Here is a 288,358-nt window from a genome sequence, read left to right on the forward strand (position 1 = left end):
TAGTATCTCTCCACACCATAGTCCTTTCTCCATTGTCTGGGAGCAATACACATCTTTCCACAGAAGAACCATTGATGGTCATGTGACACTGAACACTGACAGAGAGACATATTTGGTTTAGGCAGACAAATGTTACATTTCTAAAAGTGCCATTTTCAAAATAGTAATTTAAAATAAGATTTGACCATTATATTGGATTTACAATTTCTAATAATTTGTGCCCTTTATTCAATGTTTTAGTTTGGGGATCTCCAACCTTTTCTGTAATAGGAGCTAATTATATTCCATGAAATTCTTTGAGAGCTACTAATATTATTAGTGTTGTAATAGTGACCACATCAGACAAGATTTCATTAATGGCATGCAAGATTACTACCAGTGATTAACTCAGTGCATCAATCGAGGTTACCAGCAGTAATATAAAAACTTCTTTGCCAATATGGAATGTCTCTACATGAGTAATACACAACAGGCATAGCAGCAATGTCTTTGGTACCAAGGTTATAACATTGGTAAAATCTCTCCTCAGTGCCACATGATTTATCACTCATATATCAGATTTAAAATATATTTTGAAAATTCTGCAATTTGTTTCCAAATATCAGCTTATGAGTTCTGAGAACAATCATACTTTCATCTCAAAAGTAAACTCTAATTTTTGATATACATATAATATTTCAACCAAGCAAAAGCGTCTAGTCTAATAGTCTGGGCTACACAGAGGAGAACTACTATCAGGTAGTTAGTGAGCTACCAGTAGATCACGATCTGCTTGTTCGAGAAGTATGTTCTAGCTGTTCCCAAAGAGAAGTTCTGCTTTATACGGTGTCAAAATGTAACCCATTGCTTTTCTATGGGAGAGCGAGCTTGGCCACAGTGAAACATTACTTTGGAGATTTTCCACCGTCAGGACATGTAAGTGTCCTACATTTTAAATATCATACACTCTGCCCATTAGAAATTTAGGGCCTACCATAAGGGCATCTTATAAGTATTCAAAAGGAAGGTTTAGGCCTATAAAAATGTTTAATGTGCATCCTCAAAACTGCACTCTAGGGGGGCAGACATTTACACATGCTTTGCATTGTCACATTAGTGGTGGCACAATAGGTGCAGCAGTCTACAAGTGACATTTACCTTACAAGACCTGAGCACAGTGTGTGTCATGCACTAGGGACCTATAGGTATCTTAAATGTGCTAATTGGGATTTTTAATCAATTCAGCAGGTTTTTAGTGATAGGAGCAAATGCACACGGGCCTGATTTACAGGATCCCAATGTACAGAGAAAAAAACCCAACAGCATCCGATAAAAAGAATTGTGGTTATCAAGCAAACACAGACGTTTTTTACAGCAACGCTTTTCATGTATGCATTTTGGTATGCTTTAAGGATAGAACCATATATCTATAATAAATTCCCATAACTTCTGGACTAACACAAATAAATAAAATGTTGAAACTTGAGCGCTTTGATCAGTCATTCATCGACGTGCTCAGCCCTTAAATCCTTATTTTTGGTTCTATATTTAGCATTGTTGTTGAGCACATGTGCATAGGTGTGGGCACACATATGCAGGGAGAAAACTAAGAATCAGCAGCCACACTGCTATCATTATTCATCTTTTGATATGTTTGTTAAACATTAATTCGCTCAGAGAAAATCTTCTGAAGTCAGAATATTAATAAAGTTGTTTGATTTTAGTATTTGCTTTGGTTTTCCAAACATAGATCAAAGTGACATGCTTAATGACACATCATTTGTTATCATATTTTGTAATTGTCCAGGAATTACAGCTGAAGGCATATGAGTCATTCACAGTTGGTGGAGCGGGTGTCACCACCATGAATTGGGACCTGCCTAGACAATCAGCCACTATTTCTGCCCTATTTATTGGCTGTATTTCAATTGATGGAGCAACAGGGGGCTTTGCCATTGGAAACTTTTGAGCAACGGCCCCATAGGCTACATGGTCACCTGGTCGCAGAGGCCTCAACCTATTAAAGGTATGGTTACCACCAATTATTTCTCTTGCCTGAGCCCAGGACTTCCATGCAGAGCATGGCAGTTCGGGGTATAAACATTTAGAAACATCCCTGATGCACAAGGAGAAATCTCCATGCCCATATGAGACGTTTTATTTTTTTACTTTTTAACAACGCCCAACCCACTTTGAGGATTTATCGCTGAAATCCAAAGAAAATGCCATGCCAATCATGCAACATCGGCATAGGGACCCCCTTGGCAATCAACTTTGATGAAAGCACATCCTATGCACCAGCAGTTGTCCTTTCACCATATAGAACTCTGCTGGGCATTCTGGATGTCTTGATATGATGGACTGTGGTACCATGATATTGTTGGCTGAATATGTTCTGAGATAAATATTTTGTCCTTAATATCATCTGCAAAGATATAGTCGGTATTTGAGTTAATAGTAGAAAATCTACACCCAATGGGCTGATGTCTTTGAAAGGATGTTAAGGATACTATGTTTACCCAGGTGATACTTCTGCACATGCTATTCTGACTTATATTGCCCTTATGGGAAGCCCTCCACAAAGCAGTTGAAGGAAAAAGCCTCTCCTGACAAGATGAGCTGGTGATCCGCTCACCATGCTGTAGATCAGCCTGAACGAGAATGTAGCTGATCAGAAAATCACATGCAGTACTAGGGAATTGATTTTCAGTTCCAGCCACAGACAGCAGGAGATGGGCATTATGCAAATACTTGTGTCCTTCCATCCATTCAGTAATGAAATCCCAAACAGTCTGATCCTGCTGAACTGGTTTGATAGGTTTGCACCTCATCAAGTGCGAACAAAGCCATATAACAGCCTTATGAGTTTACCGTACTTTACATCTTGCTGCCTTTCGAGAAAAAAATATGCATATCTATTTAAAATCAGCAGCAAATACAATAACTAATTATATGTCTTAGAAAATGCCTGCTGTTTTTCTTGTGGCTCATAGCATTTAAAATTAAGATGGTAATTGCAATTTTAATATATTCTTTCTTCACTGTGAAGCATTAGAGTCTTTTCAATACGTTCCACATGCCTCTGGCTGCCGAACTCAATTAACATTTGTGCTTTGACCTTTTTTAAATGGGCAGGCCCTCTAAAAACTGCAACCTTTCCAGAAGCAGCTCAACTTTGACAAAAGTGCTGCATAAGACAAAAACCGTCATTTTCTGAAGACTGCTAATGAGCCAGAAAGTGCTCTTTTAATTCACATATTCTTTTGTTTAAGTTTTGTGTTATATTACATTCCAAATTCATTGTGGCCTAAGCTTTCAGAAATAAAATGTTGGCAATCCATCAACCTGAAGGCTCCTATGTTTTCTACTGATTCGATAAAGACTGGATATTTTAATTATTTTGGTTGCTCTTCTGCTCTACAACTGTAGTACAGTACATCTGTTCCGACTGGATCTCGATCAGAGGCAGTGTGCATTATCTATCATCATTTATTTCATTGAGGACTTCAACTGGGAAAGCAAGAGCGTGATGGAGACGATTGATAGTGCCTACATGGATGCATAGTTTTTTGTCGTTTCAGTATGGGTACCACTTGATTTCTTCTCCATAATGCTTTGCAGTGGGAGAGAGCTCAAAAAAGCTTCATTGGCCTATTGTGTGGTGCTATATTACAATGAGAGGTCAGTTTTGCATTATTTAGAGTAATCGAAACAAGGACAATAGAACAAGAAGAAAGGCATGTCACAGCAAATGTAATGCTCATTTTCACATGTTTACGTTATCATAATCAGACCGCAAAAATAAATCTACTAGGCCGTTCTTGTTTTGCACTGTCAGCAGAAGACAAATTCACTTTGCTTTTTGAAAGTGCATTGGAAAGTTTTTTGTGTGCATCTTTTTTTTTTCTTTGCTGTTTATAAAAAACTTGAAATGGGATTCTTTTTTGGGTGAAGCTTCGTTAACTATGGTATGCCACGAAGGAAGCCCTGATGGATGTGTCCTAGTAGTTTTGCAAATAATGAATACTGTTGCAGCTCGCAGCCACAACAGTTTTTTTTAAATCATTTAAATGGTTTATTGTTTAGCAGTGGGATGTAATTTTCTGGTGTATGTAGGTTAAAGGAGACATCGAAATATTAATGTTTATGCTGACTTTAGGATAGGCTGTTTTACATTACATAATTCTTGCAACGTTGATCGGTATCTGTCATGTAATATTTAATAAGACTGGACAGTAAACTTTGCTCTACTCTTGGAGTTCTCAGGATTCGGGCACTCCACGCTGAGAGGAGGAACGTGGAATTCCTGACTTCCGCCATTCGGGTGTGAAGCAGAGGTTTTTTATCCGTTCGTGCACTTGAGTTTTCTTTCGACTCCCAACCATGAGCACCAAGACTCTTGGGCCACTTGCAAGCACGCACACGACTTCTCACACGGCTAGCGAGTGTCCGCAAGGCTTTGCGCTCACTCGCAAGGTTAACTGCCACAACAACACCAAACTAGTATCCTTAGGGCCAATCGCAATTGCAAATGGAGTGGTCAAGCTTTTCTGCTTCAGAATGCAGCTGAGAGGCATTTGGAGTGGATTTTCTTCTCAAACTGGCCATTGGAAGTGTTTTTTGAGTGGGCAGCCAATTTTCAAAACTTTTTTTTTCAAAGGAAAAGGAAGTGCCCTAGAGCCCCAAACTTACTGTTCCTGCCCATGTGGCTGAAGATCATTTTGTGTAGCCAACCAGTGTGCTGCTCTCCCCATAAGCCTGCACGTCTTCTCTGTTTATTGTGACCATGCCTCCTTGCTGGTTGTTGTTGTTCTGTGACCATGTGGTTGGTGGCCATTTTGTGTAGCCAGCCAGTGTGCTTTCCTCATAGGCCTGCATGTCTTCTTCGTTTGTGGCCATGTCTTCTTGCAGTTTAATAAATGAATATGTTTGCGGATATTTATTTTTCCCTTATCTTTAATTTTTTTATTTCAATTTTTTCAATTTTAGTTGTTTCAATGTAAAAAAAATAGTTTTCTTTTATTTAAATGTGTGTATTTTTTACATTTAAAAAACTGCATTTTTATTTTTTAATATACATTTTTATTTTTTATTTTTGTTTTTTATATAATTTTTTTTAAACATTCATATTTTTTTCTTCAACATTTTTATTTTAATTTTTTATTGACATTTTTGTAATTTTTATTTTTTTATTTTGATCTACATAAAAATCAATTTTCCTAACAATTGGCATCAACCCCATGATTGAAATATGTGCACTGCCCAGCAGCATTCATTGTCTAAGGATTATTCTATTGTCATATGCACCTCCCTGAGTGCCACATCGCAACGTGATGCACATAAAGCAAAAAGTTACATCTGTATGGTGATGTTGTTGTTCTTTTTGATCCTTCCTGAGTGTACTGCACACAATGAAAGTTTGTTGGTGTGGTTTTAAGATTGGATAGTTAGACTGTATTATTGCTAAATCACCATACTAAATCATATGGTTTGTTTGTACTACTACTTGTACTGCAACAACGCCACATTTCACTGATGTTTTACTTGATTGTGTGCTTTTAGGTGCAGAAGAGAAGAGACATCACCCACAGTACTGAAAGACAGAAGGCCTGAGCACAATATGATGCATGACTGACTATGCAACATAGTCATCTCTTCACCTTGTTGTGTAGCTAAGTGCCAATACCAACCGACAGCTTCAAGATGGCCCCAAAAAAAGGTGCTGCCAAAAAAGTGACTTGTGGGGAGCTGAAAAAGCAGATTTCCACCACTGGTGTGCTGACCACAGCTTTTTTTAGGAAAGTTGTTCCGGCCGCAACGGCCTCCGGTGATCTAGATGAGAGCAGCACTCCTGCGTTAGCAGCACCCCCCAACCTAAGCCCAGGACCATGTCTGTCAGCGAGGCAGCCAGTGCAATCTTGTCGACGCCGACGAGTAGTGATGTTGAATTGGAGTTGTCCCTTTCGCAAAGTAGTACACAATTGTTTCAGGAAACACAGCCAAGTGGACAGCAGCAGCAGCCAGCAATAGTACATTTGTCTGATGTTGGAGCAGAACAAGAGGTTGAGCTTCCTTTTGAGCAAGAAGTTGAACCTCCTCTTTTAGAATCATTGGCTCCCAGATCTCCAGCAAGGAAAAGAAATGGTACTACTGCACCATCTTCTCCAAGCCCCACTTCCGATGATAGGGACATGGAGTGGACCCCGACATAGACCAGGAGACAACAGGATAGGCAGGAGAAAAGAAAAGTTCCAGAAAGACTTAGACATATGGAAGGGGATGAAGAGGAGGATGACGATGACAAGGTAGTCATGGTAGAAGGTGACACAGAGGAATCTGACATTGTTATTCAACCAGCTCCCAGGTATGTGGCACAGGTAGCACTACACCATCTCCCATATTTGCCAAGCACCAGCTGAATTCTGCACCAAACCCTGCCTCAGGAGAAGCAGAGAGGCAAATGATGACATGCCCACCTACCTCAAGTTCTTCTTCAGGCATTGGCAGTGGTCCTGTAAAAAAGTATTCCTCCCCAGTTTGGAACTTTTTTAGAGTCAGCAAAGAGAGGGAGCACATTGCAGTATGCAACATTTGCCACACAAATGTTCATCGAGTTAAGCCTGGTATACATTATGGTGCTGGAGGCCAGGTGACCGATATGAAAATACACCACACAATCAAGTAGTAGAAGCACCTTAAAAAATTACTGAACGTGGTTGTGGGGTTGGAGAAAATCAGCTACAAGTCCAATCAAGGGGGATTGTGATGATGAGGAAGAAGAGGGTGACATCTTCATGCAAAGCAGCTCTGTTCCCAGTAGTGTGCCAGCAGATTCACCCACCTCAATGACTTCACAATGGCACCAGAAGAGTCAGAGTGAGATGATGGAGACATCCGTGGCATACAGTGACTGCCTCCCCACCACAACGCTCATTGAGTCTACCACTATCATCGTCTTGTAAACAGATGCCTGTGTCAGTGAACCAAGAAAAGATGAAAATCCAGGCTACTATTATGGGCATGTTTAGGCAGGAGGGGCCCTATGAGCAAAAGCAGCCAACTGCATGTTTGTATAATTGAAAGCTGGCAAAAATGTTAGCCTTGGACCTACACTGTTTTCCGTTTGTGTAAGGAGTATGATTCTTAGAGTTTCTGGCAGCCATCTGCCCAAAATGAAAGATATCAAGTAGGACCTAATTTGCCAGAGTGGTTGTTCCAGCACTGCTGAGGATGGGCTACAGTTGGTTGGACAAGCTTTGCAGCAAAGTGTTTACATCATCCATCTGACGACAGACGTGAACCAGTTGTCAGGTGACTGATTACATGTACATCACTGCACACTGGATCTCTTTTGCAGGGGTAAAGCAAAATATATCTACAGGTCTTGGCTGTGAAGAGTTTTGGGAGTGTTTGGGAGCATGCAACAGCGGCCATGCTCGCGATGGAGAAATCACATACAGCTGTAAACATCTTGGAGGTAATTAACAGCAAGGTGTATGAATGGCTGTGACTCAGAGGTCTTAGAATAAGATTGGTTGACACGGACAATGCCAATAACATAGTCAAGGCCATGTCAGATGGAAGCTATTTTAGTGTACAGTGTTTGGTACATTGCATCAAGACTTCCTCAAAATGGAAGACATAGTCATCAACAGACTGACCACCTACAAAAGAATCTGCACTCATTTCAGCCATTTTTTTAAAGCCCGGAAGCAGATTTGGGTTATTCAGCAAAATAATCTAGCATCAGTTAAAGGCCTGATACAGGAGGTGCCAACACGTTGGAACTCCACCATTTACATGCTGCAACGTCTGTTTGAGCAGTACAAACAGAGCAATGACGATTTCATACAAAGAGGAGGGGATGCACTTGGGAAAGCTATGTCCATGGATGTGGACAAATAGGGCCAAGTCAAATGCTTGACACAGATGCTACTCCCTTTTGAGGTTTTCACATGGGAAGTTAGCAAGGAGGACAGTACAATGGGCCAAGCTATCCCGTTGTTGCATCTCCTACAAGACCTGGTAAAGAAGGTGTCCCCGCAGGTGTGAATAAAAACACTGAAGCGCTTGCCTCAGTTGAGACCTTGATTCTGCTCTTGGCTTCTAATTTAAGGCTGCAACATGACATAATCGAATCCAAAGAGCACAAATCTGCCACACCACTTGATCCAAGGTACAAAAAGATTCTGCCCTCGTACATTCCTTTTTCTAAAGAGGTGGATTGTAGAGCAAGCCGGAGACTTGGAAGAAGAATGAATGGAACTTCGAGTCCAACCCTGCAGTTCTGAAGGGCCGCTTTCAACTTCCAGAGAGAGCAGTCTTGTCCCACAGAAGCCAACAACATCATCAGCCTCAACACCGGCATCAATAGCAACAAAAGGACCGGACCAAACCTCTGCATTGGATTGGTTTGGGCCCTGTAGTATTCACTGCCTTGCCTTAGAAACTCACCCGCATTGCCGCCATTGTCCCGCCCGCCTGCTGCAACTACATTGACCGGCGGCACCCCACCGCAACCACCAGTACCAGGAGGCGCTTAAAAGGGATACCGGGTTCCGGTGGAGCAGGAGCCCTGTAGTATTCACTGCCTTGCCTTGCCTTGGAAACTCACCTGCATTGCTGCCATTGTCCCCCCGCCTGCCGCAACTACATTGACCGGCAGCACCCACGGCGCGCACGCCGCCACCATGACCACCAGCACCAGGAGACGCTTAAAAGGGATACCGGGCTCCAGTGGAGCGGGAGCCCTGTAGTATTCACTGCCTTGCCTTGCCTTGCCTTGGAAACTCACCCGCATTGCCGCCATTGTCCCGCCCGCCTGCCGCAACTACATTGACCGGCAGCACCCGTGGCGCACACACCGCAACCGTGAGCACCAGCGCCAGGAGGCGCTTAAAAGGGATACCGGGCTCCCGCGTCGCGGGGGATGCGCGCGGGCAAAGCCCGGGCAAAGGGTAGGCTTGTTTGGGCCCCGTTCAAGAACGGTAGAGGACGGGCCGGGCCCCCCTCTGACCCTTTCATCTTAAGGTTAGTGTTCATAAGACTGTTTGCACACCTGTGTTTTTTTTTTCTTCTTCTGGCACTTATGAACTTTGGATTAGTTGGAGGGTGGGTTACAAATTTGCGATGTCTACCAGAGGAGGAAATGAGAGGAATACAACTACGGGTGGGTCAGTGGTGGGGACACTGGACCAGTTTTTAATTAGAGCTACATCGTTACTGGAGCACGAAATTCAACTAACTGAACAACGTTTATCTGTGGGCCCTATGCTATCTAAACGCTCATCTTTGAGCGGGCTAATGCACGCAAGTTCACCCGAGCAACCTTTAGTCGCAGTTATTGATCTCCTTGCCTCTGCAGGAGGCGCTAACCAGCTATCGCAGGATCTAGTGAATCCAGTAAACACTTCCCTTTCTTTGGAACCAATGACAACGATCTTGCAATCAACCCTGCAAATAAAGAGTCTGCTGGTAGTGCATTTCCCCGAGTTTTAACGAGGTCTGCTTGTAGTTCCTCATCACAAGCGGCAGTCTGATTGCGAGAACCAGCAACAAAGAGAAAGCGGGGTGGAGGTCAGGGACATAAAAATGCAAAAATTCGAAAATATATAAGGACCTGAACAACGGAAACTACAGAAGTGCTAACAATACCTGAAACTTGCTCACCATCTCCTTTGGAGGGTATGACTATTCCAAACACGGGTGATGCCAATCTGTCCCAAATTGGAGCAGACTTTTGGGCTAGAATGGAAGTTCTACTTACTAAATCATTCCTACCTCTACTGGAAAGACTCTCTTCACTAGTGGTAAGACATTTGCATTTTGAATCTTTGTCTGCACCTAAATCACGCTAATAACATTTACCCAATGGGGGGGGGACATTGGACCTTCTGAAACAACAGCAAATTTATTGTGTCTTGCTTCTGCCCCCTCTAGTTCACCTTTTCCACTTTCATCTAATTTACCTTTACCTTCTTGTAGTGGGAATGTTGAGGCTCCTACTATTGTGAACTTTGGTAGTGGATCACATGGGGGTAGAAATTACTGAGAATATGAATTTAGTGATACCGATTAAGGGGGGGGGGCGTGGTTTGGTGGCCGAACCCCTGAGAAAAGATACAACTCATGCCCCCCACAGGAGCACTCTGAGTCATAGTGCAATGAAGTCAAGCCTGCCGAGTATAGATCTACCACCTGCATCAATTCTGAATGTTGTTGTACTAGCTGGGGTCCCTGCGTCGGATTATGGTAAAGAGGAGTCGTATTCTGATTTAAAAAATAAATGTACCCATTGGTTAAATACTAACAGGCCGCGCCCACCGCAGGTATACAGTGAAATCTTATTTGCCCGTAGAGTCAACTGGGTGGGGCAAAGAAAGTAACATATTGAGGGCGATTGTATCTTGATCAACTTTAGGGACAGGCGGGCGGTAAAACACATATGTCATTGGCACCTGACACGGTCATCAACCCAGATACAGTCCCTCCCTTTAACCTATTTTTATCCTGCCATTCCCTTTCAGTCATCTTTAGAGGGAAGGGACAAGTCATGGGAAAACTGGGAAAGATGGGACCCAAGAGTGCAGGCAGGAAGTGCATTCAACGAGCGGTGGACATACGACACCACTCTACCAGTTGTTTTCCCTGTAAGTAACAGATTTAGAGTCCTAGATCAGGTAGACTGACTAACTACCAGTAGCCATCATCTAATTTCTAAGGTTCAACGGCCAGGCTCGCCTTTTGTTGGTGAGGGAGTTGTGGCCCATGATCAGACATTGATGCCAAGCAGGGAATTGGTGATTAAAGAACCCTCTAAGGGACCGTCTTACAAAGTCTGTATACTGCCTGGCAGGGTTAGGAATAAGTCTAATGTGATTCAATATGGGGAATCCACATCCTTATCCCAAGGCACAGTAGTTCAAAGGCAACAGGAAGTTGCGGTTCCAGATTATCCTGTGAAGTTGGGTAATGATTTGGTACCAATAGAGAGTCTTAATGGATAGTTGCTATTCACCTCAAGACCATTGCTGAAACCATTGTCGGCCATGAGGAGGAAGTTTCGTCTGTGTCCTATGAGAGAGGGGACTGCATTCCAGATTCACAGAGTACTAAGGAACTTATAGTACAAGGGTTAAGGATGCTGTCCTGGAATATTGGTGGCCTGAGTGCCAAAATGGATCTCCCCGATTGGGGTGAATTCATGGACACCCATGAGATCTGCTTATTCCAGGAGACTTGGGCCCTGAATCCTTTGCATAGAGTGGGGTTTGTAACATACTGCAAAGCAGCGGCACAGGGGCATAGGGGAAGACCTTCGGTCGGGTTGGGTATTTGGGTTAGCGTCCATTTAGACTGTATAGTTAGGACGATTGAAACCCATTGCCCTGGTATCTTATGTATTATCCTCTCCTTTAATAATTTCCCAAAGGTGGCCATTATTAATGTCTATTCCAGCCCGGTTAGGTATGGACAGACGTCGCAGACGCTAGACTATTTATCCGCCCTTCTTTCGACGCTGCCTGATGAAGTTTTTCCTATTATTGGTGGGGATTTCAATTGCCACTTTGAACCTTTGAATGCTTTACCTCATCCTGTTACGAGTGATGAGGATTCAACGTGGGGAATCCCAATGTGTACCCTTTACCCGGTGAAGGGCTGGACCCCTCTAGTTCTGCAGTTGACCACACTCACTCTCAGCTATTCTTTGAGCGCATGTAATGGTCGCCTATCTGCTGATAATCCAGGGAAATACACCTTTGAAAGGAATGGTCAAGCCATCACTATAGATTATATCTTGGTTAATGTGGATATTTGGCATAGGATTGTGAACTTTCTGGTGCAGCCTCGTGCCGAAAGTGATCACAACCCGCTGGTTGCTACCCTGGAGTGGTGCTAATTGGCAGTGGGACAGGTTGCGACTAACCCCCCCATCTGATTTACTTGCTGTTAATGGAGGCAGAAAAATTCGATGGGGAACTTTCCTATAATCCCCAGAGGCAAAGGCTTCGCTGTATAAATCTATTAAACCCTATTTAGTTAAGGCAAGTTCAATTGTAGATAGTAACGGTGCCACTGATTCCTTTGAAGTGTGGGGGAAAACCATGTGGCTATGGTCAGTACCCTAGCTCACTTTGTTTTAGCGAATCAACCCATAAAAAGAATAATCAAAGAAGTAATAATCTTTGGTACAATAGGGCATGTAGAGAGGCAAAAAATGCCCTGTTGACCCAACTATGACAGGGTGACACCGTACGTATAAGGGAGGCTAGAGCATCTTTTAAAAAAATTATTTTAGAAGCTAAATTGGAATGGGAAATTGACAGATGGCAGGCCATCAAGAAAGCCCTAGACGATAAAGATCCTAGAGTGTTCTGGAACTTGGTGAAGAATGGAACACCCGAGGGCAGGAATGCCATTGAGCCAAACCTTGGGGAGGAGGCTTGGCGTTCTCATTTTGAACCATTGTATTCCAAACCCCAAAATGGAGCCATTGAGACTGGGTTGCCTACCATTGATTTTATTCATGTCCCCCAGGCAGATATACCTCCCTGTTCTTTGGTAGAGGTTATAGTGGCCCTGTCCAAAGTCTTCCCAAATAAGGCACCTAGATTAGATAGGATCCCAGGAGACCTGTTCAAATCTGGATTGGCTGTCTGGGGCCCATATCTGCAGTGCCTATTCAACGCGATCCTCCGGGGCTTGACACCCCCGCAAACGTGGGCAGGGGCGGAGATCATTCCTATCCATAAAAAAAGACTCCCCCTTAGAACCGGCAAATTATAGGCCTATTAGCCTAATCGATGTGTCACAAAAGATTTTTGCCCGTGTTCTCTTGGGAAGATTGCAGAGCTGGATGGATGACCATAATAGACTTACTACCCTACAAGCAGGTTTCAGGTCTAAAACCTCTATTATAGACCAGTTGTTTAGATTACAACTGATCTATTGGAAAACTATACTGATGGAAGGAGGTTCTCTCTACCTAACATTCGTGGACCTCAAATCCGCATTTGATATGGTAGATCGAGACCAATTGTGGCGTTTACTGCTTGAAATGGGTGCTCCAGTCTACCTTTGTCAACAGCTCAAACGTTTACATGAAGGTACCTTTGCCAAAGTAAGATTCGGGAACAGTGGGAAACTTTCAGTCCCATTCCCTGTAGAGAAGGGTGTGAGACAAGGTTGTGTGCTTGCACCAACTCTTTTCTCCCTCTTCCTAAATGGGCTTATAAAGGAACTTTTAGCTGTTAAGGACATAGACTCGCCAAAACTTGCTAACCGCAGAATACCAGCTTTAATGTTTGCTGATGACACACTGCTCCTATCTAAAACACCTATGCAGCGTGTCTTAGATGAATTTGGCTCGTTTTGTAAGAAAAGGAACTTAGAGGTTAACATACTGAAAACAAAGTATATGGTCTTCAATGCCGACTCCACCAATTGTCCCCACCCTAAAATGGACTCTAGACCTCTAGAAGGGGTCCCTGTTTTTGACTATTTGGGTCTCACTTTGAATGAGAGAATGGAATGGGGGCCACAGATTATTAAGGCAAATCTAAAACTAATCCAAGCAAGTGGGGGAATTTTAAAAGTGCACAGAAGTTGTGCCGTAAAAGTTATTGCCCCCCCTGCAGAAATATACAAGGTTCAAACCAGGACAGCCTCTTTATACGGTGCTGAACTTTGGGGCCATTGTCCAATTAACACTCTTATTGTGACGGAGAATAACTTTTTAAGGCAACTCCTGTAGTTCTGAAAATTCTGGGCTCGTGCAATAAACTTTGTCGTAGTATGACGATTTTGGTATCAAAAGACCGAAAATGGCTAGTACACTATGTACAAGCATTTTCGTCATATTCCAGTAACGATTTCACCTCGAAATCGTTATTTTCGTCCTGAACCCTTGGCTTTCATTTTGTGCACAGCAGCCATTTTGAGAGTTGCCCTCACATAGGCTTATAATACAGCTAAATTTGATTCCAAAGGACACGTACACCTTAATTGACTTCTCTCTGACCTGGGCAAGCTGAGACCATTGCCCCAGGCTTAACCTGTTTGGTCAGTTCCTCTCCCAGTGGCCGAACAAGATAGCATCAAGGCACAACATGCCATAAACCCTTTTCATCGCACACACACCCTGCCTAACCTTGCTCACACCTGTCCCTGCTCTTTTCTTTCACTTGCTTTATGATGAGGAGGTGCCCGTTTTTATTGGGGGTACGCCGATATCTGATGAAAATGTTGGGCCTTGCCGGGTAATTTATTGAGGGCTGAACAAATTGGAATGTGGGCTTGTCATCATGACTCTGCTTTTTCTTTGTAGTGAAAATATGTGAATGGTGTACTGTAAATCCAAGAATGTTTGCCTGAAGCATAGAATGTTGTATAAAAAGAGAAGCCTGGCTTTGTAAGATTGAGCAGTCTCCTGAGAATATACACACCGTGCTGTTGTACTTCTAGGACGCCTGTTACTTGGTTGCAGCCAATAAATTCGATCTTTGACTTCACCTAGAAGACTCTGAGTTTTTGTGGTCTGAATCAGGAAAGTACTCGAGGTCTTAGGGTGTACCCTGACACCACTGGGTTACCGGTTCGGTACCGGTTCTGAAAAACCCAGTACCTCAGCTGGCGCCCAACGTGGGGCGATACCAACGGTACCGGTCCAAGCCTGAGGTTTGTGAGGAGCTTCGTGTGAAAATTCTGGAGGAAGGCCGCCACTTCATCGACCCCTGCATGTCGACGTGGTCCGGAAGTCTTTGCTGCGAGGTTCCCCGCTTCCCGACGGCTACAAAGGACTGCTGCCCTGGCTATCGCCCTGATTTGGACCCTTGATGTTTGGTAGAGCGAAACGTTAGACGAGTCTTCTGGTGACGTCATCGATATCTCAGTTAAGTATAAGTGGAGCGTCTCCCAGTCCTTAGTTGGTTTTTAGTTTTGGGTATCCCTTCGGGATCTTTGATTTGGAACTTGCAAGTACCAAAGCCGAAGGACTCGTGTATTCACGAGAATATCGTAATCGATAATCCTTTGAAGTTTGAAGCTAGACTAGTGAGCGAAGATGCCTGGTCTTAGCAGATTTGGAAATTTGTTTTGTCTTGGTTGTAATAAAAGGGATTCCCGATTGGAGGACTCGTGTCCGGTTCCTCCGATTGGAACTCCAACGTATGATTTGTATGTGAAACATGGAGTAGGCCGTATCACATATAATGAAGTGTGGATCAAATACACCAGAAAAGATGGTGTTTTAAAATGGCCCCAATATGGTAGCTTTGACACGGAAATTCTAGATAACCTCGAAGTTAAACTTTTTAGGAAGAAAGCCCGGCGGCCGATGTTTGACTCTTTCCGCCTATGGCGTAAGTAGGCCAAACAGAAAGAAATTAAGTTAGAGAAGAAAAATAAAAGAGAAAGGGGTATTTCGATAATGCAAGCAGCCATGCAGTTTAAAGATAACGAAGAAGAACAGATGAGTGAGCAGTTGCACAGGCAACGTAAAATGGTAATCGATAAATGTTAGCCAGTTTTGCCGCCTCTTCAGCAAGATGCAGCAAAAGACCTTGACAAAGATCCGCTAATGTCGCATTTGTTAAGTTCACCACCCCCCATGCGCAAAATGCTACAGTACCTCCGCAGCCTTTAGCTGTGCAACCTTTAGTTGTTATGCCTCCTGCTCCTCCACACCCACCAGCTGTTCTTCAGTTGGCTCCTACTCTTCCGGTGCAGGCTCCTCAAGGGCCACCAGCTTTGACATCTGCTCTGCCTTTACTTCCTACAACTTTGACTACTATATCGACTCCCACTTCTGGTACTCCTCCTGATACTGCCTCTGCATCTGCCTTGCCTCACCCTGCTTTCCCGCTGGTCTTTTCGTCAACTTCTCTTTCTGTTCGTCAGAGAGTGGCTAGTACTGTTACTAGTATTCTATATCCTTTCTTTGGAGCGGCAAGTCCAGCTCCTACTTCTGAGCGCACACAGTTGCGAAGCCAACTGCCTGATTCTAGGGAGAAGGAAACGTTGAATCATTTGGCACATAGATGGGTGACTGACCCGATGGAATATGATCTAAAATCTGTTATGGATGTCTTCCATCAATGGGAAGTATCAAAGCAGAGATACGTTTTTGAAAAAATGTGTGCTTTTCTGTGTGAAGATTTAGAGGACAATGATTTGGACTCTAATCCGCCGAAGTTGAGCCATGTACAGTTTGAGTTTTCAAAAGGCGCAATTGTGGGTTTAGATGTTGAGAAAGCAGTTGCGACGTTGTTGTCGCTTAGGACTGAAGGTGTTTCTAGGTCATTGTTTGAGTCTGATTCCTCTGTTAAAAAGAAGGGGAGACAGTATCCAATGAGAGAAGTTCGCCCCGTTTGGAGAGATGGGGATGCGAATGCTAATCCAATTATTCTGCCACACTTTCAGCGTGTGTGGTTACATGTTCCATGGAAGCGAGCTGAAGTTTTGGCCCTTAAGCAGACATTACCTGATCTACGTAAAAATCCAGCAGGGTATTACAAAGAGTTGTAACAGACTGCTGGGTCATGTATCATGAATTTAGCTGACATAGACATGTTGTTTGGGAATGTTGTTCCACAGCATTTATGGGGAAAGATTCACCATGCAGATCATGATCAGGAGTTAGGTGACTCATGGGCTAATATTGTAGCTGCGGATGCCCGACAAGTTGGTGGTGCTAAACCCGAGCCTTTAGTAACAGAACTTCCTGGTAAGATCATTGATTACATGAAAACTATAATGCCTGCGATGCGTGTGAATTGGGATAAATTGTCTGCGTGTAAGCAGAAGATGAAACGGTGTCAGATTTCTTCACCAGGTTTGAAGAAACATTTGTGGACCACAGTGGTCAAGATATGAGCACAGAAGGTGGTCAGCGGCTGTTCGTCGATAATTTTGTGCACAATCTGCTTCCCGAGTTGTGTAAAAAGTTAAAAGATTCAGAGAGTTCTTGGGCAGTTTCCTCTTCAGCACAGATATTGGCTACTGCACAATATTACGAAAATCGAGATAAAGATGAGAAAGATAGAGCAGAGAAGAAAACTAAAGAGTTGAAAACAAAGGTTGTGTTACAGCAAGCGTACCAGCAACGTGGTGGTCAAAATAGTGGTGCTCAGAGTAACTATCAGAATAACTATCAGCAGCCTCAACAGTTTCAGAGGAACTCGTAAAGAGTCGAGTATACTCAACCACGTGTCCCTGTAGGTCCCAATCAATGTTCGTATTGTAAGGAAGAGAGTCATTTCAAGTATAGTTGCCCTGTTTTGTTACAGCGCGCAAATGGTGTTTCAGGTGCATGAGGTCGAGGTGTTCAACAAGCTCCAAGAGGTAGAGGACGTGGAAATTTTCTCAAGAACGCTCGTTCCTTTCCGCCTCAGAATTCAATGAATAGTTTTGATCAACAGAATAATGTGTCTGGTAGGACAGCTCAGTACTATGCTGATGATTACTATGCAGAAGATGAGCATGTGGAAGGTAATGATTGCTAGGACAGCCATAGACAAAGAGAGGGAGTTGTTTCAGTTCCAGTAGATCAGAGTGGACCTTATGTTGAGGTGATTACATCAGGTGTGTCAGAGCCTTTTCTGTTGGATACTGGTGCTACAAAGAGTTCTATTATGCACTCTAAACTCCCTGGTGCACCTTTGTCTGGCAAAACGAATGTATCAGTAGGTTTCTCTGGCGCCCCAGTTAGAAATCCGATTTCTGACCCTTTGTCCCTTTCTGTTGGACCTTGTGAATTCGAAGCACCCCTTATTTTAACGACAGGTTGTGGTGAAAACTTGGTAGGATTGGACTTGTTGAAAAGATTGTATGCGACGTTATATTGTTCTCCTTCAGGAGTACAACTTACACTGGGTAAGAAAGAGATTTCTCAAATGTATTTGTCAAAGGACAAACTTCCAACAGAATTGTTATCTCTCCCTAATATTCTTTGGGCTACTGGTCCTAATGATGTAGGTCTTTTGGAAATACCGCCATATGTTGTTACATTGAAAGCCAATGTTAAAATGCCACGCATTCCCCAATACAAAATTTCTAGAGAAGGTGAGAAAGCTTTGCTAGCGATCATTTATGATCTGATTGAAAAAGATGTAATTGAAGAGACAAGAGGCAACGTTTGCAATAGTCCTGTTCTGCCTGTTTTGAAACGAACTGACCCTTCCCAGCCACCTGTTTACAGATTCGTGATTGATCTTAGAGAGGTGAATAAAATAGTTGTGCCACAATTTCCAGTTGTTCCTGACATTACTGCCCTATTGACTATGATTCCAGCTTCTGCCACCTAGTTTTCGGTGATTGACTTGAAGAATGCTTTCTTCAGCATCCCGATTGCTGAGGAGAGTAGGGATATTTTTGGCTTCAGTTTAGGAGGTCGAAGCTTCCGCTTTAAACGCGCTCCCCAGGCCTACTGTGAAAGTCCATCAATATATAGTCAAGCTTTAAAAACACAGCTTGATACAATTGTTTTACCTGATGGTGCTACACTTGTACAGTACGTTGATGATTTGCTTGTTGCTGCAGATACTGAGAAAATCTGTAAAGAAGCTACGTTGTCTCTATTGCGTCATTTGTGTGATTTGCATCACAAAGTGTCTCTCTCAAAATTGCAATATTGTCGACAAGAAGGGACCTACTTAGGTCATCTCTTATCGAAGGAGGGAAGGAAACTGACCCCAGAAAGAATTCAGGCAATAGCGAAATTGAGTGTGCCAAGAACACAGAGAGAAGTGCGTGCTTTCTTGGGCATTAAATCATATTGCAGGCAAGGGATACCAAATTTTTCCTTGCTGGCCAAACCTTTGGTGGCATTAACCTGTAAAGATACACCGAATCCCGTCCCATGGTCTGAAGAGTGTCAGAAATTTTTTTCCGAACTGCGCACAGCATTATGTTCGGCTCCTGTGTTGGGTACCCCCAACTACAGTAAGCCCTTTACATTGTATGTCCATGAGAAAGAAGGTTGTGCATTATCAGTATTGACACAGTTGTTTGGAGACAAGCAGCGTCCATGCGCGTATTTTTCGCCGACTTTGGATCCGGTAGCTAAAGCATTGCCGAGTTGCTTAAGAGCAACAGCGGCAGCAGCTGTTTCTATTCGACAGTCTGCTGGTTTAGTGATGAATAACACGTTAATTGTGATGGTTCCACATGCAGTGGACACGTTGTTAAACAGAACCAAGACACAGCACTTAACTAGTGCTCGATTGTCAGGTTACGAGTTGACATTGTTAGCGAGTCATGTGCACATTAAAAGATGCAACACACTTAACCCAGCTACGTTGTTGCCAATTGTAACAGAGTTAGATGATTCAGAACAGCATGATTGTTTTCTTAGAACAGAAGAAGAAACAAAAGGGAGAATAGACCTCCAGGATACTCCTCTTGCTGAATGTGATGGTACATTATGGGTGGATGGTTCATGCTTCAAGCTTCCGAATGGAGATACGACTGCGGCATATGCTGTTACGACTTTGCATACAATCGTTGAAGCTGCACGTATTCCACATAATTCAGCCCAAGCAGCAGAGTTGATTGCACTTACAAGAGCATGTGTGTTGTCGAAAGGAATGAAAGTGACCATCTATACCGACAGCCAGTATGCATTTGGTGTGGCCCATAGTTTTGGACGATTGTGGAAAGAACGTGGGTTCCTGACTTCGCATGGAGCTAAGATTCAGCATGGTCAGTTGGTGAATGAGCTTCTTGAGTCACTGACTTTGCCGTTGCAAGTTGCGATTGTGAAATGTAGCGCACACAAGAAGGTGACTGATGATGTTGGTCGTGGAAATGCATTTGCTGACAAAATCGCAAAAGAAACTGCAAGGAATGTGATGAGTCGAATGTATGTTGCAGGCCCTGCAAGATGGATTGGTGACGTTGGAATGTGTGAAGACACGATAGAGAGTGTGAAATCTATTCAAGCTGAAGCTACAGAGAAAGAATTGAGTGTGTGGAGAGAAAGTATGGGTAAATTGGATACAAATGGTTGTTGGGTTGAATTGTCAGAGCATCAGAGATGGTTGTTACCCGATGCGTATGTGCTTGCAGTGGTTACAATGGCCCAAGGAATGGCTCACATCAGTGTGAAAGGGATTTGTAAGTTGTTGGCTCCAGTATGGCAAAATGCTGGAATTCCTAAGTGTGTAGAGAATGTGGTCAAGAATTGCATGGTGTGTCTGAAATACAACCCTGGTAGGGGAACCCCAACTCCAGCTGGTCATTTTGCACCTCCTACGTATCCGTTCGAGGTTTTGCAACTAGATTTCATCCACATGGAAAGGTGCAACAATTTAAAATACGTACTCGTTGTTGTTTGTGCCTTTTCAAGATGGGTGGAAGCCTACCCCCTAAAAGACAACACTGCCTTATCCACAGCTAAAGCCCTTGTGAAAGAGTTCTTCCCCAGATTTGGAATGCCTAGAATGGTCTGGAGTGACAATGGAAGTGAATTTGTGGGTCGAGTGATGAAGAAAGTATGTGAAGGGCTAGGCATTCACCAGAAATGTCACGCTGCAAATCACCCCCAATCAGCTGGACTAGTAGAATGCTACAATGGCCCATTGAAACTTAAATTGGCCAAAATTCAAGCGAGCTCTGGTCTTAAATGGCCTGACGCTCTACCCCTAGCACTCCTATCCACCAGAATGACTGTGCATTCGCGAGTGGGACTTAGTCCATATGAGATAGTTTTTGGCCGCCCGGCCAACATATGGGGAGTGCCAAGGCCCACAAAATTTAGTGAAATTGAACACCCTGTTTTGCTTGACTATTTGTACGAATTGACGGCTAAATTGCGTGTTTTACACCAACAGGTGCATGATACTCTGCCTCAGGTCTCTGAAGCTCCAGGACATCAGATCGATCCTGGATCCTGGGTTCTGGTGAAGAACTTTCAGCGAACAAAGAACGACCAGCCCAGGTGGACCGGCCCACACCTCGTCCTTCTTTCAACGAGATCAGCTGTTCGTGTAGAAGGCAAGGAGCACTGGATCCACGGCGTACACTGCAAGAGGGTGCCTTTACCTCTGCCGTACGACCGGTGGGTCCAGGAGGGTGTCGCCGGCTCAGAGACTGAAACTGTGCCACGTTTTCTGCCTTTCAGTGATGCACGTGTAAAAGGAACACTTACTGAAAAAGAGAGTGACAACATTTTGCAACCAGCTGTATCACCGTCAATTCGATTGGACACTACAGAGCCTGAACTCCTTTTCCAAGACCAAACAGTACCTGGGAGAAAACTTTATAATTTGAGACCGAGACCTATGAACAAATAAACAAAAAAATGTCCTTTTTCGCTATTTTTGAAAGCGCAGCTCTCCCATCTGAGAAACTTGCTTATTTTTGTTTTTCGAACCGCCATCCGGGTTCCGCTGCTAGGGCCGCGATTGCCCAAAGTCTTTGGGGTGCAGCTGACGACATTAGGTCGACAGTTCTGGTTGGTCGAAGGGAGTTGCCCTAGAATGACAGAAGCATTCCTTAGCAGAAACAACCTCCCATCGCGGGCAGCATTGTATAGAGGATGGAGTTTTTCGAGATGGAGAGACCTGCCAAGGAAACGAACTTTAAAAACAGAATATGTAAAATGATGACAAAGAAAACCTTTTTGATATTGTGCATTTTCATGGTATTCAGTGTGATGATATTTTTAATAGGTTATGTTTTATTCTCTTTTCGAGTAACATTTGCACCCACTACACCGCCCATACCTCCTCCTTCTACTGTTTCCCCACACTCTTTTCGACCCCTTCCTGAACATGAATCCACTAGGAGATTAGAGTTTATTAATAACTCCTTTGTTCAGCTTTTGCACCAACACCAACTAGTAATGAACACGACTAACTGTTGGGTGTGTGGTCTTATGCCTCACACAACGGATAAGGGTATTCCCTATCTGGTCCTGCCATTCAGCCACAATGGTTCTGTGTGGGCATACAGAACAATGTTCATCTATGCACATGAAGTCTACCCCCTACGTTCTGTGGAAGACAATCCTAAGAATAGTGCTCTAGTTAAGGGTATAGTAGACATGATTAAGGAAGATATTTCCTACGAGACTATCCCTAGAGATGAGACACTAGTATACATAGGATGGAACGTGACCGGATATGGAGCTACTCTGAGTGAGAAACAGCAAGCTAAGAGATCTTCCCCGATTTGGATTGTACCCTGTTTTGCTTGACTATTTGTACGAATTGACGGCTAAATTGCGTGTTTTACACCAACAGGTGCATGATACTCTGCCTCAGGTCTCTGAAGCTCCAGGACATCAGATCGATCCTTGATCCTGGGTTCTGGTGAAGAACTTTCAGCGAACAAAGAACGACCAGCCCAGGTGGACCGGCCCACACCTCGTCCTTCTTTCAACGAGATCAGCTGTTCGTGTAGAAGGCAAGAAGCACTGGATCCACGGCGTACACTGCAAGAGGGTGCCTTTACCTCTGCCGTACGACCGGTGGGTCCAGGAGGGTGTTGCCGGCTCAGAGACTGAAACTGTGCCACGTTTTCTGCCTTTCAGTGATGCAGTTGTAAAAGGAACACTTACTGAAAAAGAGAGTGACAACATTTTGCAACCAGCTGTATCACCGTCAATTCGATTGGACACTACAGAGCCTGAACTCCTTTTCCAAGACCAAACAGTACCTGGGAGAAAACTTTATAATTTGAGACCGAGACCTATGAACAAATAAACAAAAAAATTTCCTTTTTCGCTATTTTTGAAAGCGCAGCTCTCCCATCTGAGAAACTTGCTTATTTTTGTTTTTCGAACCGCCATCCGGGTTCCGCTGCTAGTGCCACGATTGCCCAAAGTCTTTGGGGTGCAGCTGACGACATTAGGTCGACAGTTCTGGTTGGTCGAAGGGAGTTGCCCTAGACTGACAGAAGCATTCCTTAGCAGAAACAACCTCCCATTGCGGGCAGCATTGTATAGAGGATGGAGTTTTTCGAGATGGAGAGACCTGCCAAGGAAACGAACTTTAAAAACAGAATATGTAAAATGATGACAAAGAAAAGCTTTTTGATATTGTGCATTTTCATGGTATTCAGTGTGATGATATTTTTAATAGGTTATGTTTTATTCTCTTTTCGAGTAACATTTGCACCCACTACACCGCCCATACCTCCTCCTTCTACTGTTTCCCCACACTCTTTTCGACCCCTTCCTGAACACAAATCCACTAGGAGATTAGAGTTTATTAATAACTCCTTTGTTCAGCTTTTGCACCAACACCAACTAGTAATGAACACGACTAACTATTGGGTGTGTGGTCTTATGCCTCACACAACGGATAAGGGTATTCCCTATCTGGTCCTGCCATTCAGCCACAATGGTTCTGTGTGGGCATACAGAACAATGTTCATCTATGCACATGAAGTCTACACCCTACGTTCTGTGGAAGACAATCCTAAGAATAGTGCTCTAGTTAAGGGTATAGTAGACATGATTAAGGAAGATATTTCCTACGAGACTATCCCTAGAGATGAGACACTAGTATACATAGGATGGAACGTGACCGGATATGGAGCTACTCTGAGTGAGAAACAGCAAGCTAAGAGATCTTCCCCGATTTGGATTGTACCCCATCAGGGTCACCTGTGTCTGCAAGGTACTGGCAATAATCCCAGAGCTCAGTTAGGGAAGAGTATCTGCACTGAAACGTATGTTTTTGCATCTCAGACTTCCCCTTAGTTTTTAGCAGCTAAGGGTACCTATTTCATCTGCCATGATAGAGCCTATACATGGTTGCCCCCTGACTTTTGGGCACATATTTTGTTTCGTTCCTGCTGCCTCCCACCTACACAGCTGCGGCAGATTACCATAAGACAAGGATAGTTAGAGGTGTCTTGAATGAAGAAGACACTGCAGGACAAGAATTTGGGGACTTCGTAAAGGGTTTTCTGCCGTTCTGGGGACCAATGGTTAACAGCAGGAACATAAGGCAATTGACAAGGGTGGTTGAGTCCACAGTAGTTGAAACTGCCGGTGCCCTTAGTAACTTGACTGCTGAGCTCCAGTCGGACCGTCTTATGACCCTTCAGAACAGGGTCGCATTAGACGTCATACTTGCAGACCGAGGTGGGGTATGTAAATTGATCCAATCCAGTTGCTGTGTTTTCATTCCAGATAACGCTCCAACAGTGTACCAGGCCTTCTCCAAACTGCATAAGATTTCCGAATCTATTCATGTGGATAAAGGAGATTGGTCGTTAATGGGATGGTTCTGGGAACTGATATCCGCCTGGGGATGGAAAATTCTGATGGTCATTGGGATGGTCTTAGCTATTCTTTTCCTGTTTTGTCTATGCGTGCTGTGTGCTCCCGCAATATGTGGCCTCTGTGCTACATCATGTGTAAGGAAACCTGTATCAAGAGACGAGCTAAGTACTAGGATGATGTTACAGCAACATCTCAATGACTTTAGGAATATAGACCTGGACTCAGATTAGCATGAGAATAGGTTAATTGACTATGTAAGGGAAAAAGGAGGGTGTGTAGTTCTGAAAATTCTGGACTCGTGCAATAAACTTTGTCGTAGTATGACGATTTTGGTATCAAAAGACCGAAAATGGCTAGTACACTATGTACAAGCATTTTCGTCATATTCCAGTAACGATTTCACCTCGAAATCGTTATTTTCGTCCTGAACCCTTGGCTTTCATTTTGTGCACAGCAGCCGTTTTGAGAGTTGCCCTCACATAGGCTTATCATACAGCTAAATTCGATTACAAAGGACACGTATACCTTAATTGACTTCTCTCTGACCTGGGCAAGGTGAGACCATTGCCCCAGGCCGAACCTGTTTGGTCAGTTCCTCTCCCAGTGGCCGAACGAGATAGCATCAAGGCACAACATGCCATAAACCCTTTTCATCGCACACACACCCTGCCTAACCTTGCTCACACCTGTTCCTGCTCTTTTCTCTCACTTGCTTTATGATGAGGAGGTGCCCGTTTTTATTGGGGGTACACCGATATCTGATGAAAATGTTGGGCCTTGCCGAGTAATTTATTGTGGGCTGAACAAATTGGAATGTGGGCTTGTCATCATGACTCTGCTTTTTCTTTGTAGTGAAAATATGTGAATGGTCTACTGTAAATCCAAGAATGTTTGCCTGAAGCATAATATTTTGTATAAAAAGAGAAGCCTGGCTTTGTAAGATTGAACAGTCTCCTGAGAATATACACACCGTGCTGTTGTACTTCTAGGATGCCTGTTACTTGGTTGCAGCCAATAAATTCGATCTTTGACTTCACCTAGAAGACTCTGAGTTTCTGTGGTCTGAATCAGGAAAGTACTCGAGGTCTTAGGGTGTACCCTGACACCACTGGGTTACCGGTTCAGTACCGGTTCTGAAAAACCCAGTACCTCACTCCTGGGCCTACCACAGAGCACTCCCTTAATTCCATTGAGGATGAATTTGGGAATTGCTCCCCTTGCTGCCCTGATCACTTCTCGCCCACTCCTCTACTGGTGATGGCTTTTGTGCACGACAGAGTTGGAAGATTACGGAGAGGAACTTAAATCGTTTATGACAATTTTGGGAGCAGGGAAGATCCCTTGGCTCTCCTTTATTCAGGACACTTTTTGTAAAATAGGGAGAAATGACTTGTGGTCTGTACCTGAGGAGTATTTTCCTGCTATTTCCAAGCAGTCACTAACCTCTGCTCTGAAAGAGTTCGGATTGATAAGAATTATTCAATCGACTGAGTCATCTAGTCTAACCTCCAGGTTTTTGGATGTAAAATCGCATTATATCCTGAAGCCGGCTTTAGATCTGATACAATCTATTGTAGCCAAGAAATTGTTTTCTTTAATTCAGGCATGGGACGCTCCCCTTCTTTCCATTTACTAATAGGTGCGTGGGTGCCAATGAATCACTATGTCGCAGGTGTAATGAGTCAGAAGAGACGGAGATCCATGTGATCTTTTTCTGTCCAGCATACCATACAGCTAGATCTAAATGGATTCTCCATCTATGTAAGAACTTAGGAATAAGAAACTACAGAGAGGTTTTTAGATTATTAAAGCATGATACGCACACGGATGTTGTTTTCGCTATAGCAAAATATTTATTTCCAATGTGGTGCAAACGCAGATGTATAGTGAGATGCTTGGACTGAGTTTTAGATGGTTTTACTTTTGATCAATTTCCTCAATTTAAATGGTATTAAGTGATGCTGAATATTTGCAACCTCCCCTGTTAGCTGATTTATATTTTTAAATTTTTAGCATTATATGATGTAATTTTTTCTTTTTTTAACTTCCTCCTAAGGATTGATCCTACCAGGGATGCTTGATTATGCCTAATTTTTACCAAGAGTTAACCCCTAGAGGGGCAGTCTCCATTTTTATATTGTCTTACTCTTGACATTCAGTGTTCAATCACTAGAAAGTAATTATTGTAATTGTTTTTAAATTTTACCATGCTATCTTATGTTATGGCATTTTGTATGTGTTGTATTACTGTGCTTTTTTGGCAGCATTGCTGAAATAAATTTTGAACTGACTGACTGGTTTCAATTGGCAGGGCTCAAGTCCAGTGCAGAGGCAATAGCAAAACAGGTTGAGCAAGTGGCAGCACCAATAACCATCCACAGGATGTTCCAGGAGTATCTGGTTGATCCAAAAGAGGTCTATGTGGAGCAAAATCCATTGATGTATTCTCATGGGAAGATATGCCAATGACCAGAGCCCAGCAGGCTGGCAATAATGTATCTGGCTTGTCCTGTCGCCATTGTGTCTGCTGGATGTGTATTCAGTGCAGATGGTGTGGTCATCACCGTGAGAAGGACAAGTCTTGCCTAAAAATTTGGAAAGATTGAGTATGATCAAAATGAACCAACATTTTATACCACATAATTACACCATTCCTGAAACAGCAACACAGGAGGAGGAAGAGGGGTGATTGGTCCGATATTGAATCAAATGTGTTAGCTGACCAACTTCTGGGTGAACCACCTGAGTTTGAGGACAAACTCTACTTCCGAAACTAAGTATGCCAGTAACCCCATAGAACATTTAAATTTTTTCTAAAAAAAAATAGCTAGAAGAACATTATTATTTTTTGTGTCAAATGTATGCTGCTCCTCCTTTTTTATTAGTTAGATATATGTTGCCGGATTGCAGTTGGACCAGTGTGCATTGAAGAAGCCTCCACAATTCTTTCATGATATTGGGGACAATGCCTGCTTCTCTCGCATGCCTATTGCCTAATTTCTATTTCTTCTTGCCTCTCTTTGCACTTGAAGGGCTGCCCCATAAAATTATTTATTACCTAAGACTGCCGTCCAATACCACATTCCAATGTGTGGCCTGCATCAAGCATAATTGAATACCTACCTGAACTACCCATGCTTGGATTGGATGAGGTCACTTCAAGTGTTGCTAGAGTGACTGACTGATTTTGTGAGTGGTGATTTAAGTTGATTGATGATTCATGTGGTGGCAGACACTGAGGGAGGGTGTGTGTTGAACAATATTATGGGACATTTCTTGAGACGATTATTGATTTGCAAAGTTTGGGGTTTGAGTGTTGGGTGTTGACCTGTTTTCCCTGTAGGTGATCAGCCCTTTCATACCTAGACAGATTTAATTGTAGGGTGTTCTCCCTTTTTCTGGTTCTTCAGAGACCAGAACAGTCCCTTTAGTTAACAAATAAAAACCTATGCAAGACATTGCAATTTATGTTTCTCTACTTGTTCTTCAGCAGCAGTGCACTACGCTCCACGTCTATCTTGCTCGGGTATTTGTGATTCATGATGATGATGACCTTTTTGCATTTAATATCCATATTCACGAGCCCAAGTTCATGCTGGATCAGTGTGCGCCTTGTCGCATTAGGGGGACCAAACATTTTTCTATATGCAACTACATGACAATGATCTAATTTCTTTGTGAGCATTTCAGGGTATGCAAGGTGCCTGTAGCTTAACTTAAGGTGGGGAGCAGTTTGGCACATTTTACCTTTCACAGCGCCTTAGCTGTTGGGCTCTGTAACTTATGGTGAAGTTTGATTAGGGCAAACAATGTTTTACAGCTTTTTCTTCAATGTTTTTTTTCTTGGTGGGGGGTTTACCTGTGTCTGACAACCAGATGCCAAGATATTCATATTTACAAAAGGTGACTATGCTTTAAAGGCATAGGTGCCATGATAGCTAGTGTTTTGGGCCCCTTGTCCAAATATTAGAATTCTAGTTTTTGTAGCATTTGTAACAAGAGAGTTGGTTATATCTATGTGTAGTATATGCTCAGTGCCCTTCTCATGCCAATGCGTGTGTGATCCAGTATCGCCAGATCATCTGCATATTGTGTGATGGGTATTTGTCAAGGCCATAACTTTGTTGGAAAGAGATTACCTTTCAACAGTTACAAGCCTAAATCTACTGTATACAGATTAAACAGGATGAAGGCAGTAACACAACCTTGTTTCAGGCCTTAGTTTGTGTATATTTTTGTGGTGTTATGAATTTGAGTTAAGTTAATCCGAACCCAAGTATCTGTAAATAGTGCATTGATGGCTGTCAGACGATGTTTAATGACAGCAAACTGTGTGGACATTTTTAATGCCTCAAGCTGCTTCTTACATCTTCTCCATTTCTAATGGGTGTGCACGATAAGGTCATGAAGCCTCTTTGTGGCCAAAACCGTCCAGAATCAAGGCCTGCACCAAAGCCATAGTGATAATCTCTAACTATAGTCACTCTCAGTTGTGATGTTAGACTACAAGCTCTTGTAAGGGCAAATAACTCTGCAGCTTGTGCTGAGGTAACACTTTGAAGCCATGAAGCTTCTATAACCACTAACATTGTACAGACAGCGTAAGTTGCTCTCAGGATGGCCTTATTATTTCTCAGTGGAACAAGGAAATTCCCTTGAGGAGAACTAAATAAAATACACTTAAAAATCAACACCAATAACAAGATATACGTAAATAAAATGAATTCATACAATTTATTGAAAATACAAGAATTAAAAGCATTAAAACGAGTGGACCCGTGTGAGGCCACTCAACACAATTGAAAATATAAAGAAAAAGAGTTTTTTAGCATTCAATATTGACCAGCAAAATTGAAATACAGAGACAGAAAGGCTGTAAGACATAGAATTTGTACAATACTGGTTGTATATTCAGACTCTATTTCTGACACCTGGTTTATGTACACCAAAATACAGTATATCAACAAAGATGTCTGGGTCATGAATTATACTAGGTGGTGCGTCGACGCGTTTCGGTGGTTTTTCTCAATTTTGTCCACCTTTGTCAAGACTACGTTTGATATCTGTCGTGGTGCAGGGTCAAATATATTCACCCTTAAAATCGATTTCAGGAAGAAATTTGTTTTCCAATTGTTATCCTTATCTCAGTATAGTTTATAAATTCCTATATCTAAGATATCGCTGTGTGTAGAGTAATCCTGATGCTGAAAGCGTGTGAGCGTTGAATAAGGGCGATCCAAAGTATTATTTCTCAAATGAGCCTTTTTTCTTTTTTTTCCTATGTTATTTAAAAGCCAGAGGCGACTAAGTCTCGTCCTTGCACTATAGACTCTTGTTTTACTAGTCAAGTGCCAGGGACTATATGTTTCTCTGGTCGCTTGAAGCCCTTTGGTTAAAAATCCAGGGGCGCTTACGTCATGTCCGTGCGTTTTGGGATTGTTTCCCTGGTATGACGCGAAGGACTGCCTGCTTCTCTGGATACATGGGCCATCAACAACAATTACACAATATGGCTCAAAGGTTCAGCTTTTATGTCTGACATTGGCTTGGCGCATAAATCCATGAAATCCAGACAATCATGTTCAACTTCATCTCCACTGGAGTACCTATTTATTGGCAGCAAAGTGGATGGGTTCATAATTTGGCACTTTTTAAGAATTATATTTTTCATTGGCAAGGATCTGCTGCTTGTACTTTGTAAGTCTGCTGTTTGTCATGTACTGGCACTATATTTGAGTGAGTAATATTGCTACAGAGTGTGGGACCATAACAGTTAAGTTGAGTGGAGAAGCGTGGCTCAGTGGTTAGAGGCGGCAGACCCGGAAGCTGAGATCGACCGTGGACCAGGGTTCGATTCCCCGCCTCGGCGGGTCTCGGGCTCAAAATTCCACGGACTCGACAATTCTCGCTCTGGTGCCTACTCAACTCACGGGGTCACACTCTGCGACTCTGGGCAATAGCTTGCTTAATCTCCACTACGGCCCCTCGCGGCGGGATGCCTGGCTTTCACCTTGTGGACACCCTGCCGGGGTTTCTCACAGGGGAATACCAGGACGGGTTCCCTAAGCAAGCGCCGGGACGCTCACGGGCAGCTGTGCGCTTTACAAGTCCAGCACATGTCCCATCACTAAGCTCTCAATACTGACACCAACAGCAGATACCTATTTAAATCAGCCGAGCAGTCCTGTGGCTACAGGAACAAGGGAAGTGAAAAATTAGTTACATGTCTTTGTGCATCTCCATGCATCTGAGTGCAGCCCTTTCTCTCACTGCAACATAACATGAACATCTTACAGTAATCAAGCATTCCTAGTGCTGGGGCATGACATAGACTTTCTCTCAGCTCTAGGAAAGCGTTCAAGCACTTATAGTCCCAAAGAATCGGATCAGGCACATCTTTGTGTGTCAGCCTCAGTGCAGGCTAAGCCACTAGGGACAAATATGGGATCTACCGTTTAAAGTAGCCAACTATTACCTAGAACAGTCTGACTTCTCCGATTTCTCTCTGTGTTCTGAGAGGGTCATCCAGACAACAGTCTCCACTCTCTATTGTGACACCTTTCTCGTACCTTTCTCAATGATATGCCCAAAGCATTGGACTTCATTTTGACAGTATTGCAGTTTACCTGGATGCAGTTTGTGTCCATTATCAGCCAGCTGCTTTAACAATGCAATTGCATCCTGCTGGCAAGCTTCTTGTGTATCTGATTCCACAAGCAAGCCATCAATATATTGCATGTGAACTGATCTATAAGGCATCAGCTGAGATTCAAGTGTCTTTTTTTAAGATCTGATTGAAAATGTATGGGCTTTCTGTATACCCTTGTGGAACTCAGCACTATGCGCAAAACTCTCTCTGAATACAAACGAGAACAAAAACTGGCTGTTCTCATGCAATGGAACAGAGGAAGAGGCCTAACATGTCTACAATGACAAACCATTCTGCAGTGCACAGAGTTTGGTAAAGGATGGTAGCTGGAGTCGATTCCACAGGGCAACATGGAACACCACTGCAATTAATCTTTCAAAGATCTTGCAAAATTTGATATTTACCATTGGGCTTTTGTAAACCAGTGATTTGAGAGTTACAAGGGCTTCCAGCAATTTCTTTTACAATCCATTTTCTCAGCGTGTCTACAATTACTGGTGTTATTACTGCCACTGTCTCTGGGGTCAAAGTATAGGGTGGATTTCCCAAATATACAGCATTAGGTTTCACCATAATTCGTACTGGTTCTACACTTTTTATTAGTTCAATATCTTTCAGTGTAAAGGTTCACACTTCTGGGTTCATGATTTCTTTAAATCAGGAGGTACATCTTCTACAGTCCTCAGTAGATACAATCCTATAGCTGTTTCTTTTTTGGCCATTTTAAATTCAACATCTTCACTATGCATTTGTAATTCAACACCATCCAGTGTACACTAAATAGTCAATTTAAATAGTGCAACAGGTCTCTCTCTAACAGGTTTACAAGACTAGAATAGCAAACAACCATTTGATGATCTTCCTCAAATTAACCAATTTTTACAGGACCCATTTCTGAATTTGGGGTTATTATCTGTTTAGTTGTAACTTTTACAACTTGGATTTTCTTTCCAGAAAGGGGTAGGTCTGGGACTTCTCCTGTTCTAACAGAGGAATGGGTAACTCCTGTGTCAATCAAAAATGACATATGGTGACCATTAACTTCTCCGTCTACAAATGGTTCACTCTGGTGTACCTCTAGGACTGCGCCACATAGCATTCTACCTGCCATTAAAAAGTGATTGTAGACCATTTGTGGTTCATGTGATTTAAACTGTGTCATCGGCATAGGGACTAAACAAGAGCCTATTTTAGGAACGTCACAGGTGCATGTAATTGAAAAGGTTTTTAAAGCATTTATATAAGATGGAAAAAGGAAAGGGGATGAAATGCAACCTTGCTTGACACCTTGTTTAACCTCAACGGGGGAGTACACTTTCCTTGTTGGTAATATCAAACTCTCATGTGGGTATCGTGATGTAAACATTTTATAATCTGCATTAATGCGGGATCCGCGCCTACCCGACCAAAATGTCCCATAGGATATGCCTGTTCACTAAGTCAAACGCGCAGCAGAGGTCCATAAAGGCCACATGAAGGGCTTCTCTCCAGGCCTTGGCATATGTACCAAGGATCAATGTAAGGTTCTAGGCTTGCTCCATTGTTCTCAAACCTGGTTGAACCCCATATTGAACTTCAGTAATGAAGGATTTATCCACCGCCCAATCTTTTAGTTTTGCTAAAATGACCCTCCCAAATATTTTAGCTGGAGCGTCCTGCAGCGATGCTGGCCTGAAATTTGTCCTTTCTTGAATATGGGTACTACTGTAGATTCCCTCCAGGTCTCTAGAGGTCATTTTATAACAGTCACTCTAAAACCATTTGTTACCACAAGGCCCAAAAGTCAAGATTGTGTTTGAAAATTTCAGCTGGGACCCCATCTGGTCCTGGTGCTTTCTTTGTGGCAGAGCGTAAAATCGCTGTGCGAACTTCCTCAACCGTAATGGTCTTACTAAAAGTTAGAAGGTCAGCAAGCCAAACATAACAGTCATTTGAGGGTAAATGCCTGTTGTCTTTATTAGTTGGGTTAAAAATATCTGTAAAATGTTCGACCCATTCCTGTTTCATAATGTGGCATTCGATACCTGAGGTTGTCTTTCGAGAACAAAAGGGTTGATTTACTATCTCCCAAAATGCCCTGTTATTCTTTGCAAGGGCAGTGCTTTTTAGATCCTCCCAGGCTCTAGTTTTAATTTCTGCTTTCCTTTTTTAAATTGCTTGTTTATAGAGCACTCCTGCAGTTCTAACCACTACCTGGTCCAGAGGCACCTTGTTGGTGATTTTTAAAATTTTTGTATAGGAGTTTGAACATTTGTGACTAAACCAAGTTGCATGTGATTAACAGATCTAGGGCCAGATGTACGATATGCCAATTAGCGAGTCGCAAATAGCATCTCATTTGCGACTCGCTAATTGGGATGCACAACAGTGTCTAAGACACTGTTTGCGATTCCCAATGGGGTAGCAAATTGCATACCTCATGCATATTAATGAGGCTGTCGCAATTTGAGACCCCATTGGGAATGACTGGTACTCCCTCTGATGGTGGCCTACTGGAGTTAGCAGACCTCCATGTCTGGGACTGCTTTTAATTAAAGCAGTTTTATTTTTATTTTGAATGCAGCCTATTTTCCCTAAAAGAAAAGGTGATGAATTTAAAAAATAAAAAAATGTAACTTTTCAGTTTCATTTTTTAAGGGCAGGCAGTGGTCCCTAGGACCACTGAGTGCTCTTAAAAAATATCTGTGCATGCATTCCCAAAGGGGAAGGCGTCCCCTGTGGACCCCTTCCCATTTGCGAGGGATTTACCACCCTTCTGAGATGGGTGGTAAGCTGCAACTCTTTTGTGACCACAATTGCAGTTGCAAAACATTCTCACATAGCTTAAGGAGTCGCTATTAGGAAGTGACGCCCCTTCCCAATAGTGAGTCACTAAGTCTATTTTGCGAGTCACAAATTTTTTTTGACTCGCAAAATAGGATTAGTACATGGCCAACAGGTTTATTACGAGCGCAAATGGGTCTAAACCCCGTTGCACCCGCAAAAAACCTTTGTACATCTGGCCCTAGGCTTATTAGAGCTTAATACTGATGCAACCAATTTGCAGATATTGGAAATCAAATATACCCACTGGGTCAAACTTAGAATTATAGGCACCTTAGAATCTCTGTCTTAATATTAGTGTGAAGATCACTAAAAACTGTATTGAGATTGATGTGGGACCATTTGTTCTGAACCCCACTATTTGATGCATATTTTTAAATGGTAATGAGCCCTGATAAAAAGAGAAGATAGTAAAGCCACAGCAAAGCTAAAATTTAGATGGTGGCGGTCACTTAATGGTGATAGCAACACCTCGAAATATTTCAATGTGCCAAAGTATTAGACAGGAAAATGTGATCAATTGTGCTTTCTTTTCCTCTCTGTTCGAAAGTTGGAACTTCCACACAATTGTCATTGGCTAGCGCTGACGAAAAAAACATGTTCTTATTTAAGATTGTATGTCAAGGCCTAGCCATAAGCTGAATGCTTAAAATGCCCAGCATTTTCTCCCCAAACACCTATAACTCTGCAAATTTGTGACCCCCTGTGTGGACTTTTAACAATATTAAAATAAGTTGCACAAATGATGGAAACATTTGACTGCTCCCCAATAATATAATCAGGAAGAGAACATTCTAGATCCTGTCATATAGATGTGCTTTGCTTTCACACTGTGTTAAGTTAGCATGAGCTTATTAGGAGTTTAAACGCCATTTTACCTTCTGCTGCTTCTGCACACGACATATGATTGTTACTTTAGCTTTGAACCTAGTATAATGTTTTGCTTCACACGAGAATAATATGTTATTGCTCTGATAGCAGCTTTGCTTGGTGAGCTGTGTCTGTACAGTGAGTACTGAAACCTTCACGGATATCTCAACACAGTAGTTGTTATGAGGTCTGATCTTCGCACGTTCCTAGACATAACATACATGCAGCTAAGGCCAAGTTCTGGCTTTAGGCGCATTTTATATTGCATCGCACAGAGCTTACAAACACACTTGAAGGTGCTTCGCATGCAGAGAGCTGGTGGAAGATGATGTGATCCCTTACCACTAGGATCTGAGGTATGGGCCCGCCCTGCTAAAACCCAAAGAGACCTTCTTAGATATAATATAATATACTAGCTAGGGAGGGTGAGAATTAGGTGTTGTTTAACCTTCTTCGCTTTAGCATTTTAACATGCTTTCACGTTTTGTATTCTACGGACTAGGAACTAGGCTGATTACTTTGTTTCTTATAATATGTTTGCTTGTATTAGCCAAGATACTAAAAAGCCCCCCTTTCCTCTGCCAGCATTGGACTGGATACCTGAGGAATCAAAAGAACAAAACCCATCTATTAAAATGAAATCACAAGCCCATCTCTCTTGACCATAAATAATATCAAATGCTTCAATAAAAGAGAGCCTGTCCTTGTTTTTAAGTTTAGAGTTGATTCCTGCAATGCTCCTGTAGAGGAAATGTTAGTCCCGTTGATATTTCACTGATAGGTTTTTCATTCCTGTTTCCATCACGTCCTGGCCCAACTCCAAATGACTCAATTTAAAAGATGCATTTAAGATACAGGGGGCTTGTGATGCTTCGTTCATAATGCGGTTTACTGGCCGTGCAGGGTTGGTCAACACCTGCGACTTGAGTCAACAAATACCAACCCTATCAATCAAAACTTGTCCTTTGCAGACTGGGTGTGGGAGTGGATCATGCTTTCCATTATGAAGCAAAGTATATATACTTGTGTTCGCTGAAAAGCCCTTGATGATGTTCTCCAGTACCTTCTTGACTGGGCTACAGGTAGATAACGTCAATCATTTGAGTCAAAGCCTGAAAGTAGGGAAAACCTATTATAGGTGAGGAAAATTCTTGTAGAGCTACTCCAGAGGGAAGTGCACTACTCCTTGCCATCACCCCCTGACCATTATAGTTGCCCACCTCCTCCAAATCTGGTTCTTCTCACCAGCTGTGACGCAGGCCCCCCTTCCTCTTAGATGATTATAGAAAAAAAACAGTGGGTAGATTTGTATACTGGATCCTGCTAGGTCAGGATGGGGATGAAATGTGAACAGGTGTAGCCTGTGCGGGTATGACTCAACATACGACGACAAGGAAACTTAAATAAAAAAAAGAAAACCATGGTTTTCTCTTTTTTAATGTAAGTTTCCCTTGTCGTTGTATGTCGAATGCCACCCCACCGCTCTTACCTGCATGGGCCACGCCTGAATGTGGATAGACATTGAACAACTAAGGTATTCTTGAAATTATTACCATCACATTCACCCATATGCAACTTTCATAAGGGTCCTACCGATGCAACTCTTCTAGTCATTATTATATGGCAGAAATTAGCGTAGCAGAAATCAGCGTGGGTGCACTACTAATGTAATGCCTTGTTTCTTAGCTGGACAAGAGATTCCTCCACTCCTTCCAAACCAGGCACATTGGAAAATATGGACACATAGGAAAAAGTCTTCAGGGGTAAGATTCATGTAATCAGCACACCCCTTAAGCCTGATCTGTCCTCCGATCGTTAGCCTCTCTTGCGATACTTGCAGTACTTCCATCTCCATTCTCCACCTGAGCACTCGCCCTTGCTTTGGGACCCCCTAGCAACAAGCAATAGTCTGCTTCCCCTTAGGCAATCATGATCGATGTACTCACAGGAGAGTTAGTGTTTACAACAGCTTGACTTACAGTGGATGGCAACTGCTGGCACAGAAAACCCCTCTTCGGAGAAATATCCCTGGTGCTACTGGTCAATAGGAGGGGGATCAGACGCCACCTGTTGGACACTTATTGACGCTTTCAGGCTCCTCATGGCAGACACAATTGTACCCAAATGTTGGTTAATAGGCTCTCCCTCACCATCATTAGCCCCTTCGCTGCTAGTTCTTTTCTCCCCTGTGCGAAGCTTTTTTGGCTATTTGGGGCAGTTCGCACTTAGGCCCTTTTAACTTTTTGTCCAAATTAGGTATCCATGAAAAATTTGCGTCCTCTTCTTCCAATATCCTGAGGATTCTAATGGTATCCATAGTTTGTGGATTCCCCTGGAGGGGACCGAGAAATTAGCCAAAAAACAGCTACTTTTAGTTTTTTTTGGAGGAAAAATGGGGGAAAAGTCTGCTTCTCTGCAAATGGTATCAACAAGGGGTTTGCTGTGCTAACATTATGATCTTCCTAGCTTTCAGGAACAGGCAGACTTTTGTCAGAAAACCAACATTTTCTATATAGTTTTGGCATTTTACTGGGACATAGCCTATTTTTCCTATGTTTTTGTGCTTTCAAACTCCTTTTTTTTGTTTTTTTTGCAGAGTTTTATATAGCGCGAACTAGACCCGAACGAATCAGGTATCAGAGCGCTTTACATAGCACCAGTTACGTTACATGAGGGCGGACACACATTCATTTTAGGCACGGGGAGATTAAGTGATTTGCCCAGAATCACAGGAGATTTTGGCGTCGTTACCAAGACTCAAACCCAGATCCCCAGGTCCGAGGTCGAGCGCCCTAGCTGTTAGGTCAACTCCTCTCCTCTCCTTCCAATTAGTTTTAGAAACGGGTATGAAACCAATAATGGATCCCCAAAAGATATACATTTCTGAAAAGTAGACAAAATTATGATTTTAGCAACAGGTAATTTGTGTAGATCGTCAAGGATTTTCCATAGAAAGTAACAGTTGAAATAAAAAGAATTAAAACTGAGTTGAAAAAACAGCCATTTGTGCCTACATTTTCACCTGTAACTTCTTCTAAGTCTTTCACATTTTTAAAATCAATATGCCGTTACATCTGCTGTACTTGTCTGGTTGAGAGTATATTTGGACTTGTAGGTACACTAAGAACCTGAGATACCCAGAGCCAATAACTGAGCTGTGCCTTGCTGTGATTTTTCATTGTGTACAGGGTATATAACAATTTATTTGGTAAAATATATTAGTGAAAAATAGATATCAAGGAAACCTATGTATTTCCAAAATTGGAGCAACATGTGGAGTTTACAAGCAGTAGTTATTTGTACATCTCCAAATTTGTGTGTACCCATACTAACATGTGAATTAAATTGCATTTTTCAAAATGATGTCTTTTATATACACTATCTTACATTTGGAAGGCAAAGAAAGCATAGGAAGTCATTTTATAATAACACTTGTTTGACTATTTTATGTTTCCCTAAGTCTCCTGATAACAATGATACCTCCCTTGTTTGGATAGGCCTAGTGCCCGCGACAGGAAATGGCCCAAAGGGCAACGTGGACACATCAGATTCTTTCAGTGAAAAATGACCCTTTTCTGCAATGTGCCTAGCTGTGGATTGTGGGCTATAACTCAGCCAGCACCTAGGGAAACGTAGAAAACCTGTGAATTTTGTATAACTAGATACGCAGGGGAATCCAGGATGGGGTGAAATGTGTGGCTTTTACCACGTTCTGTTACCCAGAATCCCTTGCAAACCTCAAACTTTGTAAAAAACAAACAATTTTCCTCTAATTTCTGTGATGGAAAGTTCTGGAATTTGTGAGGAGCCACAAACTATCACCATCCAACATTTCCCCAAGTCTTCCAATAAAAATGGTACCATACTTGTGTGGGTAGGCCATTTTCCAGTGAAAACTGACCTTTTTATGCAATGTGCTTAGCTGTAGCTTTTGGACTCTAGCTCAGCAAGCACCCAGGGAAACCTAGCAAACCTATAAATGTTTGAAAGCTAGACATGCAGAGAAATCAAGTATGGGGTATGTTTCCCAGAATCCCTAGCAAACCTCAAACTTTGTCAGAAAACACATTTTCCTCAAATTACTGTGTTGGAAAGTTCTGAAATCTGTGGAGAGCCACAAACTTCCACAAAACCCAACTTTCTCCCAAGTCTCCTGATAAAAATGGTACCTCACTTGTGTGGTTAGGCTTAATGCCTGAAACAAGAAACAGGCCAACACGCAACTGGGACACATCACATTTTTCCACTGAAAAGAAAATGGACCCTTTTTTGCAATGTGCCTAGCTATGGATTGTTGTCCCAAGCTCAGCTGTCACCTAGGGAAACCTAGAATACGTGTGCATTTCTGAACACTAGACGCCCAGGGGAATCTAGGATGAGTTGACTTGGATGGCTCTCAACGAGTTTTGTTACCCAGAATCCCTTGCAAACCACAAACATTGTAAAAAAACAAATTGTCCTCACATTTCTGTGATGGAAAGCTCTGGAAACTGTGAGAAGCAACAAACTTCCACTCAACGTGCATTCTCCCTTGTCTCCCAATAAAAGTGGTACCTCACTTGTGTGGGTAGGCTTAGTGCTTGCAACAGAAAAGGGCCCAAAACGCAACTGGGACACATTCCACTGAAAACTGACTCTTTTTTGCAATGTGCCTATCTGTGGATTTTCATCCCAAGCTGTGGAGCACCACAAACTTCCACTCAGCAAGCATTTCTCCAGGTCTCCCGATAAACATGGTACCTCATTTCGCCTAGTGACTGGAAAGGGCCTAAAAAGCAATGTGGATGCATCACATTTTTCCTGTGATAACTAACCTTCTTTTGCAATGCGCCTAGCTGTGGATTTTGGGCTCTAGCTCTGCTGGCACCTATGGAAAGATAGCAAACGTGTAAAAAATTGTAAAACTAGACACCCAGGGCAATCCAGGAAGGTGTGACTTGTGTGGCTCTCGCCAGGTTCTGTTACCCAGCATCCTTTGCAAACCTCAAACTTTGTCAAAAAGACACATTTTTCCATGGAAAGTCCTGGAATCTGTGGGGTTCCACAAACGTCCATCCACCCAACTTTCCCCAGGTCTCCTAATAAAAATGGTACCTGACTTGTGTTGTTAGGCCTAGTGCCTGCTCCAGAAAATGGCTCAAAACATATTGTGGAGAAATTAGCTATCACAAAATGACCTGGTTTTGCAAGGGAGTAACCTGTGTTTTTGGGCCCGGGCTCAGTAGCCATGTAGGGAAACCCAGACATTTCTGCAAACTATACACCAGGGGGAGTCCATGGAAGTGTGGCATGCATGGATCCCCTAACTTTTTCTTACCCAGACTCCCCCGCAAACCCCAAATTCAGCTAAAAACATCTTGTTTTTCTCACATTTCTGTTAAGGAAAGCTGTGGGATCACCATGGCAATGCAATTTCTCTGATCAGCCTGTAGAATTAAATAATGAGATAGGTTTCACACTGTTTTGGATTAAGGAGTTTACTTTGTTACTTGCAGTTTTCCCCTGATTAAGTGTCTTCCTGAAATGCATTGGGATATGTAAACACTACGTGAAGTTGGATAATTGAAGAATGAATTCACATCTCTTTATTTATTCGTCAATAAATAAGAAACTATAAATCATCATCATCACTTTTGCAGAATCATTGATTGTAGAAACATTTGTAAATTGGTTCATGAAGCTCCGCACCTTAATGGGAATAGTATGTCATTAGTAAAATATATTAAGCCTTAAAAAAGTTTATTGATGATAATAATCATTACAACTATATAGCACCAATTTTTGGGCTGGTGAAAAGCGCACCTTGTAGTCATGTGGCAATTCTTTTGTTCGCATGTTCTGTTGATTCATTTACCTAACAGGAGCTGGTCAGGGTAACAGGGTGGCGCCATTTAGAAAATTGATCATACAACTCATTAGTTTATACCAATAGCGGTGTGTAGGTTACAACTCTATTAAATTGAATACAATTGTTCTACCAGTCAGCATTCCTCCATGTCTCTCTGTAAAAAGGCTGCCTTACTTGTGTGGGTGGGCCAAGTGCCCGTGACAGGGAAGCCTAAAATGTATTGTGGTGACATCAAAATGATCAATTACAAAATGACCTGGTATTGCAAGGGGGTGATCTGTGTTTTTGGACACTGATTCAGTGGCCATCTGGGAAAACCTACCAAACCTAGGCATACCTGAAAACTAGACACCCTGGGGTGTCCAGAGAGGTGTGGCTTATGTGGATCCGTCAACATTTCTTACTCAGAATCCCCTGCAAACCTCAAATTTTGCACAAAAAAACATATTTTCCTCACATTTCTGTGTGGGAAACTTGTGGGATAACAGGGGAATACACATTTCCTATCACCCAGCGCTTCGCCTGGTACCTCACTTGTGTGGGTGAGTCAAGCGCCTGTGACAGGGAATATGCCTATTGCCCCAACTGTACCCCTGGTGGGGACAGAAAGACTGTGGCAATATTTGGGAGTGGTGGGTGCATGATAATGCCCATTCAGTGAAGCCTCCACCCCTAGTTATATATACAAATAAATCACTGGTTCCTAGTGGGCTTTCTGCCTCCCGAGCGGGCAAATCAGGGGGCTACTGCCCCAATCTGCCACCCCAGCGGTGGGTAGAAAGACTGAATATGGCCATAATTTACAAGGGGGTGCAAAAGCCCTTGCCCAAGGGTCAGCTCTCCCTACTCTGGTGTCTAGTGGCTGGAGCCCTGCTTGGGGATTGCTCTCCCTCATCGATCCCCAAGCAAGGATTTACTAGGGAATTCAAAGAGACCTCTACCATGTGTTTTGGTGCTCGGGGGCTGAGATAGCCCAATGAGCATCGAAGCAGTGAAACTGAAATGTAATGATATCAGAGCGCCATGCGCACCAATTGTCATTACATTGAAAAAGAAAATGCTTTCGGCAGCTGGGAAAACTCTTCCCCAGCTCATAAAGCTAAAAACTAAAAAAAAAGAAAATCTCTCTGCTGTGAACAGCAGAGGGATTTCCGGGTTTTTGCAGAGGATTGAGCAGTTCTGTCCTCAGCATCAATCAATCAATCAGGGAATTGTAAGTGTGCTACTCACCTGTGAGGGTCTCGAGGCACTGCGGGGTGCTTATCCGTTCAGCCGAAGAACCGGATCTTGAGAGCCTCCCTTCCAGGGAGGGAGCGCATCTGATGTCTGTCGGTAGTTCGTTTCAGGTCTTGGTTGCCATGTGGGAGAATGATCTTCCACCTGCTCTGGCTCTGTGGATGCTTGGGGTTTCAGGTAGTGCGAGGTTGGCAGGTCGGAGGTTTAGATTCGGTGTGTGGAAGTTTATTCTGTCGTTGAGGTATTTGGGTCCATTGTTATGTAGGCATTTGTAGGCGTGAGTGAGGATCTTGACAGTGACTCTCTTCTCCACGGGGAGCCAGTGGAGTCTCCGCAGTTGCTGGCTGATGTGTTTGTGCCGGGGAATGCCAAGGACGAGTCTAGCTGCGGAATTCTGTATTGTCTGGAGTTACGGAGTAGGGATTTGTTGATGCTGGCGTAGAGAGCGTTACCAAAGTACAGTCTGCCGGTGATGAGTGCATGGGTGACTGTCTTCCTTGACTCAGGGGGGATCCATTTGATGGGCTTTTGGAGGATGCGGAGGGTGTTGAAGCAGCCGGAGGTGACGCCGTCTACCTGTCGGTTCATAGCGATTGATGAATTGAGTACGATGCCAAGGCATACGACTACCATGAATGGGAATAGGTTAAAGTCCTTTCACACCAAACTTTCATCCTTCCAGCGGATTTTTCAGCGGGCTCCCCTCTTAGCGATCCCTTCTTCACAAGGTTCATGTGCACAACCTCTTTGCCTTAGGGGCCACGGCTGCCCTATTCCTTTTACTCCCTGTCCCTTTAGTTGTGACAGGGCTCAACCGGAGTATTGGCAGTCTTGGTAAAGTATTTGACCCAAGAGTTAAAGTCTGCTCCTCCAGTAAAATTACAGGCACCTCAAGATACTTGCTGGACTCAGCTCTCAGTAGGGGGCTGGAGCATTCAGCTTACGCAGGAGATCCTGTCAATGGACTGATCGAGGACCTTGTTTTGCACGTGGTGGGCCTCGTATGTGGTAGGGACAAGGAAAGTCAGCGCTCCAACAGATTCATTTCTTTAGTGACTAAATTAATTGCTCTCTTGATAAACCCATTCAAAATTCCTATCGGAAGTGTTGTGTGGACACTTTCTACTGCTCTCCATTTCCCATAAACTTCGAGGCCAGAAAAAGGGGAAATGTTTGTCCTTAAGTTATTTAGTCCTGCTAGACCTGCTATACCTGTTGCAACCATAAATATGGCACCAGTTGGAGCAGACTATGAAAGGGCTGGATGAGGAAGTGGAAGAAGTACTGGCAGATACAGCACAAATGTAACTGCCTGGACAGGTTAAATAAATTATATATATAGCTTCCCCACAGAGCAGCTCAGAATGGAGCCCGACCAGCAACGGCAACAACAGCCACTTACCTCCTCCCATAGTCTGCTTAATTCTGCCTCCTCCACACACAGCTGCGCCACTCCTCTATGTGTTCTGTTACGGCTCTGAGCTGACTCAGTGCCCTGGTGGTCTGCTTCTTGATGAAGTGTCTTTATGTGGGGACCAGAGTAAAAATAATGAAAAGTTCTGCTCCAGGCTATTTTCAGTTGGCCGTGCAGAGACCAGCTACCAGCAGCCGCAGCACTGCAATACCGCAACACTGCAGGAAAACCAACCGCCACCCTGCTGTACACCCATGCCTGCCCATCTCCATGACCAGACTGGGCACAGTGTTGACAGACGTAAACAGCAGCAGCAGGGGCGGCCACAACTGCAGCAGCTTGACTCGAGGAGTAAGCACAATAATTTTTCCACCAGACTATTACAAACTGTCCACCTGTCACCTGGCACGTCAAAGAAACCATGGTGGGACCGTTTTAGGATGGCTGGGCCCTGAGTGTGGCTTCAGAGTGGGTTTCTGAACTTGGGCTGGCCCTGCGAAAACTGTGTAATTCTCCCAGTGAGCTCCTCAGGTAGAGTGGCATGCAAGAGAATGTAGGCCAACAGAACTTTTGAAACATTTACAAACATGTCAAATTGTGTATACCACCTTACCGGTTTCTCTCGTAATTTTAGAAAAATCATAAATGCTTTAAGACCGCCTCTGCTCCAAGGTACATGAACATACCCTCCACCTGGTATTTCTCTTTATAGAAAAGCAGAGGCTTCTCCTTCATCGTGGGAATCTGGTTGTGACTTATTATTTGCTTCAGCTGTCTCAAATTGTTTCTTATATTTTTCTCATGTCCATTTGCTTTTTAATTTCTCAAAAGCACTCCATTTAGGAATACAGTTTACTAATTCAATAATGTGTAATCGCATTCCTGAAGAACGCATTGCCTCAATACCTTCATCATTCAATTGTGCCGTGAAATTTCTCTCCAATGGACACTTTTTGAAAGATTGACTTCATGTTTTCTGACTAACTAATTCTGTTAGTTTATCATGAGAAGTCGCTGCAAGTCTAGTAATTTCTTTGCTCAGATATATCACTTCTTTTTCTTGATACCGTTTTACACACTCAAGAGCTAAACATCCTATGATTATTTCTTGTAATTCTATTTTTAATCTCGGGACATTTAACGGTCTTTCCTTCTCAGTCTCTTGTATAGTGGGAACCTGATTTTCTTTGTTTCTTATCTTTTTATTCTTTGCAGTTTCTTCAAACCGTTGTGTGGGGGGTCTGATCTTTAAATAGGTTATTCTCACTCTGATTTATTGGTGTTGTAAAGATAGGCCATCACCCTTCTCTCAAGGATATAACTGTTTGTGGTGGTGTCCAGGAAACAATTTGTGAATTCTGCAATGTTGGTCTAAACTCTGTCAAATGTGCTCTTCCAACAACTCCTTGAACTACCGCATTAGAAGCAATATTAATTGGAGCAGTTATTGTGCAAATCTCTAATGGCTGTGCTGTTATGACTGTAGCAACACGTGCTGGTACAGTTGCAATATAAGCAGTAACACCTGGAGGTATCACTGTAGGAAAATTCTCCCCTTAGGCAGGCACAACTTTAGATATAATAGGTTGGTCAATAGGATGTGTCATCTTTAATGGTCTTTCGATCTGAATCACATTTGGGTCAAGAGGGGCTGTAGCCACTGACGCATTAGATGTCAAAGCACTCATAGTGTTTGTTACAGGGGCTACATAAGGTGATGGGTGCATGGCTAGCAATGTGTCAAAAATGTCTTTCTTCCCCTGAATCACTACCAGTGTCTGATTTCTTTCCATCTTTCCATCTTCATTTCCTTGTGCTTCATTCTTTTTCAGTTTTCAGGCTTTTCAGTAGTAATGGATGGGTACAGTCTACTCCCCTCGACTATGGCTTTCCTCCACCTTTGTTGTGTCATATCCTTCCTACAAATCTATACAGCCCAGAGGATATGTTAGGCTGTAGACCAGCTAGCTCACAGTGCAACTCTAAGCCCCGCAATATTATCACAGAGAGAATAGTTTCTAAGCAACTATCGAACATGACAACCCTGACCCCTTAGGGATCATGGAAACAGTACAGTACTTTTCGCCCAGTCACTTGTGCTCACTCGGTCTCAGAGAGATATACAGAATAAACAGAGGGGACATCATCAATAAGCATTTATTGAACCAGCGTCATTCTAGTATAAAATATGTGTGCTGCAACAACCATTAGACAGAAACAGATATGTACAATTATAAGCACCAACAGAGTAAATAAAAGGTGGAATTCTACCATAGTGCTAAAACAATGAATATGCCTAGGCATAGAGATACATGGCAATAATCATTAGTATTCCTAAGGTGCAAACCCTAACTAGATGTTCCTAAGTGTATCTAGCATGTATCTAGGTGTACTGTATAGACAAGAATCCCCTTAGGAAAGAGCCAACCCCATTACCTGATGGGAGAGAATGAAGGACCCCATCTTGTTCTTGAGTTAGACACCCCGCAAGGGATATCAGACCACTGCATGCTGGAGTGTCTGCGGGCAGCGACTTTTGCGTCTCGTGTCAGCATGGAAGCTTTTTCTTCTCTGGTTTGCCCAGCGACGATGTGGGACTTATATACCCAAAAAGTACCCTCTGAGGTTCTACCTAGATGTGTCCTGGTACTGTCGGTCTGTCTGCCAAGGGTGACGATAGTGGGGACTCTTGTACAGAGTTATTATGCAGAAGATGGTAATCCTGATGAGACACTCAGAATCCTCATGCATAATAAATAAGGCTAGTTTTCTAAGAAAACCACACAACATTTATTAGGCATCTAAATAGGTAAAAGGTCAGCTCCAGAGTCAATTTGTAAAGCAAGTTAGGATAAATGTAGACAAAAGGTTGTGCTACTACCGAGGCCTATATTGGTGTACATTGGGGCTCGTAAGAGTTGTTCTTCATTCCATCTAGCATCTGCACAAATACGCACTGCTGTCTTGGTCCTGTTTTTGTATTTTTCCTTCTCCTTAGCATGTGTTGTTTTCTCCCAAGCATTTAGGCCCACATTAGCCTGTCAGTCAGTAAGCCTCTGATAGCTTGTCGGAGGTTTACCGACCGACTTCCCTGGTTTGAATTCCAACTGCTGTATTATGATTATGGTGGTCGGAATTCAAACTGACTGGTCAACCCAGCTGTCTACTGATGGGCTCAAGCAGCCCGTCATCCAGTCTGGGCCACCAACATAATTCCATACAGAAGGTGTTTCTGCCATCGGGATTATGGTGCCGGTTTCTAACAGGCTTTCCATGTCGGCCTTTCTGACATGGAAAACCTCTCGGAAAGTGACTTTGAGAGCCCTTCTTCAGCAGCCTCCAGTTGGGAGCCGAGGGGGCACCTATAGTGCCCCACTGTAAATCTGTGTACCGTGCAGGGATTTACAGTGTCTCACATTTCTCTATAAGAGATTGTGCTGCAGCCGGCCTTTGATCGCCACACATCTCCCGTAAGTCAAGGGGAGTCTACGACCATGGTCACGTTGTAATTGCAGGTTTGGACAACCAGCGCGCGGTAAGTCGGTCTTGAAACCGCAGGGATGTCAGTCGGAGAAAACTCAGACGATATCCAAATTAAGCTCTAAATGCTTTGTAATGTGTTCGTCTAGGTGTGTGGTGGCTTCATCTTATATAGCTTTTGTCTCAACATGTCAATGATTCTTGATACAAATGTAGCATATCTGGGAAAACTCAAAGGACCCTCAATGTCTGTAATCTTGCACCATTGACGAAGCCACAAACATGTATGCAAACCCATTTTCATTGCCATATAATGTGTTGGTGTACCATCAGCAGGTGCCTCTCCGCCTTCTCCTACTAGAATTGTTACATCACCTCTCAGTAAACCTTTAATAGTTTTAAAACATTTCATAATTTTGGACAATCCAACAAATAGCAAACAATATAATTTAAACTGCCATTGTTTTCATTCTATTCCATATACCTCAGATCTCTTTTCTCTAGTCCTGTTATAGCTTTAATACTTGAAGACTAGATAACAAAGCTCATTGCGGCATTGGCACAATTGGCATATATCAGTGCAGCACTTTGTCATCATCAACCAATAGCAGTATGGATGTAGGCCAATCTTCCAATCCCATTGCGGCACTCTATGACATGATTTCACTCTTCTCAGCAGTTCACCCGTCTTTACAATTTTCTCCTACACACGATTCTATAACTCTAAGCAAACATAAATAAACAATATTTGTCAACTCCTTTAAAGAAAAAAAGGCAATTGAACAATCAGAAAATGTAGGTTTAACGCCCTCCAACTTTTTCACACAGAAAGATTTTTCACACACGCAAATAAAATCTCAACCGGCAAGAAATCACCCTAATCAATCTAGTTTCACCTTTGCCCAATAGGTTCTGCAAACATCAATCAGTATTAGTACATTCACAGCAAATGGTTATAATCTCTATCTCAATTGTGCAGTTGACTGTACCTCACGACCTACACCACAAATATTTTCCATACAAGAAAACCACAAATCAACACTTATTCAACTATTCCAGGATCTTAGACAACTTCAGAGTCTGGTAACATCTTCAACTTCTTCCCAATAAGCACATAAATATCACCAATCCATTCAACTTGCATATTCCAATACCTCACAAATAAAACTAATCAAAAAAACTATTTACAACGCATAACCATATTGATATTTACACTTTCAACACAACAAACACCTTCAAAACTGCACCTCATCAGTCTTCAAATTTTAGGCTTTAGGCTATAGGACTCCGGCAATACTCTAACTTTAGAAAATTATTTACAGCTCCTCTGCTCATAACGAAAACTGTCCTTCTGCTACCAATTTGCTGGAGAGGGGAATTAGCCTCAATTAAAATCTCATATTGCAATCCATAGGGATAATCTCCACTTTATCTCTCGGTGTTTATTTTAGAGAAGATCAAGAGCTGGACATCACATGTAGGTGTGCAAGTGTTCTTTGTTTTGACCATGCCACCTTGCTTGTTGTTGTTGGTTGACCATGTGTCTGGTGGAGAGTCTGGTTTTGCCATATATCTGAATGTGTTCTTTGCTGTCTATACCTCTGTGCTTGTTGTTGTTTGACCATGTTGGTAGTGCCCATTTTGTGTAGCCAACCAGTGTGTGTTATCTATAGGTGTGCATGTGTTCTTTGTTGTCCATGTCTCCTTGCTTGTTATTGTTGATGGACCATGTGGTTGGTTGCCATTTTGTGCAACCAGCCATTGTGTGAATACTTTTTTTCCAGTTTTCAAAGCCATTTTCTGGGGAGATTAATAGGGGAGGATAATGCCTTTTTGTTATTGTTATTTTTTTACTTTCTCATGACATGAGTTTAATATGATTGAGGATCATTGTAGTATATGAACATTTGAACAGTATTTAATATTATATGCATTTTCTTTCCATTTTTCCCCAACATCTCCTTTCCTCCCAATGGGTTTATAAAATCCCCTGGTTCACCAGCAATGAATTATTATTATTATTATTTTTACTTTCCCTCCAGCCACTCCCTACCTGCCATAGAGTCCTGCCACAAACCAGTATTTATTTTTTAAGGATTGTAATTAATCATTTTCCCTTGGACTACCTGCTTGCAATAGACACACTGGTACAAAAAGGGGTGTTTGATTGGTTCAGATGCTCCATCCATCACCACCCCCTTTTGTACCGCTTTGTTCGCCATAAGTTGGCTGGGTATGCTCAGACGTGAGTCCCTTGCTCACTTTGCCACTGGATTAAAGAAAGCCTGGCTGAAGACGGCTGAAATGCCAGAAACCGGTCCTAGGAAGCTTGTTTTCGGTCCAGGGAAGGCATGGCTTGGCAGTTCGGGCTGGACTGTTCCCATGAGGCACAGGGTCAGACTGATTTGCATATAGCTATGTCTGAACTGGGGTGGCAGAGTGGGCTAAAGAACAGTGATGGATTAAAACTAGATCTTTTGACTGGGTGTGAGTGATGGAGCAAGAATTCGCATGTTACGCGGCTTGCTCGTACTCATGAACCTCGCATAACTTATAACCATGTAATTCAACCTGTTCGTCTTACTAATATCCCTTTAACCTGACATTTGGGGTGTCCTAGAGACGCTTGCTAGTAAGGGTCACACCGGAAGGAGTAGTAGGTTCATCGAAGCTTGAGTGATAGCGAAGGGGTTCGCTGGTGAAACTTTAGACTTAGTATATATCCCGAAAAGAAGTGGATGAGTCAAAGAAGTAGCAGGTTCCCTAATGCTTGAGTGAAGGGTAAGCGGAAGAGATCTATCCGTAGTGTGTGAAAAGTAGACAGAAGAGGTTTACTTGCAGTAAAACGTATCTCTCTTTCTAGACACTCGAGTACAGTGGCGAATGTGTTTATGTTGTTAAATAACTAAAGCACTTGCACTTTAAAAGAGAAATAAAGTTTCCGTTACCTTGTAAAGGAGGGAGTCAGTTGCGGAGCTGCTCTGACGTCACTCCGTGCCGCGCTGGTATTGGTCGAAACAGCGGGTGTGTAGCGGAGCTGGAATTGTAAAGGAGGGGTGAGTGCCGAAGCGTGAGAACCTGTCTCGCGAAAGGCCGCGCACCAATTGGTCGAGATTATTTGAACCCGTGCATTCTATTGGTTGCACGAAAATAAAAAGCGCATTTGGATTGGGAGTGATTTGTAAATAAAGTCGCTTGCAGAAGTCGTATGTGGCATACGTATAGACCGAATACTAGACCTGATCCACGACAATTAGGGTTTGAAAACGATCAGTGGAAAGGGCATAACACTAGCATTATGTACGGAAATAAGAGAAAATTGTCCCTTGTAAATAAAGTGAAGAATTATTTCAAAAAGGACAAACCTATTAAAACCAGAGAAGGTGTTGTCATTCCGCCACCTAATACTCCCGCATCTTTCATGATGTTTGATAAAGGGTACCATTCGTGTGTATGGTTGGAAAATTGGGCGGAATACACAAAAGACGACGGAATTTTGGCTTTCCCGTTAGAAGGTACATTTAATGGTAGAATTCTATTTAATTTGAGAACCCGAATGAATGACTTACATCCCAGACCTAGATTAACACAGTACGAAGCATTAGAGGAATGGGAAATCGAGGCTTTTGAGAGAGATAAGCCCCGAATGGATAAAGGGTTAACCAAATGGTATCCGAAATTGAAACAAGAGACCCGTGATAAGAAGATGAAACAGTGGAGACAGAATATGATTGTGGAAGGATTGTTTCCCATGATGCCAATGGGTTGTCCTACGGGAGAGAAAAAGACAGAAAAATGCAAACATTGGGTGCCCCTTGGGGAGTGGGATGATGAATTATTAGATGACATGTTTATGAAAAGTCCGCCTCCTTATAATGAAGGACCCAGATCATCTAGTGTAGGGGATACCTCCCAACGTCCCCCGTGTCAGGAAGGGAGTGGATCTGGAAACCCAAGAGATAGCTGTCAAATACCTTCCTATAGCGAGGGCCTAGGACTTATAGGTGCCGGAGGCACCTGCCTAAGACCACCATTTAGCGGGGAATCAAGATATTCAGGTGACCGAGATTTCGGTTTAAGACCTCCTTATGAGGGAGGATCGAGAGCCTTAAATACAGGAAGCTGTTTCCCAAAACCTAATTATGGTGAAGGACCTAGTATCCAACTGCCCCAACATTAACTCCGCCAATAGTACTTGAAATAAGCTTGGAAAGAATGCTGCAGGAAAAAGAGCGAGAGGCTCTAACCAAACAGAGATCCGAGATCATTCAGAAACTCTCCCAGTTAAATACAAGCCCGAAGCCTTGACAATCCCCGTAACTATTGGACCTGTTGTTCCTTTGTATGGGGATAGACAAGTGAGTCCACAAGTCCCAACTATTACCCCGATTGTAGTACAGCCCCGAAGAGAGCCCTTAATTGTAGATGATCAGACGAGTGAATGTGAATCTGAAGCTTCTTTAATGGATTTACCGGTTAGGAACCCGGGAAGGAGTTTGCCGAAGAGATATAATCCTTTCAATACGAGAGAGATTCAAATGGAATCGACTTCGGGCACCAAGAGTGTCACATTGGTAACTCCTGACGAGATTGAGAGATGGAGTCGAGAATTAGAGAGACAGACTCCTTAGTCAAAACCTTTAGACATCTACAAGCTGAGAATAGAAATGGAAGAACTGACGGCCGGAAATGTGGGGTTAGACAGATTAAATACCTTTTCCGAGGAAGAGCTGCTGTTTATCTGCAAGAGTCTTACCCGTAATACCAAACGGACACTGCGGCTAGTATGGGAATAGATATTTCCAAATCAAAGCCATTACAAAAACCCTACAGAGCAGATTTCTCAGACAAGGATCTGGAAAATATGAATGTGTCAGGAAAGAAGGTTCAGATCAAAGAATTGTTGACCGTGTTGCAAAAATGGGGAGATGTAGAAAAGTGGAAAGCCAGGTGGGCAAAGAAAAAGGATGGGGCTAGATCCAAACAGACGACTTCTGAGTTTGCTTTAAGGGAAGCAGACAAGCCAGAACAGTTATACCCCATGCGAGAAGTGCCAGGTGGAAAATATGTGCACGTTCCATGGTCCCGACAGGATATTGTGTCCTTTACAAATGACTTTCCAAAATCGAGAGAGAAGCCTGTGGAATGGTACAGGCAAGTGGAAAGGTTTGTAAAGGTGCAAAAATGCCTATGGAAAGACCTGGATGGGTTTTTCGACATAGTGGTTCCTGTGGATTGATGGACCGAATGTAAAATTGCTGTTGATTGGCCTAATAAAGTATACACGAGGGACCCTGCTACCTGAGCTCCCTCTGATGAGGTGATGAGAAAATACGACCAGGTCATGTTACACCTAAAGAAAAAGGTGCCTGCAAAGGAAACTGATTGGACCAAGATAGATAGAACCACGCAGGAAAGGGATGAGACTGTGCACTCCTTCTATGAAAGACTGTTACAGGTGTTTAAAACGTACAGCGGTATAGGTAATATCGAGATGAAGGATATGACCCACTTCATTTACAGGTTTGTAAACGGTTTAAGACCTGAAATTTGTCAATGGATCAAAGACAATAAAATCTGTTGGCAGTCTAAGAAAATAGATGAAGTCTTGCGATACGCAAAGTATTGCGAGGACGAGATGGCAGACAAGCGAAAGGCTCTGAAGGAGAAGATCATGTGGGCACAAGTAAAACTAGCGGAACAGCAGGAAAAACAATTAGGTGAAATGAATAAAAATTCCCAATATCAAGGTTCTGGGGGAGGAGGGAAGCCCAGAGTGAAAATGAGTCGAGAGGAAGCCAAAAAGAAATTTTCCTGTCACCAGTGCGGAGAAATCGGGCACTGGAGAGATGAATGTCCATATTTACAGAATGGTAACCTCCAAAACACTGATTTAAATCCACAGACGCAGAATGAAAGACCAAGAAAGACCCAGCAACAGGTAAAGGCGAGTCAGTTGCCCCGTGCACCTAAACCGAATTATAAGGGAAAAACACCACAGGGTGATGACATAGAGATTTGGGGAGGGAACGAGGATAGAAATGCAGCAACTTCGCAATGTCTGTTGAATGACACTTTTCTCTGTGATGAATCTTACTGACGGGGCCTGAGAGGGGAGGACGAGGAGTGCGTGCTTGGCGCCTCCTTGCCGGTAGACCAGTCTGGGCCATACATTGAAGGAAAGGTTGAAGGCAATGATTTCACCTTTCTGTTGGACACTGGTGCTACCCGTTCTACTGTGAGAACAGCAGACGTTCCAAACCTACCCCTCTCGGGAGAAGCAATCCAAGTAGTGGGTGTATCTAATCAATTGATTAGTACCCCAGTTACTGAGCCCATGGAGATTACAATAGGGAACTTCAAAGAAATGCATAGATTTTTAGTTTGTGACACCAGTCCAGTAAACTTACTGGGACGTGATTTGTTGTGTAAAATGAACTGCACCATCTTTTGCACACCAAAAGGCGTCGAAATTCAAACCCCAGATGAAGATGGAATATATAAGTTAATGTTAATCAGACCTGACTCAGAAATTAAGCAATTGACTATACAAGACTTACCCGAAGAACTCCAAAAGACAGTGAAACCAGAAGTATGGGACTTTACTGGAAAGGATGTAGGCTTGATGGCAAACGTTGACCCCATCAAAATAGCCATGAAAGAAACTGCAGTTTACCCCAATACCAAGCCTTACAAAATGAGTGCAGAAGTAAGAGCAGGTGTTGCCATTGAAATAAAAAGACTATTAGAAGCAAACATCAAACAAGAAGTGATGAGTAGCCCGTGTAACTCACCCATAATTGGAATCAAGAAACCTAGTGGCAAGTATAGGGTAGTACAGGACCTGAGAAAGGTAAACAAAATCATTGTTCCCTGCTGCCCTATTGTTCCGAACCCAGCAGTGATTCTGTATCAGATTCCCTGGGATGCTGAGTAGTTCACTGTGATAGACCTATGTCACGCATTTTTTTCGATCCCATTGCATCCAGACAGAAAATTTCTTTTCTCATTTGCTTTCGACAGTCACATGTTCGTTTGGAATCGCTTCCCCCAGGGGTACACAGAAAGCCCCTCAATCTTTAATCAGATCTTGAAAAAATGCCTTGAATCTTTAACTTTACCTGGAAACTCAGTTTTGGTGCAATATATAGACGACCTCTTGGTGGCGTCTAAAAGTCAGAAAGACTGTGTTGTTGACACCATTGCCCTACTGAACCATCTGCGTGAAGGAGGACATAAAGTATCACCTGACAAACTACAGTTCTGTACCAAATCCGTAAAATATCTGGGGCACCAGATAGAAAAAGGTATCAGAAAGGTTACTTCAGAAAGAATTAGAATAATTCAGAATATGCAGTTGCCCAATACTCAGAAAGAAGTCAGAATGTTCCTTGGAGTGGTAGGTTACTGTAGGCATTGGATTGTGGGATTTGCAGTCCTAGCTAAACCTCTGATCAAAATGACAAAGAAAGGAGCAAAGGACCCAGTGGAATGGAATGAGGAGAGCGTGACAGCATTTACTAAATTACGAGAATGTCTGTGTACAACCCCTGCTTTAGGCATGCCTGACTATTCTAAGGAATTTTCATTGTTTAGTGACACACGAGACAATTGTGCGTTGTCGGTCCTAACCCAAGCCCATGGTTTGACTAGACGTCCAGTGGCATATTTTTCTGCCACTCTAGATCCAGTGGCTGCTGGATTGCCTGGATGTCTGAAAGCCGTAGCTGCAACTTGCACGAGTCTTGAGCAAAGCGAGTCCATTATTATGGGACATCCTGTAACTGTGTATGTTCCACATGCAGTTGTAATCTTACTGACAAGAACTAAAACTCAGTACCTCACCCCTAGTCGGCTGACTAAGTACGAGAGGATTCTTGTAGGTGCTGCAAATAAAGTCATTACTCGGTGTAACATATTGAATCCAGCTACCTTGTTGCCTGAGTCGCTGATTGCAGAAGCAAAGGGAGAGGTCGAGCATGATTGCATTGACCTAACAGAGTTCAGTACTAAACCACGCCCAGACATCAAGGAAGTACCCCTGCCAGTAGAAGATAGCGAGTTGTTTGTGGATGGCTCATGTCTAAGACACGAACTTGTAGGCCTAAGTGCTGCTTATGCTGTAGTCACGGTAAAAGGCACTATAGAAGCATCCTGTTTATTTGGAGTGAAGTCTGCACAAGTAGCCGAATTGATTGCATTGACAAGGACCTGTAAAATTGGGAAGAACAAAAGAATAACAGTATATACTGACAGTCAATACTGTTTTGGGGTTGTGCATGACTTCGGCCAATTGTGGCTACAGAGAGAGTTCCTGACTTCTTCAGGTACTCCTATCAGAAATGGAAAAGTTGTACAAGAATTACTGGATGCAATCCAGTTACCAAAAGAATTGGCAGTGGTCAAGTGTGCAGCTCACAAATCTGGCACTGATCGTGTGACAGTGGGAAATAGATATGCTGATGAGGTGGCCCAACATTGTGCCAGACATCGAGTGTCTGTTAAAGTTAAGTTGGGGGATATGGAAACAGCTGCCAACTTATGGTGTTTGAAGAGGTGCCTACATGGGAGGAATTGAGAGATTGGCAGTATGCTGCACCACCAAAGGAAAAGGAAAAGGAAAAGTGGAGAAAGCTTGGTTGTCAACAGAGAAGTGAGGATGGTATCATTGTGGGCCCTGATGGTATGCCTGTGTTGCCTAGACGCTTGCTTGCTTCTATGGCCAGACTGATACATGGAGATACACACGTTGGTAGGGATGCCATGATCCGTGTTTTCCAACAAACATGGTACAACCCGAGGTTCAGGAAGGTAGCAGAGTCAATCTGCCAGAGGTGTTTGACATGTCAGCAGCATAACGCTGGGAAGAGAACAGTAGTTGAATTGGGAAAAATTGGGAAATCAGGAGTTCCCTTTGTAAGATACAAGTAGACTTCATTCAGCTGCCCCTTTGTAAAGGAATGAGATACGTCCTTGTCATTGTCTGCCTGTTTTCAAAATGGGTGGAAGCCTACCCAGCCAAAAAGAATGACGCCATCACTGTAGCCAAATTGTTACTGCGAGAACTGATACCTAGGTACGGGGTTCCAGTCACAATTGAATCAGATAGAGGTGGGCATTTCCAGAATGAAGTAATCGATCAGCTCTGTAAAGCATTCAAGATAACACAAAAGCTGCACTGTGCATATCGTCCAGAGGCTTCTGGAGTGGTGGAACAAATAAATGGCACCATCAAATCAAGATTAGGAAAGATGTATGAATCTACTGGCATGAACTGGATAGATGCTTTGCATCTTGTTCTGATGGGAATCCGAAGTATTCCAGACCGAAAAACAGGCCTGAGCCCCCATGAAATCCTGATGGGAAGAGTGATAAGACAGGCATGGGTACCAGGATACAGCTTAGTGACCAGGCACAAGAAACTGAAGAAAGACCTGGGACTAGTCAGCCAGGAAGGGAAGAAACAGAAGAAGAAGTGCCACAAACAAACGAAAATAAGAGAGCATTAGAAGAAAGCCAAATTACAGTGCCAGCTAAAAGACTCAAGAAAAAGAAACATATCGAACCAAGATATATTAAGAGACTGAGATTGAGACTAAAAACAGTAGAAGAAAAACTTGAGCAACGGAGAAAAAGTTCTCGTATAGCAGAGCAGGCTGGAGAAAGCTCCAAAAGAAGAAGTGACCGAATAAAAAGACTAAACGAAAAATATCAGGATCCTGAATGGACTTTTTTGATATTGGAGGAATTTGAGGATCTTGATGTAACTGACGAAAGTGACGAAGAACAGACAGCTGATTAATCTGCTGAAGAAGACGAACCAACCTGAAGTTGCTCAGTGTAAGGTACCTGTGCAAAGTTACAAAGAGGGGTTGAGAACTTCTTCTGAGCAGAAATGTCTGATTCAAGTGTGAATGGAAGGCCTAGACGTAATTGTTGTAAAACATGCTGCAAAGTATACATATGTAGTGTAGTTATAGTATTAATATTATGGATAGGACTAACAGTTTTTATTCCTTATATGGTGAGCAAAAACACTAATATTGACCCTACACAGACTGTGACAATGGACACTGAAGAACTGACGACACGAAGTGTAGAAGGACGTGAGAAAACACTTAGCCTCAGACAAACAAAACCAGACTTAGAAGCATCAGATGAGGAAGGACTACACTATCACGGAATCAAGTACCAGACTCATATAAATGTATTCGCTAACCTTTTAGTACATTACGTAGAAACTATGGAGATAGAAGACTGCTATGTCTGCATGAAGCTACCTACTTCTGTAGCTGAAGGCATGACTTATCATCACCTGCCCTTGACTTATGGAATTTCCTGTAGTATTTTAGCTAGTTTATTTTACAAAAGAGGACCGTTACAGTACTACTACTCAAACTCTGACGTAATATTTTCTGAACTTCCTATGCGTGGAAATCTAAATCCTGTACATACTAAAAGTGACGTTACACGTTATATGGGAGAATACTTTCTGACTATAGGTACCATAGACTTAGGTGAAGCACACAGAGATAATTTGACCTGTTCATTACATGAACAAGAGAAAATGTTTTTAAACATGGCAGAGAAAAGAAAGGAAAGTTTCCAAAGAAAGGCAAATGACAAAAGGCAGAAAACTCCTAAGTGGGCTGAAAACATGGAAAGCACCTCAAATGGTGGGAGTGGTCCTGCTTTGTTGCTGGATTTCGAGAGAAAAGGGACACTCCGTCTTCACCGTGAAAAGACTAGTTATTATAATAACATTTTCATTGGTTCCAGTCAATGTGAGCACAATTACAAGGTAATTGGAGGTTGGGGTTTCAAAATTGGGTCAGAACCTGTGTTTCCCAGAATTTATTATATATGTGGAAACAAGGCTTATTTCATATTGCCGGATCACTGGTATGGAAGCTGCTACTTTGGCATTGTCTTCCCGAAAATATACCATGTGAATGAAATTGCTGGAAGCAGTGAAAACACTAATGGCTTAGTGCGTAGTAAAAGAGAAAGCGTAGGTGAAATAATGGGTAGTATTTTTAGTGCACTGATACCTGGGAGTGGGAGTGGTTCTGAACACACACAGAATTTGCAAATTTTCTACAGTAGTGGATCGGTTAGCTACTGACACTGCTAGTGGATTTCTGATGGTCAATACCGAAATGGTTGCAATCAGATCTATGGTTTTACAGAACAGACTTGCGCTTGACACCTTATTAGCAAAAGAGGGCGGAGTCTGCCGGATGTTGAAAGCGCAACATTGTTGCACTTACATACCGGATAAAAGTATACAAATAAAAAAGTATGTAAAGAACATTACAAATTTGGAAAAGGAACTCAAACCACTGGAGGTTGACAGTGCCTGGAAGAGACTCACTGATGGTCTCTCCTCTGTAGGTCATTGGTTTTCTAGTTTAGGTAAGGGTTTGTTGTTTAAGGTACTGATGCCAATTGGAATAATAGGGTTTATTATATTCCTTATATTTGTCTGTTGCAAATGCCGCAAACACCAAAGGAAATATACTGTGAATAAAAGAGGTGTGAAACGGAGTGTGGATGAACTTGAACTAGAAGAACAGAATAATCAGATTTATAAAAGGGTGAAGAATTCTCACCCTACCAAAGACGTTAAAGAAAAATTAAACAGAATGTTGGAAGAAATTGAGCTATACAAAGTGTGAAAGAAAAGTTGGCATCTGATTCCATTAGTTATGATGATAGTAAATATCATCAAAGAGGGGATTGATGGAGCAAGAATTCGCACGTTACGCGGCTTGCTCGTACTCATGAACCTCGCATAACTTATAACCATGTAATATGTTGTATCTTAAGTCTCCCTGCTGCTCAGCTAGTTTGTATGTCATATGGAATGTTGGATGATTAGAATGTTGCTGTGCTGTGAATGTCAGTTGAGTGAGGGCTGAGCAGCAGGACAGCTGCTCCTGATGGGGTTTTCCTTTCTATCTTAACTAATTAACTTAATAAAAGTAACATGATCAATCCTATATGAAGTATCCATCTTCCTATTGATTACAACGTTTTGGCGACGAGGATGGGATCAATGTGTAAGAATCAACGCGTGCAACCTAAAGGAAGAAGACTATATAATGGAATTTCATTGGAACTAAAAAAAAAAAAAGAAAAATGAAGAAAAGAAACGATAGCACAGAAGTACTATTGAAGAGAAGAAGGAAAAAGAGAGAGGTAAAACACTTTAATTGACTGTAAAGTGTGTGTGTAACGCTAGCTGGCAAACAAACCCCATCAGTGACCCCGACATCAGTCGCCCTGAAACCAAGATTTGCCAGAGTGAACAGAGAAAATCTAGTTTAAATAACCAACAGCAGTGAGAAGTATCGCTATAGACTGTATGGTTGTCAGTTAAAGCTTCCTAGCAAAGCGGAAAGGATTAGCGCTGTAACGGTTAAAAAAAACAACCACAAAAAAACTTTTGCATAGCTAAAGGGATTAACGCTTTGAGTTAGAAACTTGGTTTGGCGTGTTGGCAGTGCGTAAATATTTCTAAGAAAGAAGAAATCGGCACTTTGATAGTAGCAGCGACTTCAAGTATTTATTTGAAATAAAGTCGAAAGATGGCTCGAGCAGAGAGGCGCGTGCCAACGAAGAACTCACAGTTGAATCCCATGGAATACAGCTATACTTGGAGGCATCTTTGGAATCCTGAGAACGATGTGACATGAAGTGGAAGCAGCGTGATAATGTCACAAGGAAACGCAGCGGACATCTTGGTAAAGGTGTTACTAGGCAACCCGTCCGAGGAAGAAACGGGACTGCTAGTGAGGTGTCAGTTGCTCTATATATAATAGTACACAATTACTGGAGCAAATGATGCCAGTTTGTTTGAAGAACAAACATATTCTCCTTCTTGGAGATTTCAATATACATTTTGATAAATGTAACAACCCCTTAACAAAACAATTAGTGGAAGATATGGAAATCTTGCAGATATCTCAAAGAGTCAACCAACCTACACACTTGGCAGGTCACATACTGGACTTGATATTTTCTAACATAGAGTCCATTGACATTAACTCTGTAACATCTCTGCTATGGACAGATCATCATATGATCACTTTCTGTATCAATTTACCCACTATACATACGCGAACATTGGGATCCAGTGTAACAAATACGAGGAGCTGGAAAAACTTTTCAATAGATAACTTCAAACAACACTTTTCACACCCGAACGTAGCAGGCACTGATATTCATGAAGAAATTGAGTCACTTCACACAAACATTAAGACTGCACTTGAGTCCTGTTCCACCGTACGTGTTCATCACAAACCCAGAACTACTAAATCAGAAAGGTGGTACGGACCAGAGCTGAAATCTCTAAAGAGAAACTGTACCTCTCTAGAACATAAATGGAGACTAGGCAAGTCTGACGAGACTAGAAGCGCATATAAACAAGCGCTCGTACTCTAAAATAAAGCAATTAAGAAGGCAAAAAAGGAGTATTTTACACATAGAATAACTGAGAATAAAAATTCCACAAAGGAACTTTTTAAAATTGTTGGGGAACTATGCAATCCAACAAATCTCTCAGTAAAACTTACTCCATCACAGGAGAATTGTAACAAATTAAATGATTTCTTCTGTGAGAAAATTGATAATATCTATGCCTCCTTCTCCAATTGCACGCCAGAGACTATTGAGAACAATGCACCAACTACGACTCAAGTTACTTGTACAGGTTTTTGCCCTTTCTCAGAAGCCGAGGTGTGCAAAGCCATGCTTGAAGTTAAGTCGGGATCCCCACTAGATCCATGCCCACACCACATTTACTCTCAGCTAACCCCTGTAATTTGCCCCACCGTAACGAAAGTTCTGAATCTTTCCTTATGCTCTGCTACATTCCCAAGATCTTGGAAGCAAGCCCTAGTTACTCCACTAGTAAAAAAGGCAGGATTAGATGTTAATAATCCTGCCAACTACCGGCCAATATCCCAGTTACCCTACCTCTCAAAAGTGCTGGAGAAATTGCTCAACAGACGGCTTTCCAACTATCTGGAAGTCAATGAACTGTTGGACGATTCCCAGACGGGTTTCAGGGTGAACAACAGTACTGAAACAACACTTCTGGCGGTGACGGATAACATTAGGGCCCAGGTAGATCAAGGCAAGACAGTTGTCTTAATACTCCTTGATTTATCTGCGGCTTTTGATACCGTTCCACACGACCAATTACTGAAAGCCCTGGAAGGGAAAGGTATACGAGACAAGGCATTGGGATGGCTAAAATCTTTTCTGGAGGAACGAACACAATCAGTGTGTTTGGGTGATTTCATCTCTCCCCCGCGAAACATTAAATATGGGGTTCCCCAGGGGGCCTCACTCAGTCCAACTTTGTTTAATGTTTTCGTGTCCTCATTGGCAGCCATTGGAAGAAGGTGGGGTGTTGAAATGTGTTCTTATGCTGACGACACCCAGTTAATGGTTACCAGTGATGAAAAGAATGACCCTAAAACCCGACTGATAAACTGTCTGACTGAACTGGCCAACTGGATGCAAGAGCATTGTCTGAGATTAAATGCAGACAAGTCAGAAATCCTCTTGTTTGGCAAAAATCCCCAGCTTTGGGATAACAGCTGGTGGCCAAGCAACCTGGGGTTGCCTCCGAATCCCACCCCAAAAGCAAAAAACCTGGGAGTGGTATTGGACAGTGCTCTGTCCATGAAATCACATGTCTCCATTGTCTGCGGGAGAGGCTTTGCATTGCTGAAAATGCTCAGACGAGTTTTCCCCTGGATCCCGACTGAATGTAGGAAAACCCTGGTTCAGTCATTACTGATGAGCAGATTGGACTATGGCAACTCACTGTTTGTCGGAATGGCAGACTATCTCTTTTCTAAATTGCAGATAGTGCAAAATGCCGCGGCAAAGGCTGTCTGTAATAAAAAGAGATTTGATTCGGCTAAAAGCTGCATGCGAGAGCTTCATTGGCTCCCGATGCGACAGAGAGCCAATTTTAAATTACTGTGTATCACACACAAGGTGCTCTACAACGCAGGCCCTACCATTCTACATAATAAAGTCGAATTCCACAGACCATCAAGGAACCTTCGATCCAGTACTTTAGGGAGAGCTACCACCACTCGGGTGAAGACTGTCAGGATGGGAGAGCGGGCCTTCTCGCATCTGGCGGCTACTAAGTGGAATGAACTACCTCCCAGTCTTAGACTGACAGACGATCTTCTATCTTTTAGGAAACAACTAAAGACACTACTTTTCCCTAAATCAGAATAAATCATTACTCAGTGTGGTTATTGTACCTCTTAGCATTCAACCTTAGCGCCGTGATATCCTACTCAGGATGATTGTTAGCGCTCTATAAATAAATTAAATACAAACACAAATACAAATACGAGGAGAAAGGAGGAGCGGGATGAGGAAACGGTAAAACCTACACTCATGTGTACTATTCAAAAGAATGACTTTTTGTTTAAAAAAAAAAAAATAGAACAGAACGATCTGGTTGAGCATTTAGAGATGTGATCTGGTTGGAGCATTTGGATACCTGCATGAAGACCATATTGGACAATTTTTCTGTTCTATCAGTTTCATGTGTGAGCATCTTTGAGGATACAGCAAGGAGAAAGACAACTTTTCAGAGCAGTGTTGTTCCTGCAATCCGTACCTGAAACAGGAAGATGTCCCAGTGACAGAAAGAGGATCTACACTGCGGACACTTTGATAGAACAAGTGTTGCTGAAATTGATAAACAGCAGTGTACACAAATACTAGGAGTACATGAGGATAGGTGCAGACATTATAATTTGATTCTCATTATTGTTGGGTGTGAGTTGAGATCTTATTTAGTTGTGTGTAGTGAAGTTTGATAACAAGTATTGAGGTCACTGTGGTTTAGAATTATTGTTTGAATCTTCAGGAACTGTTTCACAATAAATCTGATGTGCAAAAGTGGGTTGATAGTGACTATGAGGACTATGCTGTATATGGTCACATGGTTATTTGAGAGCTACGCTGTATATGGTCACACATTGCTTATTTTGTTTTAGTGTTGGCAATTGTTTCATCAAGAGTTGTTCCACAACTGGTGTTGTGTGTGAGGGTGTCTAAATATTAGGTGACTCATTAACTCATGTTGGTAGTGACTATGTAGTATATGGTCACATGGTTAATTGAGGGCTATGCTGTATATAGTCACTCATTAGTTATTTTGTTTTAGTGTTGGTGATTGTTTCACTAAGAGTTGTTCCACAAATGGTGTTGTGTGTGAGTGTATCTAGATGTTAAGTGACTCATTAACTCATGTCGTAGTGGCTATGTAGCATGTGGTCACATGGTTAATTGAGGGCTATGCTGTATATAGTCACTCATTGGTTATTTTTGTTTTGGTATTAACGATTGTTTCACCAAGGGTTATTCCACAACTAGTGTTGTGTGTGAGTGTATCTAGCTGTTAGGTGACTCATTAACTCATGTTGTAGTGGCTATGTAGCATATAGCCACATGGTAATTTGAGGGCTATGCTGTATATAGTCACTCATTGGTTATTTTTGTTTTAGTATTAACGATTGTTTCACCAAGGGTTGTTCCACAACTAGTGTTGTGTGTGAGTGTATCTAGATGTTAGGTGACTCATTAACTCATGTTATAATGGCTATGTAGCATATAGCCACATGGAAATTTGAGGGCTATGCTGTATATGGTCACTCATTGGTTATTTTGTTTCGGTATAGGTGATGGTTTCACCAAGGGTTGTTCCACAACTGGTGTTGTGTGTGAGTATGTCTAGATGTTAGGTGACTCGTTGACTCATGTTTTTGGGGGATTATGTGGTATATAATCACCCCTTAGTTGTGTTGTATGGGTGTTGATGTTTGTTCCAACAAGCTTTGTTATTTGCTACATATGTCCAGTTTGGGCTTGTTGTGTGCACGTTGTTTCCCGGTTAATTAGTGCTTGTTGTGTACACGTGTGGTGCTAAGGTGTATGTGTGTTTTTTCTGAAGTATGGATGAGTTATACGAGTACTTGTTCTTAGTATATGATGTGCGCGCTGCTTCCTGATATTTATTGAGTTAAGTTTGTTCCTTTGTGTCTTACTAGTTATGCTAGTCTGGCCAACTCGTATAATTAGTGGCATAAGGATATAGAATGAAGATAGTTGTTCTCTTCAGGAAGTAATGCGGTGAAGGATGTGTTGAAAATATTTTATTTGAGTTGTCCACTTGTACTTTAGTGCACTGTTTTAATATCTTTGACTATGTGTACTGGAATACATTTAATTGACAACTATTTTATTGCTTTATGCATTTATACCCATAACGAAGGAAGATATGTTGTATCTTAAGTCTCCCTGCTGCTCAGCTAGTTTGTATGTCATATGGAATGTTGGATGATTAGAATGTTGCTGTGCTGTGAATGTCAGTTGAGTGAGGGCTGAGCAGCAGGACAGCTGCTCCTGATGGGGTTTTCCTTTCTATCTTAACTAATTAACTTAATAAAAGTAACATGATCAATCCTATATGAAGTATCCATCTTCCTATTGATTACAACTCAACCTGTTTGTCTTACTAATATCCCTTTATCCTGACATTTGGGGTGTTCTAAAAACGCTTGCCTATGTGTTTACTAATTCAATAACGATTTGTTCCTAAAATGGCCGCTGCTTGGTGGGTTTTCGTTCTGCGCATGCGTTAGTCACACTCACGTGACATGACGCACTTGCAGGTCTGGTGTGAAACTTTGCGCTTGCGCACTTGCTTTTAAGATGGCTGTCTGTATTCTCACATGATGAAGCTTGCGCAAATGTTTTATGTTATTGTCTGTCTGCACTAAAACACTCACGCAATAGTATATTATGAGTAAAGGGGTGTAGAGTAGCTATTCATGGTATACAGTGAATTCATTTATTTCTTGTGTTCTAACTTGTTTTCGCTTACTTTTCATGTGTCGCAACTTATGGGCCTGGGAGGGAAGAAAACCCCATCTTGAAAATCCCTACTGCGCATGTCACCCTGGCAGAGGGAAGACAACCTTGAACAGTGGAACACAGCCAGCTGGCAGCCACAGTCAAGATGCTGCTGAGAACGCGACCTGCGACCCAGCAGAATGGAGCTTGACTGTCCCACAATTGTTACAAATGTATTTCTTCTATTGTATTCTGTAGAATATCTCATGGGAACCCCAAGTTTGCTAGGCCGTCCCAAAAACATGCAAATGTGGTATTGTAGAAGTTTGTTCTGATTGGTGTGTTGACCTATCCTACTTTAGGACCAATCGAAATTGGGGATTCTGACACTTGCAACATTTGGGGGGTGGTACACTGACCCGAAAACAGTATAACTAGCCTAGGTTTAGCTAGAGAAATTGTCCGACTTGTCCGAATAGTTGACCTGTCACTGACCCAACGCACTCAATAGGTGACTGAATACAGAGCGCTGCGGAGCACTCTGTTCGAAATATACCATAGACTCAATAGGTTTTACTGAACCTCAAGTGCTGGCGGAGCACTTTGCTGGGGAGTTCGATTACCCAATCGGGGTTCTGGCCGATAGCTGCAGAGAGGGTGGAGCGCAGGCGTTGCTTCCAAACTGCAGGTGCTGGTCGTGCCTTGGTGGTCCTGTCCTGATCCTAATCTGGTTTTCCTGTCCTGTCCTGGGGTGTCCATTCTGCACCTGCTGTCCCATTGATGACTGTCCTTCCTTGGGGTTTTTCCTGTCCTTGACTGATCCGTGGCCAGGGTTGGTCTTCACACCATTCTAGGTAAATATATAGTGCTGAAACTCTATACTGCACCTTCTATTTTCTGTCTTTTGCTTTAATAAAGACACACCTTTGCGCATATTTGATTTTCCATGCTTTCGCAAAGCTACTGAATGAAAGCTAATACGTTATTGCTGTTTTCCAGCATGTTCCTGTGTTACCCTTCCTTTAAGTACGATTCTTCATACCGTTTATGAAAATATAGATGTGGCTTATAATTTTTCTCCTCTAGAATTGATTGAAGTTAGGTTTCTAGAACTATAGCGTGTTCCAATTTTTACCCTTCCTATAGATGGATAGGATTTCCAAAATTCTTATCCAAAACTTGGAGTATTTCCCCGTAGTAAAACTCTAATACATGCATACATTTGCCCATTTACAGGTATACTTTCTTAAAGATCTATTCCTGAAATCTGTTTAGCATTTCTCATGTCCTTATCTTCCTATAGACTCATAAATGGTTGCCCTGATTTACTTTCTCTATGGCTATGTGCTGTTCGTTATTTTGATTATTGATTGCCTTTTAGTTGTAAACTGTATGCTTTCCGAATCTGAATTCTAGATAAAACTTGTAAAACTTCCTAGTAGTCTGTGGTTATTTAATGAAAGTATAAGAGTATATGTTGGTATTTTAGTTGTCTGCCTTTCTTTCACAGCTAGCTCCCTGATCCATTGTGGTCATAGGTACCCGTAAAGGTGGATTGGTAAGTCGGGTACACGAGAAATAAATAGGAAAGGACTCAGGGTTACTGGTAGTAGAGTGTAAGGTCACCCGATTAATGTATATATAAAATTGGAAAATTATATGGGCCCGGTACGTGTATGGTGAAATATTTGGCCGGGTGACCTGCGATCTCTATCATGAGTGTTTGAATGGTTCAGATGCTCCGTCCATCACCACCCCCTTTTGTACTGCTTTGTTCGCCATAAGTTGGCTGGGTATGCTCAAACTTGAGTCCCTTGCTCACTTTGCCACTGGATTCAACCAAGCTTGGCTGAAGACGGCTGAAATGCCAGAAACCGGTCCTAGGAAGCTTGTTTCCGGTCCGGGAAGGCATGGCTTGGCAGTTTGGGCTGGACTGTTCCCATGAGGCACAGGGTCAGACTGATTTGCATATGGCCATGTCTGAACTGGGGTGGCTGAGTGTGCAAAAGAACGGTGATGGATTAAACCCAGATCTTTTGACTGGGTGTGAGTGTTTGATTGGTTCAGATGCTCCGTCCATCACCACCCCCTTTTGTACCGCTTTGTTCGCCATAAGTTGGCTGGGTATGCTCAGACGTGAGTCCCTTGCTCACTTTGCCACTGGATTCAAGCAAGCCTGCCTGAAGACAGCTGAAATGCCAGAAACCAGTCCTAGGAAGCTTGTTTCCGGTCCAGGGAAGGCATGGCTTGGCAGTTTGGGCTGGACTGTTCCCATGAGGCACAGGGTCAGACTGATTTGCATATGGCCATGTCTGAACTGGGGTGGCAGAGTGGGCTAAAGAACGGTGATGGATTAAACCCAGATCTTTTGACTGGGTGTGAGTGTTTGATTGGTTCAGATGCTCCGTTCATCAAAACCCCCTTTTGTACCGCTTTGTTCGCCATAAGTTGGCTGGGTATGCTCAAACTTGAGTCCCTATATAAATACATTTCACAATTACAAAACATTAAAAACGATTCAAATTTAACTAAAACTATTTAAATAAATAAAATAAAATAAACTAACCAAAATATTAATTAGTGTTTACCTTATATGGAAACTAACTACCCAAACACATTTTCAAAAATACAAACTAACCAATAAAAACACTGCAGATAAAAATAAACCAATAGAAAACTAATTAGTAACTCTAAACCACTATATAAACAATTAAACACTAAACACAAACCACCAGGAAAAAAATAAAACGACAGGAGAAAACACTCTGGATGACTTCAACTACACCTACAAGAACATCAACATTCAACCTAAAATTCACTGGATTAAAAGTAAGTAACTAAACTAAACTAAATAAAACTAACAGGTAAAACCTAAAAAATATAAAATATTATCCAAGTAGTAATGCATATCTATTGTTTTTTTCTCCTACCACTACAGAATACTCTACAGAAAAAGAACAAACAGAACTCACAAAAGAAAAATACAACTAACAAAGTAAGTATCTCGAAACAATTTTATAAACACATGTAATAACTATCAGCTAAAACTTATAGAAAAAAACTGTAACTGCCACCTAAAAAATATATGGGAACAATTAATACAAATACATTTACTTTTTTTCCAGAAAATTCAAACACAGAAAAAACATATCACAACTGAACAGTAAAAAACATCAAAATCAAATACAGATTTATCAACAATGTAAGTATATACTATAGAAATGTTTTTAAATTTAACTTAAAATATATACAGCAATATTTTAAATAACTATAAAATATATTTCTTATAGAATAACAAACAGCAAAATGATAGAAGGAGCACAATTTATAACCAGCCAGACAGGAAAACTATTACTCTGCTATATGGGTTACACTTATACCCAAGAAAAACAATTTGGGAGGAAAGTTAACTGGAAATGTTGTAAATATTACTCCAACAAATGTTACGGGAGGGCAACAACTAGGGAAGCAATAGTACTTTATACTAGGGAACATAACCATCCACCAAACATAACAGAAATTGAAGTAAGAACAGCAGTAGAAAACGTAAAAGAAGTTAGTACAGGTTCCCAAAAACCAACCAATTTTAAAAGAACAAATTCCCCAAATACCTAAAAAAGCCACCACACAAATGCCAAATATAGCCTCCCTAAAAAGAACAATATCACATACCAAAAAAACAACTACCACTACCAAACGACCTCCTAGAACATATAGCAAAATCATTTTAAATCCTGACCTAATTATAACTTTAAACAAACGACCATTTGTCATTTATGATAACAAAAACAATGACAAAAGACTAATAATTTTTGGCGCAGCTATTAACCTCATAAAACTTCAGCAAAGCCAATATTGGATGATGGATGGGACTTATAATATCTGTCCCAAACCTTTTTTCCAATTATATACAATACAATACAAAACTGCAACAAACCTCTACTTTATGCACTACTACCAAACAAAAATAATTCCATATATATGGAATTATTAACCACAATAAAACAAAAAACTAATGACTATTCCCCTGAAAAAATAATACTTGATTTTGAACAAGCAATGCTTTCAAGTATCTTAAAAATACATCCCCACACCTGTATCCAAGGCTGTTATTATCACTTTAACCAATGCCTATGGAGAAATTTACAAAAGACAACACTATGGGCCTCATTAGGATGACGGGCGGACTTTGCCCGCCCGTCATCCCATCGTAAATTGGGACTGCCCGCCATAAGGGTCGGGGTCCCGGGGGTGCTATTAGGATGTGTCCGCCACAGTGGCGGGCACATCCTGTATTTTCAGCATTGTGGCAGGCGGTGCTCTCTGCACCGCCAGCCACAATGCTGAAAATGCACTTTCACATTGTCATTTACAAAGCGGTAGGCACCGCGCAGTGCCCGCCGCTTTGTAAATGACCATGAAGGGGGGTACCACAGGTACCCCCCATGTGCAACCCCCACCTGTACTTCACTCTGGGGGCCCGCAGGGGGCCCCCAGAGTGAAGACCACATGCCTTTCCGTGGCGGCATCACCGCCACGGAAAGGCACTGAAAACAAGACATCATAATATGGCTGGCGGTGTCTGTTAGACACCGCCACCATATTATTCCTTTTCCGGGAAAAAGCGGCGGACGGTCTTTCCGTCCGCCGTGGTCCCCCCGCCATCCTAATATGGCGGGGGGGAAATCTGGATATGATATCGGGCGGATTGACTCCGCCAGGCTGGCGGTGGCTACTGCCAGCCTGGCGGAGGCAATCCGCCCGATATCATGATGGACCCCTAAGCATAGATTATGCAACAAATTTATCTTTTGCATATCAAATAAAAAAACTAACAGCACTAGCTTACGTCCCAGAAACAGATGTTGCAGAACACTACAGCATTTTAATTGACAGCAACTTTTACAAATTAAATAAAGCTAAACTAAGTCCACTATTAGACTATTTCGAGGACACATGGGTAGGTAGACTTCATAGATCTGGCCACAGAAGAAATCCTAAATTCTTAATACCCTGGTGGAACATTTACAGAAGTACACTAAATGGAGATTCAAAAACAAACAATGCTGTCGAAGACTGGCACAATGCCTTCCTTCAATCAACAGGCAGAACTAAACCAAGTTTAGAAAAATGTATTAAATGCCTACAAAAGGAACAAAGCTACCAAGAGTTCCGAATGGAACAATCCATTACTGAACTAACTCCCAAAACATCTAAACAAACCAAACAAATGCATAAATACCTAGAACAACAAGTAAAATTGTATTCTAGCACAAAAGGAATTGAATACCTCAACATATTAGCCAAAACACTACTTTAAATTACTATCACCAACAAACCAGTAATAAAAAAATACCAACAATAAAATGTAAATAACAATAATATATTTTATCTAAAAAATAATTAATGTGTGCAAAATACATGTAAAATTGTATAAAATATATATACACACATTATTAATATTTAAAATAAAATAAAACATAACAATAATGATAAAAACATTACTCACCCACAATAAATAAAATTAAAAAACTTACCAATCGTATCCCAAAGGCTGTAGAATCCATTTTCACCAAAACAATCAATTTTTTAAAAAAGGTTGCCCAAAAATAAAATGAAAAAATACAACTGTCCCAAAACAGAATAATCCATACAACGAGAGTCCTTCAAAGAGCCATAAAAAACCCCGAAAAAATAGAAAAACCGCTCCAAGAAAACTGAAAAATTTAAAGAAGTGTTAAAAATATATTAGTTAATAAAACTAACAAACACTTCTTTAAAAAAAAAAAACACTCCTTCCGATATTACGAACTCCTAAAAAAAAAACCATGAAACATACATTCCTACCCACGTAAAACAAATAAACACCTACTAACACTAATACTAACATGAGATTTCACCTGAATATACTTTAAACATTGAAACACTAACTCTACAAACAAGCCTAGACAACGCTAAAAATACGTACATCTGCCACTCATAAATACAGCATATAAAAACGCCTAATACAACTAACTTACTTATAACTACACTAAACAGCACCAAACTACTATCAAGATTAATATAAAACACACTTAAAACTTATAAAACAAACCTTACCTTAAGCGACGTGAAGTTTCTCCCAACCGCGAGCTTCTGTTCATCCAAATGACACAAAACGACCTAAAGCGGTTACAAAATAAATGAACCAAAACAAATCAAAAAGGTTAACATTACAAACATATTAATTAATGAATTTAAATATTGCTTTACATATAAAAAATGTTTATACTATGTTAAAAAAAAATGTTTTTTTACTTGTATAAAAATACTTAACATAATATAGTTATATTGTAAAATTATAAAAATAAATATTATGAAATAAATAATATTTATTATTATAATTACAAAATTCAGAAAAAAAAAATCAAAAATCCGTACAAATGTTTTTCAAAATGTATATAAATACACGTGTTAACATTTTTTCTTCATTTAAATATATTGTTTTAAAAATTAATATTAATATTCTTAATATTAATATTAATTTAAAAATGTTATGTACAACCAACATGTATTAAAAAATTTAAAATGTATGTAAAATGTGAAAAAATTTTACTTATTTTTTATTACTTCAGACAATACTTAGAACTGTATTAAATATGATTTATTAATAAAATGTCCAATTTCAATGACAATAAAAAAATTTACAATAACCATAACAGATATTTCCAAATATATGCATTAATATATTTGTATAAAATAAAAATATAATACTAATGTTTTCTGTTTCAATTTCTAATGTTAATAAAAAATAAAATATGACAACTCTGAATTTTTTTTAATGAAATCTATTTATTAACATAAATAATTTAATATTCCCACTCCAACATACATACATTTGATATAGATGTTGTACAATAATTAACATTAATTTACTATTCCCACTCCAGTCTACATTAATTTGGGGTAGGTGGTGGACACTAATTAAAATTAATTTACTATTCCCACTCCAGTCTACATTAATTTGGAGCAGGTGCTGGACACTAATTAAAATTAATTTACTATTCCCACTCCAGTCTACATAAAATTAGGGTAGGTGCTGGACACTAATTAAAAATAATTTACTATTCCCACTCCAGTCTACATTAATTTAGGGTAGGTGCTGGACACTAATTAAACTTAATTTACTATTCCTACTCCAGTCTACATTAATTTGGGGTAGGTGCTGGACACTACTAAAATAATTTACTATTCCCACTCCAGTCTACACTAATTTGGAGTAGGTGCTGGACACTAATTAAAATTAATTTACTATTCCACTCCAGTCTCCATAAAATTAGAATAGGTGATGGACACTAATTAAAAATATTTTACTATTCCCATTCCAGTCTACATTAATTTGGGGTAGGTGCTGGACACTAATTAAAATTAATTTACTATTCCAACTCCATTCCACATTAATTTAGGGTAGGTGCGGGACACTAATTAAAATTAATTTAGTATTCCAACACCAGTCTACATTAATTTAGGGTAGATGCTGGACACTAATTAAAAATAATTCACTATTCCCACTCCAGTCTACATTAATCTGGAGTAGGTGCTGGACACTAATTAAAATTAATTTACTATCCCCACTCCAGTCTACATTAATTTGGAGTAGGTGCTGGACACTAATTACAAATAATTTACTTTTCCAACTCCACACTACATAAAATTAGGTTAGGTGCTGGACACTAATTAAAATTAAATTACTATTCCCAACATAATCTGTAAACTATATATTATTAAAATACTCAAATAATACAAAAAAACTTTTTAAATGTAAATTTCAAAATTTTAAAATATATAAATGAATCCCACAAAATAACCTTTAAATGTAACACATTTTTTAATATTTAAATAAAAAATTATTTTTTCAAAACACTTCCCACCCTTATCGCCTATAAACACCACAGCTCACTCCCAAATTTATTTACATTTTTTACAAAATTTTAATTTTTTTAAATTTAAATTTAAATAAACATTTTTTAAAATTATATAAAAATGTAAAATATTTACCCAAAAAATCTACATTTTTAAAAAAACTACCCACCCTTATCCCCTATACGCCCTACATCCCGCTCCTAAAATATTTTCAAAAAGATTTAAATATTTAAAAATATTGAAAAAATATTCTCACAATTTAAATTAATTTTTTTTAATTATATTTAAATTTTAAAAATGTACTCAAAAAATCTACATTTTTAAAACACTCCCCACCCTTATGCCCTATAAACCCAACATCCCGCTCCTAAAATATTTACAAATTTTTTTAAATATTGAAAAATATTGAAAAAATATTCTCACAATTTTTTTCTTTTTTTCTTTTTATTATATTTACAATTTTTAAATTTACCCCAAAAATCTAAATTTTTAAAACACTCCCCACCCTTATCCCATATAAACCCAACATCCCGGTCCTAAACTTATATATAATTTAAAAAAACATAACAAATTAGATTTTATAAACACAAAATAAATCACATAAAAAAATATTACTAAAAATTACACTTTATCGATATATTAACACAACGATATTTCCACCTTCGACATTTTTAACTTAGATATAAAAGGACACATACAAAAAACAATATTTTTCATGTCGATATTAAATAATTCGATATATATTACTATCGATATAAAAACATCGATATTTTGTCACATTGATATAAAAAATTTGATATTCTGTCTACTTACCTACCGGGCCAACTTATGGCGAACAAAGCAGTACAAAAGGGGGTGGTGATGGACGGAGCATCTGAACCAATCAAACACTCACACCCAGTCAAAAGATCTGGGTTTAATCCATCACCGTTCTTTAGCCCACTCTGCCACCCCAGTACAGACATGGCCATTTGCAAATCAGTCTGACCAGGTGCTCCTGTTGGACAGGTGTGGTGGTCTTCAGTGGTCCCTATCTGGCTGACTGGCTGTTTTGGATGGGGTGTGGTCTGGTGTGCCTCCTAGCCTGCCAGGCTTGCTGGGAGACTTGGATGTTGCCAGCCGGCTCTTTGCCATGCATGCCAGCTGGACCTTTGCGGCTGGTGCATTGGCCTCCCAGTCAGTTCTGGGTTGCAGAGGGAATCTCCTGGGGGGCCATGCCAGGTGGCAGAAGTGCCACAGAGGATGGATGGCTGCTCTGGGGCTGTCCTGGTGGTGCTCAAGTCATGCCTGGTGGCCGGTGTGGTTGCTTCCCTGCTGCCCAGGCACTGGGGCTGGTGGTGTGCACCTGGGCTGGCTTGTATGTACATTGTTCTGGCAGATGATGTGGTCTGGAGTGTCTGCCGGCCCTGGGGTGAGTACAACATAATGGTTTACCCGTTTTTTTCCCTTGCTTCTTTGCAGGTGTTGGGATACAGGGTTTGAGTTTCCTTTCTCCATTGCCTGGGCAGTACTCTCCTTTGGCCTTCTTTGGTCAGCCAGGGGCTGTGGCTCTGAGGCAGGGTCATGTGAATATTGAAGTCACATGCCTCTACGATGCAAGGGTTTGAGTCCCTCAAGCAGTGTCACACTGTGAGGAGTTCTTATTTCGTGGCAATGGTATGGTGATGTTGGCGGTCTAGTACCTGTGCTGGGTTGCCCCTGTTATGCATGCGGACCAGCGAGTCAATTTCCTGTGCACTCTTATGGAGCACACCTGGGCTAGCTGGGGGGTGCAGTTAATGGGGCTGGCTGTGTTGTTGGGATTCTGCTGGCCCTGGGGTGAGTTATGCATGGTGTGTTTTTCTCCTCTGCCCTTTCTACTTTGTGCTGCTCCTGGCCTGGACCTGTGGTATAGGGGATTGTCCTGTGGTCCCTGGCTTCCTTTTCAGGATCTTCTGGTTTTTGTTTGCGAGGTATCGACCTGATAGGTGGCTGGACCCTCTGCGGTTGGGTTCTGGTCTTTGCAGTGGTGGGTGTAGTCCTGCTGTTTGTGGACTCAGCCACAGTTCCAGACTTCTCCTGTCCCCCTGCAAGCCCACCATGGGGGGTTCCTAATCCTACTCCCGAGGGGTGCATCGGTTGGCCGACATGCGACCCCCACTCTCCAGCAGGTGCAGTCCCATGGTGTTCATTCTTGCCACTATGGATGCCTATCCACCTTCCTGTTGGTTTTTCTCTGTGCTTGGCGCTGTGGTTCGGGGAGGATATTTTGTGCCTCTGGCTTTGCTGGTCCCTCCTCATCCTGGGCTATTGTCCCTCCACTGGCGACTTTATTTACTGGATCGGAATTTCAGTCGGGTTATGCCTTGTTTTGTTGTGATCCCTACCGCTTGCTCTACGCCGTCTTGTTGTGTCTCAGGCTGGTTGTCTTGCTATGGCCTGCTTCAGGCTCTTCCTGGGCTTTTGATTGCCCTGCTGTGGATGTGTAGGTCCTGTTTGTGGCCTGTCTCTCTTCCGGCCTATGTTCCCTCATTGGGGGGTGCGACTCTGTACCCTCCGGTACCGGTGGTGTAGCCATGGGGCTTCCATCTGGGTCTGGTGCTTTGGCTTCTGCCTCTGTTTTTGGGGGGCCTTGCTGTTCTGTTTAGAGCCTTTGTTGTTCTGAGCCATTGGGTTGGCGATGCATTGTCTCCCCTGTCTCCTGGTTGGGTGCTTGCTCCTTGGGGGCAGGGGGCTCTGGACATTGTGTTCTTGTTTCCTTTGTGGTTGCTGTTTGGGTTACTAACTATGGGTCTTTCTGGCTTTTTTCCTCTTCCAGGTGCCATGCTAGGGTGTGGGTCCTCCGGGCCTGGTGGTCTGACAGTTCTGTGACTGGGGTGGCTGCGGTCCGTGACACTCTCCCTGCCCATTGCTTTTTGTCTGTGCTCCGCGCCGGCCTTCACCAAGTGTGTGCTGGGCCGTGGAGTTTTTGTGCTTAGGCAGGCTCCTTGGCTTCAGCCCTGGCTTCCCTAATGCTTTTTTGCTCGGAGTTGCCTCCTTGGCCTTGGTTGTGGCTGTTGTTGGGGACTTTTCTCTCTTTCCTTAGGGGTTTCTGTGTTTCTGGTTTGTAGCTGTTTGGCCCTTTTCCGCTGTTTCCAGGTCTGTGTGAGCAGCGTGTTGGTGGCCTCCTGTCTCTGCTGGTGGGTCTGTGGTTAATTCAGCTAGCTTCTGGGGGGTTTCTAGGGTTGTAGGCTGGGTTGGGATGGGGCCATCCTGCTTGACTCTCCTGTCCTTGATCTTCTACCCTGGTTTCCTGACATGTTTTTGGCTGGGGACTCTGGGGCCGGTGGCTTACGATTCTCCGTTGTATTTGGGGCTGTCTTTGGGCTTTGTTTAGGCCCTTCTCTGGCTGGTGCTGGGTATTCCACAGGATGGTGCTGGTTGGGCTCGTTGTCCTATGGCGCTTGTCTGGGTGTTAGTCTGGGGTGTTTTTAGGAAAAAGGAGAAATTGCACCGGGTTCCGTGCATGAATTTATACAAAAACCATACGTTGAACACTTCTATGTATAAATAGTGCTGAACAAAGAAATAGAAAAATATTGTTTCTATTAAATGCTCTTTTTTTGATAGGGTTTTACTTATTTAAAAATTATACAATTAATTCTTGTATCATCTGATGATACAGTCTAGTCTGGGGTGTGCAGGCTCTTCTCTGGTGGTCAGTGTACTTGTCTTTCTCCAGTTCTCTTTTGTGCCCCTAGGGTTGGCACCCAGGGTGGTGCTTCGGTGGGTCATCTTTGGTTTGTGTTGTTTGGGGTGCGGTCTTCCTTGTTGTTTCTGGTTGGCCCTTGGGTTTCCCTGGTCTTGGTGGCCTTGGGGTTTGCTTCATCCTGTTCTAGCTGGTTGCAGTGTCCTGGATCAGCCTTGCTCCGGCTGGTTCAGGTCAGATGGTGTCCACTGCTTGGGGTTGTCCTATGTTGTTGGCCTCTTCCTGGTGGGGTGTTGTGCTTTTTTGGGTTCTGGACTCTGACACTTCCCATGCTGTTTTCTGATCCTGTGGGGTGTGTGTTTCCGTCTGCCTGGTCCTACGGGTTGTTTTTTAGGTGGCTGGGGTTCTATTGCTCATCAGGCATTCCTCCTTCTGTCTGCGACTGAGCCTTTGTGGGGCGGGGTTTTGTTGGTTGTGTGCCTCGGTCTTGGACTGTTGGCCTGTTCCCATGCTCCGGCTCGGGTGCCTGTACCCAGCCTGAGTGCTTGGGCTGGCGTTTTATGTTGACACTGGTGCTTGGTAATGGCGATTCTTGCCTTGTGCCTGGTTCTCCTCTGGGGTTTCGGGGGTGATGGTGGCGTCTGTGCTCTCTGGTGGCTGGGTCAGTGTGGTTAGTGGGAGGTTGCTCTTTGGTCATTGCATCCTCTCTTACTGGTTTAGTCTGTGTGGTCCTGCCATTTGTTGGTCTTCTAGGTATGGGCCATGACCCTGTTGGCAGGCCCTCTCCTCTTTTATTGGGCTGGTCTTCTGTGGGCCTCTCTGGTGGTGTTGGGTTTCGTCCTGTGGTTGTCACCCTTCTGTTCCTGCTTAGGGCTGGGGCTGTTGGGTCTTCCCCTGTTCCCATTACCTCTTTTCTGGGTGTGCCTGTTCAGATTTGTTGTTTGTTTCTTCCTTGGTTTGCTTAGTGCACTTTCTGTTGGTCCAGCAGAGGTGTCTCTTGGGTGGCTTGTTGGCAATGAGTGTGGCAGCCTCCTGGCCTTGTAGGTGCTCTTCTGGACATTTCATTCCCTTTGGGGTGCTTCTTTGGTTCTGGTCCTACTTGTGCTGGTTGTTTTGGGGGTTTGGTGGCTTCGGGCCATTTTCCCTTCTGGGGTTTGACCTTTGAGCTGTGGGTTTCTGTGGTATGCCCCTTTCCAGCCTTGATTTTTGTTTGTCCTTGCCCTTTCAGGGCTGGCTTCATTCCACTCAGTGGTGTTTAGGGGTCAGGGTGACATGCTTGTTCCTTTTCTGTGATTGGCTGCCTTCTTCGGACTGGTGGTGCGTTCTGTTTCTGGGGTCCTGGATTTCCAGGTCATGGTTGTGTCCCTTTTGGTCTGTTCCTGGCTTTGCCGGGGTTTGGCTGATTTTGGGTCTTCTTCAGTCTGTGGTCTCCTCACCGTTGTTCTGTGGGTGGTGATCTCTGGTGCTTTCTTGGTGGGTAATCTCCTCCATTGTTGATTGGAGGTTGTTCCCAGAGGGGGTTGGCAGCTCTCTGGGAGGTGCCTCCATGGACTTGCCATTTTTTTGTTCTCTTTGGACGTCTCCTGCTTGCTCTAGTTGGTGTGTCCATTTTTTGGTTGGGAGCATTGTCGGCGGTGTGCTCCTGCCTGTTTCTTTCAGTGTTTCTCTCGGTTTTTTTCCCTTGGGTTACTGCTGTCGGCGTGGTATCCTAGGAGTTCTTTGGGGGTTCGTATGGCCAATTTCCTGGCTTTGGTATTCTCCACAAGCTATTAATGGGACGATGATAGGAGGGCCCTGGGGTAATGCCATATTACTTACCGCTAATCTTCATTACGACTGGTCTCATTGTCCTCATTCCATTCATTACAACCCTCCCTCCCTACCGGATGGCCAGCCTTCCTGTTGATGGCTTGGTAGTTCAGGCGAAATGCTGGGTAAGTAGTGATTATGTACTCCCAGTAAGAGGGGGTTGGGTTAGGGTCCTAGCATTCCTCTGTTAATTTTTCTGTTGGGAGATGGTTACCGGTAAGTAATAGGGCATTACCCCTCATATTCAACATGCTCCAATGGATGTGGCACTGGTATCACCCATCACTCCTGCCAGCTTCCATGTTTCTAAGGCCACCACTGAGACTTGCATCCACCACTACCTCAGTTGAAGTGTGCACTGCAGTGAGGCAATCAACAACACATCCACCTACCTCCAGTTGTTCGGGCATTGGAAGTGGCACACTAAGAAAGTTCTCCTCCCCAGTTTGGGACAAAAATAGCATTGCAATTAGGGGTGGGCGGAATTTGTGTAGTCGCACTACACAAATCTCTGTGAAATGGTAAAAAATCTCCGCGAGCACGCAAAAGTTCCGCGAACACGCGGAATTGCCTGCTCCACCCGTCCGCAATGCTTTTTTCCTGTTCGCGAACGCTGTTTGCGTGCTCATGGAGAAATATCTCATGAACACGCATTTCAAAAGCGCAAACAAGCAAAAAATTCTGCAAAGCCGCGGAACTCGGAATTTTTGTTTATTCCGCGTTCTCCGCGGAATGCGAAATTACGCAAATACCGCAAATTCCCAGGCCTAATTGCAATGTGGTACATTTGCCACACGAGTATTTGTTGAGGTAAACCCTGTTTACGCTATGACATTGAAGGTCAAACGACCCATATGAAAAAATGCCACACAATTTAGTGGGAGGCATAACTTAAAAAATTGCTCAGGTGGTGGCGATGATGAGAGAGGGGAATCAGCGCTGATCATGGTGGGAGGTAAAGGTCAGGTGGAAGAAGAGGGTGACAGCTTTACCTAAAGCAGACCTGTCCCCAGCCATGCACCAGTATCACCCGCCTCAGCAACCTCAAAATGGCAAAAGAGGTAGATGGAGACACCACAGCATACAGTGACTGCCCAAGACACATATTGAGTCTACCACCTCCTGGTTCTTCTCTTCAGAAGTCACCTGCATCAGAGGCACCAGAAAAGAAAAACTCTCATGCTACTATTCCGGGTATGTTTAAGTAGGAGGTGCCCTATGAATGCACCCTACCAATGGCACGTTTGTGCAATGGGAAGTTGTTAGCGCTGGAATTCTACCATTTTTTTATGGAAGTATTTGGAATTTTAGAATGTGTAGTTGCCATCTACCCCAAATGGAAGGTTCCCAGCCGGACCTATTTTGCCAGAGTTGCTGTTCCAGTGTTCTATCACAATGTGCTGCAATTAGTTTGACAAGCTTTGCAGTAAAGTGCCGTTCACACTATCCACCTGACTACAGACATGTGGACCAGTTGTCAAGCCACTTATTACACTGACTACACTGATTACATGTGCATCACTGCATCACTGCACGCTGGATCTTTTTTGTGAGGGTTAGACAACAGCTATAACAGCTATCTACAGGTCTTAGCACCGATGAAACTTTTAAGGACGTTCAGCGGAATGCAACAGTAGCGATGTTCACCATGGAGAAATCCCATACAGCTGCAAACATCTTGGAAGACTTTAACAGCAAGCTGTTTGCTGAGATAGTGGTGGTGGTGGTGGAGCAGCAGGATTAGCTATATAAAGAAAGAAAAAATGTAAAAAGACAATTTATAAATAATGCTCTGTGCAAACACTTGTTTATCCATGCATGTCTCCAATAAACACACTGACTGGACTCAAAGAATTAAGCCAGAATACCACCTGATTAAAACTAGGTTATGTTTTTCTTTCATAGGATATCCTAGTAAAAAAAACTAAACAAACACTTTGGGCCTCTTTAGGATGACGGGCGGACTTTGCCCGCCCGTCATTCCATCGTAGATCGGGACCGTCCGCCATAAGGGCGGGGGTCCCGGGGATGCTATTAGGATGTGCCCGCCACAGTGACGGGCACATCCTGCATTTTCAGCATTGTGGCGGGCGGTGCTCTCTGCACCGCCCGCCACAATGCTGAAAATACACTTTCACATTGTCAGTTACAAAGCGGCAGGCACCGCGCGGTGCCTGCCGCTTTGTAAATGACAATGAAGGGGGGCACCACAGGTACCCCCCATGTGCAACCCCGCAGGGGGCCCCCAGAGTGAAGACCGCATGCCTTTCCGTGGCGGCATCGCCGCCGCAGAAAGGCACTGAACACCAGATATCATAATATGGCTGGCGGTGTCTGTTAGACACCGCCACCATATTATTCCTTCTCCGTCCCGGCCGCAAGGCGACCGGGGCGGAAAAGCGGCGGACGGTCTTTCCGTCCGCCGTGGTCCCCCCCGCCATCCTAATATGGCGGGGGGGGAAATCTGGTTATGATATCGGGCGGATTGCCTCCACCAGGCTGGTGGTGGCTACCACCAGCCTGGCGGAGGCAATCCGCCCGATATCATAATGGACCCCTTTTGTGAAAAAACAAAAATAAGTTAACTCTCAGTCATGGGTAAGGCATTATGCACTATGTAGCACAAGTATTCTTGATGTGATAAATTAATGGAAACATGCTAGTGTGTCGGCTGCTTTGCTGCTCCCTGAAGTCTACAGCTTGGGCAGCTGTAGTGGACAATTATCTTACTTTAATTCCATTGGCCCTTCTCTTCTCTGACTGCTTTTCAGTTCTACCCTAACTTAAAAGAGGCAAATGATGTATAATATTAATACTAAATCACACATGTCACGTGTAAAGTGTGGCTATCCAGTCTGTCAAAGTAGACAATTTGAAAAGCTTACTCACAAAGCAGAAGAAAGCTACAGACTAGTACAGACAGGAGGAAGTCAGCTACAAAAACATGGAGTATAACAAAAAGAATACTATAGGATAACAAGAATTTAACAAACATTAGATAGAAGAGGAGTTGGAAACAAAGAAACATTATAAAACTGTAAACAAGGCAACATTATACTACTAGTGGAGAGACATAAAAAGTTAGGGAAATAATTATAATAACCAGTGGCACTGGTGCTGGGGGTAGTTCCACCCACCACAGCACTGGTGGTGGCAGCCCCTTCACCTTCAGCCCCTTTAGAACATATCCTCTTGACTTTGGGTGCTGATGTAAGAAATAAAGAAGATGAAGAAAATAGATTAGTGGTACAGTTAGTCACAAATCAAAAATATTTTGACAGGCAAAAGCAGTTCAATTGAACTTTTCTAAATCAGATCACCTATAGTACTAGTATTAATTTGACCTAATACTAATTTACTAAACCTAAGCCCAACTCCTAATTTCCTAAACATAAACTACATTTGGAACTACTAATGCATTGCAACAAATCAGCTTTGCTTCTCAACCCCCTTTGATGGGCCAACTCAGTCTCCCTTTTCAATGCATAGACGTATTCTACACATCACTGGGAAATTGAAATTGTATCAGCTACATAAAGAAAGGCACAGAGAACGCTATCAAATGATATAACTACTACCACTATTTTAGTGACAGGACAGAAGAGTTTTCATGACTTCTTAAATAATCAACCCAAGCGAGTGCTGATGCATATGATTAGGTAGTGCTGAGCACCTGGCTAGCTCACACTGGATAACACAATAGTTATAATGTAAACTTAACTTACCTCTGAGTGTGAGCACCATGCAAAACCGTCCCAGGCCTGCTGCCTACTGCCAGCATGGAGGGGAAGTGGCACTGTATGTTAAAAATAAGTGTGGTCCCCTCTGCACAAATGGGGTGGGCTGCACCCCTTGGCAGAGCCGGTGACTGCAAGGTGTGCAGCTTGTAGCAGCCACACTGGCACTGCTGCGTGCTGTCTGTTGCTGCTCCTTCAACATGGCACTGGGTAGGAATAAGAAGTAAGAGAACAGAGAAGCAGAAAAGAACTAAGGAAGAAGAAAGGGAAAACAAAAATGTCCAAATAGTAACAGAAAAAGTCAAAGATAGACAAAAACGTAAAATACACAAACACAAATACACACACTGATAAAAAGGGAAACACCCATTACAACGATGATAATTGCACACGGTGCCATCGCAGCGCATCTTTTACATCGCAGGATCCTTTGCATTGCATGCATTTACAACGCATGCTATAACTGCGCAATTACATTTCCATCGCTTGCAATTACAACGCGTACTCACACATAATTACAGTATAAATAATGTTAGCATGTTTCGTAATTATATAACATTAATAATGATGGACCGTGCGCATGCTCACGCATGATTACAACGCGGGAGATGACATAATTACAGTATAAATATTGTTAGCATGTTTCGTAATTATATAACATTAATAATGATGGAGCGTGCGCATGCTCACGCATGATTACAACGCGGAAGATGACATAATTACAGTATAACTAATGTTAGCATCGTGCTTTCTTTACATTAATAATGATTAACCGTGCTTTCCTTACTCATTCATTAGGTCACGGAGCCACGGAAGAGGACATAATATGGCCTTATAGCTGTGTGCTTTCCTTACTCATGCATTAGGTCACGGTCACGGAGTCACGGAAGATGACATAATATGGCCTTATAGCTGTATGCTTTCCTTACTCATTCATTAGGTCACGGAGCCAAAACATAATATTGCCTCATAGCTGCGTGCGACTTTACAGTATAAATAATGTTAGCATGTTTTGTAAATATATCACATTGATAACGATGGGCCGTGCTATCATTTCTCATTCATTAGATCAGAAAAAAAAATGTTGTAACAGGAGACGATTTGATCAACTGCGTTGTAATGGCACAAAACAGCCGAGACACTACAATCGCGTGGCAACAGCATGCGTAGTAAATGCGTCCGATGTAATTGCTTTTACGATGTTACAACAGCGTGGTGATTGCTTGCGTTGTTCCGGTTTGCGATGTATCATCCTACATCCGATAAAAATAAGGTAAATGAGGATTGGATGAATGGGATAGGAGAAGTATTAAATAGATATTGAAGGGATGCAAAACGCAGGCCCAGCACGAAGCACAGAGCAGAAAGCAGATCAATCAAAATGGATGCGCCCATGCAGACCGTGTGGTGCCATTCACACTGATTTTCCACCATGGAATGCACTACTTTACATTAAAATGTAGCGCGAATCGGCGGAAGAGTTTTTTTGGAACTCTGCGAGGTCCATCCAGGCCTAAATTTTATCTGCTCCAAAAAGTTATCAATTGTTACATTTAATATGGCAACCCAGGGTTAGTCAATGGGAAAGAAAGGACTTTAGGAGTTTTTCACTGCTATGACGTTTAAAACATGTTCTACTTTTTAAAATACAATGCACCCTGCCCTATACACCCTTAGAGCCTACTTTAGGGGTGATATATATGTATTGAAAAGGAAGGTTTAGGCCCAGAAAAAGTTTACTGGTCAAAATGGCAGTTTAAAACTGCAATACAGGCTGCAGTGGCAGACCTAAGATGTGTTTCAAAAGTCAAATTCAGTGGGTGGCACAATAGGTGCTGCAGGCACACTTTAGCATTTAATTTAGAGGCCCTGGGTACATGTAGTATATTTACTAGGTATTTACAAACAAATCAAATGTACCACTTAGGTAGATGTCACTTTTACCATGTGTAAAGCTGAGAGCACAAGCACATACTCACAGGGAAAAGGTGCACAGAACCCTAATGCCAACATAAACAGGTCAGTAACAGAAGGCAAAATCTTGGGGAGACCCTTCAAAAACGGCAAGGTCCAACTCATAAAGTTGTGAGCATTCACAATTTTGTTCATGGCACATTACCAATCTGTATTCAGTCTGACTTATGCCATTGGCATGGCTAGGAATAATGATGGCACACTGTAAAAACTGTTGGTCTACCAAAGAAAAGGGTTGCTCAGTGAGGAAATATATTTTCTTATGGAGTAAAAAGCAAACAAATTTGCACTGGTCTAAGGTTATCAACCCTCTGCTGCTAGGCCTCACCACGCCCCCCCCCAATGCTACGCCTTGTCCACATAAGGTATACACTCCTAATTTGAGTCTTTTTCTTCCAACATCTTGAGGATTCTAAAGGTACCCAGGGTGTGTGTCTTCCCCTGGAAGGGAGCAAGATATTGGGCAGAATACAGCAAATTATTGTTTTTTTTATCAAGAAAAATGGGGAAAATGTGCTGTAGAGGAAAGCGTCTGGCTTGTTCCCTGCAAAAGTTGTCAACAAAGAGTTTGCGATGATAAAATAGCCATCTTCCCAGGTTTCAGGAACATGGAGACTTTTGTCAGAAAATCAACATGTTCTACACAGTTTTGTCATTTTACTGGGACATGGACTATTTATCCTATTCTTTTTTTGCTTTCAAACTCCTTCCAAGTAGTGGTAAAAAATGGGTATGAAACCAATAATGGATCATGGAGAACTATACATTTCTGAAAAGTAGATAGCATTCTGAATGCAGAAAGGGGTCATTTGTGTAGATATGTCATGGTTTTCTATAGAAACTAACAATTGAACTAAAAAAATATTGAAATCGAGTTGGAAAAAACATCCATTTGTGCCAACATTTTCACCTGTAATTTCTTCTAAGCAATGCGATTTCTTAATACAATAAACCGTTATGTCTGCTGGATCCTTCTGGTTACGGGGATATATAGGACTGCTAGGTTTACCAGTTACCGAGATACCCAGAGCCAATAACTGAACTACGTCTTGCAATGGTTTTTCATTTTGTACAGGGTATATAGCAATTCATTTGGTAAAATATAAAGAGTGAACAATAGGTACCAAGGAAACCTATATATTTCCAAAATGGGAAAAAACGAAGGGGCCCATTATGATAGCGGGCGGATTGCCCCCGCCAGGCTGGCGGTGGCCACTGCCAGCCTGGCGGGGGCAATCCGCCGGCCATCCTCACTCGTTTCCCCCCCGCCATATTAGTTAGGGCGGGGGACCTCGGCGGACGGAAAGACCGTCCGCCGCTTTTCCGCCCGGTCGCCTTGCAGCTGGGGCGGAAAAGGAATAATATAGTGGCGGTGTCTATGAGACACCGCCAGCCATATTATGATGTGCATTTTGCAATGCAGGCGGACTTCACTCTGGGGGCCCCGTGCGGGCCCCTAGAGTAAAGGAGAGTAGGGGTTGCACACGGGGGGTACCTGTGGTACCCCCCCTTCATTTGCATTTACAAAGCGGTAGGCACCGCGCGGTGCCTGCCAGCTTTGTAAATGCAAATGTTCGAGTGCTTTTTCTGCATTGTGGCAGGCGGTGCTGAGAGCACCGCCCGCCAAAATGCTTAACATGCAGGATGTGCCCGCCACTGTGGCGGGCACATCCTAATACCATCCCCGGGACCCCCGCCCTTATGGCGGGCGGTCCCGAGTCCCACGAGGATGACGGGCGGACTAAGTCCGCCCGTCATCATAATGACCCCCATAGAGTTTAGAAGCAGTGGTTAAGTGCACATCACCAAAATTGTGGGATCCATACAAGCATGTGAATTAGAGGACATTTTTCGAAATGACATCTTTTTTACACATTGTCTTCCATTTGGCAGGCAGAAATGAAAAGAAAGTTAATAGGTAATAACACGTGTTCTACTACTCTGTGTTCCCCTTAGTCTCCCAATACAAATGTTACCTCACTTGTGGTGGTAGGCCTAGTGCCTGCGACAGGAAATGGTCCAACTGCAACATGGACACATCAAATGTTTCCATTGAAAACTGATCCTTTGTGTGCAATGTGCCTAGCTGTGGATTTTGGACCCTAGCTCAGCCAGCACCTATGGAAACCTAGCAAACAGATAAAAAAAAATTAAACTAGACAAGCAGGGAAATCCAGGATGGGGTGACTTGTGTGGCTATCACTAGGTTCTGCTACCCAGAATCCCTTGCAAACTTTTAACATTCTCCCCCAAAAACACATTTCACTCACATTTCTGTGATTTTTTTTTTTTTGTAAGACGTTTATTAATATTCCACAGTGCAGTACATATAGCGGAGCTTACAACCCTTAGGGCCGGCCGCAACTTGAGGATGCATGTGAAGGATAAAGAAGCGCAAACGACAAGTATGCGGTCACACATCGGCTGCCAAACATTGCAGGTCAGTAATGGTAATCTTCGCGTTATAGGCGCTCCTATGTACAATGAGTCTTTAAAGGACGTCTTGTTTCATTAAGTATAAGAAAAACATTTCAACTCTGTAAACTAGACATTTCTCATCGGTGTGTCCCATTTCGTCGGTTGTATCACCAAAGAACATATCAACAGTTGTGTTTCCGAACCCAGAAAGATCGCGTGTAGACCTTAGCTGCGTGTCAATAGTGTGGATGCAATTGAAATTCGTGTGCGGTCTACCTTTGCCACGAGGTACTCCACCCACTAATGGACAGCAGAGCCTCACATCTCATCCCTTCATAGTATGGTGGCTCGCGCAGGTAGCTTTATAGCCTGTCAGTTAGCTGGAGAGATGAGGCCCACATTAGTCCTCTTGTCTGAGTCGTTGTTCGTGTGTGCCTCCTGGTTTAGAAACTATGTATGGGAGGCAAGAGTCCAGAACAGTTAAACGGGGGTGGGTGTTTGGGAGGGGGGGGTGTGGGGAGGGAGAGTGCATCTAAGGGAGCGACGCCGTGAAGGGCGATCAGTAAGACATTGTGACAGGTCTGTTCATCGTTGCGTCTGTAGGTGGACATCTATCTGGTCCACCGGGTAGCGTATCGGACACGTGGTGTGAGCAGTGGTCAGGTTTCTGGGCAGCTGGGGAGGTGGCAGTCCCCACTGTTCTAGGAACGCCACTCATCCAGCGCTCTTGGCGTGTGAATGTCGCTGGGGGGGGAAAGCACTAACTGCGCATCTAGCGTGCCCTCATCTATGGCGTCCGTGTCGTCTTACTCATGGCGATCCCTATATGAATCCCCTGGTCGCGCCTTCTTTCTGGAGGGATCTCACGAAACCGTCCCAGAGTTGCACAATTGGAAACTGCCGCAAGCCCGCTACCTCCTCCCGATGTAAAGCCACGCTCTCTGCTCTAGCCCAATTGGTGAAGGAAGCATACCAGTATTTAGGGAATGGCGGCTCCCTCTTTTTCCAGTGTTTGGTGATTAACCGCTCACATTTCTGTGATGGATAGTTCTGGAAACTGCAGGGAGCCACAAACTTTGTGCTATCCAGCATTCCCCGAATCCTCCTGATAGAAATTGCACCTCACTTGTGTGGATAGGTCTAGTACCTGCGACAGGAAATGGCCAAAACACAATGTGGACACATCTCATATTTCCAGAGAAAACGGACCCTATTTTTACAATGTACCTCATGGATTTTGGACCCTAGTTCTGCTAGCACCTCAGGAAACCTAGCAAAGCTATTAATTGTTGTAAACTAGACATCCAGGGGAATCCAGGATGGGGGTGACGTGTGTATAATTGGTAATAACACATATTCTACTACTCTGTGTTCCCCTAAGTCTCCCAATACAAATGTTACCTCACTTGAGGTGGTAGGCTCACTAGGTTCTGTTACCCAGAAACTCTTGCAAGCCTCAAACTTTATTTTTAAATAAACATATTTTCTTTACATTTTTGTGATGGCAAGTTCTGGAATGTGTGGGGAGCCACAAACTTCCACCCACCCAGCATTGCCCAAGGTATACTGATATAAATTGTACCTCACTTGTGTGGATAGGCCTAGTAGGTGTGACAGAAACCGGGCCAAAACGCAATGTGGACACATCACATTTTTCCAGTAAAAACTGACCCTTTTTCGCAATGTGCCTAGTTGTGGATTTTGGACCCTAGCTCTACCAGCACCTAAGGAAAACCTATCAAACTCATACACTTTTTAAAACTAGACATCCAGGGAAATCAGGGATGGGGTGACTTGCATGACTCTCACCAGGTTATGTTACCCAGAATCACTTGCAAACCTCAAACTTTCTCAAAAAACAAATTTTCCTCACATTTCTGTGATGGAACATTCTGCAATCTGTGTGGACCCACAAAGCTCCACCCACTCAGCTTTCCCAAAGTCTCCCAATAACAATGACACCTCACTTGTGTGGGTAGGCCTAGTCCCCGCAGCAAGTAACAGCCCAAAACCCAACGCATGCACATCACATTTTTCCAGTGAAAATTGACCCATTTTTCAATGTTCTTTGCTGTGGATTTTGGACTAAAGCTCATCCGGCACTTAGGGAAACCTAAAGAAACCTATACATGTTTGAAAACTTAACACCCAGGGGAATCCAGGATGGGGTGACTTGTGTGGCTCTCATCAGGTTCTGTTATCCAGAATCCCTTACAAATCTCAAACTTTGTACAAATAAAACACATTTTACTCACATATTTGTGATGAAAAGTTCTAAAATCTGTGTGGAACGACAAACTTTCACCCACCCAGCATTCCACAAAGTCTCCCAATACAAATTGTACCTCACTTGTGGCATATCAAGGGCTATTGACCCCATCTGCCTCCTGGGGGTGGGCAGAAAGACTGTGGCAATTTTTTTGTGGTGGGGGCATTAGCATGCCCATTCTGGGCAGCCCCCACCCCTATGTATAAACAACAATAATAATCCCTGGTGCCTAGTGGGCTTTTTGCTGCACTGGGGGCCAGATTGGGGGCTATTGCCCTGATATGCCCCAATGGTGGGCAGAAAGACCGTGGACTTTTTTTGGGGGTTAACTTTGAAAAAAATAATTACTGGTGCTTAGTGGGCTTTCTGCCTCCGCTGTGGGGCAGATAAGAGACTATTTCCCCCATCTGCATCTGCAAGACTGCAGCAATATTGTTTTGGGTAGGCCCCTCCCCTGCGTATAAAAAAAACTCATCCCTGGTGCCCAGTTGGCTTTCTCCAACCCCCCCCCCCCCCGGCAGATCAGGGCAATTGCTCCCATCTGCCTCCTTGTGGGCGGAAAGACTTTGTCATTTTTTTGGGAGGGAGTGTGGGGGCATTGGCATGCACATTCTGGACAGGTCCCAATACTGAACTATAAAAACAATAATCGCTGGTGTCTAGGGTGGTTTCTGCTAATGCCCCCATATGCCCCTAGGGGTCAAAAAGACTGAATATGCCAGTTATAAAATGAGGGGAGCAAATACTCTATGCCAAGGTGCTGCTCCCACCTCCCTGGTGCCTAGTGGGTGAATCCCTGCTTGGGTACCGCCCTCCTGGAGATTCTCCTTTTTCCAGTGATACCTCTCCTGTGTGTTTCATGCTCGGGGGCAGAGATGTCTCCACGAGCACCGAGTACTGAAACTGAAACTGGCTGATAGGCTCATTTCAGTTTCAGTTTTATTTGTAATGAGGACAGCACACCATGCAGGTGATTGTCCTTACATATGAAAAAAATGCCACAGTATGGTGGGAAAGCTCTTCCTCACCTCCTGAGGTAAAAATGAAAAAGGAAATCCCTCTGCTGTTTGCAGCAGAGGGATTGAGTGTGCATGTACTCATGACGGAATGATTCCATCATTAGCACTCTAGCACTGGTGATCATTACGGAACCATTCCATCATGAGCACTGAAAGGGTTAAAATGATCAAATATGTATGTGTATACAAGTGCACATTCGACATGCCAAAATGTAATTGACAAATAAATTCCCAGGGTATTCATAGAAAAACTGGGAAAAGTTGCAGTATCCCAGAAGAAATCTGGGAAATATTTGTGAATTCCAAAAAGCCAGAAATGTACTCCAGATGTAGGAGTAAACCTACCAAGATTTGTTATCTTATTTTTGTGAATCAAGCCTGTTGTGTTTAGCATGTGTGCATTCTACATCATGCGCAGTCCACTGCATTTGCCTAGAAAGCTTCTGGATTAAACAAGTGGAATGCAATCTTTTATTAACCATTATGTGCACCTACTAGGAATTCTCAAATAATCCTTCAATACATGTGCATAAAAGTCATGTAGCCAGATGTACTATTTACTGCTTGCAAAATACTGGTTGGTACAAAAGGGGGTGGTGATGGACGGAGCATCTGAACCAATCAAACACTCACACCCAGTCAAAAGATCTGGGTTTGATCCATCACCGTTCTTTAGCCCACTCTGCCACCCCAGTTCAGACATGGCTATATGCAAATCAGTCTGACCCTGTGCCTCATGGGAACAGTCCAGCCCGAACTGCCAAGCCATGCCTTCCCTGGACCGGAAACAAGCTTCCGAGGACCGGTTTCTGGCATTACAGCCGTCTTCAGCCCAGCTTGCTTGAATCCAGTGGCAAAGTGAGCAAGGGACTCACGTCTGAGCATACCCTGCCACAATTATGGCTGCCAAAAGCGGTACAAAACGGGGTGGTGATGGACGGAGCATCTGAACCAATCAAACACTCACACCCAGTCAAAAGATCTGGGTTTGATTCATCACCGTTCTTTAGCCCACTCTGCCACCCCAGTTCAGACATGGCTATATGCAAATCAGTCTGACCCTGTGCCTCATGGGAATAGTCCAGCCCGAACTGCCAAGCCATGCCTTCCCTGGACCGGAAACAAGCTTCCGAGGACCGGTTTCTGGCATTACAGCCGTCTTCAGCCCGGCTTGCTTGAATCCAGTGGCAAAGTGAGCAAGGGACTCACATCTGAGCATACCCTGCCACACTTATGGCGGCCAAAAGCGGTACAAAAGGGGGTGGTGATGGACGGAGCATCTGAACCAATCAAACACTCACACCCAGTCAAAAGATCTGGGTTTGATCCATCACCGTTCTTTAGCCCACTCTGCCACCCCAGTTCAGACATGGCTATATGCAAATTAGTCTGACCCTGTGCCTCATGGGAACAGTCCAGCCCGAACTGCCAAGCCATGCCTTCCCTGGACCGGAAACAAGCTTCCGAGGACCGGTTTCTGGCATTACAGCCGTCTTCAGCCCAGCTTGCTTGAATCCAGTGGCAAAGTGAGCAAGGGACTCACGTCTGAGCATACCCTGCCACATTTATGGCGGCCAAAAGCGGTACAAAAGGGGGTGGTGATGGACGGAGCGTTTGAGCAAATCAAACACTCACCCCCAGTCAACTGGACTGTTCCCATGAGGCACAGGGTCAGACTGATTTGCATATGGCCATGTCTGAACTGGGGTGGCTGAGTGAGCTAAAGAATGGTGATGGATTAAACCCAGATCCGTTGACTGGGGGTGAGTGTTTGATTTGCTCAAAGGCTCCGTCCATCATCCCCTTTTGTATCGCTTTGTTCGCCCTAAGTGTGGCAGGGTATGCTCAGACGTGAGTCCCTTGCTCACTTGGCCACTGGATTCAAGATAGCCTGGCTGATGAGGATTATGAATCCGAAACCGGTCCCAGGATGCTTGTTTCCGGTCCAGGGAAGACATGGCTTAGCAGTTCGGACTGGACTGTTCCCATGAGGCACAGGGTCAGACTGATTTGCATATGGCCATGTCGGAACTGGGGTGGCTGAGTGAGCTAAAGAATGGTGATGGATTAAACCCAGATCAGTTGACTGGGGGTGAGTGTTTGATTTGTTTAAAGGCTCCGTCCATCATCCCCTTTTGTATCGCTTTGTTCGCGCTAAGTGTGGCAGGGTATGCTCAGACGTGAGTCCCTTGCTCACTTGGCCACTGGATTCAAGATAGCCTGGCTGATGAGGATTATGAATCCGAAACCGGTCCCAGGATGCTTGTTTCCGGTCCAGGGAAGACTTGTCTTGGCAGTTCGGGCTGGACTGTTCCCATGAGGCACAGGGTCAGACTGATTTGCATATGGCCATGTCTGAACTGGGGTGGCTGAGTGAGCTAAAGAATGGTGATGGATTAAACCCAGATCAGTTGACTGGGGGTGAGTGTTTGATTTGTTTAAAGGCTCCGTCCATCATCCCCTTTTGTATCGCTTTGTTCGCGCTAAGTGTGGCAGGGTATGCTCAGACGTGAGTCCCTTGCTCACTTGGCCACTGGATTCAAGATAGCCTGGCAGATGAGGATTATGAATCCGAAACCTGTCCCAGGATGCTTGTTTCGGGTCCAGGGAAGACATGGCTTGGCAGTTCGGTCTAGACTGTTCCCATGAGGCACAGGGTCAGACTGATTTGCATATGGCCATGTCTGAACTGGGGTGGCTGAGTGAGCTAAAGAATGGTGATGGATTAAACCCAGATCAGTTGATTGGGGGTGAGTGTTTGATTTGCTCAAACGCTCCGTCCATCATCCCCTTTTGTATCGCTTTGTTCACCCTAAGTGTGGCAGGGTATGCTCAGACTTGAGTATCTTGCTCAGACTGATTTGCATATGGATGCATGTCTGAACTGGGGTGGCTGAGTGAGCTAAAGAATGGTGATGGATTAAGCCCGGATCAGTTGACTGGGGGTGAGTGTTTGATTTGCTCAAACGCTCCGTCCATCATCCCCTTTTGTATCGCAAAATACTGGTTGCAATGTCGCACCCAGAATTTTTTGCTATCAGTAAATCATTTTCCCAACTGACGTATATACAAATATGTCAGGTAGGACAAACCAGATTTGGAGTAGGTTGCATTCCGACCTACCTTATTAATAATAATTAGGTAGGTCACAAATTGGAACTCACTCTAATTGTATGCCAAGACAGGGATGGTGGCTAATCACCATTTCTATGACTGCCTTTCAATATAGTAAACTTTTTTTAATAAAGCCCATTTTTAGGTCTTGCCTGGCGTTACAGCGCGCATGCGATGATGGCTCTGCAAGGGCTTCTTGGAATCGATACGTTTCAGAAGGGGACTTTAAACCGCGCCCTTGTTTTCAATTGGCTTGCGTACTTTTTTATGTTAAACGCTGGCGCGTGGTTGGAGATTGGTTTTTTTTGTTACCGCCCTGTCCAATTGTAGGAAGTACCATCTGGTCAGGCCCAGGCCATCTTTGTATGGCATGATGTAGGGGTTGTGCTCCTAGCTTGTTTTGTCTTCCTTTTCTCACCAGGGAACATGTAGAAGTGCATATGTTCGTGTGCAACAAAGAGGTGTATGGCTTCCTGTTCGTGCCGCAGTGCGAGCGCAGCAGCCTCCGGGACAAGGTGGACAGCTTCATGCACGTGCTGCTGGGGATATCGGGTGAGTGTCAGCTGTGGACGGGGCGCTCTTTGCCGACCCCTGTCCTGGACATTCTTTACTCGTCTAACCTTTCATATAAGCCACGGATAACCTCTACCCCTCTTTCATCCACTAGAATACTTTTGTTATGTTTATCACTGAATTTTAATGGATCTCTCCGTGCAGGTTACTCGCTTTCAGCTTTACTTTGGCATATTCCTCGGCATAAGCTAATGTTGGGAGTCCATCACGTTTTCTAGTAGATGTGTTTATATAGTGGGCCGAGGGGCGGAGTTGGTGTATTTTACTATTTGAATAGCACTTGCAACCCCAAGGTGTTTTCCGGCCCACATAGACACTGTGTTGCTGGGTTGTTTAATGCCAGCCTGTATTTGAGACGTCTATTTTTCTTGGGTGTTTTCATTTTTTTCATTTATAAATTTATTTCGATTTGCATAAAATCACAAAAGTTAAAACACATGTACATAGTATATATTAAAAAGAAAATGGAGCTACACATTATAGTTGAGAAAACTGATACAATGTATCCAATCAAGCACCTTGTCTATTCATTAAAAATTAATTATAATATATATATAAAAGCTTTAGAACATTAAAAAAAGGCAATAAAAACCCATGTCAGGTGACCTAAAATTGGTGCTCTGAATTTACAATGATTACAACTTATCTATGGGGGGGGGGGGATACATAATAGTTGTTTCAGGATATAGGAAGGCCTATCTGGGGGTGGATCAATGCCTCTGCCTTTTCTCTTCCCAGCGAAGCACCCATAGCCAGCCTAGATACTTGGCTACTGCAACCACAAACGGTCCAGCCACTGAAGTTTTGAGGATTCGAAGAGCCTCAAGGCTGGACCTAATACCCATGTCAGCACAGGTGGGTTTCAGCCACCAAGATCTTGGTTTGCTGTACGTGGGACAGACGAAAAAGATATGACCTATTGTTTCTGTCAAGTCCTCACAAAATGGGCAGTTGCTGGATTGTGTGTTAACCCACTTAGATGTAAAGTTATTGATGGGGAGCATGCCCACCCTGATCTGATGGAATAGCTTCCTATCGCGCGTTGATGAAATGATGTCCCAGTACCCCTCATATTTTGGCTCCTCCTTGAAGTCCGAGAAAACACCAGACAGAGAAGAGCTAGGGGAGACCACAATACATTTCATATTAACCATATTAACCATAGTCCAGTAGGCGGCTTTGAACTCAGGTTTGGATGGAAATATACTTTCAGCTGGGGAAGTCCACTAATGGGCCAGCCCCATATACGTGAGTTTATTTTTGACACTCCTGAACCACCCCAATTTCCTGTTTACGTCATCAAAGACTGGGCATAGTGGGTGAGTTCTGGGGTCACCCATAGTCTTCTCCTGTAGGCAACCAACCTGTAGTTTGCCACATCCCTTATTGTAAGGCACCCTAGATCCAGAAACAGGGGAACTAGAGGGGTATATTGGGGAAGACCAATTATTGAGTGTAGGAATTTGTTCTGTGCCGTAACTAGGCAGTCCATTTTCGCATAACCCCACAGCTCAGCCCCATAGAGTAACTAGGCACCAATTTTGGAGTTATAGAGCTGGAGCACCGGTGCTATAGGTTTTGTTTGGGACTGTCTGTGTTCCTTCAATAAAGCTCCCGCGAGTTGGGCATGCCTAACGGCTTGACAGTTCACCTGCGGCTTCCAGCTTACCCTTCTATCGATTAGAATGCCCAGATAAGAAAATGTGTTAGTTGGTTCAAGAATTCCCTCGTTCATCCGGACAACACCAATAGCCTTTGAGGAGTTGTTCAGGACCATGTACTTGGCGTTGTCAACATTGACAACAAGATCATGGTCCTGACAGAACTGCTCAAATCTGGACAGGGCACATTGAAGGCCCTGTCTGGTTTTAGAAAGGATAAGGGTGTCGTCCGCGAACATTAATAGCGGGATCCTAGTCCCCGCTAGAGTTGGAGCGTCAGTAGGGAAATCCTTTAAATATTGTACCACCCCATTTATGTATATTGAAAAGAGGGTGGGAGCAAGGACACACCCTCGTCTCAACCCCTTTCAACCAAAATTTTTTTTTGGGTGGTATTACCCCCATCTAACCAGGGCAAAGTTGTCAGTATATAGTTTCACCACAAAGGCTAACAAGTCTGCCGGCATGCCGAGCCTTTTCAGTGTACACCCCAGCTTGTTACGCGGGGCCAAGTCAACCGCTGACTTGAGGTCCACGAATGCTGCAAAGATGGTGCCCCTCACTATAGTTACAGTGCACCAATATATTAAAATAAACCTCATAACCTGGTCCACTGTACTTTTGCATTGCTGGAACCCTGCCTGGAGGTTCGAAAGAATAGCATGTTCCTACAACCAGGCCTGAATTCTGCCTAGCACCACCCTTATGATAACTTTTTGAATGCAGTCTATTAGGCTGATGGGCCTATAGTTGGCCGGAATCGACGATCCCCTTTTTTGAAGATAGGAAGAATTACTGCTCCTGCCCAAGTACAGGGTAAGCGAGCTCCCTTGACTATAGCATTAGCTAGGAGCTGGATATATTCAGCCCACAGCCCTGTATCTTGGAGAAACAGATCGGCGGGGATACAGTCAAGCCCCGGGGCCCTGCCCTTTGGGACCCGAAGTAGAGCATTTTCTACTTCAAGCTTTGTTACATGAAGAATTGGGATTACTGTCGGCATTTCTGTGAAAACACTTATTGCAGTGTCACAAGTAAATTGACCTTTGAAGTGGGAAACCCCTTGCTGGGGCTCCACATGGTTTGTGGGTACGTTTGCTGGTAAGCCATTACCCCACTTCACAAATGCCAAAACGTGGTTATGTCTCTCCTAGAGCAAGCCTTCAGGATGGCAACCCAATGCTCTTCGTCCCATTCTCTTTTGGCCACTAACTGCCTTATAATCAGTCCTACTTTTACTTATTAGTGCCCTATCTTTACACCTAATAGCTGCTGCTAGTGATCTGTAAGCTATCCGACTAGACAAATTGTACCATTCAGCAGCTTTCGGTCAGACAGGGTTATTTGGTTCATTACCTTTAGTGATAAAAAACATTTTAAGTTCATTAAAAAGGTGCTCGTGAACATCAACTGCTCTATTGCTCGGTACTTCCTGCTCTACCTCTATCTGTAATGTAGCTATAGCACTAGATACCAGCATATTCATGTAATTCACACACTCGACTTTACACGCCACCCTAGACCATTTGAGGCGACATGTGTCATTAGTCATGTGGGCCTCTACATATTCTGAGCTAACTACCTTACCCTCTGCATGGGTAGAAATAAAATAACGTAAAGAAAGTAGCAAAGGGTTGTGATCACTTTCAAGACGGACATGTACCTCCATATCCAGTAAGCTCGGCCAGAGTTCTTGACTAAGCAAAAAAAAGTCTATACGACTATCACGTTGCCCACTATTATCCGAGTTAGTACGCTCATTTGCTGCTCTCACCCCATGATCCAGGCAAAACACTTTCAATTGTAGTGCTGCACTAGACCATTTTTTTAAAAACGGGGAGATCCAGTATGGGAATACAACACGATTCGTCCTCTTCTGCACTAAAATACATGTCATAGGTATCCAGTCGTTCGAATGTACAATTAAAGTAGCCGGCTATAAGAACCTTGTTATCATGCCCTTGGTTGATACATAAAAAAGAATCTAAAATGGCAACCGTTTCCGAAGCCTTGCCACCTTGATTGCCCCTGAAGTAGACATTTATAAGTAACATGCCTGGGAGACTTCCCTTGTGGAGCTTAATAATAAGAATGTCCCTGGAGTCAATGTAAATCTCCTCGAGCTTGAATCGATGGCATTGCCTTACCCATGTAATCAAACCTCCTTTGGGTCTACCACGCGTTCCCTGTTCAGCAACTTTAGAAAAATGTAAATATCCTGGAAGGAAAACTTTTTCCACGGCCCAAGTCTCCTACAAGAACACAAAGTCCTGAGCTTCAATAAATGTAGACCATTCACTGGAGACTGTTTTGCTCACAAGATCCGCTATATTCCAGGAGATCAGTTTTGGGCCAGTTTTGTCACTGTGGGGATCAATAATATTTATTGGAGAACTTTGGCCACACCCAGATGCAGAATAATTAATCTCATTACCGAAGGCAGTCTCTGCGAAGTCACGGCAACAGGGAAGTGCCACTATAGATCCCAGGGGTGGTGGGTGTATACCCGTGGTTGGCGTACCATGGACATGCATAGGGGAAGCGAAACATGGATTTAAGCCTAGTAGTGTTACACCACTTACCAGGTCTGCAAGAGTAGGAGGAATCTTCTGAATAGGAGGTACATAACTCAGTCAATCTATGTCTTCTAAGCTTTTAAATGGCTCGAATCTATTGTGAATGGGTACATTAAAATCATACCGATTCCGCGCCTGCGGCTCATTCCAATGACAACCCCTTTTGGGAGAGTGCATAATGGTGTTACGATAAAGAAACCCAAGTGGCATTATAGAAATACCATCCCTGATCAGGTGTCTTGACCCTGCCCTTTCCAGAATCGTCCTTACAAGTTGCGGAGACCCGAAATTCAGAACCACACAGTCACCACTACACACTTTGGGTGTCGTACCTACCCAGGAGGTTCTACGGGTCATTTTAAAATCCTGAAAAAGATGTGTGCCCAGCCCTGTTCTGTTATTTAATAAATGAAGGGCCTTGTTTTTGAGGGCTGACCAGTGTTCCTCCAAACTTGTGTGGACTGTTGGAACATTGGTAAGTATAACAGTATATGGTGTAGATTCAGGTGGTAATTTTAAGTAGTCCCTGGGATATGACAATCCAACCCTGGACATTCCTGAATCACTACCCTCAATATACTCTGTTGGAATCCCTGCTCGAGCTATTGTAGCTTGCTTGTTTGTCAGATTAACCGGGGGCACACAGTGTTTTACTAGTACAGGCTACGACATCTGAAAAAGAAGTTGGTTTTGCGGGCACTGGTACTAGCCTAGGCTCCTTTGGGACGCTAATGCTCTCATTGCTTACTTGGGGTTTGGGAGGAAAAAGATGTTGCTCGATTTTTTAAGCCTTACGTCAATATCTGACAATTTAATTAGTACAGGCTCAAGCAATACGGCAATTTTGTCTTCCATTTTTGCAAGTATATGAGCTTGTTGATCGTTCACAGCTTGACTTGGAGGGGCCTGAGCACAAGTACCTGATAGGCTGAGAGAGTTTCCTGGTGTTGACAATGAAAAACGACTTTTCTTCCCACGGGTCACCCCTCTGGTTTTTGCCATTTTGTTAACTTGTAGTGTGGCTAAGGGCAACGTGCCTGCTTTCCTTTTTTTGCTTAGAGTGACACCGTCCCTTTCCTTCTCCTGCACTGAATGTTGCTTATGGGTTTGAATCTGTCTAGGAGGAGAAGGAGTGGGAATTGGAGAATTGGAAACATTAAGTACAGCCAATGAACCTTCAGCTTCAATTTGTGGAGACCTCGCAGGAAATTGCAATATACAATCTGAAATTGGATCAATAGCTGGCTGGGGGTCAACTAAGGGGTCTTCAATCAAAGCATATCACGGTTCTAATGATAGTCTCCTTTGGGTAAGCTGTATTTCGTGGTTAAGAACAGACTCAGAACGCAGGAGGAATGCATCGAGAGTGCCCACATCCCTGGGCCCCCTGTCCCCTTAAGACTACCCTTGCTCATGATGGAAAAATAAAATAGGCAAAAAAATATACACAATTATTACTAATATCATAAACGTGCAAAGAATGTCCAATATAACTATTAAAAATCACACTGACCGAGTCTTTAACGACTCAAATTCACAGATGAAAGGGAGGTGGCCCTGCCCTGCCTCCTCCTGGCTTTGACGGGCCCGGACGGCAATGAGCATGCTTAAGCGCCTCCAGGCGCTTAGCGTGACGCCGTTCCGAAGCGCCCGCCAGGAATGCCAGGAGATGTGGTCTCTAGCCACCAGTCCACTCCAATCCCGTGGCAGAAGACCTCGTAAAAATACGAGCAGCGTCGTGGGCCCCCAGCGCTAAGACAGCAAATCAGCAGGATTCCAACGGGTGAGTTGAGCTATAGTGTCCGCAGCGTCCCGCGCTGTGGGTGGCAATGAGCGTTCTTAAGCGCCTCCGGGCGCTTAGCGTGACGCCGTTCCGAAGCGCCCGCCAGGAATGCCGGGAGATGTGGTCTCTAGCCGCCCGTCCACTCCAATCCCATGGCAGAAGACCTCGTAAAAATACGAGCAGCGTCGTGGGCCCCCAGCGCTAAGGCAGCAAATCAGCAGGATTCCAACCGGTGAGTTGAGCTATCGTGTCCGCAGCGTCCCATTGGACTTGCGTGGTTTTTTTATGGTCATCTTACAAGTTCTTGATATTTCTTGTGTGCCATTTGGCTGTTCCTTGGTATTCACTGTGAGGGTCACTTCATGAACACCCTTCTGAGTGTTTTTGCCCCTAATTCAAGCAAGGACAGGGGACCTGGACCCTTGACTGCAGGGTTCGACTGGCCTTTCGGGCAATCGGGCAGTTCCCAATGGCCTGGCCGAACAGGTCAGTTTGTGGGCCTTTTTTTGTCTGTTTGTGGGCCTCACGTTATCACAAACATTGCCTGCAGCAAGCACAATAAATGCGGTCTCCCCATACTCCCATACACAGCCCCTGTCCCATACACAGCCCCTGTACAGCGTCTTTACAAGCTGAAAACGAGTCAGATTGGCAATTAAGGTAATTTTATTTTTTTAGCTATCCGATTCTGTAATGGGGGGTTAATTTAAATATAATGGCCGGCCTATTTTCTAAACTAGTCGAACCCACCCGGCAGCTAAAATTGTGTGGAAAGGGCCCCTCACAACTCTGGGCCCTGATACCACTCTACTTTCTGTACTACTGATGGCTACGCCCGTTTTCTCGAAGTCAAAAAAGAAGAGTTGTGCTGTTACTCGGGGAGGATTGATTGAAAGTCACACGAAAGCTGGAGCCCACTGTGTCACACAAAGATCTACAGGGGGAAATCCATTTGTTGGATTTTAATGCCCTCACACACCCTTTTAGGTGTCATGATTCATCATCTGGGCTACTCCTCGTTGGGTCGGCGGTGCAATACCCAACGGGCTCACATCAAAGAGGGGCACTTTATCGGAGATCTTTTATCCAACAGCCGTTAAGTGAAGTGTGGGTGTGGGGCCAAGATAGTGTAGATGTGGTGGTGATTGTAAAATGGGGCTGGGAGTACCTGAAATTATCTTTATTCTGGGGGGCTCCTGCCTCAATTAAAAGCAGTGAAACCGACACTCATTGTAGTGTAATGTCTCCCATTTATATGTCAATGGTTCAATAGTAACAATATAAGGTTAAATGTGTCAATCTACCTGTGATGGGCTGGAACTACCTAAAAGTGTAAGGATTCCAGGCATCAAATATGCCCGTTTTCTCTCAAAGCCTCTGCCACAATGGTAGAAGGGTGAGACTCTCTCTCCCCCCTCCCTCCAAGAGTCTCCACATTTTAACAGATCAGCTGCCTATGTGGAAAGGATTTATGAGTGAGTATAAATGCCTTTCCCTCCCTCTCAGAAATACCGACCAGCCTCGCCCTCGATGGTGTATTCCGTGTCAGGGGAGCTAGTAACTTCAGTGCTTGGGTGTGTCTCCCATGGACTGTGAGAGCCTAGACCCGTCCCTGCCGGGCCCATTTGGGTTCGGTTACTGTTCATTCAATGATTAACAAGAAAGGGACTCAGTTGTTCCTAGACGAAGAGTAATAATAATAATACTACTACGGTCAAGAGGGGAGGAAAATTGATGAGGGGGTAGTGCTCAGTGGAGTGCTCCCCTGGGCATCCCATTAGTTGGAATGAATGGCCTCACACACTCTTGCGAGTGTCATGCTTCATCATCGGCCGTTGCTCCTCGTTGGGCAGGCGGTGCAATGTCCAACGGGCTCACCTCTAGGAGGGGCTCTTTATCGGAGATCTTTTTTCCAACAGCCTGTGGGTGAAGTGCAAGTGAGGGGCCAGGTAAGAGGTGGATAGTGTGGGTGGGTGTGTTAAAATATAGCAAGGGATACCGGAGAGCAATTTATTCTGGTGGTTCCCCTACTATAAGTAAAACCAGTGGGTGGCCTACGATCGCCAGAAATTAGGTTCTGTATCACGATCTAGGACTACACAGCGTTACGTGAGGTCAACATGTTTCTCGCTTCTGCGGTTGTGCTGCGATTCTTCAGGACCTTATCTAATTTACATCTATCACAAAGGGGAAGACCTTAAAGTATCAACCTGTAACCATCAATTTGTAACTGTTGTACTACCTGGGCGTAACCGCTCTTGCCTATAGGTCAAGGAGTACAGGTGTCAACAGTACCCGGGGGTGTGGCATCAAGGGAGAGAACCAATAGGGGTTTAATGGTGCTCAGAGCCTCGGCCAGTGCTCTTTCTCCTACCCATCTCTACCGGAGGATCCGGGTACTGTTGACACCTGTACTCCTTGACCTATAGGCAAGAGCGGTTACGCCCAGGTAGTACAACAGTTACAAATTGATGGTTACAGGTTGATACTTTAAGGTCTTCCCCTTTGTGATAGATGTAAATTAGATAAGGTCCTGAAGAATCGCAGCACAACCGCAGAAGCGAGAAACATGTTGACCTCACGTAACGCTGTGTAGTCCTAGATCGTGATACAGAACCTAATTTCTGGCGATTCTGGTGGTTCCCCTACTATAAGTAAAACCAGTGGGTGGCCTACGATCGCCAGAAATTAGGTTCTGTATCACGATCTAGGACTACACAGCGTTACGTGAGGTCAACATGTTTCTCGCTTCTGCGGTTGTGCTGCGATTCTTCAGGACCTTATCTAATTTACATCTATCACAAAGGGGAAGACCTTAAAGTATCAACCTGTAACCATCAATTTGTAACTGTTGTACTACCTGGGCGTAACCGCTCTTGCCTATAGGTCAAGGAGTACAGGTGTCAACAGTACCCGGTAGGTGTGGCATCAAGGGAGAGAACCAATAGGGGTTTAATGGTGCTCAGAGCCTCGGCCAGTGCTCTTTCTCCTACCCATAGATGGCCCCTCCTAGAGGTGAGCCCGTTGGACATTGCACCGCCTGCCCAACGAGGAACAACGGCCGATGATGAAGCATGACACTCGCAAGAGTGTGTGAGGCCATTCATTCCAACTAATGGGATGCCCAGGGGAGCACTCCACTGAGCACTACCCCCTCATCAATTTTCCTCCCCTCTTGACCATAGTAGTAATATTATTATTACTCTTCGTCTAGGAACAACTGAGTCCCTTTCTTGTTAATCATTGCTACATGGGGCTCCGACTCATGTTGGACCTTCCATTCTAATTTCTTGGAATGGTAAATTGAGCCTTAGGATCAACTCTTGATCTGACTCCTCTACCCCCCTTTTTTGATACACTGTTCATTCAATCCCCGGTCCCAGAAAAGGTAAACACTGTCTCTTTGTAGTACTAGCCTCCGGAAGCCTCTTCCTACAGGCGGCTTTAACTGAGTGTCCCACCTGACCAATGCAAATGAGGCACTTAAAGGAGTTTGCAGTTTGCAGTTTGCAGTTTGCAGGCCCTTAAGGGTACAGTATTAAGCCGTGCTGGCGTGGCACTGCCTCTCCACATGAAAGAGTTACGATAGGCGCGAGAGCCAATGGTTCAGTAACAGTACCTACCTTTTCTCCTCTTAACTGCTCCCATGATAAGTTCTCTAAGACAGTGAAGCCTGACACGTAATGTATGGTCAATATAATTATCTCTGGGTTTAACAAGCATTTGCAATGCAATAGGTCTCGCAAGTACACGATTTTGAGCTATTGACATTGAAAATGGCAATGTCTTTTATTTATGTTATGGTTTTTAAAAACATAAATAAAAAGCACTGTCATTTACAATACCAATAGCTAAAATGTGCATAAATGCGAGACCTATTGCATTACAAATGCTTGTTCTTAAAGACAACAGAATTGTATTTAAAAATAAAAAATAAATTAAAACATTTATTTGAGAATTGACAATGGTCTTGTGGACCATTGCCTATTCCCCCAAAAACTTTTTAACATTCACAATGGAGTGCTTTCATTTTTACAGATGGGTTAGCATTTCAACTTGGAGTCAGTAACTTTTTAATGGTTTACAACTGCTAAATCAGTTCTAAACTACTGATACATATTGATAAAAATTGCTGTTTGAAAAGGGCTTATACAACATGTCCCTTCAAATAGCGATTCATTTCCATTTCTTAAACCAGGAGTGGGAAATAAGTTTCCTAAAATGGGTTCAATACATTTTAAAGACCATTTGTGATGTCGTAATCTCGAAGTCTAAGCATTTGTGACCACAAAAATGAATGGCCCATTTGGCCCATTGTAGATAGACTAAAGCTATTCACTTCATGTGCCAGCCGGCTATGCGGACCATGTTTAGTAAATGTAGAGTATACGTAAGACTTGGACTGCAGTTGTGATCCATTTTTCCCATTTAGGGGCTCATGCATAGTGTCATGATAAATTATGGCGAAATACTATGAAAGAAATGTCGTATATCCTGAGTTTTAATATTCCTTGGTGTGTTAATCCTGCAGCATCGCAAGCTCTGTAGGACAAAATGGGGGATAACACAGCAATCCCTATTCCTAGCTGCAAAACTCAGAGGGCCTCCTACTGACACTTTTGCCTCACCGGAACATCATTTTTTTAAGATTCCCTTGGGCAATGTGTCACAGGTATATTTATAAGGCCACATTATGTGGCTTTTCATGGCCTTATAAATCTGTACCCTTTTTACGCAGAAAACTACGTGAAAGGGGCATTCCATGGGTATTGCTGGGCGTGTTCCCAGCAAGATCCATGGCTTTTTGACACTGCCCCAGATTTACGAGAAATCGTAAATCTGAAGCAGCATCAAAAACGTACGCCTCCCCAGGGGAGGCATAAGGGAGGCACAACGAGGAGCAATATCTTTATTTCTCCTTGTTTTTACTCTTTCTATGTATGCTGCATTTTGCAGCACACATAGAAAGAGTAAAACGCATCTTGTGATTGTTTTTGTGCAGGAAGGTTTCCCTTCGAGAATAAAAAAATCAGTCCTGCAAAGCAAGTAGCTTTGCACCATGGTGCAAAGGTGGCTTAGTTGGCGCACAGCAGCCCATTGTGTGCCGGGGAAAAGGACAGGACAGCATCTAATAGATACGGCGCATTCCTGTCCTTTTCTTTTGCCGTAGGGCAGCGCAGCAGCAAGTCCTGCTGAGCTGCCCTACGGTAAAACACCCATAAATGATGCCCAGAATATTTTGATCTTCGCTACACAAAGGTTTAACCTGCCAACGTGTACTTGGAAAAACTGTGGTGGCTGTGAGGTAGTTTTACTTCGCATTCTGGTGCAACGTGCACCTGAATCAGGCACATCACCGACCATTAAGGATATGGATGTTTAATGCACTTAGTTATATTTCTATTCTATAGTTATGTACATTCACTCATCTCTTTCATATATGACACTGAACAACGAAGAGGCAATGTAACTGGAAATATAACTGTCAGGCCTCATTATGGTGGTGTGGGGTTCGTTTTTGGGTGTGATAAATAGCACCTTTTACGAGTTCTTCACCTAACATGGAACTAGGTTAAGAACAAAAATAAAATGGTTGGTGTGGCAAATAATGCTATATATATATCGGGATTTTGTGTCTAAATTGTGGGCAATGTTCGTCGAGGGAAAGCATGTATCAGTCACATCTCTAAAGAAAAGATATACCATCTATGCCGGAAATATTTGCGTTTTCCTTTAATAGAAATTTCCGCTCATGCAGTACAACAATAGGCACACTTGTAACCCCACTTTAAATATATGCCACAGCGTGCCAGCTTTCCATCAGCTGCGTGCAGTGTCCGGCATACCTTCTATAAGCTGCGCCGGCTTTAATTAATGCATCTCTTGCAACTGAGTTTCACATGTAACTCCAGTAACAGTGGTTTGGAACTAACAAAATATTGCCGGAGTACTTACTTAACATGCATATTTCTAACACGCAACTACATTCCATGAGGTATATTGGGTGGACCACAGATGTTTATTGCTAAACTCCTCAGTGATTTTCCTTTATATTCGATTTCTCCTCTGGAAAAGTAAGAAACAGGCAAGGGACTATAGGGCAGATGTATCAAAATACCTATTTGCGATTCTCAAATAGCGATGTTTTGCAAAATGGTATGTATCTAAAAAATCAATTTTTTTTTGCGATTTCTTATTATTCCTTAATTGCGATTAGCAAATTGTGAATTCGCAATTAAGGAATAATTTCCCATTCATTTCTATGGGCCAGGAGGCCCATAGGAATGAATGGGAAGTTATTCTCAATTTGCGATTCGCAATTTGAGAATCGCAAATTGAGAATAATTTCAAGGGTGCAAGGGTGTCCTAAGGACACCCTGCTGCACCCCTGAAATTCACATGTGTGCGCATATGGCGCACATACATGCCCTTAGGGCATGTATGTGCGCCACATGGCACCTTCACAAATGCAAAAAAGTGCATTTGTGTAAGAATTCGCAAATTACCACCAACTTGAAGTTGGTGGTAATTTGCGAATTCTTAAGGAAAAATCGCTAAATTGAAATGCTTGATGCATAGCATTTAACCCTTTCCATGCTCATGACGAGCTGAGCTCGTCATGAGGCACGGTGCTCCGGTGCTCATGACGAGCTCAGCTCGTCATGAGCCGTGCAATGCTCGCATGCGGGGATAATTCCCCTGCTGTGCTGAGCGTTCCACGGGAGCCGGTGCACCTGTGACGAGCTCAGCTTGTCATGAGCACAGGAGCGCCGTGCCTCATGAGCATGCGGGCGCTGTGCGGCCCCCCGCCCCCTCAGCACAGCGGGGGAATTACCCCCACAGCGAAGGGGTTAAGGAATTGCAATTTGCAATTCCTTAAATGCTTACGCAAAATTGAGGAATCGCAAATTTTGCAATTCCTTAAATTTGGCAAACATTTTTTTTCGTACATTCAATTTCGCGAATTTTTAGTCGCAAACGCTGCTTTTTTGCAAACCGCAGCGTTTGCGACTAAAAATTCCCTTGATACATCTGCCCCCATTTCACATGAGGATGTTTATCTAGGTTGTAAGAAGTCAGTGGTAACTGAATTTGTGGGTTACAGAGTGCCTTATCACTTAAACTGTTTTGCGTCAGGGGTATTTACATTTATCAGTGGTTAAAGCTGTCCAATGTAGTTCAGTTTTTTTTGTGCTTTTTAAAAAAAATACAGATCTAGAGATAAACATTAAAGATACATAAAATGGTCAATATGGACTTGGCAATTCACTGATCACAAACTAGAATACCTCAGACAACAGGCCCCTTGAGTCACCGGTGCATCACTTTTTCCATATTAAAAGTGACGCACCGGCGGCGCAAAGCCTTCATAAATCTGCCCCGAGGTATTTAAAGGTGGCGAACGCAAACGGAGCTGGCACAGATCTGTTTACATGATCCGGCCAATACCATTGACATATTCCAATGCCTCGGAATCTATACTGATCTTTGCAGTCACTATCACTTCGGCGCCAAAATCAATAATGATCTTCTTAACGACAACATTATAGTCATTTGCCTCTTCACCAGCATCGTCCATCTGAAGCATTAATGAACAAGTCGGTCATTTTATGATCTGCTGTCCTCAGAAAAACAGCTCGAGGCAACCAGAACGCATTTTTTTACTGCACGGTGTAGCCCAGAAATATCTTTCCTTCCTACGTGTCCTTAGGCAAGCACACCGCCTCAAAAATTCAGCAGCAAATTTCCAGTAGCGAAAGAACATCGTGTCTTGCAGATAATTTGAGGAATTGAAGCCTGTATACCGTATATCACTGGAATGGTTTCGTTAAGCAGCCCAGCGGCTGACTGTTCGTAGCAAAGTAAATCTGTTCCGCGCATCCAGAGTAAATTGATGATCACCCGAATGAGTCGGGCATTTTGCAGGCTAAGCTTCTCATGAGTTATGGAATGTCTGGAAAAGACATCTCTCGCGATTCACTAACTGTGGCAAATGATTTACCGTCACTAATTAGTAAATCATCGACTGGAAAGTCCTATAACGGAATCTGTTCCTGACGAAAGAAAAGCAGAGAATCCCAGCCCTGCATGACAGAATGCAGGCAGCGGAAAAAAAACAAAGAATGCCGAGAAAAATATCCGGGCCAGAGAGAAAGAGAGAGAAAGACATTTAGAGAAACAGTAATAGTACCTGTGTGGTTATTTGCAGATAGATATGTTGTTCTGACACTGGCCTTCATTGCAGAGGAACTCGCCTAAGGGCCCCTTTGTGAGTCCTGGTAGCTCTCCTGGTAACTCCGAAGGGGGGAGTTACTAGTGCAATTTAAATCGGACCCCGAGGGCCCGCTTAGATGTGAGGAATTACCGGGTGAATCAGCAACTCTAGCTTCATATGCCTGTTTAAGTCGTCATCTTCCCTTGAAGGTCACCCAGAAATTGTGGCTGCTTTCAGCAGATTAAACCTCCAGCTAAAAGCTAAGGATGGGCCGAGCTGCCGTAGTGAGAGTTGGGGAAAAACTCCATGGAACTCCTCTCCACTCCGCCAACCCCTAATAAAAACAGTTACAAACTAAATTAAAATGAAATAAAAACACACTTGCCTGTACTGATGTAGCCCCGGGCTACCCTCCTCCTCCTCGCCGTCTTTGTCCTGTGTGGGACGTTAAACTTGAGAGAAATGCGCATGTGCATGAGCCGGGAAACAACCATTACTACGTAACTTTTACAACGCATTACCATTATAATGAAACTTTTACAACGCAAGATCAATTACAACGCATGCTTTTACAACGCATGCCATTACAACGCAGATGCTTTTACAACGCATGCTATAACAACGTAAGTATAGGTAAGTATTTAAAAGAATCTTATTTTGTAAAGTATTTTATTTTAATTTTATTTAATTATTAAAAAATATTTTTAAATTAAATTAATTTTAGTTAATTTTAATATTTAAAAACATAACTCTACAATTACTCCCCCCAGTAGTTATAATAGTAATTTTTACGCCTACACTATTCAACACTTACCCTACTTTTACCCCCCTGGACTTAGAATAGTAATTATGACTCCAACACTATCCAACATTTACCTTACTTTTACGCCCCCTTGGTGTTAGAATAGTAATTATTACTCCAACACTATCCAACTCTTACCCTACTTTTACACCCCCCTGGAGTCAGAATAGTAATTATTACTACTACACTATCAAACACTTACCCTACTTTTACACCCCCCCTGGAGTTAGAATAGTAATTTTTACTTCTACACTATCCAACACTTACCCTACTTTTACACCCCCCTGGAGTTTAAATAGTAATTATTACTCCTACACTATCCAACACTTACCCTACTTTATACCCCCCTGGAGTTAGAATAGTAATTATTACTACAACACTATCCAACACTTATTCTACTTTAACACCCCCTGGAGATAGAATAGTAATTATTAATCCTACACTATCCAACACTTACACTACTTTTACCCACCCCCCTGGAGTTAGAATACTAATTTTTACTCCTACACTATCCAACACTTACCCTACTTTCACACCCCCTGGAGTTAGAATAGTAATTTGTACTCCTACACTATCCAACACTTACCCTACTTTTACACCCCCTGGAGTTAGAATAGTAATTTTTACTCCTGCACTATCCAACATTTACCCAACTTTTAGAGCCCCCTTGAGTTAGAATAGTAAATATTACTCCTACACTATCCAACACTTACCCTACTTTTACACTCTCCTGGAGTTAGAATAGTAATTTGTACTCCTACACTATCCAACACTTGCCCTACTTTTACACCTCCCTAGAGTTAGAATAGTAATTTTTACTCCTACACTATCCAACATTTACCCACCTTTTACAGCCCCCCTTGAGTTAGAATAGTAATTATTACTCCTACACTATCCAACACTTACCCTACTTGTACACTCCCCTGGGTTAGAATAGTAATTTTTACTCCTACACTATCCAACACTTACCCTACTTTTACACCCCCCTGCAGTTAGAAAAGTAATTTGTACTCCTACACTATCCAACACTTACCCTACTTTTACCCACCCCTGGAGTTAGAATAGTTATTTTTACTCCTACACTATCCAACACTTACCTTACTTTTACACCCCCCTGGAGTTAGAATAGTAATTATTACTCCTACACTATCAAACACTTACCCTACTTTTACACCCCCCTGGAGTTCGAATAGTAATTATTACTACAACACTATCCAACACGTACTGTACTTTAACACCCCCCTGGAGTTAGAATAGTAATTATTAATCCTACACTATCCAACACTTACACTACTTTTACCCCCCCACTGGAGTTAGAATAGTAATTTTTACTCCTACACTATCCAACACTTACCCTACTTTTACACCCCCCTGGAGTTAGAATAGTAATTTGTACTCCTACACTATCCAACACTTACCCTACTTTTACACCCCCCTGGAGTTAGAATAGTAATTTTTACTCCTTCACTATCCAACATTTACCCTACTTTTACAACCCGCTGGAGATAGAATAGTAATTATTACTCCTACACTATCCAACACTTACCCTACTTGTACACTCCCCTGGAGTTAGAATAGTAATTTTTATTCCTACACTATCCAACACTTACCCTTCTTTTACACCCCCTGGAGTTAGAAAAGTAATTTGTACTCCTACACTATCCAACACTTACCCTACTTTTACCCACCCCTGGAGTTAGAATAGTTATTTTTACTCCTACACTATCGAACACTTACCTTACTTTTACACCCCCCTGGAGTTAGAATAGTAATTATTACTCCTACACTATCAAACAAATACCCTACTTTTACACCCCCCTGGAGTTAGAATAGTAATTATAACTACAACACTATCCAACACGTACTGTACTTTAACACCCCCCTGGAGTTAGAATAGTAATTATTAATCCTACAATATCCAACACTTACACTACTTTTACCCCCCCACTGGAGTTAGAATAGTAATTTTTACTTCTACACTATCCAACACTTACCCTACTTTTACACCCCCCTGGAGTTAGAATAGTAATTTGTACTTCAACACTATCCAACACTTACCCTACTTTTACACCCCCCCGGAGTTAGAATAGTAATTTTTACTCCTTCACTATCCAACATTTACCCTACTTTTACAGCCCGCTGGAGATAGAATAGTAATTATTACTCCTACACTATCCAACACTTACCCTACTTTTACACCCCCCCTGGAGTTAGAATAGTAATTATTACCGTAACACTATCCAACACTTACCCTACTATTACTCCCCCCTTCATTTAGAATAGCTATTCATTTAATAAAACTATCCCCATGAGATTAAATATTAATAAATAATTCTAAGTTAGTTTACAAAATTAATACTTGTTTAAAACATATATAATAGTGTTTTAAAATTAATAAAAAATGTATAACATATTTTTTAATAAGATATCTATTAAGTTTATAAAAAAATTATGTGTAAAATAAATATTTTTAAATAATCCCTTAAAATATAGTTTCTACAGTTTTGCATTGATTTTAATGTAAAGTAATGTCCTTCCTTTATTTGAATAGATGTCTAGCTGACTGTCGCGTCTTTCAAATAGGAAGCTAGTTGGAGAGTAACGCGTGATGAAAAGGAAGCTAAAGGGAGCATCCTAAAGGTAAGAATAATATTTAATAATGAAATACATTTCTTTTAAAAAAGTAGAACATTGTAAAATAAATATTGATAAATATATACTAGGAATTCAAGTCAGATTTTTTAAGTTTAATTTCAAATAAACTTTATTTAGTAAAGGTAATAATTTTAATATTTTTTTCAAAAGGGATTAAACATATTTTCTATACTTTATATAATAATTGTCCTTTTTCTTTGTTGGTAGCTTCAAATGACGTATACGCGAGGACGTCATTCACGTAGACAGCCATATTCAGGAGCGCCGCTAGACAGAGCAGAAGCAAGGAGACCTGCGCTCAGGTAGGAAACTTTTAAAACTTATTTTTAATTATTAAACATGGTGTGAGTGTTATTTATTGCAAGGAGAGAAGAGGGAGGTTTAGATATGTTAAATTTATGTATAGTTTGTATGTTTTTAGCATGTCCCCGATCTTATTGTTAGTATATGCCCACGTCGGGTCACGTGTTTATTTAAGTTCTAAAAAAAGATGTAATGTTTGTATTTACTGAATATAATTCAATTTAAACAATGTTTTTTCAATGGAAAATTGGAACATTATTTTGTTTTGAAATCATCGGAGATAGAAGAAGATCGATTTATGAACATTGGATTTAGAAAGGAGAAAATGGATCGTTTTTCGTGGATTTTTTGGGGAATCGTGGAAGATATCTTTGTTAATTTTTATGGATGGTTTTTAAAATGGAACTTTGCCAAACTTAGAGGATTTTGAAGGATTGCCGATTTGGAAAAAAGGATGATGATCGATGGTTACTTCGTTTTTTTCGGACTTCCAGATTATTTCAAATTGGAGAATATTTTTTTCAATGGAATGCTTTTTGTAAAACAAACTTTTTCGATGGTTTTATTTTTGGAATGGTGTACCATTTTATTGGAATGGGTTTTTTAAATATGAGTTTTAAAAAGATTTTTTCGAATTGGATTTTATTTGCTGGTTTAAAAAAATGGAAAAAATCAAGCATGGTTTTGGAATGGAATATTGAAGAAAAGAAAAGAAAAAAGAAGACATCTAAGGTAAGGTGATCGGACGTTAATTTATTAAAATTGTTTTGAAAAATGTCAATTTAATTGTGTGTTTATATAATTTAGGGCAAAACAGGAAAGTAATAGTGTAGGTTGTGTTAATAATGTAGCATGTGTGCAACATTATCCACGTAGTCTGAAGCCACACACAACGAAAATTGTTGTAAAGCACCCAATAGTCGTTTTGACATTTCTTTTGATGTTTTAGAAATGCGTGGGTTTAGACTACCTGTTAATGCTTGTGGCATTCTCATTTCTTGGAAACTGCTCCTTCCTCAAAGTTTCCAAAAAATGATAAAAGTTAGGGTGAGGTTTTCCAATTGTGTGGTTAAAGGAGTTGTGCCATCCCACAATTGCATTGTTTGTCTTTGCTCCTCATTCTAAGCAGCTCGTGTAGCAGTTCCACCACTCCAGATGGAAACGTGGTTTCCTCCTGTGACCCGACCTGCTTAGATGCCCAATCCACGTGTCTTCAAAATAATTTAACAAGGGTGCCAATTTTTCTTCGTTTGACGTGAAAAATTCTGATTCAGTAATTGCAGTGTAGTACTCGTCTACACTATCAGGAGGAACAAAGCAAAGCGCAGTTAATTTTTTTAATTCGTATTGTAGTTTGCTATCTGATACGTAATCCACAACTAGGGATGTTTTTTGTATCTTACCCCAAAATGCCTGGGAAAACTGAAAAAAACATCCCTGAATTTGGGTATCCGTGTACGTTTTAGCAATAACATTTATCATTGCGAATTCAAAATCAATAATTATTTTCCTAGGACTTTTGTGTGATGTTTTTGATTTAATCACTGTTAAAAGTTCAGTGTAGGTTGTGGATTGTTTATCAGGAAGCAAACTGTAAACTAGGGGTACTACTGTATTGTTAATTTTTGTATGAATAGTGTATATTTGGGGGACTGGATGGGGCGTGCTTTTAAATGTCCCATCCATAATCCAAATATCATTTTTCTCTAACTTGGCTAGATTACGGGGTGTGCTAAAGATAATTATTAGTTTTTGAGGGTTTTGGTTCTCATGCAGGATGAAAGGTTCGTTAGATATAGAAATAGAGAGTTCAGGTCTGCGTCTCTAGCTGCTGGTGTTCCTGCCCTCTCACGAGTGCTGCTACGGAGGGTCTCAGCTCCCGACGTCTGGGCCCCTTCCGCGGCTTACCACAAGAAGGTGGTGGATCATTATGAGAATCCCAGGAATGGTGACAGGTTTAGTTGGGGCTCCAACCTGTGGTGATGTCATGAAATTACAGGAAATTGTGACAAAAGTGGAGACGCAGCGCAAATCACCGGCACCAGCAGCGGGGCGGACAACAAGCCCCAGGGTGCAGCGGGACGAGCGGGGCAGGAAGTGGGAAGCGGAGGCCCCAGCCCCTCCTTCACCGCCGCCAGCACAAAAGACCTCGTGCCTCCCGCTTCGCGGGAGATGCAGCGCAAATCACCGGCACTAGCAGCGGGGCAGACAACAAGCCCCCAGGGTGCAGCAGGACCAGCGGGGCAGGAAGCAGTAAGCGAAGGCCCCAGCCTCTCCTTTACCGCCACCAGCACAAAAGACCTCGCGCCTCCCGCTTCGCGGGTCGCGCGCCGGGCGAAGCCCTGGCCAAGGGCGGGCCTGTCCAAGCCCGTCACAGCCAGGAAGAGCCAGGACAGGGCCACCCCCCTTACGTTTGTTATCGGCCATCGGGTGGAGTGAACTGTGAACTGCACCAACCTGTGACTGTTTCTAAAGGTACTTTTGACATTCTAACAGTTACATAAACCCAATAGAACCTTGGAACTGATATATTGTCCTCCCAGGTCTATTTCTATGGGTAAGAGGAAAGCTATGGAGGGGGCAGGGGGGCCCAGGAATGAACATAACACAGGGCCCTAGGAAAGTAAAGAAAGTAAAGAAAAATAATAATAAGATGTCTAAAATTGATGTTATGGACTGCATAGAAACGCTAGTTGACGATTGTGAAAGTATATTGCTAGGACACCCAGTTGTAAATTTTGATACTACTACAACACAGACGGATGAACCCGGTAAACGCTCCCAGTTAACCCATGTACACATACCCCAGATGTTTCGCAAACTGCCTGGTCCGAACATCTCTACTAGTACCAAACAGCCCAGCCTCGCTTCTGATATTCCTTTGCCCTCCCAGATACCATCTCATCCCTTGGTACAGCATAGGCCGAGCCACTTGGAGCCTACCGTCATAGTCTGATCAAACCGGTTTTCGGCTTTGGCTGATGAATCGGCTCCTCAAGATGACTCATTAATTCATGGTTTAGCGGAAGTTCTAACTGATGCGCAAATGGAGGGTGGAACATATTCAAGCAATAGGACCCCGACTCTGATATCAATTATAAATTTGCTAACAACAGAGGTGAGGGACCTAAAAGCTTTAGTCTCAGACCTAAGAGCCTCTGTGGAAGTACTAGCGTTGCACCATATTTCACAAAACTACTTAGCCGCCTCACAGTCCTCAAATTCATTGCCAAGAAGTCCCAAACAAGTTGGCAGGGCATGTTCCACACCAAATCAATCATCATGCATTATTCCAACTCATAAGCCAGTGCCATTCAGTGAGACTGTGGCAATGGTGCAGCGCAGGAAGCAAACCAGTGTTCCATCTGGGCCTATCCACACCGAAATAGCTCCCTCTATACTCCAGGCACCTTTACATAATGCAGTAGTGCCAGGCTTACATTTCGCCGGATGCCCTCCCCGTTCTATGTCCTCGAAGCAGACAGTTTTCATGGTTAATGTTCCTAAGGTGGTGGGTCGTGAATATGGGGATTCATTAAGTAATAAGGTCATACATTGGATCCGACATGTTAGGGGTTGCCGTTCGTTAATAAGAGAGGACATCATCAAGGCAACAAGGCACTCTCATCTAGCTCAACGATTAGAAACTATTGAGCTCAGATTGATATCCCCCCATTTGGCCGAGGGCTTATTGGCTTTGGAGTACAGGACTTGCCTTCCTGGTACTTGGGGTATTCAATTTAGATGTTCTCCATTGGCCTCTAGTACAATCACGAGGGATGAAGTTACGGAGCTATCCAGAGGGTCGCACCTAAGTGACAATGATTGACTGACAGTCATTTCCCAAACACCAACTGTCCATACACATGACCCTGCACCAGCTCTTATAGGTAGTGCCTCTACTGTCACTACAGTCCTACAGTGTGCACATAATCAGGTTGGGCCATCCCAACCTGAATTTTCCTCTTCTCTTCGAATGGCCTCTGATTCCAGGCATATAGTTGCAAGCCCCCATTTTACAAACTGCTCTTTGGAACCTAATTGCGCCCAGACTAAATTATCTAATGAGTTGGGGCACTCCAAAGCCGATAGGCCACACCTAAAGATCCTTTTCTGGAATATTGCTGGTGTCTCTAAGAAACTACCCCTCCCAGACTGGAACAGCTTTATTGAAGGCTACACCATTTGTATCTTCCAAGAAACATGGAGTTTGGTCCCTCGTCATAAAGTAGGCTTTGTGTCCTACTGCGTTCCAGCAGTACCATCATTAACAGGGAAGGGGCGCCCCTCCTGGGGCCTATTAGTATGGATCAGTATTTCCTTAGATTGTACAATGAAACAGATCTAATGTATTTCTCCTGACCTTTTAAGATGAAATATTAGGAAGAATCAAGGAGGCAGAATTTTTTTAATTTTTAACATCTATGTCCGAGGAACAAAGGGCGGAGCAGAATCTCCTATAGTTGCATCCTTGGAAGCTGGACTTTCCAATTGTCCCCACGACTCGCACATCCTGGTAGCGGGAGACTTCAATTGTACTTTTGAACCTCTCGCTGCCGTGGATGTGCTAGACATTGAAGAGGACGATGCGAAGCGGGGAATCCCCTTGCTGAGTATTCCCCCGATTAAAAAGTGGACTAAATTGGCTGTTCAGTTGAACTCTCTAGCCATAGAATATGGGCTAAGGGCAACCAATGGCAGGTCACCGTCTGATTCAACAGGGGCACAGACCTATAATAGGGTAGGTTGCTCCTCGCGAATTGACTATATCCTTTTAAATTACAAACTGTTGCGGCATATAATAGATATGGTGATAACATCGACAGTTGACAGTGACCATAACCCATTATGTTTAACCTTAAAATCCTCATGGTTGCCCAATTCTGGATCTAGAGACACAGGAAACCCAATGTCAACAAAGAAAGTAATTCCCTCAAATTGTAGTAGATACATGAAATGGCATAGAGTTGCCCTGGATGACAAGAAATTATATGGCATTAGACAGACCTTGGTAGAGGCTTTAGGTGAAATGAGAGAGGCCTCTATGGACCTAGATGTTACTGAAAAGATTCCCAAAATGTATGAAAAAACTATCAGTACCTTGGGAAATTTTTTCCGTACAACCGCTGGAGCAGGGCACCGCCCAGCGCGTGAGAAGCCCAACGGCAATGATATGTGGTATAGGAAAAATTGTAGACACAAAAAAAACACCCTGGTCGCGGCCGTCAAAAGCAAGTCTCTCCCTATGATTCAGTTACCAACAAGGGACTATAAGGAGGCAGTGTCCAATGCTAAAAAAGAGTGGGAAGAGCAGCACTGGCAATCCCTGAAAACAGCCAGTGTGGAGAAGGACGCTAGCCGATTCTGGAATCTGATCAGAACTAAGACGCGACCTGACCGCGAATCAGTTACCTGTAACATCCCAAGCCAAACCTGGTACGACCACTTCCTGAAACTTTACTCTAACTCTGAGGAGGTCCCATGGGAAGGCCTACTTATTGATCCTAGAACAGGCATGGGGGAACCAAACAGCTATCCTTTCTCTGAATTGGAAGTAGAAACCGCCATTCGGCGTATAGTCCCAGCAAAGGCAGCAGGCCCAGACGGCATCCCTGGGGATCTCCTTCGGACAGACCCCGCAAAATGGGCGAAATTCATCACCATCTTAATTAATGCCATCGATAACGGCTCTTCGATTCCAGACTCTTGGAAAGGAGCAGAGGTCGTCCCTATTTACAAAAAGGGGGTCAGGGACGACCCTGCTAATTATTGCCCAATAAGCCTGATTGACTCAGTACAAAAGGTTGTTGGGAGGGTGGTGTTGGAGAGGATCTTGGAATGGGCAGATGAAAATAGGGTCCTCTCCGACTACCAAGCAGGTTTTAGGGCTGGCACCGGGACAATCGAGCAGGTGTTTAGAAGACTCCTCCCCTATTGGAAGGTGGTCCAGATAGGCAAGGGCAGTCTTTATCTCGCATTTATTGACCTAAAGACTGCCTTTGACCTGGTCCCCCGGGGGCGCCTGTGGCATGTGTTAGCTGAGCAGGGGGTCCCTAAGAACATCCTAAACATGCTGGTGCGCCTCCATGAAGGCAATTACGCCCAAGTGAGATGGGGCTCTCAAGGACAGAAGACCGCCAGAATATCGGTGAACAGGGGCGTCCACCAGGGCTGTGTTTTAGCTCCCACCCTATTTTCTTTGTATGTGAATGTGGTGGTTGAACATCTACAGCGGATACCACCCGACGCCCCAGCCCTGGCGGACGAAAAAATTCCCACCCTCCTGTTCGCCGATGACACCCTCCTAATCTCAAAGACCCCGAGGGGCCTGCAGAGTCTGTTGGACAGCTTCCAGTCATTTTGCACCAACAGAGGGCTGGTCATTAATTCTGAGAAAACAAAGTATTTGGTGCTGAATCCCCCAAAAAATCTTAGGACCCCACCAGCACTAAATTCTGTCCCATTAGAGAGGGTCACCACGTTTGATTATCTGGGTATTCGTATCTCCGACTCTATGCTCTGGAGTTCTCACATCCCAAAAATGCTCCTGAATCATAAAAGGGTAGCGGGGGCAATACTTAAAGAGTACCGCCCTTCAACAAGTAGACCTATTGCTCCCGCTATCGACATCTATAAGGCTATATGAGTGAGCTCGGCCCTTTATGATGCCAAACTCTGGGGCTTTTCTAATTCGGAGCAAATTGTGAGATCAGAAAATACATTTTTAAAAGAGCTCATGATGCTTCCCCAGAGGACCCCCAACAGGCCTTTACTGCAAATATAGGGTGCCACTCATTTAGAGATCTAGCAAGACTTCGCCCCCTCCTGTTGTGAGCCCACTTGTGGCGGACACCAGAACTGTCAAAGTATGCTGCGGGGCTAAGTGAAATAATGAATATGGATGGGTGGCATAAAATCAAATGTCTAAAGGACCTAAAAACATTACTGCATGACCTTGACCTTAAAGAGGCATGGGTAAACCGAACTGCTCCACCATAGGCAGAACTCAAGAAGGCTTACTGGTCCTGGGTTGGCAATAAGGGTTTCCTTGATCCCAAAATAGGCAGGCTGTCAGAGGAGTTCATGCAACACAAGCATTTTACTCGCTATGAACCATACCTAGATGTCATAAAAAAAACTTACGATAGAGCTCTGTTTTTTTAGTTCAGGGTTGGTTCACTCCTCACTCGCGAACTGACTGCGCAATGGATGTCTCCCTACCAGACACCAGCCTCCTGTCCGAACTGTGAGGCTAATCTTGAGTCAATAGCGCATGTGATGTTCGTTTGTCCAGCCTACAAGGCGCCAAGGGAATGTTGGCTTAAACCACTCTGCAGGGAGATGGGTACTCGCAGCCACTTTGTGGCGTTGCGCATTTTAAGATCTGATGCATGAGCCCTCTATGCGTGTGGTTTAGCCAAAATCTTGAGATGGGCTTGGAATATTAGATCCAGAACCTTGAATGCCAATCTCTAAGTATTCTTGCTGCTATGTGTTTTCCGCCCTTTGTGAATTGCACGTTCTTCCATTTTTATGCTGTAAATGTTATGTTTAACTATTTATTATAAGGTTTCTGATTAATTTTGCTATTCAGTCGATTAGGGTACATTTACTATTTGTCAAAATGTATTGTGTTTTTAATGATATAGCTTTTTATTCTTGTTCTACAGCTTTTAAGATGTGTTTTCTATCTAAATAAAGCTGTTATGACTGAAATAGAGAGTTCAGGAGGAATTAGAATATCAGAGAATGTTTGGGGTGTAACTCTTTGTGGGTTACTTGCCTGTTTTTTCCGTTGAATAATTTTTCTCAGATTGGGTATGATGGGCATACTGCTAGCAACATGACTAGGGACATGCTGAGCAACCTCTCTCAAAATAGAACCATAGGAGTCATTGGAGGTGCTTGCAATATCCTTCATTTCATTTATTGGTTCTCTTACTTCAATCTCCATTGCAGAGTCAGAGTGGTTATGCTCAGATGTTTTGACAACTGTGTCACCAATAGTAACCGCTCTACCTTTGCAATGGGAAGAGTAGTATTGCACGCACCTTCAATGTCTCCTTGGTTCTGTTATTCTCTCCTTGCAATAAATGTACCCTGTATGTTTTAGAAGTCGGTTTCCTTTGCTGGAGGTAATGTAATGTGCTGTTTTATTTGTTGACATTATCTGAAACGAAAAGAAATAAAGAAAAATAATTTTAGAATGATTATTATATGATTTTTTTAAATCAGTTTGCAAGTTTTTCAGATTCACTTTATCATTTTTAAAGTTGGTAACATATCTTGTAGTGTATGTTATGATTATTTTCACCTTTTTGGACGGTTGCTGGTTCCTTTAGATGTTTTTGGTTGATTTTCTTGTTGCTTGGTTCACCTAGCAATTTCTACTGGTGGTTGTTTTTTTTCGTTGCTTCTGATGAGATGTTTTTATAGAAATCTGTAGTAGAATATAAGATATATAGGCTGTTGATTTTCTAATTATTAATTCCCTATTTTTAAGATTTAAAAAATGTATGTTTTTCATGGTTATAATGCATGACATTTTTATTAAAAATGCAATTTTGTCAGCAAAATGTTTCTTATATTTTTTTAAACACAAAATGAAGTTCAAATTTCATTTGCAGATGTTATTCTGTATGGACAAAAAGGGGTTAATTTATTTTTCTACACTTTTCGGAAATATATTCACCTTTAGTTTTTGTTGTAGGATGTATTGAAGGTTGTGTTTTTTTATTGAAGTTGGTCTACTGCTGGTTGTTTTTCTTTGTTGCTTCACCTGAGATGTTTTTGTAGATATCTTTTGTAGAATATAAGATATATAGGCTGTTGATTTTCAAAATATTAATTCCCTATTTTTACGATTAAAAAAATTGCTGTTTTTCATGGTTATAATGCTTAACAGAAATTTTAAACACATTGAAATTTGTTTCACTACATTGCATACATTGGTATTTTATAATATAAATTTAAATAAAGATTGTATTTTCGGTTTATAAATGGTAAACTCTTTGATGATTTGTTTTCCGAATGAAACTCCTTTTGAAAAATTTATTGCAAAAACTTTTGTTTATTTATTGTGACAATATTCAGGTTTTTCTTGTATCTAAATATATATTTTGTAACATTAATTCACTTACTTCAATGTCCACTATTGCTTTTATGTTTTTGGCACCGTGATTAATTGACTGCAAAGTTTGCCAAAAAATGAAAAATTATTTTTACTCATTAGTATAATTTAAAAAAAAAATTTTTTTGAGATAATAATTTTAGTTAAATATATCTTACTTACTTGTTTTTTGTGAAAGGTTGAAAGTTAATTTCACTGTCTTTTTTCTGTGGAAGCGTTACAGGTAGCGTAAATTACGTCTGCTCTCGCTCATAGTCTTCTGACCACTGAGTTCAAAATGGTGGCAAAGCTGTATTTATACCTTTTGGGGTGTTTCGCCATTATTTTCACGAAAATAATCATTTTTATTCTCTTTTTATTGGTATTCGTTTAATGTGAGAACGTATAATTTAATTTATTGTTAAAAAATAGTGTCTGATTAATGCGTTAGATAGTGTTTATTCCTCCATTTTGTTTGCCGAGGGTTCCATTTCATTTCATGAAAACTGTTGTAGGACTCCTGCGTGAGCAAGGTCATAAAATGGTGTCTCCTTTAAAAGTAGTTTGTTTATTTTCTTTGTTTGCTTACTTTTATGCGTTTTTTAATTGTATGTATTATAATGTAAATTTCTTTGCTCTGTCTCTGTTTGAAAATGATTTTTTTACTACTTTTTTATTACTCGATTAACAATCGAGTTGTAATTTTAATACCCGAGTATTCACTTTGTAAAAAAATTTTGTTTTTTAAAAATTATGTGCTAAGTTGCTTCCCCACCCAAAACCCATATCTTCTCTGCATTCCGTGGCAGGAGTTATTTTACATAATTTTAAAAATATATATTTTTGGGCAGCGTTGTAATGGTATGCGTAGTATTGTCTTGCGTTGTGATGGCACTTTTAATGCATTCTAATTATTTTGCGTAGTAATGGTATGCGTAGTAATGTCATTCATTGTAATGGTTTTTGCATTGTGAAAAATACGTCGTAATGGCATGCGTTGTAAAAGCATGCGTTGTATTATCATACATTCGCGTGAGCATGCGCATTTCTCAGAAGTCGTCTTGTGAGAAATGCCCATGCGCGCACATGCGCAGTTCTCTCAAGATATACATCCCACGTAGGAGAGAGACGGCGAGGAGGAGGAGGGCAGCCCAGGGATGCAGCAGTACAGGTAAATGTGTTTTTATTTCATTTTAAATGAGTGTGTAACTATTTTTTATTAGGGGGTGGAGGCAGGGAGCCTATTGCAGGGGATCAGGCTGGCTAACTCCGCTCCGCTGTAAAGTCGGAGTTTTGCCCTATACGCCGCTTTCCCAGGAGAGCGTGGAGTGGGCAAATCTCTGCACACTTTGCTGCCGGAGCGGAGTTTAAGCCCAGGGTTACTAAAAATGAGGGGGCAGATTTACAAGAAACTGATGCATTCCTGTGTTATAGCAGAGATGCGTCAGTTTACTTGCATAACTCCAAAAAATACTTGCATCACCATGGATGAGTCCTATTTATAATGCGATGCACAATGGCGCAAGGATTGATGAATGCGTCACACATCTGTTGGTGTAAAGGTAACACATTGCTAGATTCGTGTAGCAAGCACAACGCAATTCCAGTAATGCTCAGGAATGCCTATTCCTATTGTGCTATGTCACTCATAACGCCTGCTTCAAGCACGCGTAAGGTTTTGACGCAGTGGCGTCGTAGAATTGGCTCAGTGAAATCTTGTAGATTGCACTGCGTCACTTTTACAAGGCTTTCTTGCTTTGTAACGCCCACCCTGCAAACATTATAACTAACGCAGGTATAATGTGGCACAGGGCTTTACAACCTGACACATCTCCCTAGATGCGTTACGTTGTAAATGTGTCGCAATGTGGTGCATTGTTTATGCCACAGCTGTGAAACAAAAGAGATGCAACAGCGAAGGGGCTTGTAAATCTGTCGGAAACTAATAAGGGCTGGTTTGGGTGGCCACATTAATTACAATGAATCTGTACAACGGCGGAAGAACATTACTCCACTGGCTCAGAGCCAGCAGCTGAAAAATAAAACAATATTTAATCATCATTTTATTTTTCACCTGCTGGCTGAGCCAGCGTGTGTTGGGAGGGGGGAAGGGGAGCACTTGTTAGTGCATTTCTAAGCGCATGTGCATTCGGCCGGCCGTCTTAGGTCAGCCAAACACACATGGAAATGGAAATGTTGCCCAGAGTTGCAGAGTGAAACCCATGATTAGAGTAGGCACCGAGACGAGAATTATCGGGTCCGAGGACATTGAGCCCAAGACCCTGCCGCGACGGGGATTGAACCCTGGTCCCGGGCCAGACCACTGCCTCAGTGTCTGCCGCTCTAATCAGTGAGCCACACTTCTCCCCATGTGCACTTAGGTTTCTCCAACCCAGATGTATTGAACAGCCGGGTTGGAGAAATAGCTCAAACTTCCTGTGCCAGAGCGGAGCATCAAACCAGCCCACTCAGGCCAATCCCCACGCTGCTGAGAGCAGCACAGATATTGCACAGGGAGTCTGTGATGCTGTTCCAGTGTCTACTGGGACCAGGAAGGAGAACACTTAGGTGCAACACCGGAGACAGCCAGCAACTTCAGGTAAGTCTTCCTTTTTTAATTATTATTATACTTCCCCTTCTGCACTCCGCTGCTAGGCTCTCCCCGTGCCGCCTCAACCCACCTCACTACTTTTTGATTGTGTTGGCCGCCACCTGAGTCTGGTAAATATTTATATTTGCCCCATTAATAATCAAAGGGAGTCCATAATTGCATGTGCTTATGGAAGGCAGATCATTCAGAAGAGCAAACCCACTTAAGTGGTTCGTAGCAAGCGTGTTTACTCGCAAAAAGAATTCCACCAGAACAACAGGATTTTACTCGTGAGCAAATCTCCTTGAAGGAGCAGGAGTGAGTGTTTAAGATCTCGTACAGCTGCCAAAGTATGTGGCCTTCTACAAGGTTGTAGAAATTCACAAAATGTTCATAGGAATATTCCTTATTTGTACAAAGAGCTGGAAATTCTGTTCTGTTAAGCAAAGTTATATGCCATTTTCTGTGTGGGAATAGGTCAGGGCTCCTTCAAAACTCTGAGAACGTAGAGTAATAGCTTATCCCTTTGAATGGAGAAACAAAAACATTTGAAAGTATTTAGACCTTTACAGTCTTTTGCAGATTGGTACACGTGCATTTCAATGAGTGAAAATAGCTATGCTTGTGAGTACTCCTGGGTGGATGAAACCATTAAATAGTAAAACAAAATCCCCAAGAGCACTTCTGGAATTCTTTATATGCTCCAAGAAATTCAGAACTTATCTCAAAATGTGGGCATTAGTCCATGTGTAATGAAATGGATTCTTTTTACTTGATTGTCCTCCACTTTTTAGACTGATGCTGCTGGCTAGTGACTCTGAAGTGCACCTGCCCTGCTGATTAGGCCCCTGTGTGCGTGCTCTGAATCTCTCAAGGTGTATGTGCAATTGACTAATGCTTGGTTGTCAAATTTAACTTATTTTTAAGTCCCTAGTATAAGGTACACAATGTACCAAGAGCTAGCAAGTTAAATTTCCCCGGTGGAATGCAGAAGTTATTGTGCAACCACTGCTGTAACATAGTGAAAACATGGCTCAGAGTCTGCCATTGCAGTCTTGCTGTGCAGCTTTAAACTGCCACCTTGACATGGCAAAAGAACCCTTTGGCCATCTCCACACCTCCCTTTTTTAAAAATGTGTAAGTCACCCCTAAGGCAGGTTTTAGTTGTCCATAAGCTAGGGTGCCAGACATTAAAAAGAAGGACATGTCAAATTTAAACTTTACATGCCCTTAGAGTAAAAATTGGAAATTGACATTTTCTCTGTAGTATGGCCAATAGTCCTATTGGCTAGTTGGAGTTTCACTAGCCCACAAGTTAATTGCTAACTTCCATGTGGGGCCATCAAACCTAGTACTACCGGTGGCGAGGGTTTGCACGGGACGGTAAGTGTCGGGCACAATGCCTATAGAAAGGGGAACGCAGCAGGGATGCCCGCTCTCCCCCTTGCAGTTTGACCTGGCAATGGAGCCATTGGCATGTCATCTCCGTGGGGTACTCCAGGGGTGGGGCATCTGTGTAGGTAGTGTAGGAGAGTAGGGTCTGTTTCCTATGGTCACCGCCACTTTTTGCTGTGATTCTCTGGTTTTTCGACTTTAGTGTGGCCGTGGGCCTGCTAATCAGACCCACAGCCCAGCTGTTCTCTCTCTAAATTGATACAATGTACTTTAGGTACATACCAGATTGGTTACTGGGTCACCCTTGTGAGCCCCTGTATAGTGTACCATAGGTATCCAGGGCAAAGGTGCACCTTAGGCCTACCAGGGGCTGCGTCATGTATTGTGCCACCCCTGGTTTGCCTTCCAAACTGACACCACAGGTCTGTTCACACAGCCTGGGTAAGGTGGTGTAATCACCCCTTACTTAGATATAGTATCCCTATATCTACTTTTACATATATAGGCACATATACACCTATAAGTCACTCCTATGGTAGGCCTCGACATTCCGGGAGGCAGAGTGCTTGGTTTTATGTGAGAGGGTGAACTAGCATGAGCTGATCCCTCTGCAGCTTTCGGAACCATCTCCTTATAGCTGTTCTATGATATAGCCATACCATATACTCTTAAGTGCATTTTAATCCTCGTGTTTAAGTCCAGTCCTGGCGGCGGGGGTAGCATTCCACCCTTCTAGAGGGAGAAGACATGTAGTTACTGCTTTACCCGGTTAAAGTTAAACAGAGCCTCAGCATCACAAAATGGATGTTGCTGCCACAGACACGAGTCTGACCTCCTGCTGCTGGATGAAACTCCGGCAGGGGAGGCCTGGACAATAGGTTTCCTGTTCCGGGAGGTGCCTCCCCAGACAGGTTTTTGTGTATTGGGGCAGGGAGGGCTGCATCAGCAGATGCTTTTCCAGACACTGCCTGGGGCACCAAGGTGCTCGATGCACAGCCCGGTTCAAACCAGTTGCTGGAGCACTCAGCCCCAGCTCTGGTGCAAAACTGGACAAAGGGAAGGGGGTGTAACAACCCCCTGCCCAGGTCCACCCATAGGAGGGACCTAGCCAGGTAGTCCTGATGAAGCAAAGCTTCGCATATTTTGCGGCTTGCCGAAGTCAAGAACCTCGTTTATGTGTAATAAGGTAACAAAATGTATGTTTCACTAACATTTATTCTGTTTAGGCAAAGTTCCCGAAGCTTGCCTATGTGTATTTCTAATGAATTTAATCCGTGTCCTCTAATATGGCCGCCGCTTGTATTTTAGTTACTGCGCATGCGTCAGCCACACTCACGTGTCCTGACGCGTCTGCAGAAGTGGAGGGAAAGTTATGCGCATGCGTAATTCATAGCTGTGCTTATCATGTGGTACTGCTCGTGCCACTGCTCTTGTGCCCGTATCAATGTAGCTAACATTTAGATGCAATAAGTTTATTTCTTGATGATGAGTTAAAGGTACAAACCCTGTGATGTGTTTTCATAATGACATTATTATGTATTAATTTGTTTTCGCTTACTTTTCATGTACCGCGGGAAATGGGGGTCTGAGTGAGAGGAGAGCCATATTGGAGGTCCCTTCTGCGCCTGTGCGACATTCGGCAGCACGAGGGACCTTGACAGATGGAACACCGCCAGTTGGCAGTGATGGGCAAGATGCTCCTGAGAAAGTCACCTCTGCCCTGCGAGAACAGCGAATGTGGCTTATTATATGTTACAATGTAAATGTATTGCTGCTTGCCGTGTAGTCTCTCATGGGAACCCCTATCTCAATAGGCGGTACCAGAAAATGTTAATGTGGCATACAAATAGACTGTTCTGATTGGTGTGTTACCCAAATCCTACCTTAGGACCAATCGAAATTGAGGGATTCTGACACTTTGCAACATTGGGGGGTGGTACACTGTCCCCAAACTGTATATCTACCCTGGGTTCACCTAGTGAACCGTCCGACTTGTCTGGTTTAGCTGACCTGTCACTGACCCAACGCACTCAATAGGTGACTGAAGATACAGAGCGCTGCGAAGCACTCTGTCCGAATTTGACCATAGACTGAGGTTCTACTGAACCTTAAAGTGCTGGCAAAGCACTTAGCTGGGAGTTCGCTGACCCAATCGGGGTCTTGATCGATAGCTGCAGAGCGGGTGAAGCGCAGGCGTTGCTTCCGAACTGTGGGTTCCGGTCCTGTCCTGAAGAGGGTCCTGTCCTGAGGGTTTGCTGTCCTGTCCTGAGGGTCCTGTCCTGATTCCTATTCCGAGGGTATCCTGTCCTGTCCTGGGTGTCCATTCTGCACCTGCCGTCCTTGAGGGGTATCCTTCCTTGAGGGTTTCCTGTCCTTAACTGACCCGTGGCCAGGGTTTGGTTTCCACACCTTTCTAGGTAAATATTGCTCTGAACCTCTTGAAATTCTTGCACCTTCTGAATTTCTAACTTTTGCTTTAATAAAGTTCAACATTGCATATGTGATATTTTCCATGCCTTTCTGCAACTATTGAAAGTCATTTATATTTTCCATAAGTTTATTCTTATGTCTTCTCATTTGTTAGAAATTATATTTTGCATAGCAGTGTGTCATTTCCTGATATGGTCTAGAACTTCGTTGCCTAGATTGTTCAAAGGCCCCTTCACCTTAAGTGAAGCGTGTTATTCATTATAAGCTCTCCTATAGTCACCCACACTTAGGCTATCCCTGTTTAGATAATACTGACTTGCATAGTATCTTTTCTCGTTACATTTTATTAGTACTTTGATGATTACTCTGTCATTATTTCTTTATGCCTATGTGATTTACGTTATCTTGGTTATTGATTGCCTTGTTTTATTGTACCTCATGCAAGAAAATAATGAACTTTAGATAAACATTTTAAAACTTCCAGTTGTCCGTGGTCATTTAAACAGTACTTGAATGTTATTGGTTGGATTTGTATTTTGCTGCCTTTCCTTACAGCTAGCTCCCTGATTCATTGTGGTCATTAGGCACCCGCATCGGTGGATGGTAAGTCGGGTGCACCGAAAATTGGTAGCAGGGAACACACACACACCAACTTGGTAGAGCTCGTGAAGTCACCTGATCGATGTATATGGTGATTTGAAAAGTATATGGGCCCTGAAGCCGGAAACGGCGAAAACTATTGGTCGGGTGGCCTCGCGCGCTCTATCAGTTTTCTGGTAGCTAGAGGATGGTTAGGGACTAGTTGAGAGTAAGGCAGGGATTAGTTGGACTAATTAAGTCGGAAGCTGCTATTATATTAATGCTGCTATAAGAGCGGCTGTTCTGAGGGAACTGATCACTCTCTTGTGAATACGCTGCTGAAATTCATGAATTACTGTATTGCCATTATTCTTGTTCTTATATTGTTATATGTACTAATCCATGCAATTGTCAATCGTTTAGTTGTATGTTGTCCGAACTCCCCGGGGAATTGAAAGGGCAAGTGGTGAATAGAATCCATTGTCCTGAGGTCACAGGTTCGAGGAAAGTTAGGTGCAGGTTAGGATAACCGGGAAGCACTAACTAGGGTTTTCTGAATACATGTGTGAATAAATGACAGTAACGGGGTTCATTGGCAAAATTCCCATAGTGGCGTAACCTAGTAAGGGTCACATCGGAAGAGTAGCAGGTTCCTCGGAGCTAGCGTGAAAGCAGAGGGGTCCGCTGAGAAACCTTAAACTCGGAATATATCCCGGAAAGAAGTGGATGAGTTTAGGGGAATAACAGGTTCACCGATGCTAGAGTGAAGGGTAGGCGGAAGAGATCTGCCCGCAGCGAGTGAAAAGTAAATGGAAGTAGTTTACTTGCAGTAAAACAATTCTTTCTCTGTCTAGACACTTGAGCACTGTGGCGAATGTGTATTTGTTGTAAAATAACCAAGCACTGAGCACTTTAAAAGAAAGAAAGTTTCCGTTACCTTGTGAAGGGAGGGAGTCAGTCGCGAAGCGCCTCTGACGTCACTCTGTGCCGCGCTGGGATTGGTAGAAGCAGCGGGCGGGTAGCGGAGCTGGAATTGTAAAGGAGGGGTGAGCGCCGGAGCGTGGGAACTGTCTCACGAAGGGGCCGCGCACCCATTGGCGGAGCTTATTTAGTGTCGCGCACCCATTGGTTGCACGAATTTCTGAAGCGCGTTCTGATTGGAGGTAGTTTGTAAACAAAGTTTAGCGCAGAAGTCGTATGTGGCACTCGCAGACTACAGGAACTCGACCTGATCCAAGGCACCTAGGGTTTGAAAGGGATCAGTGGAAGACTAATAGATACGATATTATGTACGGAACCAAGAGAAAAATGTCCCTTGTAAGTAAGGTGAAAAATTATTTCAAAACGGACAAACCGATAAAATCTAGAGAAGGTGTTCTTGTTCCAGCACCCAATACTCCCGCCTCATTCATGATGTTTGACCGAGGGTACAATACCTGTGTGTGGTTGGAGAATTGGGTGAAGTACACAAAAGATGACGGAGTATTGGCTTTTCCGTTAGATGGTACTTTCAATGGTAGGATCTTATTTAATTTAAGAACCCGAATGAATGAACTGCATCCCAGACCGAGACTAACGCAGTATGAGGCATTAGAGGAATGGGAGATTGAGGCTTTTGAAAGAGAAAGACCCCGAATGGACAAGGGTTTGACCAAGTGGTACCCCAGGCAGAAACAGGAGTCCAGGGATAAAAGGATGAAACAGTGGAGACAGAGCATGATTGTTGAGGGTCTGTTTCCCATGATGCCGGCATGTCATAACATTGGAGCGGGTGAGAAAAGTACTGAAAAATGTAAGCATTGGGGGGCCCTGGGGGATTCAGATGATGAACTAATAGATGACATCTGTACCAGAAGTCCGCCACCTTACAATGAGGGAACCCGACCTTCCAGTGTAGGAGATGTTCCCCGACGCCACTTCCTAAAGGAAGAAGAAAGGTCCCTGGGACTGGGAGGGGGTGGTCAAGTATTGCCCTATCCTGAAAAACCCGAACCGACGGAAACAAGGGATATATATCCCAAAGTGCCCGCAAGCCAGGAAGAAAAATATTCACGTACGAAAATCTTTTTTCCCAGACCCTTGTATGAAAGCGAAGAGAAACCATCGAATTCAGGACTGCCTTTTGTTCAACCTCCATATGGGGAAGAGCGCAGGTCCTTTAATACTGGAACTTTATTCCCGAAACCAAATTATGGGGGAGGACCAAGTGAAACGCATCCTACTGCCCCGAGTTTTACTCCTCCGTTGACCCCACAGATATTACATGACACAACTTTAAGAAGGGTACTAGTGGAAAAGGAGCAAGAGGCTCTAGCTAGACAAAGAACAGAAATAATTCAGAAAATTTCCCAGTTAAATACCAGTCCTGAGGCATTGACTATTCCAGTAACTATTGGACCGGTGGTCCCGTTATACGGAAATGGTCAGGGAAATCCGATTACTCCAGTTATGACCCCAGGCATGGCAACCCCGAGACAGGAACCGATCATCATAGATGATCAGTCCAGTGAGTGCGAGTCTGAAGTTGCGTTTTTGGAATTGCCAAACAAACAGACTGGAAAGGGAATACAGCAGAGGCATAACCCTTTTAATACAAAAGAAATTAAATTAGAGACAGCAACAGGTACTAGGAATGTCTCTCTGGTAACTCCGGATGAAATTGAGAGTTGGAGTCGTGAATTAGAGAAGCAGACTCCGCAAACAAAACCTTTAGACCTCTACAAGCTGAGGGTCGAAATAGAAGAATTAATGGCAGGAAATGTGGGGTTGGATCGATTGAATACCTACTCTGAAGAATTGTCGTTCATATGTAAAAGCTTTACAAGGAACACCAGAGTGCTCCACGAAAAACTGACCGAAACAGCAGTTAGTATGGGGGTAGATATCTCAAAATCCAAGCCCTTACAGAAACCGTACAGAGCAGACTTCTCAGACAAAGATATAGAACACCTGAATGTGACAGGGAAGAAGTTGCAGATTAAAGAATTAATGGGGGTACTGCAGAAATGGGGAGATGTGGAAAGATGGAGAAGCAGGTGGGCGAAAAAGAGGGAAGAGGTTCGCTCCCGACAAGTGACTCCCGAGTTTGCTTTAAGAGAGGTAGAAAAACCTGAGCAGTTATGCCCCATGCGCGAAGTTCCAGGAGGGAAATATGTGCATGTCCCCTGGTCTAGGCAGGATATTGTGTCCTTCACGAACGATTTTCCAAAATTACGAGAGAAACCAGTTGACTGGTACAGGCAGGTGGAAAGGTTCGTGAAGGTACAGAAATGTCTGTGGAAAGACCTGGATGGGTTTTTCGACATTGTGGTTCCAGTAGATTTATGGACCCAGTGTAAAATAAACATAGACTGGCCGAGTGAGGAGTACCCCAGAAACAAGGAAACTGGAGAGCCATCAAAGGATGTCATGCGAAAATATGAGCAGGTAATTCAGCATTTGAAAGAAAAGGTGCCCGCAAAGGAAACTGATTGGACAAAAATAGATAGAACAACACAGGAAAGGGACGAGACAGTGCACTCCTTCTATGAGAGGTTATTGCAGGTATTTAAAACATACAGTGGTATTGATAACATCGACCTGAAGGATATGACGCACTTTATTTACAGGTTTGTAAATGGTTTAAGACCTGAAATTTGTCAGTGGATAAAAGATAATAAAATCTGTTGGCATACAAAAAAAATGGATGAGGTCCTGCGGTACGCTAAGTACTGCGAGGATGAGATGGCAGAAAAGAAAAAGGCCCTCAAGGAAAAGGTGATGTGGGCTCAGGTGAAGCTCGCAGAACAGCAGGAAAAACAATTGAGTAACATGGTTAAAAATGCTGAGAACAAAGGTCCTGGGGGAGGGGGTGGAGGAAAGCCCCGGCCCAAATTTAGCAGGGAAGAGGCTATGAAAAAATTTCCCTGCCATCAGTGCGGCGAAATTGGACACTGGCGAAACGAGTGTCCCCAATTAGTCGATGTTAATGAAAAAACTCCTGATTTAACTCCACAGACGCAGAAAGAAAGACCAAGAAAGACTCAACCCCAGGTAAAAACAGTTCAGGTGCCTCGAGCACCCAAGCAGGTATACAGGGGAAGACAGGCAGAAGATGAAGAGATAGAGGTTTGGGAAAGCGGGGAGAACAGAAATACAGCAACTTCGCAGTATCTGCTGAATGATACCTTCCTTTGTAATGATCAGGACTGACGGGGCCTGAGAGGGGAGGACGAGGAGTGCGTACTTGGCGCTTCCTTGCCGGTAGACCAGTCTGGACCATATATTGAAGGAAAGGTTGACGGAAATGATGTCACCTTTCTGTTGGACATTGGCGCTACCCGTTCTACTGTAAGAACAGTGGACGTTCCAAACCTACCCCTCTCGGGAGAAAATATCCAAGTAGTGGGTGTATCTAATCAATTGATTAGTACTCCTGTTACCGAACCAATGGAGATTTCAATTGGAAATTTTAAACAGATGCATAGATTTGTCGTCTGTGACACCAGTCCAGTGAATCTACTGGGTCGTGATTTGCTGTGCAAAATGAACTGTACCATCTTTTGCACACCAAAAGGTGTGGAAATACAGACCCCAGATGAAGATGGCATTTATAAATTATTGTTACTTAGACCTGACTCAGAAATTAAAAGATTGACCCTGCAGGACTTGCCCCAAGAACTACAGGAAGCCGTAAAGCCAGAGGTGTGGGATTTCACTGGAAAGGATGTGGGGTTGATGAAAGATGTGGACCCCATACAGATAGCCATCAAGGACAATGCAGTATATCCTAACACTAGGCCCTACCGAATGAATGCTGAAGTGAAAGCAGGTGTCACTCTGGAAATACAAAAATTATTAGAAGGAGACATCATACAGGAAGTGATGAGCAGCCCATGCAACTCACCGATTATGGGCATCAAAAAGCCTAGTGGCAAGTATAGGGTAGTGCAGGACCTGAGAAAGGTTAACAAAATTGTAGTTCCTTGCTGCCCTATTGTCCCAAACCCTGCAGTGATATTGTACCAGATTCCTTGGGATGCTGAATGGTTCACTGTGATTGATTTATGTCATGCATTCTTTTCGATACCCCTGCACCCCGACAGCAAATTTCTTTTCTCATTTGCCTTCGAGGGTCACGTGTATTGTTGGAACCGGGTCCCTCAAGGGTATACAGAGAGCCCCTCTATCTTTAATCAGATCTTGAAAAAATGTCTAGAGACTTTGATCTTACCTGGGAACTCTGTGTTAGTACAGTACATAGACGACCTTCTACTGGCGTCTAAAAGTCACAGGGACTGTGTAGTTGACACCATTGCCCTCCTAAATCATCTGTGTGAGAAAGGGCATAAAGTGGCCCCTGACAAACTACAGTTCTGTGCGAAATCAGTAAAATATCTAGGACACCAGATAGAAAAGGGTGTCAGAAAAGTCACATCAGAAAGAGTGAGAATAATTCAAAAGATGCAGTTGCCCCGTACTCAAAAAGATGTCAGAATGTTCCTGGGGGTATTAGGGTACTGCAGACAGTGGATTCTGGGATTTGCAGCTTTAGCCAGGCCCTTGATAAAAATGACCACGAGAGGAATGCCAGATGTTGTAGAGTGGGACGATGAAAGTCTAATGGCTTTCACAAGACTGAAAAACTGTCTGTGTACAGCCCCTGCGTTGGGAATGCCAGATTATTCCAAAGAGTTTGCCCTTTTCTGTGACACTCGCGATAATTGCGCATTGTCAGTCCTGACTCAAGAACATGGCACGACCAGAAGGCCTGTGGCTTATTTCTCTGCCACATTGGACCCAGTAGCTGCTGGGTTACCAGGCTGTCTGAAAGCAGTAGCTGCTACCTGTGCAAGTTTGGAACAGAGTGAGTCCATTGTCATGGGACATCCTGTGACCGTGTATGTTTCACATGGAGTGGTAATTCTATTGACCAGAACTAAAACACAGTATCTCACCCCTAGTCGGCTGACTAAATACGAGAGGATTCTTGTGGGTGCAGCAAATGTAAGCATTGTTAGGTGCGGTATTCTGAACCCTGCCACCTTACTCCCCGACCCCTTGGAAATAGAAGGTGGGGATGATGATGAACATGATTGTATTGACCTGACAGAGTTCAGTACTAAGCCACGCCCAGACATAAAAGAAGTACCATTGCCTGAGCATGATAAAGAACTATTTGTGGATGGTTCCTGTCTAAGACATGAACTAGGAGGCTTGAGTGCTGCTTATGCAGTAGTGTCTTTCACCAAAATTGAAGAAGCAGGTTACCTATATAACATCAAGTCTGCACAAGTAGCCGAATTGATAGCCATGATAAAGGCTTGCAAAATTGGGAAGGACTTACGCATAACAGTGTATACTGACAGTCAGTACTGTTATGGAGTTGTGCATGACTTTGGCCAATTATGGCTACAAAGGGAATTCATGACTTCCTCAGGTACTCCCATTCGGAATGCAAAGGTTGTTCATGACCTTTTAGAGGCCATCCAGTTGCCCAAAGAACTGGCAGTGGTAAAATGTGCTGCTCATCAAAGGAGCATGGACAGAGTATCACTGGGAAACGATTATGCTGATCGAGTGGCCCAATGGTGTGCCAAAGATCGGTATATTGTAAATCCAAAACGAGGGGGGCCAGGAACCAGCTGCCAGCTTCAGGTGTTTGAAGAAGTGCCTACGTGGGATGAAGTGAGAGAGTGGCAGGAATCGGCTCCTTGGCAAGAAAGAGAGAAATGGAAGGAGGATGGGTGTAGACCGAGACGTGTGGATGGTGTGATTTTGGGCCCAACTGGTATGCCTGTGTTACCCCGACACTTGCTTGGCACAATGGCAAGATTAATACATGAAGGATCACACATTGGTAGGGATGCCATGATTCTGGTATTTCAACAGACTTGGTACAGTAAAAAGTTCAGGAAGGTAGCAGAGTCCCTCTGCCAGAGGTGCCTGTCATGTCAACAGATGAACCCAGGCAAGAGGACAATGGTTGAACTGAGCAGGATTGGGAGATCAGGGGGTCCCTTTATAAGGATACAGATTGATTTCATCACCATGCCCCGTTGTGAAGGGAAACGATATGTCCTTGTCATTGTTTGCGTATTTTCAAAATGGGTAGAAGCTTACCCTACTCCTCAAAGTGACGCACTGACAGTAGCGAAGTGTTTACTAAAAGAACTGATACCTAGATTCGGAATACCATACATTATTGAATCAGATAAGGGTGGACATTTCCAGAATGAAATACTGGCTGAACTGTGTAAGGCCTTTGGAATAAGGCAGAAACTCCATTGTGCATACCACCCAGAGGCTTCTGGAATAGTGGAACAAGTAAATGGAACTATCAAAAACAGACTAGCAAAGCTGACTGATGCAACTGGCATGACCTGGGTGAAGGCCCTGCCCCTGGTCCTGATGGGACTGAGAAGTGTTCCCGACCGCAAGACAGGCCTAAGTCCCCATGAAATCATTATGGGAAGAGTGATGAGACAAGCATGGGTGCCAGGAAGCAAACTGTTGAGTATTACTGATGATTTGGTGCTTGAATACTGCAGAAGATTGGGTGACCAAGTGCGTTCTATCTCTCGCCAGATTGGAGACGACGGCATCCTCAATCCAACGACTCCTCTCCACAGCTTGGTTCCAGGAGACTGGGTCAAAATAAAGAAGCACACTCGATCAAGCTGTCTGGCACCAAGGTGGGGAAAGAAACGCCAAGTAATCCTGGTAACAACCACTGCAGTGAAAGTCGCAGGTGTTCCCCAGTGGATCCACGCTGGACACACCCAGAAGGTATTGCCAGACAAAGGATTTGAAGAAGAAGGGCAACCAGCAGAGGACCCTGAAGGAGCCAGACCAGAAGCAACTGACAACGAGCAGCCCAGCACCAGTCAGGTTGCAGGAACAGCAGACGTTGGCCCAGGAGTAGTTGACTACGAACTGCCAAGAAACCAGCCTGTGGAAGAGGTCCAGGAAACTGAGCCAGGAGTAGCTGAAGACGAGCTGCCAAGCATATGGCCAGAAGAATGGATACCGATGATTGATCTGACCGAAGATCCTATCAGAACAAGAGAACGACTTAGTGAAGGTAGAGAGTGGACTAGTCAGGAAAAGCAAGGCACAGGCGAAGAACCTCAGCCGCTTGAGATTCAAATCAAAACTGAGGAAGGAGAAGGTCAGACAGGGACAGAGCAGGTATTCGATACACCACCGCTAACACCTGATGCAGATAAGGGAGAGACTAGAAATAGAGTGATAGTTCGAGCAGAAGAAAATCAAGAGATCGAAGTGCTTGAACAGGATCAGAGAGGGTTGAAAGAACGGGTTCAGGAAACAGAAACAGAAACAGAAACAATCGAAAGCCAAAAACAAAATATTCCTGAACAAGGCCAGATTAGCAACCAGGCAGAAGAATTTGATGCTAGCCCTGGAACTAGTCAGATAAGGGAGGTAGGAGAAGAAAGTGGAGAAGAATTACCACAAGATAAAGAGAACAAGAGAATAAGAAAAGAAAGTGAAGTCCAAGTACCAACTAAGAGACTAAAGAAAAGAAACAACCTTGAGCCTAGGTTTGTAAAAAGATTGAGACTAAGGATAAAGACAGTGGAAGAAAAACGTGCAGAAGCAAGAAGAAGTGCTCGAATAGCAGAGCAAGAAGAAGACTCTTCCAAAAGAAGGAGTGAACGAATAAAAAGACAAAACAAAAAGTACAAGTCTCCTGAATGGACACTGGTTTTGGAGGAGCTTGAAGATCTTGATATAACTGACGTGAGCGACGGAGAACCCGTCCCAGAGTACTCAGCTGAAGAGGAAGACGAACCACCGTGAATTTGCACAAAGTAAGCTAATTGTGTAAAGCCAAAAAGAGGGGTTCGAGAGACTCCTTCTGAGCCAAAATGTCTGATTCAACAGTGAATGGTAGACCTAGTTGCAGCCGTTTTAAGACGTGTTGCAAGGTGTGTATATGTAGTGTAGTAGTACTGATAGTTATCTGGATAGGATTAACAATTTTCATTCCCTTTGCTGTAAGTAAAGATACTAACATTGTCCCTACTGAAGTTGTAAATACTGACAATGAGGAGCTAACAACACAGAGTGTAGCACGACATGAGAGAGCTTTGAGACAAACAAAACAGAACTTAGAAGCATCAGATGAGGGAGGACTACATTATCATGGAGTTAAGAACAAGACACACTTAAACGTTTTCGCAAACTTATTAATACACTATGTAGAGACTATGGAAATTGAAGATTGCTATGTCTGCATGAAGCTACCTACTTCTGTGGCTGAAGGCGTGACATACCATCACCTGCCATTGACATATGGAATATCCTGTAGCATTTTAGCTAGTTTATTTTATAAAAGGGGACCGTTACAGTATTATTATTCTAACAATGACGTGATCTTTTCTGAACTTCCTATACGTGGGAACTTGAATCCTGTACATACCAAAACTGACACCATAAGATATATGGGAGACTACTTTCTGACTATAGGTAACATTGACATAGCAGACGCACACAGAGATAACTTGACTTGTTCTTTGCGTGAGCAGGAAAAGATGTTCCTGAACATGGCAGAGAAAAGGAGAATTAAAATTCAGAAGAAGGCTAATGACGAAAGTCAGAAAAAGCCAAAGTGGGCAGAGAACATGGAAGGCACCTCATCTGGTGGAGCGGGTCCTGCTCTGTTGCTGGATTTTGAAAAGAAAGGCAAGCTATGTCTTCACCGCGAGAAGACTAGCTATTATAATAATGTTTTCATTGGTTCCAGTGAATGCGAACATAATTACAAGGTAATTGGAGGTTGGGGTTTCAAAAATGGGTCAGAGCCTGTGTTTCCTGGAATTTATTATATTTGTGGGGATGAGGCTTATTTCAAATTGCCGGATCACTGGTATGGAAGCTGCTACTTTGGCATTGTCTTCCCGAAAATATACCATGTGAATGGAAAAGCTGGAAGCAATGAAGATACTAATGGCTTAGTGCGTAGTAAAAGAGAAAGTATAGGTGAAATTATGGGTAGTATTTTCAGTGCACTGATACCTGGAGTGGGAGTGGTTCTGAACACTCACAGAATTTGCAAATTGTCTACTATAGTAGATGTGCTGTCTACTGAAACAGCTCATGGATTTCTGCTGGTCAATACCGAAATGGTTGCGATCAGATCAATGGTTTTACAAAATCGACTTGCTCTTGACACCTTATTAGCGAAAGAGGGCGGAGTCTGCCGGATGTTGAAGGCGCAACATTGTTGCACTTATATTCCGGATAAAAGTGTACAGATCAAAAGATATGTGAAAAACATTACTAATTTGGCAAAGGAACTCAAACCACTCGAGGTTGATAGTGCCTGGAAGAGACTGGTAGATGGTCTCTCAAATGTAGGTCATTGGCTTGCTAGCATAGGTAAAAGCTTATTATTCAAGATTCTGATGCCAATTGGTATTATAGGTCTTATTATACTTTCCATTTTCTTATGCTGTGAATACCGCAAGCGCACCAAAAAGCACGAGGTAAATGCAAGAGGAGTGAAACGAAGTGTGGATGAGATTGAATTAGAGGAGGTGAATGATCAGATATACAAAAAGGTGAAGACTTCTCACCCTGTTAAAACTGAGAGAGAAAAGTTAGAACGGCTGCTGGAAGAAATAGAACTTTATAAAGTATGAAAGAAAGTTGGCATCTGGTTCCATTATAATTTGTGATGATAGTAAATATCATCAAAGAGGGGATTGATGAAGCAAAGCTTCGCATATTTTGCGGCTTGCCGAAGTCAAGAACCTCGTTTATGTGTAATAAGGTAACAAAATGTATGTTTCACTAACATTTATTCTGTTTAGGCAAAGTTCCCGAAGCTTGCCTATGTGTATTTCTAATGAATTTAATCCGTGTCCTCTAATATGGCCGCCGCTTGTATTTTAGTTACTGCGCATGCGTCAGCCACACTCACGTGTCCTGACGCGTCTGCAGAAGTGGAGGGAAAGTTATGCGCATGCGTAATTCATAGCTGTGCTTATCATGTGGTACTGCTCGTGCCACTGCTCTTGTGCCCGTATCAATGTAGCTAACATTTAGATGCAATAAGTTTATTTCTTGATGATGAGTTAAAGGTACAAACCCTGTGATGTGTTTTCATAATGACATTATTATGTATTAATTTGTTTTCGCTTACTTTTCATGTACCGCGGGAAATGGGGGTCTGAGTGAGAGGAGAGCCATATTGGAGGTCCCTTCTGCGCCTGTGCGACATTCGGCAGCACGAGGGACCTTGACAGATGGAACACCGCCAGTTGGCAGTGATGGGCAAGATGCTCCTGAGAAAGTCACCTCTGCCCTGCGAGAACAGCGAATGTGGCTTATTATATGTTACAATGTAAATGTATTGCTGCTTGCCGTGTAGTCTCTCATGGGAACCCCTATCTCAATAGGCGGTACCAGAAAATGTTAATGTGGCATACAAATAGACTGTTCTGATTGGTGTGTTACCCAAATCCTACCTTAGGACCAATCGAAATTGAGGGATTCTGACACTTTGCAACATTGGGGGGTGGTACACTGTCCCCAAACTGTATATCTACCCTGGGTTCACCTAGTGAACCGTCCGACTTGTCTGGTTTAGCTGACCTGTCACTGACCCAACGCACTCAATAGGTGACTGAAGATACAGAGCGCTGCGAAGCACTCTGTCCGAATTTGACCATAGACTGAGGTTCTACTGAACCTTAAAGTGCTGGCAAAGCACTTAGCTGGGAGTTCGCTGACCCAATCGGGGTCTTGATCGATAGCTGCAGAGCGGGTGAAGCGCAGGCGTTGCTTCCGAACTGTGGGTTCCGGTCCTGTCCTGAAGAGGGTCCTGTCCTGAGGGTTTGCTGTCCTGTCCTGAGGGTCCTGTCCTGATTCCTATTCCGAGGGTATCCTGTCCTGTCCTGGGTGTCCATTCTGCACCTGCCGTCCTTGAGGGGTATCCTTCCTTGAGGGTTTCCTGTCCTTAACTGACCCGTGGCCAGGGTTTGGTTTCCACACCTTTCTAGGTAAATATTGCTCTGAACCTCTTGAAATTCTTGCACCTTCTGAATTTCTAACTTTTGCTTTAATAAAGTTCAACATTGCATATGTGATATTTTCCATGCCTTTCTGCAACTATTGAAAGTCATTTATATTTTCCATAAGTTTATTCTTATGTCTTCTCATTTGTTAGAAATTATATTTTGCATAGCAGTGTGTCATTTCCTGATATGGTCTAGAACTTCGTTGCCTAGATTGTTCAAAGGCCCCTTCACCTTAAGTGAAGCGTGTTATTCATTATAAGCTCTCCTATAGTCACCCACACTTAGGCTATCCCTGTTTAGATAATACTGACTTGCATAGTATCTTTTCTCGTTACATTTTATTAGTACTTTGATGATTACTCTGTCATTATTTCTTTATGCCTATGTGATTTACGTTATCTTGGTTATTGATTGCCTTGTTTTATTGTACCTCATGCAAGAAAATAATGAACTTTAGATAAACATTTTAAAACTTCCAGTTGTCCGTGGTCATTTAAACAGTACTTGAATGTTATTGGTTGGATTTGTATTTTGCTGCCTTTCCTTACAGCTAGCTCCCTGATTCATTGTGGTCATTAGGCACCCGCATCGGTGGATGGTAAGTCGGGTGCACCGAAAATTGGTAGCAGGGAACACACACACACCAACTTGGTAGAGCTCGTGAAGTCACCTGATCGATGTATATGGTGATTTGAAAAGTATATGGGCCCTGAAGCCGGAAACGGCGAAAACTATTGGTCGGGTGGCCTCGCGCGCTCTATCAGTCCAGCCCCCTTCCTTAGTATAAGTATAGGAGCTGTGTCCCTAGGACTTTAGATTACACTGGATGAATGTTTGAAAGACATATCTTGACCTTTGACGTTCCATTCTGACTGGAAGATGGAAGATATCTCCCTTGTGGTCAAGGAGGGACCACCCTGTTCAAACAGGCACCAACAGCAACTTTGCCGGTCTGCATTTTCAAGGCTCCCGCCGGATCTTGAAGAATCTGCAACACAAAAACTAAACTTCCAGACTTCTCCGACTCCGACCCACATCCACAGCAAAGCTGAGACCCATGGCAGACATGAGAGACGTGGGACCGGACACCCTGGACATCCTGTATTTTGCTACCTGCACTCTTTTTCTGAAGCCTCAGTAAGTTGTGCATTGGGGTACGAGAAACCCCAGCCCGGACCACCATTTGCACTGAAGCCCAGGCCCCCACACTCTGCGAGTGTCCTGTGGGCCCTGCCTTTGCATTTCAGCTCAATACATCTTCCCGGTTCCTTTCCCATTGGCTAGTGAGCCCACAGAAGACTCCATTTTAAAACTTGCTCCAAGTTTGTTCCAGCTTTCCTGAAAAGGAGAAACGCCCCAGACCTTGCTGGTCTGCAACAGAGCCAATCTTGACATCCTGTGTGGGTTGCGATTGCCAAGGTTTGTTGGATCCAATCTGGATACCGACACTGCAGTCATCTAGATCCATTGTGGAAAAGCTCAAATCCAGTGCCTGTTTAGCATCCATGCCTCCTGGACCTCGTGGCTGAAGAGACAAGTTTGACTACTTCACCTGAAATCACCCAACATCGCCTGATTCCTTCCTGGTACCTTCCTGGTCACTGGCTAGTGACCCAGACTCTGTCCCTTCTGCTTTCAGGTTCTTCAGATCTTCAATACACCCTTGGATCCACCCGGACACGTTTCCTCTGGTCGCCTGCAGCACTTCTTTGCAGCTCTCCATAGAAAACGACGACAAAACCAGACACGAAAAGACACCTATGCACCCGGCTTCCCTGAGTGGGGTAACACGAGTACTCTGGTGCTCCCGTGGGTCTTGACTCTCAAAGTGTCCTAGTTTAAAAGGGTTCCATCCTAGTCCATCCGGAAGTGTCCTTAAATTGCATATTTGTAACTTTTACGAACTCCATAGAAAGTCAATGGTAACCTGCGCCTGTGTTTAGACACTGCACGCGGCTCCCATGGGCCTCCTACTTCCTAACCTTTGGTCGATTAGTGTAGCCCCAGCGATTCCACAGGCCCTAGGCCTGCTTTCTAATTCTCTTGAGGTATTTATACCACTTTCTTAGTATATGGTTTGTGAGGCCCCTAGGGCATAACGTATACTGTGCAACTTATCATATATTAACTGTGTGACTTGTATTGTATTTTGACCTCTGATGTCATAAAGAGTGCAGAGGGGTTGTGTTTAGATTAAATACATATATATATATGATATATACCTTATGTGGTGTCCTTTCATTTGGTACGCAAGGGATTATAATTGGGTAAAACAACTTGCTTAACGCGCCTACTGAAGTCTTAGCCTGAAGACTGCTGGTTCATGCTATCACTAGGATAGCTTTCTATAAGGTTGACTTTACAACCACTATCAATAAGGGTCGATTAGACTGGTGCAAGGTGCCCACTAGAACTAGTGGACATCATATGACAGGTTAACTTCTCACATTGGTGTGCAGCGGTTGGGATAAGAGCTTGCAGTTGTTTTACCAAATAATCTCGAGATATCATCTGAAAGATCATATCAAGGTACCGGTAGGTACATATAAATCAAGTCTTATATATACATAAGTTCTACTGAACGTAGTAGTTGTACAACTCCTAGAGAGGTTCTAGTAGGAAAACAAGTAGTGTAGGTAGGTGCACACACCACATCTCACTAACAATGTCCTTGGAAGCAGGGCCTAGTAGGCCTCTGCCAGAAGAGGTTGCCTTCTAAGTATGACACATTCTCTTTTCAGGAACTGAGAAGCTTGTGTGTGGTCAGAAGACTGAGACAAGGACAGAGTCCAACCTTTAACCACCTGGTAGATATCTTAGTGGCTCATGATGTAGAGAATGCATCAGACCCAGGTAACCAAGGTAGTGGAGAGGGGGGGCATCCCTCAACAGAAGATAATAATACTGGGGAAGATCCAGTGGTCTCTGATGATGAAGTGGATGCTGAACAGGATGAGGTTGATGAACCTGACCTGCTCAACACAGGACTATCTGGAGGTGGAGAGGGACACGGTAGGCCCCCCTCTAACCTTCCAAATAGGCCTAACAGTGGAATCAGAGTGAGCAGATCACTGTCCAGTGGTTCTGATCATTCTGATTCCTCAGTAGGGTCCAGTACCTCTGCTCTGAGGAGGATGACTTCCCCTCAGAGGAGAGAGCACAAAGCTAGAATGAAAGAGGTCAAGCTGAGGATTAAGAGGCAAGAAGTTGCCCTTGCAAAAGATACCCTAGCTCTTGAAAAGAGAGAAGAAATTGTGTGGGCTAGAGTCCACTGGTGGTAGCATAACTCCTAGAGATAGGGAAAGGTCTCATGACCATAGAAACCTGAACCAGATTGTCCCTCCCTATCAGATTGGGGATGACATCCACAAATGGATAACTGCTTTGGAGAGGGTTTGCAAAGTAGAGCAGGTACTCCAAAGTCAGTGGGCAGCAATCTTGTGCCCCTCCTTTGCAGACAAAGGCAGAGACAAGCTCCTCACTGTAAGACAAGAGGATGCTGACAACTACTATGTCCTGAAGAGTACTCAGATAGATGGGTTTGGCCTAACCACTGAGCAGTACAGGTTGCTGTTCAGGGATACCCAAAAGACATAGACTCAGGACTGGACTGATTTTGTAGATTGTGCTACTAAGGCTCTGGAAGGCTGGTTGCTGGGCAGTAAAGTAAGTGACTATACAGGATTGTATAACCTTATTATGAGAGAACAAATTCTTAACAACTGTCAAAACCAGTTATTGCATCAGCACTTGGTTGACTCTGATCTGACCTCTCCCCAAGAATTGGGAAAGAAGGCAGACAAATGGGTCAGGACCAGGGTGAAGCAGAAGGTACAGAACCAAGGCGGTGATCGGAAGAAGAAAGACCAAAAGGGTGGGGAGAAAGCAAAAGATCAGAAGTCTTCTCAAGGTCCCCAAAAAGCTTCTAATGGTGGGGGTTCCCAATAATCTAAAAAGAAAGAAGACCCAAAGAAACCATGATGCAAGTTTTGTAAAGTAAATATTCACTGGACCAGTGATTGCACCAAGAAGGAGGCAGCTCCAGCCACCATTGCCCCTAAGGCAACTGTTCCCCCTAGTTCAGCTCCAAGTGGTGGTTCTCAACAGAAGGGTGTAGTAGGTTTAACCCTGGGAACTGAGATGGATTCTGGCCTAGTCAGAATACCAACTCAAGCTGTTTTGATCTGTGATAGGGACACAATTCTGTCCTCAACTCTGAGTCCCAATAACTTGGGCAAGTACAGACAAACTCCTTTAATTAATGTTTAATTAATGACAAAGTGGCTCAGGCCTACAGGGACACATGTGCTAGTGTCACAATTGTGACGCCTGGCTTTCTGGACCCTGGACAGATCATACTAGATGAAAATTACCTAGTGACCAATGCCAGCAATGTCACTACCACTCACAGTATGGCAATTGTTAATTTCTCCTGGGGAGGGGTAACTGGCCTCAAAACGGTTGTGGTTAGCTCCGACCTCCCTGTAGAATGTTTGCTTGGAAATGACCTGGAGACTTCAGCTTGGGCTGAAGTGGAGTATAGGACCCATGCAGAAATGTTAGGGATATCAGCACATGTCCTTGCTGTGACTAGGTTAGAAATTGCAACACTGAACAGGCACTGGATTCTGAAACAATGGACCAGTTGCCTACCAAGAGGAGGATCAGCCTTCTGAGGAAGTTGATTGTGAGACCCAGGAAGGAACTGTCCTAGAAGAGCTTGAGCCTGATCAGGTTGAGTTTCTTTGAACAGGGGGACCTTCCAGGGAAGATCTGAGGCAGGCATAGTTGGACTTCCCTTCTCTTGAACCCCTCAGACAGCAAGCTGCTGCTGAGGCTGCAGGGAATGCTAGTGGGACCCATAAGACTTATTGGGATGAAGGGCTCCTGTATTCAGAGGCTAGAGACCCGAAGCCTGGTGCTACCAGGAGGTTGGTCATACCTTTGGCATTCAGGGGCTTCCTTCTCACACTAGCCCATGATATTCCCCTCGCAGGACATCTTGGCCAGAACAAGACTTGGGACAGGCTTGTCCCTCACTTTCACTGGCCTCATATGTCAGGCCTCAAGGAGTTTTGTCGCTCCTGTGTCACCTGCCAAGCCAGTGGCAAACCAGGTGATACTATATGCCACTACCTGTGGTGGTGGTTCCCTTTGAACGTGTAGGGATTGTCATCGTAGGACCAATAGATCCCCAAACAGCCTCTGGGCGCAGATTTATTCTGGTGGTAGTGGATCATGCCACCAGATTCCCAGAACAATTCCCCTGAGGACCACAACAGCACCTGTTGTGGCAAGAGCCCTCCTGGGAGTTTTCTCAAGAGTGGATTTTCCGAAGGAGGTTGTCTCAGACAGAGGTGCAAACTTTATGTCTGGATATCTGACGGCAATGTGGAAGGAGTGTGGAGTGAACTACAAGTTCACCACACCCTATCATCCACAGTGCAATGGTCTAGTTGAGAGATTCAACAAGACCTTAAAGGGCATGATTAAGGGTCTCCCTGAAAAGCTCAGGCGTAGATGAGACATCCTGCTGCCCTGCCTTTTGTTTGCTTACAGAGAGGTCCCACAGAAGGGGGTTGGCTACAGTCCTGTTGAACTTCTGTTTCGGCATTCTGTAAGAGGACCCCTTTGTCTGGTAAGGAGGGATGGGAGTTACCTCTCAAACCTCCCAAACAAGACATTGTGGACTATGTACATGAAAAAGGCATCTAAAAACCTTGATGCTAGTCTGGAATTGCAAAAGGCCTGGCATGACCAAAAGGCTGTACTGACTGTTTACTAGCCAGGACAGAAAGTGTGGATGTTTGAGCCAGTGGCCCCAGCAGCTCTCCAAGACAAGTGGAGTGGACCCCACACTATTGTTGAACAAAAGGGAGAAGTCACCTATTTGGTTGACCTTGGAACTCCCAGGAGCCCCCACAAGGTGCTTCATGTCAACAGATTGAAACCATGGGGTCCATTAGGATGGCGGGCGGATTGCCCCCGCCAGGCAGGCGGTAGCCACCGCCGGCCTGGCGGGGGCAATCCACCCGCCATCCTGACTCAAAACACCCCCCGCCATATTATGATGGCATGGTTGGCCGCAGCGGACGGAGAGACCGTCCGCCACTTTTCCGCCCCGGGCACCTTGCGGCCGGGGCGGAAAAGGCCTAACATGGTGGCGGTGTCTATTAGACACCGCCAGCCACATTAGGATGGCCTAAAACGGATGCGGAAAGGCATGCGGTCTTCACTTTGGGGGCCCCCTGCGGGCCCCCGAAGTGAAGTACAGGGGGGTGCACACAGGGGGAACCTGTGGTTCCCCCCAGCATTCATATTTACAAAGCGGTGCCTGCCGCTTTGTAAATGTGAATGCATTTATGCATGTTTACCATTGTGGCGGGCGGTGCTGAGAGCACCGCCCGCCACAATTGTACACATGCATGATGCGCCCGCCACTGTGGCGGGTGCATCCTAATCCCCCTTCCGGGATCCCCGCCCTTATGGCGGGTGGTCGCTTAGTCCGATAGGATGTAGGGCGGGCAAAGCCCGCCCGACATCCTTATGGACCCCCATATGTTGACAGGGCAGACATGGGCTTGCTCATGGCTACTGATGAGGGACAGGAGGAAGAGAGTGACCCTCTCCCAGACCTGCTCTCTCAGAACCCTGATGATGGTTCAGTTGATGGTGTAGCCTTGGCAGGCAGCCTCACTGACCAACAGCAGCAGGACTGAGGACAAGTTCTACAGTCCTACAGACATATGTTTTCACTGACTCTAAGTCAGACTACCTGATGCACTCATGAAGTGGACACTGGGGACAGTCTGCCTGTTAAAAGTAAGATTTAAAAGCAACCTGATCATGTCAGGGACTGTATCAGGACAGAGGTCCAAAATATGTTGGATTTGGGAGTCATTGAGCCCTCCGAGAGCCCTTGGGCCAGTCCAGTAGTCCTGGTGCCTAAACCTCACACCCAAGATGGTAGAGAGAGATGAGGATTTGCGTAGATTACAGAGGTCTCAATGCTGTCACTAGGACAGATGCCCATCCAATACCCAGGGCAGATGAGCCCATTGACAGATTGGCATCTGCCAAGTTTTTGAGCACATTTGAGCTGACAGCTGGCTACTGGCAGATCAGACTAGCTGAGGATGGAAAAGACAGCATTATCAACCCCAGGAGGACATTATTAATTTGTGGTAATGCCCTTTGGTCTGAATAATGCACCTGCCACATTCCAAAGGTTGGTGAACCAAGTCCTCTCAGGTCTGGATGACTACTGTGCAGCTTATCTAGATGATATTGCTGCCTTTAGCTTCACTTGGGCAGATCACCTGATCCACCTGAAGAATGTTTTAGAGGCCCTGCAAAAGGCAGGCCTAAGTATAAAGGCTACCAAGTGCCAGATAGGGCAGAGTCAAGTTGTATACCTGGGACACCTTGTAGGTGTAGACCAGGTTCAACCATTGCAGAGCAAGATCCAGACCATAATGGACTGGACTGCTCCAACCACCCAGACACAGGTCAGAGCTTTCTTGGGCCTGACTGGGTACTACCGAAAATTTGTCAAGGGGTATGGTTCCATAGTGACACCCCTTAATGACTTAACTTCCAAGAAAATGCCAAAGAAAGTTCAGTGGACAGTCAGCTGTCAAAAGGCATTTGATGACCTGAAGCAGGCCATATGCACTGCACCAATTCTGCAAAGTCCAGAATTCATTGTTCAAACAGATGCTTCTGAGTTGGGGTAGGTGTTGGGCTTTTACAACTGAATAAAGATGGTCAAGACCAGCCAGTAGCTTTTATTAGCAGAAGGCTGACCCCTAGAGAGAAACGTTGGTCAGCTATTGAGAGGGAAGCCTTTGCTGTGGTTTGGGCCCTGAAGAAGCTGAGGTCATACTTGTTTGGTACTCACTTCAAGATTCAGACAGACCATAAGCCCCTCTTGTGGCTAAATCAGATGAAGGGTGAAAATCCCAAACTGCTTAGGTGGTCCATTTCCCTACAGGAGATGGACTTTACAGTGGAACATAGACCTGGGACTGACCATGCCAATGCAGATGGACTCTCCAGATATTTCCACTTAGAACATGAAGACTCAACTGGTCAAGGTTAGTTCAAAGTCCCTGCATTGGGGGGGGGGGGGTTGTGTTGGAGAGTAGGGTCTGCTTCCTATGGTCACCCCACTTTTTGCTGTAATTCTCTGGTTTTTCGACTTTAGTGTGGCTGTGGGCCTGTTAATCAGACCATGAAGATTGTGTAGTGTTAGAACAATCGCACTCCGGATTCAAATGGAGGGTAAGAGTTTGGTTACAAGGTCTGTAGGTGCTATTTGGTACTCCTTTCAGGGCTGAAAGATAGACCAATAACTTTTTTCAATAAAAACTTTATTGATACAAACTCATAACAACATTTTGGAACATTTTTCTCCTTGAGTGCATTTGGTGATATAACCCTGTTAATCAGACCCACAGCCCAGCTGTTCTTTCTCTAAATTGATACCATGTACTTTAGGTACATACCATATTGGTTACTGGGTCACCCTTGTGAGTCCCTGTATAGTGTACCATAGGTACCCAGGGCATAGGTGTACCTTAGGCCTACCAGGGGCTGCAGCATGTATTGTGCCACCCCTGGTTTGCCTTCCAAACTGACATCACCGGTCTGCTCACACAGCCTGGGTAAGGTGGTGTAATCACCCCTTACTTAGATATAGTATCCCTATATCTACCTTTACATATAGACACATATACACCTATAAGTCACTCCTATGGTAGGCCTTGACAATCCTGGAGGCAGAGTGCTTGATTTTATGTGAGAAGGTGCCCTAGCATGAGCTGAGCCCCTCTGCAGCTTTCGGAACCATCTCCTTATAGCTGTTCTATGATATAGCCATACCATATACTCTGAAGTCCATTATAATCCTTGCAATTAATGCTATCTTTGGTTTGGCTTTATCAAAACATGTTGTGTAAGGTGTCAAACACTTTGGAAAACTACCACCCCCCCGCCAATCCTGGCAGCGGGGGTAGCATTCCACCCTTCTAGAGGGAGAAGACATGTAGTTACTGCTTTACCCGGTTAAAGTTAAACAGAGCCTCAGCATCACAAAATGGATGCTGCTGCCACAGACACGAGTCTGACCTCCTGCTGCTGGACGAAACTCCGGCAGGGGAGGCCTGGAAAATAGCTTTCCTTTCCAGGGAGGTGCTAGCACCTCCCCAGACAGGGTTTTGTATATTGGGGCAGGGAGGGCTGCATCAGCAGATGCTTTTCTAGACACTGCCTGGGGCACACAAGGTGCTCCATGCATAGCCCGGTTCAAACCAGTTGCTGGGGCACTTAGCCCCAGTTCTGGTGGGAAGCTGGGCAAAGGGAAGGGGGTGTAATCATCCCCTGCCCAGGTCCACCCATAGGAGGGACCTAGCCAGGTAGTCCAGCCCCCATCCTTAGTATAAGTATAGGAACTGTGTCCCTAGGACTTTAGATTACCCTGGACGAATCTTTGAAAGACATATCCTGGACCTTGGACATTCCATTCTTACTGGAAGATGGAAGATATCTCCCTTGTGGTCAAGGAGTGACCATGCTGTTCAAACAGGCACCAACAGCAACTTTGCTGGTCTGCATTTTCACGGCACCCGCCGGATCCTGAAGACACTGCGACATAGAAACTGGACGTTCAGACTTCTCTGACTCCGACCCACATCCACAGCAAAGCTGAGACCTGTGGCACACATCAGGAGCGTAGGACCAGACACCCTGAACATCCTGCATTTTGCTACCTGCACTCCTTTCTTGAAGCCTCAGTAAGTTGTGCATTGGGGTACGAGAAGCCCTAGCCCGGACCACCATTTGCACTGAAGCCCAGGCCCCCACACTCCGCGAGTGTCCCGTGGGCCCCACCTTTGCATTTCAGATTGATGCATCTTGCCAGTTCATTGCCTGTTGGCTAGTGAGCCCCCTGAAGACTCCATTTTAAAATTAACTTGCTTTCTTGGTTGCTCCAGGCTTGCTCCAGCTTACCTGAAAAGGAGAAGCACCCCAAATCTTGCTGGTCTGCAACAGAGCCAATCTTGCCATCCTGCATAGGTTGCGGTTGCCAAGGCTTGTTGGGTCCAATCCGGATACCGACACTGCAGTCATCTAGAACAATTGTGCAAAAGCTCATATCCAGTGCCTCGTCATTGTAAATGCCTCCTGGACCTCGTGGCTGAAGAGACAAGTATGACTACTTCACCTGAAATCACCCGACATCGCCTGGTTCCTTCCTGGTCCCTTCCTGGTCACTGGCTAGTGACCCAGACTCTGTCCCTTCTGCTTTCAGGTTCTTCAGATCTTCGATCCACCCGGACACTTTTCCTCTGGTCGCCTGCAGCACTTCTTTGCAGCTCTCCATAGAAAACGATGATGAAACCCGCCACGAAAAGACACCTATGCACCCGGCTTCCCTGAGTGAGGTAACACAAGTACTCCGGTGCTCCCGTGGTTGTTGACTCTCAAAGTGTCCTAGTTTAAAAGGGTTCCATCCTAGTCCATCCGGAAGTGTCCTTAAATTGCATATTTGAAACTTTTACGAACTCCATAGAAAGTCAATGGTAACCCGCGCCTTTGTTTAGACACTGCACGCGGCTCCTGTGGGCCTCCTACTTCCTAACCTTTGGTTGATTAGTGTAGCCCCAGTGATTCCACAGGCCCTAGGCCTGCTTTATAATTCTCTCGTGGTACTTATACCACTTTCTTAGTATATGGTTGGTGAGGCCCCTGGGGCATAACGTATACTGCGCAACTTATCATATATTAACTGTGCGACTTGTATTGTATTTTGACCTCTGACCTCATAAGTAGTGCAGAGGGGTTGTGTTTAGATTAAATACATATATATTTGATATATACCTTGTGTGGTGTCCTTTCATTTGGGAGTCAAGGGATTATAATTGGTAAAACAACTTGCTTAACTCGCCTATTGAAGTCTTAGCCTAAAGACTGCTGGTTCATGCTATCACTAGGATAGCATTCTATAAGGTTGACTTTACAACCACCATCGATAAGGGTCGATTAGACTGGTGCAAGGTGCCCACTAGAACTAGTGGACATCATATGCCAGGCTAACTTCTCACAGGTGGTACGGAACATATCGTATCACTGTACGCCAACGATGCTTTGATATACCTGAACTGGCCGACCTAGTCATTGCCGTTACTGATTGCTGCACTGACTCAATTTGCTGAGGCCTCCGGACTTTATATTAACAAATCAAAATCACAACTATATACAGTTGGGTCGGCGAACGAATGGGACGGAGACCAGCTCCCGGAGATGGGACTTCCATGGGTAGTGGACACACTGCGTTATCTGGGGGAATGGATAAGTAGGGATGAAACCACCTTTTATCAACACAATATGGGGAGGATACTAAGGGGTCTCAGGGGCAATATTGCCTTTTGGAACACACTCAAACTCTCCTTGATGGGGAAGATCGCCTTAGTACAATAATATGTACTAAACGTGTGGTTTTGAAATTAACCAACATAGAATAGAATGCACACACACAAATACATGTGGGATATTAATTTGCATAAAATTGCCAAGCATAATTTACTAATTTGTTGTATATTGTGTCATAAAGGGTACGCATTTGTCGTAATCTAATTGAAAATTGCATGAATGTGCTTTTTTGTCTGTTTATTTGTGGCATAAATCATGAAGATTGCTAAGTAAAAACACGCATATGTGTTGCTTAAAGCTAGGTAAATACTAACTGGGATATTATTAGAAGAGGGAGGTAAACAGAAAGGCTTTATTTCGTAAATTTACGTTTATTTGCATTTGTTTCTGTAATAGTTCCTAAATTGAGGCCTGTGTGAGCAAAACAAAATGGAAGCTGACTGTAATTCCGAGGTGGCGATCTAAGCACGCATGTGCCAACTGGAAATGGGAGCTGCCTGTGCCTGAGTAGTATGAGTCAAGGACAGCACGGCCTGCCTCATGGAGTACATGCCAAGTTTGTTGAAGTCAGCAAGTTAACTCTTGGGAATGGGACACCGAATAACAATTTAAAGGACACTTCGAAGTAAGTAAAAATGTGAACAATAGCACCACTATTTTTCTAGTCATAAGGATGACTTTGCATAAATAGAACAGTAAAGCGATGAGGTGATGCTCATCCAACTCCAAATTGACCAATCACTGACATTTTAGGACATAAGAGTTACGAATTTAGATAGATAAGTTAGTGAAAAAGGGTATAAAAGAGGACATTTGGGACGTTGAAAAAAGCTTGCATTTTGACCTTATCTTTGCACCTCGAGATGCTGTCGGTCTGCGCAATTTTCTTATGGCGCATGGACTTTGACATTTTTCTGAACTTTAACTTTTGAATGGGTGCAAAGTCCTATGAGGGGGAAACATCGAGAGAGATAGAGAGGTGTTCTTTGGGAACTATTTTGTTTTTGTGCTGCTGTCTGCGTCTCTACATTTGGGTAATATAACTTTTCTTATTTTCCTAAACTGTCATGCTTATAAATACATGTTTTGAGTTTAACCTTTCTTTCAGGATTATTTATGCATAACTGAATTATTTTCCTTCAAGTAAAAAAACGTAGAGATCATGCTATGAGAGTTAATCTCTAAATAAAAATTAAATAAATGGAGAATTAAGCAGGTCTTGTTGTCCTTTAGTTAACTTTACTAGCTAATCCATCGAAAAAATGAATAGTGGTGTGTTTTAAATCTTTCCTTTAGAAAAACCATGGTGTTAAAATAAAACTACAGTTGTAAATAATGTATACATTTTAAGTTTAGGTACTCCACTATAGCATCGCGGCTCTCCTTTTGGGTCTTCACTGAATCCTCGGAGCAGAATAAATGTGTGAGTGAATGAAAGGTAAGAGTTATGGGCACAGTTGTGAGAAAATAGTGAATAGCTCCGTGGGTTAAGGTGATGGTTTATAAAGAATGTTTGGAGCTGTGCTGCATCAGTATTACTTGGTAGCAGAGCATAGGTTGCTATAGGTTGACTAGGATATATGATGTGTAGAGTAGAATATATAGAATTTTGATTTACAGAACTTTTGGCCTAACATCTGTTGAGTTCGTATTACGTTATATGTAGTCTGGAAAAGGCTCTCGGAAAGTGTGGGAAGCTGGTCACTCTGTCTGCAGGCAGAGGAAGTGTGGCAAGTGAAGTTGCACATCACATAGTCTGTTTCAAAGTGGTGACATCGTCGTATGTTACAAGTTTAGGGACCTTTACGTGTAAAAGTGGTGAAGGAATAGCGAAGGCAACCTGTGAAATCTTGGGTCTGAGTACAGGGATCATTGTGTATTCTGTCTTAAAACTCTACACGGAGAGAGTAATAAAGTTTACACTAAGCTTGAGAGAAGGATAAAGTAGAGGGAAGTGCTACTTTATTGTCAAAAGTAACATTCTGTGGTAGAGAAGAGGTAAGCGCTGTCTACTGGAAATACAGAATACTTGTGTAATTGAGAAAACTATCCTTTTGGTTTTAGCGAAACAGACCAATGGTGTTGTTTTATGTAGTAACAAAAACAGAAATTTCCTTTCCGAGTATTAGAATTCTACATTGACATTGAAGTCTACTCTGGCCTCTTCCAAACAACAGTTACCCCAAGTAATGTATTTTAGTCACAACTAACAAAAGAATGTATCAAAATATTGTTTTTATTTTGATTTTTTCAAAAGGAAAAAAAGGTACGTTCATACAATGGTTTACATAGTACATTTAAAATCCTAACGTCATAAACATGATCACTTAGAGTTATAAAAATCCTTTTGAGCACAAAAACATATTATACACATACATTCATAAACATTGTAGAAACCATCATTTTTTAAAGTACACAAAAACATTTAATTACTAAAATTAAAAACAGTTTGTCGATGCGTTTCGGTGATTTGTCCTTTGGAACACCTTCTTCAGGACTATTTAAAAAGATCTTCTTTATCTAAAAATAGATACATAATAAATGTTAGTTGTTTAGACTATTAGGGGAGTTATATCTAATAACTGTTGACAAAGACCTGCGTTTTCTTACATTAAACTGTGGTCCTTTTATACATTGCCACATCAAAATCCGTGAGTTGTAATAGGTTTTGGTTACTCCGTATCCCTCTCATTAAATCAGGGAATCTGTACATAAGGGAGACATGTTTTTAGATTTTACACATGAATTCGAGAACTAACCACATTATCACTAGAGTTGATGTGAGGTTCTGAACTGACCACCTACTTTTATTTCATAAGGAAGCCGATTGGTGCATTAGTCTTGCACGATTCACGTTTCGGTCGGGATTATTTTCCTTTCTGTCCGTTCCCGTGTTGCGTGTGTCTCGGGGCTACATACGTCAATCTGTATGCCAGCTCCACCTTTTATTAAAATTTCGGTGCGATTACCTCCACCTAGGTAGATAACATATACATTGCTTAGTGCCTCACGTTTTTCTTTTACGTACACTTATCAAGCAGGCTGTGCTGGGAATTAACAGAAATTTTGTCTGTTCTAAAAATATAGGTATATCAATATGTTTTATGAATCACCTCAGCATCAATAGAAAACATTTCTGGTATTCAGTGCCGCGCGTTTATCTTAAATCTACACTCATTAAGCGGGCTACGCTAAGGATTTACAACTTATTCCTCTGCTACTTAGTCATAGAGGTATGTGTATAAATGCACCATACTCGTTATTTTATACATGGTGCCGGTTGTTAGTCATCTTAACTTCTAAGACCCCTACTATGCAGATTGTTTATCTGTTTAAACAATTTCAAAACAGCGTTTAGATTTCACGCATTAATTTTAAATACCGGTGCCTTTCGGTAAATGCGGAATCTTTCGATATCGGGGATGCCCGTTTATTTTAAGGTTAGCGCATTGCTTCAAACTAATTCCCTCCCGCTAAGCACACTCTACTCAGACCTACGGTCATACAAAAAAGAGATCAGAGAGCCGATCTCTATCCCGCAGGCATCCATCCCCCTTACCTTGATTTTATGGTGCGGTCGTCCGGTCTCACTGGCTATCCCGTTTAGATTTGAGGACGTGTGTTTGTTTTCGAGCTATATATACGCACGCCAACCCCTCACTTACGTGATTATTTCGAACACCTGGGTAGTCACGGTCCGGGGGCTTTCCAATTTGGCAGCCATGACGGTAGTTTTACCAGAACATGGAAAACGTCCACATTAAAAGACGGACTACTCATTCAGTCGCACGTTTTCTATTTTACCTTAATATTTTCGACAGTTCATCTCAGTTGTTGAAAAAAGGAGAGAGACTCACGGTATTACCAAGGAACCACTATTCCTCGTATACTTTTTTTGGGATAGAAAGCAAATTTCATGAAGTCGCAATTCTGTTGTTTAACAAAATGTTGTCGGCCATTTTTGTAGTTTTTTTCTTTTTTTTCCCTTTAGAGTGGCCGTTATTCAACAATGTTTAACCAAAATTCATAACAACAAGTATATTTTATTCGCTCACTATGACGTAACAGTATTCTTGTTACACAAATGAATATTTTATCTGTACAGCTAATCATATTACCACATGTACGTTTTGACTGTGTGTAGATGAAAATTAGTTATATTCACGTAATATTAACTATTAATTCTAACGGTTTACACATCCTATACTAGGAGCAGCACGTGTTCACTCAGCACTTAGGGATATTTCCAATTAATACGAAAAAGTCAGATATACCCTAGTTGCCCTTAAGGTTTATATTGATGTGCCAAATTTAGGAAAACCCCATGTTTTTATCTACATTTGGAGTAGAATCCCTGGCTGGGTGAAGACATACGTCCCCTTTACAGCGCAACCATATACATTCTATACAGAATCCACTATTATTGCTATAACATTCTTTCATTATATCCCATGCACTTTTAAAGAAGTTAACAATAATGAAATAAAATGTTCATATTAATTACCAACCCATAGTTCCTATACAACAGTACAAGGCTACATTTGTTTTTGAAAAACCTACTCTAGTTTCTATTTGTGGATTTAGTCATCATTCCATTCCTGTATGTCATTATTACACATAAATAGTACATGTGATTCCTTAAGCAGATAATTACCATCTATTAACACTACATGATGACATATGTGTGTTACCTCACTATTCTCTCCCATTCTTCTCTACTATTGAGCCCTTCAGTATATGATCTGAATTTAGACATGAAGAATTGTTCCCGTTGTTTCCGTCTTTTTTCAGTGTTACCTCCCCTCATTGATGTTTTAATTTTTTCTAATATGAACCACTTTAAGTCATCTTCTCTATGATTCATTGATATCCAGTGTTCAACTAGAGGGGCATTTTTCTTTCTATTTTTCAAAGCTGATCTATGTTCAGATAGACGCAAACGCATTTCTCTGCCGGTCTCACCAATGTAACATTTCTGGCACGGGCACATAAGAAGATATATAACATTGGATGACCTACAATTAACGTGGTCATTCATCCAATGAACTATACCGTTCAACTCAAATTTATCGGATTTTATTATGGATTTGCAGTGGGAACATGTTCCACACGGCAAATTGCCACGAATTGGTGTACCCTGGTCAATACTTAGCTGATAGCTCTTTTTTGGCTCTTTATACGTTTGTACCAGACAGTTGCGGATTGTTCTATTCCTCCTGTATGCAAAGGTGGGTTTGGGTAAAGTTGTCTGTCCTTTTCTATTCAAGATCGGCCAATTCTTGGTAATAAGATTTCTCAATCTCATACTCATGCCATTATAATCTGAGACCATAACTATACCATCATTTAACTGTCTTGATGATTCCTTAGGTTCAAACAAAGTGTCTCTATTGCGATACTTTGCCCTTTTGTAACTTTCCCTGATTAATCTTTTTGGGTAACCCCTCTGTGACAATATATTTTTTAAGACTTCAGCATGTTTCTCAAATGTGGACCTATCTGTACAATTTCGTCGGATTCTAATGAACTGACTATATGGTATACCATCCTTCTGGCATTTAGGATGGTAACTTGTATGGTGGAGCAATGTGTTCCTGTCAGAAGGCTTAACATATAATTCCACCCCAAGTTTGCCTTCCCTTGCTTTGATTTTAATATCCAAGAAGTCAACTGCCACTTGACTCTTGTTAGCAGTAAATCTAAGGTTTACATCTCCACAGTTTAGCCAGTCCAAAAAAGCATTGAGGTCAGTTTCACTACCGTCCCAGATAAAAAACACGTCGTCTATAAATCTAGACCAGTGTGTTATATTTTCAAAGAACGGACTAACCTCGTTATATATATGCATCTCTTCAGATTTTCCAACGTATAGACATGCAAGACTCGGGGCACATGTGGCTCCCATGCTTGTGCCTTTTATTTGACAAAAAAGATCTTTATTAAAAAGAAAAATGTTGTTCATTAAAACAATTTCAATACAGTCAACAATGAATGTGTTTAATTCATCGAGATCTTCATTTACCCTACATAGGATATTCCTCATCATTGTAATCGTGTCTTTTTGGGGTATGTTAGTATACAAGGACTCTATGTCCAAGCATACTAACCACTGAGTTTCCTCATTGAAGTCAATGCCTTCAATTTTTGAAATCATATCAGTCGTATCTTTTATATACGACGGTAATGTTTCCACTAGTGGACGGATGAAATGGTCCACATATTTACTGAGTGGCTCAGTGCTGGAATCAATACCCGACACTATAGGACGCATGGGTGGATCCTTCATGTCCTTGTGGACTTTCGGAAGTCCATTTAGTGCTGGTATTTTTGGATGATCATTTACAAGAAATTTAAACTCTTCTTCGCAGATAATTGAGTCCTCCCTCGCTAGAGTAACTAAATCTCTTATTTTCTTTTTAACATTATTCCACTCAGTCATACTAGAGCTCCTATAGTGTGATTCATTGTTAAGAAAGGAGTACATTTTTGAATTATAGTCTTTAGTATTAAGGATAACTATACTGCCTCCCTTGTCCCCAGGTTTTATCGTTATCTCCTCACATTCTGAAAGATTTTTTAATGCTTCTCTTTCTTTTTTTGAGAGGTTGCTGTCTGTCCATGTTTTCTCCGATAGTAACTTTTCCAAACCTATGGACACCACTTTCTCAAATGTGTCCACCTCATGGCTAACCATCGTGACATTTGGGGTCCAAGTGGAGGGTAGTTTTAAACCTGATTTGTTGTTCCTGGGAGCAGGTTCTTTATTTTCAAAAATTATTTTTATTCTAATTTTACGAAAAAGATCTCGTACATCCTTTTCTAATGAGAACCTACAACCAGAAGTGCTGGGTGCAAAGCCTAAACCTCTTTCTAAAACACCTATTTCAATCCTCGTTAGGGCTTTATCTGAGAGGTTTATTATGGAGGCTTTATGTATGTGACTACTCAATCCCAGTCCTTCTGACTGCGTGTCCTCATATAGGGTCTCCTCATGATCCCCTCCTTCTGTCTGAAGCCCTGACGGCCCCTCCCCCGTGCTCTGAAGCCACGCGTCTGTCTCTTTAAATAGTCCTGAAGAAGATGTTCCAAAGGACAAATCACCGAAACGCGTCGACAAACTGTTTTTAATTTTAGTAATTAAATGTTTTTGTGTACTTTAAAAAATGATGGTTTCTACAATGTTTATGAATGTATGTGTATAATATGTTTTTATGCTCAAAAGGATTTTTATAACTCTAAGTGATCATGTTTATGACGTTAGGATTTTAAATGTACTATGTAAACCATTGTATGAACGTACCTTTTTTTCCTTTTGAAAAAATCAAAATAAAACCAATATTTTGATACATTCTTTTGTTAGTTGTGACTAAAATACATTACTTGGGGTAACTGTTGTTTGGAAGAGGCCAGAGTAGACTTCAATGTCAATGTAGAATTCTAATACTCGGAAAGGAAATTTCTGTTTTTGTTGCTTCATTTCCCGGTCCTTTCTGGGTTAAATAGGGAAAACTCTCCCCTTTTTTTCGTTGTTTTATGTAGTTACTAACTGATTTTGCTGTATAAAAGTATAAGTGTAGGGAGAGGTGTGGTGACGCGGCCAGGGCGACTGACGCTGGAATCTGGGGATCACGGTTCGATCCCCGGCTCCGGTGGCAGGTTAGCCCAGCACCATGTGACTCTGGGCAATAGCTTGCTTAATCTTCCTGACGTCCCCCAGCGCCTAGAGACCCGTACGGGTGATTGTTTGCGCTTTACAAATGTGGATTATTATTAAATACAGTGTACCGATAAATTTTGTAAAGGAGGGGTCAGTCGAAGCAGCAGAAGCCAGAGCAGGGCTGAGGTCAAGGCAATCGTGCTGGGATTGGTCCGTGTGACCAAGACAGAGTAAGGGCTGATTGGTGCTTCGGAGAAAGCAGCTAAATAATTGGTTGCGCACTAATGAAACATATCTTGTTCTAATTGGTGCGATAGTGTGAACCGCACTGTGATAGGCTGGTGTTACGAAGCAGTTTACAGAAGAGAAAACGATCTTTTGAAAAGACAGGAGATTAATAACAGAATGGAATTTTATTATGGAATAGAGAAAGAGAAATCTTCATGGTTTCAAAAATTGAAAACATTTATTAAAAAAGGATAAAGTAATTGAAACTAGAGCGGGAAAAATAATTCCTCCGCCGAAAACGCCTGCATCATACATGATGACAAAATATGGCTACCATACATGTATATGGTTAGAAAATTGGGCAAGGTATACCAGAAATGATGGTGCATTAGCTTTCCCATAAGAAGGATCTTTCAGTCGTGCGGTGTTAAGAAACTTGAGAGACAAGATGATGAAGCTTGAACCAAGACCTAGACCAACTCAAGTTAAAGCCTTAGCTGAGCGGGAAGATGAAATGCATGATTTAGAGCAAGAAAGGTTTGGAGACTACAAAGAGTCAAGAAATAGAGGTCGTTGATTTTGGAGAGAAACGCATGAGACTAGAATGCAAAGGTGGAGAAATGCTAACATGTGTGACGGAATGTATCCGGTTAGATTGGTGGATGAGGAAAAAGGACGAAAATGTACAGAAAAAAGGAATAATATAGAAACAGGAAAAATGAGTTATGAGGATTGTGGGTCCGAGGATGCAGTGTTGGAGGAGATCCTAAATAGGAGACCACCGCCATACCAAGCAAATTATATGGGTACAACTCCAAGTGCTCCACAGTTAGAGGATAGATCTCCAGAGAGAGTAGAAATGAGATATGATTCAGATGTTCCATTAATCGGAACTAGATATACTGGGACACCTAAACAAGGGAATGGAATGGAGAGTATTGGAAATAGAGTAGAACAACAAGTTGAAGCACAACAGAGTACTTCTGAATATATACGTTCAACAAATGAATTAACTGAAAAGATACAGGAGCTTACTAAAAATATAGAAGCTGTAACTGTTCCAGTAACAACAGGTCCTGTAATCCAGTGTTTAAAAACCAGAAAATAAAAGAGCCATCTTTAACTATTCCTTTAAATCAGAGTTTACATAAAGTAAAAGAAAAGGTTTACCCGGATTTGTCAGAAATTAAACGCACCAACCAAATGACACCGCCAGATTTAACTTTTAATCAGAGTCTTCCGTATACATTTCCAATAGGAGTGGAGTCTGGTTCTATAACTCCTGAGAAAAGTGTAGAGAAAATTGATTTAACACAAACTCCAGTAGGGCCAACAGAGCAGGAATTAAGTGATTGGATCAGAACCTTAAAACTGAAAGAAACAGAACCACAATTGTTAGATGTAGCAAGGCTAAAAGTTGATATGGAAGAACTAATAATTGGAACAATTGGTACAGATAGATTGAAAAATTATCATGATGATGAGATCATATTCATGTGTGAGAGTATTAAGTGGAAAACCAAAAGCATGCATGATCGGTTTGAAAGCTTAGCAGGTGAAATGGGTGTGGATTTTACAAAATACAAAATATTGCGGAAACCTTATAGAGTGGATTTTACTGACAAGGATATAGAAAACATGAATACAGCCAGGAGAATGACTCAAATAAAAGAATTAATTGTGTTATTGAGAAAATGGGGAGATATTGATAAGTGGAAAATGATTTGGACAAAGAAAAGAGAGGAAAGCAATGACAAATCCACATTAAAGTCTCCAATAAGAGAAAAGGAAGAAGTGGTAAAATAATTTCCTATGAGAGAAATACCTGGAGGAGGATATATGCATGTACCTTAGAGTAGACAAGATATTCTATCAGTTACAAATGATTTTCCCAAATTGAGAGAAAAGCCAGTAGAGTGGTATAGGCAAGTTGATCGATTTGTGAAAGTTTCAGAAGTTTTATGGGAAGACTTAGATGGGTTATTTGACATAGTAGTACCAGCCGATCTATGGTCAGAGTGTAAGATTACGGTAAATTGGCCAAAAGAAGAAGAAAGAATCCACGAGATAAAGCGACAGGTGCTCCTGGACCTGAAGTAATGCGAAAATATGAGCAAGTGATAGTGTTTCTGAAAATAAGATTGCACCAAAAGAAACAGATTGGGTGAAAATAGACAGGACAATACAAGAAGCCAAAGAGTCAGTTCATGCATTTTATGAAAGACTGTTATTAGTGTTTAAACAGTATAGTGGATATGAGGAATTGAATGAAAAGGATATGAGTCACTTTGAATATCGCTTTGTATTTGGATTGAGACCAGAAATAGGGGATATGTTAAGCATAATTTGATGGGATGGCAGTCATGTTCCGTGGACGAAGTCCTGAGACATGCAAAATACTGTAGTGATGAAATTGAAGTAAAAGAAAGGAAACTCAACGAGAAAGCAATGTGGGCACAAGTAAAGGTTGCAGAGCATCAAGTAGCTCAATTACAAAATAAAATTGCAGAAGGGAACCAAAATAGAGTAAAAGGAAATTCTAGTAAGTCAAAATTAACTGGAAATATAGAAGAATTAAAGAAGAAATATCCATGTCATAATTGCGGTAGGATGGGACATTGGAGGAAAGAGTGTAAGTAGCCACCGAAAGTTAATCTGGAAAATACATCATTGAATCCGCAGGTGCAGAATGAGATAATTCAACAACCATTGCCACAGCAACAGGTAGTTAATCCACAGTGTCAGGTGCCACTTCCTCACAATGTAAACCTACAGAGATACAGTACAGAGACAGGATTCTGCGCCGGAGACCAGGTAAAAAGAAATAACAGAGTGCATGTGAGTCCGCAATATTGGCTGAAAGAAGATGGAAGTGAGTCGGATGACAGTTTCTGATGGTGCCTGAGAGAGGGAGAAGAGTGCGTGCTTGGCGCTTCTCTAGAGGTAGATCAGTCTGGTCCATATGTGAATGGGAAGGTGAATGATGTAGATGTGACTTTCCTAGTGGACACAGGTTCTACTGTTAGATCAGTGGAAATTCAAAATCTTCCTCTCTCGGGTGAACACATTCAAGTTGTAGGTGTAGCTAATCAGCAGATTAAAACATCCTTAACAAAACCAATTGAAATAGAGATTGGAAATTTCAAAGATATGCATCGATTTGTAGTGTGTGACAGTAGTCCTGTAAATCTCCTTGGAAGGGACATACTGTGCAAAATGAACTGTGCCATTTATTGCTCACCAGATAGCATTGAGCTCCAAACTCCAGATGAGGATAGTTTGTATAAAATGACAATGATACTAATTGAAGCAGAAAAGAATAGTATGTTTCCTGTGTTTGATCGAGAGGAAATACCTGAAGAATTGAAAGAGGTAGTCAGAGAGCAAGTGTGGGATTTTAGAGGAGAAGATATTGGTTTGATGAAAATCGCAGATCCTGTAAAAGTTTCTGTGAAAGTAGGAATAAGCTATCCAAATATTCCTCAGTACAAAATGACAGCTGAAACAATTGAAGCAATAACACCAGTAATAGATAAAATGTTTGAGCAAGGGATTTTGAGAGAAATAGAAAACAGTCCTTGCAATTCACCAATAATGGGATTAAAAAAGCCTAACGGAACGTTCAGAATAGTACAGGACCTGAGAAAAGTAAATAGGATAGTTGTTCCATGTTGCCCAATTGTGCCAAATCCAGTGCTAATACTATATCAAATTCCACATGATGCAGAATGGTATACAGTCATTGATCTATGTAATGCATTCTTCACGGTTCCCTTACACCCTGAAAGCCAACCAATATTTGTGTTCCAATTCAGAGACCATATTTTGGCATGGTGCCGAATTCCTCAGGGGTATACTGAAAGTCCCTCAATCTTTAATCAATTGTTAAAGAAATCATTAGAAAATCTAAGTCTATCTGGAGAATCAGTTCTAGTGCAGTACATTGATGATTTGTTATTGGGCGTCAAAAACAAAAGATGCATGTGTTTCAGACACTGTTACATTGTTAAATCATCTGGCAGATGAAGGACATAAAGTGTCACCATCAAAACTACAATTTTGTCAGAAAGAAGTATAATATTTGGGCCACAAGATTGCTAAGGGAATCAGACAAGTCACCTTAGAAAGAATTAAAATGATTCACGGAAGGAAACCTCCAAAAACACAGAGACAGGTACGAATATTTCTTGGAATGTTTGGATACTGTCGACAATGGATTAGTGGATTTTCACCGATAGCTAAACCCTTACAGAGATTGACAAAAGCAGATGTAAAAGACCCAATAAAACTGAATAAGGCAGAACTGGAAGCTTTTGAAGCACCAGCATTGGGAATGCCAGATTATGAAAAAGAGTTTGAATTATACTGCAGTGAGAGGGAAGGATGTGCATTGTCAGTTTTAATACAGAAACATGAAAACTGAGAAAGCCAATTGCATACTTTTCTGCTGTTTTAGATCCCGCTGCAAGAACGTTGACGGGGTGCTTAAAAGCAGTAGCTGCTACAAGTATGAGTATTGAACAAAGTGAGGGTATAGTGATGGGATTTCCTTTAAGAGTGTATGTACCTAATTCGGGAGAGATTTTCCTCACTAGAACCAAGCCACAGTACCTTACCAATAACAGATTGACAAAATATGAGAAGACAGTTCTAGGTGCAGACAACGTTACAATTTCAAGGTGTGTAAATGTGAATCCATCTACATTATCACCTGATGTCATGAATGTGGAAGTAAGAGATGAAGTGGATCACAAATGTCTAGATGTCCTAGAATATTGCACTAAACCAAGGCCTGATATCAAAGATGTACCTTTACCTGAATCTGATTATGTAATATTCGTTGATGGATCATGTCTGAGGACAGATGAGGGTGTACTGAGTGCTGCGTATGCTGTTTGTACAGTAGCAGATGTCTTGGAAGCATCTTGTCTGAAAAGAATCCGTTCAGCTCAAATTGCAGAATTGATTGCTTTGATTCAAGCATGTGAGTTGGGAAAAGAAATAAGGATCACCATAGTGACTGACAGTCAGTATGGATTTGGGGTTGTCCATGATTATAGTCAACTGTGATCCCAAAGAGGTTATATGACTTCGGCAGGATCCCCCATTAGAAATGCTGAATTTGTGAAAATGTTAATTGATGCCATTCAATTGCCAGATAAGATAGCTGTGGTAAAATGTGCAGCTCATAAAAAAGGAGATGATTATATTACTCGTGGTAATAAATATTTGGATTCAATTGCAAAATACTGTGCCAAAAATCTTGCATCTGTTAATCTGGATAGGCAAACTGAACATGTTTCAAGTCCTTTGATGCTAACCACATTAGTGGAGAGATGGCAGGAGATAACACAAATGCAGGAAGTGGCTAGTGAAGAAGAAAAAGATAACTGGTTAAAGGCAGGATGTAGACAAAGAGAAGAGGATGACATCTGGATTTACAAAGATGAAAGACCAGTAATGCCTGATAACATGATCTCAAATATGGCCCAAATGTATCATGGTCAAGCCCATATTCGAAGAGACGCCATGATACGAATGTTTAGACAGACATGGTACAATCCTAAGTTTAGGATGATTGCTGAGAGCCTTTGTCAGAGATGCCTTGTGTCTCAACAACTGAACCCAAGAAGAAAAACTGTTGTGAGTTTGGGTACCATAGGACGGGAGGGAGGTCCATTTACAAGAATGCAGTTAGATTTCATTGAGTTTCCACCATGTAACAGACTTAGGTATGTACTTGTGATCATTTGTTTATTCTCACAATGTGTTGAAGCATTCCCCACTAGGAGAAATGATGGAGTGACTGTTGCCAAACTCCTGTTACGTGAGATAATACCACGCTACGGTTTCCCAGTAACTATTGAAACAGATCGGGAATCTCATTTTCACAATGAATTAATGCAAATGATTTGTGAAGCACTGGACATTGGTCAAAAGTTGCACTGTGCTTACAGACCAGAAGCTTCAGGGGTGGTTGAACAAGTAAATGGAACAATAAAAAACAGAATTGCAAAAATGTGTTTGGCCACAGGACTAAAATGGCCCGATGCACTGCCACTTGTTCTAATGACCCTGAGGAGTACTCCTGACAAAAGAACAGGATTAAGTCCCCATGAGATTTTAATGGGACGAGTAATGAGACAAGCATTTGTACCAGTTGATAAACTGTTGAGCATAAATGATGATATCATACTGGATTACTGCAAGAATCTGTCTGACGTAGTAACTTCTGTGTTCCATAAGGTGGCAACTGAGTCACAAATGAAAGAGAAATATCCAGCTTATGATCTAGTCCCTGGAGATTGGGTTCGGATAAAAGTTCACAGGAGAAGAAATTGTCTAGTGTCTCGCTGGCAAAAACCTCAACAAGTTATTCTGGTTAGTACCACTGCAGTTAAGTGTGCTGGAATCAAAAGGTGGGTGCACACCAGTCACACTATTCGTGTGCCAGAGCCTGAAAATCTGTAGGAGGAGAGTGAAAGCACCACTGATTCAGACACTGAGGGTGAACCGGAAAAAGATCCAGATACTGAAGCTAGACCTGTTTGTCAAAATTTGGAGATACTAGCTCCGCATCGGAAGGAGAAAATGAAATTGCTGAAATACCAAATATTGAAGATCGACCTGTAAGTCGAGATTTGGTAGAAACTAATACCAGTAAGGACACTGAGTTAAGTGAAAATAAAACTGGTTATTTGGAAAATACTGAAGGATAGTCTGAAAGCTCTGAAAGCAGGAACCAAAATCTCGAAACTGGTGAAAAGGAAATAACTCACGATGAGGATGAGCTTCCTAGTACCAGCTATGGAGAAGTTCCTAACAGAGTGAAAGAACTGACCAGAGAGAATTTAAATTCCGAAAAAGAATCAGATCCTGTAAAATTCATTATAAATGAAATTGTAGAAAAATCTGAAACAGAAACAGATGACAGTGATAACGAAAATGAATTGAGGAGAGGTACAAGAAAACGAATTTGGAAAGTGGAGCGAAACACTACTGAACCTGAAATAAAAAGAGTAAGAAAAGGAGATAATTGGCCTAAAGAAATTGATGGACTGAAAATTAAACTGGTTAACAAAGCAAAAGTACAAGAGGATCAAGTAAATGAAATAACCAGTTAAAAGGAGTTGTTGGGAAAGAAAATAGAAGTTGTGCAAAGGCCAAAAAGAGTGAGGAGGTCAAATCAAAAATATAAATCACCTGAGTAGACCTACATGGTACTGCCTCCAATAAGAGAAGTAAACAGCAGTCAGGAGAAATTGCATTGTCATGGTGTTGAAAAGGAAAGTGAGTAAACTGTAACACAAAGAAAAGAAAAAGGATTTCAAAGTGCAACAGTGCAATGAACATATATATATTATATATATATATAATATATATATATATATGTATATCTCTCCAAAGATGCCCCGTAATTGAAGACGCACTCACAGTAGATGTGTTCAGCATGAACTTTTAATTTCCAAAACCGGCATTTTTCATCCCAATAAATCTTGTGGCCTGACGCGTTTCAGAGCAGCTTGCTCCTTTCTCAAAGGCATGCTGGCAGTTCACGAATGCTTTCCACACCCTCTCTTTCCCTCTGCATTTTGAATAGTTCATTACCCTCAGGTGGGTTAGCCCTCAGGTGGGTTTCTCTGTTGATTTGCGCTGGTGCTGCATGCTGGGATTTGAAGTATGTGTAAAATAATTCTTACCCTCCAGTGGGTTCCGTGATTTCTGCCTCAATGACAGCATATTAAAATAAGTGTTTTAGCCCTCCAGTGGGCCTCAGGAATTAAATCCGGTTTGTTTTTCAAAACATCCACTGTGCTTCCTTGCGCAATGAAAAGTTCAACGCCTCAGCCCCATATTTCTTTTGATGGAGGTGCAGTCTTCCACAGCCTGGCTGCCGTGTAATATCTCTCCAAAGATGCCCCGTAATTGAAGACGCACTCACAGTAGATGTGTTCAGCATGAACTTTTAATTTCCAAAACCGGCATTTTTCATCCCAATAAATCTTGTGGCCTGACGCGTTTCAGAGCAGCTTGCTCCTTTCTCAAAGGCATGCTGGCAGTTCACGAATGCTTTACACACCCTCTCTTTCCATCTACTGTGAGTGCGTCTTCAATTACGGGGCATCTTTGGAGAGATATTACACGGCAGCCAGGCTGTGGAAGACTGCACCTCCATCAAAAGAAATATGGGGCTGAGGCTTTGAACTTTTCATTGCGCAAGGAAGCACAGTGGATGTTTTGAAAAACAAACCGGATTTGATTCCTGAGGCCCACTGGAGGGCTAAAACACTTATTTTAATATGCTGTCATTGAGGCAGAAATCACGGAACCCACTGGAGGGTAAGAATTATTTTACACATACTTCAAATCCCAGCATGCAGCACCAGCGCAAATCAACAGAGAAACCCACCTGAGGGCTAACCCACCTGAGGGTAATGAACTATTCAAAATGCAGAGGGAAAGTGAGGGTGTGTAAAGCATTCGTGAACTGCCAGCATGCCTTTGAGAAAGGAGCAAGCTGCTCTGAAACGCGTCAGGCCACAAGATTTATTGGGATGAAAAATGCCGGTTTTGGAAATTAAAAGTTCATGCTGAACACATCTACTGTGAGTGCGTCTTCAATTACGGGGCATCTTTGGAGAGATATTACACGGCAGCCAGGCTGTGGAAGACTGCACCTCCATCAAAAGAAATATGGGGCTGAGGCTTTGAACTTTTCATTGCGCAAGGAAGCACAGTGGATGTTTTGAAAAACAAACCGGATTTGATTCCTGAGGCCCACTGGAGGGCTAAAACACTTATTTTAATATGCTGTCATTGAGGCAGAAATCACGGAACCCACTGGAGGGTAAGAATTATTTTACACATACTTCAAATCCCAGCATGCAGCACCAGCGCAAATCAACAGAGAAACCCACCTGAGGGCTAACCCACCTGAGGGTAATGAACTATTCAAAATGCAGAGGGAAAGAGAGGGTGTGTAAAGCATTCGTGAACTGCCAGCATGCCTTTGAGAAAGGAGCAAGCTGCTCTGAAACGCATCAGGCCACAAGATTTATTGGGATGAAAAATGCCGGATTTGGAAATTAAAAGTTCATGCTGAACACATCTACTGTGAGTGCGTCTTCAATTACGGGGCATCTTTGGAGATATATATATATATATATATATATATATATATATATATATATATATATTACCTACTGGCGGTCGCCAGTAGGTATATATAGTTAGGATTTTTTCTCTATGGGATTTTTGAAAATTCTATGTCTAATAACTTTGGCGTTTGTGGACGGAATTGGCTGAAATTTTCAGGAAAATGGCACATTTTGTTTCTGAGCAGCCCTTGAAAATTTGGGGGGGGGTTTGTCAAGGGGGGGCCGAGAAAAAAGGGGGGTCCCAAAACGTGTTTTTAACATTGAGTTTTCCATAGGGCGGTTGGCCTCACTTTTAGCCCGAACGGCTGAATGGATTTGCACGAAACTTGGCAAAATTGTAGGGACTGGTAGCCCGATGTGCCTTTGCTAGGTCTCAATATATGTGCTCCAGTGGATTTTGAGAAATTAACGTTCAAAAAAAGATATATATCTGTAACAGCGGACCGGGCAGCGCTCCGGTTCGCGGACTTTTCGCGGTACGGAGCTTTGTGAAGCGAAGCTGATTGGTTCTCCGGCGTCTGTGAACATTCCAAACAGTCCGTAGCGGCCGCCATCTTGTCTCTCGGTAGGATCAAGAGACAAGAGGAGGCCAAAGCGAAGGGGCAAATGACCATAAGGGGGCATAGTAGATCCTCGCTGACCCCCTAGGTTTGATGTGGAGGTTTTAAAAGGGCCCCGCGGGGCAAAAAAAAAAATTATAATAATAATCGAACGGCTGAATGGATTTGCACGAAACTTGGTAAAATATTAGGGACTGGTAGCCCGATGTGCCTTTGCTAGGTCTCAATATATGTGCTCCAGTGGATTTTGAGAAATTAACGTTCAAAAAAGATATATATCTGTAACAGCGCTCCGCTTCGCGTAACGGAGGTTTGCGAAGCTGATTGGTTCTCCGGCGTCTGTAAACATTGCAAACAGTCCGTAGCGGCCGCCATCTTGTCTCTCGGTAGGATCGAGAGACAAGAGGAGGCCAAGGCGAAGGGGCAAATGACCATAAGGGGGCATAGTAGATCCTCCTTGACCTCTTAGGTTTGATGTGGAGGTTTTAAAAGGGCCCCGCGGGGCAAAAAAAAAAAATTATAATAATAATCGAACGGCTGAATGGATTTGCACGAAACTTGGCAAAATTGTAGGGACTGGTAGCTCGATGTGCCTTTGCTAGGTCTCAATATATGTGCTTCAGTGGATTTTGAGAAATTAACGTTCAAAAACAAGATATATATCTGTAACAGCGCTCCGCTTCGCGGAGATAAAATTATATCTGTATTACCTAGCTGTTGCTAACACCAGTTAGCGACGGCTAGTAGGAGATAGCGACCATCTTGGGCCCCACTTTGCATGTGAGTGATATTTATCACTAATGACATGCAAAGTGGGCATGCCAAGATGTTAGCGACTGGAAACAGTCGCTAACATCGCTATCTCCTATTATCAACTTTTGGAAATATTCGCGATAAGCGCGAATATCTCCAAAAGCTAGCACCTGCCCTGAGCAGTTCTTAGCCATGTTATCCAATGGGAGGTGGATAACATGGCTAAGAGCATTAGCTCGGTAATGCATGAATATCGCTGAGTTTTCAGCGATATCAATGCATTGCGGTCATTTTTTATCGTATTTGCGATAAACCTTGATAATAGCAAGGTTTATCTGCGATAATTTCTGACGATGCTTAGCGGTAAAAAAATCGTTGCTAAGCATCGTTAGGGATAAATATCGCTTAACTTTGGTAATATGCCCCAACGTCTGTTAACGTTCGATTCGAAGGAAATCAGGAAGTGTTAAAAAACATTGTCTGCGCCATCTTGTCTTTTTTCAAATGCCACACTTTTGTCGTGCACGGCAGTCATTTTAGATGCCTTGACCAGACCCACTCTGTGCACGCTGTCGATCCTTAGCATGGCTCCCCACCCTCGCAAGCATCTCCCCCAGGCAGTGGTCACCCCCGCTCTCTGTCTTATGCATGGGTAATAAATCTCCCCCCATCTGCGCTGCTCTTCCCTGAGAATCACACCCTGTGCCCGCCCGACACCTCCCTTTCGCCCTATTCACTACCGCACCCTCTGACACTCCTTTTCCTCTGTGTCCGATTGTCCAGGCCGGTCCTAGGGTATCAGCTAGCCCTGCAGATGTAGTTTATGGCCCCATCTGTAAAGAATCACCCCTCTTCAAAGGAGTTATAGTAGATCAAGGCCCACACTCGATGAGATCCGTCACAGCAGACGCGTTCCTATTATCTGAAAACCATCCTGTATTGTGATTGGGGAGGGGACCGAGCCTGAAGCGGAAGATTCCAGGGATGACTCTTTGTACATCAAAGTTTTTACAATTATGTGTCACATTAAAAATATATAGCACTCCGACAAAGTAGTAAGATTATAAAACTTTAATAACTTATAAATATATACAAGAAAACAAAAACAGTAATAACATATAAACATTTTTAGGGAAAAACAACGAAGTAGCGGTCGGCTGTGCGAATAGTCCCAACGCAGCACAACGTCCAGATTTCTGGCGTGGGGCGTCGCGGGGGGTGGGTCATCAGTAGCAAACTGTTGTGCGAATAGTTCCAAGGCAGCAGAACGATGGCACCAAGGTGATGTCCAGTAAGTTGCCGCACTGGTTTTGGTATCCTACAATGCTGCTCCGAATAACGGCGTGGGGCGCCCCGGGGGAGGCGGCGTGAACGGGCCTCTCCAGGTGGAGTCTCATCTGTTGTAGTGGGGCGCCCCTTTACCGTTTCAGTTGCCATTCCGTCCGTTTTTGGTCCACTGTGTCAAAAGCCGCAATTCAGCTGAGTTGCGCCCACTCTTGCGGTGCAGCAATAGGCGGCTGTCACAGGACTCTCAAAATGGCGGCAGGCTGTTTCCTTTTTGGGCCTGGTCCACTGAAATGGCCCTGGGACACCTTGGAAATCGGACGCTTGTCTGCTAGGTCTTGGACCCCATTCTCAAAAGCGTCCCCTCCGCCTTGAGGATTCATCAAAAGTTTTGGGGGCCCCCGACTCCTGTAGGCTTCTGGTGGGGAGCGGCTGCCATGATTGCTCGCGGAATGACCACGACGGAGCTACGAGATGGTGGTGCTCTCATGCTGACGCCAGCTTCAGTCTGAAACATCCAGAAACAAGGTGGGGCTTTCATCGTTTGGGAAAAAAAAAAAGTTTTCATCCAATGAAAAGTGTTGTTTTTAGGTCATATGATCAAGCCTTCCATCATTAGGAAACCAAAAGTAAAATGAACCAATGAAAAGTTTTATAAACAAGTCACATGACCTGTTATGCGGCATAGGGTATAAAATGCGGCGAAAATACGTTGGCACGTGAGGCGGCGTCAGTAGCGGACCGATGTGCGAATAGGCCGAAGGCAACACAACGCGCCAAGATCCGGATGGCACCGAGGTGGTGTCCAGCAAGTTGCAGCACTGGTGTGGCCATCCTACAATGCTGAAAGTCGGCGTGGGGCGCCCCGTTGGCCTGTGAGTTTGCGTCAGTAGCGGACCGATGTGCGAATAGGCCGAAGGCAGCACAACGCGCCAAGATCCGGATGGCACCGAGGTGGTGTCTAGTAAGTTGCCGCACTGGTGTGGCCATCCTACAATGTTGAAAGTCGGCGTGGGGCGCCCCGTTGGCCTGTGAGATGGCGTCAGTAGCGGACCGATGTGCGAATGGGGCCAAAGGCAGCGCAACAATATTTTCGGAATAGAAGACACCACAAGGCGCTGAGATGCCAAGATCCGGATGGCACCGAGGTGGTGTCTAGCAAGTTGTGGCACTGGTGTGGCCATCCTACAATGGTAAAAGTCGGCGTGGTGCGCCCTGTTGGCCTGTGAGATGGTGTCAGTAGCGGACTGATGTGCGAATGGGGCCAAAGGCAGCGCAACAATATTTTCTGACTGACACCACAAGGCGCTGAGATGCCAAGATCCGGATGGCACCGAGGTGATGTCTAGCAAGTTGCTGTACTGGTGTGGCCATCCTACAATGGTAAAAGTCGGCGTGGGGCGCCCTGTTGGCCTTTGAGATGGTGTCAGTTGCGGACCGATGTGCGAATGGGGCCAAAGGCAGCGCAACAATATTTTCTGAAGAGAAGACACCAAAAGGCGCTGAGATTCGGTTACCACCGAGGTGATGTCTAGCAAGTTGCCGCTCTGGTGTGGCCATCCTACAATACTGCTCCGAGTAGTATTGTAGGATGGCCAATCCTACAATAGGATTGGCCCTGTCGTATTTTAATTATAAAATGTACGTCCACCGATTCCGTAACTGTTAGACACCTTAGTTCTTGCAACCTAATGGCCCGCCCGTTACGTTCCTCTACAGTGTAAATGTCTACTCATCATATACGATTACAGTTTGCTCCGTGGCCGGCCCACGTGGTTATAGGCTCGTATTTGTATAATGAAATTTTCACAATAAAGGTTTTTAAAAGAAAACATGGTAGTAGTATATACATTGGTAAAGTTTTTAATAATAGTCACTGTTTTAGAATCATTAAAAGGCAAGTGAAATAAAGCAGACCAATTACATGAAGGGTAAAAGGTATAATACGAAGGAACGCAGTAAAGATAAATGGTCAAGGGCTGTTGTGTTTTCTATTCCTGCAACATAAAGTGATCGATAAGAATCTCATATTCAGGCGTATCGGCGACTAAGACAGCAGGTCGACCCTCTTTTGCTCAACGGCTCCGTCATGGGACGAAGAAACGCTCTTTTTCTCAAAAAAAGAATATATTTTACTTGCAGGACAGTTGTAAATTTTCCGGGAAAGTACATTAGCCTGGAACATTATAACATATATTTAAGAAAAAATAATGTTCGGAAGTAATAAAAAGCGTAATTTTTAGGTCATATGACCAAGCCTTTCATCATTAGAATAAGAAAAGTAAAATGAACCAATGAAAAGTTTTATTAACAAGTCACATGACTTGTTATGCTTACGTTACGCGCTGCGCGCCCCGGATGACTTCCGGATGCGCTAACGCGGCGCGTCATATGACGCATTACGCGACAACGCAGGTCCAGAATATAGTCAAAATGTCTCCACCAACCAGCGGTCGGAACACAACCCCTTTCAGCAGGCTAAATAGTTCTGTTAAATGACAACAGAAGGGACAGGCAACAAGAACCATTAGTCAAAGAGGGGAGGGCTAGTTCTTCTCTACCGGGTTACATTGGGGCGCTACCGGAACTGATCGAATTGGTAGTCTACAGTGTTTCTGGATGTTTCAGACTGAAGCTGGGGTTAGCATGAGAGCAGCACCATTTCGTAGCTCCGTCGTGGCCATTCCGCAACCAATCATGGCAGCCGCTCTTTATCGTTATTTTGGGCGGGGTGGGTGGCGGAGCCGAGCTGTTTTGCAGCCATCATTGTGTGGAGTTCAGTTCATTTCACTAGTTTTGTATTTGTCATGAGGGGTTGTTCCTAATGTTTCTATTTTAGCGAGGTCAAAAAGAGATCCCATTAGTGGCCTACTGATTTTGCTCGATTCCTTTTCTTTTTTTTTACACGATTTTTCGTTATCTGCAAAGACTAAACAGAGTATTGCGACTCTGTGTTTGTTTGTAAATAGAGAATGAACCAAAGAGAACCAATTCTAAAACAGTAAATACTTGGATAACAATCAATCAAATGGAGAGAGAAGCAGGCACGACGTATTACAACGGGGGCAAAGGCCTGCGTTAACTACCCTTCACTATGTGCAAAGAGAGAGTACTCCTAATAGAAATGAGGGGGGGGGCACCATTCAAAGCAGATCAGTGTGCATAAACACGAAAATGTTTTCACTTACCACGTACTTGACATTCGACAGCTTATGATATTTGCTATTAAAAAACCATTGAAATTCACAGAAAAAACCATAGGTTATAGACCATATATAGTTAGGAATTAGCATTTACAAAACCTTGGAAATTCACTGAAAAAACCATAGGTTATAGACCATATATAGTTAGGAATTAGCATTTAAAAAACCTTATTTTACTCACACAAAACCATTGAAATTCCATATATAGTTAGTTGCACTAACTATATATCGCGCACCCGCAATCCACTGCTGATGATGTCACATATTACATCATTCATGACATGGTCAGTGACATCACTGATGACATCACTGATGACATCTCAAATGACATCACTGATGACATCACTGATGACATCTCATTTGACATCAATGACCACATCACTGATGATATCATTCATGTGACAATACAATGCATCTCCTCACATTTTAATATAACCTCTGTTTCACCCAGTGTTAAATACAGAGTATAATTTTTGAAACCATTGACACACCAATACTAGTTACTACATACGTACTCACTGATTCCTACGTCTACACACACATTCACTCATTCACCCATACAATCATTCATACATACAATCACTCATCTTTACAACACTATCATATGCACTCATACACCTATACAGACACTCACACTCTGCCACTCATCCATGGAGTTACTCACACACCTAGTCAGTCCTTTAAAGAATCAATCACACTTCCATTTTCTTGTCTATACAGTTAAACATAGAGCACCTTACATTTTCAAACATATACTAACACATACTTACTTTCTTATACAATCATTGATACAAGTACACATTGATCTGCACAGAGTCACACACCTCCCAGCCAGCCACACACACACTCAGTCTCCCATACAAATACTTGGACAATCAATCAATAACCCATATAGTTAATCATATAGCTACTGATCAACACATGCAGCAGTTTACAGAACAACAGACATAATGATGCACAGTTTAGTCACTAACCCATGCACTCAGTGAGACACATTTAATCACTCACTCATACATTCAGTCATGCACCTACTAAATCCTTCGTCCAGACAGTTATACATCTACTCATTCTTCAATATGTAAAACATATTTAAACTTTACAGAAACACACAGTCACTGGATGATGTCATCAGTGATGTCATCAGTGATGTCATTTGAGATGTCATCAGTGATGTCATCAGTGATGTCACTGACCATGTCATGAATGATGTAATATGTGACATCATCAGCAGTGGATTGCGGGTGCGCGATATATAGTTAGTGCAACTAACTATATATGGAATTTCAATGGTTTTGTGTGAGTAAAATAAGGTTTTTTAAATGCTAATTCCTAACTATATATGGTCTATAACCTATGGTTTTTTCAGTGAATATATATATATGTATATATATATGTATATATATATATATCCAAACAGAAGCTGTAATTGAACTTGAAGGGAACATTGTAAGTGAAAAACAAGGTTAAAAAGAGACAATAAAAGGTTAAAAGATTGTGAAAATTGCTGTGTAAAAAAAAGTGATTAAGTCTAAATGTTCCAAGTCAAGTCAAGCAAGCTTTATTCGACGATTGTCATAAAAGCATATTCAATATATATAAAAGTACATGTATAAAATCAAGTGATAAAACCAGATTAAAATCCAGATTATAAAATTCATAAAATACATAAGTAAAATCATTCCATTGCCAATACAAAATAGAGGTATTATTATTACACGATAGTTGACAATGATACTTGGCCTAAGAGGTTAACTAATATATTATGTTTTCAGCAATCGGGCTCTGATCGACCATGCCCAGCCTAGAAATTTCGCCACCGCTATATACACAAACATATTAGGGCTGGTACAAATAATTCTGAACTGCAACCAATCCTCTTCTCGTTCCCAATAACCTACACATTGGTCGTAGCCACTTTCGACGGGGCGTTGCATACATTGGGCACTCAAACAACAGATGGCCAATGGTTTCGGGAGCATCTGAGCAAGCCGGACAAGCCACCTTGCCCCCACTGGTCCATCTGTTAGAGAATGCCCTTACCGGTAGGCTTCCCACTCTTAGCTGAAAGTAGAGCTTACAGTCAAGGGGCTTCGTGATGACATCCCAGAATTCCTCAAGTTTGGGAGAATCTTTAATTTCTAGAAATAAACCACCAAGAGAGTGTGAGGGGGTGGTACTAAAAACCTTTGTGGCCACCCAGTTCCAGTACAAGTTCTTAAGTACCTTATTTGGGGGGAACCTAGCGTGCAATGGATCTTTCCACAATTCCCCTAGACCTAAATCATTTAGAAGATTCCGAATATGTCCCAACCATTTGACTTTCCGGGAACCATCACTTTTGACTACGTCCAACAGCCCCCTAGTGTAAGTTTCCAGTTCAGGTGTGGTCCAAATCCGCGGCCAATATAGGATTGGGCGCAAGGATGCAATTAGAGCTATTGGAGTTATGCCCAGATCGTAAAATAGGGGATTCAATGGGGTGCTCTGGGGTAGCCTTATTAATTTTCTGAGAAATGTGTTTTCGGAAACAGTCATCCCCTTTAGTTTTTTGTTTCCCCACATTTCCACACCATACAGAGTTGAACTAACTACCTTGCCATTGTAAACCGACAACACCGGAGTTATCGGCTTAGTCAAGGACCTGGAGTGCTCTAGGCTCAATGCTCCTGAGAGCTGGCGATGCTTCATGGTGGCCAAATCAATCTGCTGTCCCCAGGATAAATCCTGTTGGATGCAGACACCCAAATAGCTAAATGCCTGTACCTCCTCAAGTGGCCCATTGCTCATATGTACAGTACCCCTGTTGGCATTAGGTGCATTAAAAGACATGTACTTGGATTTAAGAACATTAACTTCCAAACCACGAGCGACACAGAAGTCCTCGAAAATTAACAGGGCCTTCTGTAGCCCGCTTGGGGTTTTTGATACTATGAGACAATCGTCTGCAAACATTAAGATAGGGATTTTAGCTCCTGCAAGAATAGGTGCATCAACATTAGAACCAATTAAAATTTTTGCAATATCATTTATATATTAAGAAAATAACGTGGGAGCCAGGACAGAACCTTGGCGCACACCTGTTTTAACTGGGAACTGCGATGTAACATTGCCAGGACTACCCCACCTAATCTGGGAAAAATTCTCCTGGTGGAGCTTTCTGATTAAAGACAATATGTCCCCTGGCATACCCATGTCGTTAAGCACTTTCCATAACATTTGACGCGGGACCAAGTCAAATGCTGCCCTTAAATCTATAAAAGCAGCGTAAAGGCTGGCATTACCAATTAGCACGTTCTTCCAGTATAACATAGTAAAATGCATAATCTGATCGACCGTGCTAACGGAAGTTCTAAAACCAGCCTGCAAATGAGATAAAATGCCATGGTCCTTTTCCCAATCCTGAACCTTATTTAGAATAAGCCTACCAATGATCTTCTGGATAGTGTCGATCAAACTAATTGGTCGATAATTTCCAGGCTGGGACTTGTCCCCTTTCTTGTAAACTGGGATTATTTCGGCCCCTTTCCATGAGCGGGGAATCGGTGCTCCCCTGGCCACTGCATTTGCCAGTAATAATATATATGGGCCCCAAGAATCTTTGTCTTGTAAGAATAGATCAGCTGGGATACCGTCAATTCCTGGCGCTCTACCAGGAACGACGACATCCAAAGCCAGCTGAACATCCCTCAAAGTAAATGGATCCTCCGAAAAGGGGATAAAAGACACCTCTATAGAAGAATCTTGGCCATCTCCCATCGCAAACTGCGGTTTGAAATGGGATACCCATTTATCCTGCGGAACCCAGTTCTGTGGTTTATCGGAATTGCTAACCACACCCCACTTGTAGACACTCCAGAACTTTCTGGGATCTTTATGGCGTCCTGCTTCTTGCAGGTCTAGCCACCTCTGCTCATCCCACAAACGCTTGGATTTAAAGACAGCAGATTTATACGCCGCCCTAGCTATACGAACATTTACACTCGAGCCACTTTTAAGGGCTCTACCTAAAACCAAGCGAGCCTGCCTACATTCTGCTGAGTACCAACGTGGAGGTTGGAAATTACAGGGACCATTTTGTTGAGAGGGCTTAACAAACAGCGTACGCAGGTCCTTAAAAAAAGCCTCATGAATCCTGGTTCCACTTTCAATACTAGTAGTTGAGCACTCCTCACTCACTACACCCTTCAAATCACTTATTGCCTGAGTAAGCTTGCTAGCTATAAAATCAATATTCTCCTGAATGACTACGACTTTAGACCAGCGGACATGGCGCATATCATTAGTAATGACAACGTCCACTGGGGAAACGGTATCAATCACCCTTCCCAGACTAACTGGAGATTCCCAATATGATATTTTTGCCAATAGGGGATTATGGTTGCTCTCTACTCTATCTATAATTTGCATGTCCTGGAGATACCTCCACAGGCTCAAACTAACAAGAATATAATCTATTCTACTCTGCCGGGGGGCGTTCTTAAATGTATTAGCCCCACTTTTATCGCCTGGTGTTCTACCATTGGCGGATCTTACTCCTTTGTTTAGGCAGAGTGAATTAAGCTGTATTGCAATTTGCGTCCATCTTTTAATGGGGACTAGATCCAGTTTAGGAACGCCCCATACCCTATCTTCTTCATCTGAAAGGTTCCAGTTATCATTCAGGATAGGCTCAAAAGTTACATTAAAATCTCCTCCTATAATTATGTTAGGATGGAGAAGATTATTCTCTAAGTGTTCTTCCAGAAGTGTTAGAATTTCCGATTTCTTTCCCCCGGTACTTCTGGCATATACATTGTATATAAGAATAGGTTCTCGATTCACAAACTCCAACATAAGGGCCTGAAAATCCCTATGATTAGTGGGTATTGTCTTGACCGTTACAGCAAGATCTTGCTTGATCCAGATAGTCAGGCCACCTAACGGTCGACCTTTCCCTTTCTTTTCCGCTTGGATTCCATAGTTTAGATACCCCGGGAAATACAACTGCTCCAGAGCCCAGGTTTCCTGGAATGAACATATTTCGTACCGGCTGATAAAAGAAAACCACTCCGGGGAATCCATTTTCGTTCTCAGACCAGCAATGTTTCATGAAAGAACTGATCCGGTAAGGAGAGGTGATTGTATAGATCTGGGAATCTCCTGGGTGGTAACTAGTGGTTTATTCTGTACAGATAAGGGCCCTGGAAGGAAGTGAGGGTTCTAAAGAAGAAGTGGTGCCCACGGGGATAATCAATGCGTGATCTGAGACCTCATCACTACTTATCTCCCTGGGTGTCACTTGTTCGATTTGGGTCTGTAGTCAATCATTGTTATCCAATCCAGAACAGGCCATACCTATGCTCCTCTCGGGGATTTCTCTAGTTAGTGTCCTTCTCTGGTAAGGTTGTGATCTCATTTGAATCCGGGAGTTATCTGGGAAACAAGTTCTATATTCCATGGCCAGCAAATCCTCCACTATCTTCGGGTTTTTTAGAATCACCTCGATACAATCATCGGTATGGCCTGGTGATGTGATTCTTGTAGTTTTTAAAATGTCCTCCCTAATAACAGACTTACACCCCCTAATGTGCCTAATTCAATGGATTGCCTTATTCGTTAGGGAGTCCGGGGTCTCATAGCCTCATCCTCTAGATATTTTGGGACATTCACCATATACACTGCCTGTGCCCGTTTTTGGTAATCGTTGTGGTGAGGATGGTAAGGATTTAGGGGATATGATCTTGTTTCTTGCCGGCAGCTTTCTTTTGTATTCTCGCCCCTACTAGCTCTAGCCACTGGCATAACATTTGGCTTTAAGATCGTTCTTTTGGGCGAATTTACCAGATTTTTCCCCTTTAGATTTGGATTGCCTACGGATTGCGTGATCCCCCTTTCTTTCCTCACCAGCGGACTGCATGTAGGTGGAGTGAAAGTCGAAGGCGCACATTGAACAGATACTTTCCCTCTAACCACGCTATTGTTCATTGGGCCTGGCGGGCAAGTTTTTGCAAGAATAGGTGAGCATTGCCCTGAATGATTTTTTGAGGTATTGACTGTGACAGTCAAAAGATCAACTTTAGCTTGCAATAACTCAACCAAACCACACAGTCGATTAATAATTACCCACAGGGGATTGGCCGTTATCTCAGGGGACATATGCACACCAATAATTCCAGACAAAGATAGGGGATTTTCAATAGGGGGGCCACTCAACGAGTTCCCTACTGCATTGTCACTCTCCATATGAGACAGAACAGAGAACCTATTGTTGCTGAATAAGGGTTCCAAGTCCTCAGTACTGGCATCAAGTTCTACAGGTGGATTCAACTGATCTGTGCTTAACTCCCTCTCATCAGTATTTGTCCCTACCCCCACAGCTGGTTTACTTAGAAACATATCGGGAATTATCACCACCCCCTTATCCTGCCTTTTACCCGTGCTGGTCCCCAGTTTCACAATATCCTCGCATGTTTGCTCAACAATTTTAGGAGCTTGAGTCAGTATGTCCCCACAGTCCTGTATCAGGTCATCTATTCGATCCATGACATAGTTGGCTCCTGCATGAGACAGCCGCTTACCGGATAGCTTATTTTTGCATTTTCTTGGTTTTTTCCCACCTTTAAGCACTCCCCCTACTACTTCACCAGAGTCTTCTGTCAGTTTCCGTTTCCCCATGCTTCCGGATAGCTAGTCCGTGCTGATAAATAATAATAAAGACGCAGAGTACATTGGTTGTGGATGCAAGGGGATTGGCCCAGCCCTGCCACCTCCTGCCCCGGACTGTCACAGACTGTCCGCCCTTTGTCCGGGCTTCGTCCCGCGTTGGTCTCGCGCTGCGTCCCGCGCTGCGTGACCCGGAAACAGTTTAAATTCTGTAGATGGTTAGGGGGGCGGTCCTCCGCTCAGGTGGGCAGGTGGGCTACTGCACGGACTCCTGGCTCCTAGAGTCCCGTGCGTGGATGGATTCGCTAAGCCCCCGCGGTGGAAACAGCCTCGGGCACTGCGGGCACTTGAAACTTTCTCAATACTACCCCGCCTGGGGAGACAGCAGCTTTGAACACAGTGAGCAGGAGCCCAAGAAGAAAAACTGTTGTGAGTTTGGGTACCATAGGACGGGAGGGAGGTTCATTTACAAGAATGCAGTTAGATTTCATTGAGTTTCCACCATGTAACAGACTTAGGTATGTACTTGTGATCATTTGTTTATTCTCACGATGTGTTGAAGCATTCCCCACTAGGAGAAATGATGGAGTGACTGTTGCCAAACTCCTGTTATGTGAGATAATACCACTCTACCGTTCTAATGACCCTGAGGAGTACTCCTGACAAAAGAACAAGATAAGATAAGTCGGTCAGCGATTTTTCTAGAAATATTTTTTCAAGACTATTGTCTGAATATGTGTGGAAAATGGATGCCAGCGATTGTTATGTCTGTGTAAAGCTGCCAGGGTGAACAGCCTTTACGACGCGGCTGTTACACCACCTTGCCGTTACAACGCGGTCTTTTCAACGCAAGTCGTTACCACGACTTGCGCTGGAGGGCGCTGCAGGACAAGGATTTTTTTTATTTACTATCCAACACCTTCCCTACTGTACGTAGGCTGGTGTTGGAATAGTAAATTAAAAAATTCCTAAGTCCGCACCCCCTCCAACGCAAGTCGTGGTAACGACTTGTGTTGAAAAAACCGCGTTGTAACGGCACGCGTTGTAACAGTACGCGTCGTAATGCCGTACATCCGCTGCCAGCATCTGTTTCCAAAGGTGTGACGTACCACCATTTACCTTTAACATATGGAGTAACCTGTAGTGGTTTTAACAAGTTTTTTTTATAGATCTGAAAAATGTGAATAGTATTATTCTGACTCAGATGATGTAGTTGCAAAATTGAAGATTGTTGCAGAACTAAATCAAATTAAGCCTGCTAAAGTTTTTGGAGAATATTTCATAGAAACACAAGAATTGACACATGATTATATCTTTAAACATAATTTGACTTGTAAAGTCAAACGTACCTGCTGACGCTTGCTGGGGCACAGGCACAAGCGCACAGCCACGAGCGCCGTGAGGGGAACGGCTGGCCGACCGGGAGTGCCGTGAGGGCAACGGCGATAGTTCCCAGCCGGGTACTGCATTCCCCATCAGCCCCGGGGCCGGAAAACACCTCCCACAGCACCAGCGCGCCCGGAAGCGCTACTTAAGACGCGAACTCGCCGAGGCCCCTGGGGGAGAACAAACATACCTGCTGACGCTTGCTGTGGCACAGGCACAAGTGCACAGCCACGAGCGCCGTGAGGGGAACGGCTGGCTGACCGGGAGTGCCGAGAGGGCATCGGCGATAGTTCCCCGCCGGGAACTACATTCCCCATCAGCCCCGGGGCCGGCAAACACCTCCCACAGCACCAGCGCGCCTGGAGGTGCTACTAAAGATGCGAACTCGCCGAGGCCCCTGGGGGAGAACAAACGTACCTTCTGACGCTTGCTGGGGCACAGGCACAAGCGCACAGCCACGAGCGCCGTGAGGGGAAAGGCTGGCCGACCGGGAGTGCCGTGAGGTCAACGGTGATAGTTCCCAGCCGGGAACTACATTACCCATCAGCCCCGGGGCCGGAAAACACCTCCCACAGCACCAGCGCACCCGGAGGCGCTACTAAAGACGCGAACTCCACTCGCCCCACGAGTCGCGAGCGATAGCTGCCCGGGAGAAGCCCGGGACATGGGCGGGACAGTCTGGGACAGTCCGAGACAGGACGAGGCTGGGCTGGGTACAGGATCCTGGTCGGTTGCCCCAAGAACTGTGAGGACACGTAGATCTGTGAACTGGACTTGGTAATTGTGATTAGTCTCCCAATATTTTACCTCATATACTATTTGGGGTTTATTAGTGTACATTTTCTCTTCTATTATATGGCAATTTTCTAGGATTGCTTCTTTGATCCCTGTGTGTTAAGGTAATCGTCATTTCATAAATTGTGCTTCTCGGTTTTTTATAATCTTAACTTAGGTATATTCTTTTGCTCCTGGGAAGGGCCAGCTTTTTAATTTTCAAAATGTCTAAAATTAATGGAGGGAACATTCGACACGTTGTAGCCACTCTTGACAATTACCTTGTCAAAGTGGTGGACAAAATTAACAAGGAACGCCGACAATCTTTAGGACGAGGGAGTTCTTTAGATCTTCTCCCAATTCCTACTCAGGCATCTTTTCCTCTATCTATACCATCCGTGGATGATAGCTGTGTCATAAGTCCCCCAGATCCCTTTATCACCCCAGCATCTCTTGACTTAGAGTCCACTTCGGAGGTGAATGAGACTCTTAGTGACTCTGTGGTTTCATGTTCATCAGCCCCAAAAGTGCAGAGGGTGTTAAGGTCTGGAAGAAATGTTAGTAGGCCCGCATTGTCTAAACGGGGGGGTATCATAAAAGTAAAAAAAACATCGAAACTACTCCCAAAGGGACTACTATTGACTTTGATACTGCTTCAAATAATACTTATTTGAAATTAGCACCTGAGGATTTAGAGACGCTGATTGGTATTATTGATAACAAGTTTGTTAAAATTATACAACCCCTACTTGACAAACTTGATATTGTTTCTGGGGAATTGAAACGGTTAGGAGACATTGTGCAAACCCATCCTGGCCTTAATAATTGTACGGATTCTCCCGAAACGGCTCAGGGTTGCAACAGTGAGCCGTTGAAGTCGCTTAATGGGGGTCCAAGTATTGATCCGGTAGTGGTTACTAACCCGGTGTCCACAACTATACCTACTACTTTGACTACAGGGAACACACCGAGAATTATTGTAGCTAAGAAAAAACGGTATGGCTATTCAATGCCTAATCTTCCACCTGACTGCGCACCATATGTGGCAGTCCTGACCAATGTCCCACTAGTAAGGGAGGAGGGACATGATGGTATCCACGAAACACACGATTCGTTAAAGAACAAAACCGTGGCCTGGCTCAATAGAGAATGTGGTTTTCCAGTTGCTTTGGCAGACCAGATTTTGGTTACCACAAGAACCAACTGGATAGGTACTTCACAAAAGAATATCTTGGGTGATTGTGTTATTGTTAACTTTAAAAGTCCCCATCTTGCTACCACTGCCTTGATTAAAGCCACTTCTCTCCCACCTAACGACCAGGGTATCTCACTACGTCCCTTGGGCTATTTTTATAGACATCACACTGGCCAGACTAATAATGATCATGGGTGGGGCAGAGTGAAAGGTCCCAGTATGTTTAATACGCCGAGTGGGTTTCAGGCGGCTACCTTCAATCGTTTTCAATGTTTAAGTGGGTTAGACTCTAACGATTGACTGGATTCTGGTTTGGCCCCCTGTTTACCCTGTGAGGATTTTGTTTTTCTAGGAGTAGAACCTGCTGTAATAACTTCAGGGCCTGTGGTCAGAGAAACTCTTCCTTATGTACAGTGTATGATAGCCAGTATAGAGGGTGAAGCTGGGGAATGTAACGAGGAACTGCCGGAGGATGATTGTCAAAGTATTACAAACCCGTCTATAACCAATTTACGGGGTAAACAACGTATCAATGTGGCAACTCAATTTTCTAGTTGTCACATTGCTAGTTGGAATATCGCAGGTTTAACTACCAAATCTGACTGTCTGGGGTGGCCAGAATTTTTGGCCCTTTTGATATCATTTGTTTCCAGGAAACGTGGTGTAAAGATTTTAAAGGTTACAATGGATTTGTTTCTTATCAATTACCTGCTACGGTATCCGCTTCTGGAAGAGCTAAGGGCGGGCTCTTGGTTTTGATTTCTGTCAAGACCCCTTTTATTGTAAATAAACATGTACTGGTTGGGGAACACGCCCAGATTTTATGGCTCTCCCAGATGATGGGTAGAAACATTCTTTTAATTAATTTTTACAATAACATTTTTGACAGCACCAGGGTTCTGGTGGTTAATGCCTTAGTAAGCGCCCTGGATGACATCACAAGGAGCTCCAATGTTGTTTTTGATTTGCTTTTGGCAGGGGATGTTAATATGTCTGTTTGCCCACTTTCTAACCTTAATACATGTGGGGTGGTCAATTGCCATGGAGACGGAGATCTCCACTTTCAACATAACCAGTATGTGGAATCTCTAAATAATCTCCTAGCATCATTTGATATGGAAATTTTGGCCAATGAGAAAAACGATCTAGGTGAGACATTCCCCACCTTTACAGGCCGGGGGGCAAATACTGTGATTGATTTTATTTGTACTTCCTCTAGCCTTGTGCCTTGGATCTCGCCCCCTAAAGTCGTTGATATTCTTCTCAGCGACCATAACTGTTTAACCATAGAGGCCTTTCTCTGGAAAGAGAATAGGTCATCTAGTACGGGGCTTATTGATAATATCGAACCCCATAGATCGAATGGTACAAGACTTAGATGGAAAGGGGATAAAGCAGAAATGACATCTGATCTTATTATAAATAGCTGCTTATCTGAAATTACCGAGATCCTTGAAGATGTTGATGTCACTGCCAAAATTATTCGGCATTTTATTCGTATTAACTTTGTCATTGATTGCAAGCTTACCATCTCAGTTAAGCGCAAGACAGACCTCCAAAGGGGGTGGTTTAATCAAACATGCACCTCTGCGCTAAAAGAGTTAAAAAGGGCATTGGCAGTCAAACCTAGAGATAAGAGCCTGTTTTTTAAACTTAGAGCTAGCTATAGGGTCACCTTAAATAGAAGTAAATTGGAACTTCAGCAGGAGGCCTGGGATAATTTGGCCCAGGCGGCCGAAACTAAAAATGGTACCTTGTTTTGGGCCACAGTGAATAGCCCATTCCTTAAAGATGAGAAGGTCCCTGAACTAACATCAAAGGTCAACAGGGAAACATGGGTCTCTCATTTTTCTACTATTTTTGATACGGACAAAGCTATGGGTCATCGAGAGGATTGCTGGCCCACCGTCCCCTTGGATATTACTGTCACTGAAGTTTTAGATAGCATCAGGGCCAGTAAAGGGGGGAAGGCACAGGGCCCGGACGGGGTGCCTATAGATATCTATAAATTAGTTCCAGAACTATGGGGCCCTATTTTAGCTAAAAACTTTTAACGCAGCAGTTAGTAACGGAGTGCCCCCTACTTGGGAAAAATCCATTATTATCCCTATTTATAAAAAAGGAGACTGTGGTGATGTGAAGAACTATCGCCCGGTCTCCCTATTAGATTCTTCTGTAAAAGTTATGAGTAGGGTGTATTTGGTCAGGCTAGAGGAATGGATAGAGGCCAATGGCATTCTGGCAGAATGTCAATTTGGTTTTAGAAAGGGGCGGGGGGCGATCTAACAGTGTCTGAACCTTGAACTGTTGATCGGAAAGTATACGCAGGCCAAGCCAGGCACTATCTATCTCTGCTTCGCAGATTTGAGTAGTGCCTTCGATTTGGTGACCATGCAATTCTTTGGGCTAAGCTGATCGAAATGGGGGCACCGGAAGGTATCGTTTATTTTTTAGCACGCCTTTACACCAAATTACGTGCCTCTGTACGATACGGTACCCATGGTGAGTGCACAAACAAGTTTAGGATTGGGCGGGGTATTAGACAAGGGTGTGTTCTCACCCCTTGCTCTTTACCCTTTTTATTAATGAAGTAGATTCTGTCCTAAAACCATTGCAGCAGATGCCCCTAAAGTTAATTATGCCAATGTCCCGGTATTACTTTACGCGGATGACGCAGTTTTATTGTCCCGCACCCCGATAGGCCTCCAACGCCTGATGGATGGGTTCTCACAGTTTATAAAAGGAAGAAAGCTTGTGATTAACAAATCCAAGACCTATATTATGGAATGTGGTCAGGGGCGTAAAAGGAAGTCATTTTCCTATTTTATTGATGGACATAAGGTTCAACAAATTGAAAACTTTTCATACCTTGGTATCACATTCTCTAACAACAATAGCTGGATCAGCGAGCATAAAAATGTGAGGGCCAAGATGGGGAAGAGTGCTCACGGAGTGTTTACATTTGCCACTAAACTAGGGGATAGGCGGGTTAGAGACATGCTTAAAATATATCAGTCTAGATGTCTCTCTACCCCTTTGTATGGCGCCGGGGTTTGGGGCTATGCCCCTACCGTGAGCTTACAAGTGGAGGAGAACGTCTTCTTAAAAAGACTCTTATGTCTACCTAAATCTGCCTCTAATGAATTAGTACACAGAGAACTCGGCATTCAACATCTTACCGATTTGATTCTCTTTAGACCCCTTATGTTATGGCGATCAATCTGGACAAAAGAAGAAACATCTCTATGTAGAGCCATTATTAATGACTGCCTCTCTATGGATAATTATTTTAAGATCCCATGGATTAAATACAATCTAGATAGCTTCCAGGAGATCTATGGCCTAGATATTAAAGTAGACAATTACGGAGCCTCTGACTTATCCAAATCCAAAATGAAGGAGACCTTTATGAATCTTCTTTCTGAGAGGCGGCTTAGCAATAGTGGCAATCTATCCACTTGTGTGTCATATATTGGTCTGAATGAATTTGTGGGCTATCAACCATATTTGACCCAAGTGACCAGAACATCACACCGGTTTGTATTAACAAGATTAAGGATCGGGATTGCCCACAATTTGGTGGCTTTCCCTTCCCTGAACAAGCACCCGGTTGGACCATGTCCATGTGACAATATTTCAGTACAAAGCACTATGCACTTTCTTCTGTTGTGTCAATTGTATAGGTATCTACGAATTGTCTATTTAAAACCTATTTTTGTGAAGTTTGGAGTGAGGACTGTAAATGACTCCATGAAACTGCTTTTTAACTTGCATCATCCTGATTTTTTTTTTTTACGGCTACCTTCCTCCTTAAAGCAATCAATGCAAGGAAAAGTATGAGTTTTTAAATTATTTATTAAGCCCATGATTGTATTATTCTGTTTTGCTTTTAACATTGGATAGTGTCTAAAATGTTTTTTAATTTTTACGTGCTTTTATGGACATTGTTCTTTGTTCCGAATAAAGCCTTATGAAATGAAATGACTTGTAAAATGAGAAATGAAGAGAAAGTTTTCCTAAATATGGTTGAGGAAAGGAGAAAAAATATAAGAGTCGAGAAAAAATGAAACACACTAAATCTACAAAATGGGCATTTTCAGATGATAATATTGAAGGACATAATGTAAATGTGGCTAGAAACATAGATACACCATTGTTAGGGAAATTATGTATTCAGAGAGATAACACTGTGTATGACAATTATTTTGTGGGTGCAAGTCAATGTGAAGATACTTATATTATCAAAGCGGGATGGGGATTTAAAGGTGGAACTGACCCAGTTTTTCCGGGAATTTATTTTCTGTGCGGGAACAAAGCTTATTATAGGTTACCAGATCACTGGTACGGTTCATGTTATCTTGGCTTGGTCTTCCCTAAAAAATGTTATGCTGATAGGGGTACGAATGGGATTCATGAAATAGGTAAACCACTAAGCCGTAGAAGAAGAGAAAGTATAATTGAAAAAATGTATGATGTTTTTGGAGCTCTAATACCAGCAGTAGGCATATCATTTAAAGCAAACTGAATTAGAAAATTGTCAACAAAAGTAGACAGATTGTCAACAGACACAGCTGGAGGTTTTTTTAATGGTTAACCCTGAAATGTTTGCTATGAGAAGTATGGTAATGCAAAATCGACTTGCTTTAGATATAATTTTGGCAAAAGAAGGAGGAGTTTGTGGAATTTCAAAGGTGCAACACTGTTGTACCTACATTCCTGATAAAAGTCAGAAGATTGAGATATATATTACAAATATTACACAATTGCATAAAGAAATAGAACCGCTGGAAGCTGAAAGTGTTCTTGAGAAACTTGGTAGAAGTTTATCAGCAAGTGAAAATTGGTTTTATGAAATAAGTAGATTTATTGTATGAAAAATACTAATACCAGTAACTATAATAATAATAGTGATCTTAGTTCTGAGGTTAAGTTGTCAATGTAGGCAGAGAAGAAATGTAAAACGGTCTTTGAAGAAAAAGATTGAAGAAAAACAAGACAGGGAAAGAGAAAAGGGTGATATTGAGATGGAACAATTTACAGAAAAGTTTTATCAAGATAGAAAGAAATTAGAAGAAACAGAAATATAACACATACTAATTAAAAGAATTTGAAACATGATGAGATAAAAAAAATTCTACATTTTGGAAGATATTTGGTGATAAAATCACCAAAGGGGGAAGTTGATGGAGCAAGGTGGAAACCAAAAATGTTGTTGACCCCTTGTAAAATTTATTTTCTGTAACAATAATATGTACTAAACGTGTGGTTTTGAAATTAACCAACATAGAATAGAATGCACACACACAAATACACGTGGGATATTAATTTGCATGAAATTGCCAAGCATAATTTACTAATTTGTCGTATATTGTGTCATAAAGGGTACGCATTTGTCGTAATCTAATTGAAAATTGCATGAGTGTGCTTTTTTGTCTGTTTATTTGTGGCATAAATCATGAAGATTGGTACGTAAAAACCCGCATATGTGTTGCTTAAAGCTAGGTAAATACTAACTGGGATATTATTAGAAGAGGGAGGTAAACAGAAAGGCTTTATTTTATAAATGTACGTTTATTTGTGTTTGTTTGTGTAATAGTTCCTAAATTGAGGCCTGTGTGAGCAAAACAAAATGGAAGCTGACTGTAATTCCGAGGTGGCGGTCTAAGCATGGCATGCGCCAACTGGAAATGCGAGCTGCCTGTGCCTGAGCAGTATGGGTCAAGGACAGCGTGGCCTGCCTCATGGAGTACATGCCAAGTTTGTTGAAGTCAGCAAGTTAACTCATGGGAATGGGATACCGAATAACAATTTAAAGGACACTTTGAAGGAAGTAAAAATGTGAACAATAGCACCACTATTTTTCTAGTTATAAGGATGACTTTGCATAAATGGAACAGTAAAGCGATGAGGTGATGCTCATCCAACTCTAAATTGACCAATCATGGACATTTTAGGACATAAGAGTTAGTAATTTAGATAGATAAGTTAGTGAAAAAGGTTATAAAAGAGGACATTTGGGACTTTGAAAAAAGCTTGCTTTGCGACCTGATCTTTGCACCCCGAGATGCTGTTGGTCTGCGCAATTTTCTTATGGCGCAGGGACTTTGAATTTTTTCAGAACTTTAACTTTTGAATGGGTGCGAATTCCTATTAGAAGGGAACATCGAGAGCGATAGATAGGTGTTTGTTTGGGAACTATTTTGTTTTTGTGCTGATGTCTGCGTCCCTACATTTGGGTAATATAACTTTTCTTATTTTCCTAAACTGTCATGCTTATAAATAAATGTTTTGAATTTAACCTTTCTTTCAGGATTATTATTGCATAACTGAATTATTTCCCTTCAAGTAAAAAACGTAGAGATCATGCTAGGAGATTTAATCTCTAAATAAAAATTAAATAAATGGAGAATTAAGCAGGTCTTGTTGTCCTTTAGTTAACTTTTACTAGCTGATCCATCGAAACAATGAATAGTGGGGTGTTTTAAATCTTTCCTTTAGAAAAACCATGGTATTAAAATAATACTGCAGTTGTAAATAATGTATAAATTTTAAGTTTAGGCACTCCGCTATAGCACCGCAGCTCTCCTTTTGGGTCTTCACTGAATCCTCGGAGCAGAATAAATGTGTGAGTGAATGAAAGGTAAGAGTTATGGGCCCAGTTGTGAGAAAATAGTGAATAGCTCCGTGGGTTAAGGTGATGGTTTATGAAGAATTTTTGGAGCTGCGCTGCATCAATACCGACAGTTTGGAGTACTTCTCTGGCGGGCGGGGGGCAGCGGGAACACTGTCCTCCATTGGTGTGGCTATTAGCTGCAACAAATTTATTACCTATCAGGAGGCAGTGGCTACCTTTGAGCTGCGGTCAGGGCCATTCCTGCAGTGTGTTAAAATAGCAGCCACGGCACAGCAATTATGGCCTTTGTTCCCAGAGGCTCCGGGGAACAACCATACCTTGGCCACTATGATCACCACGGCTGGGGGCGGAAGTGTGTTATCCCAATATATAGGGCACTGAGGGAAGATAAAAAGATTGGACCCCTTAAAATAGAAGAGAAATGGCAGCGGGTGTGTCCGCAGGAGATCACACCACGGGGTTGGGAAAAAATCCATGAGAGTGTGCGGGAGGTGCCGGTATGCAATTGATTTAAGCAAATCCAGTATAACATAGTACATATGACGTTCCTCTCACCCAGGTGGCTCAAGGCGATCGATAGTTCTAGAGATCCACATTGCCCTAGATGTTGCCACGCTCAGGCGGATTTTCCACATATGATGTGGACATGTCCAACAATCCAGACGTATTGGATGGCGGTCCTAGAGGATCTGACCAGGATAACAGGGTGGACGATTGCCATGGACCGGTGCTCTTGTCTCCTGGGCCTGATTCCTTGTGATCCTAAACGTAAGACAAGTAGGCCGTTCCTGGTTTTGGGACTTGTTATAGCTAGGCGGCGCATTGTGATCCATTGGTTAACCCAGCAAGGGCCGCTACTGGCTAAGTGGAAAACAGACCTGAGGGAGTGGGCTCTGGCCGAGGAGGGGCATATGCTTAGCACCAGAAGAGATGAAAAACTACCTGGGGTACTACTGGCGTGGGGATGAAGATCCAGGAGGTAACGGGACAGGCCTCACAATCCACACAGGTGTCAACAGAGGGGACGACTTCCATCGGGGGGCCGGCCCCAAGCCTGGGGGGAAACATAAAGAGACCTAAAATGAGCATTGAGATACACGGACCTCAAGTTATACAGGCCTGGCAGGGGGGAGAGGGGAGATATGGGGGGGTTTGAGGGGCTGAGGGGATTGGGAGTAGATTTAGTTACAGTTGAGATATCATGAAACAAAAAACAAAGCACTATTTTAGATTGGAAAACCTCCACCGATGTGAGTATAGGTCTGAATTCCGGAGTTTAGTGTTGGAATGTACACTGCCTTGGCTGAGGTAGATGAGATGTATAATTGTATATGAACATGGTCATTAGATTTGGAGGAACAAACTAATAAAGAAATTTAAAAATAAAACCAAACCTAGTACTCTAAAGTAGCAAATGACTATGTACATTAAACTCAAATTAATGCTGAAGTCAGATTTAGAGTTACTTTTAATACACAGGTGACTTTAAAAAGGTTCAGTAGCCATTTCTGATACACTACAGCAGTTGTCATCCTAGACAACCTGCTCCTCTCTTGCCAAGGGGTGTGAAATGCCCTCAGGAACAGGAAACAAGAAGACTATTGGTGGGGGAGGTGTGACCTCCTCCAGGAGGATGGCCCAGGGCTGTGGCCACAGATGACCCAGAATAAAAGTACCTCTGAAAGGTAAATAGGAATCATACTACAGCCGGCCCTTCCCTTTTTGCAGGTAGAAAGGCTGGCATCTTTTTGACTGAATTAAAAGGTGTTACAGAACTGGTTTTTCAGGAGGGCGACTAAATTCTGGACGCATATCAGGGGCGTGCATGTGGCTCTGTCCATGGAAGAAGGGTCATGCATTTTGGATTCGGCTGGAAAGATGTACTTTGGGGTTATTTAGTGCCTACCCCACGGGAAATTATGTAAAAGTGGGTAGAGTTGATCACTGGGCATTGTAACCCCATTGGCAAGTGAGTACTCCCAACCAAAAAACTTGGAATTGTGGTAACCCAGGCTTCCAGTCTCTGGAAACCGCTGAACTCAGGAATAACAGAAAAAGCACAGAACCTGATGAACTTGTAGACCTTAGTAAGGAAGGGTACTCCCAGAAAGGCTGCACCTGCTAAGGCAAGAAAGGACTTCAGAAAGAGAAGGGCTGTTTCTGCTATTGATACCATGGAGAGCAACCCCAAGGGCTGGACCTGCTCCCGCTTGTGCCAAGGGCCAGTGAGTGGACTCCAAGGGCTACTTGGCTAGCCTCCTGTTAAGCTTCAGGGACATAAAAGCTAAAGAAGCCCTGCACCTGCAAAGTGCCCAGCTGACCAGTTTACAGTGGACTCACCATGGTCGCATTTGGTGTAACCCGAGGGGTTGGCTTTTAGCCCCAAAAAGCTCTCTCCTAGGTCCTGGTTATTTGACTGGTGTTTGAGCAGACTCATTCTGTTTTCTTCTGCCAGGGTTAATTCTGACCCATGCTTAAACCCCAGTTTATGCATGGCTCAGATTTACAAGTTTGAAGGTATTTAAATCGTCTGATAAATATCATATGTGTTAAATACCTCAGTCTTCATTAAATGTCATTAAGCTGCTGAAATTTAACAGGGGAATACCATACAGTAATTACTTCAACATATGTATTTGGTGTATTGAACACCATAATCTGAATGTTCATCCCCAGAAACTCATAACAGGTGTAATATGTCACACCTGAAAAATAACAAATCCTGTGGCATTGTTATTTCGCTGGTGCTATAAATAGTGCCTTTACTTGTAATCAAACCCTAAATATGAGTTTTTACCATGCACCGCAGAATAGTTATTTCGCACACGTGTTAAATATGAAATGGCCCTCATTACGAGTTAGGCATAGTGGTAATTACTGCATGACTTTAACAAGTCGTCTGATCATGAGTTAAAACACTCGTTTTATTTAGCACCTGTGCTAATTACTGCATGTCTGTAGTCCAAGGGCACTATTTAACACATGTGGTAATTAATATGCTCTATTTACTGCATGAGAAAATAACACCTGTGGTAAATAACATCTGATTACAAGTATGAGAGGCCATAAAAAACCAGTGGAAAATACCACCTTAAAATGCCACCAGCCGTGAGCAGGTGGTAAAAATTCATGAACGTGTAAGGAATGAAAATACAGCTGTGAAACAATAGAAAAATTCAAAGACAAACATAATTATGCAAAAAACAAAACACAGTACATGCACTGTTAGAACTGAAAATGATAAAATATCACTCACATTTGCCAGACCTATATTAACAGTAACAGCCTGGGACAGGTGAAACAGGTTGATTGCAGCAGCTCACACCTCTATTCTACAGTTTACCGAAATAGATGTAGCACATTTTTTCATGCTAATCACACTAAGCCAGATCCATGTTGTGCTACAGCAAACCATGCAGCATGAGGATGGAAACCATGCCTCCAATAACCAGAAATGGTGCAGCAACACAGGATAAGGGCTTAGATTGACAGAGTAAGGTTGGAACCCAAAATCATGAGTTGGCTTGAGATCCAGATACTAAACATATTTTCACCATTACGGATACCCCTGCATGCAGTAATTACCACCACAACTAACTCATAATGAGAGCATAAATGAGCAGATTGTCTGCAAATATCTTTTTCTGCAATGATTGATTAAGCAATTTAATTAAAAGGAGAATGACATATTTTTCGGATTTTTTTTCTATATATAGTAAGAAACGAGAGAGCAACCCTGTGTAGTAACTCTCTCAAATTAAAAGAATTCTGAGTACCATCTTGACCGAAATCTTTGATCGTGGACAACCTAGATAGATCAAATGGCTGCTCGAAATGCATTGACAAATATCTTCTTGGCTAAAACAGCTTAGAGCAATCACAACCAAATAAGGTCAAAAACTTTCTCTGCATCTACCATTATAGCAGCCATATTAGGAATGAGTTTAAGGACAATCCCAAATGTTGTTGTTACATTCATTGCATATATATTGTCCTTTCTGTCCCAAATTGAGCTATCCATCCTGCTAAAATAGTTTCTGAAATCTTGGAGTCACAGTCTAAAATTTAGCTCCCACTCAGGTTTAGATATATAAAATATTTCCTGTAAGAAATTAGGTTATTAGTTGAGAAGGATGGGAGCCCCACTCAAATAATTAACACAATCCTTGCCAGGGTGAACAACCCAATTCACTAAATAAATGTGTGCTTAACTCTCTGGTAGCTTGGCACAAAACAGTCAGGCTTAACTTAGAGGCAATGTGTAAAGTATTTAGGCAGCACTCAAACAGTAATAAAGTGAAAATACTACACCGAAAAAAATGCCCAATCAATTTAGAAAAATAGAGTGAATTTCAATAAATTAAATAGCAAAAATCCAATCAATAGAACCAGAGTTATGAATGTTCAAAGGTTTTAGGTGAAAAGAGCACCAAGAAGCATAAAGCGCCACTCGAGATTACCTGGTTGCACTGAACTGGGTGAAGACAAATTCAGGCCAAGATGGAGCGTGGGTCGGATAAAGGGACCAAATTCATTGCACTGAAGAGTTTATCTTCTCAAGTTCAAGTCAACATAAGTGCAGGTGATTTTTTTGCATTTGTGGGTGCCGTGACAGGACCATTGTGGGTGCAAGGAACAGGTTGTGCGTTTTGGACGGTCGCTGTTGAAGCGCAAGGAGCCCGTGATTGTTAGAGATTCGACTCAGCAGTTGACCCAGGCTGTCATCGATTACACTAATTGCAGTAGCTGACATGAAGATTAGTTACGAATGGTCATTGTTCGTCATGAAGAGTCCACTTTGTGGTGACAAAGTGCTCACAACTTCTGAGATTTCACCTGGAGTTCAGGAAGACTACACTCTGAGGCCAGTCAGGACCTGGGGATGCCTCTTGCTGATAAGGACTCACTCCAGCAGAGGCTTGAAGCAGGGCTCAGCCAGGTCGAGGAAGGGTCAGTTGAGCCTGGTCAGCTGGGCAGATGCATCAAGGCCTTGGGTAACTTGTTATGTCCCTGTAGCTCAAACAGGAGGTCAGCCAGTTGACCGTTGAAGTCACCTTCAGGAAGTCTGGGTTTCAGGGCAAGCAGGTGCAATCTTCCTTCTTTACCACAGTAATACAGTGAAAATACTACACCAATAGAATCCCCAACCACTTTCAAAAGATAGAGTGAGTTTCAATGATGAAAATAGCAAAAATCCAATCAATATAACTTGAGTTATGAATTTTAGGGAAAAATAGTACCAAGAAGCATAAAACGCCACTCATGATTATCTGGTTGTGCTGGACCGGGTTGAAGACACAACTTCTGGCCAGGATGAAGTATGGGTTGGATACAGGAACCAGGTTCATTGCTCTGAAAAGTTTGGAAATGAGGAACTGCAGGTGAAGGTTTGCATTGGTGGGAGCCGCAACAAGACCATTGTGTTTGTGTGGTACAGGCCTAGTATCACAGACGGTCGTTGTTGTAGCGTGAGGAGCCAGTCATCGCTGGAGCTTTAAATTGGTGGCTGACCCGGGCTGTCATCAATGAATCTGTTTGTTGTAGCTGACATGAAGAGTAGTTGCAAATGGTCATTGTTTGATGTGAAGAGTCCACTTCACGGTCATGAAGTGTTCACAACTTCTGGGTTTTCACCTGGAGTTCAGGTGGACTACACTCTGATGCCAGTCAAGGGTCAAGGACTTGGCGGCACCTCTTGGGGTTCAGGACTGACTCCAGCAAAGGCCAGAAGCAGGGCTCAGGCAGGTCTAGGTAGGTTCCGTGGTCCGGTCAGCTGGACAGATGCAAGGAGGCCTTTGGAGGGAATCCTTATTCTTAGGTTGTGGGGTTTTAGGTTTAAACCTATAATAACTGATAAAACTCCACTGAAAGAAAAATAGCCCTCACCGGTGAAAACATATAAACACTGAAAAAACACCTGGACAATCACAAACTAAATGCCATTCAAAGAAAGGAAAAAGAGAGTGAAAGAGTCATTTTTTTCTTCCTGAAGGGGTCAATACAATGTAACTTTGTTATACAAGTAGCAGTAAGAAAGACTGGCTAACATTATTCTGCTTGAGTTTTGTTCTTTAGGGATGCCACTAAAATATTGTTTCTTCTTCCTTTTACTTTTTCAGTTTTGTGGCCTTTGGTCTAAAGATGCAGGGTTTAGTTTCATGTTTTAGGTCTAGTTTAATTATTTTATAAACTATAGAGAATCAGGAAATATCAAACTCATATTTGATATTTTGGCTGCATTTGATTCTTTCACCGATAGGTAAAGTGGCTGGTTTCATACAAATCTTTCCTAATATGTGTCATCACATTTACCCACAGAGAATGAGTAAAAACCCTTAATACATCAGACCATAGTTTCTAGTGGGTCAGTATTGATAGTAGGCGAATTGCCAACACCTCAGGCTTTAAACATTCAATGCAAGGTATAGTGACAAGTATATATTTCACCAAGCATCTGGGATAGTGGGGAAAACATGATACCAGACTTTTGGAAAACATGGAACACAGTGTCACTTGTAATGCTCTGCAAAAAAGGTTCTTTCCAAGTTCAACAAAGATTGGAGTGATATTGTTTGTATTTGCAGTGATTCAGCTACGTATATAAAAAAGTTGTGTGATGACCTTTCAAAACTGATACCCGAGCTGAAGTGATTCCCTGTAGTAGATCATTGCCACTTGTTAGATCGTATGCTGAAAGCATCTTTACAATCTTAAGAGTTAATGAGGGATGCCATTGACTTTTTAGTCCATTCTGGTGCACTGGTTTCTAATGCACAGGAACTAAAACGCAAATATTTATAATTTTGTGCTTTATGTGGCATCAAAGAAATAGTCATCCCAACTGTGTCCCTTAGCTGATGGTTCTCAGCCCAATGGCCTAAGAATGCTGAGAGGGCCTTTTCACAGAAGTTTACATGGGAAAGAAAAAGCGAGCGCACATGACCCAAAGACTCACTGGAGAAGTATTGTATGGTGTACTACAATAGGATTAATTTGCAAAAATCTATTTGGACCTCATATACACTATCTATATACCATGTTCTTTCAGTGCAGAAAGCAAGCAATAATAAAAGCAAAACGTTCCATAAACACCGGAAAAACACTTTTTCTGTTGTTTTTAGTGGCGCGAAAGTGTGTAACCACTGATAACAACTGTTTTTTAAGATATTGAAAACACTGAAAAAACCCCACCAGAATTTACCCAAAATAGAAACTGAAAACAGGAAAGCCTACTTATTCTCAATCTTCCACAGGTGCTGGAGTGTTTTGATGAGAAGTTCTGAAGGTGGCATTTTATCCATCTGTGGGTGAGGGAAGTCCCCTTTGTCCAACCCTCTACTTTTTCCGGGATTTGTCCAAACTGTCTATGGTTACAAATGGAAAGCAGGCCTAGGTGTGAGCTGCTTTTGCCAGTGGCAGGGAAGGCGGCACTTAGAAGTCAAGACGTGTGTGGGCATAGTCCTGAGTCTACCCTTTAAAGCTCTGGAAGACTGAGTAAAACTCCATAGGACCTCCTGCTCCAGAGAGGAACATCATGACCCACATATAAAGCCTTTTTGTCTCCATGTCTGTAAGAAATACACACAAACACAGGAGAACCATTCAGAGTTGCATGTCCCTTGACACTAACTGAAAGACTTGCTTGGTTTAGCCAGAAAAATGCCAACTTCCATAAAGTTTCATTTTCAGAAGTGTAGCTTAATATCTGATGTTACCATTAAAGAGAATTTTAAGTTACAATGCAAATTAATGGAAGAAGCATTTATCTATCTGGTCCCAAACTGAAGTTATCAATAATTAATTGTAAAAAGGAAAAGCAGTGTTAGTACTTTGGAGAGATAGCCTTGCAACAATGAAAAACGCTTTTTGAAGTTGTTCACTGTCATGACATATAAAACCTAAGTACATGTGTCTGACTTTTCAAATATCATGCACGCTTCCCTGAGAGTCTACCTTAGGGGTGACTTATAAGTATTAAAAAGCAAGATTCAGTCCTGGCAATCATTTTGCCAGGTCGAAATGATAGTTTGAAACTTCACTACAGGATATAGTGGAAGGAATGAGACATATTTTACAGTCCTACTTTAGTGTGTGGCATTATGAGTGTTGCAGCACACTTGTAGCATGTAATTTATAGGCCCTTGGTACATGTAGTACCATTTACTAGGGAGTTATAGGTAAATTTAAATGTACCAATTGGGTGTATGCTAATCTAATCATGTTTATTAAATGTGCTGATTGGTTGCATGCCAGTGTTACCATGTTTAAAGAAGAGAGTACAAACACTTTGACACGAGTTAACAGGAGTAAAGCACACAAAGTCCTAATGCCAGCATTAATAAGTTCAGAAAAACAGGGGACTGAAGGCAAAAAGGCTGGAGGAATAACACGTCACAGATGTGAGGTCTAACACGTGTCCCCTCAGCAAAAAGAACTACCTACCCAGCTGAAAGTTCATGTTGTTAAGGCTGAAAAACCTGGAAACAATCAGTCCCAGGACGATGTTTAACCATAAAGTCCTTTCCCTGTAAGAAAATGGGTCACATCAAAAGTTTTCGATTATCGCACCTCATCTGCAGTAGCCCTTTGAGAGGTCTGTGGTCTGTCTGAAATTGGAAGTGAGTCTCAAACACATATTGTCTCAAGTTCTTTACTGCCGTGACGACTACAAGTAATTCCATTTTTATTGCATTCCACCTCTGTCACCAGGTAAGTAGCCTCCTGCTGATGAAGGCTACAAGTTTGCCCATGCCCTTACTTTTTAGCTGTGAGAGAACAGTCCCAATGCCATGCTATGATGCATCACTCTGCAGAATGAACTCTATGCAGAAGAAAGGTTACTTAGAGCACTGGTGCTGTGCACATGGCCCCCTTAAAGGTTTCAAATGATTTCTGGCAGTCCTCTGATGAGATCACCTTCTTCACCTCCTTCTTAGAAGTCAGCTCTGTTAAGGGGTTATCAATGGTGCCATATCCCTTAATGAATCTCATGTGCTAATTGGTGAGGCCTAAAATCCCTCTCAGCTAAGTCTGGGTCTTGGGAGCTCTCTGAAACCAGTATGGTCTGCGATTTGGGCTGCAGGGGCTGTACTTTGCTCCACAAACTTAGTGGCCCAAGTAAACAACAGATGCCCTATCTGGCACTTTCTGGCATTGGTAGTCAGACCTATCCTCTGAAAGGCCTAAAGCACAGCCTGGAGCTGGTGCTGGTGCTTATTCCAGCTGCAGCTGAAGATAGAATTGTCATCTAAGGAGCTGACACTGAAGTCCTCCATGTCAACCATGACCCAGTTGACCAACCTCTGGAGGTGGCAGGGGCATTCTGTAGCCAAAGAGAATCACTTGAATTTAGAAGTGGCCCTCTGGGGTGGAAAACTCACCTCAGCAAAGACAATCTGCCAATTAAATCAAATGCACTCAGGAACCTGGCAGTTCCTAACAGGTCAATGAATACATCCGCTCAAGGGGTGAGGTATGCAACAGTCATGGTGACTGAGTTGAGCCCTCTGTAATCCACGCAGAACCAAAGTTCTGGGGTCACGCCAGATGGGGCAGCCTTGAGTACTAGCACCACTGGGTTAGATCCTGGGCTTTTGGAGTTCTCAGTCACCCCTTACTCCAGCATCTGGCCATCTCAACCTCAATATTGACTCTGACCTTGTCAAACAACCTGAACATGTTTACATTACAGGCATTCTGCCCTAATGTCTAAGTTGTGGATACACCAATTTGTGTGCATGGAGGTCAATAAGAAAACAGAGGCAAACTGTCCCAGCAAGTGGCAACAGTTCTTCTTTTCTCCTTAGGGTCAGGGTAAGAGAGAGGGTAACTCCTTGCCCTGATCCATCTTCCTCATTGGAAGACTGGAGATTGGGGAGGGGCTTACTCTCCTCCTCCTTCATCATTATCCGTCACGAGGAGCATGGCTACTTCGGACCTCTCAAATTGGGATTTGAGGCTGTTTATTTGTGAGACCCTGAAGGGGGTCCTACATGTCTGGAGCTCCACCAGGTAGGCAACCTCTACTTTCCGCTCTTTGATCCCAAAGGGCCCAGTCCACTTGTTTTTGACGGCCCATGGCTCCACAGGTAATGCAACACTAAAATTGCCACTTGACCTGTATTACATCAATAATAGCTCACAGAGCCCAATGTCTCAACCAGCAGCAACTCCCAATATAACATGAAAATTAATTAATGTATTTTATTTTATTTGTTAATTATATTTATCTCATCTCTTTTTTCACCATCATTTATGATTATAATATCATTATAATAACCATACAGATGTAAGTTTTTGAATGAACACATTTCAATTTTTTTTGTCAGAATTACATATGCACAATAAATAAACACTCAATGTTACACATTGATATACACACTTTTTACATCAATATCTTTTTTGTATGTTTCCCCATATCTCAAATTACTCACACTTCAAACAACACTCAATCTTATTCTCATTTCAACCACTCATTCCCCAGCCCTATCTCAAATACACCTTAAGTTATATTTGGGAAAGAGCTCCAATTTCTTTTATTGCTGTGTTGTGAACTGGGATTTTCCAGACATACAGTTGACACACGTTTTGGTGATGTCTGATTTTTTAAAAGCCACCTTCATCAGGGCCACACAATGTGAACCATATCCTGTGGTGAAACAATATGGATTATTCTGTAAAATAACATAAACAACCATGATTACCGGGGTCAAGACATTTTGAAAATATTAAGTTTTAATTACGTGGGTGAGTCAACAAAGTTATATGAGATAACCATTGTGAAACGAACTCACACCATACCAACATAAGGCCTGCTGTCTTATATTTGGAATAGTTACAAGAATAGGCCCACACACCAAATGCTTACCTTATAACTCTAGTCCCTAGTAAATCCACATCTCCTCAGTGCTGTGAAGAACTCAAAATCTTACATCAAATGGTGAAAAAGTCAAAAGTGCAGAGGTAAGAATAGTGGCCTTTTCCCGATTGCATGCCAGAGCCCATCGTGGTGCAACCGATCTATGCAGAGTTGGACACTGACCAATGAGTATGCCGAATACATCAGGGATATAAGAGACATGCACTCCAAGATTGAGAATGTGCCCTTAAATCTTTATAGTGAGATCCTGGTAACATAAGATATCGAGGCTCTCTATACAAAAATTCTACAGAAGGGAGTAATAGAGGCAGTAACAGCACTTCTGAAAAGGACAACGGGGATCATACTTGATGGCTTCATTCTGGAATGTTTGTAGCTGATGCTCTGGAACAACTAATTTAAATGTAATGGAGACATCTACGAGGAGATTAAGGGTACTAGCATAGGGTCATAATGTGCCCCCAGTATAGCGAATATCTTTATGGGGAAATACGAGCAACACCATATCTACAGAAAACTGTCTCTGTTCTACAAAAATGTCAAGCACTGGTCATGTTTTATAGATAGTATCTGCGGATACTCCAAAAGCCTTCATCTTATAGCTAAACTCCAGCGATAACAACTTGAAATTTACTGCAAAGTTCAACAATCATAAGGTAGAATTCCTCGACTTCAGGATTACAGGAGATCAGTCGAAATAGCAAGTGAGTTTCTACAAGAAACAAACAGCGTAAATTACAGTTCTACAGCATGCCAGGTATTATCCAAACTGCCAAAAGGACTTAATACCATTTGGAGAATACTTTAAAGTCTGACAAAACTGCTCTACTATGAAGGAATTTCTGCAACATGGTGAAGACGTGAAACATGGAGGTTACCCTAAACGGCTTGTTAGACAAATCGTCAAACGGGCTAAATATTACAACAGAGATGCCTTTCTACAAGGCAAGAACTTGAGAAAAGAAGTAAAATTGGTATGTGTCATGAACCATTTCAATATAAACTAAAAGTTCAAAATGATCCTTGAATGGAACTGGAAGATTTTGAATACCAAAGAGCATGACAGCAAGTTGGAAAGAACAACAACCTAAGGGCCCAATTGGTACCCACCCACTTGAAGCAGGACACAAGAGAGCAACAGAGAACAATTGACAGAAACAGACAGATAATAGTTAACCATCGATGTGGCAACTGCCACTCTTGTGAGACCGCTATGGTAACAGAACAGTAGCAATATGGAGGCCGTAGCTGACCCCTTAAAGACATGACCAATTGCAGAAGTTGGAACGTGATTTACCTTATAGTCTACCTGTGTGGCCTTGGCTATATCGGGGAAACACGAAGAGAATTTAGAACTTGATTCAGTGAGCTCAAATCAGCATAGAACTAAAGGGATGCAAACACTTATGGTACAACACTACTTAGAAAATGGACATGGGGATATAGATTTAAATGGCTTATATTGGAGAAGATCAAGGAACAAAAAAGAAGACAGATAACAGAAGTGAAAAAACACCTTTTGGATATTTTCCCTTAACACGTTGAAGGAGCAATAACATGTGGAAATAGTTTGGAATGTAACATAGATTCTTTTCTACATACCACCCTAGAAAGTAATGCCAAGCCAGCAGGTCTGTCATAGGGTTGGCCATGCTGTAAGCAGCCGTGATGTAATCTCCCCTTCGTTAGGGGAACATTGCTTAAAGCTTAGCCTTATATGTAAGTGCCCTCTATGCAGATCAGTGGTTGGTCCATTTCCCCTCCATAGGAAACAAGAGCATTAGCAATGCACAAGTTGTATAATTTTTCCTACAGTCACATCTAGGTAATCCATCATATTATGTGGGACAGTGGTCGGTCCGTTTTCCTCCATAGGAAACTAGGGCATTAGCGAGGCGCAAGTTGTATAATTTTTCCTACAGTTACATCTAGATAATCCATCATAATATGTGAACCAGTGGTTGATCCTATCCCTTTACAGAAAGCTAGGGCATTAGCAATACACAAGTTGTATTTTTTCCAATAGCCATATCTAAGAAATCCATTATATTATTCTTTCCAACATTCCCAGAAACCAACTGGGAACATAACCACACACTAAGATGGTGGCTATGCTTTAACCACCAGGACCTGTACTTACAAGATTGCATAATTTAGTAAGAAAGCAGGGCTAATACGCTAAGAAAAGGCATGCGCCACAATATCAATTAATTGATCATTAAATCATTTAAATCATTAGGAGAAGAGGACATCAGGTTCATAGAGGCTATTAATAGCTGGAAATACCCTTCCTAACATGGCCTTCTGCTGTCTACAACCACTTCAAGATGGTGTTAACTGTTTACTTCCACATGCTTTGTGCCCCATTCAGGGACTATAGGGTAACTTGGAACCGAAGAGGGAGCCGCCTCCCATGCTCACTTACAAGCCCTGTGGGCAGCCGGAGCTAACTGTGGTTGGAGTACGATATCTCCCAAAGTAAAACTCAGACAAGCACATGCAATATGGCCAATCTGTGGGAGACTGTCAACCAAGCCGCTATACATTTAGATGAGTGTATACGATTTTTCCTTCAATTCGTTAGTCTATCTTTCCCTCATTTTCTGCATTCAGGGAAACTGGGTGGTCACCTGTAAGATACATCTCTTTAGAGACCCCGTACTTAGCTCAGGACATGTGACGTTACATATGGAGAACTACAATAGAGCGTAACCGAGCTTGTGGGAACTAACTGACCACTCGCTCGCCCATACAGTGAAGGTTACGCACCCGACATATGATCGGCCGATGTGTAACTAGAGTATATTAAAGATTCAGGGGTTCTCCATGTATATGTAGATATCAGTGATACCTAAACCAGTTTGTGGTGTTGTTATATCACAGACACCGGTCTTCCTCTGTAGTGAGTCGTTCTCACTAATAGTAAAGCAGCACACGTTTTTACTAGACCCCTGCATTACAAGAATTAAACTCTGTAGGGCGAACTAACTTCGTAGTGCTGAACTTCTATTTGGCTAATTTATACTCTCATTTTCCATTGCAGATATGCATAGCCCTTTCTAATACAGATAACTAAGATTCCTGAAATGGACAATGAGGTACGGAAGACCATGAGGAATGCCGTATGGCACACAGATAAACAACAACATCGGGGTAGGGTAAGGCAAATATATTGTCACCCTAATGGACATATGAGTGTGACTCATATGAGGTATACATCCAACACCATGTATGAAAATCATATTCACATGTACACTTGTCTGATATGCAGAACTGGAATTGGTTACAATCTATTATGTAATAAGAATATGCATGACAATGTCTATCGCACCTGCTGTGGTTACCTGATCCCTACCTCATATGTGTTCAGTTACTTATATTTTGAAAACATCGAAATAAAGATATAAAAAAAAAACTAAATATTAACAGAGATGACTACGGTGGTGATAGTTTACATGCCCCTTGAATGTTCGATTAGACCCACAAACACAGATGTGCAATTCAGCGTCTATACTAGTTATGCATGTATAAATATTGTACATAACTCATCCAACAGCATAACAAGAATGTGATTATGACAGTCCTCTTTAACAAGGGGTGGTTACTGTTTTATTATTTTATTTTTTTGATCCCAATACAGGCTGGAATCAGTTGGTGAGACTTACACAGCTTATTTAAATCTTGTGGTACTACCATACCGCTCAGAGGACAGCCATTATATAACTGTGCATGTCGCAAGGGGCTAATTTCAGGTAAGATAGGAAACATTCACCTTTCTCTAACGATACCCCTCGGCATTCACCACAAAGTACAGCCTATAGAGTGGGACTTTGCCTTTTTCCTCACCTCTAATTTTCCTTAAAATAGGAGTCAATCCACGAGTGAAATTAATGGGGGTGCATACAATTATCCGCCCCAGACGTCTTTTGACCACAGGAGATGAGAAGAAGATTTACCCAACATAAAAAAGAAGTAGATTAGAAAGTTTGGTATGTGCAACTCTGCATAGATCGGTTGCACCTTGATGGGCTCTGACATGCAATCGGGACAAGGCCATTATTCTGACCTCTGCACTTTCTGGCTTTTTTCACCATTTGATGTACGATTTTGAGTTTGAGTTCTTCGTAGCACTGAGGAGATATGGATGCCCTGGGGACTAGGGCAATAAGGTAAGCAGTTGGTGTGTGGGCCTCTCTTTGTAAATATTACAAATATGAGAAAGCACACCATATGTTTGTATTGTGTGAGTTAATTTCGCAATGGCAAACCCATAAAACTTTGTTGACCCACGTAATTTAAACTTTATATTTTTTCAGTGCTTGACCACATCAGTCACTGTTGTTTATGTTATCTTACTGATTACCCCATATTGTTTCACCACAGGTTATTGTTGATATTGTGTGGTCCTGATGAAAGTGGCTGTTAATAAATCTTACACCACCGAAACGTGCGTTGACTGTATGTCTGGAAAACCCCAGCTCACAACACAACAATAAAAGAATTTGGAAATCTTTCCTGAATATAACTTAAGGTGCATGTGAGATAGGGTTGGGGAATGAAAGAGTGGTTGAAGTGAGAATGAGATTGTGCAACATTATGTGATTTTTTAGTGCACATATGTAATTCTGACAAAGAATGTACTATTTGTTCATTCAAAAACATACATCTGCATGGTTATTACAACTATAAATGATGCTGAAAAAAGAGATGAGATAAAATATGATTAACAAATGAAATAAAATAGGGGGTCGCTAGTTGACGCCGGACTGCAATGGCCGCCTTGGTGTGAAGCTCCCGCCGAGCCGGGCGGATTCCTGCACATAAACCCTATCCTGCCACCCACTAATGCCCTTCTGAGTTAGCCATTCGGGAACGGAGGGTCTGCTGGCGGTACTGACGAAGTTTGAAGCTGGTGCGATACGCGGTCAGCCACCTGCACGCTGATCGCCTTGGAGGCGGGAGCCGTCTGGAGGGACCTGGAGGCCGAGCTGGGGAGCGTCCATCAGGACAGACCGGAGCTTCATAGGCCCTACCGGAGCCTGAGGTGAGGCGCGGAAGTGTAACGCCTGCCGGTACATTTGAGGGCCCACCGCTGCTTGCCGCAGCACACCGAGGACAAGATCACAGGCTTGACGTGGTCGTACCCAACACCCCCGAAGTGATAGGACCTCCCGCCCAGCGTGGGGGAGGCGTGCGAGAGGAGGACATACACGGCCCGCTGCGAAGACCTCGGGGGACTCAGTGCAGCACACAGTGCGGTGAGAGAGGGAGCTGGAGTTCGCGACCGGGTGGGGGACTACAAGGCAGACCCCCTTGCTGGTGGAAGAGGTGCAGAAGCGGCAGTCCCCACCATTTTAACTCTCCCCTGCCCAGAATACTTGGCTGCTACAGCTGGCGCTCTCTGGGAAATAGTCCACGGTACAGCTGCTAGCTCAGGCGCATCAGAGAAGACTGCCTGCAAGTTACACGCTGCAGTAGGGGCCCCCGTGGCACCAGCAACAGTCCTGGACACTGCAGAGGTGAGCCTCTCCTGAACTCTAAACGCGCGCCGCCGTCATTTTGAACACGGCCCATTGTGGACTGCGCAGCCCCCAGCTGTAGCCTGCGGCGACTCGCGGTCATTCAGTCCCACTACTAACTTTCCTGTGAGGATTGCCCTGGAGGCAGCGGCGGGGGGTGCCCAGCCCACACGCCCTCACCACAATATGGGGAAAACTGAACCCAGGCAATCGAAACTAACGTTTGACACCCGTAAAACGCCCAGCAACGCAACCACGTCGCAGGGCGCAGAGGCCCCCCCAGAAACCAGGGATGAGCAGTGGAAAGCCATACTGACGGGGGTGCAACGTAGCCTCACCTACATCGACACTAAAATAGACTCCATGAGTACAAGACTGGACGGCGTGGTGGCGAAGCTGGACAACCACGAGGAACGGCAGAAAGAGGCGGAACAGTGGGTGTCAGACCTAAAGGACGAAGCAGGCACAAGTAGAAAACACACGCTACAAATGGATAAACTCCTCAAAATTATTGCGGAAAAGAACGAGGAGTTAGAAGCCCGTTCTCGGCGGAACAACGTCCGCATGCTGGGCCTAGCAGAGACGACCAACACAGGGAAGCTTGAAGTCTACATGGAAAAGCTGCTGGTTGAGCTGTTTGGACAAGAATCCTTCTCTGCCCACATGGTCATTGAGCGAGCTCATAGATCCCTGGCGAAAGGTCCTGCCCCAGGCCTCCCCCCTTGCCCGGTGATAATGCGGTTCTTGAACTACAGGGACAGGGACACATTGCTAAGACTGGCGCGCGAGAAAGGGGAAGTATGCTTTGAAAACGCCACCTTGTCGTTCTACCCCGACTTTACTCAACAAGTACAGGATGCCCGTCGCAAATTCGCTGAGGTTAAGAAGAAACTACAAACTCAAGGCATACAATATGCCATGCTCTATCCTGCAAAACTTAAGGTCCAACATAAGGGGGCGCCTCACATCTTCACCACGCCGCAGCAGGTGGAGGAATACTTCAAGCGTGACAGAAGATCTGCCTCCAGAGAGAAAGCAAGACGGGGCCGCTCCAGACCTCACTCGCCCCTTTCTGATCCTGGCTGACGGTGAGTCGTTACCAGGGACTGAATGCTAAGAGAAGTTGCACCGGGCAGCTGATGGACACTCCGCGGACTGGTGATGTATACCCACTGTTGACCGTTGTGGTGGCACTTCTCAGCCGCCTGGCCACTCGCCTACATTGCCATTAGGACGGTTCCTCTTAATTGAGGAGTCCGGATGGGTGCGCAAGTGAGGTTGAGTGGTTAAGGCGGGAGCCCCTAGTGGCCCCCAATTGAGGGCATTCCCCTGGTTGTATTTCGATATGTTACAAAGTTTTGGGGTGCGCTAACCTCAGTTGGGGAGGGATGCATGGGAAGGGGGGAGGGGGTTTGCTTCTGGCCTGTTGGGGTAGCCGGAGTGGGTGGTGGAGGGTGGGGTGCATGACTGGGGGAGCAAAAGTGAGATATGGAAGTAGCAGAAGGTTGATTGATCGTGTATGTATGCAAACTGTACAGAGTGACAGGTCCGGATGATGCACAAAACGACAGACTAGCTCTGCACATCATTTCATGGAATGTTAGGGGGCTTAATTTCCCAAGAAAATGTAGGCAAGTACTAGGTTACCTAGATCGCCATCAGGCTAACATTGCGCTCCTACAGGAGACTCATTTGGCACAGGGTAACACGCCTCGCTTTGCTTCAAGATGGGCATCACATCGCAGCATTACATCATACTCTAACTACTTTAGGAGAGTGGCCATTTTGATTAGACGCGGGACTAATTTCATTGAGGGAGGGAGGGAGGTTGACCCCGATAGAAGGTACTGCCTACTGTGGGGCAGGCTCAATACACATGATGTTGCCATCGCAAACTATTACGGCCCGAATGTTGATGATACATACGCACTTCTCACCCTTCGCGGCAAACTACTCACATTGGGGTGCAGACAGGTGATCTGGGGCGGGGACTTCAATACTGTTATAGACCCCAGCTTAGACCGGTCCACAGCCACGGCTGGACATTACACCACGTCACAACGCACACTACATGACATGGTGTCAAATGATAACCTGACGGATACATGGCGCTATTTACACCCGAGCAACAATAGATTGCACACGGTTCCCCTGAGGATGAGTGATGGCGTAGTGCGATAAGCTGTCTTCCTCTCTACCTCATGTATGAGGTGTTAGCGTGCCTCAATCCAGCAGGGAAGGGTATCCCTTGTCGGAACTACGCCTGGCAACATCTATTATGAGTCTAGTGATCGAAGGAGAGGTCAATGAATGGATCACCAAGAAGGAAGCGGAATTCCTCATCACTCCGGAGCCCATCACTCCATATTTCTACACCCTCCCCAAGATCCACAAAGGTACCACACCGGTCCCCGGGAGACCCATCGTCTCTGGCATTGGCTCCCTCCTGGAACCACTGTCACAGTTTTGTGACTTTTTCTTTCAACCGCTAGTGAAGAAGATACCGTCATACCTCCAAGACACCCGGGATGTCCTCCGCCTCATCAAGGAGATGGATGGTAGGACTGACGTGGACCTGCTCCTGACCCTAGATGTGGAAGCCTTATACACTAACATACCACAACAGGCCACTCTAGAGGCAGTGGAATCCACCCTGAGATTAGAGGAGTGGACCTCCCATACCCCCATCTCATTCATCATGGAGCTGGCCAGCATAGCCCTGACGGAGAATTTCTTCAAATATGACACCCAACTATACCACCAGATACGGGGGACATCGATGGGTTCGACTTTCGCTCCGAGCGTGGCCTGCATTTACATGGCCACGTTTGAGAATTTCTTCATCTACTCTCCCGAGCGCAACCCGTTCCTCGAGAATTTGTCCTTCTGGCGTCGCTATATAGACGACATCCTGATCTTCTGGAAGGGGGATCGATCGAGCTGCAATGCCTTCTGCTCCTGGATTAACCAACAGGATCCCTTTCTGAAATTCACAGGGACGATCGCCGAGGACTCCATACCGTTCCTCGATCTGAGGATCATGTTGGGCCCCACGGGAATAACCACTACCCTTTACAAGAAGGAGACCGACAGGAATAGCCTCCTGCTCTATGACAGTCATCACACCAAGGCATTGAGGGACAGTTTACCGTTTGGACAGTTTCTCAGACTTAGGAGAAACTGTTCTGCCATCTCCGATTACCAACGGGAGGCGCGATGCCTGCAGCACAAACTCCAAGACAGGGGCTATCCCACCAGACTTCTGAAACGTTCCATGAAGAGAGCCCGGAACAATGATAGAGAATCCCTCCTGGAAACACACAGCAAAGAAAGTGAGAACATAATCACGTGTGTGACTTCTTTCACCAAAAACTCATCCTACATCAAGAGCACAGTGAATACACACTGGGGGATTTTGAATTCTGTGGCCTTAGACATTCCACGGCCTCGGTTCGCCTTCAAGAGAACCAGCAGCCTGAAGGACCAGCTTGTCCACACTCGACCAAAGAACACCACTACCCGTCCGCAGAACACCCTGTGGGACCTGCCCCCTGTGGTGGGACATCACCGATGTGGCAACTGTGTGGTGTGCCCGCAAACAACCAAAACGACAGTTGTCAAACTAACTGATACCTTCACATGGTGTTTAAACCGACACACCAATTGCAACAGCAGCAACTGCATCTATCTACTCACCTGTCCTTGCGGACTCAAATACGTTGGGATGACGACCCGCCCTGTGAAAACACGCATCATGGAACACAACAGCAACGTACGCTGTAGAAAGACACAAACGCGTCTATATGCTCACTGTCAAGAGAAGGGGCATGCAGCTGAGGACATTCAATGGGTTGTGCTAGAATGGCATCCTTCATTAAAACAACAGGCCCTCTTTAGATTGGAGCAAAGATGGGTACACCGTCTCCGTCTAGACACTGAGGGTTTGAATGACTCTGTCCCGTGGAACACATTGTCCAGATAGACGCCCTGTCCACAAACCTGACTGTTATCATTATTCCTTCATCCTGGTACTGACGGTTTTCAGAGTCATATTGCACACTGCACTCAATACACGTTTGTATCTACTATTCGTGATCCTTCTTACAGGTCCTCACTACCAGTGGGACCCACTTATACTTCAGCCAATCAGAGTCTTGCCTTCTGGCTGACCCAGGGTCTACTTTCATACTCAACTGGTCCCCTATTTTATGCTGGCCTTCCGAGACCCGTCACAGACGTATACCTTTGCCGCAGGAGCAGAACCGAGCTGATGACAGCAGTCATTCGACCAGCTCTGGGCCCACATTTCTCCTTGTCCCCGCCCCAACCCCTGCAGGACCATTGCCTGTATCCATCCCCTGACCAACAGTCTCACACTACACAGGGCGTCACCACAGGCCACTTGGCTCCCCGTTATGTATTATACCATCTACCACATGGTTTCTTCTGATCCATACTACTGCTGTCCGATAGGGTTTTGCACTGAGTCACTACCGTCTTGTGTGCACTCCGAAGGGTTTTGCACTGAGTCACTACCGTCTATTGTGCACCCCGGCTGTGCTAACTTCTGAGAGCCCCACAGTGCACCCTGTCCCTTATACAGCGAGCCAGGATTGATCTCTCGTTGTGCTAACAATAGATGGTTGCAGCACCAGCGACCTCCTTGACGTTCCCTCTCTCCCTCTCCAACATGGCGGCAGGCACCGACACTCTGACGCTCTGACGTCACACCGGTGCGCCGCGCAGCCGCCTTCTTGACACGCCTCCGGCTTCCACTCCTTATCTGGGCGCCCAAACAAGCTAACATTCACGGCTGTCTCTGGCGACTCCGCGCGCCTGGACGTGGGACTAGGTACTGACTTCACCAGCCCGCTCTACAGAGGTAAGGTTTCCGGACCGGGATTTTCCGGTGATGCAACTCCATGAACCGCCAGGAGCCCGGTCACGATGGTGGGGTCCTCGGTGCTGTTCCTCTCTCTAACACCCCCCAGGGACCTCAGGCGTCGGCCCCCTCCGAGGCCGTCGGTATTGGTGGGGCACCGGGCGGCGTCGCAACGGGCATGCCGACCGCTGGACTGGGGGTTGACTCGGCCCCTCCGCAAAGCGTCCCTCGATACCCCCTACCACGCTTGGCGGTGATCGGCGGCCAGCCGACCGGTCAGCGGCCAATGCCAGTAGGAGAGCCGAGCCGGCCCCGCCCTGGTGCTCCCCCGGACCGCGACCGCCCTGGGTGGTGTGACTGTCCTGAGTACGCCGGGATTGTTTGTGTGGGGGCCCGCCACGGACTGATACCTTGACCGACCCCTCCCCCTTGCTGTCCCCAGTGTTGGGACACTCGGAAACGTTCTCATTCCCAGATGGCATCTGTCCATATAAATTAATAACCATCTGCTTCAAACCCTCTAGATTACTGCCCTACCTGCACAGACCCCACGGGAGCAGCCTTGGGGCCCTTACGACCACCAGTGAGGGTAAGTCCCTCGACTTTTCGTCGATTTTCCGTTGATTCTAATAGTCCTTTTTTAATATACCCTGAGGCACTGCCATCACAACGTGCAGGGGCACGCCGCCTGGCGTGACATCCTGTCACTTTGGTCTTTTGTTTTTTGTATTTTGTATTTTTATTAATATTTTAACATCATGTGTACTCCTACACCTCTAAATACCTACCTGGCTTATGGATACACTTCATGTCTGCTGGAAACCTTTACCCAGCAACGTTGTTAAGTGAGACTCACTATCCCCTTGATGCGTAGTGTCTTTACTCTGTCTTCCCCACCTCATCATACACTGCTTCACGGTAGGGAAGTAAGATACACCCCCCTGATATGTCTACTGGGGGGCTTGATCCACGAGCTGAAGTCTACTTCTCTTCCTACAGGGTATCCCGTTGACGCAGGAACCCCTCTCCGGTTGGATCCAACAACCCAACAGGTTGTATACTACTGAAGCCTCAGCCTTATGCGGGGCTTCCAGTTCAATCACTAAGTTTATGAGCACCTCTGTCTGGTCCTGAAGAATTGCCACTATAGGCATGAAACATGTTGACCGCTTCACAGTTGAGGGTTGAATGGGACTGACTCCTCGTAGCTACTGCAGTCCCACTGCCCCTCACACGTTTTTACTTCAGGTGGTGTACTACATGAATAAAACCTAAGCCGTAGATTACACCAACCTGTTTTAATTCACCTCACTCACGCTCACTACTTCACCTACTAGGGCCCTCACACCCTTACACCTATCGGCACAGGAACAAAAGATCTCCGCAAGAGTGTAGCACTCCTGTGCTACCCGTCAGGCATTGCAGCGCCGGCTTGACGCTGGAGCAGGGAGCCGATGATGTTACGATATGACTAACTGGTGACATGACAACAGCCGTAAAACCAGTCTGTTGTGTGAGGCATCCCTAGTTCCGACAAGGGATACCCTTCCCTGCTGGATTGAGGCACGCTAACACCTCATACATGAGGTAGAGAGGAAGACAGCTTATCGCACTACGCCATCACTCATCCTCAGGGGAACCGTGTGCAATCTATTGTTGCTCAGCATGTGGGACATGCACACTGGACCCCTTTAAATATTGTCCCTTCACGTCCCTCCCTGTTGTTGACTGTATCTGCGTGGGTTACCCCCACGGGACTATTTAGGTTACCAAGAGTGAAACTCGTTCACTCCCTTGGCCCACACCCCAACCACATACAACTGACTGTGGTTGATTCACTTACCCCCCGGTTCCTCCTCACCCTCCCCACACTATGGAGGATGTACCGGGCCTTAGCTTTGATGAGGATGCCATTGCTGAAGCATTGAGAGCAGCCCCTTCGATTTTGAATAATCCCACTGCCTCTGCCTCGGGTACATCCAGCGATGACTGGGCGATTCTCACGGAGATGAAAAAAGAACTGATAAGGATCACCCTGCACGGTTTAATGATGACCGAGTACCTCAGATACAACATAGCCCCCCAAGGACTATTAGTGAACATCATCCCCAGACTCTTCCTAACAGACAAACAATTCAAAATGGACTGGTGCCAGGTTTCCTGGAAGTGCACCAAAGACCTGCTATTCCTGATATCACAAACAGCGAAACGCCTTGCGGACGCCCTTCAGGACAAGATATCGAGCTTAGAGGCCACAATGAAGGGTGCAGTTAATAAGAACAGCAAGACCGCCTTTACCTCCAAATTAACAGACATCAACCAAGAAATGGCAGACCATCATGAATATCTCTTGAAGCAGAAGACAGACAAATTGCAAAAAGACATCTCCAAGTTTGATAAAGAGAAGGTCTATCCTTATCTCAAGGATGATTTCAAGAATAAGAGGACCAACTACTCCTCAGATGACAACTCGGACACGAGCAACAGGCGCGGATCCTCTAGTAGTGATTCGAGCGGAGGTCAAACCTCAAGGAACAACCGTGCGCAACAGCAATCGAACTGGCACCAAGGATACCAACCGGGCCCCATGTTCCACGGTCCGTCGCACATGGCACCGCCCTGGCAATATCCCTTTTTCCCGCAGGGTCCACCTCAATTCTACCCTCTGAACCCGCCACCTTTTCAAGGCAGAGGTTGGGGCAGAGGAAGAGGGCGAAAGCGAGGAGGACAAAAGGGCGTCCAGTGGTCCGACCAATCGACACCGACGAACATGATCGAGACACGGAGCTTCACCAACAGAGGGAGAAGAGCCTGATCGTCAATCTTTCCACGAGACTTCTGACCCCAGCAGAAACCAGCATCCTGGAGAAGGGTCTGGGTTTCGTCCCCACTCCTGTCCCAGATAGCTTCCAGGAAATGATCGAGATCAAGAATCTCTTCAGGAAAGTACGCTTACGAGCCTTCTTCGATGGGACCATACAACCCCCCACCCTGGATACCGGCTTGCGAAAACCTTCCACTTTCACCCCCACTGATGGGATGGTCCCTCCAGAAGTCCTCACCTTTGAGAGAGCAGTTCTCTCTAGCCTTAAACAGAGACCACACATTAACCAATTCCAAAACCTGTCAACTGCTGAAAGACAAGCCTCCATCGCCTTGGGCAATGATGTCGCGATTGTGATCAAACCAGCTGACAAAGGGGGAGCCACAGTCCTACAAGACCACTACGACTATGACCTAGAGTGCAGACGCCAGCTTTCGAACACCACTCATTACAGGCCCCTCTCTGTGGACCCGACTAAACGCCTGGCAACATCTATTATGAGTCTAGTGATCGAAGGAGAGGTCAATGAATGGATCACCAAGAAGGAAGCGGAATTCCTCATCACTCCGGAGCCCATCACTCCATATTTCTACACCCTCCCCAAGATCCACAAAGGTACCACACCGGTCCCCGGGAGACCCATCGTCTCTGGCATTGGCTCCCTCCTGGAACCACTGTCACAGTTTTGTGACTTTTTCTTTCAACCGCTAGTGAAGAAGATACCGTCATACCTCCAAGACACCCGGGATGTCCTCCGCCTCATCAATGAGATGGATGGTAGGACTGACGTGGACCTGCTCCTGACCCTAGATGTGGAAGCCTTATACACTAACATACCACAACAGGCCACTCTAGAGGCAGTGGAATCCACCCTGAGATTAGAGGAGTGGACCTCCCATACCCCCATCTCATTCATCATGGAGCTGGCCAGCATAGCCCTGACGGAGAATTTCTTCAAATATGACACCCAACTATACCACCAGATACGGGGGACATCGATGGGTTCGACTTTCGCTCCGAGCGTGGCCTGCATTTACATGGCCACGTTTGAGAATTTCTTCATCTACTCTCCCGAGCGCAACCCGTTCCTCGAGAATTTGTCCTTCTGGCGTCGCTATATAGACGACATCCTGATCTTCTGGAAGGGGGATCGATCGAGCTGCAATGCCTTCTGCTCCTGGATTAACCAACAGGATCCCTTTCTGAAATTCACAGGGACGATCGCCGAGGACTCCATACCGTTCCTCGATCTGAGGATCATGTTGGGCCCCACGGGAATAACCACTACCCTTTACAAGAAGGAGACCGACAGGAATAGCCTCCTGCTCTATGACAGTCATCACACCAAGGCATTGAGGGACAGTTTACCGTTTGGACAGTTTCTCAGACTTAGGAGAAACTGTTCTGCCATCTCCGATTACCAACGGGAGGCGCGATGCCTGCAGCACAAACTCCAAGACAGGGGCTATCCCACCAGACTTCTGAAACGTTCCATGAAGAGAGCCCGGAACAATGATAGAGAATCCCTCCTGGAAACACACAGCAAAGAAAGTGAGAACATAATCACGTGTGTGACTTCTTTCACCAAAAACTCATCCTACATCAAGAGCACAGTGAATACACACTGGGGGATTTTGAATTCTGTGGCCTTAGACATTCCACGGCCTCGGTTCGCCTTCAAGAGAACCAGCAGCCTGAAGGACCAGCTTGTCCACACTCGACCAAAGAACACCACTACCCGTCCGCAGAACACCCTGTGGGACCTGCCCCCTGTGGTGGGACATCACCGATGTGGCAACTGTGTGGTGTGCCCGCAAACAACCAAAACGACAGTTGTCAAACTAACTGATACCTTCACATGGTGTTTAAACCGACACACCAATTGCAACAGCAGCAACTGCATCTATCTACTCACCTGTCCTTGCGGACTCAAATACGTTGGGATGACGACCCGCCCTGTGAAAACACGCATCATGGAACACAACAGCAACGTACGCTGTAGAAAGACACAAACGCGTCTATATGCTCACTGTCAAGAGAAGGGGCATGCAGCTGAGGACATTCAATGGGTTGTGCTAGAATGGCATCCTTCATTAAAACAACAGGCCCTCTTTAGATTGGAGCAAAGATGGGTACACCGTCTCCGTCTAGACACTGAGGGTTTGAATGACTCTGTCCCGTGGAACACATTGTCCAGATAGACGCCCTGTCCACAAACCTGACTGTTATCATTATTCCTTCATCCTGGTACTGACGGTTTTCAGAGTCATATTGCACACTGCACTCAATACACGTTTGTATCTACTATTCGTGATCCTTCTTACAGGTCCTCACTACCAGTGGGACCCACTTATACTTCAGCCAATCAGAGTCTTGCCTTCTGGCTGACCCAGGGTCTACTTTCATACTCAACTGGTCCCCTATTTTATGCTGGCCTTCCGAGACCCGTCACAGACGTATACCTTTGCCGCAGGAGCAGAACCGAGCTGATGACAGCAGTCATTCGACCAGCTCTGGGCCCACATTTCTCCTTGTCCCCGCCCCAACCCCTGCAGGACCATTGCCTGTATCCATCCCCTGACCAACAGTCTCACACTACACAGGGCGTCACCACAGGCCACTTGGCTCCCCGTTATGTATTATACCATCTACCACATGGTTTCTTCTGATCCATACTACTGCTGTCCGATAGGGTTTTGCACTGAGTCACTACCGTCTTGTGTGCACTCCGAAGGGTTTTGCACTGAGTCACTACCGTCTATTGTGCACCCCGGCTGTGCTAACTTCAGAGAGCCCCACAGTGCACCCTGTCCCTTATACAGCGAGCCAGGATTGATCTCTCGTTGTGCTAACAATAGATGGTTGCAGCACCAGCGACCTCCTTGACGTTCCCTCTCTCCCTCTCCAACATGGCGGCAGGCACCGACACTCTGACGCTCTGACGTCACACCGGTGCGCCGCGCAGCCGCCTTCTTGACACGCCTCCGGCTTCCACTCCTTATCTGGGCGCCCAAACAAGCTAACATTCACGGCTGTCTCTGGCGACTCCGCGCGCCTGGACGTGGGACTAGGTACTGACTTCACCAGCCCGCTCTACAGAGGTAAGGTTTCCGGACCGGGATTTTCCGGTGATGCAACTCCATGAACCGCCAGGAGCCCGGTCACGATGGTGGGGTCCTCGGTGCTGTTCCTCTCTCTAACACCCCCCAGGGACCTCAGGCGTCGGCCCCCTCCGAGGCCGTCGGTATTGGTGGGGCACCGGGCGGCGTCGCAACGGGCATGCCGACCGCTGGACTGGGGGTTGACTCGGCCCCTCCGCAAAGCGTCCCTCGATACCCCCTACCACGCTTGGCGGTGATCGGCGGCCAGCCGACCGGTCAGCGGCCAATGCCAGTAGGAGAGCCGAGCCGGCCCCGCCCTGGTGCTCCCCCGGACCGCGACCGCCCTGGGTGGTGTGACTGTCCTGAGTACGCCGGGATTGTTTGTGTGGGGGCCCGCCACGGACTGATACCTTGACCGACCCCTCCCCCTTGCTGTCCCCAGTGTTGGGACACTCGGAAACGTTCTCATTCCCAGATGGCATCTGTCCATATAAATTAATAACCATCTGCTTCAAACCCTCTAGATTACTGCCCTACCTGCACAGACCCCACGGGAGCAGCCTTGGGGCCCTTACGACCACCAGTGAGGGTAAGTCCCTCGACTTTTCGTCGATTTTCCGTTGATTCTAATAGTCCTTTTTTAATATACCCTGAGGCACTGCCATCACAACGTGCAGGGGCACGCCGCCTGGCGTGACATCCTGTCACTTTGGTCTTTTGTTTTTTGTATTTTGTATTTTTATTAATATTTTAACATCATGTGTACTCCTACACCTCTAAATACCTACCTGGCTTATGGATACACTTCATGTCTGCTGGAAACCTTTACCCAGCAACGTTGTTAAGTGAGACTCACTATCCCCTTGATGCGTAGTGTCTTTACTCTGTCTTCCCCACCTCATCATACACTGCTTCACGGTAGGGAAGTAAGATACACCCCCCTGATATGTCTACTGGGGGGCTTGATCCACGAGCTGAAGTCTACTTCTCTTCCTACAGGGTATCCCGTTGACGCAGGAACCCCTCTCCGGTTGGATCCAACAACCCAACAGGTTGTATACTACTGAAGCCTCAGCCTTATGCGGGGCTTCCAGTTCAATCACTAAGTTTATGAGCACCTCTGTCTGGTCCTGAAGAATTGCCACTATAGGCATGAAACATGTTGACCGCTTCACAGTTGAGGGTTGAATGGGACTGACTCCTCGTAGCTACTGCAGTCCCACTGCCCCTCACACGTTTTTACTTCAGGTGGTGTACTACATGAATAAAACCTAAGCCGTAGATTACACCAACCTGTTTTAATTCACCTCACTCACGCTCACTACTTCACCTACTAGGGCCCTCACACCCTTACACCTATCGGCACAGGAACAAAAGATCTCCGCAAGAGTGTAGCACTCCTGTGCTACCCGTCAGGCATTGCAGCGCCGGCTTGACGCTGGAGCAGGGAGCCGATGATGTTACGATATGACTAACTGGTGACATGACAACAGCCGTAAAACCAGTCTGTTGTGTGAGGCATCCCTAGTTCCGACAAGGGATACCCTTCCCTGCTGGATTGAGGCACGCTAACACCTCATACATGAGGTAGAGAGGAAGACAGCTTATCGCACTACGCCATCACTCATCCTCAGGGGAACCGTGTGCAATCTATTGTTGCTCAGCATGTGGGACATGCACACTGGACCCCTTTAAATATTGTCCCTTCACGTCCCTCCCTGTTGTTGACCACACGCTATTTACACCCGACCATGAAGGAAGGGACCCACCATTCCACTGTTCATAACACATGGGCTAGACTGGACTACTTACTTGTCTCCAAGGGTATGACACACTGGTTGGATAAAGCGATTCATCTCGCCAAAACCTTCTCGGATCACTCCCCGGTTCTGGTCAGGATGAAACCTCCGGTGGACTTGACCCCATATGCTAATTGGAGGCTCAACCCACTTCATCTTCAGGATGCAGTCTTCAAGGCTGAATTGGAGCAGGAGATATTAGACTTCTTCCCTAGAAATACCGGCTCTGTGGCTCGCCTCACTACGGTATGGGAGGCCTTCAAAGTGACTGTGGGCGGATGGTGCATATCCAAAGGGGGGGGCATCTTGAGGGATCTCAGACGGACCCTGACCACACTAGAGGGAGAGCTGAAGGGACTGGAGCACGACTTAGTGAACACAGACGACACACCTGGCTTACAGGCTCGCCAGCGGGAAAAAGTATCAGAATACACGGAAGCAGCCGAAGGGGAATGTAAATTCCGGGGGAGACAGTGTAGGGCTAGAGTATATGGGAAGGGCGACAGGCCGGGGAAGTCCCTTGCGGGAGCAATTCGCCCCCCTAGGTTTAGGAACTATATTACTGAGCTCCGCAACGAGCAAGATGTTACCTGCAGATCTCTACAGGACCAAATGGACACTCTGACAGACTATTACCAAAACCTCTACACGTCCCGAAGGCAGCGAGCGCTAGATCTCAGTGACTACTTTGAGGACGTGGCACTGGCGTGGTTGGGGGACGTGCAACGCAAATTGTTGTCGGTAGATCTTGAAGTAGATGAGATCACGGAAGCCATAATGAGTATGAAGTCGGGGAAAGCGCCGGGGTCGTATGGCATCCCCATCAATTTCTACAAGGCATATGTTAATAGTTTAGCGCTCATCCTTAAAGCCGTATTCTATGAAGCATTAGAGGAAGGCACGCTCCCGGGCACGATGAGAGAAGCTCAAATCCTTTCCCTACTTAAGCCTGGAAAGCCCCCAGATCGCTGTGATTCCTACCGACCATTATCCCTCCTTAATAGCGACACCAAAATATTGGCCAAGGTCCTTGCAATTAGATTGAATCTCCTGTTGGAAAGACTGGTGCTGCCGGACCAATCAGGTTTTGTGCCCAACCGGGCCACTACCCATAACCTGCGGACCATACTAGCCATTATCCAAGACATTGACCCAAGAAGTGACGCGGTGGTTGTCTTCCTAGATGCCACCAAGGCATTCTATTCAGTAGAATGGGACTATGTGGTGGGCACTCTGGCTTACATGGGAATGCCAGAGTCATTCCTCGGCTGGATCCGACTGCTTTACATGGCGCCATGTGCAAGAGTGCTCCTCAACGGAACGCGCTCTGACTCTTTTGCCATCACTAGAGGGACCAGGCAGGGATGCCCCCTATCTCCTGTACTCTTTGGTATAGCGGTAGAACCCCTGGCTGCCAAGCTGCGACAGCACCACAATCATAGGAGCCTCATATACCCCTCAAGGCAAGTGCTGGTGTCGCTGTACGCGGACGATATCACGCTATACATTCACAGGCCACGGGAAAACCTAAACCCGGTTCTGCAGGAAATAACCAAATTTGGTGCCATCGCGGGAGTCCAAATCAACTGGAGCAAGTCCGCGATTTTACTTTACTGAGCACACTCACCCTCATCCCCTTGACTACCGGTGCAATGGGTAAGTGATGATTTGAAATACTTCGGCATATACATCACGAGGGATAAGGAAGCCTTGATGAGGACGAATTACGAGAGGGCCATGACCAAGGTGACGGATAATATTACAAGCTGGCTCAAACTCCCCTTCTCAATGGCTGGGAGAATATCCCTGATCAAAATGGTTATAGTCCCAAAATTTCTATATTTATTTATCAACATCCCCTACCACCCGGGCGCACACTTTTTAAAAACGCTGCGTACACAACTAATCCGTCTCATTTGGGGGGGTAAACAGGCACGCCTGAAGCTTAACACCCTTACTTTGCCGTACCGATACGTGGGATTTGGTGTACCCGATTTCGAGCAATATTATTATAGCGCCCAGGCACAATTTGCTGTGTATTGTTTTCACCCTCCCCCTTACATGCCTCACCTGGCTGTGGAGGATGGCCACATGGCGCCGACCCCGCCCTCGGGATACATGTTTGTACCGTATAAGGAGCGGGACAGAGACCCCACCACTGTGGATTGCACGGTCAAAGCCCTACACTGGCTGGCCACGGCCGAAGGAGTACCCCAACTATATTCCCCCAGAATCCCGTTAAAGCACTGTCCCATGTTGCCAGTCACCACTGAGAAGATTTGCCGGAATCTGCTGGATAAATTACATTATGTGACCTGGGGCGATTTATACCTAGATGGCAAATTCTGAACCAAGGATCAATTCTTTGGGGAGACCCGTGCTCCTTTATGGACCTCTTTCTCTATACCAGACTACGGCAGAGCGTGCATGCCAAGACTCCGGAGTTCCCGCCGGAACCGGAAATCTTCACCTCCCTGCACCTCCTACTTCAGCCGGGGGCCCCGCGCATGTTACTTCCATGCTATATCCCCGAGTGAGGACAGCCCCTCCGGAATCTGTAGTCAGGGCTGGGACTGAATGGGATAAAGACTTGGATGTCCCGCTCACAGATTAACAATGGGAACAGGCCTGCTTGCAAATAGACGCTGTATCGGGAAGTAGTAGGCTGCGTTTAATACATTACAAATTCCTGCATCGCATATACCACACGCCAGCGCGCCTGCACAAGCTCCGCCTTCGTGATATTGATAAATGCGCTCGATGTGGTCAGAGTTCAGCTGATTTCATTCACCTGGCATGGACGTGCCCCCAGATTGCGGTCTTTTGGGAGGAGGTCACTAGGGGACTGACTGACATGCTGGGTATCCCCGTGTCATTGCATCCCATCACAGCTTTGCTGGGGCTGGTAGGAGACATCAAACACCGCATCGAAAACTATTGCTTATAGGACTACTCCTGGCCCGTAGACAGGTGGCGTGCAGGTGGGGTAGGGGCAGAGCGCCTAAATTCAAGGGCTGGATCCAAGACATGTCCAAGTGGCAAGAATACTTGTATATGCGGAACAACTACCATTGAAAATCCCGGCCGAGCGATATCTGGGGTCCTGTGATAGCTTACCTTACAGAGAAGCAGGGGGAGGATGACGTGGATGATGGGGAACAGGTTGAGGCTGTACAGGATGTTTGAGATGCGCGAGTGCTGAAGTATATAGGAATGTAGTGAAGGGATGCTGCTCGGATGGGTTATGAGGGAGGTGGGATCGTGACAGGAGGGATATGCTGTACCTAGTAACTACGTTGGGGAGAGATAGACCTTTGACAACGCAAATGTTTTACTCCACTGAACTCTGGACTCAAGTACGATCACAACCGAGAACTTTCATATTTCTAGTTGATTTGCTATTCTTCCTAGACTAACTGGGAGGGATGGGAGGGGGATGTTGGGGAGGGAAGGGCAGGGGGGGAAGAATATAAACTAGATTGCATAAAATGATTTTGAGGGGTAAAGCAGATGACATCTACATGTTACCAGATTGTAATGTACTGCTTAAGTTGCAAAATTCCTTTAAATAAATAAAAAAAAAATGAAATAAAATACATAAAGTAAATTTAATTATGTTATTTTTGGAGTAGCTGGTGGTCAAGACATTGGCCACTGTGAGCTGTTTTTGAAGTAAAACAGGTCGAGTGGGAATTTTTATATTACATTGTTTTATATTTTCCCCTTTTTTCACAGACCTATAATACATTTTCGGGGGTAGCTTTTTCAATATCCAGGGCACCACAGGCTTCATTACCCTTACTGTTTGTCCAGGTTAATACTCTACCAGGGCAAACTTCTGGTAATACCAGTGCTTCATCACTTCTTGAATGTCTACCGGGTTGTCATTGGCCTCTTTTCCAAACAGCTTCATTTGAAACTAGAGTGCCAACTTGCACCTCAGTACATTCTGAGAGAGTTTCTTGGGAGCTTGCTCCTATCCTTCCTTGAAAAGACTGAGAAGTCCATGCACAGGGTGGCCAAACAAAAGTTAAAAGAGGCTGAATTCCAATCCCTTCTGCGGAACTTTCTCGTAAGCATTGAGAAGGCCTGGCAAGAGGATGCCCCATTTACCCCTGATGGGTTCTGTTAGACCCAGAATCATGTCTTTCAGGGTCTTGTTAAATCTTTTATTAAGCCCATTGGTCAGTGTTGAGAACTAATAGAATACCCCGCACTCATACCACATGGACTTCATGTATGTAGGCATGAAGTTGGTACACAGGTCAGTCGCAACCCCCTTGGTGGAACCCACATGAGTAAAGATCCCCTTCAGTGCCATGGCCACAGTGGTGCAGTTATCATCCTCAGAGGAATTGCCTCCGGGTACCTTGTGGAATATAACACTTTACTATGCTTGCTATTAACACGCAGTAGGTTACAACGTGGTCAATACAACGACCGCGTTGTTACCACGTACAGCTTTACATCGCAAGTCATTTCTGCGACTTGCACTAGATGGCGCGCTGGACTTAAGAATAATATAAATCACTATTCCTACTCCAGTTAGCGAAACATCAGGGAAAGTCGTAGAAACAACTTGCAATGTAAAGCCTCGCGTGGTAACAGCACGGTCTTGTAACAACCGCATTGTTACCTACCTGCGTGGTAACAACAGCTGTCTCCCACCTTGTGGCATGGTCCTCCAAGACCAGTATTAACCTGTTGCCAAGGGCAGTGTTGGGGTTCAGACATCCCCCAATGTCAATATCTACCTTCTCAAAGGGAGTTCCCACAATGGGGGGTGGAAGAAAGGGAGCCTTGTGCTTTGTCTCTGACTTCCCACTGGCCTATCAGGTTACACAGAATCTGAAGAATGCTTCTGATTGCATTCTTACCCGGGGCCCATAGAAGTGGGTGACCAGTCATTTAAAGGTTTTGGCCTGCCCCTTATGTCCTGACAAAAATGTCTTAAGCCAACTCTAATAGGAAGACGCTGTAACACTGGGAAACCACCAACATCTGTTGCCATAGACTCAGGGGCCTAGGTCTTGCTATACAGGAGACCATTCTGCCAATAGATCTGGTGGTCATCTCAAGTGTTGCCAGCTGATTGGGCCTTGGCCTGCAGTCATAGGCTCTTCAGAGTAGGGCAGTCCCTCTGTACTTTGCAAGACTCTGCCTGGGAAGGTCCACCTTCAGTTTGGCATCCAGTCACTTCTGCTAGTTCTCACAGGGAAGCAATGTCTACCCCTAAGAATCAGCCTCATCCTGAACTGTGAGAATCTCAGTGGTGGATTTCCAACACCCCAAACCCTTTCTCTTTCTGGAAGGTTGTGTATCAAGGTAGTAGGAGTAACTAGGGTTCAGTAGTGGGCTGTGTATAGGGGTTGTAAGGAGTTGTTAGTGCTTTGGGTCAGTTGTGTATTGGGGTAGTGAGAACATTTCTATGTATAGGAAGTGTTTTTTATTAATATAAATTATTTAAGCTATACAAATTAATAGTTTTACAGATTTAAAGATTAAATAGTTAATTTAATAAAAAAGTAAAATCCAAATTATATTTCATAAAATAAAACTAATTTACAAAATAAAAGTGTTAGTGTTGAATTTCTGTATATACGAAATATATATATACATATACATATTTATAGACACACACATAAAAATAAACAGTATATTTATATAAATGCAAAATTAAGAAATATATATAATAAAAATTAATAATAAGATAAATAAATTGTAAGGATAAGAATAATGCTTACCTACTTATCTGCAAAGTAAAGGACTAGAGATACAAAGGCACAAGATGTAGTGGTACTCCCAATGTAATGAGAAAAAATGTAATGTAGTCCCACTGTAAAACTGATGTAATGACTCCTGATGTAGTGGTCTCTGAAGTAACAACTGACATTCCATACTACTGCTTAGAAGTCTGAGTCATTTGCATTGCTTTGATCTTCTATTGGAATTCAAGTGCCTATGAAATCTGATTGAATGCTGGTGCAGAATCTCGGCTGGGACTTAAATTTGGTGCTACCTTCATTAGTGCTGAGATAAATCCTGAAGTAGGATTGTTTCATTTGACCTCATTGCACGAGAAGAAATCTTAAGTGAGGGTTTGAGTCTCTGCAGAATGCAAGGGTGGAAACTCTTTTAATTAACAATATATGCCTGTGCTACTGGCTGATATAATCCGAGGTCCACCAGAACACCTCAGAACCTTGACATTCAGAGCGCCACGATAGGAATCAGAACATTACACCGACTTTAAATGATTTTCAAGGAAAAATGTATATCAGTTTAGACTCCACTGATAGAAACACTTATCTGAGTGCCATTACTTGCTGGGGCTGTCTTTCAGATTTATTTTAAAGACTGTGTTTTTGTTACGTTTTCCTTTATTACTGTTTTGACTTTTAAGTGAAAATGTGTATTTATTTTTCCCTTATTATGCTTTTTGAAACCTTTTAGTTTTTAGCCATACTTAATTTAGATAATTAAAATGAATATAATGTTTTTCTCCCTTACAGATATAAGGACAAGCATCAACCCAATTGTCTAAAGCCCCGGGGCCGGATGCTATGTCAGGTGATGTCTTTCTCAGCAACATGGATAAATGGTCGATTTACATTCTTATCCTGGCCAAAAGTATTGCAGCAGGCTTCACAATTCCCGCTTTTTGAAGGGGGGCGGAAGTTATTCCAGTGTTCAAAAAGGGTGACCGTTAAATGTACTTGAATTACAGACCCATTAGTTTGATCGATAGTGCCCAGAAGGTCTTTGCTCATGCACTTCTTGCAATAATCCAAACCTGGCTAAGCGACAATAACATTCAGAAAGCAATTCCCATTGATCAAGTTTTCTGCTTTCTGTTACAGGCTTTGAAGACTGTAAATATTGACCAGAGACACTGATATGTAGCTCTTATTGACTTAAGATCTGCATTCGACCTAAACCCTAGTCGTGGACTCTGGTGTGTTTTGAAGGAGATGGGCCTACCCCCCTCCCCCCCCCCCGGGATACTAGCACTGTTGGTCGGCCTTCATGAGAACAACTATGCAAGGATCCGGTGGGGTAGTCAGGGCCAATTGAGTGGCCTGATTAGGATAGACAGGAGGGTCCGCCAGGGCTGTGTGTTGCCTTCCACCCTTGTTTCACTCGTTATCAATGGAGTTGTACAGCATCTTGCTGACAGTCTGGCTGACGCACCGACCCGGGGGGGAGACAAGGTGACAACTTTACTCTTCACCGACGATACTTTGATAGTCTTCAAAACCCCCAGCGGCTTGCAACATCTTTTAAAACGCTTCAAATCTTTTTGCGTTCTGAGAGGTCTCGAGGATAATACCTCAAAAACAGTGGCGTCAGGGCTCCGCCCCCATTACATTCACAATGCTGCTGCTCATAATGTTTTAAACATTTAGTTTTAAAAGCTTTAGAGAAAAATCCCCCATTTTATTTTATTTATTTTAAACAGGCACTGTCTGCCCCACTTTCCAAAACCGGCTGGATGACGTGACACTGATATTGACTTGCGGACACTTTCTCCGGGATCACGTGACTCACTCTCCAAAGCTTGCTGCTCCCGGGGCAGGCCCAAGAAGCTGAAGTGTTTTGCCAGGCCGACAACCTATCAGCCCTGAAGTCTGTGAGGTCATCAGCTCGACAAAGACCAAGCTTCAGGGCCCAGTCTGCACCCCTGATAGCGTGGAGGCAAAGTTAGCCCCGGGTGTTTGAAATATAAGGAGGGCTTGGGGGGGGGGGCTGCTGACCGTAGGGAGGTCCCCCCCCCCCCCCGGGTGATTTGGGAGGGTCGTGGGGGGAGGTTCATAACCAGAACCTTCTAGAAGTTTATTTTGGGCTACTCCCTACTAGGAGTTTGTAGCCCAATTCGATATAGCCCCTTGTCCCCGCCTCCCAGCCACCATTTTAGGTTTAGTGACCTGGTGGCTGGGAGGTTAGCTAGGAATTTTTGTGTAGGCGTTAATTAATACTTTTAGCGCTAGTTTTATTAGCCTTAGGGTGTTATTTACGTCGATACTCACTGTTGTTATGGAGGACCATCGGGTGCTGGAGGCTCTACGTCTTTATTCGGAGGCGGGCAGAATGGACCTGGTGATCGGAGGGGGGCCGTCGCGTCCTTCGCGCCAGGCCTCTGCTGGCGTGGCTGCGGCGGTGCAGCTTGTTCCTCGCCTAAGAAGCGGCGTGCGCAAGGGGTAAGTGAGCGGGGCCGCCGCCGTACTCGGAAGTCGGCCCCGTCTGTCAAAGCGCGTGTGAGGGGAGTGACGCTTCTGGTGCTTTGCGCGACCCTCCGCATTCAGGGGCGGAGGTCGCGGTAGTGTTGCCGTTGATGGAGCGAGATAGAAAACAAAATTTTGTTTAAACTCGTGAAGTCACATTTCCATAACATGAATAATAATATTAATGATTTGTGATTTGTCGTGTTAATACAACTTAGATTAAACTTTACACATGGGGGGACTAACATGTGTGCTCATAAACGTGCATAATTGTTGCATCTTTTTGTTCGTGCAAAATAATAAAATAATTTATTGTTTTCGTTTTTGTCATTACTAACTGCTGCAAACTTAAAAGAAGCATGTGCTTGTTTTGCTTTTCCTTGTCTGTGTGATGTCATTTCCACTATTCTAGGTGCATATAAGTCTCATGGATTATTGAAGACTGGTAGATATAAACGCTGCTTTATTTGTTTGCATTGGCTAGGTAACATTTGATTAATCGGGTGGGTTAATTAATTAGTAAATCTTGGGGTGGATACAGAATCTACATTATTTCTTACATTAATACTTTTCTTGTGTTTGTTTTATACTAGAAAACATAAGTTGCCTGCTTTTGGGCCTAGTCTGCTCGAGCTACAAAATGCTGAATTTTACTTCTGCAAAAGTCATGAGACGCCCATTCTGAAATAAAATGTTCGTCAAAAGCTGCGTTCACAAAGCAAAAACTGACGTGCTATCATCATTCTGTCGGACATAGCCAAGGTCGAAAAAGAACATTTTGTCAGCCCTTAACTTGGCATCCGCGGAAGTCAATTGGAAGCAATGAGACATTTGTAGCAAACCTAGGAAGCTCCTGGTTGCATGCAGAAAAGACAATGGTCCTTAAGAAAAGTGACCTAATGAAACTTTTGAAATGTGGGTGACATGTCACTTGTCACTCTCAGCCAATGGGACGTCGAAGATTTCTGAAAACTTTCCTTTGCGTAGTTTAGTTAGCGTAGAAAGGTATAAAAAGTCATGCCCCTAGGGATGGGCTGGCTGCTGCTTTCTGACTTTCCGATGAGGGTGAAGTGCTGTCGGACTTTACGTGGAGCACGTAAGAATCCTCAAAGAACTTTACTTTAATTTCTATCTATTTAGCTTAGTTAGGGACTTAGGTTTTAGAAATGCTAAACTTTAAATATTCACTTTAATTTTGATTCACTTGCTTAAATTGTATTTTTCTCACGTTTCTTTACAATCATGCTTGCTTCAATGTTAATAAAATCCATTTATAAAACTATCAACTTATATACCATAATTTAGTAAATAAAATCTTACTTTTGACAAACAAGCTGGTCTTGGTTATTCAGGAGTGTAGGTTACTATTAGCTAGATCACGTCGCCAATGGTGGTCGTTTAAATGGTTAGGTTTTATTCTAATGACAATATTTTTTCCGCAGATGTATAAAATTGTATATAGTTTGTAGATAATGTGTATATAGATTTAATCTGACCACCTGATTCAGTAGGCCCAAAATATGTCAGGTTTATAAATGGGTCCATAGTTTAGTATAGAATTTTGTTTATAGGTTATGAAGTTGGGTAGCGTTATTTATGATATATTTTCTATAGGCCGCTGGTTCAATTCTCTGGTAGCAGAAATTGATGGTTGCTAAGGGTAACCAAGGTAATATGTTGGTTGCTAAGGGTTACTAAAACGTTATGGTATGGAAATAGGATCGATGTTTTAACACATGTTAAGTTCGTTTTTCGTGCTATCTGTAAGCTATACCGGTATAGATTGTGTGGCGAGAAATTAGTCACGCAAGCCATCTGTTCTGTTTGTAGTGATATCGCCGAGTATCACAAGAGGTATCGCCGTGTACCATAGTGTTGTCGCCGAGCAGCACAGTTTTAGGGCTAGGTGTGAATCTTGTATAGTGAGGGTTTTCTAAGAAATTAAAGCAGCATGAGAATAGGGACAAAGCGCCTTCCATAAAACTCACTGTGATAAGAGTATTAGTTATATCCGAGCTTGAGTGAAGGGTAAATTGGCGTCGGTGCATGATTATCTATAAACAGGTTAGAGTCCTGTACGGGTACATGTTTCATATCTATAAACAGGTGAGAGCCCTGTACGGATAACGTCGTTATTTTGCTAACGGTGCATGATCTCTATAAACAGGTGAGAGTCCTGTACGGATTTCATGTGTGTTTGAAATTAGGGAATTTTCAGTGTGAAAGTGCGAGTTTGATTTGTATTTTATGTTCAAGTGGAACTCTTAGAACTGTCACTTCGCGGTGCGTTCAGAGCAAAGCGAGTTCATAATTATACGTGTTAGAAGGGTGGGGTAAGGGTTACTCTACTGACAATTGAATATTATCCTTAGTGTGAATAGCGCCGTCTATTCCGAAGTGTGGATACTTGAATGTATGTAAACTATCCTAAATAGTGAAACGAACAGATGTTGTCCTTATAGTCATTGTTAAGAATTAATTTACACTGAAAAGTGTTCTTAAAATGGCGCTGTGAAAAGATTTTGTGAAGGAGGGGTAAGCGCCAGGAGTGAGAAACGAGAAACCGCAGCTGCTGTGTACGTCACAGAGCCGCGCTGGGATTGGGTGACCTACGTCACAAGCTATATTCTGATTGGCTCTTGAGTCTCTGACGACCTGTGAGCTGATTGGTTCTTCAGAAAAACTCCAAATTTATTGGTTGAGCAGAAAAGTGACGTAGCTCAACTGTCATTGGCTTGTTGGTGTGTTTCGCGCACGGATTGGTTGTTTTGCGGAACATCCCGGAAATATTTTACGAACGATTTTGTGAATTAGATTTAACTCTTAAAAATGAGTTATCATTTTAAACATGTTGAGAAAAAGCCAACATTATTTCAGAAGTTTAAGAATTTATTTTCACCTGACAAGAAAATCGAAACGCGAGGAGGTAAACTACTTCATAAGTATAAAACACCTGCAGCGTATATGGAAGGTGAATATGGATATCATACTGTCTTATGGTTCGATAGTTGGAAACGCTATACTAAGAACGACGGTGTTTTAACTTGGCCTGATGATGGTTCATTTAATGTAAAAGTCTTGAGAAATTTACGAGAGAAAATGAACGCTCTTGTTCCGAAACCGAGACCAACTCAATTTGAAGCTTTAGTTGAGTGGGAAGACGAGATGTATCAATTACAAAGAGAAGCTAGTGGAATTAAAAGACCTTCTAAAAATCCACCTTGGAGAAGAGAAACTCATGAAGATAGATTGCGAATGTGGAGACAGGGAAACATGAGTGAAGGATTGTATTTAATTCAGGAAATGGTAATGGGTACTCCTACAGGGAAATCTATGGAAAGTGAATCTGAGGATGCAGTTATGGAAGAAATATATACAACTGCTAGAAAGAATCAGCCTTTGAGACCTCCTAGATCATGGTCTACTCCGGTGGTTTCTACTGAAACTTCACCGAGTGCACCTCCAATTAATGAAGCTCCTAAACTTTATCCAAATAATTGTGAAATTATTGAAACTCCTAGAAGACCAGAATTCGAGAATGCTCGAAATGAAGGTAGACATTTTACAATGGCTCCAAGAGCAAGAGAAGCTCCAAAAGATTATACAAGAGAGGCAAGAAATGTTGAAGATGTTGATTATAATGAATATTTAAGATCTAAAGAAGAATTAATAAAAAGAATGACAAAAGGCATGGAAGCTGTGACAGTTCCAGTAACGATTGGTCCTGTTCAGCCTGTATTTGACCAAAAGGAAACAAACAAGACAGGATTAACTATTCCTTTAAATGCAGAAATTCAAAAGGCTGCTGAAAAATTTTATTCAGACTTATCTGAAATAAACTCTTCTAAATCGAGAATGCCTGATTTAACCTTTAATGAAGATTTATCTCCAAAAACACCAATGGGTGCTATATCAGATATAGGGAGTCCTGAAGTCAGGATAACCACACCAAAACTTGATGTGGCCAAATTAAAAGCGAATATCGAAGAATTAATAATTGGAACAATCGGTCCAGATAGTTTAAATTACTATCGAGATGATGAACTACTGTTCATTTGCAAAAGCATACAATGGAAAACAAAAAATAAATATGATCAACTAGAGGATCTAGCAGCAGAACTTGAAATCGATGTGAGCAAACAAAAGAATTTTGCGAAACATTACAGATTAGACTTTTCAGAAAGTGACATTGAGAGTTTGAACTCAATGGGAAGAATAGTGCATATAAAAGATTTGATTGTCTATATCAAAAAGCTAGGAGAACTGAATAAATGGAGAGTAAAATGGACGAAAAAGAAGGAAGATGAAAGATTGGAAAAATTGTCAAAACAATTTCCAATGAGAGAAATTGCAGGTGGAGGATATGTTCATGTCCCTTGGTCGAGACAGGACATTCTGTTATTTACAAATGACTTTCCGAAATTGAGGGAGAAACCAGTTGAGTGGTACAGGCAAGTCGATAGATTTATCAAAGTGTCAAAAGTTCTGTGGATTGATTTGGATGGATTTTTCGATATTGTCGTTCCATCAGACCTTTGGACAGAATGTAAAATATCGATTAGTTGGCCAAAAACAGAACCTGAGCGAATTAAAGAAACAGGTGCTCCAAATCCACTTGTAATGGATTTTTATGAAAAAGTGATTGTTTGGATGAAAAACAAAATTCCACCCAAAGAAGTAGATTGGGTTAAAATAGAAAGGACAGAACAGGAAACAAAAGAATCAGTTCATTCTTTTTATGAAAGACTACTGTTAATCTTTAAACAATACAGTGGTTATGAAAAACTAGACGAAAAAGACATGAGCCATTTTGTCTATAGATTTGTTTATGGACTAAAACCTGAAATTGGAGAAATGATCAGAAATAGCATTGTCGGATGGCAATCACTATCTGTAGATGATATTCTAAGAAAGGCTAAATATTGCAGCGATGAAATAGAAGTAAAACAGAAGAAGCTCAAGGAGAAAGCCATGTGGGCTCAGGTAAAAGTGGCTGAGCAACAGATTGCCAGCATGGGCAATAAAAACACTAATTTTGTTCAAACTGGAAATACAAACCAAATACAAGGAAAGTTTAAAAATAATAATTTCCCAAAGAAATTTAGCCCAAAGATTGAGGAGTTGAAACAAAGATTACCTTGTTTTAATTGTGGCGAAATTGGACATTGGAGAGACGAGTGCCCTCATCCTCCTAAAAACTTAAAGAATCCCTTATTGAATCCACAGATGCAGAATGGTGTTGACCTGCAGCGACAGCTACAGATGCAACAGGGGTTAAACGAATTTAATATTCAGCGACAATTACAGCAACAGCAACAGCAACAGGTGAATAATCGTCAAGACCAATTGCCACAACCACCTTTTCCGAATTGTGGGGGAGTTCAAAAATATAATCCAAACGTGGGATTTCAGGGAAGTGAACAGGTAATAAAACCACAAAAACAGCAAAAGCAGCAAAGGGTTCAAATACAAAATGCTTCACAACAGTTTTTATTAACAGAAAGTCAAGACAGCGATTCTGATGATTATTGCTGACGGTGCCCGAGAGAGGAGGAAGAGTGTGTTGTTGGAGCCACTCTTGAGGTTGACCAGTCTGGTCCTTTTGTAAACGGGAAAGTTAATGATGTAGACATCACTTTTCTAGTGGACACTGGTGCTACCCGTTCTACTGTTAGATCAGTGGAAATTGAAAACCTACCTCTCTCTGGGGATACCATCCAAGTTGTCGGAGTAAGTAATCAGCAAATTAAAACTGACTTAACTGATCCAGTACCAGTTGAAATTGGAAATTACAGAGACAAACACAGATTTGTGGTTTGTAATAGTAGTCCAGTGAATCTATTGGGCAGAGACATTCTATGTAAAATGAATTGTAGAATATATTGTTCTCCTGATGGAGTTGAGTTACAAACAATGGAGGAAGATGGTTTATACAGAATGACAATGATGATGATGGAAGCAGAAGAAACAAAATTGTTTCCTGCATTTGAAGAAAAGGATTTACCTGAAGAACTCAAGGAAACAGTGAAATCTGAAATATGGGATTTTACTGGAAATGAGATGGGTCTGATGAAAAACGTAGATCCAGTAAAAATTACATTAAAACAGGGAATAGAATTTCCAAACATTCCACAATATAAAATGAAAACAGAAACAATTGAAGGTATTACACCTATAATTGAAAAATTAATCAAGCAAGGTGTATTAAAAGAAATGGAGAGTAGTCCTTGTAATTCACCAATTATGGGAGTTAAAAAGTCTAACGGAACATTTAGAATCGTACAAGATTTGAGAAAGGTTAATCAAATTGTCGTTCCATGTTGTCCTGTGGTTCCAAACCCAGCAGTAATTCTATTCCAGATTCCACATGATGCTGAATGGTATACAGTCATTGACCTTTGCAATGCATTCTTTACTGTTCCCTTACATCCAGACAGTTATGAAATCTTTGCTTTCAGATTCCAAGGTAAGACCCTCGGATGGTCAAGAATCCCTCAGGGCTATACAGAAAGTCCTTCAATCTTTAATGAACTGTTAAAAAGATCATTAGAAGACCTAGACTTACCTGGTAGGTCTACGCTAGTGCAGTATATTGATGATTTGTTAATAGCTGCAAAGACAAGAGAAAATTGTGTGACAGACACAATAATTCTGTTAAATCGCCTTGCAGAAGAAGGACATAAAGTGTCCCCAGCAAAACTACAGTTTTGCAAACAAGAAGTAAAATATCTTGGTCACAGAATTGCAAAGGGAAAAAGACAAGTAACAATAGGGAGAATAAAAATGATTCAAGCAATGTTACCACCAAGAACACAAAGACAGGTCAGAATGTTCTTGGGAATGGTTGGTTACTGTCGACAATGGATAAGTGGATTTTCAGTAATTGCAAAACCACTACAAAGACTGACAAAGTCAGATGTAAAAGATCCAATTATTCTCAATGATGCTGAGATGGATTCTTTTGAGAACTTGAAAAAGAGCTTATGCCAAGCTCCTGCTTTAGGTATGCCAAATTATGAGAAAGATTTCGAACTGTATTGCAGTGAGAGAGAAGGATGTGCATTATCTGTGTTAATTCAGAGACACGGAAATTTAAAGAAACCTATTGCATACTTCTCTGCAGTTCTTGATCCAATTGCAAAAGCATTACCAGGTTGCTTGAAAGCAGTTGCAGCTACAAGTATCAGCCTCGAACAAAGTGAGGGGATCATTATGGGATTTCCTGTGAAAGTTTTTGTGCCTCATTCAGTAGAAATATTACTGACAAGAGGTAAGACTCAACATTTAACAAGTAGCAGATTGACAAAGTATGAGAAAATCATACTAGGAGCAGATAATGTTTCGATTTCAAGATGTTTAAATCTGAATCCTTCTACATTACTGCCTGATTCTGAAATTGTTGATGACATTGAAACAGAACATGAATGTTTAGATGTCATGGAATTCTGCACTAAACCAAGAAAAGACATCAAAGACAGACCTTTGTCTGAATCGGATTTTGTCTACTTTGTAGATGGCTCATGCTTAAGATCCGAAGGAGGTGTCTTAAAAGCTTCATATTCAGTTTGTACAGTCACAGATGTCGAAGAAGCATCATGTCTTGAAGGAGTTCGTTCAGCACAAGTGGCTGAATTAATTGCTTTAATTCGTGCATGTGAAATATCAAAGGATATAAGAGTTACCATCATTACTGATAGTCAGTATGGGTACGGAGTTGTGCATGATTATGGACAACTCTGGTCACAGAGAGGATACATGACATCAGCAGGATCACCAATTAAAAATGCAGTTTTCATTAGGAGATTAATTGAAGCAATACAATTGCCAAAAGAAATCGCCATTGTTAAGTGTGCAGCACACACTAGAGGAATTGATTATATTTCCAAGGGAAATGCCTTCGCAGATGAAACAGCTAAATACTGCGCAAGGAAAAATTATTCTTACAATCGGGAGAGGAGTAAAGAAACTGATTCAAATTCATTAATGCTAACAACAGTTGTAGAAACATGGCATGAGATGAGAGATTTACAAAATGAAGCAGAAGATGAAGAAAAAGACTTATGGTTAAGATCAGATTGTAGACCACGTGAAGAAGATGGAGTGTGGGTTTACAAAGATGGCAGAGTAGTCTTACCAAACTGCTTGATTGCTGACATGGCCAGATTATATCATGGTCCAGCACATCTGGGAAGAGATTCTATGGTTAGACTTTTCAGAGAAACATGGTTCAATACCAAGTTTAGAACTATTGCAGAATCTTTTTGTCAAAGGTGTTTGTCATGCCAACAAATGAATCCAAACAGAAAATCAGTGGTGGGGACAGGAATAATTGGTCGAGAGGGTGGTCCCTTTACCAGGTTACAAATGGATTTCATTGAAATGCCCTTACACAATTGTTTGAAATATGTGCTTGTAATTGTTTGCTTATTTTCAAGATGGGTAGAGGCTTTCCCTACACGACATTGTGATTCAATTACAGTAGCAAAACTAATGCTCAGAGAAATCATCCCAAGGTACGGTTTTCCAGTCACTATTGAGAGTGATGGAGGAAGCCATTTTGATAACAAACTGATGAAGTTAATTTGCGAAGCTTTGAGCATTGAGCAGAAAATACACTGTGCATACAGACCAGAGGCATCAGGAGTGGTAGAACAAATTAATGGAACAATTAAAAACAGAATTGAAAAAATGTGTCTTGAAACAGGTGTAAAGTGGACTGATGCTCTTCCACTTGTTTTGATGTCATTAAGAAGTACACCAGATAAAAAGACAGGTTTGAGTCCTCATGAAATTTTAATGGGAAGAGTTATGAGGCAAGCTTTTGTACCTGTAGGTAAACTGTTGAGCATAAATGACAGTGCTATTTTGGATTACTGTAAAAGGTTATCTGATATGGTAACTTCTGTGTCTAATCAGGTGGGAACTGAAGCACAATCAGATGAAAAGGTTTTGACACATGATCTGAGACCTGGCGATTGGGTCAGAACGAAAGTACATCGGAGAAGGAATTGTCTAGCTCCTAGATGGCAGAAACCTAGGCAGATAATTTTGATCACTACTAATGCTGTAAAGTGCAGAGGATTGAAACGCTGGATTCATCCTAGTCATACTATTCCAGTACCAACTCCTGAGAGTTCTGATGTTGAAAGTGATACCACAGATGATTCTGATTCTGAAGCAGAAGGCGAAACAGAAGGTGAAATAATTCCAGATTCTGAAGATCGACAAGAAAGTCGACATCTGGAAACTGTGCCAGTGAATGGAAATTTAACAAGAAAAGACTTAGAAATCATTGAAATAGATTCTGAAGGTGAAGAGAATCTGTTAAAAGGAAAGATAACTGAGGATTCGGTTGTCTCTATTAAAGACAAAGAAGCAGAACAAAAAGAAGTTTCAGACCAGGAGAGTATCAAAAGGCAGAGAACAAACTCTGAAGTAAGGAACAGAAATCCGAAATCTGGGAAGTTGGGGGTAATTGAGGAAGAGGAGGAAGACGAATTACCGAGTACCAGTGATGGAAGACAAAGTGAAGTTCCTGAAGGAGTGAAATTGCCGAATAGAGAAGTTCCTGAGTCAATTGAAATTTCAGACGACGAAACTGAAGAAAGTGAAGTGGATGGTGAAAGTGAAAACAGAAAGAAAAGGACTTGGAAGTCAGAATCAAATAATTCTGAACCAAAGAAAAAGTACGTGAGAAAAGCAGACTACTGGCCTGGTGGAAGATTGAGAGTCAGATTGATCAAGAAACCAAAAGAACAAGTTGAAGAAATCAGTAGTCAAAAGAGTCCTGGAAAAGAAGTTGGAGTTGGAAGAAAAATTGAAGTGATATCGAGAAAAGGGAAGAGAATAGTAAGACCAAACCAAAAATACAAGTCTCCTGAGTGGACTTACTTAGTAATTCCACCTGTTATTGATATATATGATAGTAGTGAAGAAGAAAACGAAATCCAAGAAATTAGTGACAATGATTGAAATACAGATATATTAAATTGGCAAAAGGCTGAAGAAAATTTGTTAGTTGACACAAGGTCGAAGAAAAACTGTTTAGTTGAAGAAAACTTATGTATGACATAAGGTCGAAGAAATCTTGTTTAGGGTTTTAAAAAAAAAAAAAATATATATATATATATTTTAAAAGGGGGGTGTAAATATATTTGGAATTTTAAAAATTTATTTTTATTTTTTTTAGAGGCTAAAATTAACCAAAAATGCCTTATGTTAAGGAGAGCACTTCAAAGTGTTCTGTTTTTAAAAGATGCTGTAAGATGACTCTGGTGTGTCTGCTCATTTTAATTCTGCTCTGGTTGGTTTTAGCTGTGATTATCCCTTTGGAGATGAATAGAGAATTACACAAAGTTAACATAACAAGCAAAGCTCTGGTTAGCCAAACTAAACATAGTGCGTCTGCAAAAGTTATTGATCATCAGCCTAACATTCATCAAGATAAATCAATTGGTGATTTTTCAAGTAATACATTCACAAAGCTATTGAGTGAATATGTTAAGGTAATGGATGCAAAAGACTGCTACGTCTGCGTTAAGTTACCTGCTTCTGTTTCTGAGGGAGTAACATATAATATGCTTCCTCTCACTTATGCTGTAACATGTAGTGTGTTAACCAGTTTATTTTATCAAACTGGACGTTTAGAATATTACTATTCAAATTATGATGAAATTTTTGCAAATATTAAGATTGATAATGCTTTAAATAAGCATAAGAAAGCAAAGCAAATGAGAGAATTTTTCCTTGTTACTAACGAACTTACTTATGAGTATGCTTATAAAAATAATTTAACTTGCAAATTAAGTGCTGAAGGAAAGAAATTTTTGAATATGGTTGAGGAGAGAAGAGCAATTTATAAGAGGAATGAATTAGTCAAGCAGACTAAGTCAAGTTTCTGGCAGAAAGAGGATGAGAAGTTAAATGGCAAAATGCTTGAAAATATTGCAATTCACATAGACAAACCAGTTAGTGGAAAGCTTTGCATTAGAAGAGATAATACACTTTTTGATAATTACTTTGTAGGTGCAAGTAACTGTGAAGATACTTATCAGATTTTGGGAGGTTGGGGATTCAAAGGTGGAAAAGATCCAATCTTTCCTGGGATTTATTTTGTTTGTGGTGACAAAGCCTACTACAACCTTCCAGACCACTGGTATGGAACTTGTTATGTGGGAATTGTTTTTCCTAAAGTGTTTCATGTTGACAGAGATTCAGAAGGATTGTTTAAAATTCATAATTATGTAAATAGAGTTAAAAGAGAAACTTTTACTGAAGTTCTGGGAGATATTTTTCAAGCAGTAATACCTTTTGTTGGTATAACCTTAAATGCAGGGAGAATTAGAAAATTATCCACTATAGTTGATAGATTATCAACTGACACAGCTGATGGGTTTCAATTAGTAAATGTTGAAGTTATTGCAATTAGATCCATGGTAATTCAAGATCGCCTTGCTTTAGACATACTCCTAGCAAAAGAGGGAGGAGTCTGTGGCATTTTACATGTACAACATTGTTGTACATATATACCTGATGAAAGTAAGAATATTGAAATGTACATTAAGAATATTACACAAATGCATTCAGAGATAATTCCTTTAGAAGAAGAAGATTTTACAGGGAAACTTTCAAAAAGGTTTCAAGCAATTAAAAACTGGTTTCATGATATCGGAAGTTCAATTCTTGGCAAGATTTTGGCACCTTTGATTATAATAGTATTCATTTTTATTTTGACCAAAATAGGTTGTTTGTTACATAAAAGAAAGAAACAGTTGAAAGAAAAGAAAAGAATCTATAAACTTAGAAAAGAAGAAGAAAGGGAGATCGAATTACAGGAGTTACATAGAGAGCGTTATGCTAATTCCAAAGATTATGCAGAAACAGACTTTTAGGTTTACTGATATAAATGAATTTGAATCGATTTCTTATCAATTTAAATTATCAAAATTTTGAGTGCTGGTGTGGTGATTTGTTAATCACCAGATGAGGGAGTTGATGGAGCGAGATAGAAAACAAAATTTTGTTTAAACTCGTGAAGTCACATTTCCATAACATGAATAATAATATTAATGATTTGTGATTTGTCGTGTTAATACAACTTAGATTAAACTTTACACATGGGGGGACTAACATGTGTGCTCATAAACGTGCATAATTGTTGCATCTTTTTGTTCGTGCAAAATAATAAAATAATTTATTGTTTTCGTTTTTGTCATTACTAACTGCTGCAAACTTAAAAGAAGCATGTGCTTGTTTTGCTTTTCCTTGTCTGTGTGATGTCATTTCCACTATTCTAGGTGCATATAAGTCTCATGGATTATTGAAGACTGGTAGATATAAACGCTGCTTTATTTGTTTGCATTGGCTAGGTAACATTTGATTAATCGGGTGGGTTAATTAATTAGTAAATCTTGGGGTGGATACAGAATCTACATTATTTCTTACATTAATACTTTTCTTGTGTTTGTTTTATACTAGAAAACATAAGTTGCCTGCTTTTGGGCCTAGTCTGCTCGAGCTACAAAATGCTGAATTTTACTTCTGCAAAAGTCATGAGACGCCCATTCTGAAATAAAATGTTCGTCAAAAGCTGCGTTCACAAAGCAAAAACTGACGTGCTATCATCATTCTGTCGGACATGGCCAAGGTCGAAAAAGAACATTTTGTCAGCCCTTAACTTGGCATCCGCGGAAGTCAATTGGAAGCAATGAGACATTTGTAGCAAACCTAGGAAGCTCCTGGTTGCATGCAGAAAAGACAATGGTCCTTAAGAAAAGTGACCTAATGAAACTTTTGAAATGTGGGTGACATGTCACTTGTCACTCTCAGCCAATGGGACGTCGAAGATTTCTGAAAACTTTCCTTTGCGTAGTTTAGTTAGCGTAGAAAGGTATAAAAAGTCATGCCCCTAGGGATGGGCTGGCTGCTGCTTTCTGACTTTCCGATGAGGGTGAAGTGCTGTCGGACTTTACGTGGAGCACGTAAGAATCCTCAAAGAACTTTACTTTAATTTCTATCTATTTAGCTTAGTTAGGGACTTAGGTTTTAGAAATGCTAAACTTTAAATATTCACTTTAATTTTGATTCACTTGCTTAAATTGTATTTTTCTCACGTTTCTTTACAATCATGCTTGCTTCAATGTTAATAAAATCCATTTATAAAACTATCAACTTATATACCATAATTTAGTAAATAAAATCTTACTTTTGACAAACAAGCTGGTCTTGGTTATTCAGGAGTGTAGGTTACTATTAGCTAGATCACGTCGCCAATGGTGGTCGTTTAAATGGTTAGGTTTTATTCTAATGACAATATTTTTTCCGCAGATGTATAAAATTGTATATAGTTTGTAGATAATGTGTATATAGATTTAATCTGACCACCTGATTCAGTAGGCCCAAAATATGTCAGGTTTATAAATGGGTCCATAGTTTAGTATAGAATTTTGTTTATAGGTTATGAAGTTGGGTAGCGTTATTTATGATATATTTTCTATAGGCCGCTGGATCACCGTCAGCTGGGCACCCGTCTGAAGGCACTCGTTTCATTGTGCACCCAGGCGGTTACTACAGACTGTTTCAGATTGTACACATGTATTACTTCGTTTATGAAACCCCTCATAAAATTGGGTCGGAAAATTACTCTGATTTATGACAAATAAGAGAAACGTCTTTAGACTAGATTTATAAAACCCCCTGTAAAATTTCGAGAACAAATGGCATTACTAATATTAATTTATACTAATTGATGGCAAACACACGGTATGCGATGTTACGTTATGTTATGTTAGGTACGGTATGCTTATTATTTTATGCTTTAGTTTTTGTAAAACCTACTAATGCCACGAAATGGCTTTTAAGCGCTTACCACAAGATTCCATAAAGAGCCTTTGAATGTTTTAGAAACTGCAGGATGACAAGAAAGATTGTTGATCTTTCTTCAAATTGTGTAATCATCCTCGGAGTTACAAATAAGACCGAAAGTGGTGTTCCAACTTTCACTTATTAATACCCAGAAAGCCTCTCAATCTGGCCTGATTTCTTCGTGGTAAAACAAAGCTGCTCAGATAATCAAATGTGAATTGAATAGTTTGGAAATATGCACCAGAAAAAGGAATGACACAGAAAAGTAGCATAAGTGTGCTTTAGGAAGTCTTTGGGGTCACTCACGTCATCTTGCAGAGAAAAAACACTAAGTGGAAAATGCACAGCCGACACCATTGGAGAGTTGCAATGATGTTGTTGGTCTCCAGCCAAAAAGCTGCTATTTAAATACCTTGTAGATGGCACAGCGCGTAGGCAGACAGTGCGAATTTCAAACAATTTGCGTAAGTTTTGGTAAGTGAGGTAAGGAGGGCTCTATTGACAAGTGGAAATAAAGGTGCCACATATCATCTAATTTCTAGATGGTACAAACAGAAAGTGCGTTATCTTATTTTTAAATAGTTTTATTTGAGATTCAGAATAAAAGGATTATAAAAATCAACATGTACCATGCACCTAAACATAAATACAGGTCCAGAACACCTTGCATCATTACATTACGAAACAAATCAGTTGAAATGTGTTTTACAGTTCATTACTTATAAAATAACAAGAGAACGATCTACATTTTTCGACCATAATTGACCCCACATGTTATTAAATCTTGTAACCCCTCTACACCGAAGAGCATATAGTGATTCTTTAACTTTCACCTGCTTCTTCTTCACCACCCATTCACTGACAGAGAAAATCGCCTTTAGTGTTTCCCCTTTGGAGTAACAAAGATCTCGGCACCATCATCGAGACAATGAGCTGTTTTTGAAATCTGGTATTTAATGGTATAGCAGGATCATAGTCTATGAACCTCAACCACGTACAGGGTACTAACTGTATCTACCAAGCTGAATCCAGATAGCGAAAGATCGCACTCGAAAATTGTTGAATGGCAGCGCACTGCACAATAACATGGGACCAGTTTGCAACTGCACTTGGGGGGCATATTACCAACAACTAGCGATATTTATCGCTAAATGGGCTAAGCGAGTTTTTTTTATCACCAAGCATCGCCGGATATTATCACAGAGATAAAGTGCTATTAGCAACGTTTATCTCTAAATCGATGAATAATATCCGGCGATAACGGCGAAATGCGTGAATATCGCTGAGAGTACAGCGATATTCACGCATTAACGCCAATAGGGTCTTAACCATAATATCCACCTCCCATTGGATGTAATGGCTAAGAACTGGTCCGAGCAGGCGTTAGCTTTTGGAGATATTCGCGCTTAGCGGAATATTTCCATCGCTACGCCTTCGTTGATAATAGGCGATAGCGATGTTAGCGACTGTTTTTAGTCGCTAATAGGTTGGGTATGCCCACTTTGCATGTCATTAGCGATAAATATCGCTGACATGCAAAGCGGGCCCCAAACCGCTCGCTATCACCTAAAAGCTGTCGCTAACTGATGTTAGCGACAGCTTGCTAAAGCGGCGATAATTTCATTTCGCCCGCCTTGATAATATGCCCCTTGGTTCGCATCTAAAGCGACCGCATGGCCATGTGGTATTAATTTTGCCCAAAACCTGCAGAGTTCTATAAAGCAACCATTTTGTAGAAAATTGCATTCTGCGCTAATGGGCCCCTCTCACCACCTTAAATTGTAATCTATCAATTTGTTCCACATCTCTCTTGTGAACGTGAGCCCTTCAAATTTCCCCCACTTAGACATAGCCTTTTACATGTATCTGGGCCCCTTCATGATGCAAGCAGTCTTTTCGTTCACCTGGTCGTTTTAAGTCTGGAACCTCAATCAGGCGCAGGTGCTGGACTATCTATCCGTCAATAATATTCCAGCTGAAGTCTTTCTTTTTGATGCAGAGAAGGCCCCTTCGACCGATTGGTCTGGGAAACTCTTTTTGGTATTTCGGAGAAGTTGAATATACCCCTCCCCCCCCCTCCCCTCCGCAGATCACGAGGTTGATTTACAAGATGCATTAGTGGGCCAAAGCAGGTTATAGTTAAATCAGCAGACGCTGGTATAGTGCAAGTACACCACCCGGCAAAGTTGCCCCTGTCACCAGCATTATTTGCTTTTGTCATTGAGCCATTGGCGATTGCTAAACGGAAGGACAGGGAGATTCACCCTCCTATGCAAGAGAGGTGGGTAAATAAAGCTAAATGCGGTTGACGTAATGCTGCTGCTTGATCAAAGCCAGATTCTTTGTCATTTTGAGGCTGATAATTTGCTCCCAGATAAGGTTAACTGTGTAAATGAGCAACCGAAGAAGTATCTCAGCGTATTAGATACTGACTGAAGATTGAACATCTATTTGACCGTAATTATGCCCCATTACTTTTAAAAGTTAGATCACTATTCGCACAAAGGAACATACTCCCCCTCACCGTTTTAGGGACGGTGGCATTGATAAACAAGCATTTGCAATGCAATAGGTCTCGCATTAGGAAAGTTTGAGCTATAGGTATTGTAAATCACAATTTTTTATTTATGTGTTGGTTTTGAAAATAGCAAAATTAATAGCTTTGTCATTTACAATGCCAATACTTTTAACTTTTGCAGATGTGACACCTATAGCATTTGTAATGCAACATGTTTTGTATTACATGACTTAGATGTATTGATATTATAAATAACAATGGCTTTTCATTTTTTTAAATAATTAATACTTAAAATTAATAATGGCAATAGCTTAAACTTTTGTAAATAACTTTTGTAAAGATTATGTTCAGTGTATTTTATTGTGACGAAAATCCAAGAACAGAAGTAAAATATTAACATCTTTTTGTGACATTTGTAATGAAGCTTGAAACATTGAGAGAACATATTTGAACCAGTTGTTGTTGAATGGTTGCACAGATTGATGCTGTGGTGGCGCTGAGTGATGTTGTGGTGGCGACGAGTGATGATATGGCGTTCAGTGATGCTGTGGTAGCGCATAGTGATGTTGTGGTGCCCCCGAGTGATGCTGTGGTGCCCCTGAGTGATGCTGTGCTGGTGCGATAGACAGATAGAGGGAGGGCGATAGATAGATAGAGGGAGGGCAATAGATAGAGTGAGGGCGATAGATAGATAGATAAATAGAGAGAGGGCGATAGATAGATAGACAGAGTGAGGCCGATCGATAGATAGAGTGATGGTGATAGATAGAGTGAGTGTGATAGATAGACAGATAGAATGAGGGCAATAGATAGATAGATAGAGTGAGGGCGATAGATAGATAGAGTGAGGGCGATAGATAGATAGATAGAGTGAGGGCGATAGATAGATAGAGTGAGAGCAATAGATAGATAGCTAGAGGGCGATAGATAGTTAGAGGGCGATAGATAGATAGATAGATAGATAGATAGATAGATAGATAGATAGATAGATAGATAGATAGATAGATAGATAGATAGATAGATAGATAGATAGATAGATAGATAGATAGATAGATAGATAGATAGATAGATAGAGTGAGGGCGATAGATAGATAGCTGGATAGATAGATAGATAGATAGATAGATAGATAGATAGATAGATAGATAGATAGATAGATAGATAGATAGATAGATAGATAGATAGATAGATAGATAGATAGATAGATAGATAGATAGATAGATAGGTAGGTAGATAGATAGATAGATAGATAGATAGATAGATAGATAGATAGATAGATAGATAGATAGATAGATAGATAGATAGATAGATAGATAGATAGATAGATAGATAGATAGATAGATAGATAGATAGATAGATAGATAGATAGATAGATAGATAGATAGATAGATAGATAGATAGATAGATAGATAGATAGATAGATAGATAGATAGATAGATAGATAGATAGATAGATAGATAGATAGATAGAGTGAAGGCGATAGATAGATAGATAGAGTGAGGGCGATAGATAGAGTGAGGGCGACAGATAGATAGAGTGGGGGCGATAGATAGATAGAGTGAGGGCGACAGATAGATAGATAGAGTGAGGGCGACAGATAGATAGAGTGAGGGCGATAGATAGATAGAGTGAGGGAGATAGATAGATAGATAGATAGATAGATAGATAGATAGATAGATAGATAGATAGATAGATAGATAGATAGATAGATAGATAGATAGATAGATAGATAGATAGATAGATAGATAGATAGATAGATAGATAGATAGATAGATAGATAGATAGAGTGAGGGTAATAGATGGATAGAGTGAGGGCAACAGATAGATAGAGTGAGGGCGATAGATAGATAGAGTGAGGGTGACAGATAGATAGAGTGAGGGCGATAGATAAATAGAGTGAGGGCGATAGATAGATGTGTGTGGTTGTGTGTGTGTGTGGTTGTGTGTGTGTGTGTGTGTGGTTGTGTGTGTGTGTGTGTGGTTGTGTGTGTGTGTGGTTGGGTGTGGTTGTGTGTGTGGTTGGGTGTGTGGTTGGGCGTGGTTGTGTGTGTGGTTGGGTATGGTTGTATGTGTGGCTGTGTGTGTGGTTGTGGTTATGTGTGTGGTTGTGTGTGGGGTTGTGTGTGGGGTTGTGGTTGTGTGTGGGTGTATGTGGTTGTGTGTGGTTGTGTGTGGCTGGGTGTGGTTGTTTGTGGTTGTGTGTGTGGTTGTGTGTGTGATTGTGGTTGTGTGTGTGGTTGTGTTTGTGGTTGTGTGTGGTTGTGGTTGTGGTTGTATGTGTGGTTGTGTGTGTGGTTGTGTGTTTGTTTGTGGGTGTGGTTGTGTGTGTTGTTGTGTGTGGGTGTGGGTGTGGTTGTGTGTGTGGTTGTGTGTGTGGTTGTGTGTGTGGGTGTGGTTGTATGTGTGGTTATGTGTGTGGTTGGGTGTGGTTGTGTGTGTCTGGTTGTGTGTGTGTGGTTGTGTGTGTGGTTGTGTGTGAGATTGTGTGTGTGGTGGGGTCGTGTGTGTTTGTTTGGTTGTGTGTGTGTGTGTGTGTGTGTGTGTATGTGTGTGTGTACGTGGTTGTATGTGTATGTGCGGTTAGAGAAGGATGTATGTGGAAAAGAGCAGCAGATCAGCACAGCAGAAGAGAACAGGGAGTTAAAGAAGGAGGCGGGTGGAAGAGAACAGCACATCAGCACAGGAGAAGAGAACAGGGAGTTAGAGAAAGAGGTGGGTGGAAGAGAACAACAGATCAGAACGGGAGTTAGAGAAGGAGGCGGTGGCAGGGAACAGCAGATCAGTAAGGGAGAACAGAACAGGGAGTTGGAGAAGGGGGCGGGGTGGAAGAGAGCAGCAGATCAGCATGGGAGAACAGAACAGGGAGTTAAAGAAGGAGGCAGGTGGAAGAGAGCAGCAGATCAGCACAGGAGAAGAGAAGAGAAAAGGGAGTTAAAGAAGGAAGCTGGTGGAAGAGAACAGCAGATCAGCATGGGAGAAAAGAACAGGGAGTTAAAGAAGGAGGTGGAGTGGAAGAGAGCAGCAGATCAGCACAGGAGAAGAGAACAGGGAGTTAAAAAGGAGGCGGGTGGAAGAGAACAGCAGATCGGCACAGGAGAAGAGAACAGGGAGTTAGAGAAAGAGGCGGGTGGAAGAGAACAGCAGATTAGCACAGGAGAAGAAAACAGGGAGTTAAAGAAGGAGGCGGGTGCAAGAGAGCAGCAGATCAGCACAGGAGAAGAGAAGAGAACAGGGAGTTAGAGAAGGAGGTGGGTGGAATAGAGGAGCAGATTAACACAGGAGAAGAAAACAGGGAGTTAAAGAAGGAGGTGGGGTGGAAGAGAGCAGCAGATCAGCACAGGAGAAGAGAATAGAACAGGGATTTAGAGAAGGAGGCGGGGTGGAAGAGAGCAGCAGATCAGCACGGGAGAACAGAACAGGGAGTTAAAGGAGGCGGCGGGTGGAAGAGTGCAGCAGATTAGCACAGGAGAAGAGAACAGGGATTTAAAGAAGGATGCGGGTGGAAGAGAGTAGCAGATCAGCACAAGAGAAGAGAACAGGGAGTTAAAGAAGGAGGCGGGTGGAAGAGAACAGCAGATCAGCGTGGGAGAAAAGAACAGTGAGGGCGAAAGGATGAGGGCGATAGATAGATAGATAGAGTGAGGGTGATAGAGTGAGGGCAATAGAGTGAGGGCTAAGTATGGGTGAATTTTGCGGATCTGCGGTCCGCGAATTCGCACAAAATCGCAAAAAAGTCAGCAAATTCGTAGATTTTTTTGCAAACTCGCAGAATTTTTTTGCGATTTCCATCTACTCAACTTTAGTACTTTCGACTGGCTAATCAGTAAGTGCTACCTCGTTGGGTAAATGTATAGTGCTTTTCCTACACTGCAGCTGCGTAAAGGGCCAGAAGATTTGTCTCCACTGACCATGTGTGCCTGTAACTTTGCCACCGTGCCAAAAGGCGCCGAGGTCCCTTGAGTGAGCTGTCCATCATAGTTGGGAAAGGGCGGGAAGCCGTTTGATACCGCTAGTGTGTGGTGCAGGGCTTCTATGCGTGTCAACATGCCTCTTGTGAATAAAGGGCCAGAGAGCGAGCAGGGCAGCCGGTGAGGAGAAAGCAGCCTCCTGGTCCGAGGAACTACATGGCGATTGCTCTCGAGAAACTCACGGATTCAAAGACCTCCCTCGAGTATTACAGCTACTTTTCGACAGCAGATATGGGGTTAAACCACACTTGCCCAGCCTTGACCGTGCTCACTAATGTTTTGGGCTGATTAAAACATTACTGAATTTGAGCTTCAACACGGGCACCTGCTTTATTTATATCTGTAAGTGCTTCCTGTTGAGGTTTAATTTTTGGCCCACAGAAAGCACTTACAGAGGTAAGGCAGGTGCCCGAGTTGAAGCTAACTTTGTAACCATTTTAGAATGGTGCCGGCAAGCTGCCAGAGTTGCTTACTTGCAAGTTGCAACTCTGGCAGCTTGCCGGCGCCATTCTAAAATGGTTACTAAGTTAGCTTTCTTCAACTCGAGCACCTGCCTTAACTGAAATCCGCCCGCGAACGGATTTGCGGATTTTTCGGCAATTTCGTGAGATTTGCGGATCGTGAAATTAGATAGATAGATTGAGGGCGACAGATAGAGTGAGGGCGATAGATAGAAAGAATGAGGGCGATAGATAGATAGAGTGAGGGCGATAGATAGAGTGAGGGCGATAGATAGATAGATTGATAGAGTGAGGGAGATAGATAGATAGAGTGAAGGCAATAGAGTGAGGGCGATAGATAAATGATAGATATAGTGAGGGCGATAGATAGAGTGAGGGTGAAAGATAGAGTGAGGGTGATAGATATAGTGATAGATAGATAGAGTGAGGGCGATAGATAGAGTGAGGGCAGATTCTTTTTTAAGCCACGCTCTTAATTACATTGACCTCACCACTTTGAGAGACCCCCTCAGTTCATCCCACTTAAAGCCTTGCTGAAAGGAGCACCCCAACCTTCAGCCTTTATCGTATAAGCTCTGCAATAAATGTGGAAATGTGTGCATGTGAGCTCAAGCAAAGCCTGTGGGTTTACAACCACTTTAGAGTTTCAGAAAGACCACAAGACCAGCTCTTTCTGTGAGAATGTAGTGCTCCGATGTTAAATGGGAGAAGCTTTGCTGATTTACTGCTGATGAGGAGGTTGCCTGGATATGGTTTGTATATTTAGCTCTGCCATGACACCACATCTTCGCCATGCATAATCACCAATTTCTTCCAAAGAAGCTGTCAAACAAGTGGGACATCAAAGTGCTACCCTGTTTGTGAGTGCGTGTGTTTGTGAGTGTGTGTGTTTGTGAGTGTGTGTCTTTGTGAGTGCGTGCATTTGCGAGTGCGTGTCTTTGCGAGTGCGTGTGTTTACGAGTGCGTGTGTTTGCGAGTGCGTGTCTTTGTGATTGGGTGTGAACCTGGCGCCCGTGAGTGATTGTAATGGAGGGGGGAGGGAGAGCGGTGGGTGAAAGCAGAACCAGCGCGCCGTTTTGAAGTCCCCATAAATATCCATCCGAAGAAACATTGAAAGTGTCTTTCGGTTACCAGTGTATATTAGTGTTTAATAACGAGCGGGGAAATGCGAAAGGTACCTCTCGTATCGTCCTGTGGTTTGGCCAGACTCTTTAATTAATGGCCAGTTGTGTCAACATTGCAACAGACGTGGCTTCCATCTGGCACCAAGGGTCGCAAGCGTTGATTCTTGGGAGGGGAATGAGGTCTTGTCAATTGCTCCCCTCCACGACCATCCTTGTTGGGCAAAGGGAGGGGCGGAAGGCTGCAGCCAGAGGCCACCATCCTCGCAAACACACAGTTGTGCAAGAAAGAACCGCTATCCCCACTAAAAGCCAAATGAATGTTGTGCCAAATGAAAGTTGTGTAATCGTGCCATAGACGTGCAGTCAAATGCGCTCACCACTCTCTTTGAAATAGTTTATAGAGGGACACTCTATTAAGTAATGAGCTTGGCAAACTAAACAAGTAGCAGTGCTCCAGCTGTTGGTGGCCTTTTCTTTTACCAATCATCATTTTCGGTATAGAGCAACTGAAGTGGACTAGTACTACACTTCCCAGAATGCTTTAGGTTGCTAATGAAAATTCCACATTGAAGAGAGAAAGAGTACTTGGTGACCTGTAGTCTTGTGCTATGATTATGCAGAAAAGAGGAGAAGACAGCTGCAAGGGGGTTCGAAGGACACAAGTTAAAAGAGGGTTCTTCGCTTAGAGGGGGAAGATTGAGCAAAAACGCAGCAAATGAGGGCAGGAGCAAAGGAAGACAGCAGGGTGTAATTTGTAGAAGGTAAGGGTCCATGGAAGAGATGCACTGAACAGTTTACAAACATCAGACTGGACAGAGAGTGGAGTCATACATGCCAACATGTTAGTACAGGGAGGTGGGGGGTTTAAAATAAAAAATTGGGAAAATGAAAATTCCCCAATGACTTTTATTGTTGAAAATGCAATTTCAGGCGGGAAACAGCTAAAATAGAGCCATTTTTGGCTTGAAAAATCGTAAGTCTCCCACCTGAATCGGGCTTATTGGCATGTATGAGTGGAGTATATGAGGCTGCCAAGTGGAAGGAGGGGTTGGATGGGAAGTGGTGAAGAGTATGGCTCGGGGGCTCCATCACCTCGCTGGATTGCTGGAATGTGTGTGCTGCCATTGGCTCCCGAGCACCCCCAAGACCCATAATTATTTTGATAATAAATAAAAGCAGATGCAATGGATGGGGGTGAGGGTTTCGATAAAGAAAAAGATCAGAGAAAACAGAGAGAAAGACGTAAGTGAAACGTAAACGAAAGAGAATAATTGTACTGGAAGAAGTGACTGGAATACATGGAAGGGGAGAAAAAGAGAGTGTGAGAGATTGACAAAGCAGGGTGGAAGGAATGGGGGAGGAATCAAGAGATTGAAGTGAGAGAAGTGGAGGGGAGAAGAGCCGGTCAAACTATATGAGATTATGAGAGATGGGGAAAGTTCAGAAGTGGGAGGGGAGGAAAGTAGGACAAAATCGGAACATACAGGGAAAGGGGGTAAAAAGAGTGGGCATAAAGAGATTGGGAAGGGGAGACTGGTGAGTTTGAGAAGGATAGAGATAAAAAAAACAAGCTCTCAACATTGCTGTGGCGGGGGGCGGGGTGCGGCAGCCTTTAAAGTCTGATGCTGAGGCACAGACAAATGGTGGTGCACGATGTACATGTGGGGGGGTGAGCAGCAGACTTTGAAGTCTGATGCCGAGGCACAGACAAATGGTGGTGTGTTATGTGGGTGGCGATGCTGTGCACGCGCATGGATCACATGAACTGTATGCGATCCGCAGCCGTTTTGGTAGACTTTTCTTTTCCGCTTACTATAATCTCGCCGGAGCAATGCGCAAGCGCATTGGCTCAGGCGAGACCTAAAAAGGGTGATTCTCCCCTCGTTCAATTCTCTTTTTTTCGGCTATACTGTGTGTGCTTGTGACATCCTTTTTCAGAAAAGTGTAATCACTTTTTACATCTTTTATTTGGCAGAATAAAACTGCTAGATTACCAATTTTTATAAAGGTGTGGAGGAAGGTGGCTTGGCACTCCCTACCTGTGAGATTACTACTTTGTTCATTTTTCATAATATTTGTCCAGATTCAAAGTGAAACATGAGCTAGTGGGGACATTTAAGAAAAATGTTATGGGTTTGATTTTAAAGGAGTATAAAACCAGGGATGTTTGAAGACTTACAAAATGACACAAACAAGTGCACTACTAGACCCTTCTGCCTTTTAAAAAAACATTTAGGGGTCTTTATAGGAGTTATGCCATTCCCTATATCAATGCAGCTACACCCCTGTTGGAACTGAATTGGGATTTGAGGGATAGGATGGATCTAAGTACAGTCCTGAAATGAGAGTCAATGGGGTTTTAGAATGTGGCCAACCTCATGACAGTAGATAGGAAGGGAAACATTGTTTACAACGCGGGGATTACATCGCGATGCTATTACATCGCAGTTTTCACAACGCAAGTCGTTACAACGACTTGCGTTGGATGGCGCTCTAGGGCAAGGAATAGTATAATTGACTATCCAACACCTTCCCTACTGTATGTACACTGGAGTTGGAAGAGTAAATTATACTACTCCTAAGTCCAGCGCCCTCCAACGCACGATATAATGTACCGCAATGTAAATGTATGCGTTGTAGCGTCTTACATCCGATAGGTGGAAGAATTGATTCAAAGTTAAAGAATCGGTCAGGAGTAACTTTTGGCTGTTGGGTTCTTATAGAGTGTTGATCTGTAAGCGTCAGTCTCCGGATAGAAATCAGATTAATGATAGCAGAAAGTGCATTAACAGAATATATCAGTACCTTTTGTATACCAAAATGAAAACCCAGTTTTCTAACAGTGCAAGCATGGAGAGGGCTAAGGGCCAGATGTACGTCCCTAAATTGCATGCGCAAACGGGTTAGCGACCCGTTTGTGCTTGCAAAAACTAATGCGGCCATGTAGAATTCCTGTTTAACAAGTCGCAATTCATTTGTAACTCGCTAAATAGGAATTGCAACTCCCTTTTAGGAAGGGGTATTTCAAAGGTGACCCTTCCTAATAGCGACTCTCCACCCCATGTATGAATGTTTTGCAATCGCAATTGTTGTTGCATAACACTCGCAAATTTCAGGCTTCTTCAAGAGGGTGGGAATGCACTTGCAAATGGGAAGGGGTCCCCATCCCCTTTGCAAGTGCAGGGGAAAATATTTTTTAGGGGCAGGCAGTGGTCCCAGGGACCACTACATGCCCTTATAAAATGAAACAAAAACGTTTAATTTGATGTTTTTAAATGCAACCCATTTTCCGTTTAGGAAAACGAGCTGCAGTTTAAAAAAACAAACTGCTTTATTTAAAAGCAGTCCCAGGCATGGAGGTCTGCTGAGCCCAGCAGGCCGCCATCCCTGGGAGGGCTATCCATTCCCAATGGGGTCGCAAATTGCGAATGCCTCATGAAAATTCATGTGGCATGCAATTTGCAACCCTATTGGGAATCACAACACTGTTGTACATGGCATTTTGTGACTCGCAAATTGCAACGCGTAATCGAGCGCAATCTGTGAGTCGAAAATTGTCATGGTTGTACACCTGGCCCCAAGTCCCAATTAATGCTGCAGCCATACATTTGTAAAGGTGGTTTCCAAACAATGTGCTGCTAAAATAATGTGGCTAAATATCAAGAAGGTAAACATATTTAGTTAAGTATAGATTTACAATTCTAAACTCCACATATACATGCCCAAAGAGACCCTAAACATCTTGAGGGTAAGATTTGCACAAACAATGTGCTGCTAAAATAATGTGACTAAATATCAAGAAGGTAAACATATTTAGTTAAGTATAGATTTACTATTCTTAACTCCACATATACATGCCCAAAGAGACCTTAAACATCTTGAGGGTAAGGTTTGGATAGTCGTGCTGGAGAAAAAGCCACAACACGTCATGAAATTTGAAGTCAGTGAATTTGGCTTGGGCCCTAAGGATAATGCATATGCTATGATATTTATTTCTCATAACAACACTGCCCTCAAAGGGTCACATATGAGAATCTTTCACTTAATCCTAACCCTCACAACTTCTACCCAGTATCTTAACCCCTAAGTCCCGCCTTACCAAAATCACCACTTTTTTGTGTGCAGAATGGTAAACATCGTTCACCATGAAACCGGAACACCGCATGCCATTATAACACGCCTGTTACAATGACTGCGTTGTTACAACGACTTGCTCTAGTGGTCAAAAAAGTGTTGGATATAAAATCCAACACCTTCCCTACTGTTGCACAGACTGGAGTTGGAATAGTAAATTATACTATTCCAACATCCAGCGGCCCCCCTAGCAAGTCGTTGTTCCGACTTTCGGGGTAATGGCATGCATTGTTACAACGCGGTCGTTGTAATGACCATGTTGTAATGGCATGCGTGAAAAAAGCATACAAGGTAATGTGGCATATTGTTCAGTAGAAATAACTTGCTCTACGCAGGCCTCCCTCTTAAAAAGTGTCACACATTCTTTCCTCAGAAGATGGATTTCTTCAACATCAACACCAACCAGTGTTTTCTACGCACCCTCAGACCATTATGTAGTATCCTACTAATGCTCTTGTTATGCCCTTTACATCCCCGCTCTGCGTTTTGGAATCCGAACGGTGTAACATTTAGCATGCACATCTCACCTCAATGTTTATGCTGCGCATAGTTCCTCCAGGATCCCCATGATGACACAAGCTCTCACTGTGAAAGGACTCCTGCGTGACAATGTTTGGTGCATGAGGGTGCTGTGGGCCATCCGTCAAGGTGTGCTGCCATCTTTTGCTTGCGATCAACACGGATACGGCAGACTTTGGGTCTAAAGCATTTCAAAACTCGTCAATGTACCATGCACCTACCGCAACTCGTCTATCCGCAAGTTTTCTCCTCATTGTTGTCTTCATGAGTCCTTTGGAACCCAGGCACATTTGAGGAACATATAAATATTACTTACATGGACGTGCAATGAATTCAGTGAGTGCAGTCTGTGCTTGGTTTTCCGGTCCACTCAGGTCAAGTGCTGAATTCCGTGTCTACTGCATTGTCATATTTCATGTTGTATGCCATCCGCAGGACCCTATATGCCCTGTGGAACACTTATTTCAGCTGGCACTGCACAAGGGTGACCATGGCATATTGTGCTCTATCTGTGAGTGCATGAGGGTGTTACAAGACATTGTCACCTTGTCACCTCCTGGCTATCTATGCAAAGAGTCTTTTCTCACAAACGCTGGTGTGTTTCACCGCATTATGGTGACACACACACCCTAAACTTTAACTGTCTCCTATCAGTTTTGGTGATTCAGTATTGAAGCCTATCATATGCTTGGCTGACTTTACAGTTGCATTTAAGTCATGTTTTTTGGATCACTACATCAAGGAACTATTTTTCTCACCTGCTACACTCTACGGGATTGTCTGGTGGGATACGTTCGCATAAAATATTAAGCTCCTGACAGGCTGTCCTTCTTCTAGCCTTTCACCTTCCATCTTTGTCGCCTTGCTCCGCTAGCGCTGGGACGCGCCATTGCTGGGGTAGCCATGCGCTATATAAGCCTTTTTACATAACAAGTTATACACCTTTTTGACTTTGGTGTGCATTTCGTATGTTCACACTTCACATTTAACTTTTCGCTACATGAGGGACGGCAATGGATTCTAGCCTCATTTGCTCACACTTCATTTACGCCCTTCTCTCAGGGGTAGGTCTAATGTGTTCAGTCCCACTTACTTTAGCCTTCACCTTCATACTAGAGGGTAGACATTGGGTGCCAGTCCCATTCACAGTAGCAAACCTCCCTTGCGTCTTGGGGTAGGTCATACATCCAATCCCGTCTACACGTTTTAGGGTGTTCAGTCCCATATGGATGCTAGTGTCATTTACATAATGGTCTACCACCCTTGTTCTTGGGGTAGGTCATGGGTTTTAGCCCCATTTTCTCCTACACTGTTACCCTCACGCAGAGTGTGTCTTATGGGTTATAGTTCCATCACTACATTGCTTAGTTTTGACCTCTGCACAGGGGTTGTCCTTACATGGGATATCGTTTCATGGGTCTTAGTCCCATTCTCAGTACTTCTTCACCCCTTTGCTTTGAGGTAGGGGGTCATGGGTTTATGTTCCATGTCCTCGTACATTCTTACCCTCTCCTAGGATATCAGTCATGGGTCTCAGCTTCATTTACTGTCATTTTCTTAAAATGTAATGCTTACATCATATTACATTGTTGTACATGCAACGTTATTCTCATATTCATTTTATTATCATTATGAAAGTGGGGGAGGTTTAATTATACTTGTTTGTATTTTTATTCTTCTCCTCTGTTTTCAAACTTGTTCGGTAATCCATGTGATGTTACATTCCTTTCTCAACCTAGGAACCTGAACTATACACTTTGTTGTTATTCTTCCTCTGCCTCTAGTCTTTCCTTTTCTGTAGTGTTTTTCTCTTTCTTCCTTGTTCAAGAGGAGATCACTCCCTCTTCTTTGGGTTTCTGGGTGTTAGTCTTGTGCTCTTTACGCGTTGTGCCTTGTCCTTCCTTCCTTGCTTGCCTGCCTGTCCAGTGGGTGTGTTTGGGGGTAGTGTTTGGTGCGACTATGTCCTTTTACTTACGTGCTGTTTCTTCCGACTCATTACTTACTACTATTTTCCTTGTTGGAGACAATGGGTTATTTCTTTTTGTGCCACTCAACCTTTGCTTTCTCTTTGCTTTCCCACACCTATCTCTTCGCTCGTTCTTTTCTGTCCTTTTCTTGTCTTTACTTCCTCTGTTGCATTTGCATTCCTTTCAGCTCTTTCCTTACTGGTTTCTTATTGCTACATCTCTTTTAGGTGTAGGACTATTGCTTCCGTTTTATAAGAAAGGGGGATATGTAGTATCCTACTCATGTTCTTGTAATGCCCTTTACATCCCCTGCTCAGCCAGTGTGTCTGTGTGTGCTGCATGGAATGTTGGAGTGATGATGCAATTGGAATGTTGGGTGCCTGAGACGTTGGAAGTGACAGTTGAGAATGGGCTGAGCAGCAAGCGGGCTGTTCCTGGTGGGGCTGCTTTACATAACTTTACTACCTGCTGTACTGGAACTATTCCACATGTAACTATCTTTAATAAAGCTTCCTGAATTTCATCCTACGTGCGTGGACCTCATTACTACACATTCGCATTCCATGTCTACAGTGACAGCACTTGACTGGCTAACTTATTCCTTACCACCTTAAGGAGGCAGTTCCTGTTCCTCGCTCCTCTTTGGAGGACACCGAAGACACCCTCAGCACCGCCGAACACCTGCACTTCCAGATCCACATCGATCCCAACACCACCCTCAGAGGAACCCTCATGTACAGACCCCCTGGACCTTGGCCATAGTTCATCGACTCCATCACAGACGCCGTCAGCACGCACACCCTGGCCACCACAGACTACATCCTCCTCAGAGACCTGAACTTCCACCTCGAGAACACCAATGACAGCACTTCCACCACACTACTGGAAAACCTCGCCAACCTCGGACTCAAATAGCTCGTCACGACACACACCCACTCCACCGGACACACGCTCTACCCCATTTTCTCCGCCAGCAGCCACATCTCCATCAGCCACACCACCGTACTCCACTGGACCGACCACCGCTGCATCCACTTCACCTTCAAGAAAACCACCACACACAATCACCAGCAAAGAATCGCCCACCGCAGCTGGAACAAGGTAACCGAAGGCCAGCTAACCACCACCCTTGCCCAAGACTCTCCGACTGACCACACCGACACCAACACAGCCGCCCGCAACCTCAAGCAATGGATCAACGACTGCGCCAACACTCTTGCCCCAATCAAGAAACCCACAAACAGACGTACCGACAGAAGAGCCATCTGGTTCACTGCCGACCTCCAGACAACCAAGCAGACCTGCCGGAGACTAGAGAAGAAATGGCGCCACAAGCAAACACCGGACAACCACGCATCCCTCAAGAACGCCAGCCGCAGACACCACCAACTCATTCGAACGGCCAAAAAGACCTCCTTCAAGGAACGCATCGACATCAACGCACACAATAGCAAAGAGCTCTTCAACATCGTGAAGGAACTCGCCAACCCCAGCTCCAGCACCAACGACATCCCGCCGTCACAAGACCTCTGTGACTCTCTAGCTACCTTCTTCCACCGCAATAATCACAGACATCCACGACAGCTTCAACACCCAGGCCTGTCCGACAGCCGCCGACACCCCATACTCACCGCCCCCCAGTCACACTGGCCACCTGATTTCCTGGAACCACTTCAACGACAAAGACACCATCAAAACCATGAACACCATCCACTCCGGCTCACCATCAGAACCCTGCCCCCACCACATCTTCAACAAAGCGAGCTCCATCATCGCACTCCAACTCCATAAGATCTTCAACAGCTCATTTGAGACCGCCACCTTCCCGGTAAGCTAGAAACACGCAGAGATCAACGCCCTACTCAAGAAACCCAAGGCAGACCCAAAGGACCCCAAAAACTTCCTGCCCATCTCCGTGCTCCCGTTCCGGCGAAAGTCATTGAGAAGATCGTCAACAGACAACTGACCCAATTCCTCAAAGAGAACAAAACCCTGGACTCGTTCCAATCCGGATTCCGCATCAACCACAGCACCAAAACTGCCCTCATCGTCGCCACCACCGATGACATCAGAGCCCTGCTGGACAACGGCGAAACAACGGCCCTCATCTTCCTGGACCTCTTGGCTGCCTTCGATACCGTCAGCCACCACACCCTGCGCACACGCCTCTACAACGTGGGAATCTCTGACAAAGACCTGGAGTGGATCACCACATTCCTCACCAACAGATCCCAGTGAGTCCGCCTTGTTCCATTCCGATCCGAAGCCACAAAGATCACCTGCAGCGTACCCCAAGGATGGTCCCTCAGCCCGACCCTCTTAAACGTCTACATGACACCCCTCCCCAACATCATCCGATCACAAGACCTCAACATAGTCTCATACACCGATGACACCCAGCTGATCTTCTCCCTCACCAAAGACCCTGCCACCGCCAAAACCAACTTCCATGCAGGGATGAAGGCCGTCGCCAAATGGATGAAGAGCAGCCACCTGAAACTAAACTCGGACAAGACGGAGGTCCTCCTCCTCGGCTCCGCCCCTTCCACCTGGGACGAGCCCTGGTGGCCGGCCTCGCTGGGAACTGCGCCGACACCCACTGACCACGCATGCAACCTGGGGTTCATCCTGGGCTCTTCTCTGTCAATGACCCAACAAGTCAATGCTGTCTCCTTCTCCTGCTTCAACACCCTCCGTATATTTCGCAAGATCTACAGATGGATCCCCACCAAAACCAGAAAGACAATCACCCAGGCCCTTGTCAACAGCAGCCTGGACTACGGCATCGCCTTCTATGCTGGAACCACTGCCAAACTCCAGAAGAAACTCCAACGCATACAAAACGCCTCTGCATGCCTCATCCTTGACATACCCTGCCACAGCCACATCAGCGCCCACCTGAAGGACCGGCACTGGCTTCCCGTCAACAAGAGGATTACCTTCAAGCTCCTCAGCCACGCTCACAAAGCACTCCACAATGCCGGACCAGCATACCTCAACAAGCGACCCACCTTCTACACCCCAAACCGCCAGCTCCGCTCTGCTGACCTCACCCTTGCCACCATTCCACGAATCCACCGAACAACCACCGGTGGCAGATCCTTCTCTCACCTCACCGCCAAGACATGAAACACCCTCCCCATCCACCTGCGACAGACCCAGGACCTGCTGACCTTCAAGAGATGCCTGAAGACCTGGCTGTTTGATCAGTAGCTGCCCCCCCACAGCCCCTTGAGACCCTCATGGGTAAGCAGCGCGCTTTACAAATGTCGCATTGATTGATTGATTGTGTACCATTAGACGCATCCTAATTCATCAACACACATCTGATGACTTTTGTTCTTTTCCTTCCATATTCTCACTACTCTGCGGCAAGGAGGAACCGAGTAAGAAGCTCGGTGGAGTGCTCAGCGGGGGGCCTTCCCTTCCCTTATGTCCTACCACGCATCCAGTGGGCCCATCTTGCTTGCCTCAGTTGAAAAGGCAGCGTCTCTCTTGTAATGGTTGGAGGGCCGCGGAGAGTGCTTGGGCAGCGTGGAAGAGCAGTGGACCGCCCTGCCGGAATCCCATTGCGGACTGATTACCTGGACATGTCACAGTGCATAACTGCCCTTCGTTAATTGACCCGTGGGGTGCACGGTGGAGCGGGGACGACCCGCAGGCCTGGCAGGCGGATTGCCCCCAATGTGTGCAGGCCTGGGATCCATCCTTAAGCTTGGCCAAAATTCTGCGCTGTGGATTTTGTGTTGCTGGGACTGGGGTTGGCCCCCTGCTTCAGTGGAGGGGCAGGCTGCCTTGAGTTGGGGCTTGCATCGTACCCTCTGTGTTGCCTCCCATCCAACATGCCCACAACCAGATATGGAAGCTCCAGCTTGTGTTTCTTGAGCCCATGGCGCAGACCGGGTATGCTGTGATCCTTGCTTCTTTCTGGAGTCTTGAGTGCACAACATTGGACTTCTAGGCTGGAGATTAGTGAGCCCATCCTGTGTCTAGAGAGGGGCTGGAGGCCTATACAACAGTTATAGTAGTGGCCATAGGTGAATCCAAGTTGATGCTGAAGGGAAAGATTGACACAGGGGGCAGTTGTCCTTGGCTTCTTGAGAACAGACTACCGTAAACTGGCAGATAGGGTGGGTGAAACTGAGAGGGCGGGCAACAGATGCAACCTACACATAAGGAACGATCAACAGCTGCAGACATTACAACATGAGGTGGGGCGGCTCAGAGAGGAACATGTGGAGGGCCGTTCCTGATGCAACAATGTTCACGTCGTAGGCCTCCCTGAACACTGCAAAGGGCCCAGTATGGAACATTATTTTGAACTAAGGCCCCTGAAGGAGGTCATGGGTGACAAGACCTACAAATTCTTCACAGGCAAGAGGGCTCACGGCGTGCCGGGAGGCCCACAAAGGCCGGGAGCATGCCCTATACCCGTGGTGGTCTGTCTTTTCAACTATCGGGACAGGGAAGCCATCCTTTACAATGCCCGAGTGCAGGGTCCCTGACAGGGGCATTGGTATTGGTGAACATCTACCCCGGCCACACCAGGTAGTTCACCGCCAGCAAGAAAAATTTGTGGCAATGAAGCAACAGCTGCGGGCTCTCGGCCTGAAATGTGCGCTCCTTTTTTCTGCTAAACCCCAAGTGTGGCTCGGCAGCGCACTCACTTCTTCACGCCGAGGAGGCTTGGACATGGCTGGAGGGCACGGACTGCACTTGTCTGACTGATTGAGAAGCTCTACAATGGGAAGACCAGACAGTGCCCAAATCCAAAAGGAGGGTACACCACTGGTCAAGTGCAGCCCTAAGAAAAGCGCTGATAGAGACAAAGCAGGTGAAAAAAGAGACAGAACTACAACAAACATATGCTATACTATTGAGCACCATATGGGCCAAATTAGTGCATACTTTCGAAGAACACGACGATTCATCTCTCGACTCCATCCTCTTGCAGGGAACACAAGAATGGGCCAGTAGTGACCCAAATGACTTCAGACCTGTTGAGGTGATATTGTGGGCTCGAAGAAGGTGACGGGTAATGCTTGGGCTGTTTGATGGATACGAGGAGCCTGAGTTCTTTGGGCCCTGTGTGTTCGCTGATGGATAAACCAGGGGGGGCACCCCCTCACAAGTTAATTGACTGCTGCAATTCTGAGTTAGAAACACAGTTTTCTGTTTCATTCCTATTCTGTTCAAAATGGGACAATGACAGGCATCTTGGGCATTGGGCTGGTGGGCAGTTCGAAGCCTGCAGTATGAGGTGGTTGGGTAGGGGGATGTTAGGGGTATGATGTTTTTTTCATCAAGGGCAGGAACGAGGCAATGAGGGACCAGAAGGATGGACACAGCCGGGAACTCAAGGGCAACCGGCAGCCGGGAACTCAAGGGCAAATGGGGGATGAGGGGAAAGATGATCTGGGCCGAGGTCTGGCCCTGAAGATTTTCTCTTGGAATGTCAAAGGCTTGAGGACAAACTCAAGCGAGGGGTGGTGAGAAAGAATCTGTTCAGCCATGACCCAGACATAGTCCTGCTACAAGACACTCACCTGCTAGTTAACACTTGCATATGCAGGATTTGCAAAAGGATCCAGGGGGTGGGGGTTTTGATTTGCCTCCCTCTGCCACTGGAGGTGCTTTGCACCTGAGTGGATAGGAATGACTGACAGGCAGCGATCAATGGCCGATGGTATGGGGAGAATTTAGGTATAGGGTCATGGTACTTTCCTCCAGGCCTACAGTCTCTTGGCCTGGAACACATGGGGGCCTGGTTGACCCACTCCCCAGATGCACTGACGATTGTAGGAGGGAACCTCAACTTGACACTGTATGGGGACATGGACAGGGTGACAATTTCAGGGGATCATGCAAGACCTGACACATGACTGGCCAATTTTGTAGAGGCTCTGGGCCTGGTTGATTTGTGTTGGGTAATAGACCCGAGTGAACGATAGGTTGGCTCTATGAGGAAGGCAGTAAGGTTGGCAATCTCCTCACATAGCTGGCCAAAAAGGAGGAGGGGCAGTGCTGGGTATCTAGAATGGCTCTAGAATGGCTCTACCAGAGTCAGACTACTGCTGGCCAGGGCCTTCATTAGGGACCTTCAAGCCCCCACTTGGTTCCTGGCCAGGCTGAGGTGCTGGAGGAGAAGATCGCAGAGGGTGAGGTGATTACAGCTAGTTCACAATTGAACAATGATAAAACTCCCAGCCCCAATGGCTCCCCAGTAGAATTCTATAAAGGTGTGCTTTCAAAAGTTGAGAAGCCAATGTTTTCCATGTTCAGCATGGCCAGAGATTTGATTGTCCTGCCACCTGACCTCTGTGAAGCAACAATTGTTTTGATCCATAAAGAGGGAAAAATGGCTGAAGATTGTGCCTCTTATAGGCTGATCTCCCTCATCAATACTGTAATGAAAATCCTGGCCAAGATTCTAGAAAAGCACCTAACACAGGTGATTGACCTCTTGGTTAATCCCGATCATTCTAACTTCATGCCATACATGACACAAGGCACCACCTGAAAAGGTTGATGGGCAGCTTAGCATGCAGCAAACGACTGCAGGAACTGGGTCCTCTTGGCCCTGGACGTCGAATAGGCTTTTGACTCCCTGAAATGACACTACATGATAGCTGTCCTTTGGAAAATGGGCTTTGGCCCATATTTTCACTCTTGGATCAGCCTACTATATAACGAGCATGTAGTGAGGGTCTGAGTCAATGGGGCCCTGTCAGATTGCTTTGGCCTATCCAGGGGCACCAGGCAGGGATGCTCGCTAATGCCCCTACTATAAGTGATCGCTCTTGAACCTCTGGCGTCATGGATCTAGATGGATGAATAAATCAGGGGCCTCTGCTGGGACCTGGGATGGGTGGGCATTGTATCATTATAAGCTGATGACATCCTACTTTACCTTGCAGACCTATCATGTTCAGTGCTGAGAATATTGGACATCCTAACAATGTTTGGGTCCTATGTGGGGTTCCACATTAATTGGCACAAGTTAGTGGCCTTCCGTGTAAGAGTGGATGCCCTGTCAATGACAAAGGACTGTCTCTTTCGATGGGAGACCCAAGGGTTCCACTATCTGAGCATTTTTGTCACATCTGAAAAAAACATGTACATTCAAGAAATACTGGAGGTGTTTCGAAAGTCCTGCTGCAGGGACAAGGAAAGATGGCCGACACTACCGCTTTCACTCCAGGGGTGAGCGTCCATCTATAAGATGGCCTACCTGCCCAAATTCCTGTATATCCTGCAGAATACCCCATATCTGGTCCTGGATGCCTTTTTTTGTAGGGTGGACAGTGTAATGAGAGTGTTGCTTTGGGCTCACGTCGTACCACAAATAGCTCTTTAACTACTAACCAGGCACCAGACAGAGGGAGACTTTGCTTTCCCGAACCTCCAACTTAACTATTTAACCTTGCAATTGCTGATTTTTAATGACTGGGCTTTTTCATACGGGCAGGTATCTTACCTACAAGCAGACCATACCGCTAAGACCCCAGAGGATAACTCCTTCGACTTTACAGAAGCAGCTGGCTGCCTCTCTTCTCCATCCTGACACAGATCCCTCCTTGGGATTCAGACCTTTTTCCTGGTCTGTGGGACATTAAGGGTCATCAAAAATGGGACGTATTAGGGATCTCCCAGTTGGGAGACAAATGGAGGGATGTAGCAATACTCTATTTAGTGATCTACAAACTGAATACAAACTGTCGGGCTGTCAAATTTTATGGTATCAACAGATGCATTTTCTGCTAGGTGGATGTGGGGTGTAGACCAAGATAGAGGAGGAATCCCCACTAGAATATAGGATGTTGGGCTCCCCCCGAAAGACCATGCAGTGTCTCGGATTTACCCTACACTCTTTAATATTAGTCTTCCCTCACTAGATTTTATGAGGGAACAGTGGGAGAGAGACTTGGGAAGACCAGATGACGATGACCAGGGTCTGGCATGTGGGCATCTTGGAGCAGTTGCGATCTGGGCAGGCTTCAGACTGATCCAAATAAAAATTCTACATACGGCATACTATACTTGGACCCATCTTTTTTGTATGGTTCACACTTCTGATGATCGATGCTTACATGGCTGCCACGTGTGAGGCAACCCCATTCTTAATTATCTGGGAAAGTCTAAAGATAGGGACCTACTGGATATGGGTGGGCGATGCGATATCAGAGACCCTGCGTGATGAAGTGCAGCTTACACCTCAATTGGTTTAATTGGGAATTTGGTACGAGCAAACCCTGTACCACTATGCCCTTCTGCTCTGTAACTTGGTCCTGAGGGTGGTGATGACCCGAAGAGATATCCTGAATCACTGGGGAGTGTCCACTCTATACACCATGCGAGAATGGGAGGGCTTGAATTGGTGCAATGGGGCAAACAAATTAGTGCATCAGGTTGCCCTCCCACATTTAACAAAATCTGGAGACCTTGGAAGGAAGGGAGAGAAGAGGATGGCTAGGGAGGAATGGAGGATGGTTACCTTAATTATGAGCGAATCGGGCATCAAACACACGTTTAAAGAGGGGGTTCCCAAACCTTATGTGAACATTAACTAAAAAACAGTTAATCAAACAACTTTATTCGGGTTACAGCTGTAAAACCATAAAAGTTCACATAGACATAAAACCAGTGATAAAAATTTATAAAACCATTTATCCTGATCAATACATACAAGAAGTTAATTCATAGGAAAAAAGCCCCTTAAAATCAATTCTGCAAAAGGGTCAACTATTCGCATAGACCTAGAGTTAGATAGACCCAACAATCCTGGCGGTTGTTGTATCAATTGCAGGGGGCGAATTATTAAATTACCTTCCAAAATACTGCCCTCTAGTCAAAAGATGCCCTACTTTTTATTACGGCTTTGAGAAAATTAAGAACAAATGAGACAGAATCTTCAGATAGCAGCTGTAAATAAATCAAAGTTGGGCGACCCTGCCTAAATTTCAGTCTCTTTAAGACCGGCACTATTAGTTTTCTCCTGGGGATTGCATAAAAACTACAAAAGAATAAAAAATTAAACAAATTCTGCAGAGACACACCGTCACAGCCGCAGGGTGCTAAAGGCTTTCCTCTATGGCAACCCCCAGGGAAAGCTAACAGGAGATGGAAGAAACCCAGGCAGAACCTAGTCAGCAAAAAACGGTCATATGTGCTAAAGAACCTAAACTATAAGGCTCTATAGTTGGAGATGTTTTCAAAATTATTAATTTTCGCACTCTGGGTTTCTGCCAATTCAAGCCCTTACCTCTCTAATTTCAATAAATTACAGAAGGACTCCCTCACTCAAACCAAGTCCTTGTTAGATGCCGTTTCCGGGTAAGTATATAAGTCTGGTCTACCCAGTCTATCAAAGCTAGACCATATATATCTTAACCATGATATGTGGTGCACATAATTCAGCGACATACACTCTTTCAAAATCTTCTGGGTCAGCAGCAGTTGCTCATTCAGCCATGTTTTCAACCAAAAGACTAGTGTGCATAGACCAAGGTATCACTCAGGTAAGGAACCCACAATTCTTTGTGTACAATCATATTTGAGGTCCCGTTTGGGACACCCAGTAACAGTTTCAGGAACCTGTTCTTGGCCACTTGCAGATCTTCCATAGCTACATGACCCCATATTTCACTACCATAAGCTGCCAATGTGACACATTTTGCCTGATATATCAAATTCAAAATGACTTTATTTCGGATATATTGCAATCCATAAAAGTACACACAATAGACAAAACATATTAAAACATCACAATAATCACAAAGTCAATCTTAAATTAATACAACTCAAATATATAATTAGTCCCATGACCCCTGTATGCTGGGCTACCAATCTCCGTACTGCACACGGAATCAGTATGGAGACAAAGACTACAAGTCCCCCCTTGGGCCTACCCCGCACAGAAGGCAGGGCCGGCACAAAGAAGGCCCTATACCCTTCTAAAAACAGATTACAGCCCAGCTCCCAGGTCTCTTGAAGACAGATGATAGAAAACTGCTTGATGTAAGTGACCCAGTTTGCATCAGACATTTTGGCCGCAAGACCAGCAATATTCCAGGAGACAGCAAGGATTCCTGAAGTTCTACCCACCGGATTCAAAAAATTTGTAGGTTCACCTGAAGCCCTAATAATCTGATATATCTTTAGGAGAACTGCTATAGGTCTTTTACCTAATTTGGTAGCAAAATTGAAAAATGGCCGCATTAGTCACCCCTTTTTCTCTGCTTTAGTTGGCCCCAATTATGGTGTTCGTCTAGTATTACTCCCAGATACGAGAAAACCTCAGTACAGGGGACCTTCGCAGTACCAACCCTAAACTGAAAGGGCTTTTTTATACAGGTACCTATTTGCATCATAAATGATTTTGAATCATTAATGGAAAAGTCCCTGTCCTTCTTGAAAGTTGAAAAAGAGTCAAGCACAGTTTGTAACCACCTGGCGGTCCTACTAAGAAGGACCGCGTCATCCGCGTATAATAAAACCGGGAGTCCCCGACGACCAACCTGTGGAAAATCAACTCTTGGGTCTTGTAATAGGCTATCTAAATCATTAATATATAAATTAAACAGAAAAGGAGCCAAAATTCAGCGCTGCCCCACACCTCGCTTTATATCCAAAGAGAGAGAAACTCTGAGGTCCTGAGAAAATCTAACTTGTGCCCTGGTTGCTTGATGGAGACTTTCTAAGACTGAAACTATATTGTAGTCTACCCCAATAGCAAGCATGGATTGCCAAAGTTTACCCCTATTCACACGGTCAAATGCAGAAGACAAATCCATGAATGCTAAATAGATGGGGGCGTGGCCTAGGAGCCGAGGGGAATGGCGGCGTGAGCTCGGAGCTCCGCACCGATCCCCGCAGATATCCTGTTGAAAGGTGCGGCAGCACCCGCGAATGCCCGACACTGCAGACCGGAGGCAGCGGGAGCCTGGACCGCGCCTCCGCTCCCGCGAACGGAGCCGCGGGAGAGCCTGCCGGCGGTGACCGAGCGATCCCAGGCCGGCGCGCGATCGCCCACAAAATGGCGGCCTCAGCGGACACAGGACTGAATTAAGGCGCGAGCCCTACAGGGAGGCGAAGCTCCGAGGGCTGTGCCGAGTGGGAAGACAGCTGCCCGGTGAAGGGGTCGGCCGGGGAAAGCCCCGTGACCGCTGGGGCCCCCCCCGCCGATTTGGGATTTGCTTTGCTCTGAGGCCTGGCTGACATGATGGCGACGGAGAGCCGGCAGGGAGCATAGCGGCTCCGCTGGAGCGACTGCCTGGACGGTCTTGTGTCCACCTCTTGCCGTGAGAAGCTGAGCGGCGGAGCCGCAGAGAAAGGGACCCGGAAGGCGGCGGAACGATATTGCCCACGGGGAGGCGGCTGTTGGAGGCCGGTTGAGGTACCTGGAGGCTGGGGGCCCACCCACCGCGGCAGGAAGAGGCTTGGGAGCGGGTGGAGGACAGACTCCCCTAGACAACCGGCGCTTACGCCTGATGGGGAGACCAGGTGTCCCACACCCTGTAGGAACTACTGCTGCAAGCCCCAGGGCCGAATAAACTGGGAAGTTGGGGACACCGGTGGCCGACTCGGCTGACCGAGGGTGCCCGACGGCGCAGCTGACACCGCTGAGCACGGAGGAGAACTGCGAGAGTTAGCTGGAGGAGACTGCGCGCACTGTCCCCACGCCGAGGAGCAGCGAGCAGGGGTTACACACAAGGTACCACCGGGGAGCCCTGCGCCGCAGCTTGGAAGGAGGGGGCTCTCCTGTGACCTCCGACTGCTGATAGGGGGCCTTTGAATACCTCGAGAATACGGGAGAGGGTGCTGAGCCCGGAGGAGAGCGCCGGGGGCGCCCATATTCGGCCGTGGAGGTGCAGCGGCGGGACGCCCCTCCGCTGGGACAACCGGACCTGCGGACGGCCCGCCCTCTCCTCCACTGGAGCACATCATAAAGGACCCGAAACGGTGCAGACTGTGGATAGGGAGTGAGCCCTCTTGTCGAGAAGACTGCAACGAGGGTACAGCCCTTACCAGTGCATAGAGCGTGAGTTGGGCCCGGTGAATTTGCTCCTATGGCTGCCGGGCATGATGTTGAACCCCTAAGCGCCGAGTGGTGCTGGGACTGACCCCCAGAGAGCTACGTGGGAGAGGAGGGGGCAGGAGGGCTCGCCCTAAGGCTGCAGAGACCGCACCCGGGGGGGCGCGTGACCTCGAGCTGAGCTGAAACATTGGATTTCCTGTTTGGGGCCGACGACACCACTGATGACTCCCCTGAGGAGCAGCCGGCTCTAACACTAGAGACCCAGGAGCTGGGGGTGCGTAGTGCTCACAACACTGAGACCTACTGGAGACTACTGAGCCCACCCGACAACTGCATTATAGACGGCCGGCGGCGGAGCGCCATACGAACAGCCACCATGGGGAAAACCAAAGGGAAGTCGGAGGGAGCAGCGACCTCGGACACATCGGAGGGGAGTCCTGTGGGACCATTGGACTTACAGCAACTACAAGACCGCATATTGGAGGCTATTGCGGCCACGAGGGACGCTTTGCAACATGATATTGCGCAGGTGGTGTCGGGACTAAGGCTCCTGAGGGCTGACCACGACAATGTCAAAGATAGGGTCAAAGAAGCCGAGGACGCCTTGGGGGCGCTGGCCCCGGCTCACAAAAGCATGGAGGAGAAGCTCACGGACGCTCTGGGCAGGATACAAACGCTGGAGAAGAGGGCCGAAGATGCCGAAAATAGGAGTCGACGCAGTAATGTCCAGATAGTGGGTCTGAGGGAAAAAACGGAAGGGGGAGATATGGTTGAATTTCTAGACACTTGGCTCAAGACCGAGGTGGCACCGGAAGACTTATCACCGTTCTTTACACTGGAACGAGCTCACCGTGTCCCGGCTAGACCTCCTAAGCCGGGCCTACCCCCGCGGCCGATCGTAGCCAAACTGCTGCACTATAAAGACAGGGACCTTTTGCTACAGAGAGCCCGTGAAGCTGGACCATTCCAGGTAGCGAACAGCAGGGTGACCCTATTCCCTGACTACACCTTTGACACGCAGAGACTGCGAGCCTCCTTTTTGTCTATCAAACGCGAATTGCGAACTGAGGGTATTCAATACTCCCTGCTCTTTCCAGCCAAGCTGAGAGTGATACTAGATGACAAGACACACTTTTTCTCTACATCGGCAGCGGCTTGGGACTGGTGGGAGACGTACAAGGCGGGCACAGACGGTGCCAGGACCCGAGTGGAGAAGGAGAGGGAGCGTACGCAAACCCAACCTCGGCAATCGCAAAGACTACGCTGGAGAAGACGGGAATCGCGGAAACCTTCGGTATCCCAGACGGAGATGGAGCGGCGGGCGGCACTACAGGCAGTGGAATCGCTGTCGGGATCGGCCGCTTCCCCGTTGGCGCAGGGCTCGAATTCGGATGGTCGTGGCACGGGGTCAGAGACGGAACACTCACTGGTGACTCCGCAAACGGCTGAAGGCATCCTGAATGAATGAAACAAGAACAGTGGTCATTGAACACTTCTGCAGAGGGGGAATCCCACGGACTGTAAGGTACCTAGATTAAGAGGGCACTGACCGGGATGCCAGTCCGCTGCTAAAGCGAGGACGCTGGGAGGAGGGAGCTGCGTACCACCTCTTGGCCTAGACCACAACCCGTTTGCCCTTAAGGCATTCACGGTTACGACTGTGATTTAGTTGGGACATTGTGAGGTTTGAAACAGTTTGAATGGGTACTAATAGCTTGGTATTGGGGCCTGTTCTGGGGGGGGAAGAGGGAATTGTTGGGGTTGTTTTCCTTTTCAGGTGTTGGTTGGTTTGGGGATGTAGGGGAATGAAACTGTCAGCTAGTCTGGGAGCTAGTTGGGGAGCCACCACCACTCATGAAGCGCTGAGATTGCGATGGAGGAGGGGACGAGAACTATGGGACAACGGCTAATGCAAATGTGTTGAGATGTGTGATCTGGAATGTGTGAGGGCTGAACTCTATGACCAAAAGGCACAAAGTGCATGCATACCTAGTCCACAGGGGGGTGCATATAGCGATGCTACAAGAAACACACCTAACGAAACCTGACGGGTTGGCATTGCAGAGGAGGTGGAGGGGTCAGATCTTTCACACCACTTATTCAGCCTTCGCCAGGGGAGTTCTGATATGGATATGGGCGGGCACCCCATTTCAGGCGACCAGACACTTGGTGGACCCCGAGGGCAGATATGTGGTGGTGGATGCCCTCGAGGCAGGGATGTAATATTGTGTAGCATATACGCACCTAACACTGACCAGTTGACCTTCCTAGCAGGAATATCGTGGACGCTTGCCCACTTCCTGGTGGGACCGGTCCTAATCGGGGGTGATTTCAATTCAGTAACGGACACAGCCCTAGATAGATCCCACCCACCACTGGGAGATTCCCCTGTACACCGCCTCACGAAGGGAAGGCTATACTGGCAAGAGCGATGGGGATTGTTAGACGTGTGGCGCTCACAACACCCAACAGACCGTGACTACTCGTTTTTCTCGAGCCTCCATGACCTCCACGTCCAGATTGACGCAATTTTGTGCTCTCGATCGGTCATGCAAGCTGTGACGCGGTCCGAGTACCTCACCAGGACGCTCTCAGACCATAATCCGCTGTTAATTAGCTTGGATTGGGTCAAAGAGGTGTCCCGGGTCCCGACTTGGAGGTTACGACCTGAGATGCTGGATGACCCACTGTTTCATGCAACGCTGGAGGAAGGTATTGGCCAGTATTTCGTGGAAAACGAGGGGTCCACGGCTACCAGAGCAATGGAATGGAACGCCTTTAAAGTGGTGGTCAGAGGTCAGTGCATAGGGAAACGGGTGGGCGTACGGAAGGTATTACTGAGGATCTGCAGAAGGCGGATTCCAAGCTGAGAGAGGCTGAGAGAGCGCGACCGGGACACCCCGAGCTCCAGGGGGAGGTCAACTTGGCTAGGGAGGCAGTGGCGGTGAAAGTAGAATGCCTCCGCTGCTTTGATTACAAGGCGTACACACTCTGAGCCCATGTTGAGGGTGACAAAACTGGAACGCTAATAGCGTGGCTAGCCAACCCCACTAAACGAAGTTCCCCAGTACTGGCTGTCGAGGGAGAAGGGGGCCATGTACATTACTCCCAGATGGAAATATTAACTTGTTTTCAGAAGTACTATGAGAACCTTTATAAGAGCACAATGGTGGGGCGGGAGTCCGACATCCAAGTTTTCCTCGCGGACATACAATTACCACGATTGGATCGTGATCAGGCGGAGACATTGGGTAGGGACATTGAATTAGGAGAGATCAAGGGGGCGATTAAACAAATGGCCCGCAACAAAACGCCGGGCCTAGATGGATTACCCATCGAATTCTACAGCAAATTCATAGATTTGTAGCGCCGAAACTGCAAATGATATATAATGAGGCCAAACGACCGGCCTTCTACCCCATTCTATGCGAGAAGCCCTGGTGATCCCACTCCTGAAGCCTGGGAGGGAGAGTGGAAGCCCGACCTCCTATAGACCGTTGTCCATGCTTACCACGGACTACAAAATATTGAGTGCCATACTGGCAGCGAGACTCCTGCAGCACATGCCCGATATGATCCACAGAGACCAGCCGGGTTTCATACCTGCGCGGAGCACGACGCTAAATATACGGAGACTCACGCGTTTGATTGAAAATCCGAATATAGAAGCCCGGGCCCCGCTGGTTCTCTCGATAGATATAGAAAAGGCGTTTGATAGCCTGGAATGGGACTATCTCTACAGAGCCATGAATCACTTTGGCCTAGGTGAGGGCTATATTAGGTGGACACGCATCCTATACACAGCGGCGGTGGCTAGAGTGAGGATAGGGTCCCTAGTCTCATCCCAATACCCGGCGGAGCGGGGAACCAGACAGGGTTGTTCCCTCTCCCCCCTGTTATTCGCCTTAGCGATTGAGCCACTTGCAGCTGAGGCCCGGACGGGTAAACATTTTCGAGGCGTAGACAACGGAGAGGGTCACCAATTCATCTCCTTGTACGCAGACGACCTTCTGATGTTCCTAGAAGACGGTTCAAGGGACTTGAAGGGTGCGAGGCGACTCCTGGAGCGCTTTGGAGAACTGTCCGGCCTGACGGTTAACTGGGCTAAAACTTGTCTGTTCCCTCTGCGACAGAACATGGAACAACCCGACCACCCACCCGAGATTCGGTGGGAGCCCACTTGCTTGCAGTATCTGGGAGTTCATATATACCACACGGCGGCAGACCTGATGGAGGGTAATGTGGGCCGATGCATGGGGGCCCTGAAGGGTAGCATGGCCTTTAGGGCCACGCTTCCGCTGTCGGTCGCTGGGCGAATCTTGCTATTGAAGATGATCGTCCTGCCGCGACTTTTGTATTATTTCCGTACCCTCCCAGTCTGGATACCCAGATTCTTCTTTAGTCACCTGCAGTCTCAATTAACCTCCTAAATCTGGGGAAAGGGCAGATGCAGAGTGGCGCTAGCGACGCTCACCCGCCCGAAGGACGAAGGCGGCATGGCAACCCCTGACTTCGAACTTTACTATTTAGCTGCCCAACTACAGATCTTTACGCAGGAGGTAGCGAGAGTATTCCGAGGCCCGGAAAGAGAGAGAGGTGGGGGCACACCACGCCATGTTCTGGCCTACATCGCTTTGCAGCAGAGGATAGCTCTCAAGGACCTGACGCCCGAAGAAAGGACGTTCAGACTCTGTTGGAACCGGTCTCAGCGTCGTGCGGGGGTACAACATCCATACAACATCCATATGCCCCTGAGGTACCCCTAGGAATGCTCACAGCACTCCCCCATGGAGGCGACTGGTCGCGGTTGCAGAGTTGGGAGGAAGCGGGAATACAGATGATAGGCGACCTTTATGAGAACGGGGAGCTAATCGAATATCGGGAGCTGCAGGAGAGGTTTGGCCTACCCAAAGGAGAGTACCTACTGCATGCTGCGGTGACTGGGGCCATCCAGAGGCACTGGAGAAGTGGATTGGTGGAACCACCGACAACTGTGGCCTGCCAGTACACCATGATGGCAGCGGGAACCTACAAGGCAGTGACGTGCCTGTATTCCAGAATGCTCCGGGAAAACCTGCCGCCGCTGACGAAGCTGAAGGACCACTGGGAAAAGGACCTAAATAGGGAGATCCCCGAGACGACGTGGGCTCAGTTAGTGAGGCGGGCTAAGAATAGCACGAGGAATGCGCGTTTTCAGCTAATCCACTTTTACGTGCTTCATAGGGCCTACCTGACTCCGGGTAGGATCAGGAAGTATTTTGGAGTGGCCAAGATGCGCGCTAGAGGGAGCGGAGTTGGAACACATGTTGTGGTCCTGCCCTGGTCTTCGAGACTATTGGCAGGCGATAGGCGACACACTGACTGCGGTGACGGACAGGACGCTACCATACGACGTGGCGGTTTGTCTGTTGCATTGGTTTCCGCACACACCCAAAAAACGAATTACGAGCAAATTTATAGACATGGGCCTCATAATAGCTAAAAGGGAAATCACACGGACTTGGAAGGCGAGAATAGGCCCTACCCATAGGAGATGGATCAATGAGTTCTTGAGGTGGGCCGCATGCGATAGTACGCACCGATACCAGATGGCTCGCCGTACACAGGATGATAGAACTTTGGAAACGGCAGCGGCTTGGGAGGCATTGGTTCAAGCCCTTAAGGACAGCACGCTGCAGGAGGAGGGGATTAGCCTAGATGGACAAGAACACGCTCCCCCGACACACCAGGGACACTGCACAGCTAGAACAACACTAGGTGACATCTCCTGATTACACCTATAGACGAGAAGTAGATAGGGATTTATGAGAAGGTGGAGCACGTTTGGAAGGGAGGGAGGGAGGGGAGTTGGGGTTAGTTAGTTATTGAAAAGAGATCCCAATAGGAGGAGGAGAGGAAAAGCAGACGGGCACATTGACAAGAGAAGGGACTGCACCTGTTTTTTTTTTCTTACCAGGCATTGCGAATTATTCCTTTTAACGCCACCCGACCCCCGGGTTGTGGGCCTCTAGGCTGTGTACAATACTGGTTAGAGATGGAAGAATGTACGAGCTAATGGGTGTTCAGGCTGTGCTGTGAATGTTGTTTACAATGTCTGCAATAAAAACAATTAAAAAAAAAAGGAATGCTAAATAGATCGTACCGGGGTGAGCAACCATGTACTTGTTTAAAATCATAGACAGTTTAAGGCCTTGTGCCACAGTGGACCTTCCAGGATGAAACCCATACTCAATATCTGAGAAGATAGGGTGCTCCTCTGTCCAGGTTGTCAATCTTTCCAAAAGCACACGACCCACCACCTTGACCACCGAATCCAACAAGGAAATAGACATGTAACAATGAGTACTTTCACTATTGCCCTTCTTAAAAACTAGCACTATGGTTAAGGTTGCCTAGGACTCGGGGGAACCGGATCTTGCCCCTGCATTCAAAACCGCTGCAAGAACCGGAGCCCAGAGGGTGGGATTTGATTTAAAGAGATCAGCTGGGATACCATCAGGTCCCAGAGCTTTATTACTGGTCAATCCCATAATGCCTTCTTCAACCTCAGTACAACTAAAAACCAGTACAGAATTTGCCACCACCCTAGGTAGTGAACCGGTTAGCCTAAGGGGCACTCAAATATATCTTCTTAGTGGTGTACCAACTCTTCCTCTGTTATGTTGGCGGCTACCACTCTCCCATCTTCAGGATTTTAAAAAGGGTTATTGATTCTCTTCCAGAATCTCGAATTATCCTTCACTGTACTTGCGTCGATGAGACCCCTCCATATTTTAAAGCAAATTTTCGTTCTAACTTGTATTCCCTACGGCAAGATCTCACCAGAATAGGGTCCCTAGGACACTTGCTGAATGCTTCCCAGGCGCCTTTGATCAAAGGGAGTCAAACCATCTGGGAGACTGACAGGCAGATTGCTTTGGAGGGGCGCTTAAAAACCTATTTATTTTATCTGAAATTATGTTAAAGGCGCCGATAACTTCCATAGGCGATGAAGTCGCAGAACAGCACCTAGCCAACTCACTGGTGCATGAAGACGTCAAATATTCGTAAAATATGTTCGGAACTATCTGAGTCCATTTTAACTGCCTCCCACCATGAATTGGTCTCACCACCCCGCTTTGAGCGACCCCACCCCTGTGAACCATATAGGGTCCCTGAAATTGCACACATAAGGGATTATGATAGCTGTAAACACTTTCTTGCATGGCAAATCCTGTGAATAAATCTAGTATGGGCAAGGATACTAAAATAAAATCTATAAATGATCCATCGCCCCTACCTTTAAAAGATGGAATATCTAATTTACTACATGGATCAGCTAAACACATAAGGGACACCAGATCGAGTTCATGGAGGAAGCCATTCAGTGACTCCCCCTGCCTGGAGTGTTCAAAGTGAATACCCTGAACATGTGTGCACCTCATCTCTGCCACCGGAACCAACCTGGAGTTGCAGCATGTATGAATATTAAAATGCCCAGAAATCACAAGGTCTCCAAAGGTCGTGTTCATGTGCTGCCTTAAAAAAGAGCCTAGCAAAGTTATGTTTCCAGCTTCGTTGTTACACGATACTGAGTTATAAAAATGTATGAGGCCCAACTTGAGAGGCCCCTATGAAGTACCAATGCCTGAATGCATGGATTTTCTGAAGACATTACCTTTAAACCACATTCAACTGCTAGTGAAATATAAATTATGAGTCCACTCCTTGATCTTCCCACATATGATGAGGTTGCGGGACTGAAAATGACTTGTAACCCCTCAATGTAGGAATAGCTACCGTTAATCAAGTCTCCTGTAAACAACTTATGCTAAATTGCTTAACATATACAATCTATGAGGGGTCAGAGAACTTGCTAGCTAGTCCAGCAATATTCCAGGATAAAAAAAATATTTTTCTGGCATCTGCAGTCCTGCTACTTGACCGTGGCTTCTCCTGCCAGGTTGCCGGTTTTACTTTATTCGCCGAAACAAGCCCATAAAGGCAATCACAAGCATCTAAAGTTGTCAAGGGCGTAAATCAATTAGCAAATTCAAGGGTGGGAAGGGATGGCAACTCCCACCAGCCATGTCCAATAGTATTCCAGTGATTTGACTCTGATACCCAGTTTGGTTCCTTGTTGGTTGATGCATAGACCTGTAACTGTTGTTTGGGCCATTAAAGGTGGTTGTCACACAGGAATGGCCATAAGGTTCAGGTTTATAAAAAAAGCCAAGAGGTAAGGCAACAATTGATATCTTATGGCCTGGAGAGGAATTGTTAATAGCGGAGAATCCTTTCAGCAATATGAGGTTGGTTGAAATGTATGATGATACAGTAGCCTTTGCATGATTTATGTGAGTTCCACCCAATTAACCCTACGCACCATGTTTATATAGTTTGCTGCCCTCCCTCCTAGTGCTGTGTTACGGGATAACGAATATAGTACCTTGTTCTTTAATTTAGCATATTCCTCCTTCTACAACATCAAACTACCACATTGAAAACTCGAATTTCAAATTTACAAAGTAATTAAAATATAAAACTAATGTTATAACTTATAAAACAAAAGTAAAGTACTTCTAAAATAATTATATAAGGATTATAATGTTTTTTTAAATTATATCTCCTCTACAGAAATCCAAACAGTAAACTAACTACAGACAACATAAAAAAGTCCTACAAAAAAGTAAGTATACATGTATCTAAAAACTAATAATCCCGACACAAACGCCCCACTAACCACTCAACCCCCAAAATACAGAAAATACTGTTAAACAAATTAATTGAAGTAATATATTTTTTCTACAGAAAAGAAATTAAATACTAAATCCAAAAATCAACAGAAAACATCAGTACATCGAAAAAATTCAACAGATTAAAACATTTAAATGTAACTTTGTGTTTAGAAATCTGCAATACAATAACAGCTTTTATAATATATGTAAAATTTGTATATATATTTCTTATAGCAGTTAAAATATAAAAACGACTGAAGGTGCTAAATGTATTGCTTCACAGAAAGGAAATCTGGTGGTATGCTATAGGGGATATGCCCACACCCAAGAAAAACAAACAGGAGACAAAGTTAATTGGAAATGCAGCAAATATTATTCAAATACATGTTATGGGAGGGCTACAAGAAAATAAACTATTGTATTACATGGTAAAGAACATAACCACCCCCGAACATTACAGAAATAGAAGTAAGAGATGTTTTAGAAACTCTTAAGGAAGCTAGCACCAGCTCTCAAAACCCAACAACTCAAATACTAAAAGACATCCTACCCAGAGTTCCAGAACACGGAACTAGCCAATTACCCTCAATCCCAACTTTAAAAAGATTAATAACTAGAACAAGAAAATCAACTCGTAACACCCCACATGCCCCCAACATTTTCAGTGAAGTTCAAATATCACCTGACCTCACTATAACTCATAATGAAGAACAATTCCTTCTTTATGATAATAAATCTAATGAAAAAAAGATTTATAATATTAGCAACTCCCACAAATCTAATTAAACAGCAAAATTGAAAAACATTGATGGTGGATGGGAGATTTAAAATATGTCCCAAACCATTTTACCAATTAAACACAATACATGGCCAGAATCACAATAGCATTATCTCCTTTATATATGCCCTGTTACCTAACAAACAAACAACTACCTATATAGAAACTCCTAATAAAAGTAAAACATGAAACTAATAACTACTACCAACAAAAAATTAGCATAGACTTCGAACAATCAATCATACAGGCCATCCTAAAAAATTACCCTCACACAGCAATACAAGGTTGCTATCACCACTTTAATCAATGCATATGAAGACACCTTCAAAAATCTACCCTTAGTCTAGAATGTGCAACCAACAGTAATTTTGCTTATGAAATCAAAAAGCTAATTGCACTAGCCTACGTCCCAGTAACTGAAATAGCTGAACACTACAGTTTATTAGTAGAAAGCCCCTGTTATCAAACAAATTAACATAAACTAAATCTCCTACTGGCCTATTTCGAGGACGGCTACAAAGATCTGGACACAGAAGATAGCCAAAATTCCACATTCCATGGTGGAATGTACAGTACCCTAAACAAAGAAGCAACAACTAATAATGCTGTTGTAGGAGGGCATAATGCTTTCAAAGCCACAACAGGCCAAACCCAACCAACACTACATAAATTACTCGCATCAATACAAAAAGAGCAAAACTTCCAACAACTAAGACTAGAACAATCTGTAACACAACTGTCCAAAACTAACGAGTTTATACAATATAAAGTAAGACTCTACCAAAACACTAGAGAACTAGGATATTTAGATACAATAGCAAAATCCCTACTTTAAAACATTTACAAATAAACATTGAAACATTTGAATTGGAAACTAAGCAGTTCACTAAACAATGTTTTTCTAACATATAAAAAACTAAATATGTCTAATAATTTTAAACTTTTAAGAAAAATATTTGACATAATAAATATCTTTTATATCTTGAAAAATCTAAATAACTATTATATAAATAACATTTTCCCCCCTACTGTAAATAATTTAAAATAAAATCATCCAGAGAGCCCAAAAAAGTCCAAAACTATCGATATTCCAAAACTTAGTCAAAAGACCCAAAATAAAATCAAAAAATGCTGCTGTGTAGAACAAACTCCCCCGACTAAATATCCATATAGTAGAACCATAAAAAACCTGAAAAATACATTTTTAAAAAGAAACCCTCCAAGAAAGCCCGAGAAAGAAGGAAATGCAAAATAAATATTAGTTTACTAGAAACTAATACACATTTCCTTTAAGAAAAAACGACATTGTTTTCCCAACAGCAATTTGGAAACTTCGAAAACCTGTGGGAAAAAAACAACAATCCCTCCTGCACAAACATACAGTAATACACACATAAAGATGGTAATAATTAGTTAACACAATAGTCTAAACATAATTAAATATATACTAAACAATAACACCAAACTACCAATGCACAAACAACATTACACAAATACTAAACTACAAACGAAACCTCACAACAAACCTAAAATGCAAACCTTACATACACTATAAAGTGCCTAACTACCTTCTCACTACTCCTAAGTTAAGTAGTTGAAAAGTAATTAATATAAACTTGCCTTAAATGATGTTAATGTTAAAAATGATTTATAAAGCGCACGTACACCGGGTGGTTTCAGGCCCCCTGTCACCCAGGGCCCTCGTGTTTGTGCCTGTGAGGGTACCCTTGGGTCCCCCCTTAAAGACCATGCACAGTGTGGCAGGCACCAAGGGGTGCCTGCCACAGGGGGCACGATGATCCCCAACCACCCCTTTTGTCAATGAGAGCCTGTGTAGGCGTTCGGAACATCGGCTCCCTTTGGAGTCCAACCGAATAGTTTCCGGTAATATTCAAAAGCATCGTCCTTGTTCGGTCGCCTCCCCTGACACAAGTCGTACGGAAAGCATTCCGGACACGAGTTCTTCGGTTTGCTTTCTGCACGAGATCGGAATCAGGCCCTATGTCCAGTAAAACATACATTATTTTCATAATCTTGCTCCAAAATAAAAATCTATATTTTACTATTCTTATTCAAACTACATTAACTCAGAAAAAGCACTGGTCACAAAACATATGACAAATTATATTCCAACTACAAGCTATATTAACTCAGGAAATGTGCTGGACAATAAACATATAAAATAAAATATTCACACTACAAACTACATTAACTGACAGAAAAATATGTACATTAAACATCTATAATTCATTATTCCTTCTCCCAACTACATTAAATCGTGGAAGGTGCTGGAAAGTAAACATATATAATTTACTATTCTCATTCCAAACAATACTAATTCAAGGAAAGTGCTGGACACTAAAATGTAAAATATACTATTACCACTCCAAAGTATATTAACTCAGGGAAAGTGCTGGACATTAAATATATATAAAATGTACTATTCCCACTCCAAACTATTTTAACTCAAGGAAAGTGTTGGAAAGTAAACATATATAATTTACTAGTCCCACTCCAAACTATATTAACTCAAGCAAGGTGCTGGACACTAAACATATAAAATGTACTATTTCCACTCCAAACTATATTAACCCTGGGAAAGTGCTGAATACTAAACATATTAAATATACTATTCCCACTCCAAACTATATTAACTCAGGGGAAGTGCTGGACACTAAACATATCAAATATACAATTCCCACTACAAACTAAATTAACTCAGGGAAAATGCAGGACACTAAACATATAAAATATACTAGTTCCAACCAAACTATATTAACTAAAGAAAAGTGCTGGAAAGTAAACATATATAATGTATTATTCCCACTCCAAACTGTATTAACTCAGGGAAAGTGCTGGACACTAAACATATAAATATACTATTCCCACTCCAAACTATATCAACTCAGGGAAAGTGCTGGGCACTAAACATCTAGGGGCAGATTTACAAGCCCCTTGCGTGTCTTTTATGCCGTCGTTGCATCACTTTTGTGACGCAGCGGTGGCGCAAAAGATGCGAAATGGTGCGGGGTTTTAAAGCCCTGCGCCAGAAGGAGGCGTTCCTGCGCAGGGAGGGGCGTTCCGGCGCAGGAACGCCTTCTAAAAGTGGCTGAGTGAAATCTACAAGATTTCACTCAGTCACTTTGGGGCCCTGCTGCGTCAAAACCCTGCGCCTGCTTCAAGCAGGCGTAAGGATTGACGCAGCATTAACAAGATAGGGCCCCCCAGAGCATTGCTGGAGCTGCGTCGCGCTTGCGACGAAACTCCAGCAATGCGTCACTTTTATGGCACAGATGCGTCACGCATCTGCCGTTTTTGCCCCATGGTGCGCCGCATTGTAAATGCGGCGCATCCATGGTGGCGGAGGCATGGCGCACAATAAGTGGCGCATCCCTGCTGATATGCAGAGATGCGACACTTATTGTAAATATGCCCCTATAAAATATACTATTCCCACTCCAAACTACATTAAAACACAGCAGGTGTTCGACTGTAACCATATATAATTTGATATTACCACTCCAAACTACATTAACTCAGGTAAAGTTCTGGACACTAAACATATATAATTTACTATTCCTTCTCCATACTACATTAAAGCAGGGTAAGTGCTGGGAAATATACATATATAATTTGCAATTCCCACTCCAAGCTATATAAACTCAAGTAAGGTGCTGGACACTAAACATAGCAAATATACTATTCCCACTCCAAACTACATAAAAACAGAGAAGATGCTGGACAATAAAATCATATAATGTAATATACCTACTTCAACCTACATTAACACATAAACAATGCTACACACTACACGTATATATTATACAATTTCCACTTGTAAAAACATATCAAAAACTATTTACACTAATTCCTAATAATTATTTATGAAACAGAAAAATTAATTTTCACAATGTAATATAATACAACATACACCTTTTAATATGTTTTTAAAATTAATATCTTACTTGCAATTTTTTTATAAAAATTCATACAAATTTGAAAAAATCATTTTTGATAACATTAATAATTATAAACACAAATAGCGCATCTCCGTATATATTTAATACTTTATTTGTATTTTTATAAAATATTTCCGATTTTAATTTATTATTACACATTTTCAAATTTTATTTTTTGACTGCAAAAGTCAGCAATTGAGGACATTAGGGTTGTTATCGCAGGCTCTGCATTTTCGGATATAACGAATACATCGTCTGCGTAAGTAGTTATTTTCAACGTATTATTGTTAAAACGTATACCTGTGATGTCTATGTTGTTCTGTAATTGATAAAGGAGTGGGTCTATAGCTAAAAGGAAAAAGGAGGGTGAAAGTGGGCACCATTGTCTGGTTCCTTGCTCTAGTTTAAAAGAAGTGGAGAGGCTGTTACCTGCTCTTACTCTGGCGGATGGTTTCAAATATAGTGCCATTACCATTCAAATAAAGTTATCTCCCAAGTTGAATTTTTCGAGTGTCGCTTTGAGATACGACCAATCTATTTTGTCCAAAGCCTTTTCGTCGTCTAAAGTGATTGCCACTGTTGGGGAGTTTTATTAATTTGGCTTTCTCCAGGACATGACATAAAATCTGTGTGTTGTCACTAGAGAGTCTGTTTTCAAAAATCCAACTTGTGAGGGGTGGATAAGCATAGATATTAATTTTTGGAGACGCTTAGCAAGCATCGTGGCATACATTTTGCAATCAATGTTTATCGGGGTTATGGGCCTGTCATTTTAAGGTAGATTTGGGTCCTTTTCATCTTTGGGTAAGACTGCTATAATTGCTTCTACAGGCGTCCCACTTATCGTTCCCGATTCGCTAAATTGGTTGAACATGTTTAGAAGTGGGGGGGTCAGGTCAGTAGCAAATATCTTGTAATATTTTGCATTGAACCCGTCAGGGCCAGGCGCTTTCCCTAATTTCAGAGATTTAATTGTGTCCTCAATTTCTTTTGCTATAATTGGGCAATTAATTACTTCCTTGTCCTGTTCTGAGAGGGCAGGTAAAATACAATTGCTTAAATATTCCCGGGCTTTAGCGGTGTTTAGGTCATGGTTTTTACTATACAATGAACTGTAGAAGTTTTTTTAATTTCCGCTATTTTGTCTGGATCGAAATGTGCATCACCCTTCGGGTCTAATAGGGCCTTAATCGTTTTCTTTTGCATTTTACATTTTAAGTAGGAAGCTATGCTCTTCCCGGCTTTTTTGGATTCGTAGAGCCTAATGCTCTTTTGTTTTGTGATCCAAATTGCAGCCCTAGAGCTCAATAACTTATTATACTCATATTTCTTTTTCACCAATTCATTTAAGAGAAGGGTATCTCTGGAGGCAATGTGTTTCCCTTCCAGTGTTGATATTTCAGTTTCTAGTTTTTGGAGTTTGCTGTTGGTTTCCTTATTCATGGAGGACCTGATTTCGATAAAATCCGCCCTTAGAGTGCTTTTTAGAGCTCCCCATCTCATGAGATCCGATCTGTCTCTGCTTTTATTTTCAATGAGGTAGTTCTTGATCAAACATTCAATGTTTAGCCTATTTGAGTCTAAGTCTAATACCTCGTTGTTGAATCTCCACAGGGTTTGTTTTTTGGAGGGAGTCGGATCCGATAAGGATAGGCTGATACAGGCAGGAGTGGTCTCTGATGTCCTGTCGGATTGCAGCTATTTCAGTTTGCATTCTATCCGTATTTTCCTTGGTGGACTTAGCGAGTTCGTGTACATCAGCAAGTTTATTTAAGATGGTTTCCATGGTAGTATTGATGTCCTGCTTGCCTCCTGTGGGTGAGTCTGGGTTAGGCGGATCAGCTTTGACTCTTTTGAGGCCTGGCTTGTTTTCTTTGTCCACCATTTTTGTGCGAATAACGTGCTTCTGCAGGGTACCGGAAATCATTGATGCCGAGGAAGGTTGGTTACCCCTTCAATGTCCCTGCAGTGAGAAGATCCTGGGTGGTTCACAATGGTTCAACTGTTTATTTTAAAGCAATAAAGCCTATGTCCTGTCGAACCTGTTTAGACTGACGGGTGTTGACGAGCCAGCATACAGAGCGTGAGACAATAACAGCCGCTTCTTGTTAGAACGGGACTTTTGCTGCCACTTCTGGTACATTAATGCCTTTGCCTTGGTGAGATTGTCGGTATAGCACACAGCACACACGGAGTCTAACGTAACATTAACAAATCCAAGGATTTTGACATGTTGACTTGTTGGCATTGCACTACATTAGATCTTATTGGGGGAGACTTAACACCAAGTGTGAAGGCAAAGCTATAATGCCACTGGAAAAGATCCTACTAGAATCTTCTAGGACCTTCTAGAAATTTCTCAAGCCAAGCACATAATCGCCATTATAACGTCATGCAAGGAGGTCAGGCATACATAGAAAGAGATGAATGTGGTCTTATACAGCTTATTTCCTACAGTGCTTGGTGCACAAGACAGGAGCAGACATGCAAGCATCATCACAGTAGCTAGGTGTAGTCACTGGTGAGCAATTCTCCTAATGCACCTGTGAGGCACTAATTGGGCATTAACTGTTGTAAGGGCCATGTTAGAGTCAGGCACTGCAGACGTGCAGGCATTCGCAGAGGGTCCCAGAGAGGCCTTGTTTTGGGAGTGGCGCCACGGAAGAGTAGTTTAATAGATATGCTAGCAATTGCCTTGTTCACAAAGTCGAGATTATTGCAGGCTCAGTAGGCCCAGCAGGAAATCTTGCAGCAGGACCTCGATGCAGCCGCCATTTTAATGTCAGGCAGATGGAGAGCGTGAAGCTAATCCTGCATACACTTGCACTTACTTTTTTTTGTGGCACTTGACTCCATCGTCTGTATTTTAATGATCGTTGTCCTGATTGAGGTCCCACGGGGCAGCACAACACAGCAGCCGGCCAGGTAATATGACGGGAGACAGCGCGGGTTACGTGCCGCGACGCGTGTGAGAGGCTCACCGTAATTGTGCAGCCGGTGAGTGGATCCACGCTTCGTTGGTATCGCCGTGATCCCAAGATCATTAGTGAAAAATGGTGCTCAAGGCAGCCTTCAAGTCGGTAATAGGTGCATTAGAAATGTTAAGGAAGGCTCGTCCAAGGAGGAGACACAGGCTCAAGCTGCCATCTTCTCCATGCTCCAAAGCACTTCACACCCTTATCACCTATAAACCTGTCATCCCGCTCCTAAAAAACATTTATTAATTTCCTTATTATTACTTAAATTATTCAAACATTTAAAAAATACATTTTAAAACACTCCACATCCCTATCCCCTATAAACCCAACATCCCGCTCTTAAAAGAAATTGTCATTAAAACATATCCAATTTATGAAAAAAAATATTAAGATATTTACAAATATATACTATTAAAATAAAGTTACATCTAAAAAATCTATCTTTTTTGGGACAATATTTCCTACATGGTTATTTTTTACAACAATATTTTATACAACATACTAAATCGATAATATTGACATTGACATTACATGCAACAATATTTTTAACTGTCAACTTTAAAAACAAGATATTATTATACAGCAATATTTTAAACTCAATATTATGTCTACTTACCAGCTGGAGAGCTACCCATAGCTAACAAGCTACTTGTTGGAGAAGCCTGGTGTAGGTTAAAGTCAGGTAACCTCAGCCCACACCTCTCTCTGGGCAACTTAGTGTCTTTTACACAAGTTGAAGGTGACCACCCTCAAATATTTAAGGAGAGCAGGAATCACTTGAGCTCTTTGAAAAAAACACCTGTTCAGTTTCCCTGGAAGAGCTTGAAGTAGTAATGGAAGAAGATTCGTTTTAACAGTATTATTTGTCCCAGAAATGAGATATAAATAAGGTACCAATTTCTTCAGTCAATTTGAGCTAAGTCAGAAACTTTGGGTAATTTGTCTAGAAGAAATCTTCCACTTTATGAGTGATGTAAATGATTTTCACCTATACATGCACCCACCAAAGAGGTGTGACATCCTTCAGCATGTCAACCTGTGTGCTGCCGGAAGTTAGATTGAGAATCTCAGAGTTGCTTGTATTAACTGTAAAGCTCAACACTTTCTCAACCGTTTTGTAGATAAAATATTAAGGGAGTCATTACGATGGCGGAAGGACCGCAGGCGCCAGCCGTGCGGTGGCGATCCTTCTGCCATCGAACGATGATTCACCGCCCGCCAGATCATGATGTCGGGCGGATTCAGACTGCGACCATGGCGAGCACAGAGACTGGTCGCCACAAAGCCGCCACAGGAAATTGTACAGATTGCCTGGCTGAGCGGTCTCCATACCTAAAATGGTGGTGTGCCTAGCAGGCACCGTCCACCAAACTAGGATGTTGGCTTCCCTTGGAAAAGCGGGCAGGGATTGGTTTAGTTGCGGGCCCCCCTTGTGTTGGGGGGAGGTGTACCCCCTACAGTTCACTGCACAAAGTGTCAGGCACCGTGTGCTGCCTGCCATGTAGTGCAGTGAAATGCACAACATGAATTTTTGACACCATTGCGGATGCTGCAGTCAGCAGCACCCGCCGCAATGTTAAATTGCAAAATCCGACGGCCATGGTGGCAGTCTCATTCTAATTTGATGTGCGGGACCGCAGCATGCATGGCTGGAGTTGTTAATTTTGGAACTAGGGTGTGTGCAAATGCTTTGTAAATGCTCCATCTAAACTCCTTCTGATCTGGAGCTCTGCCTATCTTTAGTGCCTTAATAGCCATGAGCATCTGGCTGAAAGTCATGCGGACCTCTAGTGTTTCCTGCTGGCCTGGGTTTTGAGTTGGACTTCTCGATTTTATTTAAGTAGTATGTTTGCAGGGGCTCTGAAGGGGCTTCTGCTGTGAAGAACATGGTGTAATAAATCTGGAATTATTTTACTTGATCTTTTTCTGAGATTAAGGATCGTCCTTGAGACAATGGGATTTTGAGCATGGAGTTGATTCAGGTTTTTGACTGAGAATGTGTGCTAATTAGGTCACTACATTCATTTCTCGTTCATAATTTACTTCTTTAATCTGAGGAGCAACATCTCAGCTTCGTTAGTGCTCAGGGCACTAAGCTTTCCTCCCAGCACTGTAGCCTTGTGGAAGACAAGTAGAAATGCGGTTTTCTTTTGCTCCATTACAACTTTCCTTATCTAATTTTCCAGTAAATCCTTCTCTTGCTTTCTCCCTTTCCTGAGGCTTGGTGTTAGATCACTGCATTCACCCCTTACTAATACTACATTGAATCTAACCGATGTAGGTTCAATTCCAACCTTTTTTGTGTCATTAGTCAAAACATTCCATCATTCGGGGCTGAAGGACAGATCTAGGACCTGTATTTCTCATAATCATAGGGGTATCTTCCACCATCTCTGATTCATTTTTTCAGGAGTTTGGGCCAGAGTGAGCATCAAAAGAGTATGATCAAAAAATGTGATCAAGTGTATTTGTGCCTATCTAGTCTCCTCCACTAGGCTATTTCTGGTCAGTATGTAATCTTACCAGTTACATAGAACACTATAGCACAATGCATTAACCGTCCACAACTCAGTTTGCTCTCCTACTACTTGTTGACTTTATTCTTGGCTTTGACCATGTACAGAACTTTTGTGCCCTATAGCTGTGCTTGTGGTATAGAAATTCCAAATTCATACAAACATACATAAAAAATCTAGTCTAAAGTAGGTTTAGCAGACATGGGAAAGGTAAGTGTGATCCCTAGTCCCACTAGGTAGTTCCCTTCAGGTATCCCGCAGGCCCAAGTCTCTCCAGCATGCCTTACCCCCTTTTGAGAAAGCACCAAAGGGGGATTGTAGACTTAGATGTATCCCCTTTGCATTCAATGTCAAAATGAAGTCACGCACTGCCAATATGTCCCCTTTCACCGATCCCGCTAGGTTTTATAGAAATTCTGTAAATAATCGGTCTTCTACTGTATTTGGAGCACAGACCATGGCTATTTTAAGCTGACTTTGATGTAGTCATCCCCTTACCATAATGTGTCTACCCTCCCATTTCCCTTCACACTGCATGGGTCAGAATTTAATTGACCTATGTAGAAAGATCTAATAGTGACTATGGGTGAGTGTCTGAAAATTTTCAGCGCCTCGTCCATCATCGCCTTGTGTTTGCTTTGTTCGCCTTAAGTTGGCAAGGTATGCCCAGATACGGGTCCTTTGCTCAGTTTGCCACTGGATTCAAGCTCACCTGGCTGATGTGGGGTTTTACACTGAAACCGGTGCCAGGATGCTTGTTTCCAGTCCAGGGGAGACCTGGCTTGGCAGTTCGGGCAGGACTGTTCCCATGAGGAACAGGGTCATTACTGATTTGCATATGGCTGAGTCTGAACGGGGGTGGTGAAGTGAGCTAAAGAATGATGTTGATTCAACCCAGATCTAATAGTGACTGGGGGTGAGTGTCTGAAAGGTTTCAGCACTCCGTCCATCATCTCCTTGTGTTTGCTATGTAGGAAGATGTCCATACCAATACGTTTAATTTGTGTGAACGAGAAGAAAGATTTTGTATGGAGCATGAGTTTAAGTTGGGTATGGTCCTTCTGTTTCAGATGAGTATTCCGCAGGGTTTTAATATCGTACTTTCTCTCCATGAGGAAGTGACACAGTTTCACTCTCTGTTTTGGAAGTTCAGGCCCTAATTGCTGAGTACGATTATATTCACTGTCTTCGAAGGTGGGCAACAGCAATACACCAAGAAACCTGCCATGTAAAAAAATTTACATGACAGATTATCCATTATAGATATTAATGCAATGCCTTTGTGTCACTAATGAGGTCTTAGCATGAAGAGTCACTTCCCAACCCTAAGTCATCTCCCTCATCAACTGAAACCCCGAATTAAGTAACAAATAAAGGTCTCCTTGGCCTACAACTTGACAATAAAATACACATGACCACTTAAGGGATTTGTACTTTTGAGTCTGTGGCAGATGAGAAGTCCTGTCCTCTGAAAGAGATAGCAACGTGCAGATTCGGGCACCATTTTTGAGGCATAAATATGCAGGAAGGAAGGCCCACTCCAAATCCCCTGCTCCTAGGCATGACAATAGTGGGAATGTCCTGTAGACTTATGTTGCTGTCTTGTATCTTCTATTTCATTACAATGTAGCCCTGGGTATATCAGTGGTGGGT

Source organism: Lissotriton helveticus, chromosome 6, assembly GCF_964261635.1.
Source record: "Lissotriton helveticus chromosome 6, aLisHel1.1, whole genome shotgun sequence".
Lineage (NCBI taxonomy): Eukaryota > Metazoa > Chordata > Amphibia > Caudata > Salamandridae > Lissotriton > Lissotriton helveticus.